Source organism: Pelobates fuscus, chromosome 5, assembly GCF_036172605.1.
Source record: "Pelobates fuscus isolate aPelFus1 chromosome 5, aPelFus1.pri, whole genome shotgun sequence".
NCBI lineage: Eukaryota > Metazoa > Chordata > Amphibia > Anura > Pelobatidae > Pelobates > Pelobates fuscus.
Genome location: NC_086321.1, coordinates 28,252,121 through 28,495,913, shown reverse-complemented (window position 1 = coordinate 28,495,913; position 243,793 = coordinate 28,252,121). Strand labels below are relative to the sequence as shown.

At 40.5% G+C, this 243,793-nt stretch overlaps 5 protein-coding genes across 7 annotated transcripts; 3 read left to right on the top strand and 2 right to left on the bottom strand.

Moving 5' to 3' along the window:
• Positions 1–4,027: 4,027 nt before the first annotated feature.
• FAM81B (family with sequence similarity 81 member B) lies at positions 4,028–39,959 on the top strand. The gene is made up of 9 exons (XM_063456751.1): positions 4,028–4,101; positions 8,422–8,553; positions 11,285–11,522; positions 18,217–18,335; positions 24,658–24,787; positions 30,557–30,663; positions 33,425–33,560; positions 36,922–37,117; positions 39,502–39,959. The coding sequence occupies exons 2-9, from the start codon at positions 8,510–8,512 to the stop codon at positions 39,633–39,635; spliced, it is 1,104 nt and encodes a 367-aa protein (XP_063312821.1). The 5' UTR covers positions 4,028–4,101; positions 8,422–8,509; the 3' UTR covers positions 39,636–39,959.
• Positions 39,960–45,418: 5,459 nt separating this feature from the next.
• SKIC3 (SKI3 subunit of superkiller complex) lies at positions 45,419–151,093 on the bottom strand. 3 transcript variants are annotated; one of them, XM_063453685.1, is made up of 41 exons: positions 151,031–151,093; positions 147,539–147,636; positions 138,473–138,616; positions 137,141–137,232; positions 133,855–133,930; positions 133,304–133,444; positions 131,175–131,273; positions 130,038–130,146; positions 127,102–127,242; positions 126,271–126,372; positions 125,874–126,013; positions 125,023–125,109; positions 124,464–124,567; positions 122,983–123,109; positions 119,776–119,955; positions 117,538–117,662; positions 114,423–114,676; positions 112,742–112,844; positions 110,789–110,965; positions 109,809–109,953; positions 107,746–107,824; positions 106,543–106,604; positions 106,397–106,453; positions 105,815–105,883; positions 104,857–104,931; positions 103,327–103,468; positions 102,098–102,191; positions 99,296–99,373; positions 96,833–96,957; positions 81,995–82,118; positions 81,224–81,445; positions 79,456–79,528; positions 79,094–79,147; positions 78,890–79,001; positions 75,022–75,150; positions 72,483–72,607; positions 71,671–71,829; positions 61,043–61,195; positions 60,687–60,814; positions 47,492–47,615; positions 45,419–47,115 (listed from the first exon to the last, which is right to left on the bottom strand). In XM_063453685.1, the coding sequence occupies exons 2-41, from the start codon at positions 147,626–147,628 to the stop codon at positions 47,038–47,040; spliced, it is 4,698 nt and encodes a 1,565-aa protein (XP_063309755.1). In that variant the 5' UTR covers positions 147,629–147,636; positions 151,031–151,093; the 3' UTR covers positions 45,419–47,037. The 3 variants fall into 3 exon arrangements, with proteins under 3 accessions (XP_063309755.1, XP_063309756.1, XP_063309757.1); XM_063453686.1 differs by having other exon boundaries at positions 151,037–151,087; XM_063453687.1 differs by having other exon boundaries at positions 151,027–151,086.
• On the top strand, positions 140,373–140,916 carry LOC134612335 (CCHC-type zinc finger nucleic acid binding protein-like). Its single transcript, XM_063456673.1, has one exon. The coding sequence runs from the start codon at positions 140,410–140,412 to the stop codon at positions 140,914–140,916; it is 507 nt and encodes a 168-aa protein (XP_063312743.1). The 5' UTR covers positions 140,373–140,409.
• Positions 151,094–157,162: 6,069 nt separating the features above from the next.
• ARSK (arylsulfatase family member K) lies at positions 157,163–215,252 on the top strand. Its single transcript, XM_063456750.1, has 8 exons — positions 157,163–157,446; positions 162,549–162,678; positions 164,258–164,417; positions 164,995–165,277; positions 174,080–174,251; positions 192,981–193,205; positions 194,230–194,457; positions 214,592–215,252. The coding sequence occupies exons 1-8, from the start codon at positions 157,309–157,311 to the stop codon at positions 214,858–214,860; spliced, it is 1,605 nt and encodes a 534-aa protein (XP_063312820.1). The 5' UTR covers positions 157,163–157,308; the 3' UTR covers positions 214,861–215,252.
• Positions 215,253–238,672: 23,420 nt separating this feature from the next.
• GPR150 (G protein-coupled receptor 150) lies at positions 238,673–240,014 on the bottom strand. The gene has a single exon (XM_063456749.1). It carries the CDS (start codon positions 239,967–239,969, stop codon positions 238,695–238,697), a length of 1,275 nt encoding a protein of 424 aa, XP_063312819.1. The 5' UTR covers positions 239,970–240,014; the 3' UTR covers positions 238,673–238,694.
• Positions 240,015–243,793: the final 3,779 nt, after the last annotated feature.

Below are 243,793 nucleotides of genomic sequence, written 5' to 3'. Positions count from 1 at the left end.
TGTCGCAAAGTTAATGACTCAAAAAAAAAAAGTTTTGTACTCCGTTTTTATTGTCTAGAATTTCTGGCAAGTCCCAACCACATCACAGTGCGTGTCCTTACTGAGTAATCGAGGTGGACAAGGCCTTTATAATGGCTTTTCCTTCCTTGGAAACTTAGTGTGTGCAAGGGATATGTTCATTTTTTATTCTTTACATTAAAAGGCTATAGTGGTTTTTTTTTGAGAAAGAAAGAAGACGAAAAGAAAATAAATTTTTCTTTCACTGTAGCCATTATGTTTTGGATTCCTATAATTCACTAATGGATAAACGCTTATGTTTTTAAAGAAATTTAAGTAAGAAAAGTCGCAGGCATCCCCTCTCGTCGAGTCCATTAATATATTAGCACCATATGATTTTAAAGCTATTATGACATTTCCATCAGTAGACTCAGCACTCTAATGGTGTTATCTATCAAGGAGTTTTTTTTTTTCCTGTAACTGTTAAATTATTGATGTAGGGGTTTTTGTAAGGATACATTTGTTAATTAATAAAAATACAGAATAAATTTAGTGGTGATTCACACAATTTCCTCTTTACTGTAATAAGTCTTCCCAGTTAATGAACAAATAACAAGTAATATAACACATAAGTGCAAATAACATTACGCAAATAAACAAATTAACAATCCATCAAAATAATAAATGATAGCACCAGTGGCGGAACTAATGTAGAGAGGGCCCTGGTGCAAGAAATGTTTTTGGGCCCCCACCTAGCACAAGGGTGGCCAAAGAGTAGATTCCCATCTGTCTTACTTCTCCCACAATGCAAGGCCGGCAAGGGATCTACCATTTTCCCATCCTTGCAGCGTTTCATTTGTGGGCAGTGTTTGTATGCTTGATTGTAAGCATGTTTTTGCAAGGAGTATGTTTGTGTGAACGTAGGGGTCTATTTGTGTGTAGTGTATTTGAATACAATTGTGCTTGTAACTACTATTGTCAACAACTGTTCAACTACTATTGTAAGCAGTGGCGTAGTTGTGTGTAGTGTGTTTGAATTCAGGGGTGAGCTTGTATCTAGTGTTTGTGTTTGAATGATGGGGTGTTTTTGTGTGTAGTTTTGGTGTTTGAATGCAGGGCTGTGTTTGTATATAATGTTGGCATAGTAATACAGATTGTATTGCAAGAGTGTGTTTGTATGTAGTGTTAATGTTTGAATGTGAATTCTGGGGTCTATGAACATATACACATATACAGCCACACACACAAACACTGACACAGATACTGCTGACATTAACGGGGCCCAGTCCACTGCTAAAGGGCTGCAGCACCCAGCCAGGACCATTATCACATCTGATGTGATCATCGCTGGGGAGGACATGCTACCACAATGATGTTGCAGGAGGTAAACGTGAGCGGCTCTGAGGTAAAACATTTAATTTTATTTTTATATTTCGGCAAAGAGGGGGGGACTGCTATAAATAGGGACAGGGACAATACAGAGTTAGGAATAAAGTGTTCCATTCAAATCTTTCTGTTCCATCTATTTGTTATAGAGGCAAAACAAATATCACAGGAAAGTAGATTTACTTAAAGGAACACTATAGTGTCAGGAATACAAACATGTACTATAGTGGTGAAAACACTCTTTAGGTGACCTGCCACTCTTGCCTCCCTTTAAAAATATATTTTGCTTACTTTTTTTCCAATGCCACGCTGGTCTCCCAATGGATGGCCCCTTCTTGTCCCTCCTCCCTGGCTGAGATCATCAAATTTAATTATCTCAACCATTCCAATCCTTTCCTATAGGAAAGCATTGGGAAGCTAGTGCAAATGCATTGCAAAACACCACACTGCACCAATCAGCATCTTCTCATAGATATGCATTGAATTAATGTATTTCTATGTGCAGTGTTCAGCAGCACCGACACAGGAAGCACCTCTAGTGGTCATCAGAGTGACTGTCACTAGAGGTGTTACTAGGCAGAAAAGGCAGTGTAGGCAATGAAAAGCATGCAGCGACAGACTATAGACACCAAAACCACTGTATTAAGCTGCAGCGTTCAGGTGACTATAGTGCACTTTTTAATTGTACACAAAATAATTGTTTCTTTATAAATACTATTGGAAGGCACTGCACATGTAACAGGCAGCATGTTCCATGGCGGTTATTCCCCATATCAGCTATTACCAAGGTTATTTACTAGAGAGAAAAAGTGGAAAACACCTTCAAATGAGCATGTAATTAATACAACCTGGAGAATATATCCAGAATAAGAATATTCAATATGGGAATATAATACAATCTGAAATGATAAAAATATATATCATAGCGTAATATTGTTTAGATTAAATGTGAAAGTGTAAAGTTTAGATATTAAACTCACAAACGAAAATGCAAATCAGGCCTCTCACCCCCCTGGGGTATATAAGTATATATCTTGATAGTAGATCAAATAACGAAGTGTGTCTTAAAGAAATGGATAAAAAGAGCCATACATGGTGAAGTATGTATAAAAAAGTACAAAAAATATTTATTGGGAGCACTTACAGACGTAAAATAGTGGTGGGCATATCTCCACTCTCAGTGGAACTGGATGGCAGTGTAGAAATAGGCAGCACAAATCCAATTCAAAGTGGTAGAGAGCAGGAACAATAAATCAGCATACATATAAAAAAATAAAATATAAATAAAATAAGCAAGCAATAAAGTCCAATATCCAACGCGTTTCGTCCAGGTAAGTAAGGGACTTCTTCAGGGATATATAAAGAATCATCTGTAGAGGAGCTTCTTATACCCATCGCAATCTTCTTTCATGCCGTTCACCGGCGCGTGCGTTCCAGATTGGAACGCAAGGGAGAACTTCCTGTTTCGTCCGTCATTCCAAATGCGCATGCGTGAAAAAACAAAGTTCTATGCGCTCGAGAATCGAGCGCGATGATGCGCATGCGTAGGGTCTGTATAGAGAGAAAAGTGTACACAACGGGCGAACATGTCGCCATATATATGAATACCAAGAACCACATAAAAAAAGATCTATTGAGGCAAAAGGCAACTAGAATGAGGACAGAGAAATATACATAAAGCCGATAAAAAATAATTATGGCTCTAAATCGTAACCAGAATAGCTAAATACATATTACAAAACGAAGACATTATTTCAAACATGAATTTAAATTTTCTAGTGGTGGTTTTCTAGTGGTGCGGCCCACATATTGGGCTCCGCACCCACATTGGAGTAAATAAATCACAAAGGTGGTTGAACATTGAATATGTTTCTTAATGGGATATGTTTTAGTTTACTAACCTGAGAATTAAAAGTGAATTTCAAATTTAAGGCCAGAGTAGCTCTAATGAAATCATAGCTGCTTATTTTAACCTTAAATGTCTAATTCACTTTGAATTCTCACCTTAGTGAATTACTCTGTAAAGTGACAATTTAAAGTGAACTAATACAATGCAAGATCAAAATAGCTGATTTGGAAAAATTCACTTTCATTTCAGCTATGTAGGCGTTTCATTTGAAATTCTCTTAGAATTAAGGTTGAATTCTCCCTTTATCGAAGAACCCTGGTTCATTTTCAGCTCGCTGCAATTTAGGGTTTAGTGAATAAGCCCCTGCGTCTTTATAAGCTCCCAAGGCTTGTGCATTATTAACCAGACTTTCCTGCTAATGAATGAAAAACCAAATGAGTTAAGGCTTTGGCATTCCTGTAGCCTAGTAACATGTGTACACAGAAGGAGGGAGCAATGCAAAGTGAGATGTGAAATCTGATCCCAGCCAGCAAGTGTGTGAATGTGAATGGTGTGAAAAAATGAAATGATCAAACACTAAGATCCAAGGAGAAAATAAAGTTATATTTGATGGATATGACAGATTTTTACTGAAAACAACTCACATCCACATAACAATCCTTTATCTTCCTTTGGATCTGAGTAAATTGGAGAACAGGCTGTTGGGTGATTACGCAAGGGCGTAATACTTAGCAATACTTTGTGCCTGTTTGGTTACTTTGTTTACTAGTTAAGGAATGTTTCCAGGATAGAGACTGATAGAATAATATAGCATTGGCTGCCCAGACCTGTGGCTGCTGCTATTACCTGTGACCAGAGACCATTTCTAGGTAAGAACTAAATGAAACGATTTTATTAATATTAGCTTTATTTAATAAAAGCTGCAGTTTTGCAACAAGTGCAAAGTTACTGCTGTTAAAACGGGTGGAGAGATATTAATGTCTTCGCTATTTACTAAAGATGTGAATTGTTGGGAATTCAAAGTGATTTTACATTTTTTGAGGGCAAAATAGACAAATAGTTTCTCACAGCCAATTGGATTTTCAGTCTGTTTTTGGTCTAATTTTTTTTAATTAACTTTGCTTTTCTGTAAATTGACATTTTTGTGAATGTCGGTTGTCTCTTAAGTGAGATTTGTTTAGAATTTAACCCCTTAAGGACATATGACATGTGTGACACGTCATGATTCCCTTTTATTCCAGAAGTTTGGTCCTTAAGGGGTTAAAGTGAATCCACAGTAAATTGGGAATTTAACTTAAAAGCTGGACTGGAAAAAAGTCTCCAAGCCAGATATGCTTCCAGTTTCAGCAAATGTGTATTCAATTTGAAACTCCCTTCTGTCTGTGTACTAAGGCTCAGTGAAAAGCATAGAAGCTATTTTTTTTTTATTTTCACCTGGTCATACATTCTAAACAGAGAGAATGAGCTAACAAATAATGCTGGACACAAACCGCCCGAATTAGCATGTACGTCTGTTTGGGCCTAACCCTTCGAGTGCCAGGGTTGTGTTCAACACATTGCTTTGTAGAATAATGAGCTCACCTCCGGTACGGAAATGGTTACAGGTCTAGGTAACAAAGCGAGTGATGCCCTGAAGCATATACATATCGTTCTCGGCTACTAAACATTTAATTATTTAATAGAGTCTGAGATTTTAGTTTTTTGGATGGTATATTGTATGTGGTTGCTGTATCATGATTAAGTTATGTTTGATTGGTTGCTACATAAATTATAATCTAGACCAGGCATTGGCAACCTTTGGCACTCCAGGTGTTTTGGCTTACACCTCCCTTGACACTTTGCCAGCATTATGGGTGTAAGAGCATTATGGGGGATGTAGTCCACAACATCTGGAGTGCCGAAGGTTGCCTATCGCTGATCTAGAAGGTGACTGGACATCACCTTGGGAACTGTACTTAGGGGGAAGCATACCTGCTACTCTCATAACTATGGGCGATTGGCACACACCTGGCAATTTATGTTAATGCGAATAGGTCTACATAATGCTGGGGATAAGGGACTTTCCTTGGCTGGTGGGATGGCAGAATATGGATCAAGGTCCATGAGTCCTTGGACACAAGCTGATAGCAGAGCATTAGTAATTAGTAATGTCCTAGGGATCCTCACACTAACCCCTACCCTTCAGAGACATGGGATATGGTGAGAGCAGAATACCAAAATCTGAAATATTTACAGTGGGCTATGCTTCCATTTTTTTGCTATTTTGGTCTTAAATTTGAAATGCACTTGAATTCCTTAAAATTCTCACTTTAGTTAATAGCCCTGTTAGTGTTCGTTAGTAACTAATGCAGCCATTCGTACTTCAAGGTAATGTTCAGTTTCTCTCCATCATAGGATATAGATCTATCATCTAACCCTATTAAATCTGCTTCGGGACCTGACAAATTCAGGGGTAATTCGCTTACAATACAGTTGATGTTAAATAGCCCAACTGCAATAATTATTGAGATTTAGCTTTTAGAAAAGGACAAATGCAAACGAATTATGCAAATTCAGGGACAATAGCTAGATTGCCAAACAAACTAAATCAAGTGAATAATCAAACCGGGGGTGGGGGCGTTTCTGCTAGTTCACTTACATTTTCAGCTGACCTGCTTTTCACAGACTAAGTGAATAATGTTAAATTGAAAACAGATCTGTGATTAGACAGCAACAGTAGATTTTAGCAATCCAATTTAGTGAATAAACCCCTTATTGTGTCAGCTGGCTGTGCACAAATAAAGCAGTTTGCATATTCTCTTACATTCTATTCTGCTTCACATAAATGCGATTGACGAAGCAACTGCTTGATGATTTATTCAAATTCATATTCAGAGGAAAAGCGACCTTAAATGTAGATTAATGTGACAAAGTTAGGGCGATATCGAAGATCCTGGCTGTTCCCTTATTTTTATACGCAATGCAGTGTCGGTTCAGTGTAATTCAATTTCATGTTCCGCCTAAGAAAATATATTCAATGTATACCATATTTTATCTATTAATCTGTCAATGTACACACTGCGTGCATTTACTTTAGGGAGAAGATAAATGTCTGCTTTAAAGTTGTTTTTATCGTGACTAGGCAGATTACTGCTGCTTGAGTGAATTAATTTATTTTAACCCTATGTTACAGCTATATAAAATAATCGATCAGGTTATAAATCGTCATGTTTCTTTTCTACCAGCAATTAAAATATGCTCTACCGGCCACCCACATAATATATTGATGGCAAGTTCACCTATATGGAATTTATACATTGTGTTGAATTTAACCAGTAAATCAACAGAAATATGTATACATATAAAAAAAAAATACAGACTGATACCATGTAACCATTAAAATGATTTTACCTTTTGCTAGTTCTTAGTCTTGTCCTGTAGCGTACATTTTATTATCCATACATTATGATCAATTTTAAAAGGATAATATTGATTAGACATCAAATAACTTTAGCTGAGTGAAGCCGTTTTAGGGTAGAGATCATGCCTCCGCAGTCTCACGGTTCAATTCTCTGCCATTTAGGAGTTAAATCACTTTTTGCAGCCCTTACCACACTCGAACCCTGGCTGTGACTCACACAGCCTGCATGAAAACGAAATGGTTTAATTTTCAATCACATGTTAACTTACTTTAGAAGTTTTTGTCTCCTTCTCTGTAAATGGAACTTTCATTATTTATATAGCGCCAGCAAAATTCCGTAGCGCAGTACAATGGGTGGACTAACACACAAGAGGCTCCTGCAATGTCTAGAAGGCTGTTAACAGAACAGGAGATAAGAAATTCTAAATTAAACAGACTGTGCAATAAAGGAAACCTAAACACAAGATCTCTCTTTGTGGTAAGTGTTTAAGAAAGCTGTGTCACATGCAGGGAGGTGTGGCTGAAGCTGTATAAACAAAGTGATTTAATTCCTAAATGGCAGAGAATAGAGCGGTTACATTGATTGCAGTGGCATGATCTATACACCAAAACTCTCTATGAAAGTTGTGTTGGTGCTTCTAGGGTTCTGTTTAATGGTATTCATTTTATTGACATTGAAAAGGATAACAAAGGTAAACTTGGCAACTACAATCTGCAAGCATATATAAATGCATCTGGAGCACTAACCACTAAGCTATCTCATTAGCATAATGGGCAAGTGGTGAATAATTAAGGAGGTAAAACAAAAATATATTAAGGAATAAGGTTTTAAATTTGCATTAAGTAAGAATGTGGATTAAACAATGTATCAGTGTAATTATATTCCCTCTAAAGCAGGGGTTCTCAACCCAGTCCTCAGGACCCCTTACCAGTCCAGGATTTGGGGATTACCTGGGTGTGTCTAAGGTGTTTAGAAAAAGGGGGAAAAAACACCTTAGTTTTTTTTTCTAAACACCTTAGATACACCCAGGTAATCCCCAAATCCTGGACTGGTAGGGGGTCCTTGAGGACAAGGTTGAGAACCCCTGCTCTAAAGTGACTCGGAGTCAGTTTTCCATGGTAGGTGCAATTTAATACAGTCTTCTAGCATTCCATGTGGGAGATGGTTCGAAGGAAAGAGGCAAGGGTTATATGCCTGCTCTGCACAGGTCTAGATAAATACTTGCTGCTAATAGACATGTGCAGTTTGTTTCAGTCTGAATTTAAATACGCAGAAATTTCGGCAATTCAGACATTCAAAAGTTTTCCAAAGTGCTTCGGATTTCTGAAAAGTGGCAAAACGGGATAGGGAGGGAAAATTAAGGGAATGATGACCGGAATCTAACCCTAACCCTTTATGGGTTAGGAGTTTATTGGGCCAAGTTTAGTTCAGAGGAACATCCATTTTCTCATATACCTGAGGAAGCAAGATGTGGCAAGGTGCTCAGGGGACTCAGGCAAGTTGCAAAATTATTCTTAAACAGCTTGCTAGTTTACTCTGGGAGTGTGGCATGGCACACTGGGCACCATAACCACTACATCAGGCTGTAGTGGTTATGATACTTGAAGTGTTCTTTTAACTGTTCCTGCTAATTCCGCTGGTTTCCATGGGGATTGTTCCACCTTTATAACTCTGGCTGATAATAGCGACCTGTATACATATTATCGATTGTTCCATTGATAGAAAGCATTTAAAAAAACATACAATGTAGCTTAGCCATATAACTGTGCGATTCTTTTCCATTTATAGAGATTTTCTAGTTCTCGTGTATGAGCACAGATCACGGATGTGCATATCTTTTATCCAGGAATACATTTAAGTGAAAATAACCAGTGAAATGTCAAGAGAAAACAGCATGCAGCTATTAACCTACCCCGAGAGGTATGTGCCCTTTGCGTATCTGCTGGGTCAATAATTCTACGCACTTTAAACATCTTCACAAACCCAGAGCTAGTTGTCAAAAGTCTGTCAGTGCTGAATTTATATCTCCAGAGTATGTAGGCACAGAATTGTGTGAGGTGTCCTCTACACCCAACTCTATAAAAGTAAAATATGTGGGTAGAAAATGAAGTGAAAGTGCTGTGGGTAGGATCTGTATGTAGTGTGTAGGGTGTGAATTATGCATTCATGGTATGACTGTAGAGTGTGCGGTACTAGTGTTGTATGTAAAGTGTGACAGATTGTAAGCTACGTACTTGATATGTAGGATGTGATTATAAAGTAAGATATGATTGTTGTTTGTAAGGTGTGACGGAGTATAAGGTAGGAGTGCTGTATGTGGGGTGTGACGGAGTGTAAGGTATGATTGTTGTATGTAGGGTGTGACGGAGTGTAAGGTATGATTGTTGTATGTAGGGTGTGACGGAGTGTAAGGTATGATTGTTGTATGTAGGGTGTGACGGAGTGTAAGGTATGATTGTTGTATGTAGGGTGTGACGGAGTGTAAGGTATGATTGTTGTATGTAGGGTGTGACGGAGTGTAAGGTATGATTGTTGTATGTAGGATGTGACGGAGTGTAAGGTATGATTGTTGTATGTAGGGTGTGACAGAGTGTAAGATATGAGTGCTGTATGTAGGGTGTGACTGTAGAGTATAAGTTAGACTGAAGGGTGAAGACGATTTTTTGTTTGGAGGTAAGCATTTATTTCTTCTAAGAGTTTTTCTGTGTGATTCCAGTAGTTTTTGTAAAATTTTTTACTTTGCATCAGAATATTATGGATCTTTTTTTGGCCCATTTTGGTGGCTGAAGAAAGAAATTTCTAAGTCAAGACATTGACAGGTAAGTATTATTGTTTTGTTTTTTATATTTTAGATATTTGGACCTCCTCTGGCTATTTAATGTTTCTGTGAGTACATGTGAGGGAGTAGGTAAGGACATTTATTGGGTGTTGACTAGGGACTTGGAGACACCTGGAGACCTAATGGGACTAATAGCATGGCTAGGAGACTGGCTGTTTCCTGGCCCCTTTCCTATTAAAAAGGTTAACCCATTTATGGGACATAACAAGTTTGGGGTCAGGAGACTGGGCATCTCCTGGTCCCATTTGGCCAATGAGACTGAGCATTTCCTGGTCCCAAATGACCAATTAAACTAGGCATTTCCTGGTCCCTATTGTCTAGTAAAGGGTTAACACTCTTACAGGGGTAAACCCCTTTGGGTACAGGAGACTAGGAATCCCAAGGCCCCATTTGAAAGATTTAGAGGACTAATTTGTTGAGATGATAAATGATCCTTCATCTTGCGGTCCTTGGGGTGAATAAAGGTGTCCGGACAACCCCTTAGGCCCCTACATAATGCTATTGGGTTTCTTGGGGACTCAACTTTTTAGAAATACTTTTTTTATTTTTTTTAATGTGTTAACATGTTAATGAGTCATTCAGTATGGCAGCAGAGAGAAGTGCGTTGCTCTGCTCCTCCCTGTGGCCCTGAAAGTGTTAACGTGAACTTTGTCCTAGTGGAGTATTGCGTATGTAGTTAAATCTTGCATGCTCCTTTTTCCCACTTTTTCCCAAAACAGTAAATGTTATGTTGTGGTTAGTATCGGGTGAAGTAGATGTTAATGGCTAGCAGGCATTAAAAGCAAGGGTGAAACCTGTGAGCCCTTTGTGGAAGCAATTATCTACCGGCTGTTACAATAACCACTTACAGCAAATATTTACCGACAATGGGCTCAATTAATATTTTTGAATACATTTTTTACATTTCAACCCCTTAAGGACAGATGACGGAAATATTCCGTCATGATTCCCTTTTATTCAAAAAGTTGTGTCCTTTAGGAATACAAACCTTTATTCCTAACGCCATACTGCCCTTGTCCCTAGTTATACATAGGTTCTCTCACCCTTTGCCAATAAATTTTATAAAATAGCGTTCTACTCATTTTTTTTCCACATTGCGACTCCCTCTGCACTGCTCAACTCTCCACCTGATATCATGGAGTAGGCATGGCCTCCTTCAGCCATGGTCCAATCCAACACTCCCCATAGAGGACCAGTGGGGATCTGATGCACATGTGCAGCGAGCACTGCGCGCATCCAATGCTTAATAGGAAAACATTGAATTGAATCCATTGCTTTCCTGTGTGCTTCTGCGTCACATGACCAAATTGTACTTGTCCAGTGCGTTGACAGAGCCTCATGAAGACAGGCACTAGAGGTGGGTTATATACTGCAAAGTAAACATTCCTATTTCTAAAAAATAAATGTAAAAAAAGCTGTGTTTTACATTTAAGGGTTAAAATTACAACCACTGCACCCAGTGAGATGAAATGGTCTGGGTGACTATAGTGGTCCTTTTAAATTCTTTGAAAAAATCATCCAAAAATATTGTGTGGTTTAAGGGAAATCTCTATACTTTCGTTTTCTCTTAACAGTATTAATGTAAATGTGATCATGTTAATAGAAGGAAAAAAAAGAGTGCTATCCCAATCCATGTAATAAATGGTATTAAAGCAAAACAAATTACTGAATTATTCTGCCATAATTACATAAATGCACTTCATTTTACGGGAAACTGATGGTACCTTATTGCCAAGTCTTTATCATAATTACATTCTCTAACTGCTTCCGTCAAATAAGGCATTTTCTGATAAATAACCCTTTCAATGACAGGGGACAATCCTTTCTGCCAGCAATCCCTGCAGCTCGAGTCGAGGTAATGGAAGACCGGATATTTAATCAGGAGAAGACCACTACGATTCTTTTAGACCAGGCCTTCAAGATAAAAGAGGATGTTTCCAAATTGCGTGGCATGCGTGGGCAGCAGTGGGATACCATGGCTCAGAGATTTCTTGAAAACCACATGCAGACCGTCACGGAGATTGTTAAGCAACTCAGCAGAGATATTGAGGTAACAGAACATGTGGAATATAAAGTGATTTTCTGAAGTCTACTGTACTCTTCCTTATTTCTGTTTCTCAATCTTTCCTTTCTCTCTGTCCCTCCCTCATCTTAGTATGGCTGCTGTTGGGATGGTGGTATATGAGCAAGCAATGTTTTATGCAAGATTGCCAATTGGTGTACTCCTGCCGCTATCTGACGATAAATAAAGATGATTAATAATAAAAATTCAAAAACATTTTAAAAAATGGATAGCAATTTTATCAACGTTGAGAAATCTGACTCGAGTTTCATAGCTATGTTAATGGGGCACAATTTAGATCTCCTTAAAGGAACACTATAGTCACCTAAATTACTTTAGCTAAATAAAGCAGTTTTAGTGTATAGATCATTCCCCTGCAATTTCACTGCTCAATTCACGGTCATTTAGGAGTTAAATCAATTTGTTTCTGTTTATGCAGCCCTAGCCACACCTCCCCTGGCTATGATTGACAGAGCCTGCATGAAAAAAAAAACTGGTTTCACTTTCAAACAGATGAAATTTACCTTAAATAATTGTATCTCAATCTCTAAATTGAACTTTAATCACATACAGGAGGCTCTTGCAGGGTCTAGCAAGCTAGTAACATAGCAGGGGATAAGAAAATCTTAATTAAACAGAACTTGCAATAAAGAAAGCCTAAATAGGGCTCTCTTTACAGGAAGTGTTTATGGAAGGCTGTGCAAGTCACATGCAGGGAGGTGTGACTAGGGTTCATAAACAAAGGGATTTAACTCCTAAATGGCAGAGTATTGAGCAGTGAGGCTGCAGGGGCATGTTCTATACACCTAAACTGCTTCATTAAGCTAAAGTTGTTCAGGTGACTATAGTGTCCCTATAACATTTCTGGTTTTGTAAATCTAAAAAAATTTAAATGGCAAAATTCTATACTGTAATTATAGACAAATACGGGACAAGTCGGATAATATGTCTGGTTGTATGTAACAAGTGAACAGAAGTGGGTGTATTGTAATACTGGTTGGGAAAAAAATTATTTTATAGATCTAATTGAAATACTCACCATTATGGTGGTGTGTCAAAACAAAAAGGCAACGTTTAGACACTCTAGATGTCTTCCTCAGTCCATAAAGATATGCACCTCCTACATCATCATATACAAGGGAATACAAATGGTGAAAACTAATAACCATACTGTGTTCCCATCACATGTGCACATCGACCTGTGACAAACGATTAAGGGAGTTAGCTCACTACACCTATAGAGTTGCAATCTGAAATTTAAAGGGACATAATCTATATTACCATATCTCAAAATCTGACAAAGTGATTCCTTGGTAAGTATTAACAATGTGCAAATGAATTAAACATTCTGAGAATATCCAAAAGTTATTAATCTTCCAAAAACTGCAAATATAATAGAACAGTGATAACAGTTTGCACAGATCTCCCCACATCATAGGCTACGCAGTGAAGGTAGGTTATTGTAGCACTGACCGTGTCTCTTTAATCAGAAAGGCCGTGTAATATGGTGCTGCAACATATCTCACTCCTACCCAGGGAAAATGAGGGGATCTAGGGAAGCCCCAGCTTAGCAGCAAAAAGGCTAAATATACTATATTGAACAGGAAACTTTCTAGAGCAGGCTTCACCCAAACTCCGGCCCTCCAGATGTTGCTGAACTACAACTCCCATGATTCTCAACCTATCTATTTCATTCATAGAATCATGGGAGTTGTAGTTCAGCAACATCAGGAGGGACGGAGTTTGAGGAAGCCTGTTCTAGGGCTAAAAATTGTGGGCATGTAGATCTGTCTCCTACACAGTGATACGTTTCTCTGACTTCTTCATTATCTTTTTAAATAGAGGGGATACACAGAGATCAGATTTAAAAGTACAGGATGAGAGAAGACACACCTTTCTGTACCCTGACAATGCCCCTCTTAATGCCAAGGCAAAGCACAGTCATTGCATGGGCCATGTAACTTCGCTGCCCAGAATGCAGTTAAACTTCCATGGCTTAAACCCACCAATCAGAGTGCTCTGAGCCTAGTTGCAGGGCGGGGCAAGGCTTTATAAGCCTTCCCCGCCCTGCAGAGCTCAGTCTGCGCGGAGCCCTCCATGGGTGAAGAAGGATTTATTTTTTTGCATTTTTGGCATTTTTTTTAGGGCCCACACCCGCCGCACAGGGGTGGGGGCCGGGGGAGGACAATAGGTCCCCCCCCATTGGTATTTAGGGCCCCCACCCGCCGCTCAGAGGTGAGGGCCTGGGGAAGGACCTTAGGTCCCCCCACCCCTTTTTAGGATTTAGGGCCCCCACCCGCCACTTAGGGGTGGGCGCCAGGGGGGAGGACATTAGGTCCCCCCCTTATTTTACTGTAGGGCACCCACCCACTGCTCAGGAGTGGGGGCCAGGGGGGAGGACATTAGGTCCCCCCCTTATTTTACTGTAGGGCCCCCACCCACTGCTCAGGGGTGGGGGCCAGGGGGGAGGACATAAGGTCCCCCCTTATTAGTATTTAGGGCCCCCACCCGCCGCTCAGGGGTGGGGGCCAGGGGGGAGGACCTTAGGTCCCCCCCCCCTTTTTAGTATTTAGGGCACCCGCCGCTCAGGGGTGGGGGCCGGGGTGAGGACATTAGGTACCTCCCCTTATTATAATTTAGGGCACCCACCGCTCAGGGGTGGGGGCCAGGGGGAGGACATTTTTTTTTTTTAACAGTGAGCAGCCACAGGCTGCTCACTGTTTAATAGACATGCCCCCTACTCGCGGTATAGCGAGTAGGGGCATAATTTACTAATACCAAGTAAGCTTTACTTAGTATTAGTAAATTTGGCTGAAAGACTAATTTAGGTCTTTCAGCCTTTTAGTAGATAGCTCCCTAATAACGTGGGAATTAGGGAGTTATCTACTTTTTCATTCCTGTCATTACATGACTGGCCAAGTAACTTACATTTTATATGAATGTATGTTACTTGATTGTTGTAAGTGTTGCAAATGCTTACAGCTGAATCCTGGCTATGTGTGAATACTTTTTATTTAAAATTGTATACAATGTAAAATTTTTCTTCTTTCACTGGGTAAGTATATTAGTACTTAGGCAAAACTGTGCTTCGGAGCTTCGGCAGTTCGACACTTCGCAACTTCGGAAGTACCCGAATGTCCGAATTGCCCGAAATTCGTCCGAATTCATATTTGGACCGAAACGAATTGCACATGTCTACTCCACTTCTTTCTTATATCTCCCCTCCCCCCTCCCCCCCCCCCCCAGTCTCACACCAGCCGCCACTTTTACTTGGCTGAGATCATCAATGCTCCGCCAATGCAAAACTACCCCATGGGGGCCATTTGGGGATTAGTACTCATGCTACTCCAAACAGCATCTCCTCATAGAAATACACTGACTTAATGCATCTCTATGGGGAGAGTTTGACAAACGTTAGTCCAGCAATCTTTGCAGGACTACAACCAGGAAGTCCCTCTAGTGGCTATCTGAGTGACAGCCATTACAAGTGGTGTTAGGCAGTTCTCTGAAAATCTAGTGTTTAAAACACAGTACAAAAGTTGTTGACATATATTAATATACATACTTTATTATATGCATAACACCTTTCTTTACTTTAGATTTTTCAGTTAATTTGGTGATCACATTGAAGACTAACCGTTGGGTTACTGTGATATTTATAATTTATATAATTTATTATTTATTTAAAGTGCCTAAACTTTGCAGATTAATGTCAAGGATTGACATTTTTATGGAAAAGTATCATAATCGTATGCAATCTGTATTAACGTACAAAACAATAATTGGTACAAACAATAAGAATATGAATTAATAAATCAATTGTCAAAGGATGATCGATAAAAGTGTTTTTCTGTAAATAAATGTGGATTGGTCATGTTGGACTTTGCATTATCCATTTCTCACTGAATTCCACTGTATTGTTGTCTAGTTTATATTTTTGTTTGCTTGTAATTTTCAGTTTTTTATTTATAATATTTTGATGTATGTTTGACTATTTTACACACGATTAGCATTATTTCGGAGAGGTTTGCCGAAGTTTGGGTTTGGCATATACTACCGATAGATTCATATTGCATATATCAATATTTTGTACATGTTGCATGCAGTAATTTGACGGTTTGCTTACTTAATACTGTGCTTAATAAGATCTGTACATTTTAAAATGTATTTGTTATAAAGTGTAGGAAATTGATGTTCAGTTTGGGAGTGGCTGTGGATTGAGACATTGCTGTCAATAACGTTTTATTATGCAGAGTTTTTATCACTTAATCACAAAGAGATTTCTGGGAATGTCCGGTCATGTTGTACAAATCATTCTGATGGAAGCTGCATACTAATGATGTCATGACTCCAGCAGCCTCCATCTGTCAATCCCACATATTACATGTGCTGCATAAGACCGGCCGCTCCCCAAATAGTCCCTATTTCAGCAGTACAGTCACGATTTTGGGGTCCTGTTTCACTGACCCAATAAAGTTCCCTTGTGTCCAGCATCTGAGGACATCGGGTAAGTGACCACACGTTTTACAGCGAGAGCGTATCATTAGACACACTCATACCGTGAACACGCACTAGGGCCTGCATGGAGCTTGAATGCTTCAGCAGTGCTCTCTGCAAGGTCCTGCATTTGGGGGCCAGGCCAGACAGGGCCCTTTAAAGGGTGCGGCTCATCCATTGTGGACATCGCCAGTGATTTGTATCACTGGAGATGTCCCCTTCAAAGCCCACCCACCTATACTGAGCTCATACCTACCATGTTGAGAGGTATGGAATAAATCACATAGACGTGTAGGAGTCAAAAAAAAATGCCCATCTTGGCCAAATGATGCCAACCCTCCCATGACCATTATCAATAATGTCTATTGAAGAAAGTAACCTTGTTGCACCACAACCTGTATGGAGGTTCAGAACACTAGATGTAGGAACTATGCTGTCTCCTGCTCAATGGGGGATGGGATCCCGAACTCCTCACAAAGACCTGAACAGCAAGCATGAGCCAGACTTTGGGAAGAAATTGCCATTGAATGGGGCATCAATAACAAAAAATAGATTGCAGTAATAGCAGGCTTGGGCATGAACAACTATTCCTCAAAATGTTGTTAATTATTTAACATGCTCTGATATGTATGTGTGCATTAATGATACATATCTTATTTTAAGTTTGGGCACAGAATTCAGAATTCGTTCTTTTTTTTTTTTTTTGAACAAAAGATGAACACAGTCATAAAATATAAGGGATGGCTGCTTTTGAGCATTTTCCAAAATACGCACCTATTTCCGCTACAGGTTCCTTTTAATAATGAAATAGATGGAATAAAATATTTATGAAACAATTCGTGCCTCAATCTTCAATGTGAGCCACGCTGGCATACTGCTTTAAGATTTTTTTTTAAAAATAATTTTGAACAAAAGTCCATTTCATTTTCTAACTCTGTCTGGTGAATTTGTCCAACTATTCCTGCCAGGGCTCCAAACCGACAACAGGTGCCATTACCTGATAATATGACTTAAAGTTTAATGAAAGGACTGGAATATTATTATTATATCCCCAGTTTAGCGAATAACTTCATTATTGTACGCAACTCTCCCAGAATGCAATGTAACTGAAACAAATAGGCACAGAAAACACTCACTTTTTTAGATTTCCAACCCACATTGGTGTAGGATGCTTTTTGCAATCACCGGTTTTTATAATGGAGCTCTGAATGCATTGGTTAGGTCTCTCTATAAATAGCCTTCCTATGGAATAGCCTGCCTACCACCATCAGACTGTCCCATGGTTTTCAATCGTTTAAAAAAATGCCTTAAAACCCATCTCTTTAGGAAAGCTTATGGCCTCCCAGAGTAACCTCTACCTCACATACCTGTCTCTTGCTCTCTCCTATAGGGCAGTGCTTTACTCTCTCCTCCAGCTCTGCTTCACTCCCACCTTACTTGACTCTTATTTCCTGTCCTAATGTGTTTTATACCCCACCTCCTGTAGACTGTAAGCTTGTTTGAGCAGGGTCCTCTCCCCATCCTATAATATTGTAAAGCGCTATGGAATTTGTTGGTGCTATATAAATACCAATAGTAATAATAGCCAGCCATTGACTGCACCCCCTTTCCACACTTCTAAATATGGCAACCACTTTGGAACAACACTGAAAATCTCTTCCATAGCATCACGTTGTTTTGTTATATTTTCATGTCGGTGAATGTAGAACACCGTATAGAGGAAGTCCAATGGTGGCCAATTAAATACGGACTTTTAATCTACAATATTTTGTATCAACAGCTAAGTAATGAAAAAATCTAGATTCATCTTTGATAAAATCATGCTATCATTGCTCTATACACCTCTCTGTGTTCTGTTACAAAATGCAGCTGAATGGACGCTCTACCAATGGATATGATATGCTTCTAGTTAGGTGGGATTATAATTTACATCTGTGATGAATGTTCGTGTCATTTTGTCCATTTTAATGCTGTCTTTTCCATAAACTGCATTTTCTGCTTGTTTAATATGTAGCTTTGCAAGTTAGCATATTTTTCCTTTCTTATCTCAGCAAAAGATTTGAAAACGTAATTGTATGTGATTGCTAAGCCATGGACACTACAAGGCAAACTGTGCAAAAATTGTTTTGTTTTTTTCTTGTCAGTGTTGGCCAAATGATTAAAATATTCTTTGCATTTTTTGTAGGCTCTGGAAAATCAAATACGAAGCAGAGATAATGTAAGCTCGGGCACAAGTTTTGCAGTGCAAAGTCTGAACAAAAAACATCTTTTCGACATTGGGGATCTACGCGGTCGAGTGGCAAGGTCAGCATAATTTGCATTGCATCTGGCACTTTGGTTTTGTGATCACATAATTACCAGTGTTTTTGTTATAGTCAACAAATTCAGTTACTCTGAAACTGCAAATTTCTGAGAGAAAATAAGTAAATACAATTCTAGACATTTTGCAACTAATATACAAAAACCTCTTCGGGTCTGTTCCATTTCACAGTCTGGTGAATGCAGAATGTTGGCATATTTCTAGAAACAAACACCATCTCTAGAAACAACCTATATTGTCTCCTTAAAACATATTGACACTTCTCCGAAATATGAAGGACTTGCATTTTACTAGTCATGATTGGGAGGTGAGTGTTACGGGATAGTGGGGTAAGGAGGGCCGGTGTGAAGATTATTTTGGCGCGCCCCCCTCCCCCACCCAAAAGCATATTCACCTGTGTATCTCTTAACCTGTCTTTTGTTTCTTATACCCTTTTTAAAATGTCTTGCCCCCTTTAGTGTATCTTATCCCTATTTTTCCCCTATTTTCCCCATCGTGCGTCTTACACCTACTTGTATATCTTACAACCCCTCTGTGTGTGTCTTACTTCCCCCAGCCCATTTGTGTGTCTCCTTCTCTCCCAGCCCCTTTGTGTCTTTTACTCTTACCAGCTCCTTTGTGTGTTTCTATTTCAACATAAGCCTGTCTATCTCCCCCCAGCCCCTCTGTGTCTTTTTCCTCTTCTTCCTCTTTTCCAGTCTCTTTTCCAGTCTCTTTCACCCCAGCCTCTTTGTATTTCAACCCTCAGACCCTTCTGTGTATCGCTTTCATCCCCAGCACCTCTGTGCATCTTTCTCAGCCCCAGGCCTATCTGTGTATATTTCTCCCCAGTCAGGCCCCCCTGTGTGCCACTCTCCCCACTATTTCCCTTAGTGTTCCTCTCTCCTCCTCTCCATGTCCATTAGTGTTCCTCTCCCTCTCCCCCCTTACCTGTCTTTTAGTGCCCCCCCAATCCTCTAATGTTCCTCCCACCTCCCTCATTGGTGTTTCTCTCCCTTCTCTTTAAGTGCCCTCCCCCCCCCCCCCACCCCAGTGTTACTTTTCCATTTCCTCCTCTGTACCTTCCTTTCAGTCTGTCTGGGTACAGGAAACCAAAGTTTCTGTACCACGGTTTGCACTGCTCCGAACGGCCATGCTACACTGAGTGACTGGCAGCAGGGAGGGCTGTGTGCCCACCTCCTGCCGGTCACTCTAATCTAGCACCCCCTGGGCCGGTGGGCCTAAGAGGCCGATTGTGTCGCCTTATGGACACACCGGCCCTGGTGGTAGGTGAGTATGACAGGATAGTGATAGCGTGAGGAGGTAAGTGTTACAGGGTGTGTGATGGGGTGGGTGTTACAGGGTTAGTGTGGCAGGGTGAGGGAAGGAGTCTGGCAGGGTGAGGGGTGAGTGTTACAGGGGGTGTGATGGGGTGAGTGTGACAGGATAGTGATAGGGTGAGGAGGTAAGTGTTACAGGGTGAGTGATGGGGTGAGTGTTACAGGGTTAGTGTGGCAGGGTGAGGGAAGGAGTCTGGCAGGATGAGGGGGTGAGTGTTACAGGGTGTGTGATGGGGTGAGTGTTACAGGGTTAGTGTGGCAGGGTGAGGGAAGGGGTCTGGCAGGGTGAGGGAAGGGGTCTGGCAGGGTGAGGGGGTGAGTGTGACAGGATAGTGATAGGGTAAGGATGTGAGTTTTACAGGGTGTGTGATGGGGTGAGTGTGACAGGATAGTGATAGGGTGAGGATGTGAGTTTTACAGGGTGTGTGATGGGGTGACTGTTACAGGGTTAGTGTGGCAGGGTGAGGGAAGGAGTCTGGCAGGGTGAGGGGGTGAGTGTTACAGGGTGTGTGATGGGGTGAGTATGACAGGATAGTGATAGGGTGAGGGTGTGTGTGATGGGGTGAGTGTTGCAGGGTTAGTGTGACAGAATGAGGGAGTGAGTGTGGCAGGGTGAGGGGGTGAGTGTTACAGGGTGTGTGATGGGGTGAGTGTGACAGGATAGTGATAGGGTGAGGATGTGAGTTTTACAGGGTGTGTGATGGGGTGGGTGTTACAGGGTTAGTGTGGCAGGGTGAGGGAAGGAGCCTGGTAGGGTGAGGGGTGAGTGTTACAGGGTGTGTGATGGGGTGAGTGTTACAGGGTGTGTGATGGGGTGAGTGTTACAGGGTGTGTGATGGGGTGAGTGTGACAGGGTGTGTGATGGGGTGAGTGTGACAGGGTGTGTGATGGGGTGAGTGTGACAGGATAGTGATAGGGTGAGGATGTGTGTGATGGGGTGAGTGTTGCAGGGTTAGTGTGACAGAATGAGGGAGTGAGTGTGGCAGGGTGAGGGGGTGAGTGTTACAGGGTGTGTGATGGGGTGAGTGTGACAGGATAGTGATAGGGTGAGGATGTGAGTTTTACAGGGTGTGTGATGGGGTGACTGTTACAGGGTTAGTGTGGCAGGGTGAGGGAAGGAGTCTGGCAGGGTGAGGGGGTGAGTGTTACAGGGTGTGTGATGGGGTGAGTGTGACAGGATAGTGATAGGGTGAGGATGTGTGTGATGGGGTGAGTGTTACAGGGTTAGTGTGGCAGGGTGAGGGAAGGATTCTGGCAGGGTGAGGGGGTGAGTGTTACAGGGTGTGTGATGGGGTGAGTGTGACAGGATAGCGGTAGGGTGAGGATGTGTGTGATGGGGTGAGTGTTGCAGGGTTAGTGTGACAGAATGAGGGAGTGAGAGTGGCAGGGTGAGGGGGTGAGTGTTACAGGGTGTGTGATGGGGTGAGTGTGACAGGATAGCGGTAGGGTGAGGATGTGTGTGATGGGGTGAGTGTTGCAGGGTTAGTGTGACAGAATGAGGGAGTGAGTGTGGCAGGGTGAGGGGGTGAGTGTTACAGGGTGTGTGATGGGGTGAGTGTGACAGGATAGTGATAGGGTGAGGATGTGAGTTTTACAGGGTGTGTGATGGGGTGACTGTTACAGGGTTAGTGTGGCAGGGTGAGGGAAGGAGTCTGGCAGGGTGAGGGGGTGAGTGTTACAGGGTGTGTGATGGGGTGAGTGTGACAGGATAGTGATAGGGTGAGGATGTGTGTGATGGGGTGAGTGTTACAGGGTTAGTGTGGCAGGGTGAGGGAAGGAGTCTGGCAGGGTGAGGGGGTGAGTGTTACAGGGTGTGTGATGGGGTGAGTGTGACAGGATAGCGATAGGGAGAGGATGTGTGTGATGGGGTGAGTGTTGCAGGGTTAGTGTGGCAGGGTGAGGGAGTGAGTGTGGCAGGGTGAGGGAGTGAGTGTGGCAGGGTGAGGGAGTGAGTGTGGCAGGGTGAGGGAGTGAGTGTGGCAGGGTGAGGGGGTGAGTGTGGCAGGGTGAGGGGGTGAGTGTGGCAGGGTGAGGGGGTGAGTGTGGCAGGGTGAGGGGGTGAGTGTGGCAGGGTGAGGGGGTGAGTGTTGCAGGGTGTGTGATGGGGTGACTGTTACAGGGTTAGTGTGGCAGGGTGAGGGAAGGAGTCTGGCAGGGTGAGGGGGTGAGTGTTACAGGGTGTGTGATGGGGTGAGTGTTACAGGGTTAGTGTGGCAGGGTGAGGGAAGGGGTCTGGCAGGGTGAGGGAAGGGGTCTGGCAGGGTGAGGGGGTAAGTGTGACAGGATAGTGATAGGGTAAGGATGTGAGTTTTACAGGGTGTGTGATGGGGTGAGTGTGACAGGATAGTGATAGGGTGAGGATGTGAGTTTTACAGGGTGTGTGATGGGGTGACTGTTACAGGGTTAGTGTGGCAGGGTGAGGGAAGGAGTCTGGCAGGGTGAGGGGGTGAGTGTTACAGGGTGTGTGATTGGGTGAGTGTGACAGGATAGTGATAGGGTGAGGATGTGAGTTTTACAGGGTGTGTGATGGGGTGGGTGTTACAGGGTTAGTGTGGCAGGGTGAGGGAAGGAGTCTGGCAGGGTGAGGGAAGGAGTCTGGCAGGGTGAGGGGGTGAGTGTTACAGGGTGTGTGATGGGGTGAGTGTGACAGGATAGTGATAGGGTGAGGATGTGAGTGTTACAGGGTGTGTGATGGGGTGAGGATGTGAGTGTTACAGGGTGTGTGATGGGGTGAGTGTTACAGGGTTAGTGTGGCAGGGTAAGGGAAGGAGTCTGGCAGGGTGAGGGGGTGAGTGTTACAGGGTGTGTGATGGGGTGAGTGTGACAGGATAGTGATAGGGTAAGGATGTGTGTGATGGGGTGAGTGTTACAGGGTGTGTGATGGGGTGAGTGTTACAGGGTGTGTGATGGGGTGAGTGTTACAGGGTGTGTGATGGGGTGAGTGTGACAGGATAGTGATAGGGTAAGGATGTGTGTGATGGGGTGAGTGTTGCAGGGTTAGTGTGGCAGGGTGAGGGAAGGAGTCTGGCAGGGTGAGGGGGTGAGTGTTACAGGGTGTGTGATGGGGTGAGTGTGACAGGATAGCGATAGGGTGAGGATGTGAGTTTTACAGGGTGTGTGATGGGGTGAGTGTTACAGGGTGTGTGATGGGGTGAGTGACAGGATAGTGATAGGGTAAGGATGTGTGTGATGGGGTGAGTGTGACAGGATAGTGATAGGGTAAGGATGTGTGTGATGGGGTGAGTGTTACAGGGTGTGTGATGGGGTGAGTGACAGGATAGTGATAGGGTAAGGATGTGTGTGATGGGGTGAGTGTTACAGGGTGTGTGATGGGGTGAGTGACAGGATAGTGATAGGGTAAGGATGTGTGTGATGGGGTGAGTGTTGCAGGGTTAGTGTGGCAGAATGAGGGAGTGAGTGTGGCAGGGTTATGTGGCAGAGAGAGAGTAAGTGTTACAGGGTGTGTGGGAGAGTGAGTGAAACATTTTAAATTTGAGTGGATTCATCTTTTGGGTCATTTTGAAAACTTTTGAAACTATTAGTTTATTTTCTATTGCAAATATCGAATTTGGTGATTCAGTATAATTTATCAACCATTTACCTATATCTATACATGCACAACTGCAAGGAATATTATAATTATGATATTATTATTATGTATTATATTTATATAGCGCCAACATATTTCCAGTTTCAAGGCAGTGACATCACTGCTGGAACCAGACGATATTGATGCAAACATTTAAAAATACAAATTCTCTAAAACTTGCAAATTTAGCTCATTTCCCATATATTCCGACCGCTAAATTTCAAACTCCATTTCAACTAGCCCACCTGTTGAGTGAGTTTGAGCGATCATAAATCAAGTTGAAATTGCGAATAAATTAGATCCCAAAGCCAGTTGATGAACTTTAGCTGAGTGTTTTGAATAATATTTCATTGACCCCCAAGTTTGATAAAGATAATTTATTTTGTAGCTTGACAGCAAGTGAGAAGACCAAATACTGATTTTCTTGCTTAGCAAATTGTTGAATGGTTTTCAAGCAGGTAAATGAATTGCTGGCAACAGAGAAAAGAGGCAATTGAATAAAAAGCATATTGAATAATCCGTCCAGCTGACATTTATTGGTGTGACAGAAGACTTCTGCTAAGGAGGCTTGGCTGCAGAACTGAACTGTTTTCTTTTTTTTTATTTAAAATAAATAAATTTGGATTAATTTAAGACTGTGATGTTGCCCATTTTATTTTGCATTGATATTAAATGGAGGTATGGTATGCAAATACATCGTGGCTTTTAGCACTATAATGTAACTTTAGCCAGTGTTTAAATAGGGATTTCCTGGCTAAGTGATTGAGCGTATGAGCAGGCAGGCTTTGACACTCCAGATGTAGTGGACTACTATCCCCTGATGCTTTGCAAGCATTATGGCTGTAAGCATTATGGGAGATATAGTCTTGTGCCGAAGCCCTGTTCTGTCTTATCCATTTTAGCTCCCTGTCAGTCATTGTTATAAACTCTGCCTTTTGCCTTTTTTTTTTTTTGTCATTTAACATAGAAAGAGGAGGAGAACCAAAAACATACTATCTTCTTCTTCTTTTTTTTTTCTGGTTCTGAACTGGTTTGTGAATTCAAATATTAAATCTTTAAAGGGGCACATAAGATGTTAGAAATAAAAAAAAAAAACATGTATTTCTAACGTTAGGATAATCTTTGGGCTATTCACACTTGTGGGCAAACTTAAATAAACAGTTTTTTTTTTTACTTGCCTTTAATCCATTGCTGTGGCTGAGATCACCAGTGACAATAGAATTGAGCAGTGAGACTGCAGGGACATGATCTATATACTAAAATGGCTTCATTAAGCTAAAATTGTTTTGAAGTGTAAAAATAGAATATAATAAGAGACTATGACTTTAATGTCACTATAATAGGATATGGCTCTTATTAAATAATGCTACAATGTAACTGTTATTTATTGCATCGCAGGTGTGATGCCAGCATCGCAAAACTGTCAGGAGATATGGTCGCAACTAAAAATGAGCTTCAAGCACAAGAGAGAGAAATCCGCAGCATGAATGCAGCGTTAGAATCGCATATAAAGGAGATCGATATCAAGGTTAGTGTGGTTGAATGAAACGAGGGAGGAAGGCAGGGGAAATGAAACGGAATGAGAAATTAAGCAAGAGCAGGAAATATACTGTTCCAAAAAATGCTAGTCTGGATGTATTTCTTCAAAATAAATGGCTTCTATGGAAGCAGAGTTGTAAGAGTGCACCCGTTCTTCAGATTAATGATGTGTGTACGATCACAGCCCTTGCAGCCATATGTTACATTGTGTGTGTGATATTTCTTTCACATAGTGAGGGGGCTGAGCTTACATTCCTTCTCTAAAACCTCATTCTTCGTTATCAGATTTTAATTTCATTTATAGTACATTTTTTATTTTTTACAATGTTATCTTTTACTATATACAATATAAATAAGCTGTTTTGCAAATTATGATATTTTTCCGTTTATCTGTCCATCCTATCTGTCCTCACTTCCAAGGTGTTCAGTTTGTTTTAAGTCGCTGTCTCTAAGATATCTTGATCTTATTCTGTGCTAGCAGTTTCTTGGCAGTATGCTACCGCAGAGTGTTACTTTGCCAAACAGTCTATAAGCTGAAATATTGAGCGGGGGAAGGGAAACACACGGACACACAAAAATGCATGCACACACACACAATCCTAGGCAGCTTTTGCTATTAACCCTATTTCCTCCTAAAATTGTGTAAACGTGTTTTTACTTTCTTTTTCTTTGTGAAATGAAATGTAATCCTTAAAGCCTCTCACCCTCATTTATACTCCAGTAATGGTAACCAGCCTGTAGATGAACACATTTCTCTGCTAGGAGGCAATGGCCCTTTATTTAATGTCTGCAAGTTTGCTGAAAATGTCAGCTACCCTCTCCTTCCAAATAAAATGAAATACAGGACATTTCAATGGGTCCTAACATTCCCATAGGCAGAGAGGGGGAGGACTGAATGGGCTTTTCCATTTTACTGCTAGCATTCTAGAGAGTGATAAAACATTTCTATAGAAGATTTACTACCTTTAATTTAGAATTATATGATTTAACTGTATTTTACGGTTTGTGGATATTATGCTCAAATGCAGACATTCCTTATACCATCCGTTGGCTGTACTGCTAGTATTACCTTCAAAATTCTTGTAAATGCTTATAAGCAGGCTTTTTTACCTTTTTCATTTATCTTTTTTTTCACACCTACTGCATGTGAGAAACCGTGTCTTTTTGAGAACAATTCAGATTTTGCCAAGACTGTCCCACATTTTGGAGACCTGTCCCACGTTCTCAGTTATGACCAGCAATTCGAATCTGCCTGGTAGATTTCAAAAAGCAGAAGGGGATAGGAAACTCTCTGTGCATCACCTTTCACAGATGGGTCTGACCCCCTGCGCGTTTTGCGCTTTTTTTCCCGAACACCTCCATCGTGCATGTTGAGCAGGCTAGATGGGCGGGTATGCAGTCCCTGTGTAAAATATTGCAAGATAACGCCCGCTGTATACCGTTTCATTCCTTGAAAATGTTTATTAAGTATGAACAATTTAGTGAAAAATAAACATTTTGTAAATTTGCATAATCCAAATGTATCTGCCCTTTGATCTTCTTCCATCATATCATTCGCGCTAAATTTGAATGGCCAATACAGCAAATAGCCACATCTGGACAATTGATTTAATATAGGATCATTCACAGGACTTATGTTTATAAACGATGAGTATTGGCAGACTGACAGTCACTATTTATTGGTCACTACTTGGTTCTAAAGGATACTAAACCATAATGTCAATATGGATTTTTTCAAAACTAAATTCCAATTTTGGAGAATTGATAAGAATTAACTAATTAATTCTAAAATTGATCAGTTAGAAAATAGTCAGAGAATTATTATTAATTATTATTATAGTTTTTTTTTTTTTTTTGCATGACTCCTTTGACCTAACATTTGCAATTTCCATGCCGGTTGTCCACAATTTCTTGTTTAGTGTATAAATCTACAAAGACCATTAGTGTAGACACTTTGGTGTGAACACCTGTCCATTTTAAGCACTTGTATGACTGCTGCCAATGATAAATGGATACACAGGCAACAAATGTGTGGAGATCCCTCTCAAGTTGTCACCGATTATATGTCAAACAATGAGATCTGTTCACTAGTGATGTTAACCAGACAAACGCTTGGAGGAAAAACAAGACATCCAGCCCCTCCTTTAAAACAAATGTTCCTAGGCTGCAGTGCATGTCCCCTCCATTCTGAAAGAAAGATAGATATTTAATGTGATTACGTTTTCTAGCTTGCTGCACCTTTATCGTGAATATTAGATGTGGTGCACAAATCCTTTTCACCTGAGATGAATGAATAAAATCCCTGTTAATCTACTCCCCCAAAAATTGATCTGTCACATGAATCCCGAACGAATCGATTTTGTTCGGGCATAGATGAACAGGAATATTATTCGATTGTTGCAGGTGAAAAGTATTTCTGCACACATCTAATTGGATCAATACAGAGTCTATAGATTTTAAATTTTTCAATGGTTTCTATTTTGGAAATGGTTTTTATTACGAAACAGTTTTAAAGATGTTATTGTAGGATACACGAAAGGCTTTTTCATTAAACTGTGACACGTGGAGACGGACAAGTGAATTCACATTTGTAGGTAAATAGAGCTGTATTGGGAATAAAAACTGTTCTCAGCTTTTTAAACAGCCTCGTTACCCACTACCTTCATGCCAGAAAGACTTCCTTATCAAGTTTGCACACAGTCTAAGCTCCTTTCCTACTTATGAAAGTTGATTTGTTGTTCAGATCATTCAGTTCTGTCAGTGTCTGGGCTATGTACATACAGGGCCGGTCTTAGGCCTTTAGACGCCCTGTGCGAAAAATCTTCACAGCATCCCCCCCCCTCCCTGTCATTCATGTATAGTGTGTGTGTGTGTATAGGAGTGAAGTGATTGTATAGGGGATTTATTATTATTTAAAAACATGCACACAGTCGCAGGCAGATAGTTGCAGAAACACACAGGTACAGGCAGTTACACACATACACAGTTACAGGCAGATAAACACGCTCACACACAATTACAGGAAGACAGACACACACATAGCCACACATTCAGTCTGACTTACACACACTTACATGCAGACAGCCACACAGGCAGACAACCACACACACAGACAGCGACACACAGGCAGACAGCCACACACACACACACACACACACACACAGGGAGACAGTCATACACACACACACACAAGTAGGCAGTCACACACACACACACACACACACACTGGCAGACAGTCATACACACACACACACTGGCAGACAGTCATACACACACACACACTGGCAGACAGTCATACGTAGACACACACAGGCAGACAGTAACACACACACAGGCAGACACAGACACACACACACACAGTCAGACAATCACACATAGTTACCTCTGTTCATTATGGAGGAGTGGAGGCAGTGTAGCTCCTGGAGACTGGTTGTTGGGGAAGCAGGGACTCCTTCAAGCAGTTAACCGGCACTTTCAGCTCTGCCCCTGCCACACGGTAAGCTCCACCTCGCCGCAATATATGTATATGTTTTTTTATCTCAGCCGGCCATGTGTAAGCTGGGTTGGCCGCATGGCGCCCCCTGCTCCCATCATGGCTCCCTGTGCGGCCGCACAGCTCGCACACCCCGGCCCTGTGTACATACCTTTTGATAAGGAAGTATTTTTCTGGAGTGAGGGGGTGTGGCTAAAGAGGCAGGCTTGTAGTGCAGCATTCTGCAAAACCTTTATTTATTTTACACAAAAACTATAAAGATAGGAGTAAGCAAAAAATATAGCACAAAATGAGGCTGAAACCTGTCAAATGCATTAAAGTTGTATAGGTGCCCTGCGTGTCCCTTTTATGTGGCAGTGGACACTCTATGTAGCCACCACAAAACTTATTCTGAATTCAGAATGAACCAAACCTGCCTCGCTATCGTGCGGTTTAGTTGATTTTAAATTTGGGTGAAGTTCCATTCGAAATTCAGAAATTCAAAACGGCACCAAGTCGGTCAGAATTCTGCTGGATTTCAATTCAGACCAAAACAAATCTCCAAGGCTACTGATAAATAAAAAAAAAAAAAAAAAAAAAGTGCTGCCCTAGATTATTCATATGATCATGTTACAAGAGGGAACACAAATATTCAAGGTCATTTCTTTGTCATTTTTACAACAGGTTTTCTAATTTTGGCAGGCAACACTTTTCATGCTCTGACCAAGATCAATAAGTAAAACATTTACATATAACCACAACTGGTGATAGTAGAGTGGTTAATATACAGTAGTAAGCTGATATCTAAATAAAAAAAAAAAAGAGAGAAAATGATCGGACTTCATTCTTGTTATAAATAATACTTAAATAGTTTGCCAGTGAACAGCAACAAAGGTATAAAAATATATTTTTTCCATTGTGTAGTTAATGGGTTCAGAATGTATCTATTTGTTAGAATACCTGCTGGCGAGTGTTCTTTATAACTCTTTACGATTGAATTGCTTATTATTAAACACCTGATGAGTGATTTCAAACTCGTGCCCCAACGGCCTTAATAAATAATGAACTTGTTTTCGCCTTTCTGCTTAAGGGCAACAGCTCTCAAATCTCTGTCTCATTAGAGCTTTTGACTTTTGGCTTAAAGACGTAAAGTGAATCGTTAGTGTAGGACTCACCTAAGAGGTTTTGCTTTGACGTGGCAAATGAGCTTACACTTAATGGGCAGTTATTTAAATGTGCATAGGGAGTTGGACACAGGTTTTTTTTTTATTTTTTTTTTTTTTTATTGCATGTATTGGGGCTGATGTATATTATAGTCATTGCTGACACCCAGGAGCAATGGGAGTTTTAGCACAGGAATTAATTTTGTATGTTTGTAACTTTTATCTTAAGCTTAAAATAACACTTAAAAATTATCCATTCCCCTTCTTATTTTTAACACGCCTCTGTCATGCTTTGTGTGGGAACCAGTGCTAGTTAATGCATTTTTTTTTTTTTTGCATGACAGTACCTCGCTAGCCTTTATGTTGCCGAGAGGCATTATAGCATTTTACTCACTATTCCTCCCGACCAAAAAAAAAAAAGGACAGCCTTCGGATCAGAACATTGTAACTGTGTAATTCTAAAATGAAGAATGGCAAATATTTTACCAATTTAAAATCTGTGAAAAATTCTTCATTGTGTCTACAATCACAATACAATGGCTGCTTTAGTCATTTATTTTATATTTACAGATTATGTTGTTTAGAATTTAGTTCTTTTTTTTTTAATTCTTTATTTTTGCAGTGTGTTGCATACAATAAACATTCTGTTGCGTAATAGTAATTCTGATATACAATTATTGTATGAGAATAACATTATGTGCGTCTGCACTGTTTTTTAATTTTTTTTTAACATGCTATAAACTTGGATCTAGGTTCTGCTATGTGTGACATATATGTAGACATAAGTGTGTGTCGCCTAGTCAGTCCTAGCGTCCTTGTCCCTTGTGCTGGAGGGCCATAGAAGAAGGGGTGCGTAGAATTTAGTTCTGACTGTTTTTACGGATGTCCTTGGATATCTTAGGGCAAGGGGTTTATTACGAAATAAAATGACGCAGCACTTTCCTTTCCATCACTGTGTAAGCCATGCCTGTTTGTGAAATCCCTGGCAAGTGTTATTGCGAATTTTGGTTTAAGTTCCAGTGAATGTTTTCTCTCTCCTGAGTGCTCAGAGGAAGTGGTGCGTACTTAATGAAAGAACTGATGGACTGGCTTAACACAGTGTTCCCTGCTGGATTTTTATTAGGTAATGCAGCTATTAGGAAGGATGGAGACTTCCATTTCACAGCAAAGCAGCTATACAAAGAACGCCCAAGGGGAACAACACCACGAGATCCAACTTTTAGATTTCAAGTACGTATTGTAATTACATTAATGTTGCCCTATGCATAAAAAAAATTGCCTAAGACTAATGACTTGGTTGGCATAGAACAAGAAATTGATTCAATAAAGAAAATCTATTCTAAACTGCAACATCTTGACCACTCAATAGAGGCTGCCTCACTGTTTTAGTAAATTGCTACAATATTCCATGCGTATGGATGCTACCTAGTATTTGGAAACATTAGGATTTATGGAATGTATAAAAGAGGTTTATTCAATAAATGCTAAAACCCAAAAAGCAGCATTTCAGCTTAAAGAAGTTCATTTGGAAAAAATCTCCAACTTGACTTTAGGCACAACTTGGCTATTTTTGCTCCAATTTTGGCGTTAAGATTTCAAAATGCTACAATTCAGAGATCAGTGAATTAATCCATCTGTGTAAATTGTGAAAGTTTGAAATAACGTAGAGCTTAAAGGGACACTATAGTCACCAGAACAACTACAGCTGATTGAATTTGTTCTGGTGAGTAGAATCATTACCTTCAGGCTTTTTGCTGTAAACACTGTCTTTTCAGAGAAAATGCCGTGTTTACATTACAGCCTAGTGATAACTTCACTGGCCACTCCTCAGATGGCTGTTAGAGATCCTTCCTGGGTCATGGCTGCCTAAAATGCATCCAAACATTCAGTGTCTCCTCCCTCTGCATGCAGACACTGAACTTTCCTCATAGAGATTCATTGATTCAAATTGTCTCAATGAGGAGATGCTGTTTGGCCAGGGCTGTGTTTGACTTGTGCTGGCTCTGCCCCTGATCTGCCTCCTTGTCAGTCTCAGCCAATGGGGAAGCACTGTGATTGGATCAGGCTACCACTTCTGATGATGTCAGCAGGCAGTTCTAATGAAACAGGGACATAGCCAGCAGCTCCAGTCTTGGATACAAGTAAGATTTCTATATTTAGGGAGGCATGAGGGGCTCAGGGTGGCTAGATGGTGGTTTTAACCCTTATAGGGGTTTGTGTTCCTGACCCTATAGTGCTCCTTTAACTCTTTTAAATGGCAAGTTCTACTGGCAGTATATACCAACCCCATCTTATCCCATTCATTCGCTCTCTCACAAGGTTCAAGTGTTAATGAGACATCTCAGTGTGGATTTAACCACTGGCCATCTTTAAAGTGCCCAGTGGTTTCCCAAGTGTGCCGCTGGGACCTTCTCTACACTGGGACTTCCTTGGCGCTGTCAGAGAGCCATGTGCTGGAGAGAGAATAGGCAGGTGAAGAGGAGTGTCACAGACTCTACTGGGCTACCAGGGACGGGACTGGGCCTCTACCTAAGAAAAGCGGTGGGAGAACAGCCTCCCCACACACTGCACACTCCTCTCTCGACTTTCATCACTGCTACCCACACACAGTCAGACACATCACTCACAGCTACCTACACACAGAAACACATACTAGTCACAACTACACATCACTCACAGCCACACACACATCACTCACAGCCACACACACATCACTCACAGCCACACACACATCACTCACAGCCACACACACACAGAAACACATATTAGTCACAGCTACAGACACACATATCACTCACAGACACACATACATCACTCATCACTCACAGATACACACACACACAAACACACAGACACACAGAAACACATATTAGTCACAGCTACAGATACACACATCACTCACAGCCACACACATCACAAACAGCTACACACAGAAACACATATAAGTCACAGCTACAGACACACGCATCACTCATGGCTACAAACACACAGACACACCCATCACTCACAGCTACACACACACACACACATCACTCATAGCTACACACAGACACACATCACTCACAGATGCGCAGACACACACATCACTCACATCTACCTACACACAGCAGCACACACCAGGCACAGCTACCATTAAATAGTCACACATATTACTCAGTTACTTCCACACATCCCTCACTGTACCCACGCTCAGCAACACACATCACTTTGAGCTACTATGCTTATAGCCACCTTAAGCCTAAACACACAGTCACCACACACGCATACACAAACAACACACTCTGTCACCTCATACACTGTCAGCAATACAACGCCACAACACACAGCTTGTGTTACTACACTACAATAGCTACAACACTTATAGCCACTTTATATCTACACAGTCTTTGTTGCGCCATGCACAGCCACAACACACACTCGGCCAGCCATACACTTCACAACACTCATTTCAAGTCACTCTACTCTGTCAAGTAGACAGCTACTAGAGGCATATTGAACCCTGCAATCGAAGCATTGCCATATCTACTAAACAGCATTGTTTTACATCGCAGGGTAAACCTAAGAGACCAACGCCTCTGCACCCCAACCACTTCATTGAGATGAAGAGGTCTGGGTGCTACGAGCCTGAGGTAGATACTTTCTCTGTCTGCTGTTACATTTGTCCGAAATGGTATTTATGGTTTAATTTCCTATTCCAGCTTTTCGTGATGACTGATAATATTTAACGTTTTGTTTGGGGGTGGGTGGGAGGAATAAAGGTGTGTCTAAATATTCCATGCCTACAGGCACCTGAGCTGGAAATACAGCCCTGAATATTGTTTAAGATGAAGAGCTATGATCCTTGCAAAGTAACTGATCAATGTATGCTAAAATATATCCAACGTTTATTTTTCACGGTAGCTCATCCAGTTGCACTTTTCCACGATAAAGGTGGATATTGTTAATACATACTGAATATTTTGATATTTATTTTCTAAATTGTGGTTCTCAGGCTTAGCAGTCTAATTCAAGAAATTCAAGAACAAATTCAAAATCAGCGGAGATGGACCGAGTCTCAGCTACAGAGATCTGACCAGGAGCGCGTTCAGAATGTAGACCATCTTCTCAGTTCCGTGATGGAAAAAGTGGTGAGTTCAACGCATAGCGGTCCTTTCTTCAGAAACGCTTTCACCCAAAGGGTTTTTAGTTTCTTTTTTTTGTTAAAATGTAAAAAAATTATTATTTTTCAAAATAACTAGCTAGACATTTTACCTTGAACAAGTCATAAAATATAAACTAATTTTTTTTTTAGTAAACACCAGCATTTTACAGCAACATACAGAAAACGTTAATGTTCTTCATGGTTTATGAGATAATGAGTAACCCAACTTGGTGCAAATGTGCGATTTGGGACCTAAATATGGGTGAGACGGCAGGGCTGGAGTTACATATATGGTGCCTGTATGGACAGATATCTCAGGCGTGCCGCCGGCACTGTAAGGTTTAATAAATCCTTTCTGGACTCAACTGATTGAGTCACCCGTGCTTTCCTATACGGATTTTACTGACGCTGGAGGTCTTCATGCAGACAGTCCTCGTATCGCATTGTAATTAAAACTCTAGGGTTAAGGGGACAGGGACATTACACCCAGACCACTCTCAATATACTGAAGTGATCTGGGTGACTATAGTGTCCCTTTAAATTACTGTGGACTAAACACTAGGTTTTGTTTTGGTTTAGAACTTGGAGAATTACCTCCATCCTTAAGGGGTAAAACCAGCTACAATGAATGTTAATGTCAAGTAAAAAGAAACACATAAATATATAAACGCATAGATAACCGTTAAGAAGGCAGAGGAGATGAGACTTAAACCCGTCAGAGATTGGCTACAGGAGCACGTTGGCAATTGAGTAGAAGCAGGGAAGGGCTGGCACAGGAGCAGGGCAGTGATGGCAGTGTGTAGCTGTAAAGAAAATGCCAACTGACTCCATAACAAACATAGAATACAATGAAACACTTTGCTTGTTCAGTCACCACATTGCTGTGATTCACGAAGTTGTAGAAATGCTTGCCCTTAAAGGGACACTGTAGCTCATATAACCATTTTCAAGTCTGAAGGTTGCTTCATCACTAGCCCAGGCAGCACAGCTGCGCACTCTTTTAGCATTAAAACTGGTTTAACAAAATACCCCGGTACGGCTACACAGGATGATGCCCGAAATCTCCGAGGTCTGCTGGAGGTGTGGCTTGGAGGCAGGTACTGACATACATATCTGGTGGTCGTGTGGTAAGATAGCCACTTACTGGCGGCAAGTCCACGCGAAGATCAAGGACATTTTGGACGTAGAACTCCCCTTCCAACCGCTGCAGATGCTCCTTCACCACACCCCCCTACCCCTTTCCCAATACAAAAAATCTCTGACCCGACACCTCCTGAATGCGGCCAAGCTCCTAATCCCGGCTAGATGGCGGTCCCCCCAGGTGCCCACTCTTATCCAATGGATGGACAAGGTGGAGGAGATTCATGGCATGGAACAACTTACAGCTTCCCTCCGGAACACCACAGAACGACACCTACAGACCTGGACCCCATGGCTCATGTTTTTCTCTGACAACCGCAATACCAGGACACAACCAACGCCCGTAGCCACCGCCATCGCTGAAGGAGAGACTGACTAGACCATTCGGGGGCCTCAGACGTCCTTGGGTACCCCCTGAGGAGCCACTGTGGAGGGGTGCGGAGAGGGAGGACACCCCAGAAGGGGACGTTCCGAGAGGTCCACATTGTCCTAATCCACTCCTCCCTTCTGTCCTCAAGCACCCACACTCCCCCGTCTATCTCCTTTTCTTCCCGAATCTTTGCTCACTCTGCTCTACCTGCTTTCACCTCTCCTTGCCTCCCGTACCGAACACGCCCGGTACTTGCCATGTATGGTTTAGACAACGAGGGTTACTACCAGGCCGACCGGGTACCCAGTACTAACGCCTCCTTCTCTCATCACATTACCGGTGAACCCTGAAAGGCCCAACCATGGGTTAGAGGGGAGATAGATGCCGCAAGGTGGACAAAAAGATAGGGATGCACCTTAATCCTCACCACACTACTCAACGGTAGCGACACGTACATTATTATATATAGAGGCCCATGACCGACACATGACGGGGACACGATACACACACAACAGCCCAAGGATGACTGTGACTAGGTGACCCTAGAATACCCATACTTACTTCGTGAAACGTGACACCTTGATAGGTGATCCCCGTCTGACAGTTGACTTCTGGTAACTAGCGACCTCCCTTGGGCGCCACCCAGGAGAGCTTCATGTAACCACACACAAGGTATAGGCTGAAAGCTCGCAAAATACCCGGGCACCCAGACGAACGCAGTCCATACACATGTTCACAACCCAGAATTACAGGTGCTCCACCATTGGGAATCATCCTCTCACTACAGCACTCACCAACCTTGCTATTACCCGCAAGGATTCCCCACACTAAGTTATCACTTAACACAAAGATTTAACTATAGCGCACCTATATAGGAGGAACCTGGGCAAAGCGTAAAATCTAACCCTCATCGCCCGCCGGCAAGGTGCAGGAGAGAGAGCCCCCTAGCTTCCCATTTCCCCTCACCTTAACCCTGTGTACTCCCCTAATACTGGCTTATCGCCGAAAACAAAGCCTACAATATAATTATCCGACTAGCCTACCCTAGAGCACGGATGGCATAACACTACTAGCGATCTCTCTTACGTGTTGCCCTTTACAATATTGTTGTGAAATACTCACTAGCACCACTCATCTCAATAACACTAAGAGGCTCGCAGTCACTCAGAGATACCGTACGGTACATTGTATCTTACCTCCCTCATATCGAACTTTGTTGCCTTCCTATCCCCACTCTGTACCCCGCTTAACTTTATGCCTTAATGACTCAAAAGGTGACTAATATGCCTCCTCAGAACCATAGTTTGTATTTCTGACTCAGGCTTATAGCCAAAACTTATCTTATTTAGCTCTTAAAACAAAATCTGAAAACAAAAAATAAGGCATCGTACTTTGGAAATGTAATCTATTCTTGTTGTTTGATGTATCAAACCCATACTGTTACTTAATCGTATGTTTCCCACCGACTTTTCTTCTGTATCCCATATTTACTGCCTCTAATAAAAGAAAGATTGACAAAAAAAAACTGGTTTAACAAAATAAATAAATGCCAATAATAATAATAATAACACTGAATAAATGTATGGTGGCGAGGGACCCTAGATACTAAAACCACTTCATTGAGCTGAAGCTGTCACGGTGCCTAGATTATCCCTTTAAATACAAAATTCAATAAATCATGTTCTGTTTAGTTTCAGAGCTGATGTGAGATCAGCAGAAGATCTTTTCTCTCTGTCAATCGGATTGGCATTCTGACAGATCTCGGTACAATATGAATTCCTCAGAATGTGCTGTCACCTGTTTTAGCTTTCTAAATTTAAAACCATGTATTTTACAGGATGCAACAGATACCAAGTTTCAGGAGGCTTTACATCACATTACCATAAAAATAAACGATAAGGATGAGTTACAGAGACTGGAGTCCAAGCTCGGCCGCCAGAAACAGGCCAACAACAAAATGGCGGCAAGAATGATAAAATCCCAAGCAGACATCTGGGATGAGTTAGAGAATATGAAAAGTGAATACAGAGCAGGTGAGGAACATTGCTTTGTGTTGTGCCAGACAGGTTAAATATCGAATTATTCTGAGCAGTTCATAGACCAGGTTTTATTAGCTGGGGCCTGTTTTTAAATGTTCCATACGTCTATCTGTCCACACACTGTATTGGTTAAAAGTATTCGTGCCTTAAAATAAAATTAAAAAAAAAAAAAAAAAAAAAAAGCAGAACTTCGGAAACTCTCAAAACTGTCAGCAAGGTCAATGGTGCATTTATCGGTGAGAAATAGTTCTGATATTTTATACACCAAGAGCAGCGACGCATTTTGGGCGAAGCAATTGATCATAAGCTAATCATTCGTCATAGGCGCATTAAACTCGAGAGGATTGAGTGCACCTGCTGGAAAGTACACTAAACAGTAATAAATAAAACAAGACTTATAATTGACCTGTAAATCTTGGATTCCTGAGAATAGGCTCCTTTTGCCTTAACAAGCTGCACACCAAGTTAAAACATTCAGTTAAGGAACAAATCACTCAATGTGTATTTCTAACTCTTTCGCTGCCTGGAAATCGAGATGCATTTCATAGTATCTATATACAGCCATGGGGAAAAGAAAGTACAGCCTCTTTGGATTCTATGGCTTTACATATCAGGACACATTAACCCCTTAAGGACACATGACATGTGTGACATGTCATGATTGCCTTTTATTCCAGAAGTTTGGTCCTTAAGGGGTTAACAATAATCTGTTCCTTAGCAAGTCTTAAAATTAGATGCATACAATCTCCGATGAATAACAACATATGATATATTACACCGTGTCATGATTTCTTTAAAAGAACACTAAAGGGCCATGAACACAAATAAATATATATTCCTGATCCTGTAGTGTTAAAACAATTTTTTGATAGCTTGTCCTCCCTTAGCCCCCTTCAAAGGTAGTAAAACTCACCTTATTTTCAGCAACTTGACAGTCTGCCGATGCTGGCCCAGCCTCTGATCTACCTCTTTGCTGAAACAATCAGAATGTATTTTAGCCAATTCAATGCTTTCTAATATCAGTAAGTCATCCTGTCACACTCACACCACTCACCATGCAACACACTCTCACACTCACCACCCTCACCATGCGACACACCATGTCACACTCCCTCACCCTGTCACACTCCCCTCCCTGCCACACTCCGTCACACTCACCACCCATCACCCTACCACACAACCTGTTACACTCTCCACTCATCACCCTGCCACACACACTGTCACACTCACCATCCTTTATCCTGCCACACAAACTGTTACACTCACCACCCATAACCCTGTCACACAAACACCCCTCACCCTGTCTCACTCACCATCCTTCATTCTGACCCACAGCTTGTTACACTCACCACCCATCACATTGTCACACTCCCCTCCCTCACCTGCACACTCACACCCCGCCACACACCGTCACACTCACACGCCTCACCCTGCCACACTTATCGCCTCACTATGTTACACTCCCCCATTCTTACCTATAATACCTACTCCTCATACCCTGTCAAACTCACACCCCTTACCATGCAACACACCCTGTCACACTTATCGCCCTCACTATGTCACACTCACACCCCTCACCTTTTCAAAGTCACCTGCTGAAAATAGTCTTCATAATAAAGTCGCCTCCCACACAGCCTCACCATAAACACAACACACAAAGACCTCAAGCAGTCCCCCTTACACACAACACAATCATTTCAGAAGCCTTGGTGGCTGCTGGGAAGGCCGGGAGATGTCCCACCATGCACCGGCTGCCTGCACTTGATAGAATAAAGAAGGGGCGCCCAACTGAATTCTTTCCCCCGGGTGAAAGTGAATATGTAGCTTAGCCACTGGTGCGGTGACTCCACTTCCTTTTCCACTTTTAGAACAGAAACGATTTTATACACAACCCAATAGTTTATAAATAGTTTTACCCAAGAAAATGAATGACACATTTATCTGAAGGCAGATTTGGTAACGCTTACATGAGAGGGTATAAATTGCTCTAAACACAGCTAAATGCCTTTTTAGATGTGTTCTGTGCCTAAAGTGGTTCTTATCATTTGCTAATAATGTGGTCATAATCTTCTTTAGTTAGGGGAGTATTTTGGCAAAATATGACATTTTTAAAGTATATCCCACAGACTCCCTCCATTTTCAAAATCCGTAAATCTGGTTTATTCAAATCGCCTGTCTTCATTTAGATTAACGTGGGGGTGGAAGGGAAATAAAAGGGTGCTGGTATTTTTTAGTGTTATTAGAAGAATAGAACAAATTTTTATCTATTCCTGCTTTCAGCGCATGTACACAGCGAGTCGCGTATAATGTGTTGGAGGTTTTAAGTTACGGTGATTAATTAAAATATAAACCACATCATTTCTTTTATTCTTCAACAGGATTTCAAGCAATTCAGGAATCTCTCAATTCCCTCCAACTAATACAAGATTCAAAGGTGAAATTGGAAACTAAAAAAGTCCAAAAAGACATCAAGCAAATCCGGCGCAAGATGATTGAGCTGAAGGACATCTGAGAATTTCTGCCAATTTCCGTTAACGGTTTGCGGTGTGTTACTTTACACAATGGAGCCCCTGGAAATGAAATCAAGATTTTCTACATTCAAAGCAGCACAATTTTGTATTTGTGGATAGAGGCAGCGTTGTGGCATCATTTCTTGAAGACTCCCAAGATGCTGCAGGCCCACCGCCATACTTCATTTATTTGTGATTGCAGAAGAGGCCAAGAGGGGTGATAAATCTCTCTCCTTGCTCGTTATCGAGACAATCTGTGTTACTCTGAGACTCTGTGGGTCCAGATATTACTTTCTTGAGCCTGCTATTCTGCATGGTAGAGGCAATGTCAATTGTCGAGCTGGAGAGTTGGACTCCTCGATCCAGAAGATCAACTGCAGACGTTACTATTTGTTTTGGTCATTTTGTGCTGGGGCATAATACTTTAACAATTATTATTTTTTAAAATAAGTTTATTAAATTAATCTTGTGATCTTGCATTCGTAACTAAAGCAGTTTTAAATGCAAAATTCTGAAATAAATGAATGTCAAGTATTTAGAGAACCCTCTCTAAAATGTATGTAATTACGAGCAAATCACGGACATAACTCACAAAGTACATGTGCGACGGTCAGAATTTTTTGGTTTTACAGAGTATGAAATTAAGGAAACAATTATAATGTAAATAAATCAAGATGAAGATCTTTAGAACATGGTCGCTTTAATTTATATTTTACACAATCCTAAAAGTTTTCAGACATTGTGGTACATTCACTAAAAAGCAGATTATGGTAAATTGAGAATTGAAATTTTTTTAAATTTAGTTTAAAACTGCCAAGCGGTGATTATACCTGACGAGGAGAATTTTACCAAATCTGCTTCTGTTACCTATATTACGCAACAATGTGCTGTTTAGTGAAAAGGCCCCTTGGTTCCCCTGGAAGGATATATTGAGATTTCTCTAGTTTTAACGTATGCCCTGGGCCCACAGACACTGCAGTGTTACATGACTAGTTTGGAGTTTCAGAGATGCATCTATAACAAATTTGCCTCATAAAAGCTGGGACTGTTTGATCTTTTTAAGTGTTGATGTTTGACCCGCTCTAGAAGGTTATTGAATAACACTGAGTGCGATAGGAGCCGCTACCTTGTTACACGCACCTTCGGAACTACCAGTGTCAGTGTTACGATGTGTCGGTGTGATTGTGTGCATGTATTTTTGTGTCAGGGTGTTTGTATGCTTATGTGTGTCAGTGTGTATGTTTTAGTGTGTTTGTGTATCTGTAAACTTGTATGTGGAAGTGTATAATTTTTTTATCGTATGTATCGAGGCTGATGTCCCGGAGTAGTGGGATGTGATGTCCACCAAAAGTTTTCATCCCTATATTCACCTTACCTTTTGTGTCACTTTACCCCACTCCCTCTAGCATGTAAGCTCATTGAGCAGGGCCCTCAACCGCTCTCTTCCTGTGTGTCCAACTTGTCTGATTACAACTACGTGTCTGTTAGTCCACCCAATGTACAGCACTACGGAATTTTGCTGGCACTTTATAAATAATAAAATAATCATAATCCCCACATCTCTGCAAACATAAACATTGCATACAAGCACACATCTGTCTTAAAACACCAAAATTGTATACATACACCCCTCCATTCACATACCAACACTACACACAAAAGCACACCGGCATTTAAAACCAACACTACATACAAACACACCCCTGCATTCAAAGGCAAACACTATCCACAAACACACCACTGCCTTCCAATGGTAACAGTACAAACAAATGCACCCCTACATGCACACACAAACTCTATATAAAAACATGCTAACATTCAAATGCACAAACACTGCACGACAAATGGTACATCTTCAGCTGGCAAAGCATTGTTCGAGTTGCACGACAGATGGTGATCTAACTTTTGGCCCCCTTGCGCTAGAGGGGGACCCAAAATAATTTCTTGCACCAGGGTCCTCTTTACATTAGTTCCGCCATTGGTTACACAATACACTTTGTGCAAGATCCAAAAGCAGTATAGGGCAGCAATGGTTAACTTTAGCACCCCATACGATTTTTGAACTAAATTTCCCATTTCCCTCTCAAGGCTTTAAACATACAGGTATAGGTCCACGGAAAGTCCATAACTGGTGTAAGTACTAGAGGAAATGTGAATTGTTAGACTTTGCAGCATTTTTGGGGAACGTGCTTAGAACATTATACATGGCAAAATCTGAATACTTTTTTCCACTTAAAGTACCATAACCACTACAAAGCACAGTGGTGATTATGGTGCAAGGAGTAAGCATTATCCGTAAGTAATCCTTCCAGGGTACGTATTCAAAGTGCGAATGGCTTGACAATTTACCTGGGGTACGCCTGACTTCTGTGGAGCCAGTAGCTCCTACTAGCCCACAGAGCTGATTGGCTGAGAGATTAGTTCAGTGCTCTCAGCTAATAAGCTAAGACCTAAGCATGCTACAGTTATGGTGCTTCTTCTGTTCCTTTAAAATAAATGGCAAAAAAACTCAAACAAAACATCATTGTATAGAAAGAGTTCAGGGACGTCTTAAGTCTGGTTAAACAGCCTCATACCTCTGCAAAGATTGATAAACATCTAAAACTATTACCCTCATCAAGCCGTAGGGAGTTGCAGAGAAGTCTAAATGTTTGTTTGTACAACAAAAGACAAAGTATTGCATTATTAAACACAGTTACCTTTCTCCAGTCTTTGTTCAGTAATGAACGCTGTGACTTTGCATATTCAGACTCTCACTGGCTATTTGATGACTTTATTTATTGCAGATTACTCTGAGCTTTCAATCACTGAACTGAGGCGGCGTTAACATACATTAAGCTTAGAAAACCTCTTGCATTTCGACAACCTGATAATCAACGCGTGAAAATGTTTCCAAGCTATCACTTGTGACACGACCACATTATAGTGAAAATGGGAAAATGTTCTGGCCGTTGGAGATTCCCCAATCACTCTTTAAAAAATTTAAATTATTGGAAATCATTTTACTTCCTCATTATGGCCATTTCCTCCAGAATCTCAATCTGAAGAATTCAATTTATTTGATTTCCAGCATTTTACTGCATCATGTTGTTGCTGTTTGTTTTAACTATGTGTGATAGTGTGTTTTTTGGTATTTGTAAATTTTAAACAGGAGCTGCAGGTTTACACTTTATATATTAAACACCATAAAATGTCTCTTAGTAGTGACACTCACCTTTGCTCTCCCTGTCAATCACACACTTAACCCATCACTACTTATTAACAGTCTATTAGTGTCATCCTGACATTCCAACCCAGTCACTGCTTTTGTCACTGACATGCACTCTACACATCTTAAAGCAGAATATTCATTTTTGGCGTCTGCACACCTTCAAGCAGAATGTCTCATTTGGGGCCTTGTATGTTTGTGTTCAGGGATAGAGGCGTGTGGTATACCTATCTCCTTAGTGTCACCAACATGTTCTTGAGCCAGGTCCTCAGATGAAACAGCCAGGAGCTGCCTCACTATAGGCACATACTGTGCATCGTGTGTGCAATTCCGATAATAGCAAGATGAAGCAGTGGAATCTTCTCTCAGACACATGCTCTCGAAAATGGTCTTGGCCATATGACAAAGTAGTCTCTCTCTATCTATATATATTCTGCCACAATACAATGAACGGGTAAGTTCCGCTGTAGAATTTGTCCTTCTGTTGTGTCTTACTTTGAATTATTTTAAATTTGAAAGTTTGTATTATGTCCACGAACACTGGCCCCTCAATGAGGACAGCAATGTTGGTGCATACATGCATATTTATGAGAAAAAGACAATTTCACATGATTTGGGGAATAACATCATATGTTACGGTGGTACATAGACAATATTTTCATGATTTCATATGGTGGTCACTCTCAACGAACTGCAATCTCATACGCTTCATATTCAATAGCAGCTTCTCCCAAATTGAGTTCTTAGTCTATTTACAATGGTGACAGATTGGGTTACAGCAGATACACAATCCTACATGTTATGAGATTTCTCCCTAAGAGACTAATAATCTCCCTGAGCCTTTATTTCATATTAAACACATTTCAAGGAATTCATGTTTAAAATGGAACAATTAGGTAAAAATGCGATTCTTTGTTGAACTAATTTGCATATGCCCACCCAGAATCCTTTGCAGTAGTAACATCACTGCAAATTTGTGATTTCTGTGGGAAAAGCAAGTCTTATGGCTTGACTGGTGTGCAGATCTGTGTTTAAAATGTATTGACTTTCCCCTGACTTCAGGTGTAAGAGGTTTTCAATCACAATTTTCCCCACCATAACTTTCTTGGTTTATATTTATATTATATATATATATATATATATTACATTTTATATATACATGAAGTATTTCCTGTTAATTTTTTTTTTCAAACTCTTGATCTACAAATACTGAAATATTTTGTATGTACGATCTTTAGAATACATCTTTGTTTTCACTTGTTACTACTTTCAAAAATCAGAGTGCGGTATCAATTTTTATTTTATGCACATACACATCACTAGGTGTTGGGATTCCTGGTGTCTATTTGCAGATCTAAATACACACACTTTTTTCTATATTTATTTATTTATATCTATCGATCTATATATATATATATATATATATATATATATATATATATAATATTAAATGCTATATATACACTATAAGATATACAGTAGCAACATAATATTTACATATATATATATATATATATCTACCTCCATATTAGTTTTAGCCATCCATGTGTATTATCAATATTTTAATGTTTTTTATGTGTTAATATATATATATATATATATATAGAGAGAGAGAGAGAGAGAGAGAGAGAGAGAGAGAGAGAGAGAGAGAGAGAGAGTGTTGTGGATTAGTTTGACACTACTAGCACTTTAATGGATGTGAGCACTTGTCACTTTTATAACTATTTGTCACTTTAAATGTATCACTTTATGCATTTCATGCATTTAACTCTATTTATACATTTGGCACTTTATGCCACATATAGCAACTTAGTTTATTGATACACATGGCACTTTATGCCACATATATCTTGGTTAGCAACTTATTCAGTTGCCTTACACGTTTCACACACTGATGACTAGGTAGTAAATAGACAATATTAATACTTTTGCACTTTTGTACTTTATCTATCAAGTCCAATATATACTGATTTCGAGCAGTTAGTTCGACACTATAACCGGGTGAATCTTTAGCATAGTATTGCTATGGTGACGGTCTTTCATTGTCCCGCGTTTCTATAGCAACGGCGGCAATATGACGTGATGACGTCACGCAAAGGGGCGGGCACAATATTGCACATGCGCACTTTGTCGGCTGGGACGCCGGTATTCACACGATCAACACCTGGGGTGAGTTATACATGTTTATTTCAATAATTGCATTCCTATATATGTAACATGCTTTCTAATGTTTTTTTAATCCTGATGAAAGTCCACATGCTGGACTGAAACGTCGATTCTTTTATGGAACCACAATAAAAAGTTATATTTTAAAGAAATACCCGTGAGTGCAGCCATTCAACTTGTATCTATGGAAATTTGGCCCTGGTAATGCACCCGTTTTTTTGCAATTGATTGATAGCCTGTGTGCAAGGTACAGTATATATATTTATATATAGATATATATATATATATATATATATAGATATAGATATAGATATTTTACAAACAAAGGATATCTTAACTTAATGTTGCTCACGTATTGCAAATTAAATCTAAAGAGTGAAGCACAAATAAGAGGCTTGCAAGCTGAAAAAGTTTACATATTCCGACTGTAGTTTATTGGCAGAAGTGTTGTTCCATATAGCGGATATATTTGACTTTGTACCCATATGTAATAGGTTTCTTTACAAAAAAAGATTTGATGAGTTGTCTACAGCAGAATCCTTGCAATTAACAAATGTGAAATCAGTGCTAATTAATGTATTTTTCTTTTCATTTAAATTTATCACATTAACTTCCATGAAAGTTAACATCATACAAGGTGATGTATTCTCTCAGTTTGTTGACAAACAAGTTATAAATTGTCCAACAGTTTTAAGACTGAAGCCGATAACATTCGCATGTCAAAGCCGCAGGACAGTAACCCCTTCCAGACAATGGAAATCTAAAGACATGTTTGTGGCTATACTGACATATCAAGGGCACTGAAAGCTTAAAGGAACACTATAGCGTTGTTAATATAAACCTTTATTCCTAATACTGTATTGCTGGAGTCGCCGTTTAGGTACCCGGCTCCCTTCAGAGTGGAGTTAAAAGGTAGTTTTACTCACCTTTTCTCCATTGCCACACTGGTCTCACTAGGAAAGCATTGGGAGGCTATTGTGCATGCGTGGTAATATAATGCACTGCAACAATCAGCATCTCCTCCTAGGAATGTATTGAATCAATGCATCTCTACGGGGAGCGCTCAGTGCAGAATGTGGAGATGCTGAACATAGATTCTGCACATTGTGCAGCACTGAAATAGGAAGCATCTCTTGTTTCCTCCTGAGTGACTGCACCTAGAGGTGTTACTAGGCAGCAATGCAAGTAAAACTGCATGGGCATGAGGTCATGATCTATACACCAAAACGGATTATTTAAGCTAAAGTTGTTTTGGTGCCTAGAGTGTCCCTTTAAGTACCAAGTAAAGTTTCAACAATGTGACTTCACACAGTAAGTGACCTCAGTGCTGTAGACAGCTGCTCACCGTAACTAACCAGTGTGTTTCATGCTAGCATAGAGATGTTTGTGATGGCAACAGATAGGATTCAAATGTGTATAAACTATCCGTCAAGGCAACACACAGCAAGCCACCGCCCTGGGCACTCTGCTTTTGTGTTTGATCGAATATATTAGCTGAAAACAGTTTATTTATTTTACTAAATGCGCGTTAGAGGTTCTCATGCTTTTGTTAAAGCACAGTGATGTTCAGCAGAAGTGGGATAGAAGAGAACGTGAGAAGTCAGAATGACTGACTGCGGGAACATAACGGGGCTTGTTGAGCTGCTGAATTCTGCTTATCTTTCTGAATTGTATTTATAAAACCAATGTCCTTTAAACCTGTCCGCCTGACCCACCAATACGCCAGAACATCTCTGCTGTGTATGGACGGGATAATTAGCTGTCAATGGGGTCTGACACCAGGTTTGTAGACCGTCAGCAAAATAATTGGAAACAATGGAGATTTTATGTAGTAAAGAAGCAAGGGTTACTGTGCAGACGTATTTTGCTTCTTGCATAGATTCGCTGTATACAATTACACATATATCACCAGTTGTTGGCAACAGCATCACAAATTAATGGATGGAACACAAGTGGGGAAACTGCCTGGTACGGAGATAAAAAAAAAAAAAAGTTGTTTCATAGTTCCAGTTGATCAGTGGAACAATAAATTATGACACTTCCGACAGTTTCTTGTGCAGATCAAGGATTTTCTTGTCTCCATTCATCTCGGAATTATTTAAAAGCACCTGTAGCGACAAAAATAAACAAACAAACAAACAAAAAAAACATTTTATAGATGAGAATATTAGATACAAAGCATATTGTACTCCTGTGCAGTATACACCAAATCATACTCATACTCTAGTAGTATACTCGGTATTTAATACTCCTGTGTTGTATACCCTTAGTGTTAACACGATAATGTGCACTTGTTGTCATCCGGATGGCTAATCAAAACTTGACCATAAAGAACTACTTTTCTAAATGGTTGACATATGATGATAATAATAATATAACAGCACGGAGTAACTCCCTTAGCATGACACCGTATGACAGAGGAAAGTGATGTTTTTACCGAAATGATACGTCAGGAACAATTACTAAACAAAGAACACAACTTACATCAATTAACTCATCGTCATTTTTGGCGTGTAAATGCCTCAACAGGTACCAGCGGGCAACTGATATGACGGTCTCACTACCGCCGCCACGATAAACCACTTTTTCCAGAAGTTGGCGTGTTTTCCTGGGGAAAATACAAATATGGTAAATAAATACTTTAAATATCCTGACCTCACATTTCATTTCTAAAGGTTAATAAAGATTGTGTTTCTTGTCTGAACCATACAAAGTGTGTCTTCACAACTGTCCATTATCATCATCAATGATTGAAGTTTAACTAAAGGCTATTAGCCAGGCTTTACACGTTACTTGCCCATGCAAGTCTGGATGGTCTATGTCACACTCACCAAGGCTTCATTTTTACTAGCCAATGGCTACTGGAAATATTAAGCTCTATTTATGGCTCCTTTTTATCTGTTGGACTACGAATTGACAGACACCCATTTTGCACTGATTTCTCCAATGAGGTAGACATACATAGCAAGATCAGTTTTCTTGCTATGTTTAGCATGAAAGTTGCAAAAACACAACCAAAAACTAAAACTAAATCACGGTTTAGCGAACAGAATATGCAATTTAGTTAGATTTAAGAAACACTCGGTCACCATAATTATTATTATTATGTTATTATTTATAAAGTGCCAATAAATTCCGCAGCGCTTTACAGTGGGTGGACGAACAGACGTGTAGTTGTAACCAGACAAGTTGGACACACAGTAACAGAGGGGTTGAGAGTCCTACTCAATGAGCTTACATGCTAGAGGGAGTGGGGTATACAGGGAGTGCAGAATTATTAGGCAAATGAGTATTTTGACCACATCATCCTCTTTATGCATGTTGTCTTACTCCAAGCTGTATAGGCTCGAAAGCCTACTACCAATTAAGCATATTAGGTGATGTGCATCTCTGTAATGAGAAGGGGTGTGGTCTAATGACATCAACACCCTATATCAGGTGTGCATAATTATTAGGCAACTTCCTTTCCTTTGGCAAAATGGGTCAAAAGAAGGACTTGACAGGCTCAGAAAAGTCAAAAATAGTGAGATATCTTGCAGAGGGATGCAGCACTCTTAAAATTGCAAAGCTTCTGAAGCGTGATCATCGAACAATCAAGCGTTTCATTCAAAATAGTCAACAGGGTCGCAAGAAGCGTGTGGAGAAACCAAGGCGCAAAATAACTGCCCATGAACTGAGAAAAGTCAAGCGTGCAGCTGCCAAGATGCCACTTGCCACCAGTTTGGCCATATTTCAGAGCTGCAACATCACTGGAGTGCCCAAAAGCACAAGGTATGCAATACTCAGAGACATGGCCAAGGTAGAAAGGCTGAAAGACGACCACCACTGAACAAGACACACAAGCTGAAACGTCAAGACTGGGCCAAGAAATATCTCAAGACTGATTTTTCTAAGGTTTTATGGACTGATGAAATGAGAGTGAGTCTTGATGGGCCAGATGGATGGGCCCGTGGCTGGATTGGTAAAGGGCAGAGAGCTCCAGTCCGACTCAGACGCCAGCAAGGTGGAGGTGGAGTACTGGTTTGGGCTGGTATCATCAAAGATGAGCTTGTGGGGCCTTTTTGGGTTGAGGATGGAGTCAAGCTCAACTCCCAGTCCTACTGCCAGTTTCTGGAAGACACCTTCTTCAAGCAGTGGTACAGGAAGAAGTCTGCATCCTTCAAGAAAAACATGATTTTCATGCAGGACAATGCTCCATCACACGCGTCCAAGTACTCCACAGCGTGGCTGGCAAGAAAGGGTATAAAAGAAGAAAATCTAATGACATGGCCTCCTTGTTCACCTGATCTGAACCCCATTGAGAACCTGTGGTCCATCATCAAATGTGAGATTTACAAGGAGGGAAAACAGTACACCTCTCTGAACAGTGTCTGGGAGGCTGTGGTTGCTGCTGCACGCAATGTTGATGGTGAACAGATCAAAACACTGACAGAATCCATGGATGGCAGGCTTTTGAGTGTCCTTGCAAAGAAAGGTGGCTATATTGGTCACTGATTTGTTTTTGTTTTGTTTTTGAATGTCAGAAATGTATATTTGTGAATGTTGAGATGTTATATTGGTTTCACTGGTAAAAATAAATAATTAAAATGGGTATATATTTGTGTTTTGTTAAGTTGCCTAATAATTATGCACAGTAATAGTCACCTGCACACACAGATATCCCCCTAAAATAGCTATAGCTAAAAACAAACTAAAAACTACTTCCAAAAATATTCAGCTTTGATATTAATGAGTTTTTTGGGTTCATTGAGAACATGGTTGTTGTTCAATAATAAAATTAATCCTCAAAAATACAACTTGCCTAATAATTCTGCACTCCCTGTAGTGACACAAAAGGTAAGGATAGTATTAGACTAATGACAGTTGCAAGAGAGGAATCAGTCGGGAGCTATTAACAGTTTAATTGATAGGCTTTTATGAAGAAGTAGGTTTTTAATGATTTTTTTGAAGGACATAACAACTGCTGATTGACTAGAGAGGTCACCTGACACTCTAAGCCAAACAGTAGTTCTCCATTAAAAAACAAAAAAAAAAAACTTTTTTATAATTGGGGAGCTACTGATTAGCATAGGGCATCAGCTGACCTCTCTAGTCAATTAGCAAGGCAGCTCCACTCAACCTGTAACTCAGATTCAGATACCTGAGATCAGTGCTACAGGCAACTGTTGGGGTTAAGCTGTTCAAGAACTGGACTCCAAGCACCATAACAACTTTATTTAGACTAAGTCAATACGGTGCCTAAACTGGTCCTTTAACTAAGACGTATTCCTTTCTGGGAATTCACTGGAGAATTTCGCATTTTAGGGCAATATAGTAAACTGGAAAAATGTTCAATTCCTTCAGCAAAGTGATTTTGGTCTTCATTTCACAGTTGCGTGAACATTTTTTAATAAATAAATACAATTAATAAATCAATCACACAAGTACAAAAGTTATTTATCTGGTTTATTCTTTCTTTTTTTAACCTAACAATGTAGGTCAAATCACTCCTTTAAATATCCCTCTGTTTTTATAAGAACTAACAATGCTTCAGATTACGTTAAGTCAGCTGTGTTCAATTGAACACTTATTAGTGGATTTTCTTATCACTAACCAAGATTTGAATTTCAGTTGTATTGTGATTGGTTTAAAAAAAAATCTAGAAGCCAATCGCATTACGGCTATGGTTTTTAAAGGGGTCTCTCTCTCTGTGGACCTTCAGATATAAGCAGAACTTATATAAAAAAAAAGGCCTGTGATACTAAATTCACACGGATTGCACAGAGAAACAACATTTGACATTTATACTAAGCAACTATTGAGTCATACGAGTCATTTTATCTCCACTATTTACCGGTATTTTAAAACCCACGCGCCGATCTATTTAAAGCTTTGACCCTTGCTAAGCTCTTTTAATGGTGCACACTCAGAAATTCTAATGTTTGACATAAAATGTTATCCATTCTCATTACCCAATTCCCTATAGTCTATTGCTAAGCTAAATCCCCAACCAACTGGCATACTTATGTTAATACGGTTAGACTGAATCAGTTTTATTCTTTTTGAGTTCTACTCATTTCATTGTTCGTGCATAGTCTTCTTGGATGCCTGTAGATCGTTTCTACTTTCTTGTACTATTCTGCAAATCTTGAATAAAATTCAAATTACGGTAAATAGAAAACATGAAACCCCAACATAGAAACGTTTAATTAAATGGCAAATAAGCAGCTTGCTCATCAAGTTAATATTGAAGGCTTAGCATATTATAAATTGCTCTAAGCAGCATAATCTTTCCTGGAGACACGGAGCAGTAACATACTACTAAACATGACGCAGAATCCCAAAACGGACGGAGTATATATAGATCAGAAATGAATTGTCTTTCTAGAAAAGCCTGCAGTGAGAGAAATACTCCGTGGATTATGAACTGGGGAAATGTCACTACCTTTCCAGGCTTTATTTAGATATTTTCTCTGGATTTCAAAAGACGTGTTGACGACAGTGTGAATCATATTTTACATTTGGAAAGGATGGAAATGGGGGGAAAAAAATGAAACTTTGTGTCTGACAGAAAGAGGGGGCGTACAGATTGGATACACTCAGCACGGAGGACTGACACAAATAGGAAACGGCAGAATTTTAGCAATAAATACAGCAATGAATGGCTGGTGTCCATTGACTCAGAGAGGCACACACGGGGGTATCTCTAAACACCAAATTCTAGTGCATTGAAAAACAAATTCAGCATTTATGCCGGGGCAGTTGATTTGGAAAAATACTCCAACACGCTAATAGGCAAAGTACTAGTGGTCATGGAGGTAGCTGTATGTATGTGCAGAGTTTCTGCTTGACACACAGCACATACTAAGATATCTGCAAGTGTTGCAACCCCAGCACACGTGGCTTAAGCAGCCTGGAACTCTGCAAAAATGATATGGCCTCAGCGCACAACGTGCCGGCAACAAACATAACGAGCTGTGATCTTCAGGCCCCCCATGTGCTTCCTCCCTGGTTCTGTGCATTGATATTAATTGAATTTTTTTTTATTTCCTCCCCTACCATGCACGCTGAGCCGGTAGAATGGTCCAATCAAACGCTTCTCTGTCTGATTGGAGCATTTGTCTGGAACACAAGCGGGCAGCGGTGACGTTGACGGAGATATGCAAACCAGAGCTGGAAACTACATTCAGTGCTGTATTTATACTTTCATTACAGGATTAAGGGGGGGGGGGGGGGAGCTAGTTAATAATACCCTGTAAGGCATTGTAAATGTCAAAATTCTATTTTATACAAATGGTAAGGTAACCCTTTAATAAACCCTGGAAGCTCAAGGTTTCCATGTCTATTTTACGGCAATGCTGTTCCATACTCTGGTAAATTTGTTGGCATTGATACTTGGCTTTGTCTGACTGGTACCCATGCTCATTAAGAGCTTTCTAGGCTGGTGCCAAGGATTATATTTTAAAGTGTGGAATATATTTATTTTATTCATTATAAATCTCCATTTAAGGCAATCAATGAGTTCCATTCCACTAATCACAATAAGCAAAAACATTCCACATCGGGAATGTGCCAAGCTCACACAAAAAGCATTGAGACACAGGAAAACAAATACAGTTGAGAGGTAAATATAACTTAATCTAAAACATGTTGCTCTCTTCATGCGTATGACGAGGCATAAAGCGACAATTCTTATGAATGTGGAAATCCTATTAAGTTTAGACAGGGAAAGTAGGAAGTCGCTTGTCAGACAGACGGAGAAGGGTCATTGGAGCAATGTATCGTGGCCATCCTGCATTGATTCAGTATCTGTTTGAGTCATGGGATAGAAGCCTATGGTTTGGGTGGGAGTTAGGTGCATTAACATTAAGCGAGGTAAATTTGCCGTTACTAACAGGATCAATGCATAGAAGGACGATATCATGTCTTCTCCAGTGTATTTCACCTCAGGAGAGGTGTCCTTCAACTTCTCATCCTCAGCTAGGACTTTGTGAAAGAAGTCCATTATCTAAAAGCAGAAGACTTGGTGTGGGCTAGACCTATTTCTCAACCCCCATGCAGAATGCTTGTCCTCACTGGGATTACTGGAATAGATCCTATTGACTGCCTTCAATACAGATTTATAATGACAATATATGTACAATAAAAATAAAATATATATATATATATATATATATAAATAATATATTCCTTCGCATATGTCAAGAAAAGCTCTTAGTAATAATAATAAATAATAATATATTCCTTAGCATATGTCAAGAAAGCTCTTAGTGAGCATGGGTACCTGTTAGAGCCAATTAGTAATGCCAAAAAGATTAAAAGGGTATGGACCAGCATTGCAATAAAATAGATTTGAAAACCATGATTTACCGAGCTAGAGACAGCTGGAAGACTGTGTCGGGCAGCTGCAGCTTTAGTCGAGACTGGGGATTTGAGGCCCTTCCAGGCACAGCACAATGTCTGCTCCACTTCATCTCTGATTTGGAAAAGGGATGTATGAGCTGGTAGCTGGATTTTCCCACATTTAAAGGGATAGTCCACTGCCCAAGGAGTCATGGCTGCTGGATTGACAGTCAACTATATGGGTCAGTTAGCAGGGCTGCCCATATTTAGGACACTGGCTGTGAATGGAATGAATAAAAGTCCTGCATTGGCTTTACAGAGTATGTTTAATGATGTGACGCACTATTCTTTTTCAACACTTTTTTTCTGATGAATGCAGAAATAGACAACCGTAAAACATACAAACAAACAAACAAACAAAAGTAAAAAAACAAAGGGACTCGTCCAAGAGGTGTAGCGTAGGACTCACCTAACTTTATTGCCTTCGCAGGGCAGGTGAGCTTGTGCTTTAGTGGCCAATGGAGTGGTTCTATGTATTTGGGCTGATGAATACTGTAACCATTGCTGCCTCTCTGGAATAGTGGGATTTGGAACTCAGGGCTCAACAATGGTTCCGGATCCGGACTACCTCAACAGATCAAGGGCATTCGGGAGGATAACCAGAAGTAAACTAATACAGTTCGGTTTTTAGAACCCTGTGCAAACCCAGGGTAGCTCTCACCCTCCCATGTATAAGCATTCGGAATAAGCAATAGTTTAGCTCCCTTAACATTGCATGCAACTTATAGCAGATACTACAATAGGTGACAGCTTGATTAATTATATGTTGTCTTTGTAATAACTGTCACCGTTATCCTTGCTGCATAGAAAAAGTAGCCTATTCAGCATTGTTCACTGTGCTATTTTGCTGTATTACAGTAAAAATTATAAAGTAAAAAAAATAAATCCAAACAGTAAAACAGTAAAGAGGCCAGTAGTTGATCAATGATTGTTCTAGGCACTTATGGAGTTAAGGTGTAGACATCCTGCTTTAGATTGCTCTTCCTCACTTTATAAATCTCACCACTTTGCTGAAAGTCACCTTAACTAAATAAGCCTGAGAACACGGCTCCAAATGGAAATGAAGAACAGCAGGAGCCCTTCCTAGCCATGTGTAACTTGTCCAAAATCCCACACCCGCCAGCTTAGTGTCTGCTTTATACCGCACATTGAAACAAGGAGAGAGAATAGGAACCAATAAAAGACAAAACAAAAATGACTTTCCTGCTAAATAATCTCTCCAATAAAACGCTCTTTACTTTACCATCTAGTGATTCTGGACACCATTAATGGTGGATAGAAACAGAATACATTAAAGTGTCACGGTCACTTTACACAATTCACGTAAATGGAAGTTAGCCATGGTTTGGGTGTTTTCCACAAAAAAAAAAAAAAAAAATTAAAATTAAAAAATAAATGAATACATTTTTTTTTTTTTTTTTTTTTTAATTGCTCCATACGGCAGGCAGTCCAGGCCATGCCAGAGACTAAAATGTAAATAAACTTTACCTCATGAGTTCCATGCACATGTAACACGCAACAAAAGGAATGGCAAGAAATCTTTTTAGTTTTTTTTTACAAAGCGGTCTCCATTTACATGGCATAAAGAGCCGGTTGGCACGGCAGGGTCAATGTTCACATTTACATCCAAATGACCTTAAGCACTTCCTGAGTTGAATATAAATGTAGAGCTCCCAGTTTGCAGGGTCTGACAGAACAGCTCTCGGAGGGGATGAAATTAGGATGCGAGGTGGTGAACTGATTATGTCCATGGCTGTAATGGTACAAATGTACACCAGACAGTCCTACAAGACAGACAGCCAGAGCTGCCCGTGTGCAAATAAAACCTTCCTATAATGATCTGTTCTTAAAGGGACACTATAGTCACCTGAACAACTACAGCTTAATGTATTTGTTCAGGTGAGATCTATAGCTCCCTGCAGGCAATCTAATGTAAACACTGTATTTTCAGAGAAAATACAGTGTTTACATTGATTGATAGCAATACCTCCAGTGGCTGTCACTCAGACGGCCACCAGAGGGACTTCCTATCATGCAGGGCCCTAAAAAGGCCCTGTACACGTCAGACGTTTAAAATACGTCTGACGTGTGCAGGAGAGAGAAGGCACTCTGTGCGCGCCTTCTCTCTCCAGCCTGTCAAGAGAGGAGAGGAGGCGGGCAAAGAGCGCGAGCTGAGCTGACTGACATGCGCGGTAGTGCGCTCAGGACTTCAGGGGACGGCATGAATGCCGCCCTATGTGTGGCGAAGCCGCGCATGCGCACAAGGGAGCAATGACGCTTCCAAATGGAAGCGTCTGATTGCTCCCTGCTCGTGCCCGCCTATTTCGTCATTTTGACGAAATAGGGGGCGCGGCTTCACGAGGCTCTCGGCGCTGGAACCAGGTGAGTAAAACTGCTTGGCTGGAGAGTCACTTTATCGGAACTGTACCAAATCAGGATTGTCTCTCTGGATCCAAAACAACTGGGCGGTATGTGATAAAAATATTGAAGTCTTCTGCAACAACAGCAGCACACAATATGCACACACCATAAAATAAACAACACGCACAGAAGGGACACGAGGTGGGAGGAGGTAAGATGGGTGGAGGGATATAGAGATGAGGATGGCAGGGAGATGGTTCACGAAAAAGATAGAGAGGGGTGGAATGGATGGAAGGGAGATATGAATAGGGGTAAAATGGGTTGAGGCCATAGGTGGATGGTGGGATGGAAGGAAAGGAAATAGTGAAGGGTGAAGTGGTGGAAGGGTCAATGGGATGTGATGTCGGTGGATATGACATCAGAAAGTCAAAAAAGTGAAAACAATGGAAACACTTTTTTTACATGGGTGTATCTAACATGTGTATTTAAAAATAAATACAAAAAAATTATATTCTTTAATTTTGTTGTGCGTAAGATTACATACAGGCTCGCAACGTCACAACAGCAGAAGCAAGCAATTTAGTAATCTTTGTCAAGGCAGAGAAAAAGCAGGCTAGACATGAATGTGTTAACTGTATTAACGTAACCAGGCTAGATATGTATGAGTAAAGGCAGAGTATAATATTCATACTAGCTCTACATGCGTAGACAGAATTTATATATCTTTGCATTAGTGAGTAAAAAGAATTAAGGTTAAAAGGTTTAACCCCTTAAGGACACATGACATGTGTGACATGTCATAATTCCCTTTTATTCCAGAAGTTTGGTCCTTAAGGGGTTAAAAACTTAGGTGCTCCAATCACAAATGCGAGTCACTTATTCATATACAATTAAATGGTACAATATTACAACAAATGTGGATGGTGAGAGCACTCAATACAACTTTACCCTTTAAGCACATGTAAAAAAACACCACTCTTGTAAATCTGAAAGCAAGAATAGAAAATATATAGGGTAATAACGTAGCAGCTAAATACATTTTTTTAACTGCAAATGGTTAAACTCACATGGTCATGAGCCACTTATGCAAGCCCAAAAACTCTCTCTATAGGTTTGGCACTAGAAGAAGGCTTGGAGTCGAAACGCGTCTGCTGACTACTGATATTACAAGCACTTTATTATTATTATTTTTTACTATCTGGGTTATTGAACACATGGTGAGTGATACCTATAGAGAGAGTTGTTCACTCCCACATTATATATGTTAGTACCCAAGTTGTATTGTATATATTTTTTATTTGTATAAGTAGTATGCTTGTTTTAATACAATAAAGTTTTTTTTTTTACTGAAGATCCATCATCATCGTCATTCCATACATTGGGAATATGAAGAACTTCCTAGCCATTTGTGGCACCCTTGAGCCACTAATATAGAGCCTGGGACAGCTCTGAGCAATGTGAGTGAGAGTCCAACTTTATTCCTCACTTTTAAAAGTCATTTTACGGTTCACAATATGTTTTGCTGTTTTTATTGTATTTCAGGTTACCTGTGATAACCTGTGTCTATCAGCTTAGAAGACAAATGTTTGTATAATTCGTTTATATTGCATCTATATCTCCACTTATCGTGTCACAGGTTATTCTTTCCTGGCTAGTACACACATGACTTTTTTGGTTCACATTTTTTCAGTGTTGGGGAATCACTGGTTTTATACTAGTTCTGACACATCACTAATTTTGAAGCGCCCGACACACTGAATTGCGTTGTTCATAAACAGAAACAAAGTGATTTAACTCCTAAATGACAGTGAATTGAGCAGTGAAACCTAAGAGGCATGATCTATACACTAAAACTGCTTCATTAAGCTAAAGTTGTTGAGGTGACTATTGTTTCTTTATGCTTTTACAATCAGGCTTGTGTGGGAGCTCGTGCAGAACACGTCTCTCCACCATGATGGTCATGCCTCGCCCCCCCTACTTGTGTATTTTGTGTATTTTAAGGCATTTAATAGAAGGGATGTTGGTGTGCGTGGTTAGTGTACACGCAGGGATGTATGTGTGTGCACATCGTATGCAAGCAATTGTTAACTTGAGTAGAAAATGTGTCAGAGCTGTAACAAGGCACCGTGATAAAGCGGGTACACGTTACACTAAAGAGTAATTACATGTGCCCCCAGTAAGACTTTTATTATTGTTTACAAAAACATGTTAAAGTTGTTATGCCACGATTCCCTCTATTTCTGAGGCCCTGAGAGACTGTACAAATTATACCCATTAACACTCGAGAGCTCTGACACAGCCAGGATAAGAGGCTCAGTATATCTCTTATTTCTCTCTAAAAAAAAATGGAAAAGAATGGATACACATTTTAAATTTATTTTTTCCACAGGTGTGTGCAAGCTTCAGAAACAAATAAAGCCAGACAGGAAGTAAATGTAAATCCCAATGCGGCTATGGAAAAAGGACCAATAGCCAAACAATGGCCATGGCCCTATTACGATGCCTTTTTGGTAATTTAATAATAAGCCTGATGGGTAGGCAATGATTAAAATATTTCATAATTTACCAATTTCCTCTCAGGGCTCAAACTGTCATGCCTTTCATTACTAGCCAATCCTAAATGTTACTTGCCACTGCAAGCCACCTCCTGCAACGTAAATTGCAAGTGGGAATGGACGGAGCAACAGCCTAGTTGCCCTGACCCGAGTGACTTAAGCTGGATCCAGGCTGATCACACAGCAGCAAAAACTAAGGAAGTCAAAAATCTAAATGGAAAATTAGCATTTCAGTTGGATAGCACAATAAATATATAAAATCATTTTCCCCTAAATAAATACAGGGTTAATAACCAATTTGAGGGTTTAGAACTAAAGCAGAGAGAATGGTTAATACCAAGTCTACCATACAGAGAAGACTTCACAAGAGCAAATACAGAGGGTTCACCACAAGGTGCAAACCATTCATAAACCTCAAGAAGAGAAAGGACAGATTAGACTTTGCCAAAAAAAAATCTAAAAAAGTCAGCTCAATTCTGGAACAGCTTTCTTTGGACAGATAAAACCATCTGTTAAACACGGTGGAGGTAGTGTGAAGGCATGGGCTTCCAATGGCACTGGGTCACTAGTGTTTATTGATGATGTGACAGAAGACAGAAGCAACCGGATGAATTCTGAAGTGTATAGGGATATATTGTCTCCTCAGATTCAGCCAACTTCAGCAAAGTTGACTGGATGTCGCTTCACTTTAAAGGTGGACAATGACCGAGAGTATTCCAAATTTACATTTTATTTATTGTTGTTTTGTCCTATTACATTTAAGCCCCTGAAATTAGAGCACGGTGTATGAAAATTGTTGCAATTTCTAAATGTTTCATACAATATTTTTGCTCAACCCCTTGAATTAAAACTGAAAGTATGCACTCCCATTGCATCTCGGTTGTTTCATTTCAAGTCCATTGTGGTGGCGTACAGAGCCGAATTTATGCAAACTGTGTCAGTGTCCAAATATTTCCAGATCTAACTGTAGATCCTTACCATGAAAGATGCAGAGCAGATTTTTTATTTTTTGCAATCTACAATCACCAAATTAAACATTATTTACAGGCATTTTTTTTTTTTATAATTGTACATCTATGTACTTAGTAGCAATGTGATTAGCACCTGATTTGATTAGCATTTGTTAACAAGAAAGTATATGTGTAGCCAGTGCCCTCTAGTGTTCATTTAGGTTTCTGACTGCAGAGCACAAGCTCTATTGTAGACACTGTGGTTTGAAGAATTGGGGAAGAGATGTAACCGCCTATTGATGGCTTCACTCACTCACTCTCAAAAAGATTAAAGAACAAATATGATAAGCCGACTTTGAAACTGTAATTATATTTAACAAGTCAATATTTTCAATCAAGGTGTACAAACAGAACAATGCTTGGTTATTGTATGTGTTAGCAGCACAGACCACATAACTTATCTCCAGGAATTTGATTTATTGCTACATTATAAACAAATAAAAAAAAAACATTAAAGGAAACAGCTCAGATTTTTTCTATTACTTGTTCGATTTCACGAAACAGACTTCACCTTTTACAAACACAATCAATATCACAGGACCTGGCATATTACCTTCCTGCCCTTCATTGATAATATACAATAACTGTAATTAAAAAAATTGCTTAAAGATTTTGGGAATTCCTCACCCTCCAGCTTCTTAACCCTCCCTATGCGAAACGCGTAGCCCTTACTGAGTAACCCCATTCTAGTATATCTGGTCAGCAAAGTGTTTGTGGTTCTGCTGTGATCGGCTGGAAACTTTCAGATAAATGTATTTTTGCTACAGAATTATATATATAAAAAAGTGTCAATTGGCAAAGATTAGTTAAAAATGCAGTCAGAATTTACTAACTGAAAATGTAAAAAAAAAAAAAAAAAACTCCTGCAGGTAATTTATTGCAGCTAAACTTTTACATGTGTGGAATGTGCATTACTTGCGAATACATTACGGCTGTAGTCTCATTAAATTTACCTGCAATACCTGCACCATAATTTCTATTTCGGAACACACTTTCAAATTAAGAGTGGTGGAAAAAGAGAAGTGAAGCGAAATAGCGTACATTTAAAAATGATTGTTATGGCTATAAAGAACCAACTGACAAAACAGAGAGCAAAGCAAAGCAATTACATAAAACAAACTAAAATAATAAAAATGTTTGCAACATTTTGATAAATCTCCTCCGATGCAATGTGTTCCCTGGCTGTGCCTGGACTTAACTGAACTATGTTATAACTTGATAAATATTTAATATAGATTTAGAATTAACGAATGCAGCATCACATGCAAAAAGGTCAACACAAGTTATCGTTTTTTATCTCAACATTTCATTCAAAGGTGCAATTGTATAAAAAAGTGATATTGTGATAGGACAAACTATAGTGCTACTCACCGTGATCCCTTTGTGCTGAACTGCATTATTCCTTGGAGTAAAATAGCGAGAGGGCATGAGGTCATTTTTAGAACTTCACTTGTAGCCTCCTGAAGAAGGGCTGGCCAGTGACTATCGGGAGACTTTGCCTGGACAGTAAAGTGGAAAACTAAATATTCACAGTGTATAGGCTAATTATTTTAAATTTGTTTTTATATGCAGGACTGTAACAAATATATCAAAAATTATTTTATATATTCTTTATAATAATATTATTTATAATAAAGACATGTTTTCTTCCTAACTCTGCAGCATTCTGCGTACAGCAGCAGATTAGAAGAATTATTAGTGCCCATTGGTCCATTTAAGTGACTTACCATGCAAGCTCTGAGTGCAAGAAGGGCTAAGCGCAGGAGACTGGACAGCTTCCCGTTCCAGCTGCCTTGTTGCGATGCCAGCTGTAAACTCTTCCGGTAGCACATCTCTGCATCAGTCATCATTCCCTGGGACTGGTAAACCTCGGCCAGCCACTGCAATTACAGGAATATACTGTGTTACTTCCATCTGTATCACTGTGTGAACACTAAAGCAGATTCACACATCGCCAACGGCGTTATTCGCAAGGAATTGTGGAGAACCGATCAGGGAATTAAAATATTTGGGGTAAAATAACTTAGCTGGAATTGGGTTGTTTTTATTTTTATTCTTTATTTTTCTGTGCATGATGAGTTACAGGCATATGTCAAGTGCCACAGCAGCACGCATAGATTAAACGCCGGTATTGACAATGTGGTGCTCAGAAACTGCACTTTTTTGAAAATACGTTGAAACAACAACGTTGTTTCATAACCAGTTTTGGCTGGTAATGAAAATGAAACACGTTAAGCTGCTGTTAATAAAACAATGTTGAAGTAGCAAGCACATTTTTGATTCAAGCTATGTTCACATGTAGTATTTATAATGTGCACTAAAAAGAAAACCACAGGCGTGTTATAGTTGCTTATAGTATCCTGCATGAGTTAACATGTAGTAGAGCAAGGGATAGTAGGCATAACATGAATGTAAGTACTACTGGAGCTGGTCACATATATAGCTTTAGGCACCCAACACAGCGACAGAGCTTGCTAAGCATAGATGTAATTGGGGAGAAACTGTAAGCACAATAGTCCCACATGAGTCTCTCACCCCCCACTGACCTCCCGCCTGTTAATTTGGCGAAGTCCAGCATGCACCAAGTCCTCATTCTCTTGCTAGGATTTAATGACCCAGCGCTGGGGCTGCATAAGCCAGACTGGGGAGCACTCACATGCCCTCTTGGTTAGGTATTCAGCAGGCTGGGTAGCGAAGTTGATTCCATCGGGCTTGTTATGGCGACAGTCTTGGCTTTCAAGCATTAGTGCCCTCTCATCAGGCCCCACCGTCCGCAAAGTGCTGGATGGGCTCCATAGGCGTAGGTCTGCTCCGCGTCAGGCATCTCCATTAGGGACTGTATGAAGATCTGATATGTTGCTGTAACCTGTCCCTGTAGTGGACTGCTTGTTGGAGAAACTGCTTTGTGTGCCCAAGCTTTTTTGTGTACCTGGAAGCCGTGGATGTTGCAGCGTAAGCCCCAATATCTGCCCGGACCAGTCCTCTGCCCTCTTATTTGTTGTAAGCCAGCGATGAACTGCGGGGTCCTGGCGAGCTGCACGCGGTGTTTACATGCTGTAGCCGGACTTGCTTTGTGGTGGGTGGTGTGGTCTCACAAGGCGTGTGCCGTTGGTACCAGGCTCGGCGCTGCCGCCATCTTGTAAGGTAGGCCCTGGGGGTTCCACGCCACTTATTCTCCACGTATCTCTAGCTCTCTGCAGTGGGGACCAGGATAACCCCCCCCCCCCCCTGGCCCACAGGGGGGGGAAACGGGACCGGCAGTCCCCCAGAAAGTCGGTGTGTGGCAGATGGGGAAGGAGGCAAGGCAGCGGCCGTCCACCCCGCTCTCCCCCCGAGTAGGCCGCAGCTCCCGAAGCTGCATGCTTCCCTCAGGGGACCCAAAACTCCGGGTCTCGGGGTCTGCCACCTCTTCCACCACCATGTGAGTGTCTTGTAGGTATGTCGAGTACTAGGACTGTAAATTTGGCTTTACAGGCCAGATTTCTCGGGAGCCTGTCCTGCATGCGACCGGTCAGCATGGCTGTCCGGCCCCGCCCCGACATTGGGTTGTTTTAATGTTTGTTGCAGTCACTTACTGACAAGTAATTGCTCAAATGGTTCTCATTAACATATGTACCTAGTGCTTTGCTCTCTCCTCCAGCTCTGCTTCACTCCTACTTGATATTTCCTATCCTAATGTTTCTATTACCCCACCTCCTATAGACTGTAAGCTCATTTGAGCAGGGTCCTCTTCAACCTATTATTCCTGTAAGTTTTCTTGTAATTGTCTTATTTATTGTTACATCCCCCCCCTCAAAATATTGTAAAGCGCTACGGAATCTGTTGGCGCTATATAAATGGCAATAATAATAAATAATAATAATAATAGTGGCAGTTCACATGTTAAAAAAAAATAATATATATATATATATATATATATATATATATTTTTTTTTTTAAATTAGGATGGCTAATTAGCAGCTGTCAGATGTTTTTTAAGCCCCCCCGGAGGTTAAAGTGGATTTGTTAATTTTTTAGGTTTTTGCATATTATACAAAGACCCCAGAAGGTGACATCTTTGGTTAGGGACCGGTGGCCACAAGGTGCAGTGGAAGATAGGTTTACTTACCTGAAGCAAATCTTTCTGCAGGCCTTGTTCGGCTACCGGAGCTTCATCTGCCAAGAGGCACATGAGTATCCTGTACGACCTTGTGAACCTCCATAGTTCATGTCCCTCGATAAACAAGATGATTTCTGAATTCCACAGATATCACTTGTGATGGACAACTTTACACTTTTGTTAACATCATGTTTGCCCATAAGACAAAGTAGTCCTTCGTTTGTCTTTGTCAATCTTCAGATTGTGTTAGAATGTCAATGACATTCCACCATGACAGATCCACCTTAATAGCAGTAACACTATTAACCACATGATTTCCATGCTAGATGGTAGAAATGTCCCCCTGTGATTATCCAATAAAAAATTACACCTGACTCACATAGGTGGGAAGGTAAAAATGCATGTTTACAACTGAAGAACTCACAACACTCCTCCCTTCACCCCCCAAAAAATGTAATGCATACAAATGGTTACTCCAAGCCTCATAAACACTACAGCGTGCTGGTGAGTCACTTCTGGCTTCTGCAGATTCCAATCCTCCCAGTCATTCATTGGCTGAAAGGGTCAACTGGGCGCTCTTAGCCAATTACCACTGCATAGAATCAACAGTTTGATGACATACAAATGGCACTGACTGCCAAGTGTGGATTTACAGCATCATGAAATAGCTCTGCACGTGTAGCATTTCACAGTAAACATAAAGACTCCATACACCATCACCACTTCAAATCACTAAAATGGTCATGGTGCTTGAAGTAGCCCTTTAAGTACAACTAAATCCTTTCTATGACCATGTTGTGTACATAACAGAAATGTAACAATAAAGGCAACTTGCTCAGACGAGTAAAAATGCTCATGCCTGAAATTAACCTTTTTATAGAGTCTTAAAAAATTGTGATCACTAACTTGTGTACCAGTATCAGTTCCGTACTAATTCAAAATAAAATTGAAAAGGTTGAAGTTGACACAAAGCATCTGAAAATCAAAAAATACATTCGAGACAAAACCGATTATTCAAATAAACAAGTGAGAACTTACCATTTTAAAAAAAAGTACACTTCAGAGAACTATTCCTCTAGACCAAACTACCAAAATTATACGCACAACAATTCCCACTCTTACAACAATACGCTACACCAACCTCCTTCCAAATATCAGAATTACACCACACGGAGATCCTATCCCCAATCCCCACCCGCAAAAAGGCCCCAAACAACTTTCCCTCACCAATTTCATGGTTTTTCAAAATTACCATATCAAAATAAAACCAACACATATCAATTACCCTCACATAAACAAAGAAAATTCCCTCAACAAAATTATAACTCTGCACCCCGATCACCAAGATACCATAATCCCTCTGATTTTAATTTTTCACCGAAACCACAAAGATCTAGGTACACCAATGATCACTCTGCACCCCGATCACCAAGATACCATAATTCCTCTGGTTTTAATTTTTCACCGAAACCACAAAGATCTAGGTACACCAATGATCAAAATGAGTACTTTAATTATTCCAAATCACCCACTATCCCAAATCACACTAATAGGTACCAGTTGCTATCAGTCGATTCAGACCTTGACAACGATGACCATTTTTTAGAAATACGTACTCACCAGCCTGCACTAGCCCAGACACCACACCCATCACGCTCCCAAAAAAGAATTCTAAGCCTAGAGGAAGACGAAGTGGAAGACGGGAGCAAAAGAGAAAGATTGGAAAGACAATAATACCTGTCACCAATTCCCATAATGGCATCTTTAATCTTTCTCAAAAAGTTTTATCAGCTGCACAATTGTCCGTTTTAAGTAAAGGCCTTAAATTTGCCCCTACCTCATCTTTTAATTCATTTCAAGCCTTCCTTGATGTAAATAAATTTGTGAGAAAGGCTACACTAAAAAGATTCTTTATAAGTAAAAATGACAAAGAATCTAATCTACCAACCCCACCCGTCTCACCTCCCCTTCCAAAGACAGACAAAAGTCCTTTTTTAAATACACATCTCAGAACAAAATCTAAGTTTTATCCTTCTCATTTTAAATCGGCTCCTTTGGTTTTATTCGAGAAACTTGTTCACAAAGATTTAGAAAAAATTAAATATAAAAAATATGACACTAATAATCTTACACATGCCGAAAGACAGGCAATTAAAGAACTCCAAAAAGACAGAGATATCGTCATTAAATCAGCCGACAAAGGCGGTGGAGTAGTTATCCAGTCCAGTAAGATGTATATCGATGAAGCCCATAGACAATTGAAAGACAAAAATGTATATGAACAACTTTTAACAGATCCTACCAAAAATATTAAAACTATTTTACTTAATTTTTTAAATAAAGGTTTAAATTCAGAAATTTTAAATAAACATGAATTTAACTTTTTAAATATAGAATTTCCGATCACCCCTGTTATTTATTTTCTTCCCAAAATTCACAAGAATGAACAACACCCCCCAGGTAGACCAATCGTTTCAGGGATTGGTTCACTTTTATGTAACCTTTCCCAATATATTGATATCCTTCTCCAGCCTTCGGTTAAACTCATGAAATCTTATTTAAAAGACTCTATGTCGCTTTTAAAATTTTTAAATGATTTTACTTGGAAAACCAGTTTTATATTAGTCACTTGTGATGTACAGTCTTTGTATACCATTATTCCTCATGACATTGGTTGTCGAGCTATAAAAGAAATTTTAACTAATGAAGCTAGGATTCCTGACACTCAAATAGATTTTATAATAGAAGGTATCAATATTATTTTAAAAAATAATTACTTTTGGTTTTTAGATTCATTTTACTTACAAAAGAGAGGTACTGCTATGGGGACTAGGTTTGCCCCCAGTTATGCCAATTTGTTTATGGCTGACTGGGAATCTATAGCCATTTGGGGCAACCACCAATGGCGGGCAAACCTAGTCTCTTACTTCAGATACATAGACGACCTCTTTTTTATTTGGGATGGACCAGAGCACCATCTTATTGATTTTATTAATCATTTAAACAATAACGATAGGGGTATTATTCTTACACATGAATTTAGCAATAAATCCATTAATTTTTTAGATCTCAATATTTTTATTAACAAGGGACAACTTCAAACAAAAACGTTCTTCAAAAAAGTATGTGTAAATACGGCTATAGACAGATCAAGCTGCCATTATAAGCCTTGGCTCGAGAGTGCCCCTAAAAGTCAGTTTTTACGCCTTCGTAGAAACTGTTCTGAACTCACTGATTTTAATGAGCAAGCAGATTTTTTAAAAAGTAAATTTATGGAAAAAAAATATTTAGAGTCAGATCTAAATACTACAATTAATACAGTTAAACAAAAAGAACGAAAAGAACTTCTGACGTACAAAAATAAAGAAAATATCGAACCAATAGCACTCCCAATTATTTTTAATTTTAATAACAAAAATAATGATGTCAAAAAAATAATAAGAAAACACTGGCATATACTGAAACACGATGAAATACTTAATCCCATCATACCCAATCATCCAAATATTGTTTTCAGAGGAGCACCTAATTTTAAATCTATTTTAACTACAAATTTTACTAAAAAATCTCCTCCCAGAAATCTATCCTTTTTTCCCCAGACGAAAGGTTTCTATAAATGTAAACAATGCATTGTGTGTAAAACTACAGATAATTTTATTCCATCCAAAGTCACAAATTTTATGTCGAATCGGACAAAAAAAGTGTATAGTATTTATGATTTTATTTGCTGCAACACAAAAAATGTGATTTACCTGCTTGAGTGCCCATGTGGCCTCCAATATGTGGGGATGACCACAAGGTGCCTGAAGATAAGACTGAGCGAACATTGCAGGAATATAAAAAATGGATACTTAAATCATACAGTATCCAAACATTTCATTATGCACAATAAAGACCCACGCCTACTAAAATGCATTGGTATAAAAAAATGTTCCACCTCCTGGCGTGGAGGTGATATAAAAAAGCTGCTTGGAAAAACAGAGATGGAATGGGTGTATAATCTTCAGACTCTTATACCCCATGGTCTTAATGCAGATTTTGATTTACACAACTTTTTATGATTTTGTATGTTTAACTATGCCTGTACCTTTAAATGTATATGTTCTTAATGTTTTCCATATAGACTTATAATTTTAAGCTGTTTCCAAACTTCCATTTTACTGCAAAATAACTTGCTCTTATTTTAAAAACTATTTGTTTTTATCCAATTAATTATTTAAGTCCCTATTTCCTTTAATATCTCTAATCATTCATCCAGTTTTTAACTGCAGTGTTTAACTCCCTTAAGCAATTATTATTGGCCAGTTTTTACTGACTCTGGGATTATAACTACATTTCCCATGAGTCAGTTCGGTTTAACTTCCGTTTTGGGAAGAAAAAAAAAAAAAAAAAAAAAAAAATTTTAACTACAACTCCCATAAGACATTGCGGCTAAAACTTCCGAAAATGCGGAAGTACCTTGTCACATGACTATCTTTAAAGGATTAAATCTATACTTTCCTGCCCTCGTTTTTCTTCAGAAATATCAGGAATAAGTTATACTATTATAAACTACATATGATTATTTTAAACACACGTTTTAAAGCTTTTTAATATGTTCTTATTTCTGATTGGTCAGACCAATTTTTGGCGCCAAATTTAAACCAGTTATGCTCCTATATAACATCTATTAGCCAGGTAATTTCTGTTAATCCATTTGAAAAAGTCTCTGACGAAACGCGTTATGGATATTTATATTTGTGTTTTTATAATATATTAAAGTATTTTTTGGACATTTGTTTGTGCCAAAATATCTTTTTTATAGAAACTTAATTATTTTACCCTGGCTTTTTAATCTTTATTGGTTTTATTACACCTTGATAAAAACCCTGGAAGTTTCCTGCATTTTAAAGAAATCCTAGGTGGGGATCAATCCACCAAAGCTGTCTACACAGAGCAGTCGGTCTGCTCTTGGTTTGTGAGTATACCCTTTTATTATTTTATTCACTTTGCCAAACAGTGAGCACTATCGGATGTTTCTTTTTATCTTTTTGAGAATTGGACACCAAGAACACAGAGAGGAACCCATTTAAATCCCATAAGCGGGGATTATACCGCTGTATGCGCTTTATTCCAGAGCTAGGACAGTAGCTCTGGTAAATGTGAGTTCTCAACTATTATTATTATTTCTATCCACATCAGTATTGTGCAAACTACACTATTGGTTGTCCATCTCTTCCCTTTTGTCTTTCATATGAGAGGAACTACTACATTGGTAGAGGACACCACCAGTAAAGACCTCCTGTAAGGACACACCAGTTGGACTTTTTCCTCCCTTTGGACTTTACACTGTGTCTGCTTTTATCGTAAGCGCAGCCTTTTTATTATTTTTTACTTATCAGCTGTTTAATGGCTGACAGTATTTTCAGTGATTAATGGTTCAATTATCTACAGGAACATGGAAGTCTTATTTGGAGAAAGTGTTCGATTGAGCTATTTTAAGCTAACATTGGCAAATCCTCCATCAGTTCTCCAAAATCCCCAATACAATAAATAAATCTTGCCCGTATATTCACAGGTTAACCCCTTAAGGACACGTGTGTGACATGTCATGATTCCCTTTTATTCCAGAAGCTTGGTCCTTAAGGGGTTAAACGCATGACTATTGAGGAAATCTGCAGCTGTCAGACACTCATACTACGCAACATCAAAAAGAACAGAAAACAATGGCAGTGCTGGATTTGAATGGCAGTAAAAATAATAATAATAAAAAAGACATTCTATGCATTATCTAATCTAATTATTTTGAAGGGAAAACATTAAACGCGGCTTGACATCTGAATACGAAGTGTCATTATTATGCTCTTGTATAGGAAGATGATTTTAATATATTTTACTGCAAACATCCTCTATGATGAGTCACATAGTATTTGTCTATATTAAAAAAAGAAGAAAAAAAGTTTGTGTTTTTCCACGCAGGTCTCCATACCCACGCTCACATAACTTATAAAGCGTTTATAGTAAGAGCCCCTAGTGACTCACCGACTGCACGGAATGTCAAGCAGAAACAAGAATCACCGTGAATAAAAGGATATTATTTATTCAAGGATAGACAGTTGCCAGGAGAATGGTTGAAAAAAAAAAATTTAATAAGGAAAAGTGTGCAAAGAAAGTTAAGAATAGTGATAGAAGGCTCTTAATGCAGATCTGGATTACCATGGAGAACGGGCACCCCTGCTGTGGCCCAACAGCTGGAGCTTTCAGAAGTTTGAGCTAAAGCTTACGGTTGGTTTATCTACTAAACTACATTGCATGGAATTCACACAATTTAGGACACAATAACTTAAAGGGGCACCACAACAACTTTAGCTTGATGAAGCAGTGTTGGTGTATAGCTCATGCCTTCTGAAGTCTCACTGCTTAATTCACTGCTATTTAGGAGTTAAATGACAATTTATATGGCTCCAGTCACAGCTCCCTGCGGGTGACTTACACAGCTCTCCTAAATGCTTCCTGTAAGGAGAGATCTAATGTTTAAACTTCCTTTATTGCACATTCGGCTTTATTTTAGACCGTCTTATCTTCGGCTCTGTTAATAGCCTGCTAGACCCTGCAGTAGCCTCCTGTGTGTGTGTGATTAAAGTTACATTTACAGAGAATGAGATGCAGTAGGTTAATATCTGAATGAAAATTAAAACATTTTTTTTTCCATACAGCCTGTGTCAGTCACAGCCAGGGGAGGCGTGGCTAGAGCTGCATAAACAGAAACAAAAGGGATTTAACTCTTAAATGGCAGAAAATTGAGCTGTTAGACTGCGGGGCATGATCTATACACCAAAACTGCTTTATTGAGCTAAAGTTGTTTTGGTGACTATGGTGTCCCTTTAAATGTAAACATTCTCCAAATCAGCTATTTTTCCAGTGTGACTATGTTGACCTCTGATTTGCTATTCTTTACAATTCCTGGTATACTGAATGAAGCCAATGAATGCCAATTAATACTTAAAGAGACAATCAAAGTAACAAACACTACAACCGTTGTATAGGTTATAGAGCTAGTAAGCTACTGGTAGTTCTATGTCAAACCTTTAGGAGCCGTTTGACTCACACCAAGGGTTACTAATTCAGCAATATACAAAGCAAGGGGCGACTTGCAGAGACCATGGGTTCGATCAAACCACTCAAAAAAAAGTTTGAAACAGAACCACTATATGCTAGTACCATAATCACTACAATAGCTGTAGTGGTTATGGTGGACAGACTGCTCCTTAATTAAACTTATACAAATTCTCAAAAGCATATTATTTATGTAACCATAAGCAAAAGGTCGTTCTCAAATGCTAGTAGGTGATAATGTGTCCCTACCCATATAACATTATAAACAGAAATATTACGCAAGGCAATAAATTGATATAGACGGAGGGGATAATGAGAACATTGCTTTCTTCCAAATAACAGGGCAAAGGGCTCTAAAAAGGCTTCATTTATTTTAATATAAGAAGAAGAATTTAATGTAGGGATCCATGACAGCATTATTATTTTTTAAATCCCCGCATCCATAGGAAAGAGTAAGAAAGGACGCTTTAATACAAAATATGGATAATTAAATTAATGACAGATAAACAAGCACATCCCATAACTTGGCTTTTAACGGGTTATTCTAACGGCCATGGCCACTTCTACTTTTAGAAGTGGTCAAGGAGAAAGGACTCTGTATGTGCAGTGTTTATGCATATAGAGATATTAGCACTTGTGTACCGGGGGCTAGTTACACCTATGAGAAGTCTTTGATTGGACCGCACGATGGGAGGCGTGATGTCAGGAGGGGGCGTGCCGAGATTTCAGTTTAATTAAACTTAATTTTAACTTTTTTTTTTCAAGGTTTGGAGGGGGAAACTAAAGAATAATGCCCAATAGGGTATTCATCATTTCTATAAAAAAAATGAATGAAATGAATTCGAATTCTTTGATTTCTTTGTTTGACGGTGAATTGAGGCAAAGCAGAGCATCCTATGACGCCTGTCCTTGACACGACGATACGGTCCCTTAATCTTGAGAAATCTATGAAAAGTGGATACTGTATTCAAATCATTACTGCCCTGCCATATATATTTTTATAAACAGATTGATTAAAGGATAAATATGATCACTGATTACCAAAATCAATGTATTGCTTTATAACAGCATATTTACATCTATACGATACAGTAAGGGATCTTTTATAACTGAACATCACATGTTTGAAGTTTACATGTAGCAAGCAAAGCGAACACTTACATGCCAGGCACCGTGTGACGCAAAGTTAGACATTACAGTTTTCTTCAGTTCTTCCTGCAGGGGCTCGGAGAACACAGGCTTGGACTGGAAGAGCTGTGTGAACTGAATCTGTCTCAGCAGCAAACGCAAAGCTGGCTGCTCAGGATTGCTCTTTAATGCCTGTGTTAAGATGCCAAAAATATTTTAATGCAAAATCAAATAATTAGTTGTTTTTTACTTCTAGGAGGAAGAGAGAGAGAGAAAGCGATATAGAAATAATAGAGATTAAAAGTGTAGGACCCACCCATATTGGGGTACTGTGACGTAGTGGTGGGCTTAACACGATATATGGTGTGACCAAATTCCCATATTTGTTTGCTGAGATCGATGACTTTAAGATCTAAAACTATTCCTTATGTGTGTGCACTGTTCCTTCATCTGTATTTTACAGATCAATAGACAGGCAGACAGATATAGAGAAATATATATACAGAGAAGATACAGCCAGAAAGATAGACAGAGAGAAAGATTGATAGACAAATCTAGGCAGATATATGGAAGCTGTATTATACAAATCTGTAGATAATATAGAACAAAATGACATAGCTCCCAAGTGTTTTAAGAGGGACAATTTCTATTCGAAAATACACTTTTCTATTTTATTGCCCAACTTTGAAGGGGTTCTAACCTGTTGATGTATGAATGCACAACAAAATACATTTTCAGCTACGGTACATGACATCAGTAAGACTTGCGTGCACCTCCAGCTGCACCCCTACAATGAGGGGGCCCCTGTTTTGTTCCCATTTGAAATGTTGGGATATAGGCTCTACCTTAGTGCACAGGGCCTCGGCTTCTGAAATCCTGCCTTGATCGTTTAACACGGTGACAGCTTGACGCAAAGACCAGTTATCCAAAGAATGCGCATAACTAGCCGGAAGGTTATTTAATCTTTCAGCTGAAAACGAGAAATAAAAAAAAGAACACCGATCATATTCTGAAAGACTGGTATCGTTCACTGTTCACATCAGTAACCCTTTAAGTAATGCGTTTCAGAGATGTTTTTTTGAAGTGGTTATAGTGCTTGGAGTCTGTATGTGCAGTGCTTTGCTATGAAACGCTGCACATCCAGAATTTAACCCCTCTGCTGCCAGACGTGAAACTCAACCTCTACCAATGTCATTTAGGTATAGTTAGCCAGCCGTAACAAGAATCCCAGCCGGCTAATGTTAATACTGCATTCAGAGCATGCTGACGGCAAACAGCTAATGGCAGCACCAAATGCATTCATTCAACATCGGATTGGGCAAAATTCATCACTACTGAGGACCTTCCCAGAGGCAGAGTGGTGGTAAGAGGAGACTGACCCGGCACTGGAATAAATTTGAGTTTTCCAGCACATTTTTTAGTTGTTGTGTTTTTTTTTTCCTTTTCCAAAAAGAAAGATAAAAAAAAATAATGTCTTTGAAGAAATAATAATAATAATATTACCAAAGTATTTAGTAATGAATTCCAAAGTGAATTTAAAATTGCCCACGTAGGCAAACTAAAAACATAGCAGTCTTTTCCCATTTTGGCTAGTGAGGTCTGATATTTTATTTTATAGAGAACTGAAATCTGAATGCAATTTTTGGGCTAAAATAGCGAATATGAAAACTATCTAACTCATCTTTATGTGCAGCTCTTGGTTTTTATGGGACTGAATAAACAAAGTGATTTAACTCCCAAATGGCAGAGACTACAGGGGTATAATCTATACACCAAAACTGCTTCATTAGGTGAAACATTTTTGCTGCCTAGAGTGTCCCTTTAATGAATAAAGTCCTAGTGAGGGTGAATTGTCAAATATTTAGTTTCCAATTTTAGTTTAAAATACTCAGTACTCAGACTAAAAACACAGCTGAATTGGAGAATTCTTCCAGTTACACTACTTTGGCAGAAAATTTGAATTTCACTTAACATTTCTGACAATTTACACTTTAATGATTGTGGCAAACTCACCCATTTAAGGGAGTTTGCCATGAGTTTTTGGAGGGGCCTGCTTGCCTGCCTCCTGCCTTATGACTATGGCCCTGGGGTGTATGGCACTTTAAGAAACTTACTTGGGGCTTATGGACTTCTATTGGACTGTGTATGGCCCTTTAAGAACTGTATTTGGGCTTATTGAGACTTTTTGGGACAATAGTCGTTAAAAACGGCGTCCCCAGACTTGTTTGGGACAATGCCCCTTTAAGACTGTGTCCCCAGACTGTTAAAATTCTGTGTGCCTGACTTTCCCCCACTTGGTTCAGTAAATGGAGCTTACTGAACCAAGTATTACAGGCAGACCACACAGAAGTGGAAGGCTGGGAGGCTGCTGTAGGTAAATTACCGACCGCTGGGTGGCCGCCGTTCGTACAGACGGACACGTGGCGGCGGCCATCTTTAATTCAGCTGAAGTTTTACCAGACATCAATGCATTCGACAATTCGAACGCCGTTCAACAATTCCTTCAACAATTCGAATGGTTGTCATTGTCTGTTTGAACTGACTTTAACATGGGAAATAGACCGGCCGCACAGCCTGAATCTCTGGAACTGTTTTGGGCATGAAAATGTGCTTGCGGTCGGTCACAAAGGACTTCTGACTAACTTTTTATCTACTGGAGGGATTTGTATGAGTGTTCATATTTGAAGTATGCGGAGTAAGAATATGTGATTTTTATGAATATTGGATATATAGTTTTAAAGTTACAGTACATGTATAAAAAGTATATTTTTCCTGCCTGTGATAATTACATTAACCCATTGTGTTCAGTAATTATATCACAGGCAGAGGGGAGGATTTTGTGGGAATGAATGGGAGTGTTTTACTATATTGTACGTGTTGGATTGGTTGTTCTTCAAAAACCCTGTGGGCGGTACTATGTGTGTGAAATGTGCATAAAAGCAGAGTGTTTCATTAAAACTTCAGTTCTACTTCACCCTCAATTTGGGGTACCGTCTCTTATTGGGGGAATCTGCTACAAGGGATTGCTATGCTAGTCATACTCTCTTGCTCTATCACTACTAAGCTCTTGTAAGAGCGTGTTCCTGTCTTGCTCTCTGAAGGAGTCTACGGTGGTTTTGGTGTCGGCTGGAGTGGTTGGAGCCCTCAAGAAGCACTAGGAGCATCATTCAACGAACGTACCCAGTCGGGGTGCCAGGTGATCCGTTACAATGATTAACGTTTTCAGTGCACAAAATCAATGTATTTTCAATTAGGAAGAAATATCCTGTATTTGTTATGATTTTTCAACGGTATTAATAATGAAGTATAACGAAAAGCTATGTGCACAAACAATTTGCCCGCTATTTTCGTACCACGCCGTAATATAGGAAGGACAAGACTTACTCTTTGATTTCACAGAGGCTACAAGCGCTGTATTAACATTGTGTCTTTTGGATTTCACGTTATTGAGATAGGATGCTGCACATTCAGCTTGGCAGGCGGCCATTAACCCAGCCCACACAGCGGGATTATCTGCAAAACAAAACCATAAAATATACTTAAAGTACAAAACGAAATAAAACCAATCCCTTTCAAAAGCACTCAGAAAATAAATTTTTTTACTATGGCTTCAATTTAATATCTTTTTTTTTTATAAGCTTGTCAAATAATTTCATATTTGACAAAATTATGCTACGTTCCTATACTTCCACCCTCTCTCCCTTGTCAAGCAAGAGTATTTTACCTCTCTCATCTCCACCTACTCTAAGGATCCCCCACTTTTTATACCTTTAACTTCCTTTACCGCCTCACTGCAACCTCGTCAGCATCTAACCTCACAACTAGTGATTTTGCATGCCACATTATTGTCAATATTAACCAAATAAGGAACACAATCTCCCCTCTTTCCTCCTCCCCTCTAATGCTCTGCTTCAATTCTGTTCCTTTCTCCACTCTTAACTCCTTTCCATTTGTCTCTGAGCAAGAGGTCTCTAAACTTTTTCTATCCTCTCGCTCCTAATCTCCCTCCCCTAATCCAATCTCTTTCTCCTAGTCTGGCCCCAACAATAACACATATTTTCAACTTCTTTCTACTGACTTCTTAATCTTCACTTTTACTTGAGTTTGCCCGTCTAACTCACTTTCTGAATACTAACTCTTTTCAATCTGGTTTCCACTCCCTATATTCTACTGAAACTGCCCTTATCAAAGTGACAGAGTTAATTTCTGCTAAACATAAAAAGATTATTACTCTCTAAATTCTACTCTACCTCTCTGCTGCCTTTCATAGGGTTGACCACTCTCTACTTCTTCAAATCCTCCACAACTTTTGACTCCGTGACATTGTACTTTCCCAGTTTTCATCCTCTCTGAACGCTCATTTAGTGTATCTTTCTCTGGTGACACCTTCTCCACGTGCACCGTCTCAGTTGATGTTGGCTAAGGATCTGTTTTGGTCCTCTTTAATTCTCCATTTACACGGCCTTTCTCAGTAACCTTGTTAACTCTTTTAGATTTCAGTACAATGTCTATGCCAACAATACTCAGATTTTCCCGTCTTCCCCATACCAATCTTTTGCTCTCCTGGAATGTGTCACAAACTGCTGCTCTTGTCTCACTAACTGGATGTCTTCGTGTTTTCTAAAACTTAATCTTTTTAAAACCAAACTCTTCCTCTTTCTTCCCTCTAATAGTCCTCATGCACTCATTTTCGAGTTAAATATTGCAATTTACTACTCATCGGCATTCCAAATACCATCTTCCATCAACTAATATTAACTCTTCCTGGGTGACCGTATTCACATTTCACTGCCCTTCTCAGTTCCCCTACCCCTATAGCCCAGCTCACTCTCTCTCTTGCTAGTATTTCGCTTTTACACACCACTCTTGCTTTGTTTATTTCACACAGCCATATTATCCATCAATCCCTCCAATCTTCTGACATGCTGTTATTTCTCTTTTGTGCCTTTGCTTCATCCTCAGACTGTAAGCTTGTTTGAACAGGGCCATCTTCACCTCTTGCCATTACTTGTTGTCAAATAACCCATTTTATAATTGTAAAGCGCTGCAATATATGTTGGCGCTATACAAAGATTAGTATGAATAATAATTAAAGTATCATATCATGTTCACAAAGTCATGAAATTCTTGGCAAACAGGCATCAAATATATCAGTGTGAGTATCCTGTCTTTATGGATATTTACTAAGCAGAAATATAGATAACAAAAACAGATTGAAACTGAAAGAGGTGACTAAAGACATTAATTGTTCCTGTTTGATTTGCCAATTTAAAAAAAAAAAAAAAACTAATTAAAGTGAAAAGTATAAACTGTGTCCGTCTGTACCAGTGAAGTGCAATTTGTTTACCCCATCCCTGCCCTCCCAACCTTTCCACACCTTACTACGCAAAGAGCAATTCATGTGGCCTGGTAGCGATGTAAAAACATCTGATTGCAGAGATTATTCCTCTTCTCTTATATGCCCACCACGTTATCAATGACTGGAGACCCTGGATGATGACTAATAATCTCAATGTTCTGAGACATTACAGCGAAGACTGGAAAGAAGGACAAACAATCATGGTCCAGATTTCACTAATTCCCCTGGATGCTGCCAGGATGGGCTTGGGAATGCACTGCTCACACACTTTAAAATTTGGGAACACAGATAACCATAAACCTAGTACAACTGCTAGTTATGTCGTAGACAGACGGATATAAAATGAGTGAAAATAACAAAAGTTGGACCATGAATTGTGAAACATATCGTGTCCTAAATTCAACAGCAGCATAGTAGCTTGAAATGGACCTGTCTGTTACGTATGTGGGGATGAAATAGCTTTCTCACTAATGTCTGTACTGGCCAAAATACCTGAACTGAAAACATAGCACACTTGAGACTTTTTCTAGCCCACTGGAAAATCTGACTTGACTTCAAATTTATGAATAACCTGCTTTGCTTCATTTAAAAATTGCTAATTCTTCTTTATCTCTGTTGGGCTACATGGGACTAACAACATTCTTTTCCCATGTTTAACCAACTAAGAAATAGAATCATTGCCATCAATGCACACACATTACACCCCCATGCCAAGTGAAGCACAAATAAACTGGCATTAAATATAGATATGTGGATCCAAGCTGGACCAAATAAAAAATAGTCAAGATCTTTCGTTATTTACTGTTTCCAATAATGGGAAACATAATTTGCTAACTGCTCTTGAGAAACAAGTTAGCAGTAAGTGGGAATAACTGTGAATTAAAATGTTATACCACAACTATACACAGGAGGGCACTGGCACACCATGTTCAATACCAGGAAAGACTACAGATTTATTATTGTTATTACTGCCATTCTTTATTGCGCCAACAGATTCCGTAGCGTTTTACAATATTATAAGAGGGGGGGATTTAATTACAAGAAAACTTACAGGAACGATAGGTTGAAGAGAACCCTGCTCAAACTAGCTTGCAGTCTATAGGATACATATTCAAGTAATCTCTGATATGTACATTGAAACCATACTGTACATGCAATGCTGTGACAGTAAACATCTGAGTTTATCATTTAATACTTCTGGAATACAAAAGAAAGTAAACACTAGTAGTTCAAAAGACTTAAGATAATTATGTGCTTTTTTTGCTCTATATATTATACATATACATATTTATGGTCCACTATTTAAAAAGAGCCAAACAGATTTTCAACAAAAAATTTACTTTTATGAAAAGGAGCTCATTAGAACCTTTTTAAATAGTGGACAATAAAGGTGTTCACAGAATATGCAGCTAGACGGAGTTGTAAGAAAATGTTGTCATTCAGGCCAGACATTTTTCTTCAATTTATAACGTGTGCTTTTTCGCGAAGCACTCTGACATTCAATTTCAGACTTCTTGGGTTACAATGTCTTGACTGTCCTGGTTGAAAACACACCTGATGTCAGATGTAAAGGCTGTAATCTGTAGAAGAGGACACTCTTCAACTAAACTGCTACGTTTAAAGTGCTCAGAAATAACATTACTTCGAGAGGCTGCAAGTTTTAGGTAGCAGTGCCTCCGGGAGAAAGACAATTTATTTTTAATACACCGTAGTCCAAAAAGAGAAATGTCAATTGCTGCTTATAGACAGAGTAGAGTAGAAATGAAAGATTTTTTTAACCTTCATTTAAAAAACAAACAAAAAAAAAAAAACATTCTTCAGCTGACAATTCTACTGCAGAGTACCTTGTGCTTTGTGTTCTATTCTAATCACACAACGAGGAAATAAAATTACCTGGGAAGTAAAGAGCAGATCTCTGCAGGGTTTTCACAGGATTTTGCTTATTGTCCTCAGCAGAAAGCGTCCCGGCTGCTATTCCGTTTATTGCTGCGTACAATAGCGAAGACTGCGGGGGAATAGGAGACATAAGCTACATTGTAATATAATTTTTTTGTAATACAAATGTAACGGGGAAAAAAAAATAAATAAACTATTTACCTTTGCCTTATTTAAGTTAAGGACGTGTGCTACTGCTCCAGCAACTGCTCCCCCCTATGGAAAAATGACACACACAACATAGTTACATAGCCAAAAAGAGACATCCATCTATCCATCCATCCATCCATCAAGTTCAGTATTTCTCCCATTTGAAGGCCAAAAAAAAACCCTATACATACAGCTATACATTGTATTGGTAAAAAGTGAGAAAATGCATAGATTTATGAAAACACCGTGACATTAGAGAAAGGACAACAGCGATTATTTCCAGTGAATTAAAGAAACTAGGTGTTTAAGCAAATTAGAGTGACTTCGCTCCTGAATAAACACAGGTTGCCACAGATCTACAGTAAAAATCTTACCTTGGCATTTCTGGGGGCATACTGAGGAACCAACCTCGATAATAAGGACCACAGCTCAGGATTTCCAGGATGACTAAACGAGAAAAAAAAAAAATACATACTTTTTAAAAAGAAAAAAAAGAAACCGGTGGTTTGTATATCTTATAGTCCGTTATAATTTGCCAACAAGGTCATCCAAAGTTCCGTTAAACATTAGGCAACTGTATAAACAAAAGGAATAACAAAAGGAATAATGATAATGACCCTCGTTATATTCTTCAATGATAAATAATTGAAGCAGTAGAAAATGTTTGTGTGTAGTCTAATCAGCTATTTATCCACTGGCATTGTCCCGTCCTCTGATTTTTATATCACAGAGCAATTATCATTATTAACAAATCACCAAGAAATTACGCAGTGATTACAGCTGCTTTTACAGCACCTATGACGTTCACAGCTATTGACAATACTGATATTTTGAATATTGTAAAACTTCTGCGTTACTATATTTGAATGTACTGTCGGCTCTTCCGTATTATGTCCCACTAAGTTTTCTTATCATGAAAATACAATAAGCAGATCTTCTGTTTTTATTCAAAACATGATGCTACCACCACCATGCTTAAATGTTAAGATGGTATTACTCAGGTGAGGAGTGCTACCTGGTTTCTTCCAGACATGATACTTTAAATTGAAATCAAACACTTCCATCTTAGTTCTATCAGACCAGAGAATCTTGTTTCTCTGAGACCTCATGTGCTTTTTTTGCAAATACCAAACTAGCTTTCATGTGTTTTGCAGTGGAGAGACCATTCTGCCATAAAGAGTGGAGAGGCTTCCATCTGGCCAGTCTGCCATAAAGCCCATAACGTGTGGAGTGTTGAAGTGATGGTTGTCCATCCAAAAGTTTGTATAATCGTCACACATGACCTCTGGAGCTCACCCATAGTGGCCATCGAGTTCTTGCTCACCTCTCTTACCAAGGTCCTTCTCTTCCGATTGCTCAGTTTGGCCAGGCCTAATCTCTAGGAAGAGTCCTGGCTGTTGCAAACGTCCTTAATTTAAAAACTATAAAGGCCATTGTACTCTTGGGATCCTTGAATTCAGCCAAAATTCTGTGCCTCAACATAATCCTATCTCTGAGCTTCTTTGACCTCACGGCTTGGTTTTTGCTTTGATATGCAGTTACAGCTGTGAGATCTCATTTAGATATTTTATTTGCCACAGGTGGGCTCCATCTCAAAGATAAATCAGAGAAATGGTAAGCATCTGAGCTAAATGTCAAGTGTCATAGAAAAGAGTGTGAATATTTATGTTAAAGTCATATGTTTTTCTCTTAATAAATTTACAACGTTTTCAGAAATCAGGTTTAATGAGGGCAGACTGATGTGAAATTTATTTTTTAAACATCTGCAGTATAAGGCTGCAGAATAACATGATCGGTGTATTATTCATTATAAAATACTAAGCTGTAATTGGCTGATTTCAATGCAATCTGGCGGATTCATATTGTTTTTAAGAATAATTTTTAACATGTCTACCAGTATAGAAGTAATGAAGTGTAACAAACTTAGCACCCTACATGCGGATTCATAGGCTTACCATCCTTCCCAAAGTGTGGAGAAACAGCACATTAGTAACACCACCGCGTTGCAGGAAATATTCCTAAATGACTTCTTATCCCATTGTCCTGCACAGTGACTTTGGAACATTTACTTTGGTTTTGCTCAGTACATGTAACATTCTATACCGGTTACTGTCCTGATAGCTACGGGAACATAGACCATACCTGTGTATTGACTTGCAGGCTTGCCGGTGTACCACAGTGCTTCTCCCTTGCAAGGCATAAATGGCAGATGTAATTAAACATCTTTCGTACACTTCATCTTTAATTTTGGCATGTTTCAACAGCTCATTGAGAGCAGCAGTTGCTAAAGTAACATCACGTTTTGCCAGACCCAACGCACACAAAGCTTGAAGACTTTCAATGACTGGTTCCTTCAAAACTGAGCTGTGAGAAAAAAATAGGAAACAAGAAAAAAAAAAAAAAAAAAAGATCAAAGATTGCAGGTTAGGTAATTTGTTATCGGAAACGCATAGATAAATAAACCACAACATAACTTACAAAATGGTCCCTCCTCTTCCCTATTAATAAGTTCTTAGCATTCATAGATTGATTGACAGGAGCAAGAGAACTCTGCTACAGGTGGTTCTCCTGCTCACCTGGGTTAGTCAGGCACTTTGACTCCATTTAGTCCAGGTTGCATGGAATAGCAAATGCAGACGCATAGTTTTCACATTATCAGTGTTGCTGAAAGGGGGGGGGGGGGCAAGTTATAGGATCAAGGGTGGTTCCCAGTTATCTGCAAAACGTGGGCATGGTCTATTAATGTTCCGTATTATAACTAATACAATTATCTGTAGTGGCTATATTACTTTGATGGCCTATGACACTAGAAAATAACTAGCATAACTGAGCTATACCTTTTCTAAAGCGCTGTAATATGTGTTTTTCCATTCAAATGACAGCATCAAACTGAAAGTGTTTTACAATACTTACCATTTAAACAGAAGAGTTTTGGAAGAATCAACTTCACCTTGCTTGTATTCAAGGATTGCCAGAGCTATGAGGATGTGAGCTTTCTCTTGCTCAGACTTGGCCACAGACAAGGCCTTCTTGTAAGCTGGATGCATTCAGGAAAGCAGGAGGGTTAGAACAGAGAATTTGATATGATTCCACTTTGTGGATCTAAATGACCTTTTACTGAATTAATCCCACAGCCTAATTAACAGATGCAAAGTACTGCTTCATTTTACATAAGAGAACATAATTAAGGAAAAAACGTGTCAGTTCAAGAGAGATTGCATCAAAGGTTTCCAGAGCAGCCAATTTAAGGATGCTATTTCTGAAATTTTAAATAAAATATAGAAGATATGTGCTAGCTGGCTAGCATAGTATAATACATAATTATACTACGTACAATAATTAAAGACTATACATTACTAAATTAGCGATGCTCGTGTACTGCATTGTGAAGCCAGATCTCAAAAATAAACAAAACAAACAAAATCCCAAACAACAAACCGTAACAAAGCTTTCAGAAAAGATAGTAATTTTTCATGGTTACATGTCTGAATATCGGATTGTGTATAGATTTCCTCCCTCACCCTGGACATTCCCCACATGCTCGTTTTTGATATTAAGTATGTTATTATTGGTCCATAACCCAATATCTATCAATACGTACCACTGTTTGTCTTATTTATAATGCATATAAATAATGATGTATGTTGATTGGAGGATAATTTTGGCTCCAATTTTAAACTAATCTTTCCCCTATGTAAACTCCTACTACTAGCCAGGTTGTATGTCCTTTGTACCATTTGAGAAAGCCTATATTGGTGAAACGCTTAATGGTTATTTTATATTGTGTATTTTAGATCAATTAAAGCTTTTTTTGGTTACTTTGCTGTGCCAATTCTCTTTTTACTGTATTTTTATGCACTTTTATTATTTTTACTTTCCTGGCGTTTTACGGTTGTTCCTATACTCAAAGAAATCCGAGGTGGGGATCATACCACCAACGCCTTATTAGTAGAGTAGTGTTTCTGCTCTATGCTTGTGAGTATTATTTTTATTTACATTTATTTATTTTTATTTACTTTTATCCAAATTGAGAGCACTATTGTTGCCTTTTTTTATTCCCCCTTGGAGCCCTGGACGACCAGACGGTGCTGATAGACGCACTTTCTCCACATATCCCACAAGCGGGGATTATACCGCTGTACGCCCTTCACACCAGAGCTGGCCATAGCTCTTTTAAATGTTTTCTACCTCCTACTATTTTTTTACACTTTGGATTTTAGACAGGCCCGGTATCCCGGTGGGCCGCGGCACCTGGGGGCTGCAGAGCTCTTACTCCCTATAGAGAGGGAGCCCTGCAGCCGTTTTCAATAATATCGCGGCCGCCGGCCGCATATCGGTGCCGCCGGGTGGCCAGTCCGGCGGCACACTCTGAGGTGATTACTCACCTTGCGGCCGGCGGCCCCATCTCCTCTGCTGACAGCTATGCTGCTGTCAGTCTCAGTGAGTGTGCCGGGCTGCCGCCTAAGCGATGCAGCAGCACACTCACTGATACTGACAGCATCATAGCTGTCAGCACAGGAGGACTGAGGGAGGGGGCGGAGCTAACTACCAAGCTCCCTCGCGGTTCCCATAATTCCCAGCATCTACACATCATAGAGTAGGGATTACTCTATGATATGGCTGTGCTGGGAATTATGGGAACCGCGAGGGAGCATGGGAGTTAGCTCCGCCCCCTCCCTCAGTCCTCCTGTGACAAGGGGCAGACAGCAGGGACACAAACAGAGGGGAAGTAAAAACTCAGGGAAAGGGGGGACAAAGAGAGGGGTAATGGAGAGACAGGGGAAGGGGGACAAAGAGGGGTAATGGAGAGACAGGGGAAGGGGGACAAAGAGAGGGATAATGGAGAGACAGGGGAAGGGGGACAAAGAGGGGTAATGGAGAGACGGGGAAGGGGGACAAAGAGGGGTAATGGAGAGACAGGGGAAGGGGGACAAAGAGGGGTAATGGAGAGACAGGGGAAGGGGGACAAAGAGGGGTAATGGAGAGACAGGGGAAGGGGGACAAAGAGAGGGATAATGGAGAGACAAGGGAAGGGGGACAAAGAGAGGGGTAATGGAGAGACAGGGGAAGGGGGACAAAGAGACAGATGGGGTAATAGAGAGACACCAGGGAAGGGGTAAAAAGAGACAGAGGGGTAATAGAGAGACATGGTAAGGGGGACAAAGATAGGGGTAATGGAGAGACAGGGTAAGGGGGACAAAGAGAGGGGTAATGGAGAGACATGGTAAGGGGGACAAAGATAGGGGTAATGGAGAGACAGGGGAAGGTGGACAAAGAGAGGGGTAATGGAGAGACAGGGTAAGGGGGACAAAGAGAGGGATAATGGAGAGACAGGGGAAGGGGGACAAAGAGAAGGGTAATGGAGAGACAGGGGAAGGGGGGGCAAAGAGAGGGATAATGGAGAGACACAGGATATGGGGGGGGACAAAGAGAGGGGTAATAGAGAGACACAGGAGATGGGGGGGACAAAGAGTAATAGAGAGACACAGGGGAAGGGAGGACACAGAGACAGAGGGGTAATAGAGAGACACAGGGGGTGGAGGGACAAAGAGACAGAGGGGTAATAGAGACAGGGGAAGGGGGCAAAGAGACAGAGGGGTAAGAGAGAGAGACACGGGTGGAGATGGGGAAGAGAGACACAGGGAGGAGAGGGGGAAGACAGACACATGGAGGAGAGGGGAGAAAGAGACACAGAAGGTTTGTTGAGGGAACAAAGACATACAGAAGGGAAGGGGAACAAAGTAACACAAGATTTGTGGGAGGAAACACTGGGCTGGGGGGAAAAGAGAGAGTGGCTGGGAGAAGAGAAAGAGGCACACAGAGTCTGGAGTTAGAAAGAGACACACAGATGAGATTTGGAAAGGGAGAAAGAGACAAAGGGGCTGGGGGAAAGAGACATACAGAGGCTGGAGAAGGGTAAAAAGAAACACAAAGGGACTGGAATGAAGTAAAAGAAACACAAGGGTCGCTGTAAGAGACAAAAAGGAGACAATTGGAGACGATACACTAAACAAGGTAAACGTAATAGACGTGATTGATGTGATCCTGACAGTAATACACACACATATATATATATATATATTTGTGTTAAGGGCTCATGATAGTACAGAAGATACAAACACTGATAAGTGTAGGATGGTATTAAAAGAGCAAGTCGGTTGTGGTGTGCCGGAACCGACGATGAGGTAGGCCTGTAAATAAAGAGGGCCCACAAAGAAGAAATGTAAAGAGAAAAGGAGTTAATAATGAGGAGTGGGTGGGAGGGTGATGCAGCGCTGACCTCGAACGATATGGAGCCAGGTAAGGGGTGTCCCTTAAGTAGGGAAGAGGTGTGTCATACGCCCCTCCCACAATTACAGGCCAAAAGGCCTTAATACTTGTGTTAAGGGCTCATGATAGTACAGAAGATACAAACACTGATAAGTGTAGGATGGTATTAAAAGAGCAAGTCGGTTGTGGTGTGCCGGAACCGACGATGAGGTAGGCCTGTAAATAAAGAGGGCAAAAGTAGAAAATCTAATTTATTACATACCAGCAATATACATACTTTAACCAGACATGTCTTGAAAGGCATTTCTTACTTCTTGTACCGGGTTAGGTATGTATCTAGAGTAAGCCGATGATTTCCAGCGTCCTAGTGACTTGATAACATGAACTGGAATGTTTGCACTGGATGCTGTGGAGGCCGCTTCTATGCGGAAGGAGTGGCCCGAATAGTTAGCTGATTTGAGGCCCAGCTGTGTAAGTAAAGACCTGACGTGTGTCATAAAGGTGGTGGTAGTGAGTACCGAACCTTGTAGACTGAAAGTGGTTGAGATGGTGGTTCGTTGTTATGCTGGGTATATGAGTCCAGTAGTTTGACGGGGCTCCACCTGTTGTGAGTAGGATAGTACTTAACCTCTACTGAAAGTGCATGTTGACTGGTTTTGGAGTGAGGCAGAGTCAAGATATAATAGTCCATGTGTTTTGTTAAGTGTGAATGAAGTAGGATGTGAGTGGACTGTGTTGTGCTGATGGCGGTAAATTCTCTTGGTCTCAAGAAACCATAAACAAGGCTACGTATATGGCGGTTTTAACGATGAGGTTTGTGTTGTTGGCAAAGGGTTTAAATCTAGTGAATTGTATAAGTCTTTAAAAATATGGAAATCTATGGGTAGCCTCTGGGCCGTACGTGGGGGTTCGGATCTCTGAATACCCCTAAGGATGTTCTTAATTGGTAGGAGGACACTTGATTTGTCTGGTTGTAAAGTTAGCATGTGATGTTGGATGCCTGTCAGATATGGTTTGATTGTGTTGTATGATAGTTTGAGTTTGAGGTGGCAAAAAGAAGCAAAGCCCAACCAGGATGTCACGATGAAAGGTTGTAAGATGTTGTGTTCAGAAAGGAATCTTTAAATCAAATGAAAGCTCTATCGTAAGTTTCCCGGGTATTAGTAGACAGTGCTAATTGGGACAATGTTCTGCTATGTTGCATAATAGCATCTAGTCCATTACTAGATGGTGGAATAGTGGGGTGTTCGTGGCTGTGAGTGCGGCTGACGGGAGTATTTGACGAAAAGCCTGGAAATGAAAGCGAGACAAATTGTCAGCAGCAGTGTTACATACACCTGGAACATGAATACAAAACAAGAGAAAATTATGACATGCAGCCAGCCAAGTGAGTTTCCTCAAGAATCTCATAATAGTCAGTGATTTGGATCGGCCTTGTTTATAATGTGACAAGTTACTTGGTTGTCTGAGTAGCAACGTACAGACGAACCTGCCCATAAATGCACCCATGCCACGGCAACCGTCACGATGGGATATATCTCAAACAGAGCTGAGGTAGTGGAAAAACCCTCCAGGTCCTGAAACTTCTGAAGGCCAGCTGCCCCAAAGCCATTCGTTCCTGAAAAATTGCTGCAAAACCTGTGGTAGACGCCGCGTCTGACCAAATGGTAGGTGAGGAGTCAGACAATTTTGGAAGGAACATGCTTTTACCATTCAAGGTGGTTAAAAATTTTCTCCACATAATTACGCCTGCCGTGGCTTGGGTATCCAGGGGTGACCTGTGTCCATCATGTCTAAAAGTGGGAAACATGGAAAGGAGTTGTGAGATGAAAGCCCGGCCTTGAGGTATGATGCGAATGGCAAAATTCAGTGACCCAAGCAGAGACTGTAATTCTTGCGGTTGCAAGTACCGAGTTGTATGTAGAGATTATGTTGATCAGAATGTTTTCTACCTTGGGCGTGGCAGGCTAGCTTGCATGGTGGCTGAGTCTAGTATGATACCCAGGAATGTGATGAAGGTATCTGGTCCTTCAGTCTTGGTGGAGGAGACTGGGACACCCACCTGTTCGAATAGACTGATGGTTTCTTTTAGGCTACTGGGAGGGGAAATATTCTCCTCGACCAGTAAGAAATCATCCAGATAATGTATAACTGTAGGGCGTCTGGCTATATTTAATAAAACCAGCATAGGGTTTCGGCGAATACGTCGAAAATGGCCGGACTACTTTGGAACCTAAATGTTAAACGTGAGCAAAACAGTAGTTCCCTGCCCACTTGATACCATGCAGGTGACACAGTGTAGGGTGGATAGGCAGTAACTTGAAAGCATTGTGATATCAGTCTTACTGAGCCATGCTCCGGCCCCTGCCTGCATGATAGCCGTAATGGCGTGATCTATGGTGGAATATTGCAGTGAAAATTCCTCAGAGGGTATGAGGGAGTTCAGATGAGTGTCAGAGGTTTGAGGTGTTGATAGATCAATGATAAGTCTCTGTTTGTGAGAAGATTTCCCCGTGACAATACCGATGGGGTTTGTCCGCTATGTGGTGAACGGAGGGGACTGGAAGGGCCCCCATAGGAAGTCCTCTGCCACTTCCTGGCTATGAGTGTCTCTACCGCTGTAGGGTTTGTTGTGCGGATTGTAAATTAGGACATTCCAGGATTCCGGAAGGCATGTGTGAATCCTTCTGATAGACCCGAGATAATGAATTCCACCAAATGTCTAGATGGATGATGTGGCAGTAATGTCGTAAGTACAGAAATGTTTATTGATGTTAAGTATAGTTTTGGGATACATTTTATTTGGACACAGATTTAGCATGTGCCCTGAAACAGATGGCTGGAGAAAGTGATTGCAACTCAACCAGTGCTGGAGGGGTCGCAGCGGCCGACCCAGCCATGGTAAGGGGTGTAGTGACCGATTCCCCAGGGGTGATACTGGCAGGCTAACTAGGCCTGAAAGGCGAAAAATTAATCTTGTTTTGTGACAGGTGAGGCCCTGCTAGTTGCCAAGTGGCTATGAGAGGCTCTGTCTATGAGTTGGCGCGAGGGGTTATTGAGGCCACCTGTCGTGTGGCAGGAATCGTAGGCCTCTCGGTGATAGTAAAAGAAAACAGGGGGAGGGAGTGACAGGTGAGGCCCTCTCTATAATATTGCGAGGCGGCTAACTCACGTGTGGCCCGATTGCGTTTGCCTCCGAAACGTTGAGGCGGGGTGTTGGCCTCGCGGACCACTAAACGATAGGCAGAAATGCCAAGAAGGGAGGTACCTATTTGGGCCTATACCCCTAACTTGCCAGTACTCTATGGCCTAGAAGAATGAAACGTATGTGAACTACAATGTGAGCAGGCTTACATACCTGGTAGTATGTATGAAGTTTTGAGATTCGACAGGTATGAAAACCTGGATAAACCTAAAAAGGGATAGAGTGAGAATGGATCCTGTGAGACCTGTGTAATCTGTATAGGCTGGGATTAGGGCTTCTAGCAGTATGTGTGGGAGGTGTAAAATCTATGAGTATGATAGTGACATGACTGCCCATGCTAGGTGACAAGCGTTACGCTGAGTCCGATACCTGGCAGCAGGGGGATTGGCCGTGTAATGTGTATATATGGAAGGTGATCAGATGATATGCATGTCACTAAACTGATCTGGGAATGCAAGGGACTTTTTAATGTGAAGTGACAATATGCAGAATCATAAATGTTGCTGTAAAGTGACGTATGAATGTATGAACCAGAATGTGTGATTCAAAAACCGAAAGTCTTGTGAGACGTATATGCCGTGTTCTTGAATACTCGTGTTACGTCGTCTGAGTGTCAAGAAAAGGCCTGAGTTTGTAAATGCCATGTGAAATGACAATCTATGCAGAAAATGTTGTAACGTGACGTATGAGTGGTTGAACCAATGCGTGTGATTCAACCCGAAACCCTCTGTGGAAGGTAGGACCGTGTTCTTATATACTCGTGGTATATCGTATGAGCATGATAAGAAATGGCCTGAATAGTTAGTGCCATGTAATCGTAATGTACATGGTTGTAATAACATCATATCTCCATTATACTCTTTGAAAATAGGACCGTGTCCTTGAACTCGTGGTATGTCGTACGAGCATGACAGAAAAAGGAGCCGTAATGTAGGCTAACCATAACAGTAATATACATGTAATATCTGCATTGTAAAATAAAATAACTATTATTATTAAAACCATATATATATATATATATATATATATAATAAGCAAACTGAAACAAAATAGACAACCTAAGATCGTGTAAAATAAGTATTTGAAAGTTTAACCGATTACTGTGCAGGAAACGTATGATTGGTTGGATCAGTACGTGTGATTCAACCCGAGTATGCATGAAAAGGAATTAAATCCTTGTGTCATGGTTAACAACAAAGAAATGAGGCCTGTAACGTAGGCTGATTTAATTGTAATGAAATGGATAATTATATATAAAAAAAAAAAAAACTCCAGTAAGCGTGGGAGTCCAATGTCTATACAGAAATGTTAGCTGGTTTCATACCCTTGATGTAATAAGTGATACCTTAAAAATAGCATTAAAATGGTCTGTCTATTTAACCAAGCAACTTTTTAACCAAATGTAAATACATGAAATTATGAAATGTAACTCACGAAAAAGATCTATGTGAATACATAGCAGAATAACCGAATCTTAGTATGAAGGGAAATAGAAGTTAGCATGAATAGCTTAACCGTATGCATTTTAATGCGAACAGCAATCGTGCATAGAATATACTATGAATAAGTGCCGACCAGAAAACACAAACCGAAATTACAATCGTTTAAATGAAGCAAGGTTGGTTTTTACATGAAATGCAATAATGTCTGAGAAGCCTGTAGTACACCGAATGACCGGTAGGGGTCAGTGTGTAGGCGAAAATGCAGTGGTTCGTTGGTTTGTACATGAAATGCGATAATGTCTAAGAAGCCTGTAGTACACCCAAAGACTGGTAGGGGGTTTAAACGAATGATATGCATGAACATGCAATGGTTTTAGAACAGACTTAGACAAAATGCAGCCGTAAAGTGAGGACCTGGCCCGTGCATGGTGCCGTGGGACTGATGCCCGGCATAACGGGTAGGTTGACTTACAGTTTGTGAGTCACTTGGACACCATCCACTGCGATGGATTGAAGAAAGATGGTGGTAGGCCGGAAAAGCCTGTGGCTGGATTCCTGACACAGCTCTGCTTAAAAAACCTCATGGAGTAATCAGGTAAAATGGCGTCTGGATGACCCGGAAGTGGAAATGATGCAGCGCTGACCTCGAACGATATGGAGCCAGGTAAGGGGTGTCCCTTAAGTAGGGAAGAGGTGTGTCATACGCCCCTCCCACAATTACAGGCCAAAAGGCCTTAATACATATGCATGTATATTGATGTGTGTATTAGCAACATATATAATTATGCCTATAATATATTAATATACATTTATATATGCATAATACACACATAAATGTCATTAATATATACATATTTGTAATGAGCACGTATTGGCCCAGTCTTGTTGCTAGTTGCATACTCATGCACAATAACATATTCAAAGTGAAGAGCGTACCCATAGGACTTCAAAATGAGCAAGATAACTTAATTTTTCTTTTCAGTTGTGCAACCGCATACATTCACCATTTCAATCCCAGTACTAAAATGTCCTTAATAGGCCAAATTAGTTGTACAGAAACATTGATTACATGAAAATGAATGTCTGCTTAAAATAAAGGCGCTCTTTTGTTTATTTTGAAGCCCTATATGCGTTCTTTCGCTGGAGTAATAGTTTTCAATTTTAAGTTATTTTTTCACCCTCTATATCAGCACACTATGCTGGCGCGACGCATTATTGGGCTGGTATAGAATTTTTTTCCAGGGCTGCTTTTAGTTCCCAGTCCGGCCCTGATTTTAGACTTATTGTACTATTGGCTGCCTTTGTCTCTTTTTCTTCCATACAAATGAATACCCTGAGACATTCGTACGCACCCATCCCCACTGAAGAGACTATTTTACGTTATCTCATTTTATGTTGGCGCAGCCCTACCCAATCTTTTTGTATTGCTTTATTCCCCACTATATAGTGGATTTGGGATGTGGGGGGGATTTTTATAATTTTATTTTCACAACATACCCAGAACACTGAGGGGGGAAAACAAAAACAGGCATTTATAGGTAATGTCAGTAGTTGATTTATAGTAAGATAAGAAGAGGATCTATTATTCCACATTAAGCAGACGTCATCTAAGGCACGGTGAAAACAGATCTAAAGCAGCTTAAGTGCAGAGGTGATCAATAGTAATGTAAGTACAAGTGATCTATTGCAAGATAAACACAGAGGTTAGAATAGTGACATACGCAGTGGTCTATTGCAGAGGTTAGAATAGTGACATAGGCAGTGGTCTATTACAGAGGATAGAATAGTGACATACGCAGTGGTCTATTACAGAGGTTAGAATAGTGACATACGCAGTGGTCTATTGCAGAGGTTAGAATAGGGACATAAATAGTGGTCTATTGCAGAGGTTAGAAGAGTGACATACGCAGTTGTCTATTGCAGAGGTTAGAATAGTGACATACGCAGTGGTCTATTGCAGAGGTTAGAATAGGGACATAAATAGTGGTCTATTGCAGAGGTTAGAAGAGTGACATACACAGTTGTCTATTGCAGAGGTTAGAATAGTGACATACGCAGTTGTCTATTACAGGAATAGTGACATACGCAGTGGTCTATTGCAGAGGTTAGAATAGTGACATACACAGTTGTCTATTGCAGAGGTTAGAATAGTGACATACGCAGTTGTCTATTACAGGAATAGTGACATACGCAGTGGTCTATTGCAGAGGTTAGAATAGTGACATACGCAGTGGTCTATTGCAGAGGTTAGAATAGTGACATACGCAGTTGTCTATTGCAGAGGTTAGAATAGTGACATACGCAGTTGTCTATTACAGAGGTTAGAATAGTGACATACGCAGTGGTCTATTGCAGAGGTTAGAATAGGGACATAAATAGTGGTCTATTGCAGAGGTTAGAAGAGTGACATACGCAGTTGTCTATTGCAGAGGTTAGAATAGTGACATACGCAGTTGTCTATTACAGGAATAGTGACATACGCAGTGGTCTATTGCAGAGGTTAGAATAGTGACATACACAGTTGTCTATTGCAGAGGTTAGAATAGTGACATACGCAGTTGTCTATTACAGGAATAGTGACATACGCAGTGGTCTATTGCAGAGGTTAGAATAGTGACATACGCAGTGGTCTATTACAGGAATAGTGACATACGCAGTGGTCTATTGCAGAGGTTAGAATAGTGACATACACAGTTGTCTATTACAGAAGTTAGAATAGTGACATACGCAGTGGTCTATTACAGAGGATAGAATAGTGACATACGCAGTGGTCTATTACAGAGGTTAGAATAGTGACATACACAGTGGTCTATTACAGAAGATAGAATAGTGACATACGCAGTGGTCTATTACAGAGGTTAGAATAGTGACATACGCAGTGGTCTATTGCAGAGGTTAGAATAGTGACATACGCAGTGGTCTATTACAGAGGATAGAATAGTGACATACGCAGTGGTCTTTTACAGAGGATAGAATAGTGACATACGCAGTGGTCTATTACAGGAATAAAGATAAAAAAGTGCAAAAGCCCTAATAACTCTTCCCTATTGGGGAATAACCCACGAATAATACATAGAAAAAAGAAGAAAAGTATGGAACCAAAGGTTCCTATGTGGAAGAGTTATAAATGTAAAGGGAGTCCCTACCTTTAATAATCCTAAGGGTATAGGTAAGTAAAAAAGACAGGAGGGAAAGATAGGGCAGAGGGACTAGCTGTGTAAAAACACATACAGATCCAAACAACCACTTAAACAGAGAGATTCAAAACCTAATATGGTGAGGTCAAACACCTCCAAACTGAAGGGTTGTTAAGGGGTAGGAAAAAAACCGAGGAGGAGGAGGCAAATACACCTCCTTAGAGGGGAGAATAAAAAATCCCCAAAACCAATTCCAAAAAAGTAACCCCCAATCTCTAAAAGAGAGGGTACTATTACTGTTACCTCGGCACTGTGATAAAACACAAGTGCCTACCTTTTACCCTACTACCTTCCTGGCTAAGTAGCTAAAAACGAATTAAATTAAATGAAACTAATCCATAAGTGCTACCCAAGTGAACACAAAAAAGAAAATTAAATAAATGAGAACTCGACGCGCGTTTCAGCGTGCTAACACGCCGTCGTCAGGAGTAATAAGCCACTGCATGGCTTTATGCTCGTTTATATAGGGATTGTGGCAATCAACTTGAAACAGTTTACCGTTGTGTATCAATCATGCGTGTGCATCCCGCCGTCCGTTGATTGGTCAGAGGATACCAGTCAAGGTTTTGATTGGAGTGCTCTGTAGACCATATGACCGGAGAATTTAATGGGTGCACACGTGGGAGCATATAGGGGAGTGGTCTGATCATGTCATGTGGTAACACGACTGTCGATCAGAATAAGACCTCCCATATACCCTCCCATATTAGATGAGTGCACACATGGGGGCAGACGGCACATATGGGGGAGTGGTTTGATCGCGTCATGTGATGACGCCGCTGTCAATCATTTAAGACCTCCCTGCGGCTGGATTAAACTGTCATAATCCTCTAGCAAAGATTTTTCTGCAAAGACGTATAGACAGTCAACAACACGACCCCCCTTAAACTTGATATGCCGAGACTGATTATCAGTCTTACTGCATCCTAGCTAACTAGGATATTATTGAGACGATTCTAGATTGTGCACTTTTGTGTGACACAAACAGTATTAGATTGCACCCTAACACGAACAAGAAATTATAAGGAGGAAAACTGGTGATAAAAATATTAATAGTAAGGACCCAACTTTATTAGTCTCCTTGCCTTACAGACTAATGGGTAACAACCCTATAAGGTTCTGAAAAGGTAGGTACAAAGGACTGTCAGATTTATTGGTTCCCTATACTCAATCCCACAGTGATAAAACATACATTTAAATAAACAGTGACTATATACAAGTGTTCAACTGCAGAACAGAAGGGGTGATTTACTTACTCACCTGTTCGTGCGGTATAAAGTATGTGGGGAAAACATTCAGACCTTTTAAAATACGGATCAGGGAACACGTTAACTCAGTTAGGAGACCCTTAGAAACACCTATATCCCGTCACCTACGAATACACCATTCAAATTCCTCTAAAAAACTGAGGTTCATGGGAATTGAGCACATCCCTCAGACTCAAAGGAAAGGTGATTGGGATACGAAATTGAGACAACGTGAGTCCTACTGGATCTACAGACTGAAGACTCTCTCTCCCGCTGGATTGAATGAGGGTTTTTCATTCACTGCTTTCTTGTGACTACTCTCTTTTTTAGATGTAATATATAATTAGGGACATCTCTTACAAGTCCTATGTACATAGTAGGTTGGACACTTGTATATAGTCACTGTTTATTTAAATGTATGTTTTATCACTGTGGACTCTGGTGTGGGATTGAGTATAGGGAACCAATACATCTGACAGTCCCTTGTACCTACCTTTTCAGAACCTTATAGGGTTGTTACCCATTAGTCTGTAAGGCAAGGAGACTAATAAAGTTGGGTCCTTACTATTAATATTTTTTATCACCAGTTTTCCTCCTTATAATTTCTTGTTCGTGTTAGGGTGCAATCTAATACTGTTTGTGTCACACAAAAGTGCACAATCTAGAATCGTCTCAATAATATCCTAGTTAGCTAGGATGCAGTAAGACTGATAATCAGTCTCGGCATATCAAGTTTAAGGGGGGTCGTGTTGTTGACTGTCTATACGTCTTTGCAGAAAAATCTTTGCTAGAGGATTATGACAGTTTAATCCAGCCGCAGGGAGGTCTTAAATGATTGACAGCGGCGTCATCACATGACGCGATCAAACCACTCCCCCACATGTGCCGTCTGCCCCCATGTGTGCACTCATCTAATATGGGAGGGTATATGGGAGGTCTTATTCTGATCGACAGTCGTGTTACCACATGACATGATCAGACCACTCCCCTATATGCTCCCACGTGTGCACCCATTAAATTCTCCGGTCATATGGTCTACAGAGCACTCCAATCAAAACCTTGACTGGTATCCTCTGACCAATCAACGGACGGCGGGATGCACACGCATGATTGATACACAACGGTAAACGGTTTCAAGTTGATTGCCACAATCCCTATATAAACGAGCATAAAGCCATGCAGTGGCTTATTACTCCTGACGACGGCGTGTTAGCACGCTGAAACACGCGTCGAGTTCTCATTTATTTAATTCTTTCTTTTTTGTGTTCACTTGGGTAGCACTTATGGATTAGTTTAATTTAATTTAATTCGTTTTTAGCTACTTAGCCAGGAAGGTAGTAGGGTAAAAGGTAGGCACTTGTGTTTTATCACAGTGCCGAGGTAACAGTAATAGTACCCTCTCTTTTAGAGATTGGGGGTTACTTTTTTGGAATTGGTTTTGGGGATTTTTTATTCTCCCCTCTAAGGAGGTGTATTTGCCTCCTCCTCCTCGGTTTTTTTCCTACCCCTTAACAACCCTTCAGTTTGGAGGTGTTTGACCTCACCATATTAGGTTTTGAATCTCTCTGTTTAAGTGGTTGTTTGGATCTGTATGTGTTTTTACACAGCTAGTCCCTCTGCCCTATCTTTCCCTCCTGTCTTTTTTACTTACCTATACCCTTAGGATTATTAAAGGTAGGGACTCCCTTTACATTTATAACTCTTCCACATAGGAACCTTTGGTTACATACTTTTCTTCTTTTTTCTATCTATTACAGGAATAGTGACATACGCAGTGGTCTATTGCAGAGGTTAGAATAGTGACATTCACAGTTGTCTATTGCAGAGGTTAGAATATTGACATTTGCAGTGGTCTATTACAGAGGATAGAATAGTGACATACGCAGTGGTCTATTACAGAGGATAGAATAGTTATATACGCAGTGGTCTATTACAGAGGATAGAATAGTTATATACGCAGTGGTCTATTACAGGAATAGTGACATACGCAGTGGTCTATTACAGAGGATAGAATAGTGACATACGCAGTGGTCTATTACAGAGGATAGAATAGTTATATACGCAGTGGTCTATTACAGAGGATAGAATAGTTATATACGCAGTGGTCTATTACAGAGGATAGAATAGTTATATACGCAGTGGTCTATTACAGGAATAGTGACATACGCAGTGGTCTATTGCAGAGGTTAGAATAGTGACATATGCAGTGGTCCATTACAGAGGATAGAATAGTGACATACCCAGTGGTCTATTACAGAAGATAGAATAGTGACATACGCAGATGTGATCTATGACAGGGTAAGCACAGCCAATCTCAGAGATGACTTATTGCAAGGGAGGTGATCTACGTTCTCCACATTTACTGAGCTTAAAAGGACAAAGCCTTTTACCTTTTGCACTCTCTTGTAGAAGTCCTTTCTTGAAATATGCCAGAGCAACGCCAGTGAGGTCATCAAACTCAGTCAGCGGGGTGGTAAGGTAGACTTTAATAGCCTCATCATAACGACCTATAGCACTGGAATATAATAAACAAGCATTCAAACACGGCTACATCAAGCTTTACGCCTTCATTAGATTTCTGATTAATAAACAATTTGCTAAACTCTCTAATGGATCAAAACGTGACATTATTTGTGTGGGGGTGGGGGTGAAACGTTTTTAGAATCATGTAAACTTTTAAGAAAAGGGGCAAGATGACAAAACATTCTGTATAAAGAGGAAATTCAATACAAAATAATGACTGTACCCGGAGAGTTTTATTCTTTCCTTTGACAGTATAATGATTGAAAGAAATAAAATGGCATTCATATTCCGCCATCATTATTGCTGAAAGCCTTTCAATGTAAATGCTCCGCTCAAAGAAAGTTAAAATGAAAAAGAAAGACGCTGGAAAAATCCAGCAGATAAAATCACCCAGAAAAAAGGTTTCTTAAACAGAAAATAAAAAACAGAAATGTTTATGGCAAGGTGTCAATCTGCACAATGATACAAACATGTTCAAACAAACTACTAAGACATTTTAGCATTGTTTTGGATGTAAGAATATTAAAATACTGTATTTATGAATTAGCTCACAAACTGACAAAGCTAAATGCAATTAACAACTTTATTTCCTGGAATAACCTGACTGCATTCAGAGAGATTATAATCTCCAGGAATAACCGGACTGCATTTATAGAGATTATAATCTCCGGGAATAACCAGACTGCATCCAGAGAGATTATAATCTCCGGGAATAACCGGACTGCATTTATAGAGATTATAATCTCCGGGAATAACCAGACTGCATCCAGAGAGATTATAATCTCCGGGAATAACCAGACTGCATTCAGAGAGATTATAATCTCCGGGAATAACCGGACTGCATTTATAGAGATTATAATCTCCGGGAATAACCAGACTGCATCCAGAGAGATTATAATCTCCGGGAATAACCAGACTGCATCCAGAGAGATTATAATCTCCGGGAATAACCAGACTGCATCCAGAGAGATTATAATCTCCGGGAATAACCAGACTGCATCCAGAGAGATTATAATCTCCGGGAATAACCAGACTGCATTCAGAGAGATTATAATCTCCGGGAATAACCGGACTGCATTTATAGAGATTATAATCTCCAGGAATAACCAGACTGCATCCAGAGAGATTATAATCTCCAGGAATAACCAGACTGCATTCATAGAGATTATAATCTCCCGGAATAACCGGAATGCCTCTCTGCTATTTCCAACTGGATTGCTGCTCATTTCCTGAAACCTAACCTGTCCAAAACATAACTTCTGGTCTTCCCTCCCTCAAGTGTTGCTACTTCCTTGTCTGTGTCCCTCCAAGTCAATGGCGCTACCATCCACTCTACCGCTCAGGCTCGCTGCCTAAGTGTTCTCTTTGACTCAGACCTCTCCTTCACCCCTCATGTCCAATCAATCGCCAAATCCTGCCGCTTCCATCTCAAAAACATTGCGTGCATCTGACCCTATTTAACGCCTGATACGGCAAAGGTGCTAGTCCATGCTGCTGTCCTCTCTCGCCCGGACTACTGCAATCTGCTTCTCAGTGAAGCACCTCCCATGCTTCCCCCTTTGTCAGTCCCTACATTGGCTTCCCGTAAGATATATTACTCAATTTAAAATCCTGACACTTGCTTACAAATCTCTACACAATGCTGCTCCAACCTACTTATACTCACTAATACACAAATATGTCCCATCTAGGACCCTATGCTCTGCCGGAGACCTAAGTCTAACCTGTGTTCGTACTCCTACCTCTGAGGCTCACCTTAAAGACTTCTCTAGGGCTGCACCGTTCCTATGGAACACCCTTAACCTCTCTGTTACACTTTCACTCAGTCTCCACTGCTTAAAAAAATCTTTAAAATGTACTTCTTTAGTAAAGCATGTCAATTAAACTGTGAACAGTTTTCTCTCCTTGCACCCTGATTCTTCTCCTGAAACGGTCATCCAAATAAAACACTAAGCCCTCAATGAATCCTATCCTAGCAACCTACGTTTCTACCTTACCCCTACCTTCTGTGTCTCTATACCCCACTCCTTCTAGCATGTAAGCTCATTAAGCAGGGCCCTCAATCCCTCTGTTCCTGTGCATCAAACTTGTCTGGTTACAAATACGTGTGTTAGTCCACCCATTGTACAGCGATACGGAACTTGTTCGCACTTTATAAATAATAATAATAGTAATAAATCAGAAGCAAATACAATCTACATCAGGGGTAGCTAAGAAGCTGCTGTTACAACTCAAATGAAACTTTGCAAACCAGTAAGGATCTATCTTTCATCCATCCATAATCTAAATATTATTTCTTTAAATGTAGAGAGATATGATGGTGCTCTTACCATAGTGTTCGGCCATAATTGCGAAGTGCAATGTTATATCTTTCTTTGTCTTCCATATCTCGGATAATCAGTGTTGCTCTTCATGATCAAAAATAAAGAAAAGGCAAATATATAAATGAATTAACTAAAAACAATCCATTGAGTCACATTATTAGAACTCTGCAGCACTATTTTATAGATTCCAATTTATATAACTTGTATTTTATGCGGTAAAGATCATTGGGGTGCACAGCTAAAACCCCTCCTACTCATGTTTTACATACTAGCTAAATTGTTTTAATATCATACAAAATGAGCAGCTAACCAAAATTAAGACAAAACAGCAAAAGATTCTGTGACTGTCTCACACCCGTATACATGCATAAGATTGAATGTAACTGTATGTATGTCCACTGTCACAGAATCAGTACAGCAGTAAGACACTTCAGGGGTGTCTCGTGGCTGCAAAAAGAAAGAAAGGAAGGCCAAAATCATCTCAATTGTGAGAACGGGGCCCCCTGGATATAAAACAGTATCCTAAATAGAGAGATGGTAGATGGCTACAATAAAAGTAATTGTAACAGAAACTGAAAAGAGTAATACAATTAACAAAGATGGCTAGTTAGTTATATACAATAACATCCACGCCTTATAAGGCTATTCCTTTACCTCTCACCACTATTCAGCCAGAGAATTAAAACAACATGCACACACCTGGCTTTATTATACGATTGGCCAAGGTGATAAACTGGGATAAATCCTAAGTAGTTCATAGTTAGATCCCTGTCTCTAGAAGGTCAGACCCCTTAATGCAAGAGACCATATTATATCTCAGACTTATAACGCCAGTACCCCATGCTATCTCCTTATCAGTATTGTATAGAAGGAACCAGTGTGACCAGAATGATGTCATCATATTCACAAGGATAGATTATTTATATATATATATATATAGAACAAGCTTCTCTCCCTTGGAATCTAGCTAGAAGGGTAATGGAAAAAGACAAAAGAGATGATTAGCGAGGCATCATACTACTAGAATGTTTGGGTATTTCCAAATATGCAGCGCAGGAGTGCCAGGAGAAGCGAAATAACGTGCCCATAATAATCAGATTCCAAGAGAGAGAGGCTTGTTCTATCCTTTTCTTTTATTATATTATAATTTTTTTATTATTATATGGATGGTCCTATGTGGACTCCGCATACCAGGAAATATATATCTCCTTGTGAATATGATAACATCATTCTGGCCACACTGGTTCCTTATATTTAATACCGATAAGGAGATAGCATGGGGTACTGGCATTAGAAGTCAGATATAATAAGGTCTGACCTTCTAGAGACCGGGATCTAACTATGCACTACTTAGGATTTATCCCAGTTTATCACCTTGGCCAATCGTATAATAAAGCCAGTTGTGTGCATGTTGTTTTAATTATCTGGCTGAATAGTGGTGAGAGGTAAAGGAATAGCCTTATAAGGCGTGGATTGTATATAACTAACTAGCCATCTTTGTTAATTGTATTACTCTTTTCAGTTTCTGTTACAATTACTTTTATTGTAGCCATCTGCCATCTCTCTATTTAGGATACTGTTTTATATCCAGGGGGCCCCGTTCTCACACTTGAGATGATTGTGGCCTTCCTTTCTTTCTTTTAACCAAAATAAAAAAATCAGATGACTGCAATGAATACTGTTCTACGTACAAAAGACAGCTCATAATAAGTATACGATCACAAACAAGGGAACTCTTTTATAAAATGTAAATATAAGAATATTAACAAAACATTTTTTTTTTATATATATTGCATTTTTAGCTGTCAAATCTCTCGGATTCAAAACATTTCCAATCTATACTGGAACATTAACATCTACATTTCTTTTAGTAACATGATTTGTAGATAATCAATTTTACATGATAAAGTTGGATTTTTATTTACAGTCATACCATATTAATAAGTTCATACAACTTTTCTTTGGCATGCATTACCTGGACTGCTCAAACAGACTCTATAGGCCAATAGACTAATATTCTGCTATCTGCTATACAATGCAATCATGTATACTTGAAGTCCCCCCTTAATCATGAAACCACTTCTTTCTTTAATTTCCTTTCTCCCCCCTGTTATCCTCCCCTTTATCCCTTTTTATTTACATAATAATGTTAATCTGAGCAGTACTGTGTACCGGTTTAGTCTGTTTCTGCTCTGGTTATCTTTAAAGGACCACTCTAGTGCCAGGAAAATATACTCGTTTTCCTGGCACTATAGTGCCCTGAGGATGCCCCCACCCTCAGGGTCCCCCTCCCGCCCGGCTCTGGAAAGGGGAAAAGGGGTAAAACGTACCTTTTTCCAGCACTGGGCGGGGAGATCTCTGCCTCCGATCCTCCTCCGTTCCGCCCCGTCGGCTGAATGCGCACGCGCGGCATGTGCTGCGCGCGCATTCAGCCGGTCGCATAGGAAAGCATTTACAATGCTTTCCTATGGACGCGTGTGTGCTCTCACTGTGATTTTCACAGTGAGAATCACGCAAGCGCCTCTAGCGGCTGTCAATGAGACAGCCACTAGAGGATTTGGGGGAAGGCTTAACCCATTAATAAACATAGCAGTTTCTCTGAAACTGCTATGTTTATAAAAAAAAAAATGGGTTAACCCTAGCTGGACCTGGCACCCAGACCACTTCATTAAGCTGAAGTGGTCTGGGTGCCTAGAGTAGTCCTTTAACAATAAATAATTTTACTGCAAATATTGAAAAGATGAAAAAAGTAAACAAAGTGGAAAAAATAGAGCACATGTTTTTAAAAAGTCAATAAAATTACTGCACCTGCGGTATGCTTCATTGGCCTGCGTTTTCAGGTTTAAATGTTCATTTAAATACCCCAACATTGAAAAAGCAGCGGCGTCACTGTCAATCCGTTCTGTGGGTGGAAAGATTGGAATCAATCACACAAATAAACACATCTAGTGTCCAGCTCACTCTCTCCTGCCACACACCACTTTTACCAGCTAATTTCAACACAGGTATTTTATCCATCAATCCCTACCCCCTATGACATGCTGTTATTGCTCTATTGTGTCTTTACCCTGTGCTCAGACTGTAAGCTTGTTTGAACAGGGCCTACTTCCCCTCGTCTGTGTTATATCCTGTACGTAAATTACTTGTCGTCAAATAGCCCCATTTTATAAATGCCTGCGCTCTCTCCTTAATCCCTGTGTATTTTTAAACAAATGGAGGTTTTAGTTACCTCCAATGGCCATGAGAGGATGAGCCCACCTGCCAACGTCAAGGCAGACCCCCCTAGGTGGGTCCTAGCTCTAACCATTCACCTTCCTTCCTTGAGCCTCTGGCAAAAATCTCTAATGAGACAGAAAGGGGTATTTTTATATACACCCCTATACATTATTAACCCGTAATAGGGAACACATGGGATGGGCGGCTGCATTGTAACAAGGCTGAGTAATACAAAAAATGGATACGAAAAAGTAGATAATTCTAGTAGGCAATGGAAAAAAGTAGATAATTCTAGTAGTCAGACAGGACCATGTGAGTAAAGAGTTAATTCACATAAAAATTATACAGACACAGTTGGGTAAATAAATTTACTAAGAACAGATGAGAAATCCATTTTAAACCTGTTCACTATCAAGTTCTTTTCTTTAAAAAAAAAAACATCCACTACAGCGTAAATGCCCAACACCACCTCTCCAAAACGACTCTAAAATTAAACATGTGCTACTAACCACTTCCCTCTAATAAGTAAAAGAGGTGAGGTATAAGCAAATAAATAATTAAAAAACGATTAAAATGATTTAACACTTAGATGTCAAAGTGATGCTTAAAGAGATCCCCCTTATATAAAACTAAAATATGTACATTTCAAAAGTAAACAAATATAGAAGTTACACTCCGTATGAAGGTAAAGTTATGTTATCTTATCTAGATGCACAATATTCTTGGAATAAAACGATAGATCTTTGCTCACAGAGATTAGGTACATTACTACGTTTGTAAGTGATAAACAGTTTGCTTTTAGAACAGGTATAATGCATTACCTGTATATTTGGTTAAAGCCAGATGAGCTGCAGTAATGGCGTTCATCTGAACAATGCCTACACGATATAAATCTGTATTCCTTTTGCTCTTATCTTGAAGTATAGTACAGACCCAGTGAGCATATCCCTTTGCACCCTCTGCCTGTGAATAGAAACATTGAAAACATTAAGTAGCTTGGCAGAACTTAGTCACACAAGCAAAGAGAGCAGTGGATTTATTAATCCTACAAGGTTATCACGAGCACTGCTTACACTAATATTAAGCAGGGTTTCATTCATAAATACAGTGGGACCTCTGTTTACAAACGCCTCGGTTAACATAATTTTCGGTTTACAAATGAAAATCCATTGAAAATGCCTCGGTTTACAAAAAAAAAATATCGCAATACAAAGCAAATTTCCCCGGGATGCATTGGGAGGTTTATAGCACTGCCCCCGTGCATGCTGGAGCGTGCATGCTGGCACTGCCTGACATGCGCATTAGGTCTGCCCGCCCGGTGGGCAGGATCATTCTTGCCCACCGGCCGACGCAATCACTGGGAGGAGCGGCGGTGGAGGAAGAAGCAGCGACCAGGGACATCGTCGCTGCCTCTGGTAAGTTACCCCTTCAGCAACCGGGGATGGGAGGGAGAGGGGACCTGCAGTGCCAGGAAAACGGATTGTTTTCCTGGCACAGGAGTTTCCCTTTAACCATGCAAGTGTAATTATTGCAGTTTTTATAAACCGCAATGCTTACCTTGCAGGGTTAAGTCCCGCTCTAGTGGCGGTCTATAAGACAGCCACTAGAGGGACTTCCGTGTTCTTAGAATACAAAAAGTGTTCTAAATGACGCTGGACGTCCTCACGCTATGTGAGGACCTCGAGCGTTGCCGAAATCCCCATAGGAAAGCGTTGAATAATGCTTTCCCATGGGGAGGTTTAATGCGAGTGCCGCGCATGCGCGTTAGGTCTCCCCCGCCGGCTGATGGCGTGGGAGGAGAATAGGCGGAGCCTGACCCAGCGCAGAGGGACATTGGCGCTGGACTCCGGTAAGTCACTTGAGATGGAGGGTGGGAGGGAGAGGGGCACTGCAGGGTCCTGAAGTGCCAGGAAAACTAATATGTTTTCCTGGCACTGGAGAGTCCCTTTAAAGGGACACTCCACTACTTAAATAAAAATCAATGTTTAGTAGATATACACCAATTTAAAAACATGTATGCATTTTAATTATGCATGTTTTCATTAGGGTAATATATAAAAAAAAAAAAAGGGGGGTTTTGAGTGTCTCTTTAACTAACATTAATTATTGCAATATATTTTCATCACTTTATTTCCTGATTCTTATTAAACATATTTTACTTAGTATAACCTATATTGTCCTTCTTTCATTCAACATCAATATAAACTGTAATTCTACAATGAGCTCTTGGAAGTTTGGAAGATAACTTTCCATATTTTTTTTCTCTCTTGCTTTCCTAAATTAATAACTTCATACTAGATCTTCAAAATAACGTTTTACGTTGGCAGTCTGAATCAGACAGTATAACTTACGTGCATGCAGATTTCTGTGGTGTGTCTAAAAAGATCCATGGTTTCATAGCTCCCAACAGTTTCGGCTACCAAAGCCTAATAAAAGGACAGTGACATGTAAATATAGAAAACAAAACAAACAAAAATAAACCAGAGGATGCTTTGAAAACCAGCAATGTATATGTTTTAGTGAGCTAAAGGACCTAACAGGCAAATTTATTGGAAATACATTCCACTAAAATAATGTTTTAGCTTTTATTTCAGTATTAAACCTTTGAAATGGGGAAAAAAAGTCTGCTAGAAAAAGTGGTTAATGTACGATTTATACATAAATACTGGTTCCAATGACCTGCATTGGACCGGCACAACACTTTCTAAAATGCAAGCATTAACGAGGAATATAGTATGATGAGAAATGTGTTGTCATCAGTTAAACAAGTCACAGAGTTATTCGCTAAACTGAAAATTCTTAGGAGTAAAAAGGACATTTCAAATTGTAGGCCAACGTGGGCAAACTAGAAAAATCTAGTGATTTATGATTTATGTTTGCAGTTTGGCTACTTTGAATTCCTGAATATTCTCATCACATAAGTGAATAGCTGTGTTAGTGTTTGTAGTATATCAGCAGAAGAGCTAGGGTAGTGGAACAGAGAGGATTGGATCGTGTCCAACAAGCGTACAATCAAAAGGTGCAAAACCTGAATATGATCAAATTCAAACATAGGCAGCTAATATCCAGTTCCTGCTACACTAAACGGGTTAATCACTAAAGTGAGAGGTCAAAGTGAATTCTAGGTGAATTTCAAACTTAAGGTAAAAAAAACTGAACTGGAATAATTCTCTAAGCCAGCTATTCTTTCAGTTTGATTACTCTGGCCTTAAATTTAAAGTTCACCTTGAATTCACTTTCAATTCTCATTTTTGTAAATAGCAATTCAAGTCTTTTAATCTGCGAGGCACGGAGTACAATGTGCTTCACCTGTCCAATCCAGCATCTCACGTAGTTTGGTTCAAGGGACTGAGCTACTTTGAAGGCTTCATGGCTCAGCTAAGAATAAAACAAAACACACGTTAGAGGCGACACATTATTATGAAAATTGTCTCACAAGGGTTTTACAAACATGACACTAATGGTCATCAATAGTACATTAAGTAAATTCCTAGTCTTTCGGTAAATTACACTTTGGCTCAGTCATAGATCTTTAAAGCTGCACGTTAATACTTTCATTATTTATTATTACCATGTATATAGCAAACATATTCCGCAGCATTTTACACTTATAGAAAGGGGATATTTAATAGGTAAAGAAAGCCCTGCTTAAATGAGCTTACAATCTATGAGGATTAGAGGTAGCCAGGTTTATATAGGTAGGTGTCTTGCCCAGATACACTTTCCGGTGAGGCGGCCTAACGAAGTGAGTCGAGTCACAAAATAAATTAAAGTTTTGTAAACCTAACATAGAACAATAGTATTTCTTAAATGATATTTCATGAAAGACAAGACAGATGCAATCATAAAAACTCATTATTTTCATTCTACTGTTAAGTCTTTTTCGCTTACCTCAATATTTTCATTTATCAGGTATAAAGCACCCAAGTTTGTCCAAGCAGTCACATTCTGATGATATAAAGAATAAAACAGCTCAATAAATAAAAACAAGACACACACCTTCATTAATATGTCCCAGACACAATCAGTATACTTACATTTTGCTCACACTGGATGGATTTGATGAATGCATGTTGTGCTAGAGCATAGTCACGGACACCTGGGAAGTCAAGGTTTAAATCACATTAAGATTCAAATATTCTAAGGGTTACCTATGTACTTGTAGATTTTATACATGAGAAGAAAACAGGCATATTTGTGTTTTTTTTGTTTATTGTGATACTTTGGAGTCTCTAAAGGAATATAACAGGGTTTTTTTCCAATAGGTTTATTGTTAAATGCACTTTTTGCACCTTTATGTACTGAATTTTAATGTGTGGTTGAATTTTTTAACTTTTTAATTGTAATAAATAATCGGAATTACACCATTCTCGGCTTTTAATTTGAATGGTAACTGTGGAGCTCAAGTCTTCGTAAATCAAATTGTGACCTGCTCTGACAGAAGCTATAGAAGGCTATGATCAAGTCTCACCTTGCTGGTTGGTTTTGGATCCTAAAGTTGACTAAAAGGGAGGCTATGTTTTCATGGAGCTGCATTGTTGAAAGGATTACCAACAGTTATATCACACACGCCTTTCCTATGAATCTGCTCTGCCTGTCCGGAAGACATGCTGGCTGCTCTTTGCCTCATTGTAACTTCTCCCAGCACATTGCTGTGTGTTTTGGCAGGGGACTGAGAGTGCCTTATAATGTTATCAGAGGCCAGGTGGATGACTGTTGGGTTTGTAAACTCTCTGCTGAGCTTGAAGGTGCCAGCTCAGCCAATAGGTACTTCCAGTGGGTCAGGAAGCCTCTGCGTGACCAGGATCCATCACAATGTGTGCCTGATGATTAGCAGAGGATTTATAGAACTGGAATTACAATCCAACTCTGAAAAATATTTAGCTCTCAATGGAGAACCTTTATACCGACTGAAAGGACACTCCAAGGCGTAATTTCTACTAACTATCAGCATCTATACAATATAGAACGTTGCACCGGAATTATGGGAAAATAATGCTATAGCAGGGGTTCTGGGGACATAAACCAGGAGACAAGCTCCTAGCGAAGACATGATTTTCTCATAACACACATTGTCTTTAAGGATCCTTTATACGACATTATTTTTTCACTGTTAGTATTACTTTAATCATGAGACAGACGTGAATATAGCAAGCTGTAGCGCCCTGAGAACAGGTTCATACTTTATAGAAATTTGAGAACATGCACTTCTACAAGAAAGCTTAAGAACAATTTCTCACCTTTGGAGCCAGATATCACACCAAGGGCATTCCAGTACTTGTGATTTCCACTATCTACCATCACTGCTTTTTTGATACACTGAATATTAAGAGAAGAAAGTTGCAAAAAAACAAAAGAAAATGCAAATTTTAGAATTAATTCTGTTGTAACAAATGCACTTGCCTTGCAAGCCTTTCTAGGTCATGCTGTTTAACCCTCTAAAGGACTAAATGACAGCCTAAATCCTAAACTGTTCTCTAAAGTGATACTCTAAGTACCAAAATAACTTTAGCTTAATGAAGCAGTATTAGTGTATTTATATCGCACTGGTCAATCTCTGACATTTATGAGTTAAAGCAGATTGATCACCATCTGGGGACTTAGCAAAATTTGCAAAGTCCCCTGAGGATGACATCACTGCGGGGGGCAGGCAAAGGTGAGTCTTATTTAACCTGAACTTGTCTCTTGCTGGTGCCGCCATCCTCTTCCTGCTGGTCCCCTTCTGCTCCTGGTGCTCCAGCTGCCAGGATCCGACGTCACTGCAGGACTCTTGCACATGTGCGAGAGTACAGCATTGAGGTCTATGGAGGATCCTGCAAGACAACTGGATCCTCCACAGATAGAGCTAATTTTGTTACAGCCATCACCGGTGACAGCTTGGGGAAATGATACATCTTGACGCTGGAAGCGCCACCCAATGTCAAGCAGTGTCAGATGTAGGAGAAATACTAAGACAAAGTAGTCCCTGCATTGTTGAAAGGATTACCAACAGTTATATCACACGCCTGTCCTATGAATCTGCTCTGCCTTTCCGGAAGACATGCTGGCAGCTCTTTGCCTCATTGTAACTTCTCCCAGCAGATTTCTGTGTGTTTTGGCAGGGCACTGAGGGTGCCTTATAATGTTATCAGAGGCCAGGTGGATGACTGTTGGGTTTGTAAACTCTCCGCTTGAAGGTGCCAGCTCAGCCATTAGGTACTTCCAGTGGGTCAGGAAGCCTTTGAGTGACCAGCATCCATCACAATGAGTGCCTGATGATTAGCAGAGGATTTACAATCCAGCTCTGAAAACTATTCAGCTCTCAATGGAGAACCTTAATACCCACTGAAAGGACACTCCAATGCGTAATTTCTACTAACTATCAGCATCTATATAATATAGAACGATGCACCGGAATTATGGGAAAACAATGCTATAGCAGGGGTTCTGGAGACACAAACAAGCTCCTAGTGAAGACATTATTTTCTCATAACACACATTGTCTTGATCTTTTATACGGCATGCTTTTTTCAGTGTTAGTTTTGGAGTTTCAGTGACATTCCAAACAGTCAATATGAGTAGTTCATTAAGATTATATTGAACTTAAATCATACACACATGAGGCTGGTGATTGCTCTAGCAGCAAATTAACAGAGCAGAAATTCTATATTAAACACACTGCGACAAATTAGGTTAAAATTAGATCTGTGCAGGAAGGCTGTCTCACAGGTATGGGAGGTGTGACTAGGGCTGCATAAACAAAGTGATTGACCTCCCAAATGGCCACTTCATTATGCTAAAGTTGTTTTGGTGCTAAGAATGCCCCTTTAAAGGTTGTGTCCAAAAATGGAATTCATCAAACAAATAATTAATGAATTAATTAATGCAGCGAGGAGTCTGTAAAAAGTTAACAGTGCTGGCTTGGGATCTTTAGGGACAAGACTGTGATGAGTACAAAGTGTTAACAAATGGTTCTTAAGGGGTTAAGCTTATTATCACAGATTCTTGTCAAGATTATTACTTCGGCAAATGACACGTTTTCCCCCCTTTTTAACATATCATTGTAACAACTGCACAAAATTAATTCAAAGCAGTTTCAGAACGTAAACAGATTAAAATCTACAGCAAATAGCATTCATCACAGTCGCCATAGGAAACAAAAAGGCACCTTAAAGCACCATAGCAACCAATAATGCCTCAAAAACCACTATAGCAATTACAAAGAGCCTATACAGAACCATAGTAGATTTCTTACTAGTCAGTAATATTTCTTAATACCCTCTACAATGAATTACTCCAGGTGATAAAAGTCACAGAACATTACCTGCAGTGATCTCTCCAGTAAGTCCCCAGGACCATCCGTTTTGCTGTCAGAGTCCGGTGACTGTTGTGCTTGATAATAATAATTAATGCCGAGATCACACCATAGGTTAGCACTAGGCTGAAGCTTGAGAGCCCGTCCATAACACCTGCAAAAAAGATTTATAAGCAGGAACATACGTCAGTCGTGCACATTACTACATCGACACATTCAAGCACTTTTGGTGTATTGATTCTACAGTCTCACAGCGCAATTAGCTGCCATTTAGGAGTAAAACAGACACTCAACTCCATCACTGCTTTTAAAAAATAAAAAAAAATGTAAAGAAAACATTTGTTTTTAAACTGGCAGCAATAAAATTAATCATGTTTCACCCATTGAGGGATCTGTGCAGACTGAGTTCTTATAGCGGGGACAACCCTTCTAAAGCCTTTCCCATTCTATGTCAGCGATTGGGTGTAAACATTTGCAATATGAGTCAGTAAAGGCTAGTAAGCCAACCAATCAACGCACTCTGACAGCCAAAGATAGAAAGAAGTCTCAATTCTTCCCTTTGAAGTACTGATTCCACTAGTGTTTGCTATGCAGAGAGAAAAAGGTAACACTCAGAGTCCTTCTAGCAAGAATCAGGATAACCCAGATGGTAAATAACAAGGATTTGCGTCAATGTGCAAATTAAGGCCAACAACTTTTTTGTCTTTTATTTTTTATGAGAATACATTAGTCAAGAGAATTTGTGGAATGGGAAAGCAACTACATCTTTGGAACCATAAATGCTTTATTTTTTTTCATTATTATTATTATGAGTTTTTAAGGGGCCTTTCCATTGCAATCATACCAATTTGCAGAGTTAGGTTTATAATCTTCAATAATAAACCTGTGAAATGCCTATCTGTTTTAAGCAGCAGCCTGTTGCTCACCCCCCTGTCACTATACTCTTGATTTTTATGTTTCAAAAGCAAAGTAATACAATGTTTTCATACCTCCCCCCTAGTTCCAAGATGTTTGATTTGTCAGTGAGTTGTAAACCCTGGTTTTGCCCAAACAACGCTCCTGGAACATGTACAGCGACTTTAGCTGGTGAAACTAAATGCAAACAGGTGCAAGAATCGCCAAGCAGCTTCCAAAGACACACAAGGTCAGGACGCTCCTGAATGCCCCTGGAAAAAAAAAATGGATTTAAAGTTTTATAAAGCGATCGTACAGAAATAACACTATGCATAATGCTTTTAATTGGCTGCTCTAATACTAAACATGCACATTCAGAAAGGCCATTTAGTAAAGATGCAATTACATGCTAAAAATAATTATTCTGCAAAATACCACTGCAAGTAACATTCTACCTAATTAACAGGAGACTTGAGTTTTTTTTTTTATATCAGTACTATGTTGCGTCCCCATGTTCTGAGATCAGCAGCTTTTAAGAGGGAGACATATCAGTTAGTTGTGATGATTTAATAGTGATCCTTGGCCTAGAATTTCCAAGATTATCTTCCATTTGTCCAGTTGTGCAGCTGTTGTTGGACAAGTCCTTGCTTGAGCTGTCTGCCTCTTGCCTACCTACAGATTTTGTTGCATTAAGCTTATTTCCAGTTGTTGTTGTTGTTGGATTAGTCCTGTCTCCTACTACCTTCATCTGATTAGGTCATATTTTGCCGGACTGGGCCTTACTCCAGCTGCCTCCCACTACTCTGTCTCCCAAGTATTTTTGGATTAAGTCCAGTTTTTGCTGGACATGTTCTGAGCCCACCTGCCTCTGTCTGCAGTGCCTAAACCAAATGCTGTGAGGAAGAAGCTGTAATTCCACAACTGCCTCTGGAGGGTCACAGTTAGACAGACAGGCCAGAGTAAACCAAAAATCCCATATCGCAGCACGTTTTTTTTAAATGATGGTGATCTTTTTAATCTTTCTATTGTTATATCACCCCTAATCTGTAGGTCTTCAGCAATAAAAACTTTAAAAGGTATTAGTTTTACAATTAATACATATTTCTCTCTCTCTCTCTTAAGCTACATATAAGGAACAGAAAAAATCCAATATTCAATAGCTGTATGTGTGGCTACCTAATTAGAGATATTATCTGATCAGTATAAGGGTAAAGGCCAGAGGCAGTGACAGGGGCACAATTTACACGGGAAGCATAAAAACAGCAAAATAATACAGAACTAGATATACATCAAACCCAATGTTACAGTAAATACCGAGTAGGGATACAACTAAAATGAACTATGCTGTAGAATGGCAGATGGACTCACTTATAGTTTAAAGCAGATTTTTCATCTACAGGTTTTATTAACAGCAAATTATTTATTAGAAACTATAAAATACAATGAAAATAAATACCGCAGCTACGAATTGAAGAAGAAGATAGCAGCAGTGATATTTAAATATATATTATTATATATTATTATTATTTATATAGCGCCAACAAATTCCATTGCGCTGTACAATGGGTGGACTAACAGACACGTATTTGTAACCAGATAAGTTGGACACACAGGAACAGAGGGATTGAGGGCCCTGCTCAATGAGCGTACATGCTAGAGGGAGTGGGGTATAGTTACACAAATGGTAAGATTTTTTTGAAGGAGTGGACAAAAGCCTGGCCCCTCTGCAGTGGCTCAGTTAATGCAGAAGAGGACCAACATTAGATGGCAATGATAAGCTGAAAGCACTGGAGGATGTTGTATTGGCCAACACAAAAATGAACGCCGCACTGGCCGAGTCGCAGCAGAGGTCTGAGCTGTAGAGAGCCCCAGATTCTGTCAAATCACTTGCCAATAGATTGAAACAGTTAGTAAGCATGGCAACGACACTTACAAACTCACAGCACCATAACCTCTACGATAAGCTGTAGTTGTTATGGTGCTTAGAGCATGCCTTTAAAATACAGAAGCCAGTAAAATCATGTTTTTTGATCTGATTTTCTACCAACCGGGTTAGAAATTGTAAAGCTTTTTCTATGGAACACACTGCCCTAGCGTCCAAAAAGTCTGCAAGAGCAGCCTTTGCAAGCATGAGATGACATTCTCCAAGACCTGAAAAGAGGAGGAGAACAGAAAGGAGTTGGGATACATAAATAACAGAAAACAAATATAAACAAAAAACAAACAAAAGGAAAATATAAAATATTGTAATTTGTCTATCATTTCCATATAGAAAAAGTAAATACATCTTAAAAACGATGAAAAAGGAATTTAAAACGGTGAATCTTTATAATGTCAGGAATCTTCCAAGATATGAAAACTTTTGGCTTAATAAAATACAGGAATTATTTTCCAAACCCAAGGTGTTACAAAACAAAAACTGTATAAAGCCTAGTTTCATATCAAAGACCATCTACCGGTAATCTGTAACCTGGCTCTGAAGATTTAATAATTGCTCATATAGGGCATACGTCCCCATAAATGCGAAAAAATAGCCAATAAAATAAAATAACCTTGAAATTAGCCCTTTCCACCTAATTTGGGCACAACTACAGAATGGACAGGTTACAAGCTGTGTGTGAGTAAGCTTTATAAAATTTGCATTCATTTTTTAAGATACCACTTTCAAAAATACATTATTGGTTCTATAATTTTTTTTTCTAATTATCAAATGTCCGGAATCCCTGTTTAAAGTACAGCCCACCTGTATAAGTACAGCCCAATTCTGTGTATCACTGTACTATATATAATTAAAACATACTAGACAATTACATTTTTAAAATGTCTAAACATTTAGTACATAAAGAGGCACAAAAAGGCTTGAGAATGAGAAAAGGCTGCTAATGTACTAATGTAACTAAATGTAAATGTAACTAAAGTAGTCCTGTTAGCAGTTTAGGTGCCCCCCTCCCCAAATATGAATGAAAAAAAGATATTTGACTTACCTTTCCTTCCAGGCAGTGCCAGTCTCTGTGCTGCTGTCCAGCCTGCAAGGCCCAGATCAGCAAGACTGATGATCTCAGCCATTTCAATGCTTTCCAATTGGAAAGAATTAGGAGGCTGGTGCGCACATGAGCGGCAAAACGCCCACTGCGCCAAGCCAATCTTTATCTCTATGAGACCACCTGATTGAAATAGCAGAGTTTCGTGAGCCTATTTCAGAGGAGGGGTTTTTAGTGGCCGTCAGAGTGACAGCCACTAGAGGAATTTAAACTCAGCAATGTTAACATTCTGATTCCTGAAATAGGGGAACACACAGGATCATGGCACCCAGACCGCTTCATTGAGAAGATGTGGTCTTGGAGTCTATAGTGTCCCTCTTAATTCCAGTTTTCATTGAAATATGAAACAGTGGCAGTTTGAACATTATGCAATGTTATTCCTGTGTGCACTCCCACAATTTTGTATTCCACAAGGGTCAGAGAGTGGCCATGTGCAGGGCATTGTGTGAGCGGGTGGGTGCACATGTAGCACAGCACAGAGGAGAATGCAAACTTCAGTTTAAGATTTTTACACTATACATTTGGAGGAAAAATGTTTGACATAAAGGATTTAATTGCGTAAGGCATTCCACTGCACAAACAGTGAAGTTTGTATAACGAATGAAATTATGTGGAAAAGTAAGACTTCACTTTCTGTAAAACAGTGTTTATATTTTAGAACCTGCATGGAGTTTGATTTTTCCATTACCTTTAAGTGCTGGCACATAATCTGCAGATTTGCTTAAAATCAGCTGGTATTCAGTAACTGCCTCTTTGTACATGCCCAGGATTTGCTTGATTGATGCTATTTTATAACTGCTATACACAGAGTCTGGGTTTAATTCGCTGGCTTTCATAAAAGACTTCAATGCTGTTGTGTAGCCACCTCTGCTCAGATAAGCTTCTCCTAGACACTCCCAGCAGTTTGAGTCCTTGGGATCAGCTCTCAGAGCAGCATGTAAGCTGTTTGAAAAGAAAGGTTTTGATTAAAAAATAAAATTAAAAAACTTCAATATCACAGTAATGCCCGAACTTAAAATGACCACTTCAGATCCCATAATAACTTCCTCTCAATGAAATACTTAAGTGTTGTGGAGGTCCTGGGTGCCATCTTAGTTGATGGTGTTAAATTGTTTTTATACCGTTTAACTCCCATGTTGTTGTCCTACATGCCTTTCTAAAGCATTCATCTCGAGGAGTGAAAGGCTGAGGACATCAACTGACTCTCTCAGCCAGGAATTGGCACTCAATGGAGCAATTTCCTCAGCAGTGCTGAGGTTCAGAGGAGAAGGAGGAAAAGGAGTCGAACAAATAACCAAGAAAGAGTTATACTGTTCAAAAAAAATATAAACATAATAAGATAAGACTGTGCCCAGGACATCCAAGTCCCATGATTACTTCACTGAAGAAAACACAGAGAATTGATAAAAGCTAAAATATCTTTACCTTTGGTTGGTCCCCACTTAGATCTCAAGTTTAGCTCACATGTGCCATTACGGAGATAATTTAAACCATTCCAATATAAGGATGTCCCCATCCATAATAGTAGTCCAGAAATGAAGCTGATCCCCACTACAAAATAGACACAGCAACCCCCAAATGCTTTTTCCAGTTTTCTTTGGACCTCATCAGTGAGGAGTAGCTGATATCACACAAGGCACAGGACACAAGTGGCCCACGTCCAGATTACTTATACTTAGGGAGATTCAAGCCTCAGGCTTTAGCCAAGACCAACAACCACCTAGAATGTTAGAGTGTCTCTCAATCAGAGGGGACAACCCATTATTTTAGTTCTAGACTGCCCTTGTGAGTGGGGGCAGTCTGACAAGGTTTCCTCGGTAATAGCACAGGTTAGATAAAACTTTGTACTTTATTTTTACACCCCATTTTGACTTGTTCCATTTAAATTTGTTTTATGGGAAAGATTGCATATAGGTATACAGAGATCTTGTGATCATTGTGCACCAATGAAGAGTCAACTTACCACAATCAAATTTCCGTCAAATTAATTTCTGTCACGGTGTACTATGTTTATATAGATCCGTGAGTATACAAGATCCAGTGCACTCACACATCCACTAAACAGCAACTGCAAAGCTCACAAATTTTATTTGTTTTTCAATTTTCATCAAAAACACCTAATCTAGGCAAAAAATAATGGGAGTTTAGTTACAGTATATGATCATACATTGCATACGCCTGCCACAACGTCGATGTACCCCATATTTGGCAGGTCCTACTCCAACAGCCGAATGTCTGCTTTTATGAGATTAATCTACTTCCTTAGGGAACACATTTCCATCTGGGGCTCTCTGCAGTACAAGGCTAAATAGGGCCCTGAAATGAGGCACCTGTGACAGGTAGCGGTGCAAAACCAAGGCCCTGAAATGAGGCACCTGACAGGTAGGGGTGCAAAACCAAGGAGTTGGCCTGACTATATATATCAAATAATAGTTATATTAATGTAATCAAAATTTCCAAATGCTAAATTCTCCCATATTGACAAGAACAGGTTGCTTTTATGCAGTAAAGGATAAAACGTTCAATATGGGCCTACATTACCTACTAGACTTTTGGTTATTTGGTTTCAAAGGAACTGCAATTAAATCTCAGCAAGAGACCGATAAACACAGCATTTAACAAAAATTGCATTATTTCAACAGGTCTAGATTTACGCCTGAAGTAGGCGTCAAACGAGTTTTGCAACATGTGGTGAACTGTAAGCATGAAAGGACTATGCAGCTACCGGAATCAATGATTTCCTGTTGTCAGACCTGATCAAAGCCCATTTGACTTGGGGGTATGAATGCCATATTTCTAAGGAAGCATGCCAGGAATATAGTTTACAGATATTGTTGATGATTTCCAACTGCTTGAGAAAACTCTCTAAACAGATTCTATTGATGCAATGAACTTTTCATTTATTTTATCCTAATTGTTGTTGAAAAAGTTACCGATAGCCCCTGTACACTATGCACAGCCTGCATACACAGACATGATACAATATCAGTACGTGAGTTTATGTAAATTATTACCTTGTCATTTGTTTTTGTTTGTATTAATTGCTGTGCAAGGTTTACATTTAGCTGCAACTTAAAGGAACATTGGAGTGCCAGGAACAAAAATATGTATTCCTGACACTCTAATGGTAAAATAACTATTTGGGTCTCCGCACTTCCCCCTGTCTTTACAGTAAAAAAAATATTTTACTCACCTTTGTTTCACCTCTGCTGCTGAGATCATCAAACTTGCTGATCTCAACCAATCCAATGCTTTCCCATTGCACCCCTAAGGTGAGCATTCAGTGTCTCCATGCAGAGGGTGGAGACAATGTGCAGCACTGACACAGGAGGCACCTTTAGTGGCCATACGAGTGACTGTCACTAGAGGTGTCTGAAAAAGGCAGTGTTTACATTAAAAAGCCTGCAGTGACATGCTACCTATAGACACCAGAACAACTACATTAAGCTGTAGTTGTTCCAGTGACTATATAGTGTCCTTATAAAAAGCAATTGCATTTTATGTTTGTTTATCTTTTTAATTTGTAGTATCATTAAATAATAATATTAGACACTGTCTTGAATCTACAATGAACAATGTTATTTGTTGCATTTAGTTAACAGTCAGCGTACCTTATTTTCTGGGGCTTTTATTATTGTAATTCCGTTCCCATGATATAAACATAAGGTTATGTGCTACAAAGAAACCCTTACAGTGAGTATTTACTGAGATAAACTTTGTTTAGTTTTATTTGCAGTTCACTAACCAGATAGAATTGCTTTACATGTATATAGAAAAGAGCTGTACATCTTATAGAAACTTACTCTGCCACTGCTTTTGGATGCTGACCAACTCTCAAATAGAAGAGGCCACGTCGAAGCCATGCCCATTTCGCCGTGCCCGCACTTGCTCGTTCCGTTACACTGGACAAAATGGCTAATGCAGAGTCCTAGAAAATTAAAAATAAAAACCAATCATCACGTTTTAAAATTCAGACTTGGAGCCTCGTTCCCATTAATGCAGGATAAAGAGGCACAGAAAATGAAAGGAAAAGGCAACAAAAAGACACAATGATATTTTTCAGACGGAGAGTCAGCTGTGTGTATAAACGCCATCAACTGAATCCACTGGCCATTTACGGTCAGATCATAGTTACAGCTGCCACTAGATAGATATTCTAGTGCTCATTTATATTTTAGGAAGGTTTTAGAAATCAAAGCCATATTTTAACTATCTTTTCATAGGAACTGAAAATAAACAAATCTTTCCGTTCTCAAATCCCTTGAATAAAAAATAAAAAAAATAGCCCTTTGAATAACATTCTAACAAGTAAAGTACAGCTAAGGTAACGTTAATCCAGTAAAAGCACATACATTGCTCACTTCTGGAAAGAACATTCTATTTTGTTTCTTCTTAGCCAACTAAAAACAGAAACTTGAAAAGCATTAGCCTGAATGTCGGGTATTTTTACTTGAACATTCCGGTTGTTTAATAAAATGTTGGGTATATTGATCGCTCTCAGCCAATAGGGGCTTAGCTCAGGAAAACCAATGGAGGTTCCTGCTGTGGAACTTTCAATTCTTCACCAAAGTAGTGGAGGTGGGGAGTTGTGCCCGGCAGACCCGAGGTAAAAAGTTAAACTGTTTGAAACCTGTTTCACTCCTTACAAAGAGGATAGGGTACTCCTGGCACCATAATTACTCATGTGAACTACAGTGGTTATAGTGTTCATTATATAAATAATAATATAAATGTTCCAAACTGTATTGTGGGTATTATGAATTTATTTTCTTCTCCAGCCTCAGCATGGAGACACTGAACTTTCCCCATGGAGATGCATTAATTCAATGCATTTCTATGAGGACATGCTGATTGGCCAGCGTTTGGCCCCGCCCCGCCTCCTTGACGATCTCAGCCAATCCAATGCTTTCCCTACGAAAAGCTGATGATGTCAGCCAAAGAGGCATATCGGGGGAGGGGCCAGCACCAGCAGACTGGAATAAAGGTAAGTTTTAACCCTTTCTAAACGTAAATGGTGTTTTTAATACTATAAGGTCAGGAGTACATGTTTGTGTTCTGACCCTACAGTGTTCCTTTAATTGAACAGATGATTTTGTTCTTCGGTTGGATGGATCCCTTGAACTCCTCCAACAGCAGAGAGAAACAAACAGAAGATAAAAAATGCATAAGACATACATAAAGTAATTTAATATAAACATATTGAACTTATAGTATGTAAAGAAAGCAAAGCTATGGTTTACATCTAAGTTGTTTACACTGCAATCATGTACTTTAAAAAAAAAAAAACATCAATTTCTATATCTCTCCTAGTCAATAAGAAAATGGCTAAAAACAAGGAAATTACTGTTTTCAATCAAAAGAACACGTTTTTTGTTTTTCTCAAGCATAGATTGTATTATTGCAGCTCAGCACTGCTGAGAGTGAATACCAAGTAGACATATTTGTATCCTTAAAAGGACAGTCTAAGCAACAAAATCACTTCATCTTGCCCCTGCAGTGTTGCAAACGGTGCCATTTCTGAGAAACAGAGCTCTGAACTGAAATAGATTCAATAATTCAATCTATTTTACAAGGTATGGCGACATTGCATGCTGGGTGTGCGTCCAATGCGCCGTTTGTCCTGAATGCTTTTCTAGGTTGAAGTTTTTGGATGGAATAAAGTCATTTAGCTTGATAACGTCACTAGAGGAGGATCGGGACACTAGAAGGAGACCGTCTCGGTTCTATAGTACAACTAAGTTTAAAGTGATTTTTAAATGTGTGGCTTTTCTTTTTCAATAAAAGGGGGGAGCATTAACCAAAATAAATATACTGACTTGTGTGAAACAAAATCAAACATCCCTGGTGTGAACTCAGGCGGTATCGCTTTCAGCAATACAGTTCATCTCACAACCATTACTTGAGAAATTATGGGAAATTAATCAAACTATTCTCTTATTATTATTGAATTACTTACTCTCATCATGATAAACTGAGCATTGCTGTCACTTTAAATAACAGCTGTTTCCCCACATAGCCTCGCATACAACGTTCTCACGTACCATGTCTCCAAGTTCCATACTAATATCAACGGCTGCGGCTCCCGCTTCACCGTCGCTCCCGTCAAGTTCAAATGCCTTCTTGTAACAGCCGCGAGCACGGTTTTTGTCACCAGCTACTTCTTTATAATAATGGCCCAAATAACAAAATACTTTGGGCATATATGGATCCAGTTTAGCAGCCTTGAAAATATTTAATAAAAAGAAAAAAAATAATTAAATTATAAAAGGTTAAATAGTTAATATATGGGATAATAGTGATCCAAGGAAACATTAAACCATCATTCTGAGCCAAAGTAATTTTTTCCCCGTTTAGCGGCAAAATTAGAAATCTTTTTTGTTTTTTTTAACTTTTTTTTTTAATTTTAACGGCAGAAACCATCAGCGAAATGATGAAGTTGATAGACTGGATTAGTTTTCTTATATTACTATAAAGAAATCGTATATATTTTTAAATTCTTGATGTTTACATTTTTCAATACAGACTCAGGTTGTTAAAACATTAAATATAGCAAATAATAATTTAAAACATGTAAATATATGAGGACTGTCACCTTTCGACCTAATTTAAGAAAGTGCTGTTATCTCTATGCTACATCTCTTACAGCCTAAATATGCAATTAGTTTCTGTGTGTTTAGGTCTGTAAGAAACCATGAGAAGTTACACACACACACACACACACACACACACAAACATCATGTCTAGAAAAATATACAAATATGTCTTGTGTATTTCATATTTTTGATGGTCTGACTTGGTGATGTATTGGCATTCTATATTCTATTTGTAAAGTTCAACAAAAAGAGAAATTGATTCATATTTAATCAAGAACTCAATATCATTTCCACCAATTAGGCAATATACAAAACATTAGGTATAGATCATTTTATTTATAACGGGATTTAAACCCTGCTACACTTTCTATTGATCACACTTTCTATGTGTACATATTCCGTTTTGGAAGACCGCACTGTTATATTTCTGGTTTTTGGCTACAAAAGAGAAAACTACAAATCCAATCGGCTTTTATTATTATTTAGATTAAATAGATCTTACCCTACACAGGTTTAATCATTTAGTGAAGATGCAGGAGGAAAAAGGCAAACAAGACATAACTGCTTTTTTACGGACTGTATCTGGAATTTAGAGCTTAAAGAGACACTCCAAAAACGCAATCAGCGTCCATATATTGTTGTACAAAGTATCCACCTCCCTTCTCTTATTTACTCATCGGCAACAAAATGTAAAAAATATTTATTCCCCCTCACTGGCATTATATCACAGGAAAGTGCAGCACCCCCTGGCTGTACAAGTACTTGTATGATGTGTACTCCCAGAGATGGAATGACAAGTGTCTATTGCCCAGGGTCCTCCTTTACTGCTAATCAGTTTACTTACTTCTTACTAGAGATACTCAGTCCCTGACAGATTGCAGCGCAGTCCTCCAATGATGAAATTGTGGAGAAGGAGCTATACTCTGCTTCACTCCATTCAGAGGTTGACGGCAGTGACATGATGATGGAGTTAGCTAAGCTCTTTCTAACAGTCACTGCTCAAATCACTGAACTAGTATGTCACGACACAAAGCATAACTCTCCATATCGTAATTTGGGGCTGGGTTGGGGGCTGCCAGGGACCAAGATTCTCTGCTTAGCTCTAAGCTGTGCATAAGCTGTATTACACTCAAGAGGGTGACACCAGAACCACTTCAATCACTTACAATGTTTATGGTGCCTACAGTGTTTCTTTATTTGTAGAGTGTGTAGGGAACTGCACTCACTCCCATCGGTCTGAGCCAGGGTGATTTAACTGTACTGGAACCAAACACCAGGTTCCCAAAATAGTAGTATAAAGGAAGAGAGGTCCAGGCACTCCTTGGTTCAAGACAGGAACTTTATTAGGCTTGACAAAGACCTCTATGGTCAAAACATTGCTGTGGTTCTAATAAAGTGCCTGTCTTGAACCAAGGAGTGCCTGGACCTCTTTTCCTTTATTCTACAGTGTTTCTTTAAACAGAACACACTACTTTTATAAAAGCAATTGACATTCTCTTTTATTTGTTTTATATGCTGCAATTACATCTATTTTATTTCCACTATCTACTCCAATGTAATTAAAATACAAAGGGAGCAGAAGTCAACCCTTATTATAAACCATTTCCTATACTTCTTATCTGGAAATGCATTTCTACAAATGTCAAGTACAAATGTCATTCCCTAGGTCTTTTTCCACGTGCTGTCACAATAGCTGAATACATTACATCTATAGAATATCCATGTGTCAAACAGTCAAAAATAAAAGCAATGCCAGGACCCAAGGTTTCCCAGAGCATAGCATTTCCTTTGCTGGTCTGCCTTCATTCCATAGTGCATCCTGCTGCCATCTTTTACACAAGTAAACGACAAACATGCACCTAACCATACACCTGTTCTAAAAGAAAATGTGATTCATCAGACCAGGCAACCTTCTTCCATAGCTCTATGGTCTAGTTCTAAGTCTCACATCCCAATTAAAGGCAGTTTCAGCAGTGGATAAAGGTCATCATAGGTACTCTAACTGGTCTGTGGCTATGAAGACCCATACACTGGAAACTGTGATGCACCTTGCTGTCATGACCAGTATTACAATTTATTTTTTGCAATTTAGCTACGGCAGCTCTTCTATGTGATCAGATAAAACGGGCTAGCCTTCACTCCCCACATGGCATCAATAAGACCTTGGGCGCCCATAACCCTGATGTCGGTTTACCAGTTACATAGAAACATGAATGTGACGGCAGATAAGAACCATTCGGCCCATCTAGTCTGCCCAATTTTCTAAATACTTTCATTAGTCCCTGGCCTTATCTTATAGTTAGGATAGCCTTATGCCTATCCCACGCATGCTTAAACTCCTTTACTGTGTTAACCTCTACCACTTCAGCTGGAAGGCTATTCCATGCATCCACTACCCTCTCAGTAATCCTTCCTTGCAATATTTTTGGTAAATACTAACCACTACATACCGTAAAAACCCCACAAGACCTGCCGTTTTGGATATGCTCTCACCCAGTCGTCTAGCCATCATTATTTGGCCCAAGTCACTCACTATCTCACACCTTGATAGGTGTCATTATGACGATATAATCAATGTTATTTCATTTTCACTTCACCTAACGGTGGTTTTAATGTTGTGTCTGATCATATATATCATTTATATACTATAATCACCTTTAAAAACTGAGTGATGGCCTTTGTTTTGTCCCTCTTGGTTTCTTCACTCATAAACCAATAGGTCAGTCCCAGGTAGTAGTAGTAACTTCCAACATCTGGTTTTCTTTCTATGGCATTCTGAAAACTGAAGCAAAAGCAGAGCTTGAATGGCGGTTTAATAAAGAATAAACACAATGTAACAGTGTATGTTATCAGACATCATGAGCTAGAAGAAATCTCCAGCACTCAAGGGGTTTACTAAATTCGAATTGGTACGGAATTGACGTGAACAGGGGACCAAGCCTGCGCTCTGACGTCATCACAAAGCACCGGACCAGTAGGATTGCAGCCCACTGGATCACTAGAGAGCCCACGAGCAGCCCATCAAAGCCCCACTGGACAACCAGGAAATCCACCAGCAAACATCAGGGTCCGACTGGACCCCCAGGAACTCCACCAGGGACTATCAGGGCCCCAGTGAAGCACCAGGGAGTCCACCAGCAGCCTATCAGGGCCCCACCGCACCATCTGGTAATCCACCAACGACCATCAGGGTCCACCAGCAGCCAAAAATAATAGGGGGTCTCAATCTGGAACCTTGGCTAGGGTAACTTTAATCTGGCTCTGTAAGTTAATGTAATGCCCCTTTAACTAAAACTCTCTCTATTATTTTTTTTTACCCTCAAATTTATACTTTAGTGTAATTTGCAGTGCGATTACAAAAGGTTCTGAATGCGAAATACAGACACAGTGGGGGCTGTTTACTCTCTTTTAGCTCGAACGCCTTAAGTAGCCTCTGGATAAACAGCGTACAGACTCGAACTCCCACATAAACGGACATTCCTGTCTCGGACCTCCAGGGAAGTCATTGTGTAAGGCAGGTTTTAAAATTACTGGATGAGAGTCTCATTTAGATTCTGAGTGTTCCTCAGTCTCCCATCCCTTTCTCCTTCTCGAGATTCCACAGCTTTAATTCTTTTGAGCAGCACTCTCATTTGTTTATGGGCTTCTAGTGAATCCGCTTTACAGTTCAAGAAACAGCTTTAACGACTCCTTTAGTGGAGGCAGAGGAAGGCACGCACGCACGCACGCACATATTGACTTCTATTTTATGTGTTTGCTCGGGAGGATACATGTTTTGCAGACAGATAAGCCTGCCACCCTGACAATTCCTTACTCTTCTACATCTCATAGCACCATGTCCCTCTTAGCCTCCCTTTGTATTTTTACAACTACCCAACACCCTCTTACCAATGCACCCACTCTCATCATTCTAATTCTTACCAAACACTTTTTCCATTTTAGCAAGCCCATCACCCTCTGAGACTGAAAAAATGCCCTCTCTCTTTCTAACCCACTCTCCCCATCTCCTAGCCAGCCACATCATCTCTTCTAGCCAGTTACCCACCATCGCTCTTCCCTTGCATTTTCACTATCACTAACTACACCAGCCCTTCAACCATTTCCTTTAATATTGCAGGTGCAGCTTTTACACCTACCATTTTTCTGCCCCAGTGTAGTTTTTCTGATTATAACAAATTTGCCCCTCAAGGAAATAGGTTTCCACAGACTGCGGGTGAGACAGTTTAAGCTCTTTTAAAATCTACAAGAGACAAAAAAGGCAAAATAACATAAAATACACAAAAAGGCACATTGCATACAAATATAGTAGCAGGACAGCTATTTGGACCACTGCATGTCAGATGTATGATCAAGTCATTACAAAATAGTGTGATGCACATTGATCTGTCGAATAAATGATTTAAGAAGCCACATGTGAGGTGATTACTGGATAAAAATGCACAAGTTCTGATGATCTGCTTAATGAAGCCATATTTGCCTTGCATGTAACTTACATTTTAAGGGATTGCACAGAGCTTAAGCAAATGTTATCAGATGGAAATGTATGGATTAGTTTACATGCTTTATTGTGTTTGTTACAGTACAATTGTTTATCTTACAGAGTATTTTGCTTGTTACCTAAACACATTAACAATTTATATAAATATGTGTATATCTAAATGTATGCGCTGTACGTGTGAAATAAGGAAAAAAAACCTGTAAAGCCAGCTCCTCCGAGCCTTTCTTTAGATATGCCCGACCTTTCAGAGTACAAAGCACGGGATCTTGCTCTCCGTTTAAAATCTAGACAAAAGACAGAGAAGACCTGTTCAGTTATGTAAAATCATTAGCATCCCTATTACCATAGTAACATACACTCATCAGAACATTTGTGGATTTCCATGAGTCACAGTTTTTATGAATTGGAGGAAGCCCCATGCCTTTTGGCCTGAAGCTATTGGCTTATATCTGCAAGTCAATTCTAGGCATTTTAACAAGGCTTAGAGGACTGGACCTTCCTCAATAGGGAGATCTTTCATTACATCTCAATAGAACTCTTACACTCGCTACGAACTTATAATAATGGGCTTTTTCTATTGCCTTCACAGCAGCTGCTAATGTTAACGTTTATATTCTATTAAATTGTATTTAAGATCTATCTATCCTCCAAAATAACTATTGAAAGATGTACAGCAGAGGTGATGCCTGCTTACCACCTCACTTATTTTGACCGAATACAAGGATGAAATGTAATCTTTGACATGTTCAATTAAAGATTGTTTAAAGGAATTCTCTAAGCATCAACACAGCTTTAGCAGCGATGTCACCAATGGTGGTCTATGCAATATATATATATATATAAAGACCCCAGAAGTTGACAGAGCCCCTTTAATACATATGCAAAGAGACATAGCAATCAAAACTATTATTGAAAAAGTCATGTATGTGCTGCTATGTGTGACTGACCCTTTAAAGTGAAACTTTAAAGGAATCAGAGGAATGCAGGAGTTTCTCTACAACTAGGCATTGCAGGTTGCCTACATCTGATTTACATAATATAAATATACCTGTTCAATGGTTTGCAGTGCATCATCTGCCCAGGATGGCTCAATGCTTTCTACCAAAGCTATTGTTTTCAACTGGAGGACTGTGTTTTTCTGTAGAATGTCTTTGGGTGGTAGGTTATCCTGCGTAAAAGCTTTAAGAGCTGAAATGATAAGAGTATTTCATTGTTAGTTTATTTAAATATTCAAGGTGGAAAGAAATAACTAGAAAATCAATTTTCTTTAGCTATTAATAACAAATATCTATGAATGGTTTTAAAGCATTTTAGCATTTCTTTTATCGCAATGACATTTGTTTTCCAGTGTTAAGTTTGAGCAACGAGGGAATCCACAGCAGTGCATTTTAAAATTGCTCATGTTCACCTGAAGCTTTTTAAGGTAAAGCACTATATCTTCTTACCTTGGTCACAAGATGCTACTGCCTTGGCGTATTTGTGGATTTTCAGCTGGGTCTGCGCAAGGTGACGCCATGCAGAGGGAACTGAGCTTATCTTCTGTAATCCTGATGAAACATCAAAAGAAATTGTAAATTAAAAAAAAAAAAATATATATATATATATATATATATACACACACTACTGGGGCTCTATTAATCAATTAATCCACAGAGAGCATTCAATTGGTTTCCATCATGACTGCTTGACTTTTAGTGAATAGTTTCTCTAATATATGTGTCCTATGTTTTACCTTATCACAGGATTGAGAAGTGAGCTTCACAGAGAGCTTTGCTCAAAGAAAACCATTCCTAATTGTGACCAGTGACCATGGGTAATCTATTGCTAATGTACCAAGGCTAGACAACTAGTATCAGGGCATCTACACAGGGTGGCTCCAGGCTGGGACTGATGCTTGCAAATATGCAAAATAAAAGATTAAATATATGCACACTATATGAAAATATATAATTAAGCTTTCAAAGCCAGGAAGTGTCTCAACCAATCTTGATGCTCCCATTATTTTCAGCTGGAGATGAGCATATCTGAGAGGTAATTCAGCAACAGGCTGCAGTTCCATTCATCCGACAAGATGTACCAGTTTGTGAGCAAAGCTACAACACACAGATGCAGCTCAGGTATTACAGCAGATGTGCACTTGTATGAAATGTTTGGACAGGCGGGGGGAGGGATAAGATTTCCCTACTGTATCTTCCAGGGACCTGACATATTAATTAACAAATTCAAATTTTGAGAAGGCAGTAAGAAATTACCTTAAGAATGGTTTAAGAATTTACCTTGCGAAAGGTTGTCCGAAGCCAATTCATACTTTTTATCATACAGTGCTTTGATCCCCATTCCGATGAGCCCCGGTCCATTTGAGGGTTCTATGTCCACAAGTTTGCTGTAACAATTGAAAGCCTCTTCACTGGTATCATCTGCAGCAGAACAAAGCACATAATTTTAACAATATCATACAGGACGTTCTCTTACATAATATTACAATTATTTATAAAGCACCGCCATAATCCACATGTACTGTAGGTAAATGAGCTATAGAACTAATTGCGGCAAAGTTTACAGAATAAACTTTGTCACATTAATATCCACCAATAACTAAAACCCAGTAAGTGACGTCACTGATTCATTTCCCAGAAGAATTAACCCCTTTGTATCTTTCATTCATTTTATTGCTTAGTATGCTAAGGAGATGTATAAACAGAGTGGCACAGTTTTGACATAATTAGTGTGTACATCTACGTAAAATGATTACCGCTAGAAAAAAAATGCCAGGGCGCGAGCTGCATACAAATTGAAAGGTGATGTCATTTTTTAGACACTCCAAACACTCACACTTTAGTGTGTAGGTTACAATACAGGTAGATCTACAAACAATCTGAGATGCAAGTCATAGAATGAGGAATTCTCCGGAAGGTTAAAATAATTTTATTCTAAAGCCATACTTAACAACTGTACAGCCATCAAATATTTAACATGTTGCATGCACCCCAATTGTTTGTTTGGCTGTGTGTAGAGTTGGACTGATTTGGAGATGCAGCACAGTGAAGCTGACATGCATATGGTTATAAAGAAAATTTAAGATTAAGATTAGCTGTAAAACCTAAGTCTGCATATGTTAAGTTTATATCAAAGGAGGATAAGCTGGTTATTGTTTTTCTTAATAATCTTTCATTTTTATTTCACAAATAATAATAATAATCAGTTTTGTTCTATACGACTGCACGCCTCAACCTGCAGTATTACCCCTTTTTCCACAATGTATGAACTGCCCTGCGTATTATTATTATTATTATTATTATTACTGGTTTTTATATAGCGCCAGCATATTCTGTAGCACTTTACAATATTATCAAAGGGGGCGATTTAACAATAAATGAGACAATTACAAAAACTTACAGGAACAGTAGGTTGAAGACGGCCCTGCTCAAACAAGCTTACAGTCTATAGGGATTACAGTCTTATGGGATAAACCCAGCAATGCCATAGAAAGTTAAATGGACACTATAGTCACCAGTGCAACTACATGTATTCTTGACCCTGTAGTGTTAACACCACCATCTAGCCCCCGTGGGCCCCTCATGCCTCCATAAATATAGTAATCTTACTGTATTCAAGCTAGAAGCTGTAAATCTGCATACTGTTAGACTCAGGAAAAACAAGCAGTCTGCTGACATGTGATAGCCTGATCCAATCACAGTGCTTCCCCATAGGATTAGCTGAGACTGACAAGGAGGCAGATCAGGGGCAGAGCCAGCATGATTCAAACACAGCCCTGGCCAATAAGCATCTCCTCATAGAGATTAATTGAATCAATGAATCTCTATGAGGAAAGTTCAGTGTCTGCATGCAGTGGGAGGAGATACTGAATCACAGGATGCTCGTGCACAGCAGATCTGAGTCATATTATGCCTCCATCAATATTATGAGTCATATTATGCCTTCACTCTGAGTGACTGCAACTAGAGGTGTTCCTAGCTTTGAATGTAAACACTGTGTTTTCTCAGAAAATACAGTGTTTACATGAGAAAGGCTGCAGGGAGCTATAGTTCTCACCTGAGCAACCTCATTAAGCTGAAGTTGTTCAGGTGACTATAGTGTCCCTTTAAGTGAGAATAAATACTGGCTTGATCAACTCTTGGATTGAGCACAGTCAACTCAAGAAATGGCAATAATTTTACCAAGGCAAATGCATACAAATATCTGCATAACTTTACAACGTTAACTGCTCTAGTATTTTGCATTATTTATTCCATATGTCAAGTTACAATGTGAGAATAATTAAATATCATAAAGTCTCATATTTAATGCCCATTACTAATCCAAGAGGCATGGCAACGTTATCCACAACTACTCGGATAAAGAAACACTATGGAACCCATGTAAATATCTACTCTACACATTTGACAAGATGAATACAAATGCAATTAGTTTTTTCTATATTTTCTTTTAAACATCCATTATAAAATTCAAATTCCAACTCTCATTGTAGTTTGTGAATTTAGAGACAGGGACAAATAAATACAAAAAAAGCCGTGTGTCTAATTATTGCTTTATGAAAATCCACTAAGAGTTTCCTAACTGCGCTCTTAAAGGACTGGCTGAAGTGTATTCTCCCTGCGCGAGCGACCGATACCTAGCTAGTTATCAGTACGAAGGCTGAGTGCTAGGCATGTGTAATTTACTGCTATTGTCCTAGCACCTCCCGCTGTTACTAATAGTACTGCTGAGTACTACCTCCGGTAATCAGGTACAGCGTGTTCTTCCTTTTATAAGCAAAATAAAAAAAAGAACTGCATTTACATGTATTTTGGGATATAAACAACTGCGTATTTTTAAAACAAGCTTTAGTACAATGATCAACTGCACAGAAACAATGGCATTTCAAGCCTGTTGAAATCCTCCATCTGTGGAATCTGTATGTTAATGGGCACTTCTGACATGCCAGGGGCTTGTTGCATCACAGGCACCGGTGATTTAAGTAGCCAGAAACTCTGTACCAGTTATCGTAGAGTTTTGGTGAGTATACTGCCCCTTTAAGAGATTAGGTTTTCTGAATGCAAGTCTATTGTAATATAATCAACAATTTCTACCATTAAAAAAAAAAAAGTTAAAATAAATAAATTGAAGAAAAAAAAAAAAAAGTAATAAACAAAATAATCACCAAATGGATGTATTTGGTAATAACCTAAAATGTAGCTTAGAAATGACTTACCACACTTAATGTAATGCAAAGCGAGGACTTCTAATGGATAACAGAAGGTTGGATAAACCTCGATCATCTTGTCACAAGCTTCCTTCAGCTTTATTTCTTCAAGAGAAAGCTAGCCGAGAAACACAAAATTGTAATTCTAGAACAGCCACCAACTATTGTCAGCACACTGAAACATTTAGACATTGATATTGATATTTACGTTAACTGAGACAGCCACTAGAGGCTGGATTAACCCATAGGTAAACATAGCAGTTTCTCTGAAACTGCTATGTTTGCAGCAGAAAGGGATAATCCTAGATGGACCTGGCACCCAGACCATTCATTAAGCTGAAGTGGTCTGGGTGCATATAGTGGTCCTTTAAAGAGAATGGGTCCAAGTACAGATCACTGAGGTACCCCACTAACAGTGAAGGAAGGCCAATAAAACGAATACCGGAAAAAAAAATGTATACATCAGATGTTTTCTTTTCTCTAACTCTTCTTTTTTTCAGCCCCCCAAAATTATTAATGTGACACATTTGTTAAAACCAATTTGTGAAAATAATAGGCAATCTCACTCACAGCACTCTGATTGTTTGGTTGGTTTACAAGCAGCCATTAAAGGAGCACTCAAACAACATAATCACGACAGCACCCTGTGGTGGTTATGGTGCCATGAGTAACCTGGTGACCCCCAATTTTAACTAGTCAAACTTTAAGATGCTCTCTGCCTCCACTACCTCTACCTCATCCAGAGAGCCAGATGTTCGGTCTGAGCTAAGCTCAGCTGACACTCTCAGCCAGGGAGTTAGCCCTGCATAGCTCGGGAGAGATAATGGAAGATCCTAAGCAGGGATTTCTGGTTCTCTGGCTGAAGTAGTGGAGGTGGGGTGCGGCACCTGGCAGACCAATGTAAGAAGTCGGGATACTCTTGGCACCATACAGCTGACTGTAGTGGCTATGGTGCTTGTAATGTTCCTTTAATTTGTTGATTATTATCTAAATCTATACTGGAATGTGCCTCTATATCTAAAATCAGGTATATTTATGATTTCATGATTTGTTATAACCAAAACAAATGCGAATACAATCACAGTCTACACTATTTGCAATGATACAATTATGACATTCTGTCTGACACCATTACAGCGGTCTTACCTTAGACAAACAGCGGATGAAGTGTTGATAAAGTGCTTTATGTTCCTCACTTGGAACCTCGTCCACACCGGAGATTGCATTTTCATATGCAGTTATTAGCTACAATGGAAACAAGTTATTTGCATTTACTCGTCAACTAGCAATCGTGCAAGGCCATTTAATATTGAAATACTGGCTGTACATTATTATTTAATATGACACAAAATGCAGAATCGCCATAGGATGCCAGATGTGATTTATCACAAGATAGCCAAACAACATTATTACAGGCAGGAGAGACCCTGGAGACTGGAGACTATGGAGGCTGATGGCCGCTCTCTTTTGTTGATACCCAATAGGGTCTATTCCAGTTAAATGGAAAGAACCGATAACTGAATTGCAACATTTAGGCAAAAATTATCTGAGCTGTAAACATCAGCTTTAGCCTAAAGTGTGCCATTCGGATTTCGATTTGCTACAATTAAGAGATATGATCTTAACTAGTGAAATGTCATGGTGTTATCACAATCTGATTATTAAAGACCCTATAGGCTAATTTGAAATGTTCGGTCTATTTAGCAACTGCAGATATATACAGCCCTACATTGTAAAATGAGTAGGACATTCCATTTTTATTTGTTATGGTGGAATTATTCTGTCATTGGTCTGCATTAAGCTGTGATAACCATGTAATGATCTGATACAGCTATCAAGGAACTGCATCATCATTTTAACATTGAAAGTTGCACTCACAAGAAATAACCCATCCTGACAACAGAAAATGACATCAGCTGCTAATTAGAACCTGATTGGCTGAGTAGTTATCAGCTTTTCACTGCGCATGGATGAGGGAACTGTTATTTTAAACTCCATCAGGATGATTCACTAAAGTGAGAATTCCAAGTGAATATAAAATTTAAGGTCAAAATAGCCAAATTGGGAAAAATCAGTCAGCTATTCTTCCATTTCGGCTATTTTGACGTTAGTTTAAATTCACTCTAAAATCTCACTTTAGTGACTAAACCTCACTAAGTGCTCATAAAGCAGCTAGAAACATTTACTTATCCTCTTTATTTATTTATAAAATAACCAGGATGGATACATTGAGATTTCTCTCGTTTTCAAGTATGTCCTGGGTCCACAAAACATTGCATTGTTACAATAGGGTACAATATTACAAAAAATACAACATACAAACTATATATATTTACATATACACACATACAATTTAACTTATAACAGGTAATAAATATATTCAACCATGACCGGTGCATTCTGTATTTAGGGTGAGGGGCTAGGAAAATTCTATGACATGTTGACAGTCTTCACAAGTCAGTCTGTCATGAATGGGTTAATTTCCCTCGCTTCTTGTCGAAGAACTAAATACAACAGGTGCACAAAATTGAAAAGGAACAAAACTTAGCGAATGTTAGGAACTTATGGTTCCCTGATGAGGGTAGCAGAGGCCATGAAGCAGAGCCCGCAGACGCCAGGTAACAGGCCAAACTGTGACGGATCGACTTCTTACTTCTGGCACCATAACCACTACAGTGATCTGCAGACGTTATGCTGCTTCAAGTCTTCTTTAAATACTTATCTCCAGCACTCTAGATCACCATTATCCGGTGTATGGGTGTACACTGCTTGGGGACACGCCAACACGCTGGCGTCATTGCCAGAAGCCTTTAAGTTAACACAAGACAGTCTTGTTGGAGGAACATCACAGTAAGTAGAGCACTTGCCCTTTAGTTACTCTGACAGTGAGCAAGAGAACAGCGTGTGCAATGACTATAACGGGAGGGAGAAAGAGCTTATTTATATGTGGTGTAAGTCCTCCACCCTTCATAGTCATAGCACATGCTGTTCTCTTGCTCAGTGTCAGAGTAGGACCTTTTTTATTTATTTTTGAAATGCTGGCTTTCAGATTTATTGATAATCCCAACTACCATTAGACCTTTTGGCTTTGTTTTCCTGTTTTTGGGATTGTATTTCTGGTTACGAGAGTTTTTACACCTTTGCTGCAGCTATTGTACTATTTAGTTCATTATTGTACCATCTCCTAGATCACACATAACTTTGCGTTTCTGGGAATGTCGAATGCCTGCACTGGTGCCGAAGTGTTCGTCACAGATTATGGAAATTCGATTTACCAGCTGTTGTGTCTCACTATCGTGGTTCTCTACACCATCCCCTAATAACTGAGTCATCTTCTTCCACAGCTCATGGAGTTCATTGGCCTTCACATCTTCATCTTGTTTCATCTTGATGAGTTCATACCATGTTCGTGCAACCTGTCACCAAAAAGACATTCACAAGTCACTTCCATATTACACAATAGCAAAGTAGCATACAGGGGGAAATGTATCCAAACATTATCATCAGAAAAGTGGGGCTCAGTTGTTAAAGATAAGTATTTGCCACAAGAACGAGCTTGCTGATTCCACTGCTTTCTGCGGTGATTAGCCCAGTTTCAGTATGTGAAACCACTTTTTAGATCAAAACACTTTGATAATTAGTATTATGTTCACTGTATTCAGTTAATTTCTAAGCAATTAATTGACAAGATAGCACACTGGTAAAGTAGGTGATACAATTCCCTCTGCAAAAATAAACCTATTTACAGCACTGTTAGCATCATACATTATTTCTGTAACATCACAGAGCCAACAGATAGTTAATGTTAATGCATATATGTTCATACCTGTAAGTAATCCTTGTTTTGGTGATAGAGATCCACAAGCTTCCTGCAAACTTCATACCACTTCTGTTTGTCAGTACTAGAATGGAATAGATCAAAAGGCAGTCAGTTTGAGAAACAGACATACAACAAAGCTAGCTATTCACAGATCACTTAACTATGGAGAGCAAGAAAATGTATAGATGCAGAATTATCTGTTTTTACTTAGCTCGACCACAACCAAGAAGCTCTGTAGTAGCAAACTACAGTCCACATTTCCTACTTTCTTTTTTTTTTTTTATTGGTATACCGACAAACCCTAGAACATTGGCAAGCCCATCATTCACTATAATAGTAACCAGTATGGCATCTCTTGGGAGGTGCCCAAGGTATATGATTTAGAGGTTGGATAGAACAATATATAAATGAAATAAAATGGAATTAAGGGGAACTAATTTTTATACAACGGAGTCTCATTAATATTTACATAACTTTTACAAATATTCAGCAGTGAATATGAAGGAATTCCAAGCAGTGAATATAAAGGTATTTCTTTGCTAGAAACGACTGGTATGCTACTGTATATACTGCGGAAGAACACAACGGTAACGTGGCAGGGGAGGCAAAAAGCAGCCTTTAAAACTCGGCTACTTGCCTGAATCCAGCGTCAATGTCCCTCGGCGCTTGGTCAGGCTCCGGCCAGGCTCCTCCCCCGCCGACGTCAGCCGGAAGGGGAGACCAAATAAGCATGCGCGGCTATGGCCGCATGCGCACATTAGACCTCCCCATAGGAAAGCATTATTCAATGCTTTCCAAGGGGGGAAATAATCTGACGCTGGAGGTCCGTGAGGACGTCCAGCGTCAGATAACCAACCAAAGGTTTGGATTCCAGAAGCCCTCTAAGGCAGACTGAACATTGCAGCACTAAGTGCATAATGGTCACAGCACCCAGACCACTTCAATTATCTGAAGTGGTCTGAGTGCCTACAGTGTCCCTTTAACAACATCTGTGGATCTACCTTTTGGCCACCCATAGTGAAGAACATATCAGGTTCAAAGTTTTACATGTGGAAACATCCCATTTGTGGGACATTTCATATATATAACTGCTTTTTTATACATACGGCCCACAATATAGAATGTACTTAGAGATTTCTAAATGCTATGCAAAGTAACAACTCTTTGTGCAAGAGCCCTGGTGTATCTACTAACCTTTTTAATCTGCATCTACTTTAACACAAACTAAAGAGAGTGAACAAGTGACGGGCCGAGCATGACATTACAAACATTGAAACACACCAGACTTCCTGCAGACCTTCAAGTTTTCCTTGCATTGAATATGTGTTGATTTTGTTTGTGTATATGTATAGTGTATACAATACTAAATATCCCAGGTATATATGGGTTCAAGTTTTGATTGCTTGAGAAACCTGTTATTAAAATTAATATTTAAAAAAATACATTTGGTTATTGTGTGCAGTAAGTTTGTGTAAGAGACAAAAGAATGATTAATTTCCGGTCGATTACTATCACGTACTCCGCTTGCATTACCATATAGCAACCTGGGGGTTTTCTAGCGATTATTGATGATAGATAGCCACCTGAGTCGAGCGGTAATCTACAATACCGATCAGGGTACTCCATACATTTGAATGGGAACCTTTATACCAATCAGGGTATTTGTCACATTACTATCATAATGTTCAGGACATGCTGACCATCACCACACTACAATTAGAGTTATATCCTCTTCCTTCCTCCTCTCTCGTTGCTTTACTATACCTGGTACCCATGAAGGCACCATTCCATCTCCATTTCAGTCCTATTTCCAGCTCTTTTATGCGGATGCTATCTACTTCACTTATGGGCTACGGTAAATTTATTGTGTAGCTTCTTGTATTGTATTTAGTTTGGCACGTACACACTGTTCACGTGGACATTTCAGGATTTGGTGTACAGTACGAGTGGGATTGTATATATAGTTTGACGACCGTTTCATTTTCATGGAAGAAATTATGACGATTAGGATTAGCTAGATTCTATATCAGCATTGAGAATACGTGTCCTGAGGGAGCCTGGCTCTAATCTGACGTCTTTAGTCGGATTACTGTATTCCCCTTTCTCTTTATAATACCGTTGCCAACTACTACCTGTCTCTTCTATGTAGCATATTATTGGTTATTGCTCTCAGTAAAGAGACTTACTTCTTGATACTTTGTGGCATCGGTATTGTTGCTGCCACTGAGGCACTCTTTATGCAGGATTGCTCTATACCGTTGCCAATCATTACTTGCTTCTTTCTTATGTAGCAATCACTGTTTATTGCTCATAGGTAGTTACTCACTTTTAGACACTTTGTGGCATTGGCAAGGAGTACGCATATACAACTCTTTAGGTGGATTGTACTGCCACTGAGGCGCTCTGTAGGCAGCAGCATCCTATCCCTAGTTTAGGTTCGATATATCTTTTTTACTTAAAGGACCACTCTAGGCACCCAGACCACTTCAGCTAAATGAAGTGGTCTGGGTGCCAGGTCCTTCTAGGGTTAACCCATTTTTTCATAAACATAGCAGTTTCAGAGAAACTGCTATGTTTGTGAATGGGTTAAGCCTTCCCCTATTTCCTCTAGTGGCTGTCTCACTGACAGCCGCTAGAGGCGCTTGCGTGATTCTCACTGTGAAAATCACAGTGAGAGCACGCAAGCGTCCATAGGAAAGCATTATGAATGCTTTCCTATGTGACAGGCTGAATGCGCGCGCAGCTCTTGCCGCGCGTGCGCATTCAGCCGACGGGGAGGAGAAGAGGAGGATCGGAGGAGGAGAGCTCTCCGCCCACCGCTGGAAAAAGGTAAGTTTTTACCCCTTTCCCCTTTCCAGAGCCGGGCGGGAGTGGGACCCTGAGGGTGGGGGCACCCTCAGGGCACTCTAGTGCCAGGAAAACGAGTATGTTTTGCTGGCACTAGAGTGGTCCTTTAAGTGTGTCTTATCTCACTTCCCCCTACCTTTATATATGGGTTAAGTTTTCTTTTTCTTGTTCTGTTTATTTAATAAAGGATACTATTTTAACAGTTTTTTCCTTAATATTGTGTATATTGTTATATACCTTATAGGGCAGATCTTTTTCTTCTTTTGTCTCTTATTCATACCATTAGGGTTACCCCCTGTTCTGTCCTCCTAGATTGGTTTGGCCATCTTTCTTTATTTATCCAGTAAGTATGTGTATTTTATTATTATAGTGTACATTAGTATTAAATGTTTTGCTATGTTTGCTTATGATGGGGACTGCTGAGATTAAATATTTACTAGCTTACCTTTTGTAAAGTTCCAGAAGCTTTTGATATACATTTGGCAAGTCTTGTGTAAAATCATTTTGATTCACCTTCTCGTATAAGTTTCCCAATCCCTGCATAATAAATGTTTAAAAGAAAAAAAAAAAAAAATAGATTTAAAAATCTGATGAACATGAGCTGTACAAGTTCTACATTAGCTAATCCACAGAAACCATCTAGCTGCCAATACGTATGAGAGCTGGACAGAGAATAAATGTACTTTGTCTGGTGAGGTAGAAGAAATGACAGCAAGATCAGGTTTGCAAATGTTGCATTTGATAAAACGATGCAAAATAAATAAATGAAAAATCCCAGAAAGGCATAAACCGTAGCCGCTCGTGAACATTTTGGGCCGGGCTGTAGGTATCCCAATGCTTCTCTGAGACTGCTCAAGTGGAAGGTTAGATATGCATGCTTCTCTTTGAGATATATAAACTTTTGAAGTGCACATTAGCTTAAAGCATAAAAAAGATAATCTAAAACACAAAGTTTCCTTTTGAAACTTGTGCATCTGACATACTCAGAATTGTATGACCAAGGTATAGAAATCTTCTTAACGCAAAACATTATACGGTGTAGTACTTCATTACATTAACCTGGATTAAAACTAAAAAAAAAAAAAACATACAGCAGTATTGGTGTGTGGAAATTCTAATGGTTACAGAGGGCTACAATATACCAATTCAATGGCATGATTTGGATAATTGGTCCTTAGCCACAGACCATAGAAGTATAGCACTGCAGTCAAACTTAGTTACATCTGGCACTAACAAACTGATGGGAGATATGGATGAGTCTCTTTCTCTATTATCTGTGCATGGAGCATTGGTTGTTCTGGTGTTTAGAGCACAGTAACGTCTGGTTTCTTTATTGGTGAATTTTTTTTACTTTTGCAAAAACCCAGCTAGGTTACGTGTCTGCTTGCATGGTGGGTTGGGTGGTGCCTGATGAGAGAGTGAGAAGGGAAGTCCACCTAAAGCTCTCCACCTTGCACCATCATCCCTCTTCTCCTGGCACATGAAGAAACCAGAAGCCACTTCAGTTTTTTATTATCATCCATGTGCAGCAGCACAGGGCTCTACAAAGATCTTCCACATACACAATCAGATGCCATCGGTCACGGGTAATGGCAGACGGGAAAAGGCAAGATACAGCAGGCAGAAGCTGAATGAATCTACGCCATTTGTCACATTTTGACAAAAAGCATTTCAAATAGAAGACATATGTTTTCACATGATGTCATTGGATTACATGAAATTCCAATGTAAATCTCAGAAGTGACAGTAACACTTTACCAGCTGATCTGACACTTACCTGCCATGCCAGCACCTGTTCCGGTTCGAGCTCCGTGGCCTTTCTATAAGCAGCCTGAGCTTGATCTCGCTGCTCCAACTCTGCTGCTGCCAACCCGATGAACACCCAGGCATTGTAGTTATTTTTTTCCAGCTTTAGCACGGCCTTTAGAAACCAAAACATACAATTATTAATGTTTAATGGTTAGTGCCGCTGCTAGGATTGAACTGTCCATTGTAGTTAATTTTACAGTTTTAGCATAGCCTTTAAATAATCAGTGATTTACATAATTCTATAACTAGGATGTGCCTGTAGATACCAGCCCTTTCTCCACTTTCAAAACATAACGCAGTGATAACAGTAAGTTACATTCTATCACAGGAAAGGGAACCTTGAGAATTTTACTGCTTTGCGTTCATTACTAAACCAACTCTAAACTATGATCCTGTACAGCAATCACTGATCACAAAGCACATTTTTTAAAACAGAAACTACACGCCACGGCAAACGTTGTAAATAAAGAGAAAACAGGTTTCATTATTCCTCTTCTCCATATGCTTTCTCTATGGTGAAAGCCAATGCTTTAATAATTATGGTGCTTAGCAAAACGCATTGTAAAGATAAAGAATCAATACGAACAGCCAAGAAACATCGCAATGCACCTCCTGCTAGGATTATCAACAGCCCATATCGCCCTTGCCAGCCTTCCTAAGTTTACAAATTGATTTTTCACTAAAACCATATTTGTTTTGCAAATGATTAGAACAAATAACGTCTTTTAGAGATCTGTTGGAAGCCAAAAGCAGGAGTCAGATGATTTAGCTTCTATTTATGTTTTTTACCAAATGTGTTTTTTACAATATAAAGGGAGCAGAAAGTAGGAGGAAGTGACTGTATACCACCCACCAATCCTCTACACACTCACATTCTGGCTCAAGAACCGGTTACATTATGAGTAAGATTTAAAATCACATGGGTTTGAGTGAACCACAAGCTTTGACTTGGCTAATCCACAAAAAAATACCAACCTCCAGATATTTTTAGAAAGTTTTCCCTTCCTGGAACAGCTTTTGTCTGGAGCAGTTATAAAGTACATCTCATGGTTGGAAGGAATGTCAAAGCATCGCACTAAGAAGGAAGAATCTAGCTGCCATTAGTGTCCAAGTATGTTCTACGACAGGGGTAGGCAACCTTCAGCACTCTAGATGTTGTAGACTACATCCCCCATGATGCTTTGCTAGCATTAGGTCTGTAAGAGCATTATGGGAAATGTAGTCCACTACGTCTGGAGGGCCAATCGTTGCTTACTCCTGCCCTAGGACTTTCCAGGGCTCAAACCTGTCACATATGTTTTGATTTGATTTTTGACACAGGTTTACTTAGTATTGTATGGGTTAAATTGTGTACGTTCACAATATTTATTTATTTTTTTGTTTTTTAATTACGTATAGAGGTTTAGTGTATTCCTTGGAAAGCACATGTATCTGTGTTTTTTGAGCCTCATTTTTAACACACTTTATTTTGACAAAAATCCCGATAGGCAGACACCCATGATAGCAACACATTTTGTACTGGCCTTTTTATATAAATCAAGTTGCAATTAAGCTTTGAAGAAAGCCCATGCAAAACAAATGTGCAAAATCTGGTACTTTAAAAAAAATAAATGCAGCCAATTAATCACGCCAATTCCACCTATTATGTTGAAAGGACCACAGACAATAAGAATAAATGAACACATGAAAAACATTCAAAATAAAGTTTGAAATCATCCAGTTTCTGCCCATTTAATGAGTTCCACAAGGGTGACTGAGTATACAGATAGTTAGAAATCCTTGGAGAGGGGAAACTATTTAAGGATACTTAAATTAACTTAAGAGGATATAGTGGATTTTTGGTGCCGTGTGCAAACCGCGTGTGGCGCAGGCAGAGATACCAATCAGAGGAAAACCAATTTGAAAATGAGCAGCAACGAGTGCTTCAAGTGTGGTCGCTCTGGTCACTGGGCTCGGGAGTGCCCAACTGGAGGGGGTAGTGGACGTGGTGGAAGAGGCAGAGGAAGAGGTGGCTTTAATTCATCCAGGGCAGGTTTCCAGTTCATTTCTTCATCTCTGCCGGATATCTGTTATCGATGTGGAGAATCTGGCCATCTTGCCAAGGACTGTGATCTTCAGGAGGACGCATGCTATAACTGTGGCCGTGGTGGGCAAATTGCAAAGGATTGCAAGGAGCCAAGGGAGGAGAGAGAGCAATGCTGCTACAACTGCATCCTTGCTCGGGACTGTGATCATGCTGATGAGCAGAAGTGTTATTCCTGTGGAGAGTTTGGTCACATTCAGAAAGATTGCACCAAAGTGAAATGCTACAGGTGTGGTGAAACTGGCCACGTAGCCATCAATTGCAGCAAGACCAGTGAAGTCAACTGTTACCGCTGTGGGGAGTCAGGGAATGCATGCTCCTTTTTCTGATTGATGGTTGTATTATTTTCTCTGAATCCTCTTCACTGGCCAAAGGTTGGCAGATAGAGCTAGTCCCAGGCCAGTGAGCTTTACTTGACGTGTAAAAGGAGGAAAGGGGTGGAAAAAAACGACTTTCTGCATTTAACTGCAAAAAGTTTCTGTTTAGTTTGGTAGAGGTGTTGTGTATAATGCTTTGTTAAAGATCCCCCTTTCCATGCCGCTGGTGAATTGGGATTTAATGAATGGGAAGAGTTGAGTCAGACAGTAATACTTTACAGGTATTTCGACAGTGCCTGTGCTAGTGGGAAAGGGCTACTGATGTGTCTGAAAAATCCCGCCATTCAAGTTTGATGGTCTCAATGTCCGACCTCAGCTGTTACCTCTGTATCAGGCCCCTGTCTTCAGCGTGGGTGGAAACACGTCACAGTCAGCTAGTGGCCGTGTCTAAAACAGGCAGATTAAACCATATGCAGCAATTCGGCCACTGAGTTAGCATTGGAGATACAGGTGAAAGCAAGGTTTATTTTTATTTTATTCTTTTGGTTTTTGTTTTCATGGGAATGAGAGAAACCCATGATGTGTATCAGTTAATTTAGCAAATGAGAAGTCTAAGCTATTCAGGAATGTCAGAGAAATGTTTTCAATAAAATCGAGATGTTATTTTTGTATACGATATCAATTTAGACAACCGTTTGAGTTTCATTTGCTTGTAATCAGTTTTTAAAGTCAGATGGTTAAAGAAACTGAAGTCCTAGAACATAGAAATGTAATTTTAAACTATCAATAAAGCTGGAGGAGAAAAAAAAAAAGGATATAGTGTTACAATCACCCTCTAACCACCCCTTTCCCCCCTAAATATAGTACAATCTCACTAGTATTCCAGTCTGCGGGTGTGGTTCTGCCCCGGATCTGCCTCCTTGGCTGACATCATCAGAAGTGACTCTCTGAGCCAATCACAATGCTTTTCCATAGGATTGGTTGAGACTGTCAAGGAGGAAGATCAGGGGCAGAGTCCACACAAGCCAAACACAGCCCTGGCCAATTAGCATCTCCTCATAGAGAGGCATTTAAATCAGGGCCGGCACGTCCATAAGGTGGTACAGCCGAGAGCTAGATTAGAGTGACTGGCAGGAAGAAAACACACAGCGCTTCCTCCTGCCAGTCACTCAGTGTAGTGTGGTTGAGTGGAGCAGAGCGGACCGCGGTACAGGAGCTTCTGATTCCTGTACCCAGCCGGACTGACAGGAAGTCCGACCAGGTACAGGAAACTGAAGCTCCTGTACCATGGTGCGCTCCGCTCGGCCACGCCACAAGAGAGGTGTTGAGGCATTCCAGGGAGGGAGGGGAGCGGACCACTAAGGGTGAAAAGAGAGGAGCAGTAAGGGATGAGGGAAAGGGAAAAGGAACACTAAGGGACTGGGGAGGAGACCCCTAAAATAGAGAGGAACACTAAGAGGGATGTGGGGGAGAAACACTAAGGGACAGAGAAGGGAAAGGAAAAGAAACTAAGGGTGGGGGGACCACTAAAAGAGAGGGAAGGGAGAGGAATACTAGGGAAGGGACTAACACGGAAGTGGAGAGGAACACTAAGAGACAGGGAGGGGACCACTAAGAGGGACATGGAAGGGAAGGGTGAGGAACGCTAAGGGACATGGAGATAAGAGTGGCACATGGGGGGCCTGAGTGGGGAGAAAGACACACAGATGGGCCTGGAAGTGAGAAAGATGTACAGAGGGGCTGGGGATGAAAGAGACACACAAAAGGGCCTGGGGTAGAAATACAAAGAGGTTGAGGGTTAACGAGACACAGAGGGGCTGGAGGGGGGTTGTAAGAGATACACAAGGGAGGTGTAAGACACACAATGGGAAAAAATAGGGGATAAGATACACTAAAGGAACATTTTAAAAAGGGGGATAAGAAACAAAATGTGGGTTAAGAGGCACTCAGGTGAAGATTTTTTTTATTTTTTATTTGGGAGGGTTAGGAGGGGGGAGGGGTGGCGCAAAAATCATATTCACCTGTGTACCCAAAAATCCTTGCACCAGCCCTGAATTTAGTCTATGCATTTCTATGAAGAAAGTTTAGTGTCTCCACACAGAGAATGGAGACAATAAATGTCAGTCACACTGTGCAGCACTGCACCAGGAAGCAGCTCTAGCAGCCATCTGAGGAGTGGCCAGTGGAATTATCACTAGGCTGTTATGTAAACACTGCATTTTCTCTGGAAAGACAGTGTATGCTGCAAAAAGCCTGAAGGGAATGACTATACTCATCAGAGCAAATACAATAAGTTGTTTTGGTGACTATAATGTCTCTTTAATAAAACAGAAATTAAATGGATCTTTGATATCGAAACCCTCTCTCCAAATGGCTTAAATGTAGACTTTGATTTAATATAACTATATTTAATATAGGTTTCTCACATTACTGTTTTATTCTATTTTATGAGTGATTAGTTTTTAAATGTATAAGTGTGTGCAGTTTCTTATACTACTTCTTCTCTTACTTCGTACTTTATGTATTACTGCCCACACTTATTATGGAGAATGGACATGTAACGGAATGAACTCTCTTAAGACACTTTTATTCCCTGTTGTTTGGCTATCCGTACACCCGTTTGTTTACCGAACCCCATCTGTGTGGTCCCCTTGTTCGCATCGTTTAACAACCATCCGGCCCTGGCGGTTAACCACAAATTGCTCGTCAAGGAAAGTGTTTCCCCTGTGTGGCCGCAATTTGTATAACCAAACGCACGTGTGCAAACAAATGGCGGCCATTTTGTTTTCCGAACGCGGACAGCGGGGAACTATTATCGGCTACAAGACCTCAGACCCAAGCTATTCGGTGATGTAACTTTCATGGGGTCCTGAAGTATTAAAATGCATTTTTGGGGAGGGGGGGGGGGCCTGGCCGCTGAACTGAGTGGAAGCAGGCAGCAAGAGCTCCTGAGACAAACTGTGTTTTAAGCTACAATTTCCCCACCTAGACGCTGAAATTGGGATTTCAACGATACCACACAAGTGGATGCCCCACTCAGACTCGCTCAGCGGTACCATGAGGCCTACATTCACGTGCGGCGCGAGGGAGACGGACGCTCCCTCGTTGCCTTCTTACTCGACTGACCACACGAGCCACCGCACTCATCCACGACCACAGGCCACCCAAGCCTTGATGGCAAGATGGCGGCGAACGACTATGCTTACAGGCTGTTGCCCACCCGGCCTCTGTCCGAGCGACTGGACATCATATTCCAGCGCTTCTGGGAAAGGCTAGAGCAGCGGGCCTCACAACTACCTCCCAAACGCAGTGGCGCAGCGGGGAGGAGCAGGCACGAGGAGCAGCACGGTCCCGTTCCGGGCAAAGCGACACACCAAGCACCTATTACCCGCACCAAGAGCACGTCCAGGCCAAAGGTCGTGAGGGAACCCCCTCCGAGGTATCGACCACCACACCAGAGGGCCACATGCCGCTGGCGGAGGACGACCATCAGGCCCCTCCGTGACACCCACAAAGGGAGAGACCCGGCCTCATAGAGAACCCGAGTCTGTGGCCCAAGGATGCTGACCTTGAACGAGGCCTGGAGCCAGGAAGGGACCTACAAACACCGACGACTTCTGTCCGCGCACCAAAGCTACCAGGGACCAGCTCCCAAGACGCCCCGCAGAGGAATTGGATGACACAGGAGCTTGAGCTCTGAGCTCCCCACTACACGCATAGCGGACTGAGCGGCAGAGACAGAGTGCCCCTTAACACCTTACCGATAAGTTTGAACTCCCTGCAGATCCCTAATATGAAGCTGCTGCTCTGATTGAAACGGGACATGCAGACCTGGTCTCACTGTAGCAGCCATCGTGCATTTTTCCTGTTTTTCCTGTTTAGCCTCTGTCAACATAGTATGTGAAAATTTGGTCCTCCCAATTTGGGGTACTCAGCCATGCCCTCCCCCAAGTTGGTTAGTCTAACAATAGAGGGGGGTGTCAGGAAACATAATAGCCTGCTCGGCTGCCTTGTAAGCTCTCATACAGTCACTGCCGAGATAGGGGGCCTAACCGCAGCATTATGAGCACTACTCATGTATACCACACCAAGATACCCGATTACGCCTACACCTGAGGTAGCTCACCTGGGGACGGGGGGTCTGGAGACAGCGGCTGAACATATAAACAACTAGTCTTAATACCAGCTCGGCTTTTTCACTCTCATGTATGTATAACCTGAGATAACTTAATTTAGACGTCTGTCAGCTCTACGACATGCTTCTCAAAATGTTATCCCTTTATTAATTATTGTGTCATGCTTTTAACTTGTCTTTACGAAATTAGTACAAGCTATAACTTTAGAACCGAGCACCCTCCTGTTAAAATGGCTGACTCACCTAGGTGTCACTCACGCTTTAAAGCTACTGGACATCGCATGTGTTTAGCTATTTCTACTATTACTATACTAAACTTTGGACATCGCATGTGTTTAGCTATTTCTACGATTACTATACTAAACTTTGGACATTGCATGTGTTTAGCTATTTCTACTATTACTATACTAAACTTTGGACATTGCATGTGTTTAGCTATTTCTACGATTACTATACTAAACTTTGGACATCGCATGTGTTTAGCTATTTCTACGATTACTATACTAAACTTTGGACATTGCATGTGTTTAGCTATTTCTACTATTACTATACTAAACTTTGGACATCGCATGTGTTTAGCTATTTCTACGATTACTATACTAAACTTTGGACATTGCATGTGTTTAGCTATTTCTACTATTACTATACTAAACTTTGGACATTGCATGTGTTTAGCTATTTCTACGATTACTATACTAAACTTTGGACATCGCATGTGTTTAGCTATTTCTACTCTTACTATACTAAACTTGTTGACAATATGTTGGAATGCTTAGTTAATATAAAATGAGGCTGCTACTCTTAAGAGATGCTACTTAGTGTTACCATGCTCCCAACCTGTATGAATACCGTATATCCCCTTTTCTTTATTCTGTACCCGTTTTAACGCTTGCCTCAATAAAAAAAAAAATAGAAAAAAAAATAAATAATAAAATGCATTTTTGGGGTGTTTTAAATTATTGTAGATTTTTTTTGTACCTGAGAGATAATTAAGTTATAGATTATGCAAGGATCGCTCAGGCACAGAGGACCTTGGGAGGAAAAGGACAGTATTTTTGTATGAGAAACCCCATGTAGGGGTCTGTGCAAAAGCAGTGTGTGGCCAAAAAAATGTCAGCTGACTCCCAGAACTATGCGTCGTCTAGTTGCTGGGGGGAAAAGGTCTTGGATTATTTTACTGCTTATTTCAGCTACGAGGACTGACCAGCGGAGATATGCTTTAAAGATGGCCGACCGGACTTATTACATTGGCTGATTGGAATTGTGGGTATTTAAATTGGGTTGAAATGGTCTTCTGTAACTTTTGGGACATGATACAGTGCCGGCAAAATTATTCAAAAGATGGTCACGAGTGAGGTGGAATGCACACGCCGGGTAAAATTGACACTGGAACGCAAATGGCGTAACATGAAATGACGCACAGAGCCCTTGTGAGCATCTAGATGGCGGCCGCAAGGTTGTAGGACGAGCTGCTACGACAGGATTGAAGGATATTAATTGGAGAGGTGGAGGTTAACGTCAGAAATGGCGCAAAAAACTAGCTTAAAATATTGCGACCTGACAAAGGAAAATACATGCTCCCGAGGAAGACACCGGAGAGTGCTGAAACACATTGCACTTGCTGTTTTATGTGAAATTAGGATTATGGCATTCCAGTTACTTTAATGTAAGGTTGTTATTATTGTTTGGAATAAATGTTACCTACTTTTATCCTAACTGGTTCTGCTTTTCAAGTCCTTTACTATTGAGGATTAAGCTGCTACCAACCCTAACCCAGTTATAAAGACAGGGCTCAGAGAAATGTGAGTGCGATAATTATAAGATAAATTGGATATTACCATTTTATGATATAATTGTATTGCTCTATGAGAGTGTTTTGTCTGTTTTATCCCTGCAGTGACATCTACTACAATTTTACAATTATACATACCATAAACAAATAAAAAAGCACTCGCTGGATTTTTCCAAAACAAAGCAAAAAACGATCAACGTTTGGACCAACCGGTCTTTACCAAGATCAATAAATCATATATATATATATATATATATATATAGGAAACATGGGGGGATGGTTGAGTGCGCTGGATCTTGTGTATTTATTATATATATATATATATATATATATACACACACACACACACACACACACTTTTTGGTAACTCAATGCACACAGTTGTGATGTGGTGAAGGTTGTGGACAAGTTATACACTCTATTTTCATATATTTGAATGCGCTGTTCACTATTTTCTTTTTATCTCTGTGTTATCAAAGAAAGCCCAGTCGGTGTTCCTTGTTTACCTTTTTGAATATACAGCCTGGAAAGAACTCTGATGAAAGAAGAAACATGGGGACATCAAGTGCAAAGAGTTTGTAGGAACTCGTGTATATATACTGTATAAAACAAATTTATATCTACTCAAATGTTTTTTTATTGAACGGTTAACAGAATTTATAATAAAAATAATATACTGTAAAAATGCATATATCTACATGAATTACCTTGCATTGTTTGAGTGTCTCTTTGTAGTCTTTATTTCTTATAGCATCTCTGGCATTTTTCAAGGCAGATTTAACTTCTTTACTCGACATAATTGATTCTAAAAATAAAGCAAAATAGGTGTCAATAAATGAACATACAAATATCCATAAAGTTAGATTGTATTATTTCCATACTTTATAACATGATTATTGTTAAAGGGGTACTACAATCCTTTTGATGATCGTTTAACCTATTAATAAATAATGCCTTATTGGGCATTATTCTTTAGGTCCCCTCCCCTAAATGCAAAATAATGCTTAAGCCTAAGCAAGGATGTACCTGTAACCAGTGTTGGGAGCAGCTCCAGGTGTGGCTTCCACTACCAGTCTAACGTCACAGCAGGCGTTGTGAGGGCCAATCAAGCTTTGAAAATAGCCCAAAATAGAAGGTAATGGAGAGGCAGGGAAGGCTTTACATTAACAGAGGAGACAAATGCTTCTACTTGCATGCTTTGCCTGCAAGGGAGAAGCTAATTAGGTCTGTTGCAGGCATGTAGTGCACGCCAACGACAGATGTAATCTTTGCATAGAACTCACATTTGGCAGTCCAGAATAGAGTTCTGGGCTGCCAGAGTCACATGTAACAAGTCCCTGGCACACAAGTGCAAATATCCCTGTATGTTTGGCGCTTCAAAAAGAAACACAGCATATACAGACTCCTACCACCATAATAACTTCTAAAAGCATCAGTAGTCATGGTGGTTGGAGTAACGCTTTAAACAGACTTTTGTCTGTTTTTGAAGAAAAATAAATAAACTTTTTTTTCCTATTTTGATAAACATTCTTAAAGTGAAAGTGCTGTGGAAATACAGTTGTAATTATTCAACCACTATTGAAAATCAGGTTTATTGTCAGAATTTACAGACTTTCAGCTAATTGCAATAAACAAATCAAACCACAGCAATTGAAATAGCTCAACACAACGAATGCTTCAAGTGGTTTCCCCAAATTCAACTTTATGACTTCTGTAAAATGTTAATATCATATTGTAATTACTCTGTACCATCTTTATGTTCTATCTGTTTAGAAGAAAGACATTTTACAATATTAAACAAGAGGGATAGATTCTGGTAAGTAAATCTTACCTTTCACTGCACCCCATGGCCTCCACACACCAAACGGTGATGTCACCATTAGGGACCCCAGAAGGTGACAAAGCCACTTTAGTTGCTTAGTAGATGTACCCCCAAAGAAAATGTGCGTGTACTTTTTTCCCTGTATGTTTTCTTGGTTGTATATGAAAAACCACCAACAACATATGGAGATTGAAAATGTTCTCACTAGAACTCTCACACTAGTTCTTACCTGTCTCCGAAGACTACCTAAAAAAAACTTAAAAGCAGGATATAAGTTTGCCAGTTCTACACCAATGGCTCAAATGACGCTATCGCTATGACTTCATTCAATGTAACACAGAGATTCGTCTCTTTATGTGGGAATAAAGCAAAAGAGAATCTACTGCAAGTACAGTGTGTCGTCAGCTAGCTATAGGGGCAGAAGGAAATAGGCATTTCACCAATACAATCATCGGGAAGACCAATACACTGCAATGATATGAGTTGCTAATAAAAACAGCCAAAAAAGTAATTAATAAACACATTGCACGCTGACAATAGTTCCATGAAGGACACACACTGCGGTTATCATGGTTACAGTAGCCATCATAGAAGCAACAATGTGGGTCAAGAAAGATGAGTATATACAAAAGATACAGATATCCAGTAAAAAGACAGAAAACGTAGAAAGGAATTTGTGAGGCACTGGGAGGAAGACTGCTCAGGACCCTCTAGTTGCAATCTGAGTAACAGTCACTAGAGGTGTTACAAGGCAGCAATGTAAAAGGCAGTATTTACATTGAAATGCCTGTCGGGACAGACTATAGACACCAAAACAACTACATTAAGCTGTAGTGGTTCTGGTGACTATAGTGTCCCTCTTGTTGAAAATGAAACTGTCAGCTAAAAAAAAGAAGATACAAAACTGGCTCCTAGATTCCAAACAAGTTTGCCAAACCCGATTTAGACCTTAAATTTGAAATGCACTCTCTTCTCAATTTACTGAATAACCATGATTGTTCTGTATTCAAACTAGTTTTGAAAAAGCAATTTAAAAAACGTACGTAAAATGGAACGTGTTTCCCAGCAATCACTAATGTTCAGGGGAAATAGTTTTTTTTTTCCCCAGTATTAACATCTGGAACCAAAGATGCAGTTGAAAAGGACAAGCTAAACGTATCTTTTCTTGTAAATTGTAAAGCATCAACTCCCTCCACATAACAGTGACCATCTCCCAGTCAAGTCAATGCTTCTTAAAGAAACAGTGGGACACAGTGGACATTTGTGGCAATTACTATGATCTGCCATAAATGCATCCCATAGAGAAGTATTGAATCCAGTGCTTCTGTATGAGAAGCCTTCACTTTCAACTTTAAGCATACCTCCCAATCATCCCTATTTAAGAAAGACAGTCCCTTTATCCCTCTTTTCTGTTCTAATGTGCCTTTTTAGAAGCTTCGCAGTGATGTGTCTTTAAATTACTATAAATGTGTTTAGAAAATAAGTCTGTGTAAATAACATACATTATTGTTGTTCGAAACAACATTTTAGTTTCATCAATTGTTATTAATAAGCCACCTAAAATTTCTCAAAACAGTCCCGCCATGACCACATACCAACTCATACCACTAACATGAACGTGTCCCTATTTGTCCATTTAAAATGTCAGCAGCTATGCTTTACAGGACTAATATAGCGTTAGGAATACAAATGTGATTCCTATCGCTATACTGCCTTAGTGCCATCTAGGTTACCGGTAAGGTAACTTTTTCCAGGGCAGACAGTTTTGCCCTGGTAAATTTCCAACTATCCCTGGTTTATGTCACTGCCTCTGTCTTCCGAGGGCACAAATTTCAACCACTTAGGTTGATTTGATTTGACAAATAAAAAAAATTGCAGTTATAGCACCCTGGCACCATAACCAATTTAATCAGCTGAGTTAATTATGGTGCTTAGAGCCCCCCTTAAAAAAAAACAATTTAATTCTGTCATTTTTAACAGTAATACAATGTTAATCTATTTCTGCCACTGTTGTACTGTCCATGTGTGTTATTTATCCCTTAGAATGATCGATATATAAATGATACTGTGATAAATATCTAAATGAAAGTGATACTGTATTACATAAAATGTATAAAGGTGGCATTTACAAAACTAAGAACTAATTATCCCAGCATGTCAATGCCTTCCCTTCTGGAATTAACCCCTGATTTATGAAAGTCAAGCAGGAATAGCCAAGGGGGGGGGTCACCAGGTATTGAAGAACTACAACTCCCATGATGCTTGGCCAGCTGTTAGGATGGATGAGCACCATGGGAGTTGCAGTTCTCCAGCAGTGGTGCTGTTCCCTGTGACACTGAGTGCGGTAATGATAAGGGGCTGACAGTAAGAGACTCACACTCACTGGCTGGCAGCTCTGTCCACCTCTTCCCTGCAGACAAACCTCCAGGGCTCCCCAGGCAGCTATTGTGTCACGTGACACGCTGACGCGGCACACGGTACGGGGAGCCAGCGGGATCAGTATTAGTGGAAACGCAATGCGTTATTGTAGGTACCATGTGTCATTATAGAACGTTACTGTAACACCGAGCCAGCAACATGGGGATACAGTATGGTACAGCAGGCAGACCCTCACTAGCATTAATATCAAATATCTCACGTATTGTAAGACCTCTGTCACATAACTCCATAGATCTATTACCGAAAGACTCAATGAAGGGTGTTACCCTGCAGTATTATACTTTACACTTACATATATAAATGTGTATTTTACTTTTTTAATGCAAATTATTGGTATTTTCAGGTGGAAAAATGGAAAAGGTACAGTAAGGCAACACACAAACAATCTCACTGACACAAACACACAAGCTCACTGATACACAGGTACACATACACAGACAATCTCACTGATATAAACACACAAGCTCACTGATACACAGGTACACATACACAGACAATCTCACTGACACAAACACACAAGCTCACTGATACACATACATAGACAATCTCACTGACACAAGCTCACTAGCTCACTGACACACAGACAATCTCACTGACACAAACACACAAGCTCACTGATACACATACATAGACAATCTCACTGACACAAGCTCACTAGCTCACTGACACACAGACAATCTCACTGACACAAACACACAAGCTCACTGATACACATACATAGACAATCTCACTGACACAAGCTCACTAGCTCACTGATACACAGGTACACATACACAGACAATCTCACTGACACAAACACACAAGCTCACTGATACACATACATAGACAATCTCACTGACACAAGCTCACTAGCTCACTGATACACAGACAATCTCACTGACACAAACACACAAGCTCACTGATACACATACATGGACAATCTCACTGACACAAGCTCACTAGCTCACTAATACACAGGTACACATGCAGACAATCGTACTGACACAAACACACAAGCTTACTGATACACGGGTACACATACAGACAATCTCACTGACACACACAAGTTCACCGACAATCTCGCTGTCAAACACACAAGCTTACTGATACACAGGAATAGGCTCATTGACAGACAATATCACTGACAAACACAAGATCACTGATACAGACAAGTTTACTGACACGCACACCCAAACTTAGTACAGACAAACTCTCTGACACACATACACACATGCTTACTAAAGACAAACACATTGGTATAAACAGAAGCCCACTGCAGATAAGCTCACTGACAAATACAAACTCTCTGATACACAGACCTTCACACACATACAAGATCACTCACTACACACAAATTCATTCCAAGGCACACACACACAATCTCTCTCAGTAATGGGCTGCTGGGTATTTGAAGCCTGCTAGTATCTAACACAGAAGGCAGTGGGGACTGTGAAGGCAGTGGGACCACTGGAAGGTTGTCTCACTCATAAAGTTACCAAATTCCTGGCCTCTTCTTGTTGGCAAGTTTAGCTGGTAAAAACTGGAGGGCAACTTTTGAGTGCAGGGGTGGAGGTACAGAAAAGGTGCGATATGCTGGAAACTGCTAAAGGAGAGTTGCAGTGCTATCTCACTCCTCCCCACTGCTAGTAAGCTGCTAACTTTGCCGGTGTGCTGACCGAACCATCGCCCAATTCCTCCCTTCTTAATTCCCTCGGACTGTGGACCTGGGGAAAATTAAATTAAAAAGCATTATGGTTGCCTGCCCAGCCCCAGGTGCCATGGCCCCCTGGGAATTATCACAGCAGTACTGTGGGCCAGTCGAGCCCTGGGCTGTATTCCCAGAGTTTATTTTGCACAAAACAGAGCGCGTGTCTAATGATGTGCTGGTATGTTGGGGGACACCAGAACTAACCAGTGATGTCAAGACAGGAACCCCTAATCATGGCTGTCCATGACAAATTTGCGACAGTTAAGAGTCATTTTCAAGGAAGTTTAATTACCTTGATTATGGTATCGATTCAATTTAGATGTGATCATGTTTATTGGCTTCCAATAAGCCTCTTAATGGTCGTGAACAATTAGTTTAAAGCCGTTAAAGGCTTATTAGGAGCAAAAATTATTGGTTTGAATATCAAATACCTATATTTTATTTAGGAAAAATCAGATTATGGTGATTCAATGCCATTTATCAGGGATAAGCGGCGTCATAGAATTTGACACTTGAACCTTCAGCTCCCTCCACAGATTTTCTATGTGATTAAGGTCTGGAGACTGGCTAGGCCACTCCAGTACCTCAATGTGCTTCTTCTTGAGCCACTCCTTTGTTGCCTTGGCTGTGTGTTTTGGGTCATTGCCATGCTGGAATACCTATCCACAACCTATTTTCAATGCTGAGGGAAGGAGGTTATCACCCAAGATTTGACGGTCCATTGTCCCTTTGATGCGGTGCAGTTATCCTGTCCCCTTAGCAGAAAAAAATCCCCAAAGCATAATGTTTCCACCTTCATGTTTGACGGTGGGGATGGTGTTCTTGGTGTCATAGGCAGCATTCCTTCTCCTCCAAACACGGCAAGTTGAGTTGATGTCAAAGAGCTCACTTTTGGTCTCATCTGACTACAACACTTTCACCCAGTTCTCCTCTGAATCATTCAGATTTTCATTGGCAAACTTCACACGGGCCTGTACATGTGCTTTCTCCATCAGGGGGGCCTTGCAGGCGTTGCAGGATTTCAGTCCTTCAGGGCCTAGTGTGTTACCAATTGATTTCTTGGTAACTATGGTCCCAGCTGCCTTGAGATCATTAACAAGATCCTCCCGTGTAGTTCTGGGCTGATTCCTCACCGTTCTCATGATCATTGAAACTCCAAGAGTTGAGATCTTGCATGGAGCACCAGACCGAGGGAGACTGACAGTTATTTTGTGGTTCTTCCATTTGTGAATAATCGCACCAAATGTTGTCACCTTCTCACCCAGCTGCTTGGCGATGGTCTTGTAGCCCATTACAGCCTTGTGTAGGTCTACAATCTTGTCCCTGACATTGTCTGATAAAGTGAGGGAACTCATCTGTAGGAATAGAATCTGCCACTCCTCTGATCTTGACGTTTTTTCTGCCAACCCATATCTTCCAGGAGATCCACTCTGGTGGTTAGTTGAGAGTGCAGAGTTTGCAGGTGCTGCAGCGATTCAGCTTGGGCTTGCATGCCTTGTTTCAGGTCAATCATGTCCTCTTCTGAGGCCTGGAGCCTGTTAGTTACGGTTTGCATCTCTGTTTTCACCATGTTTAATTTGGCTGAAAACATATCTTGAAAATGTGCTAGTAGGTCATGTTTCAGGCCAAGGGGGGAGGTGGTGATTCCCGGTGTCTGAAAGTGGAGGCCAGCATCAGGCTGATATCTTGATTGTTCCCCGTCATAGCCGGCCTCTGTGATTTGCACCCCATTGGTGCATCAGTAGGTGCTTCGTCTGTGCTTGGATGTTTTAAGGCTGTGTCAAAGCCAGTGGTGTTCCAGAACCCATTCTCCAGCAGCCACGGGGTCTCCATGTGGTATACCCGTGATCCTGCATTTTAGTACTCGCGGTATATACAAATAGCATCTGCCGAACCGCTGGGGCTTCCCTAGTGCAAGGATGGCAGTTGTGCAGCTATATGCCGCGTGTATCTTGCGGTAAGTTGTGCTTTCCCAAGCTGAGGTATCGGAGTGGTATAAGATGGCGTCTTGCTCCCCACGCTGCCGGCTCCGCCAACACACCTCTGTGTTAAACACCAAAATTGAATATAAACACACCCGTGCATTCAAAAACCAACACTACACATAAGTGCATGCTTGCATGCCAACACCACATACAAATACAACCCTACATTCACACAAATATACTCCATACAAAAAGATGCTTACATTCAAACACACAGACACTGCTCAGTATCAAACACAACCCTGCAATCATGAGGAAATTGTAGAGCCCCAGCTGTCAAACCATTGCTAGAGTTCCACAACATATAGGGATCTACCTTTTTGCCACACTTGCGATAGGAAGGCCCACAAAAATTCTCACACTATGGCCCTTACTACTTTAGTTCCGCCACTGTGTTAGGGCGGATGGTGTGATTGCATGCCAGGGAGTGGAAGGGTCCAGACGGCCCACGCAAATAATTGCCAAGGGTCCAATCACACACCTGGCCCTGTTCTTGACACACACTACATTCCCTATGCAAACGCTGGCTCCACTATGCACACACTAGATGCTGTATACACACATACTAGATCTGTACAAAAATACACACACTCTCTAAATCCTCTGCACACACACACACACACACACACACACACTACAGCCCCTTTGCACACACTAGATATAGCCCCTATGCACACACTATGCCTCCTATACACACAATCACAAACACTTACTCTCTACAGGTTTTAGACACACACAAACAGCTCACTCTACACACATGCAATCCCACAAGCAGACTCCAAACACATGCGCAGTACTCTTTCCTGGCCCTTTTGTCCACTGGTAATCCACTCATGAAAACACCAGAGACATGTTACAGGCAAACACAGCACAGGTTATAATTAAATTAGCAGAATACACACAGAGCCCTTTTCCCATGCGAGTACTCTACAGCTGGGCTTTGTGGATGAACTGCCTTGGTAGTGCGTTGCACTAACATGCTCACTGTGATGGGGCATCATTGGTGATGACACAACACGTCTGAGTTCTCTAGCTCTACCCCCTCCCACTGAGCACCGCTGAATAAAAAATACCCGAGCTGAATTAATTTTTTCCCATTCTGGCCATATGAGCATGTGTGTGTATATAAATGTGAGTGTGTACATGTTTGAATATGATTGTTTGTGTGCATATGAATGTGAGTCTGTATATGAATTTGATTATGTGTATATGAATGTGAGTCTGTATATGAATTTGATTATGTGGATATTAATGTGAGTCTGTATATGAATGTGAGTCTGTATATGAATTGAGTATGTGTATATGAATGTGAGTCTGTATATGAATTGATTATGTGTATATTAATGTGAGTCTGTATATGAATGTGAGTATGTGTATATGAATTGAGTGTGTATATGAATTGATTATGTGTATATGAATGTGAGTCTGTATATGAATGTGAGTCTGTATATGAATTGATTATGTGTATATTAATGTGAGTCTGTATATGAATGTGAGTATGTGTATATGAATTGAGTATGTGTATATGAATGGGAGTCTGTATATGAATTGATTATGTGTATATGAATGTGAGTCTGTATATGAATTCATTATGTGTATATAAATGTGAGTGTGTGTATATGAATGTGAGCATGTGTCTGTATGAATGTTTGTGTGTGTACTTTAAATGAGAATGTGAGTGTTTGTAATTTCCCTAATAAAAGCGTGCCATGGGTAAAGCAGAGAAATACACAAACAAAAACAGTTGGAGTGAGAAAAAACATTTTTGCCCCTGTTGACTATATAACCTAGGTACAGCACTGTTACTGTGGAAACACAGAAGTGTAGAATTTCGGCTAACAATGCTAATTTGAACAAATTCTCCAATTTCCTGTAGTTTAGTTATATTAGCCTGAATTTTGCAGTACGATTTTGGTTGACTACAATTTACTGTTTAATAAATAAACCCCTGTTTGTGTCTAAACGAGTGGTCCAGATCTTATCTGTGCCAGAAATACAGACCCAAGCAGCACACACTAATCATATTTTGTGTCCCATTGTCTTGCTAAAATTGCTAGATAACTGTAATTGTATATACGCTTAGTTATCACAGAACTGAAAGTTTATACTCTGTGCCTCATTTCCTATTGATAATGTTTAACTAAATTGAACTGGCGATTTTAGGAGAAATAACTACGTTTCGGTTTGCTGGATTAACAAAACGGATCGCTTTTTATAGATGAGTAATATTTGCTTTTAAAAAGTGTACATGTATGGCTTTAAGTGTGTGTATAATGAACCAGTACTTTAAATAAACTAGCACTTAAACTCTGGAAAAAGTAACTGAGTGTGTGCGATACAGCTCTGAACATCTGAATCATATTTTTGGACAGGAAGTGCCTTTCTAGCAACACTTCCTTCTAGACATATGCTGTGTAGGATGGATGAAGCATAAACAAGCTTCACAACTTTTATTTAAAAAAAAATAAAAAAAATTGTGAATCCCGTGCCAGGAAAACACAGCTTCCTCATCTGTGTCTACCGTCATACTTACATGGATACAGAATGCATCTGTGGGTCGAGAGACCTTCTCTTATATTATTCCTGTTATCTGCCCTGCCAAATGTTCTCCTGCGCCCCATCCAATCCCACCCATCAAACGGTACCAGGTATAATGTAGTGATGGTGATGAGCGATGCATTTGTAAGTATAATGCAGTTTGTTAGTTTTTTTTTACCAATATCTAGTTTGTTTTGTTACTACAACTTTTTCACAGTTTAACATATATTGGAAATATCACAGTTTGTGCAGATTTGGGATTTCAAGCACAAACAGAATATGAGTAATTAGGCATTAGTCTGTGTATAAAGGAACAGCTTAATCCGAGAGGAATGAAAGAGAGAGAGAGAGAGAGAGAGAGCGAGAGAGAGAATATAATTGCTGACATTGGTTTAACATTTCTAGAGCCGCAGGAAGTTGTTCAAATATTGAGCACACTCTGTTTTAACTCTTTGGGTGCCCAGTGTAACTGCTTCTTTCACATGCAAAGCATGTGGCATTCATTTTCTCAAGCCTTGAAATTCCCAGAGAGTTTTCTTTTTTTTTTTTTTTTTTTTGTGAAGTGGCCAAGAGGTGCATTATGGCAGAATAAAGAAAGAGAAAGTATTGAACGAATTCTGGAGACCATTAAGAACACCGCTCCCACATCTGGATAGCGTCCAGCATTTATTATGACAGGAGAGTTTGCCAACGCACTGCGTAGTGGGGAAAACAGGCAGCGAAATGCTGGGTTTATTCACTAAACAGTGAATTGTAGTGAATTGGAAACCAGAAGATGCAACAGTGTGAATGACCCGAAGTCCACATGACAAACCAGCTGATAATATACATTAAAAAAAAAAAAAAACATCTGTCGCAGATCTAAATTAACCCTAAAGATGTCTTCAGCGCAATTATGAAAAACAGAAGCCAGAGAAGCTTATCTATGGAAAAAATTACACATAATGCTAACAAAAGTTATACTTTATAACACATTATACAGGTTTAACTCTGTGTGTCAGCGTTAAGCACTGCTTACACTTTGATATTACGGCTTTAAAACCCTTTACAAATGCAGTTCTTTGGGTACTTTTGAAAGAGGCCAAGGGGTTACATAGTTACATAGTTACATAGCTGAAAAGAGACTTGCGTCCATCAAGGTTAACTGATGCTTATTTAATTTCAGGGTTGGATGATATTCAATATAGAAATGTTGGTATTAAGGAAAATTGTTGAATGAAATATTTTATACTAGGGTTACCTTTGAAACGTTCATCTTTTTTTTGGAAAAGTGTTAGAGACTTACATTTCAAGTGGAGTCAGAGGTGGGCATTGCACTGTAATACCAGACCCTATCCATTGAACGCGAGCTGAGCACTCGATGATGGCCTGGCACATCAATTTATGTGATATGAAGACGATAAGAAAATAGGACTTTTTCCTCTGGAAGCTCACCTTGCAAGCAAACTGAATTCCATCTAATTTCTCAGACAATAAAGTGATAAGGCAATCAAAATGCGGTGCAAGGATTTTTGCCACCCCCAAGTTGTGATATTACAATGACCTACGCGTATGATCCTCCTATGTCATGACATCACATATGCCCCATACCTTTTTACGATATTTAAATCAATCCAAAAAAATTTCACTATCCTTTTTTTATCTTCTCTCTGGGCTCAATGCTGGGCTGGCTGCTGCTGTCTTGCCGGTCTGCCTCAATTGCTTTTTTCTTGTTCCCTTCTGCACCAGTGACATCCCAAGCACGCACAGGGGGCAGGGAGCACACAGGCACAGGCAGCTAGCCTAGTGGGATGGATGTAGCAGTCTAAGTGTACAGTGGGAACCGGCAGTCTAAGATAAGGTCTGTGGGCTGCTCTGTGGCCACGGGCAGCCGGCACGGCTGCCATCATCCATTCATATTGAGAGCCTGCCTTTACAGCAGTCTGGCCAACAGACCAGTATTGAGGCTCTTTGCTGGGTCTGCCTGGGCAGCTCATTTGCCCAGACTCCAGTAAAGCTACCACGTGCTGTGCATAGCACGTGGCGGCTATGTGCACCGTTACATTCTTCCACTTTGTTATTTTTTTATGATATGTAATGTCAATATTTATTAAAATGTTGGGTGGATGTGCAGTGTTGTTGTGTGTCTTGTGTAAGGTGGTTGTAAGTGTTGTAGCTATGTGTGAAGTGTGTGGTAGCTTTCTGTGCGTGATATATAAGGCTTGCTGTGTGTATTGTGTGAGTGATCTGTGTGGCTGCGTGTGGGTAACTGTGAGTGGTATCTCTCCTTAATTTTAAAGGGCAATCCAGACGTGGACCCCTTGCTCACGATGCCGAGAGGGATATTGGCTATACCTCACTGATGATATCTTACAAGGTTGAAACGATCGTCTGGGGTTGCCGTATCTCTCATGCAAAGGGAACTTGCTGGCATTTCGGATCTGGACTGCCTGTATGGATGGGACTAGTCAGATATGCTTCAGATATGTTCTCTCTGTAATGGCGCAAGTTGAGCTAAAACCAGCTTGAGATCTGAGCGGGGACCCACCAAAGGGCAGGCTAATTGAGCTGTTGTCTGTTCTCACCTCTCTTGCTACTTTTATTTCTCTCCATAAGTCAAATTAGAGACTATTTATTTTTCTATATTTTTCCTATGCTTGACAAATGTGACAAAAGGGTAAAGCAAACAGAGAGTACAGCTTGCCTTAAGCCTCATCCTTTGTGGGGATTGCCAATGAAAGGAAAATGCTTTAGACAAAGTAGTCCCTAACTTGTCCTATGTTTTAAAGAGAAATAGATCAGAAATGAAGAAAGAGGAACAAATTCCGAGAGAGGAAGAGATGAGGAAACAATAGGAGAAAGGTAAGTTTCAGGTGATGGAGCCACTTTAAATGTGGGACTAAGGAAGGGGTTGTTTAGGTTTTGGGAGGGGTTAAGTTTAGGGCAGCTGGAGTTTGATGAGTTATTTGCTAAGTCCTTAGTCTCCACCTATACGATGGCGACTGGCTTGCTGCTCTTGTGTGAGCTGAAACATTGCCATTCCACTCCAATAAAGTCTGCGTGTTTGATATCCTGTGTGTGCCATCAGTTTTCTACATTTGGACTGAACGGGTTTGTGATGCCAGTTGAAAAACTTTTATATGCATTTTAAAAAAAATTGAGAAAACAAGAAAAAAAACGCAAATGACAGATTATCAATGTTATATTCATTTCATGGTGCCCTTCAAGCAGCCCTTTCGTTCAGAGGTTGTACATTTCCAGTAAGATTGCTGTGCCCGTGACTCTGCCATTGCTACAGCAGCTTTGCTTAGTTACTTGTTTCTAAGAGCATGTAATGGCCATTTCCATAATAACAAAAAGGAAGCTGTGACGGACATGTTTTTCCAGGAAGCATGAGAAGATATTGCTTTTGCGTACAATATGCTGAATGCAGCCGATTCTGATTCTCTTAATGGGACATTCCAGGCAACTCCACATAGTATATGAAAATTCCCAGCTCCATAACAATTACAGCTGGCTGTAGTGATTATGGTGCCATGAGTGTCACACTTCCCAATAACAGTAATCAAATGGTTTGACTTATTACTTGTGGTCTGCCGAGTGCCACTAACCACCTCCACATCTGCAGTGCAAGGCTGAGCTCATCAGGCACCAGTCTCAGCCAATGAGTTTCCAGCAATCTAGCATTAGTAGTGGAGGCGGGGAGCAGCGCCTGGCAGACCCCACGTAAAAAGGCAAACTATTGAGGAAAAAAGGTTCGGGAGGGAAAGCTGTTAACAATTTAATTGGAATGCTTTTCTAAAGAAGTGCGGAAATGATGGCTGGAACAATTCATTTAGGTGGCCACTAAGGGAGCTGGCCTTACACTGATCTCCACCCAGTGCAGTTATTTACGCCCAAAGATGCCGAGATGCGTGCACATATACATATACACAGCCACACACACACTGATACACATACACACACTGACACACATACAGAGACACAGACACACACTGACACACATACAGAGACACAGACACACACTGACACACATACAGAGACACAGACTCACAGATACAAACACGGACACACATACAGATACAAACACTGACACACATACAGTTACACAGACTCACAGATACAAACACTGACACACATGCAGATATACAGACACACACTGACACACATACAGAGACACAGACTCACAGATACAAACACGGACACACATACAGATACAAACACTGACACACATGCAGATATACAGACACACACTGACACACATACAGTTACACAGACTCACAGATACAAACACTGACACACATGCAGATATACAGACACACACTGACACACATACAGAGACACAGACTCACAGATACAAACACGGACACACATACAGATACAAACACTGACACACATGCAGATATACAGACACACACTGACACACATACAGTTACACAGACTCACAGATACAAACACTGACACACATGCAGATATACAGACACACACTGACACACATACAGAGACACAGACTCACAGATACAAACACGGACACACATACAGATACAAACACTGACACACATGCAGATATACAGACACACACTGACACACATACAGTTACACAGACTCACAGATACAAACACTGACACACATGCAGATATGCAGACACACATAAAGATACACAGAAGCACAGATACACACACTGGCCCATATGTAGATATACAGACACACACACTAACAAACATACAAATACACACACTAACACACTTACTGATACACAAACACACTAAGTCATAAACAGACATACAGATACACACACACTGACACACATGCAAATACAAATACCCACACAATGCGTGCTGGCCCCTGTGGAGAACATTTCCAACCTAAATATTTTCATCTTCAAATTGCAGTTTCTTTCTTTGTCAATTGATTGTTTAGGGAATAAAACCCTAAAATGTTTTCTTTTCCTCTTTATGTAATTCTTTTACCGTACATTGTAAGCTCATTGAGAGTCGTCTTCACCTCTTGTTTCAGCTAATATTCTGTATGTCATGTTCTTGAAAAAGAGCCCCATTCCAGAATTCTTAAGCGCAGCGAAATGCGTTACCACTATGTAAATGATAATAATAAGTTATTTATTTTAGTTAGAACTGTTATGCACTGCAATCTAGCGTGGATCTTGGCTAGAATTGAAATTGACTTTAACTGATTATGAATTTATTAGTTGATGGTTGGCTATTTATAGACCGGAGATCTTACTATATGTGGTTTTCTTTGTATTTCAGGATGGAAGGCTGACTACCGCTCTAGAAAATAATTTTGTACAATTGCCTAATTTACAGTTCATGAAAAGCAATGGAGCTGTGTTTCTGAATGCATACACTAACTCTCCCATATGCTGTCCTTCTCGTGCAGGTATAACATAACAATTATTGAGCTATAACGAACATGTTAAACCAATTTTATAAGTGGAAATTGTAAAGCTGTTAACAGGGACCAGTCAATTTGCTCAGTATAGAAAAATATATCGATGTAAAAGATAGAGGATAAAACAAAAATTCAGTCGACCGAATTATGTCTAAATAGAATGGTATTTAACCATTCCAATATGGTTTACATTCGGTCAACATTAGCTAACTTGAGTGTTTGATTGCGTTTGAGCATTCTGTTGCGAGTTTTAAACATTAAGCTTGTATGTATTAATTTGATTTAGTGGCTATCCCTAAACCATCATTCATCTTTTAATTTGGTGTCAAGGCCAGAACTCCAAGTCAACCAAACCTGCCCTTTCATAAATCAGTTCAGTTGTTGTGTGATTTGGTCATACGATCCATAGTTATGGAATTCAGATGACCCAAAATCTGGACGCATTGCAATTCGGCAAAACCGAATGTACAACTCTAACTACAACCTTTGGTGGGAACTCACAAGTTATCTTGATATAAAAGTTCTGTGTTTGCTAAACTGTGAGCACACAGGCATGGTCCTTTGTCCCTTTTGTATCAGTTTTTGTTAATTGTTTGTCTGTATTCCCTCTATTGTACAGTGCTGCAAAACATGCTGGTCTCATATTCAATAAACGGAAACACCCTGTACACAGGCAAAACTGGAAACAGTAGATCAATATTTGTCTTTAATCAGACTTGGAAGAATGTAAATTCATTAAAACAGTAAGAATCAGTGTGTGGATTTAAGAAACCCAAATTGATAGCATTAATAAAAATCAGTCCTATTTGCACGCTAATGAATTTGGCTAGGCGTGACTATGGGTAGGAGTAGGGTCACTGTTTAAAGTATTGGGGAAAATACTTATAATTTCCTATCTCACTTTCTCTCAAATCTGTTTTTTTCTTGTTTACAAAGGGAGTAAAATATAGATCTATATGGGGTAATACTAGGAAATCTATTTAGCAGTTAGATCCTCTCGAAAATAAAGGGTCTAGGCACTCTCGATGGGTGATAAGCAGGTTTTAGGTGGAGACCTGGATATAGGAGGCAACAGCTTCAAGATTTGGCCTTTGTCAGGTCTTGACAACTTGATTTCACAAGGCCACGTTACGTCAATACGTTGTTTCCGACATCATAGAGAGTGCCCAGACACTTTGTTTTTGTGTAGCACTGTTTAATGAGATATACCACCTCTGGTCTCATGACCATTTGTCTGTGTGCAGTCAATCTACCTGTTAGATCCTCATGAGACAAGAGCAATAGCACAGATCCATTATCCTGTTATCTATTATGTCTTTCTTGTGTTTCATAACATGCAAATTACTGCGCATGGGTAAAGAGTAAAGGACAGTAATCGTTGCAGTACAAAAAATGAGGGAGAGATTCTTAGTTTTGTGAATTTTACCATAAATAACATTTCTATAAAGGCTATTAAGAACATTTTTGGTTGAGTCACAGACCTCTGCCCATCACTAGGCAACTAGGGGAAAAATACAATGGATACCACCTTACCTACTCCTAAAAAAAAAACATTTGTTTGTCATAGCTATGTGGAGCGGACTGTTTGTTCATTTAACGGAATCCTGGAATAACTACAAGTGCCTTGATCCAGATTACCTGACTTGGATGGATCTTGTAAAAATGAATGGATATGTCACACAGAGGTTTGGAAAACAAGATTATGTGAGTGGATCTCACTCTCTCAGGTGAGTGATTACGATGTTTTGCTCAGCTATAAGACTGTAGAAGAAATTATTATTCATCTCCATTTCAAAAATTCAGCAGATGATGGATAAATTGCATTAAACTTTTTGTGATTAATAAAGCTTCTAATTATCCTGAATTCCAAAATACATGTGACAACTGTTGCCAGTAGTTATAGTCCCTGGATTTTTCTATAACCACAATGATTGGCTCTTCTTTTGACACCTTGCTAACGCAAAGGCCTTTACCTCCATTTAGACAGCAGAGGTCTTTGGTACTTTGCAAGATCTTTGTTCCTCCCTAGTGCTCCACTCACATTTGACCAGTGTTTTGTATTTACTGAAGTGGCCAAGGTGCATAAAGTCTATCAATTACTTGTGGGCCCATGAACCAATTTAATCAGGCTAAAATAAATGTAACATTAGCCAGAAGCTTAAAAGAGCAAAACAAAAAAGGTCACATATTTATTTTATTTTATTTTAATCTATGACATACATATGCCTTTGACTGAATTCCCCATAAAGATATGAGTGCTCTCTCATTGTGACAGTAACTTTCTTCTTAAACACACTCTTTCAGCAACCGTGTGGAAGCCTGGACGAGAGATGTCCCATTTCTCCTCCGACAAGAAGGACGACCCGTTGCAGATCTTACTGGAAACGCAACAAAAAAAAGAATAATGGAGGAAGATTGGAAGAATACAGATAAAGCAGCAGACTGGATAAGGAATGAAGCTCATAACCTGTCACAACCATTTATGCTCTATTTGGGATTGAATCTACCACATCCATACCCTTCAGAAAATATGGGTGAAAACTATGGATCCTCAACATTTCTAACGTCTCCGTATTGGCTCAAAAAGGTGAACCTGTCATGACAGATATAAGTTTGCACTTTTCTAACCCTCTTGCTTAACTAATTTTATACGATTAAATGTTTCTTCCCTTAATACTATTAAAAGCTCATATGCTAATGTATTTCTATTATCCCTTTCCATCAGTCATGTTTTCAGTAAGTGTTACACTTGCTGTAAGACACATCTCTCCTGCATATCCCTGTTTGGAAAGTGCAGACTTGCTTCCCTGGAGAGGGTTAAAGTCCCCAACAATTTGTTCTGGCTTTTTGTAAAAATAACTTATCTGTTCTCTCGCTCTCCATTCTTAGCTTGCCTGTTCAAAGCTGCTGCAATAAATTATTCTCACCACGCATCGGGAAGAAAAGCCCGACGCGCGTTTCGGCAGACTAGGTGCCTTTCTCAAGGGCCAAATAAAGTGCATCAACTTGAATCTCCCCCTCCTCCATTTAAGTACCTCCTGTGAACCTCCCATCAGCTGTTGCTGATGGGAGGTTCACAGCTGTCCCAATGTAATTGTTGATTTTATTATACCAATAGTGGACTCTTTAGTGTGTTACAGCCACTTTGGGGTGATCGGGTTTGGCCAATATGCTGGGGTGTTTGAGCTTGTAGTATGGAGCTATTATCAGGTTGATTTATCCAGCTCCTGTGGATCTGTATCTATTTCATATTCATTCCTACTTTACATTTTCCTCTCTTACTACATGATCTCCTCTATCCTTTCGATTTCTATTGTGTGCTAGTCATTTTGCACTCTCTGACCCCCTGCAAGGTTTAGTCTGTATTATAATTATCACTTTTAGCATTTACTTGGTTTAAGTTTAAACTGCTACATCTAATAGTGATTCGTTATTGTAATTATCACGTTTAGCATTAACTCTGCCTAAGTTTGAACTGCTACATTTAAAAGTGATTGATACACTGTGCGTTATGACGTGCAGACGTGCTGAGGCGTGCTGACGCGCTGACGGCGTGATGACGGAAGAGGAGGGGCGGCCCGCCATGTAATGGTGCGCCCGGCGGGAGTCGACCTCGAGAAGAACCAGGTCTCTTTTTCTCCCATACCGTATGCCATCAACTGAAAGGGCTCATTTAGAACTGCAGAAAATTTGGTAATATATCGGTGGCAGTTCGACCGCTCGTAGCCTTCAATCAGCAGAGGGACAGCCAGCTTTTTAACCATGCTGGATTCCAGGACTTCCGTGTCCCAGCTCTTAATGATCAGCCACGCTGAAAATTGATACGGGGCAGCCGGATCTTCAGCGACGCTTTACTGTGGTAATATATACCAGCCGCCGAGCTGTCTCAATCTGCTGTTTCAATTTAATTTAATCTGTAGCCGCAGAAATACAAATCAGCCGCTGAGCTGCTATAATATGAGGCTGCAGTTTATTCTACTTTTGAGTGGTACCTGCTGACATAAAATACTGATATACAACGCTGCAGTTGTAATAATTGGAGGGAAAGGGCAAGGAGAAAAAGAAAGGAACTTTTTTTTTGGTTTTCCTTTTGTGAATTAATACTCATTTATCAGATATTTAGTCCGGTTACTTATCCCACCTGGGGGATATATTTTGTAAAGTCAGCTTATATACTTTTTTATTAAAGCCAGCCTTTCTATTACTGGTGGGACCGTAATTTAGGTAATTCCATACTATGGCTGCTAAAAAGGCACAAGACTCAAAATCCTCTATGAGGAAAGAGAAAAAAGATACATCCCAGGACAAATCTCTGTCAACATATTTCTCGCCTCAACATAAAAGTCTTAAACAGAAGATGAATGATACTGATGCCAGCTTGGAAATCCTTGATTCAGAGCCCAATAAGGAGCCTTTAACAATTACTTTCCTATGCTCTACCCTAAAGGACAATCTGCAACAGATAAAAATGGAACTCGCCGCAACTGCCGCAGAAATAAAATCAGAAATAAAACAAGAAATAAATGTACTAGCGACAAAAATAGATAAATTTGAAGATCAAATTAAAGATTTGGAATTCACTGTAAAAAATTTAGCAGAAGAATGCCAAAAGGCGCACCATAAGATCGCAGATCTGGAACTTAAAATGAATGATCTCGAAGACCGCTCCAGACGTAAAAACTTGCGCTTTAGGAATATCGCAGAAAAGGGAAGAACGGAAGACTTAAGACAAACCTTGATGGAATATTTTTCAGCTCTGGGTGTGGAGTACAACTCACACAATCACTATATAGAAAGGTGCCATCGATTATTTAAACCTCAATCCATTCAGAACGAGGCTCCGCGAGACATCATTGTACGCTTTATTACTTATGATTTCAAAGAAAAAATTTGGAAAGCTGCAAGAGAGAATCAGTTAACCTCGGGGTGTTTCCAAAATGTAAAAGTGTTTCAGGACCTATCGTTTGATACGAGAACAAAAAGGAAATTGTTTAGCTCAGCTACTCAAATTCTCAGACGACATGAAATAAAATACAGGTGGCTCTATCCTCTTAAAATAAGTCTGTCATACGAAGGGAAAAGAGAGCTATTTGAGTCCAATACCAAATTAATAGACTGGCTGAAAAGGAACAATTTGACTTTGTAAATAGATGATCTAAGGGCTAAGGTTGGGGTTGGAAACCGGAATATATATGCATTTTTTTTTTTTTTTTTTTTTTTTTGTCTTCTCTCACGCTGCCCTTCGGGCAACGTGAATTGTCAAGGGCTTATGGGTGCAATGATAGTTAAGAATTATCAATAACCTCCCCCCTCAGGGTTAATGGGTAGAAAAAGAAAGGAAAGAAAAGGGAGAAATGGAAGGAAAAAAGGAAAAGAAATTTTTAGTTTACATTTCTCCCCTAGAAGAGCCTAATGAAATGGTCACTGAGGATAACAAGCCTTATTATAGGTTTTGAATACTGAGGGATCTATTGATAATTTGGTAAATTCACGTGTGTTAGTAAATGGTTGGTGCATCACAGTTGAATTTAATTTAAAAAGACACTACTTTAAAGGAATGCTTGACTTTTAAGACAGGAGCAAGGTTAAAAGGTAAAGAGAAAATGGAAATAGTAAAGGTGCACAAACAAAATATAAAAGACAGGGTGGAGGAATGAGATATTGAAGAAAGAAGGGGGAAGGTAACTGTAAATTAGGTGTATAAAAGGTCAAATTAATATTAAGATGGCTCTTTTTTTTTTTTTTTTTTTTTTTTTTTTTTTTTTTTTTCTCTACAACAGTTACGTGTGTAATGTCACAATTATATAAGTAGTTACTTATTATGTAGTTAATACTACTGCAGAAGGATTCCCACGGGTATATTCGGTTTCACAGGGATAAAATGACACAATACAATATAATAGAGGGACACATTGATAAAACGACATAACACAATATAGTATAGCGATATACTTTTTATGAAATAGGATATGTGTGAATATCTTCACGAGGTTAATAAACATTTTTGGCTAATCACGAATAGTATATATGCTATATAATAGCCTCAATAGTAGAATAATAGCTTTAACAATAGAATAATTTAAGAAATTGGTCACGATGTAGATTTCGGGGACACACAATGTACAAATTATGATATAAGCTTTGTTTGACAAGTGTGTTTTTTTTTTTTTTTTTTTTTTTTTTTTTTTTTTTCTCCTCATCTATATATTACTTATAGTTGACTTTGTTAGGACAGCTCTCTGGGCCTAGTGGCCGGCTTGCTCCTCTTGGTGTAGTGATACTACACTGTTTCCGTTGATCTCTATCACTATCAGAGATCTACGGTTAATTCTTTTTTTTTCTTTCCTTTTTTCTTTTTTTCCTCGTTTTCTCTAGCCATTGGCTGGATGAAGATGATGGATCTGTTCCGATCCAATTTTAACTTGTTCGTGTTTGGTGTAGTCTGGTGCTTTGTCGTGTTGTTTTTTTTTTATGTGTCTGTTTTTTCCTTTTATAGAGCATATGAATTTTTTGTTAAATCCAGGACAACAAAAGACAGTAAAATTCCTGTATATGGATACTGGGGGTTTAAATATAAGTATATTCGAATATCTTATTGACAAACAGAAATGTTAAAATTTCTATCGTTAAATGTCCAAGGTTTAAATACCAATAAAAAAAGGAGCAGATTATATGATACTCTTGGGGAACATAACATCCAAGTGGCATTCCTACAGGAAACACATTGGTTGCAGGGTCTTAAGCAAAGATGGGGTGGAGACAAATTTAATAATATAGTTCATGCTTCCTTAAGAGACAAGAAAAAAAGAGGAGTTGCAGTTGTTTTCAACAGTAATATAGATTTGCAAATTGAATATATCGAATTGGACCCAGAAGCTAGATATATAATTATCATTTGTGTAATGGATAAATTGCCCTATACTTTAGTAAATGTTTATCTACCGAATGTTGACCCTATGACAAAGTTTCTATCTATAATGGATAGAGTTGATAAAGTATCTAAGGGATATCTAATTATAGCTGGCGATTTTAATTGTGTGGCGAACCCTAAAATGGATAAGACATATACCCCGACTACTTCAATTGATAAAAGAATGGTCAAACAGTCTAAAAAATTTAATAACATCTGTAAACAATATAATTTACATGATATTTGGAGACTATTACATCCACTGGAAAAAGACTACTCCCACCAATCGTGTGCGCATGGTTCATACTCACGTATTGATCTATGTCTATTAGATGCAAATTCGATACCCTTATGTAATTCAATCGAAATTAAAGAGAGTCTATGGTCTGATCATAGTCTCATTCTAATAGATTTTGGCAAGAGATCTTCTAGGGTGCGTACTACTTGGAGACTGAATGATGCTCTTATCAATGATACGAAAAATAAGGAAGAATTAATCCAATTATTAAAATTCTTTTGGTTAGAAAACAGCTCCTCTGATACATCGCCGGCAAATAACTGGTGTACACACAAATCAGTTATGCGAGGCTATCTAATTAAATTAGCCCATATAACGAGGTCTATGAAGGGTAAGACCCTATCTGATCTGTATATCGAGTTCTATAACTTGTCTAAGCTAAATAAACAAAATCCATCTGCAGAAATGAAAACTAAAATAAATGATGTACAAAAACTAATTAATTTAAAAGTGGAAGAAAAAATTAAATTAAATATTTACAAACTAAGATTAAAAAACTATGGTACAGGTAATAGAGCTAATAAAAATTTGTCAAAAAGACTACAAAATTACCACGCGAAAAATCGAGTAGAACAACTGATAGATGGCCAAAAGGTCTATTCAACACCCGCTGCAATAGGGGAGAGATTCAATCAATTTTATGAAGATCTATATAACCTCAAAATGTCCCCTAATCTAATGGATATTCAAAACTATTTAGCGGACACGCAGATCCCAAAAGTTTCAGCGCATGATCTATTAATTTTAAACAAGATTATTTCGGCCGATGAAGTTAAATTCCAAATAAATAGACTCCCTATTAATAAAACACCAGGCCCTGACGGTTTTACGAATTTATATTATAAACAGATGCAGTCCTTATTAATTAATCCTTTAACAGACATGTTTAATCAAATAGCTCTAAACAAATTTTTTCCAACTGAATTACTACAGGCTAATATTATTCCGATATTGAAACCTGATAAAATTAGTAACAACCCTAGTAATTATAGACCTATAGCTTTGATTAATGTGGATATGAAGATCTATGCGGCCATAATTGCTGACAGAATAAAGACTATTATTGCGACATTGATCCATCCAGATCAGATAGGGTTTGTCCCGGGTAGGCAGGCATCAAACAATACTAGAAGAATAATTGACACTCTAGACTGGGCCAACAGATATCGGATTCCCTTCCTGGCCCTGTCATTAGATGCCGAAAAAGCATTTGACAGGGTCGGGTGGGGTTATCTTAGCGAACTTCTTATTGCATTTGGGTTCACTGGATGGATACACGACGCCATCATGGCTCTGTATTCCTCCCCCACTGCGAGAACGGTAGGACCAAATATCACAGCAGGGTGGTTTGCACTTAAAAACGGTACACGACAAGGATGTCCTCTTTCCCCCCTGCTGTATATCTTGTCTATTGAGCCCTTGGCAATCAATATTAGGAATAATCCTTTGATCCAAGGTGTCCATACGAATTCGATGGACGCTAAAATATCATTATACGCGGACGATGCGTTACTCACTCTTACATCCCCAGAGTCTTCTCTAAAATTTTTAATGATCGAAATTAATAAATATTCTACAATTTCGAACTTTAAGCTAAATATAACCAAATCCACAGTAATGTATGTGAATATGAACAACGACCTGGTAAACACTTTAGCCCACGCCTATAAATTTGTATGGACAGACTTGGAATTAAATTATCTAGGACTATATATAACTACCAAAGTGACAGCTATAATGGAGAGGAATATAATGTTCCTTATGAGAAATATGAATCTCAAACTAAAAAGATGGAAAAATTTAGAAACTTCTTGGCAAGGCAAAATAAATATTATTAATGCGTATATATTGCCTAAATGGCTATACTTATTTTCTATGATTCCACTCAAAGTCCCTGGGCCCTGGCTGGCTATGATTCAATCCAGTTTCAATAATTTTATCTGGAATAATAAAAAACCTAGAATTGCTCAAAAGATATTAACTAGAAAACTGTCTAACGGGGGTTTAAACTTTCCTAGTATTACCTACAGTTATCATGCTAATATCATTAGACATATCTACCTCCTTCAGGACCCTGAGCAGGTCTTAGAACCATGGTATAATATTGAATCTGAAATGGTCCAAACAGACAGACTGCAACATTCGATGTGGATAGTTACAAAGAACTCTCTAATGAATTTGTTTAAGAACTCAACGATACTATTCCAAATTCTAGAAGAGTGGTTACTAATTAAGAAAAAACTAGCCCTAGGAAATATGATACCCAAATCATGCACATTAGACATACTGCAAATTCTTATAGAAGATCTCTCTTTAAAGAACTGGGCTAACGCTGATAGAATAAAGTTTTCACAAATTATGCAAGGAGATAATATTTTGCCATTTCAGAGCATTAGTGATATTTTCCACATTCCACGCAGGGAAATTTTTACTTATCTACGGATAAAAAACTATATTCATAAAAATGTGCTCAAATCGTCTTCTATCTATGCGAAAAAGTTGGAAGTTATATTTAAGTCTCAACCCATTAAAAAAAGCATGGCTGTCGCCTTATCAATGCTGGAACTTCTTAAAGAGTCCCCATATAGTTTGATTAAGAAGTGGGAACAAGATTTAGAACTACAAATTTCTTTAGACGATTGGAATTCCTCTTTAACTCGGGTGAATAAATATATCCATTGTCTGAACCTGTCGGAATGCCACTTCAAAGTTCTCTATAGATGGTATTATACACCTGCTAGACTAGCTAAAATGTTTCACTCTTCTGATCCAACTTGTTGGAGATGTGGTAGCCATTTAGGTACGTACATACATATCTGGTGGACATGTCCAGCTGTTAAGTCTATTTGGTCTTGGGCGTTTAATATTTTTTCATTAATGACTACAAATAGAATTCCGGAGAATGCTGCTTCGGCTATTTTACATCTGAATATGTCTTTAGATTCACAAAGAGATTTCTGTTTTGCCATTCATTCTTTGATTGCGGTTAAAATCATTATCGCAAGACACTGGAAAGTATCTAAGTCGTTTGACAAACGACTATTGATAGACCAAATTAGATTCCAATTATCAATGGAATATGAGTTGATCAATAATGCGACTTTTACTTCTAAGAAAAAGAGATGGTATTGTGAATGGTTAGACAAATATAATATATTATTTGGATAGTTCTCCTATGGTTAAATTAGATATCTGCATAGACAGAGAAAGAAGGGATAAAATTAAAACAGAAGCCAATAACCTCAGTCCATGGAAAGGGAGTTGTTTGAAAAGATGCTCTAAGGAAATTTTTTTTTTTTTTCTTTTTTTTTTTTTTTTTTTTTTTTTTTTTTTGTTGTTGTTGTTTTTGGTTTTGTCGTGGTTAATCTATGTTAGTATGCTGTCATGCGGGTCTATAATTGAACATGCGATCACTGTGTTTGATCATGTACCATCTATCACTTATGTATTTGTTTGATACTTGTGTACACTTGTTGATCTGTATTAGTTTCAGCATACTTGTTGTCTATGTCAAATAATAATGAAAAACTTTTTCAATAAAGACATAATTAAAAAAAAAAAAAAAAAAAAAATAAAAGTGATTGATACATACTATCCCCCATCCTTTCGACTTCCATCTTGTGCTAGTAACTTTGCACTCTCTGATTGCCTGCAAGGTTTAGTCTGCATTGCAATTATCACTTTTAGCATTTAACTTGGTTTAAGTTTAGATTGCCACATCTAATAGTGGTTCGAATTGTAATTATCACTTTTGGCATCAACTCTGTCTAAGTTTAAATTGCTACATTCATTAGTGATTGATATATACCTTGCAGCTAACAGGCAAGACTTTTTTATGAGTTCCAAGGCTATTTGGTTTTTATTTCATTATTCTCAATAAAATTTATTTATTTTCGTAATAATTAATTCACTAACCTTGATTTCGCCAAGGTGAAGGGTCCCCTTGAATCTATAAAAAAAAAAAAAAAGAAGTAAAAAATATGTTTTAAAAAAATGTACATTTAATGTCCTTTATATGTCATGTTATATAGCTTTCCTACTAGTTTATTTAAAGTAACAGCACAGGTCCAATTCATCAGTTAACGGAGTGTTACTTGAAATGTCTATTTTGTTGTTTAGACTCATTACAGAAGGTTTAAATGGTCAAAAACTAAAATCCAACTTTCACTTTAATGTATTAGGTGGCGTACAAGAATGTAACTATTCCGAAATGGATACCCTTACAGAATATGCATCCGGTGGACTACTATTCTACATACACTAAGAATTGTACTGGGCACTTTACAGATAGGGAGATCCAAGACATAAGAGCATACTATTATGCTATGTGTGCAGAGACGGACGCACTAATGGGTAGGTGGTATAACAATATATTATCTAAACTCTTAACTCTCTCTAGCCTTGGCTTTCCACTTGATGTTGAGCTACATATTTTCAGGATTGTGGTAGAGCAACATATGATTATGTTTGGAAACAGAATGCCAAAGATCTAAACAGCAACAGTTGTAATCAAATGTATTCAACCCCCCATTGAAAATCAAGTTTATTGTCAGTTTTTACAGACTTTCATCTGTTTGCTACGAACAAATCAAACAAAAGCAATTGAAATAGCTCAACACAATGAATGCTTCAAGTGGTTTCCGCAAATTCAACTGAAAATGCAACATATGACTTCTCCAGTCTCAAAATGATTCAACCCCCCTGAATTGAATCCCTCACAACAGCATAAATATGCAAAACAGCTGTTGTCTCAAGCACACCTGATGCAACTAATCATGGGCTTCATTAGTTGCACCAGATGTGCTTGAGCTGGATCCCTTGAAATACCTGAACTGGCTAGGGGTTTGTTGAGTGTCACGTTTCACTGCATACATTGTGTTGATCTATTTCAATTGCTTTTGTTTGATTTGCTCATTGCAAACAGATGAAAGTCTGTACATTTTGACAATAAACCTGATTTTCTATGGGGGTTGAATCATTTTGATTGCAACTGTATTGCTGAAGTATACGTGTCATACCTAAAATAATTGTTCTTATTTAAAAAGCATACACTGGTCAGCTACAACCACCTGCCTAATATTGTATAGTTCCCCTTTGTACTACCAAATCTGATGCGTTAAAGCATGAACTCCACAAGACCTCTGAATATGTCCTGTGGTATGCGTGAACTCCACAAGACATTAGCATTAGATACTTTAAGTCCTGCAAGGTCAAAGGTGGGGCATCCATGGATTGGATTTATTGTTCCAGCACATCCCACAGATGGTAATTTGAATTGAGATCTGGGGAATTTAGAGGCCAAGGCAACACTTTGAGCTCTTTATCATGTTCCTCAAACTACTCCAGAACAATTTTTGCAGCGTGTCAGAGTGCATTATCCTTCTGAAAGAGGCCACTTCCACCAGAGAACACCATCGCAAGGAAGGTTTGTACGTCGTCTGAAACAAACTCTCACCCGGCCCTCCCCCTGATCAAAAAGAAAACATGATTCATCAGATGAGGCAACCATCTTCCATTGCTCCACGGTCCATTTTTCAGTGCTCACGTCCCCATTGAAGATGCTTTCGACGATGGACAGGGGTCATCATGTGCACTCTGATTGGTCTGCGGCTATGCAGCCCCTTTTGCAGCAAACTTCAAAGCACTGTGTGTTCTGACACCTTCCATCATGGCCAGCACTACATTTTTCAGCAATTTGAGCTATAGTAGCTCTTCTGTGGGATCGGACCAGATGGAGTAGCCTTCATTTCCCATGTGCATCATTGAACCTTGGGCACCCATGACCTTGATGACTGTTCACCAGTTGTCCTTCCTTGCACCAGTTTTGGTAGGTACTAATCACTACATACCGGGAACACACCTCACAAGACTTGCTGTTTTGAAGATGCTCGGATCCAGTCATCTAGCCATCGCTATTTGTCAAAGTCACTCAGATATTTTCACTTGCCCATGTTTCCTGCTACCAACACATAAAATTCAAGAATTCATTGCTGCCTAATATATCCCACCCCTTGACAGATGCCATTGTAACAATTTAATCAATGCTATTCTCTTCACCTGTCGGTGGTTTTAATGTAGTGGCTGATTAGTGATTTCACCTATATATTGCAGAAGTCAAATTGACAGGAGCTGTACAGAGGAAATGCTTTTTTTCTTTTTTTTTTAACAGTGTTAACATCTAGACCAGGGCTTCCCAAACTTTTATGGCCCGAGACCCACTTTTCAAAATGGTAATTTTTCGAGACCCACTTGCTTTTTTTAATGCATATTTTAAAAAGTGAACACCATGACAATCCGCTTTAGAGGCATACAATTGGCACACCATAGCAATCCGCTTTACATGTACACCATGGCAATTGCTTTTAGAGGCATAAATCTGGCACACCATAGCAAACAGCTTAAGAGGCTTACAATTGGCACACCATGGCAATCTGCTTTACAGGCATACAATTGGAACATTATGGCAGCTTTAGATGCATAAAATTGGTACATTATGGCAATCAGTTTTACATGTATAAACTTGGCACATCATGGCAACTTTAGGTGCATAAAATTGGCACACCAGTGCAATAAGTTTTAGAGGCTTACAAATGGCACACCGTAGCAACCAGGTTTAGAGGCATACAATTGGAACATCAGGGCAGCTTTAAATACATAAACTTGGCACACCATGGCAATCAGCTTTTGATGCATAAACTTGGCACACCATGGCAATCAGCTTTAGATGCATAAACTTGGCATAGAATGGCAATCACTTTTAGATGCATAAACTTGGCACATCATGGCAATCAGCTTCAGAGGCATACAATTGGCAAACAGTCAGATGCATTAAATTGGCACTCCATGGCAATCAGCTTTAAAAGCATGCAATTGGCACACCATGGCAATCAGCTTTAGATGCATAAAATTGGCATATCATGGCAGTTTTAGAGGCATAATTTGGCATATCATGGCAGTTTTAGATGCATAATGTTGATATATCATGGAGTTTTAGAGGCAGAAACTTTACATATCATGGTAATCAGTTTTAGAGACATACAACTGCTTACTCACAGACTCAGTCAGAATCAGACGTTGTGTCCTGCTCATCCAGGCCCCTCACATTGATTATCCCAGTGGTGGAACTAATGTAGAGAGAGCCCTGGTGCAAGTATGCTTTCTGGGGCCCCCTCTAGTGCAAGTGTGGCCAAAAGGTAGATCTCCATCTGTCGGAGAACTTCAACAATGCTATGCCTGCTGGGAATCTACCATTTGCCCATCGTTGCAGGGTTATATTTGTGAGCAGTGTTTGAGCGTTTAAATGTAAGCATGTTTGTGTATTAAAGGACCACTATAGTGCCAGGAAAACAAACTCGTTTTCCTGGCACTAAAGTGCCCCGAGGGTGCCCCCACCCTCAGGGTCCCATTCCCGCCAGGCTGAAGGGAGAGAAAGGGGGTTAAAAACTCACCTTTCTCCAGCGCCGGGCTCCCTCGGCGCTGGGGACTCTCCTCCTTTAGCCGTCATCGGCTGAATGCGCATGCGCGGCAAGAGCCGTGCGCGCATATAGCCAGTCCATAGGAAAGCATTCTCAATGCTTTCCTATGGACGCTGGCGTCTTCTCACTGTGAAAATCACAGTAAGAAGCGCTGAAGCGCCTCTAGCAGCTGTCAATGAGTCAGCCACTAGAGGCTGGATTAACCCATTTGTAAACATAGCAATTCATCTGAAACTGCTATGTTTACAGCAGGCAGGGTTAATCCTAGATGGACCTGGCACCCAGACCACTTCATTAAGCTGAAATGGTCCTTTAAGGATGTGTGTGCATGTATGGGAGTGTTTGTATGTACTGCTGCCATTGGAATGTAGTGGTGTACTTGTTTGTAATGTTTGCGTCTGAACGCAGGGGTGTTTGAATGTAGTGCTGGACTTTAAATGCAGGTGTGCTTTTTGTGTGTAGTGTCGGTGTTTGAATGAAGGGGTGTTTGTATATCATTTTAGTGTTTTAATACATGGGTGTGTTTGTATGTAATGTTTGCGTTTGATTGCAGTGCATGTGTAGTGGATGCAGTGTGTGTATATAAAATATACATATACACAATGTGTGTTTGGATGTAAGCATGTATTTTGCATGGAGTATGTGTGCAGTGTATACACATACAGAGACACAAAAATACACACATACAGAGACACACACATACACATACTGACACAGCGATAGCGATACACACACAATGACACTTATTTTCCTACACACAGATACACATACACTCAAGTAAACAGATACACACTGACATCCAAATACACACACACTGACACAAAAGGAGACTCAGATACACATACACGCAGAGACAGGTGAGGGTGACCGTGTGGTAGGGAGTGTTTCTGCAGGTAACAGTGTAGGGGGGCAGGGTGAAAAAGGGTTACAGTGGGCGGCGGGCAGGGGGAGAAAGTGTTACAGTGGGTGGGCAGGGGAGAGAAAGGGCTACAGTGTAGGGGGCAGGGGGAGAAAGGGCTACAGTGTAGGGGGCAGGGGGAGAGAAGGCTACAGTGGGGAGGCAGGAAGATAATGGGTTACAGTGGGGGAGCAGGGAGAGCAGGGGTTACAGTGGGGAGAGGGGGGCAGGGAGTGAAGGGGTTACAGTGTTGGGGGGCAGGGAGAGCAGGGGTTACAGTGGGGAGAGGGGGGCGAAGGGGTTACAGTGTGGGGAGGGGGGCAGGGAGTGAAGGGGTTACAGTGTGGGGAGGGGTCAGGGAGTGAAGGGGTTACAGTGTGGGGAGGGGTCAGGGAGTGAAGGGGTTACAGTGTGGGGAGGGGGGCAGGGAGTGAAGGGGTTACAGGGTGGGGAGGGGGGCAGGGAGTGAAGGGGTTACAGGGTGGGGAGGGGGGCAGGGAGTGAAGGGGTTACAGGGTGGGAGGGGGAGGGGGCAGGGAGTGAAGGGGTTACAGGGTGGGGAGGGGGCAAGGAGTGAAGGGGTTACAGGGTGGGGAGGGGGCAAGGAGTGAAGGGGTTACAGGGTGGGGAGGGGGCAGGGAGTGAAGGGGTTACAGGGTGGGAGGGGGAAGGGAAGGGGCAGGGAGTGAAGGGGTTACAGGGTGGGGAGGGGGCAGGGAGTGAAGGGGTTACAGGGTGGGGAGGGAAAGGGGCAGGGAGTGAAGGGGTTACAGGGTGGGAGGGGGAAGGGAAGGGGCAGGGAGTGAAGGGGTTACAGGGTGGGGAGGGGGCAGGGAGTGAAGGGGTTACAGGGTGGGGAGGGAAAGGGGCAGGGAGTGAAGGGGTTACAGGGTGGGGAGGGAGTGAAGGGGTTACAGGGTGGGGAGGGAAAGGGGCAGGGAGTGAAGGGGTTACAGGGTGGGGAGGGGAAGGGAAGGGGCAGGGAGTGAAGGGGTTACAGGGTGGGGAGGGGGCATGGAGTGAAGGGGTTACAGGGTGGGGAGGGGGCAGGGAGTGAAGAGGTTACAGGGTGGAGAGGGGGGCAGGGAGTGAAGGGGTTACAGGGTGGGGAGGGGGGCAGGGAGTGAAGGGGTTACAGGGTGGGGAGGTGGGCAGGGAGTGAAGGGGTTACAGGGTGGGGAGGGGGCAAGGAGTGAAGGGTTACAGGAGGGGGAGGGGAGTGAAGGGGTTACAGATGGGGAGGGGGCAGGGAGTGAAGGGGTTACAGGGTGGGGAGGGGGCAAGGAGTGAAGGGTTACAGGGTGGGGAGGGGGAGGGGAGTGAAGGGGTTACAGATGGGGAGGGGGCAGGGAGTGAAGGGGTTACAGGGTGGGGAGGGGAAGGGGCAGGGAGTGAAGGGGTTACAGGGTGGGGAGGGGGCAGGGAGTGAATGGGGTTACAGGGTGGGGAGGGGAAGGGAGAAAATAATTTACATTAGGGGGCAGGATCTGGGGGCTGTGTCCTACCTTCATTTAATTCCCTTCCCTGGTGGTCCAGTGTCTCCCTGGTGGTCCAGTGGGGTAACTCTCCTGTCTCGGCTCCGCCGGGTGCAGAGCTGCAGACAGTGTAATAAAAGTCTCGCGAGCTCCCTGAGTGTTGCCATGGTAACGCTCTGGGAGCTCGCGAGACTTCTATCACACGGTCTGCAGCTCTGCACCCGGCGGAGCTGCAGACCGACTGGAGGGAGCCCGGCGGCATACAGGGCAAACCGCCGGGCTCCCTCCTGGTGTCAGTCTGCCTGACTGCCCGGCGGCCCTGGATGTGTGGGTCAGCGCGACCCACTGGGAATCGCCCTGCGACCCACCAGTGGGTCGCGACCCACACTTTGGGAACCGCTGATCTAGACACTAAGATATAGTTAAAAAGTACAAGCTAAATGTATTTTTGCTTGTGAATTGTGAAGGAGCACTGAATTTATAGCATCTCCCCCCAAGGCACCATTTTAGGAGTGCAAGAGCTGCGGAGGGAGTAATCTTCAAATAAGTGTCTGCAATTAACATATGGAGTGCAGAGTAGTGAAATATACGTAACATCTGCCTGTACTGCAGTTCGGAAACTGGTGCTGTCATCATCTCATATTACACAGAGAATGCGCATGCACCCTTGACCTTACACCACATTACACCTAACACAAGTAATCAGCAACGTGTACAGCAACATGGGGTCAGAGTGATTACCAGTGTATGACAGCTTGTGTCATGACAACCATACATAATGAATACAATTTAGTATATATATCATGGAAATAATCTTTCAAAAGAAAATCAAAACTTTTGTTGAACTGAGTAGATGAAAGTTGCCTTCTAGTTAGTTATTAAGTTATGATGTTGCCATGGAACCGACAATTCACCTTAAATGGTTTATATCAGATCCCTGATATGAAACAAATGAATGTGCTATTTAAAGTGGCTTTAAACTTAAATTTCAACTTAAAATCCTTTTGCTGGCCTCTCTCCCCTGAATTTTTGCTGTTGGGCATTCTCTAAATAACAAAAGATTCCTACTCATTGTCACAGCTGTTGGACACAAAACCATCCAAGTCTGGAGCCAGCTGGGTACTCCCACCTTACAACTATTTTTTTATCAAAAATTCAATTTCTATTTAAAATTGATTGATTGACCACATCAACCAACTATGAACTCCTGGCCAAACAGAATTATCATGACTAGAAGATTGTATATCCTCACGTAAAAGGTGAGAAACACTCTGGAGCAGTGGTTCCTAACCCAGTCCTCAAGTACCCCCTAACAGACCAAGATTTAGGGGTTACCCAGTTGTATCTAAGGTGTTTTTAGAAAACAAAACACTTTAGATACAACAGGGTAATCCCTAAATCCTGGTCTGTTAGGGGGTACTTGAGGACTGGGTTGAGAACCACTGCTAGAGTATACAGCATGGTTCTCGGAGATGGTGGTGGTTGTGACCCCTTATGAAAAATTCCTCATTGACCAACATAAGTTCATCAACAGGGTTGATGCTCCAGGAGGGATAATCCAAATGTTAAATGGTTAGGTAATCTCGAAAAATGGTCAGAGCTATGGCAACTGACATTTAATGTGGAGAAGTGCAAGATAATGCATCTTGGACGTATTTGATACACTACTACAACATCTGAGGAAAGGGGTTTAAGGGTAATTATTTCAGATGACTTAAAGGGAGGCAGACAATGTAATAGAGCAGCAGGAAATGCTAGCAGAATGCTTGGTTGTATAGGGAGAGGTATTAGCAGTAGAAATACAGAACACTGGTGAGACCTCACTTGGAGTATTGTATGCAGTACTGGAGACCGTATCTCCAGAAGGATGTTGATACCTTAGAGAGAGTTCAGAGAAGGGCTACTAAACTGGTTCATGGATTGCAGGATAAAACTTACCAGGAAAGGTTAAAGGAACTTAACATGTATAGCTTGGAGGAAAGACGAGACGGGGGGATATGGTAGAAACATTTAAATACATAAAGGGTATCAACACAGTAAAGGAGGAGACTATATTTAAAAGAAGAAAAACTACCACAACAAAAGGGCATAGTCTTAAATTAGAGGGGCAAAGGTTTAAAAATAATATCCGGAAGTATTACTTTACTGAGAGGGTAGTGGATGCATGGAATAGCCTTCCAGCTGAAGTGGTAGAGGTTAACACAGTAAAGGAGTTTAAGCATGCGTGGGATGGGTATAATGCTATCCTAACTATAAGATAAGGCCAGGGACTAATGAAAGTATTTAGAACATTGGGCAGACTTCGATGGGCCGAATGGTTCTTATCTGCTGTCACATTCTATGTTTCTACAAGGCCAGACGAATCCTTGATTTGAGCGAAAGGGGTGTTTGGTGCCACGGCGAGTCAGCATTTATTTTAGTTTCCATTAGCTTTTACTTTGTCCAGTCTCCCTGATTCTCCATGCTTGGATCCATAGGTTGTTTACTGAGCTCTTGCTTACCTCATTTGGAGTTGTTGACATTCCCACCCATTTCTAACCTTGTTCAATCTGCAGCACAACCGTATTCCCTCTCTTGTAACATGATATGGTGATATACACACGATACTTGGTTAGAATGACCGGGCAATGCAAAAAGGGATAGTCAAAGTACAAGCCAAGGTCAAAGGGAAACAGAGAGACAGACTAAACGTAAGACAAGCTAAAGTTCGGTAACCAATTAATCAGACAGAGTATAACACGCTTTTGGCCTAAACAAAGACCACAACAGGGCACTGAGGCAAGCAGGAGGTTAGCTTATAAACACACAGAGTGTGTCTGATTGACTAACCTCAAGATAGTGTTAACCACAACACGTGAGAGGTGTTTCTTCCCTCCCTTGTGGTCTCTGAGGTCATCACTGTGTGCCGAGTCACATGACCGGGTCCGGCACACATACAAGGATGCTGCTCTGCAGCGTGCAGCGTCAGAAACACTGTCAGTCTGGAGCATGGCGGCAGGGACAGCCGCACGCCGCGGACAGGGACCAGATTGCCCCGCCTCGGTGACGTGGTAAGCAAGGCCGCCGCGAGCGGCATGGAGGCAAGGGACCTGACTGGTTGAAGGATTAGAGATTGGGAGGTGAGAGCTCCGCCTACAAGGCCGGTCAGTCAGAGAGCCGGGAATAAAACTTCCTGGTTTTGCCTGCCATTATGTCCCTACAGACAGGGAGGGACTTGCAGCCACTACTTATGCCCTTCTCTGTGATAATTGGCGCCGTGTGCACTCACTGCCAGTCATCACATAGACAGAGGCCGTTTTTGGTCTCGCAAATCTCTTAGATTGGCAGAACTCTGCAGAAGTCCAAGCTCAGTTTGAAAGCCTAATTTTTCTAATCATAAAGGTGCAGGTGTAGTACCCTGATACTATAACCATTTCAATAAGCTGAAATTATCATAGTGCTTATATATATGGTATTTAAAGATATATAAACAGTTCTGCATCAAACAATTGAATAAAAACCCTGAAAAGTTGGAAAGAATAAAATTAATATAGTACAATAAACCATCACATAACTATATACTCGAGTATAAGCCGACCCGAATATAAGCCGAGGCCCCTAATTTTACCCCAAAAAACTGGGAAAACTTATTGACTCGAGTATAAGACTAGGGTGGGAAATGCAGCAGCTACTGGTAAATTTCTAAATAAAATTAGATCCTAAAAAAATTATATTAATTGAATATTTATTTACAGTGTGTGTGTATGAGAATGCAGTGTGTGTGTATGAGAATGCAGTGTGTGTGTGTGAGAATGCAGTGTGTGTATGAGTGCAGTGTGTGTATGATTGCAGTGTGTATATGAGTGCAGTGTGTGTATATGAATGCAGTGTGTGTGTATGAGAATGCTGTGTGTATGAGTGCAGTGTGTGTATGAGTGCAGTGTGTGTATGAGTGCAGTGTGTGTATGAGTGCAGTGTGTGTATGAGTGCAGTGTGTGTGTATGAGTGCAGTGTGTGTGTATGAATGCAGTGTGTGTGCATGAATGCAGTGTGTGTGTGTATGAGTGCAGTGTGTGTGTATGAATGCAGTGTGTGTGTATGAATGCAGTGTGTGTGCATGAATGCAGTGTGTGTGCATGAATGCAGTGTGTGTGTGCATGAATGCAGTGTCTGTGCATGAATGCAGTGTGTGTGCATGAATGCAGTGTGTGTGCATGAATGCAGTGTGTGTGCATGAGTGCAGTGTGTGCGCGTATGAGTGCAGTGTGTGTGTATGAATGCAGTGTGTGTGTATGAATGCAGTGTGTGTGTGTATGAGTGCAGTGTGTGTGTGTATGAGTGCAGTGTGTGTGTGTATGAGTGCAGTGTGTGTGTGTATGAGTGCAGTGTGTGTGTGTATGAGTGCAGTGTGTGTGTGTGTGTGTGTATGAATGCAGTGTGTGTGTATGAATGCAGTGTGTGTGCATGAATGCAGTGTGTGTGTGTGTATGAGTGCAGTGTGTGTGTATGAATGCAGTGTGTGTATGTGTGTGTGTAATGCAGAGTGTGATGCAGAGCCTTGGTGGGGGGTGGGCATTTTTATTTTTTAATTATTATTTTAATATTTTTTTTGTTTCATTACATTTTTTTATTATTATTATTTTTTTATTTTATTATTATTTTTATTTTATTATTTTTATTTTTTTATTATTATTAATATATATAAATTTTTTCGTTCCCCCTCCCTGCTTGCTAGCTGGCCAGGGAGGGGGGCTCTCCTTCCCTGGTGGTCCAGTGGATGGGCACTGTGTAGGAGGGGGCTGTGGGGGCTGCAGAGAGATGTTACTTACCTTTCCTGCAGCTCCTGTCAGCTCTCTCCTCCTCCGCCGGTCCGTTCAGCACCTCGGTCAGCTCCCAGTGTAAATCTCGCAAGAGCCGCGGCTCTCGCGAGATTTACACTGTGAGCTGACAGAAGAGCTGAACGGACCGGCGGAGATGGTGAGAGCTGACAGGAGCTGCAGGAGAGGTAAGTAACATCTCTCTGCAGCCCCCACAGCCCCTGTCTGTATTATGGCAATGCAAATTGCCATAATACAGACTATTGACTCGAGTATAAGCCGAGTTGGGGGTTTTCAGCACAAAAAATGTGCTGAAAAACTCGGCTTATACTCGAGTATATACGGTATATTTATAACAAAGAAGGAAAACTAAATAATATTCAAATAAGTATATTGCTATATATTGGTTAGTATGTGTCTGTCTTGCCGTCAGTCTGAATACACTTGTTTGGAGGTATTGTTTTTTTGGGGTTGCTCTGCTGTTGACACAGTTGATTACGGAGATACCAACCTTGGTCAGGCCAGCTTATCAAACTGGCAGCTTATCACTGTCTTCCCCAGATAGTTCTTTAAAACTAATTTAAAGCATGATCTGTTAATAACAATAATAATTATAATAATAATAATAATAATTATTATTATTATTATTATTAGCATTTATATGGCTCCAACATATTTTGCAGCGTTTTACTATTATGACTCCTCTAACTACAAGTGTCAACTGTCAAAAATAACCTACTAAGCCCTTAGTGAATACTTTTTTGAGCAATCTACTCTGATACCCCTACCATTATCCTTTGTGTCCCTATACCCCACTCCCTCTAGCATGTAAACTCACTGAGCAGGGCCCTCAATCCCTCTGTTACTGTGTCACTATACCCCATTCCCTCTAGCATGTAAGCTCACTGAGCAGGGCCCTCAATCCCCCTGTTACTGTGTCACTATACCCCACTCCCTCTAGCATGTAAACTCACTGAGCAGGGCCCTCAATCCCTCTGTTACTGTGTCACTATACCCCACTCCCTCTTCCATGTAAACTCACTGAGCAGGGCCCTCAATCCCTCTGTTACTGTGTCACTATACCCCACTCCCTCTAACATGTAAGCTCACTGAGCAGGGCCCTCAATCCCTCTGTTCCTGTGTCACTATACCCCACTCCCTCTTCCATGTAAGCTCACTGAGCAGGGCCCTCAATCCCTCTGTTACTGTGTCACTATACCCCATTCCCTCTAGCATGTAAGCTCACTGAGCAGGGCCCTCAATCCCTCTGTTACTGTGTCACTATACCCCATTCCCTCTAGCATGTAAGCTCACTGAGCAGGGCCCTCAATCCCCCTGTTACTGTGTCACTATACCCCACTCCCTCTAGCATGTAAACTCACTGAGCAGGGCCCTCAATCTCTCTGTTACTGTGTCACTATACCCCACTCCCTCTAGCATGTAAGCTCACTGAGCAGGGCCCTCAATCCCTCTGTTCCTGTGTCACTATACCCCACTCCCTCTTCCATGTAAGCTCACTGAGCAGGGTCCTCAATCCCTCTGTTCCTGTGCGTCAAACTTGTCTGGTTACAAATCCGTGTCTGTTAGTACACCCATTGTACAGCGCTACGGAACTTGTTGGCGCTTTATAAATAAAAAAATAATACTAATAGAAGGGGGATATTTGACTTACAGAATATTAACAGAGAGGTGAAGAAGGCCCTGCTCAAATGAGTTTACAATCTATGAATAATGCTGAATCATAAATAGGGAACTTTTTCTTTGTTTGTTTAAATATTCTTCAAATATGTGTAGCATTTGAATTTTTTTGAGGGAGAGAGACTGTAGCTAGTGACGCAGATTGTATTTGTCCAGTGACGCAGATGTAAACTAACAGATGAAATGTGTTTCTTGCAATAACCTTTTGTTGGACAAATATGCATACATACTCATAAAAAAAATACAATAAAAATAAATAAATCACTGTTTAGTAGATATACACCCATATATATGCTTTTAATTATGCATTTTTTTCCATTGGGGTTTATCTAAAAGCAGCTTGCAAAAGCTGTAGATCTCTTGCCTGCAGCTTTTGCAAGCCCTCCCCTTCTAACCCTACCCAGACTCCCTGTGGCTGCCCAATCACAGACTTCCCAATGCAGCTCAATGAGAAGTCATTGCAAGGCAGGTGCTCTGGGCAATTGCTGCCTCTTGATTTTAGCTCCTCTGAACTGAACAAATCAGGAAGCAACCAGGACAGTTTGTCTGACTGACACTCAGGGGGGCATACCAAGATTAATTTATAAAAGTGCCAATTTCTATTGAAATCGGCACTTTTTGTAATGTGAAAATAAGAACTCTCTCTTCAGGCAAGCTAAAGTGTTTTCCGAGATCGGAGTATCCCTTCAACACATTTTTACAGGTAATTTTTTTAGTGAACGGTTAGATAAGTCAGAGAGAAAGGTATTTTAATATTTAATTTGTGTGCCATGGGCTGTATTGCCTGCTGAGATTTGCAGTAAAGGAACAATCACAAGCATAGAGCTAGCTTGTTACCCAACTAACACTTTTTTAAGTCTCTATTTTCCATTTTTTCTTTCTTTTATGCAAATTTTGTCAAATGATGATGTTCGTTTTTTTTTTTGCACTTTTATAATGGCTCCATGGGACTCCAAGGAGATCCACAAATAAATAAATTAAATGCATTAATTTTCCATCTTACAGAAACATTAGAGGTAATTAGGAAGGTAGGTAAGAAACTACTCCGAAATAAAATAACGAGCATCTCTCTCTATAGCGTTGTTGGCGACTCTGTAGGTTTTCGGCATACCTCTAATTTTGTTGTCCGTGGCAACATCATTCCTGGGCATTTAAAATTGCTCTGCATGGGAACATTAAGTAGTAGCTCCTCATTCCCTGTTATTACTTAGATACACATAAATAATTATATGCAGTATTATGTAGTTATATGAAGAAAATATGTCAAGTATACACACACACACATATATAACAAATAAACAATGCATCATTTCCTGTTGTAGCACAGAGTTAAAAAACATGTTTTATGTGTACGATAAGACAAAATGTCAAGTGTTTTCTTATGTAGTGAGTTTCTTGTGTTGTGAGTTCACCGTTAAGAAGTAAGATCCAATTTAGATCTTGTGGAGCATTCACCGATATATAGTCTAACAGTTAATGCACCAACTACATGGCCCATTCAGATCTCAGGGACACAGGTTCTCTTATCGGAAAGGGTTTACACCTCCATTACTGGTATACCGATTGTGACGGACCGCCTTGCACCTCGACTGGGTGCCTCCGTCAGTCGATGCTCCTAGTGCTCACTGAGGGCTTCAAGCACTCCACCAGACACCATCAGCACTGTAGTCCCCACGTCCAGCGTTACAGCTTGGCTGGGAACTCGCCGTTCTCCACCCACCCTAGACCCAAGATCAGGATCCAGCTTCCAGTGGGTGAACCTCTCCTACTCCAGAGAGCGTAGCATGAACAGCTCTTAAAAGAGCTACTGATTATAATCCCAGGGGAGTAAAGTGATATAGCAATCCCAAGGGTAGATACAGCCGTTTCCCCCACACATGAGATGAGACTCTATGTTGAGGGTAAGCAGGAATTCCATTTTATGGTGCCACACTGGTCTTTTATGCAAGTCCCCAAGCAAGGTGTACGCCCACATGGACCTTGTTGGGGACAGGGACACAAAGCTTACAAACCACTCAGAACAGTAATTAAATGTACGACACTCACATAACAAACATACAATCCCTCCCCTCTGCCTGTGAGATAATTGAGTCAGTAACCGTACTAATTCTAATCCAATTATCTCCAAGCACAGGAAAAACATACTTTTTTAAAATACCCCCAAAATACCCTAAAAATACACCCCTGATAGCCCTGATCTGGGTGACCAACATATCCAAAAATCACCCAGATCAGTTCAGGGGTTATTTTTGACCAACCGTGCACATGGTCCTATGCCCAAAACAGTTCCAAGGAATCAGGGCTAACGGTAGGTCTCTCTGTCTGGAGTACAAAAGGACATAACTCACATGAACAGAGCCTGTTTGTATTTTGGCCAGGTCCATTGCAGGGGCCATAGTCACAGGGTAGGAGCAAACAGGCCCCTCCAAAAACCAGTGGCAAGGTTACTTTCGCCACATATCTCCCTCCCTAAGGGGAGACTAACCCAGCTCTCCGGCTGTTAGTTGGTGTTACTTGGTGGGCAGAGACCCGGGCAGAGACCAGCGGTGCTCTGCCCCGCAGCCAGCGTTACAGCTGGGTAATTGAGAGGGACGCCAGTTCCAAGATTAAGGAGGCAGAGGTCAACTGTGCTCTGCCCTGGTGCCAATGCTTCTGTTGGGATGATGGGTACATAGCCCTGCCCTGTAACAAGAGGGCATGTAGGGCAGGGGCCAGCAGCACTCTGCCCTGATGCCAGCCTTTCTGCTGGAAGGGGGTTAGTGGGAATGGCAGTCCCATCCACTCACCCCAGGGCCCTGCTGGGAATTGGCTGGGAAGGGGAGAAAGTGCTTACCTCCTCCTCCTGGTACCTCTGCGGGTTTAGTTGGGGATCTGGACCGGCTGTCCAGCATCTGTGTAGATCCGGCACAGAGACCACGGTCCCATCTGTACTATTGGGGTCAGGGGTGTTGTCCCCCTGTAGTTAGGGAGAAATACCAGCTGTCGCCTCTCCCTGAAACATACACTGCTGCTGGGGAGAGAGACCAGTTGTCTCCTCTTTCTGGAGGATGCACTGCCGCTGGGGAGAGAGACTGGTTGTCTCCTCTCCCTGTAAGATGCACTGCCACTGGGGAGAGAGACTGGTTGCCTCCTCTCCCTGTAGGATGCACTGCCGCTGGGGACAGAGACCGGTTGACTCCTCTCCCTATAAGATGCACTGCCACTGGGGAGAGAGAACGATTGCCTCCTCTCCCTGTGAGATGCACTGCCGCTGGGGAGAGAGACCGGTTGTCTCCTTTCCCTGTAGGATGCACTACCGCTGGGGAGAGAGACTGGTTGTCTCCTCTCCCTGTGAGATGCAATGCCGCTGGGGAGAGAGACTGGTTTTCTCCTCTCCCGGTAGGATGCACTGCCTCCTCTCCCTGTAACTCTAGCTGCCGCTGGGGATCTGGGTTGGCTGCCTAGCATCCCTGTAGGGCCGGTAGAGAGACCTCGGTCCCATCTCCACCTGCCATTTGAGGTTCCTCCCAGTGCCAGTCTATGAGGTCCCCCAGGACTTGGGAATAAGGACCACCTGCCTCCTCTCCCGGTAGCTCCGGCTGCAGCTGGGGATCTGGGCTGGCTGCCCAGCATCCCTGTGGGGCCGGTGGAGAGACTTCGGTCCCATCTCCACCTGTCATTTGAGGTTCCTCCCAGTGCCAGTCTATGAGGTTCCCTACTTTGGGTACTGTAACGGAACCTTCCGTTAATGGATGCTTCCTAGCCTGCGCCGAGGACCACAAGCACCGCACTGGACAGCACAACCACCACAGACTCCACAACCACCGTAGCTTAACTGGAGCCTCGCCATCTTCCGTCCACCCTGGATCAGCTTCTGTCCTTCAGGACCGTGTGGGGGAGACCTCTCCTTCTTTTATGCAGGTTTTCCCTACATAGGACCACCCACAGGGTTTTACAGAACAACCAATAACACATGTACATTACAGAAAACACTCCCAGCAATTATACACAAAATCCTCCCCTCTGCCTGTGATATAATTATGGTACACAATAGGTTAACATAATTATCACAAGCAGGAAAAATACAGTTTGTATACAGGTGCTGTAACTTTAAAACCACCAATCCAATCTTCATAAACCCCGTATTATTAATCAGCATACTTGAAATGTGAACATACTCAAAAATCATGCAAATCCTTCCATTAGTTCAAAAATTAGTCGGAAGTCCTTTGTGACCGACCGCAGGCACATTTTCGTAGATTTGGGCTGTGCGGTCAATTTTACACTGAAAAAATGAATTTGAATCTTCGAACAGGACTTAGTCTCTGTGGCTGAAAACTCAATGCAGGAGAAGGTAAGGGTCAGCGGTGTTCGTTGAAATGTGTAGCCGATTTCAGTTCCATGGATTTGGCTACACATACCGCTGACCTCGTTCAAATGAACAAAGATGGCCGCCGCCACGTGTTCGTTTGTTGAATGGCGGCTACTTCGGCACTTCGGCTGCATCCAAAGTACCAATTTAAAGCTGCAATACTGCTCCAATACAATTTAAAGGGGCAGCAAGAGTATTTTAAAATCCAATCTGCTAAGACAGTCTTTAACAGGCAATATCTTCCAGGGGCCATAGTCTTAAAGAGGCATTGTTCTCCAAAGTCACAATGTGCCCACCGACGGTTCTTAAAGAGCCATACACAGCATAAAAAAATACAATATGCCCAAATGCTGATTTAAGAGGGTACAATCTCCCCGGGGCCATAGTCGCAGGGGAGGAGGCAGGCAAGCAGGCCTCTCCAGGACAAAGTGACGAAGTGCACTTCATCACTTACCTCCGGCTGCCTCTGGGGAGAGAGGCTAACCTCCTTTTGTTGGAGACTTATTTTCCTCGCTTTAGCCAGCAGGAACTCTTGGTCCCTCTTCGCTTGTCTTTCAACGGTTACCTGCGTTGCCCTCACTATGATCAACACATTACTGGTGTCTCCAGGATGCTTCTCCTCGTACTAGGATGCCATCCCGCCGCTGCCACCAAATGTGATGGACCGCCTGGAACTCCGATCGAGTGCCTTCGCCAATCAATGCTCCTAGTGCTCACCGAGGAATTCCAGCACTCCACCAGACACCATAAACACTGCAGAACCCACTTCTAGCGATGCAGCTGCGCCGGGACCGGGATCCAGCTTTCAGTGGGCAGACCTCTCCTACTCCCAGAGAGTGTAGCAGGAACAGCTCTTATAAGAGCTAGTAATTATAATTCCTGGGGAGTATAGTGATATAGCAATCCCCAGGAGAGATACAGCTGTTTCCCCCACACATGAGATGAGACTCTATGTTGAAGGTAAGCAGGAACAGAATTTTAATGGAGGCCTTTTATGCAAGTTTTCCAACAAGGGTGAGACCCAGGTGGACCTTGTTGGGTACAGGGACACGAAGTGAATAAACCAATAAAAACAGAGTCATACAGTGAGACACTCCCATACACAAACAATAGAATCCCTCCTCTGTGCTTGGGAGATAATTGAATCAGGAACTGTACTAATCTAACCTAATTATCCCCAAGCACGGAAAAATATACAATTTTATGAAACCCCAAAAAGTACCTTAAAACACATGAAACCAGATCACCCAGATCGGTTCAGGGTTCAGGAATTTCCTGGAAGTCAAGTTCGGTAGTCTTTTACAGGTTTCCCTGTAGGGCCCATAGTCTGAGGGCATGAGGCTGGCAAGCAGGCCCCTCCAAGTACAAGTGGCGAGGTTACTTTCGCCACACCGATAATTACCATTCAATAGGTTCATAGTAACACTTGTGTAACATCTTGTAACTGTGTAACATCTTTTTGGGTACCACTGGAGAGAAAATATTATTTAGAGAAAATGTTAGTTATTATCATTATCTTGTATTAATGTTAGCTGATGAATGCTTTCCCCAGGTGTAACTTCCCTGTGAGGAAGGATAACAGTACTTGTTGTAAATGTCAGCTCTTCCAAACATATACAACTTTGTACCTGTTGTGTGGATCTCACAACTCAATGCTTCTGATAGACTGTAACAATTGAGCACTTGCTAATAAATGTAGTTTAAAAATATCTCACAGCCCTTTTTCTGTAATGTGTAATTATATAGGATATAGTGGGCCCTCATACTTTTCTTTTCTGTTGAGATGCAGGATGACCATGTACTCAGCAGGGGTATGACATTTCAGAGTCAGGTTATGAAAAGAGAATTCAAAGTAAACTTAAATTAAAAATTGAAGTGGTCTGGGTACCAACTCCCATCAAGTATTATACTGCCTGTCACATAAGCAGAGCAGGAGTAACCATAAGGCAACCAAAGACAGATGCCCATGGCCCAGAGGTGCGACACGGGCCCCATTTACCATCCCAATGGGAAGAATGAAGAGTGGGGGCCAAAACTAGTGCCTTGAGGGATCTTAATCCTTCTCTGTACGTAAGTGATGTCTCTACACAATGTACCTCCCACACTTGATGACAGAAAATCATCATCTGAACTCAAATTATGTTTCACTTTCTTTGCTGTCAAAGACTTAGCTCTTCCAGCCCCCAACAAGTTCATTTCCAATCTCTCTGTATCCTCCAATTAATCCCCACTGTCCTACAGTTGAATTTGTAGATTATTTTCCTCTACCACCTTTGCATCACTGTTATGGTTACCTCAATATATCTCTTCCTTTCCCTTGTTTCCAAATAATTTGTAACGTCTGCTCTTTCTATCAGAGATTTGACTAGTTTGACTCTTTACGTTACAGGTGAGATCATAGCCGCGCTCAGCGACACTGGACTTCTGAACACAACATATGTGTTGTTCACGTCCGATCATGGCGAACTTGCGATGGAACACCGTCAGTTTTATAAAATGAGCATGTACGAAGGAAGCGCTCACATTCCCCTTATAATCATGGGACCCGGGATAAAGTCCCATCGACAAATATCAACTATAGTTTCTCTTGTAGATATCTACCCCACTATGCTTGGTAAGTAGAAATAATAGAGGAGGAAACAAAATAACAAAACACACACACAGATACACACACACAAAAATACCCTTCTCCTTGGCAATTTGTGTCTGGTTCAGAATAAACACACACAGGGTTATTTGCTAAAGTGAATTCAATGTGAGTATTTCTTATATGTTGGTATAATCCCAGGGGTTAAACATGGACCCTTGAACTATGAATTCGATTGGCCCCTATAAAATATCCTTATGTGAAGAATGAAGGGGACCCTTAACCGGTATCCCACCTAGAGCCCTGTAAGATCTTAATCCTTCTTTGATCCACAGCGCTTACTAAATAGTATAAAACAAGTTTTAGCAATAATACGCCTAATTAAATATGGTGTGTCTGACGGTATCACTATGTTCCACAGCAATAATACACATAGTAATAAATGGTGTGTTTGAGTGTATCACTATGTTCCACAGCAATCATACACATAGTAATATATGGTGTGTTTGAGTGTATCACTATGTTCTACAGCAATAATACACATAGTAATATATGGTGTGTCTGACTGTATCACTATGTTCCACAGCAATAATACACATAGTAATATATGGTGTGTTTGAGTGTATCACTATGTTCTACAGCAATAATACACATAGTAATATATGGTGTGTCTGACTGTATCACTATGTTCTACAGCAATAATACACATAGTAATATATGGTGTGTCTGACTGTATCACTATGTTCCACAGCAATAATACACATAGTAATATATGGTGTGTCTGACTGTATCACTATGTTCCACAGCAATAATACACATATTAATATATGGTGTGTCTGACTGTATCACTATGTTCCACAGCAATAATACACATAGTAATATATGGTGTGTCTGACTGTATCACTATGTTCCACAGCAATAATACACATAGTAATATATGGTGTATATCACAGTTTTCCACAGCAATCAAAAAGTAAAGAGTTTTTGTTTTTTTTTTGTTTCCTATTCATGTTAAAAAAATAATAATTAACAACATCACTTTTTTCTATAGAAATTGCTGGAGTTCATATTCATGAAAAAAGGAGTGGCTATTCTCTAATGCCACTATTGTCTGCCCAGTCAGCGAAAGATATCTTTTCCAATAATTATTTGCACCCTAACTGGGCACTGAGTGAATTTCACGGCTGCAATGCCAACGCTTCAATCTACATGCTTCAGGCTGGCCGATGGAAGTACATCACCTTCTCAGATGGTGCTTCATTCCCTCCCCAGCTGTTCGGTAGGTTTATAGTCCCTCAGTTTAGAGATTTTAAGGTTGACACTCTTAGAAGACCTTGGCACCCTTCCACTAGCTAAAAATCATGGGGAATGTGCAAACACGGGATGGTAACTGTTATTTAATGAGTAATACATAGAAAGACATCTAGAGGGAATTCCTCCAGGAGCATTGCTAGGTTCCAAAAACACCTGAGGCTTGAACCCAAAGAGTAACACAATGACTTCTACAGAAACAGAGAGGTGAGGACGTGTTTTGGTGTATTCCTGCCTTTCTATGTTATATCACCTGCTCTCTAACTATAAACAACGGGGTGCCTTTTCTTTCCAGGATCTCAATGAAAGCATAGTCAAAAACAAGTTTGTGTTACACAGCCAGGTATTAAACGCGATCATCCATGCTACTAAATAGAGGGGTGTGCAGTGAAGTTCTGTTTCCCAGCACCCCCTCATAGCAGCTTCCTGATATAAAATGAATAATAATATAAATACAAACAAATGCCCACTCCTGGAACTTTGTGATCTGGGGCTAAATAGCCTCAGACCCCAAAGCTTCTCCCTTCCAGAAATGCCTATACTTTTAACGACAGTTTATGTATAGTAGTTTTGTTTTTTTGTTCTGTAATAGTGGATTATTTTGACAGGGACCTAATTTATGTCCTTGACATTAGCTTAGCGACCCATTCTTCAACCATAAAATTAGTTCATTCACATATTGTTCCATAATGAAATTCATCATTGGTGAAATCATGGAGGGGGGTTTGTCAACACAACTATAGGTGTTGTTTTGGGGAAATGTGCTCAATAAGGAGCAATCGTCATGAAAACCAGGTGGAATGTCTCTCAACATTTAGTATTTTGGGTGTCTGCCTTTTGTGGACAATTATTTTATATCTTCATTTAACCCCTTAAGGACCAAACTTCTGGAATAAAATGGAATCATGACGTGTCACACACGTCATGTGTCCTTAAGGGGTTAAAGGAGCACTGTAACATTAAGAATATAAATCTGTATCCCTCTCCCAAGTTTTTAAATAGCCCCCCACCCGGGGAAAAAAGAAGATTTACTTACCTTAATCCAGTGCCGAGGCTCCCTCAGCACTGTTGACCACTTCTTTTCGGCCAATGTCACTGAAGAGATCAGGACTCCTCCATTAGGGTTCGATCCAATGCTTGTCATATAGGAACATTGAGGACCTAATGCACATATTCAAACTGTCCCTTCGGAATCAAATCTTTCCCATGGGGCTTCCACGTCACGTGATCGAATTTTACTCGGTCTGTGCCATGGAAGCGCTTCTAGGGTTGTCTGTTTGACAGCCACTAGAGGAGGAGTTAACCCTGAAATTTAAAAAATTTAAAAATTTCAGTTTCTGGAAAACTACACTGTTTTACATTACAGGGTTAAGGGAACATGGGCATTGTCCGCAGACCACATAATTGAGATGAACTGGTCTGGGTGACTCTTGTTTTCCTGTAATAGTATCTGTCTACGTATTTGTGCTAGACTAAATATGTTTTCTATATCTTTAAACAATTATGCCAACCTAGCAACCATAATTTGACTTTAATGTGAAATATATATATATATATATATATATATATATATTATGAACCAGACATTATTGTCATGGAGCATAACTTGGTCTGATTGCTCATAAATCTCAGTTTATTATATGTGCTATTTTATGATAAAAAGTCATGAGTTTTTAAAAAGACAGGGAAGCAAGAATTGTACTTAATAGGGATGTGCATGGGGAAATTTTTGGTTTGGTTTGGCATTCCGAAATTCGGGACTTCAGAAATTCGGAACTTCGGTTTGGTTCGGCACTTCGGAACTCTGACACTTCGGCAACTTCGGAACTTCGGCATTTCGGAATTTCGGGACTTCAGCACTTCGGGACTTCTCTTGCAGCCACTTAGTAGATAACTCCCTAATTCCCACGGTATTAGGGAGTTATCTACCAAAAGGCTGAAAGACCTAAATTGGTCTTTCAGCCAAATTTACTAATACTAAGTAAAAATTACTTAATTAAAAAAAAAGTATTAGTAAATTTTGCCCCTACTCGCTATACCGCATGTTTATTAAACAGTGAGCAGCCTGAGAGCAGGGCCCCCTCCCAAGCCCCCACCCTGCCGCACGAGTGGTGGCTTTTAAACTAAAGGGGGGAACTATTGCCCCCCCCCCCCGGCCTCCACCCCTGAGCGGTGGGTGGGGGCCCTAAATCAGAAAAATGGGAAAGGGATCTATTGTCCTCCCCCCCGGCCCCTACCCCTGAGCGGTGGGTGGGGGCCCTAAATCAGAAAAATGGGGAGGGGATCTATTGACCTCCCCCTGGCCCCCACCCCTGAGCAGTGGGTGGGGGCCCTAAATTAGAATAAGGTGGGGGGACCTATTGTCCTCCCCCATGGCCCCCACCACTGGGCAGTGGGTGGGGGCCCTAAATTAGAATAAGGTAGGGGAACTATTGTCATTCCCCCCGGCCCCCACCCCTGAGCGGCGGTTGGGGGCCCTAAATACCAATAAGGGGGGGACACCTGTTGTCCTCCCCCATGGCCCCCACCCCTGGAGTCCCCACTCAGGGTTGGGGGCCGGGGGGGAGGACAATAGGTCCCCCCCCCAGTGGCGTACACACACTCCATGGGGCCCCGGTGCAAAACTGATCCGTGGGCCCCCCCCTACCGTGAACCTCTCCCCACGTACTGTGGCCCCCCGACACATAAATACAGACACAAACACATACACACACCTCCGACAGACACATACATACATACACACATGCAGACACATACATACAGAGACACAGACATACACACATACACAGACACAGACATACATACACACATACACAGACACAGACATACATACACACATACAGAGACACAGACATACACACATACAGAGACACACACATACACAGACACAGACATACACACATACAGAGACACAGACATACACACATACAGAGACATAGACATACATACACACATACACACACAGACACAGGCATACATACACACATACACAGACACAGACATACATACACACATACAGAGACACAGACATACACACATACAGAGACACAGACATACATACACACATACACAGATATACATACACACATACAGAGACACAGACATACATACACACATACAGAGACACAGACATACACACATACAGAGACACAGACATACATACACACATACACAGACATACATACACACATACAGAGACACAGACATACACACATACAGAGACACAGACATACATGCACACATACACAGACATACATACACACATACAGAGACACAGACATACATACACACATACACAGGCACAGACATACATACATACATATATACAGAGACACAAATAAACAAAATGTTTCCTACCATGTGTGGGTCCAGTGGTGGCTCAGCCTGATGGGAGTCAGAGTTCCCACTCTGACTCCCTCCTCCTTTCTGTTTCCTCCTGCGCGGGCTCTCAGTATGCTGGGAGGAGTGACGTGCGGTCACTACCTCCCAGCCGTGATGATGTCCTCACAGGGGGCCCGGTTGAGCACTTAAAGCGCTCAGCGCAGACCGGGCCCCCTTAAAATCCATGTCCATCGGGTGTCCCTGACAGCATGGGCCACCCGATGGACCCCTTGACATGCGGCCCCGGCGGTTTGCCGCACGGGCCGGGACAGCAAAGTGTGGCAGCTGCTACCCGGTCGCAGGGGGCCCCCTGGAGTGCCGGGCCTGGTCGCAGCTGCGACCCCTGCGACCGCGGTACGTACGCCACTGCCCCCCCCCCATTATTTTACTTCAGGGCCCCCATCCACCGTTCATGAGTGGGGGCCGGTGTGCGGACAATAGATCCCCCCCATTATTTTACTTTAGGGCCCCCAACTGCCGCTCAGGGGTGGGGGCCAGGGGGAGGACAATAGATCCCCCCCTTATTCTTCTTTAGGGCCCCCACCTGCAGTTGAGGAGTGGGGGCCGGGGGGGAGGACAAATGGTCCCCCCCTTATTCTTTTTTAGGGCCCCCACCCGTTATTTTACTTTAGGGCCCCCACACCTTCCGCAATAGGTCCCCCCCATTATTTTACTTTAGGGCCCCCATCCACCTTTCATGGGTGGGGGCCGGGGGGAGGACAATAGGTCCCCCCCATTATTTTACTTTAGGGTCCGCACCCACCGCTCAGGGGTGGGGGCCCGGGGGGAGGACAATAGATCCCCCCCTTATTCTTCTTTAGGGCCCCCACCTGCCGTTGAGGGGTGGCGTCCGGGGGGGAAGGACAATTGGACCCCCTCCCTTATTCTTCTTTAGGGCCCCCACCCGTTATTTTACTTTAGGGGTGTGGGCCGGGGGGGAAACATTTTTTTATTTGTTTGTTTTTTACAGCCACAGGCTACTCAATGTTTACTAGACATGCACCTACTCGCGGTATAGCGAGTAGGGGCATAATTTAGTAATACTAAATTATAAAGTAATCTTTACCTAGTATTAGTAAATTTGGCTGAAAGACTAATTTAGGTCTTTCAGCCTTTCAGTAGATAACTCCCTAATACCGTGGGAATTAGGGCATTATCTACTTATTCATTCCTGTCATTCCATTGACATACATTTTATATCAATGTATGTGTTACTTCATTGTTGAAAGTGTTGCAAATGCTTACAGCTGAATCCATGTCTGTATACTTTTTATTTAAACTTGTATACAGTGTAACATTCTTCATTCTTCCACTGGGTAGGTATATTAGTACTTCGGCAACACTGTGCTTCGGAACCTGGACACTTCCGAACTTCGGCAACTTCGGAACTTCGCCACTTTGGAAATTCAACAATTTCGGAGTGTCCAAATTGCCTGAAATTCGGCCGAATTGACATTCGGAACTAAACGAATTGCACATGTCTAGTACTTAATTCTTTCTTTAATTCAATACAGCAGCAAATAAAAAACAATAGGAAAAAAAGGATGCCAACATGTGACCTCCCAAACTGCACACCTCATAAATAGCCGTCCCTATATCAACCTAAACCACACCACCAAATTCATCTTTTTTTGATGAGCTCACATTTCATGAAAAACGATTAAACAAATTTTGTAACAACAATCAACAACCATACCCTGGGCAAACTGATATCTCCAAACAGCAAGACTAATGATAGCTTGTGTGGGAACGGGGAATAGATCAGGAAGAGCAAAAGCCAATAAATAGCTCAGTCCCAAGGAACATCACAATGAAAGACACAAAGGACAGGGTGTGACAATGGTTAGACATCAAGTAGTAACCAACGGTTCTAAAGCCACACAGTATGCAAACCACAAGTCATCATAAGTTAAGCATGCACATCTAAGAATATAAGTTAATATATAAGAATCATAATTAAGGCATGTAACCTGTAGCAATGAAAAATTTACTTGATCCCAAGCCACACACCAACCAGTCCAGATACGCCAGACTGAGTGCTGAAGTGGTAGAGGTTAACACAGTAAAGGAGTTTAAGCAAGCGTGGGATAGGCATAAGGCTATCCTAACTATAAGATAAGGCCAGGGACTAATTAAAGTATTTAGAAAATTGGGCAGACTAGATGGGCCGAATGGTTCTTATCTGCCGTCACATTCTATGTTTCTATGTTTCTATATCCCCTACAGGTAAATGGGTAGAAAGGAATGTTAGATGGTGTAACAAATCCCCTATACTCCGACTGAGTATATCCCAGTGAAGCAGTGATTATAACTCCGAGCTACCCAAACATCAGCCTAGACTTGATGAATGGTACAAGATGAACTGATTTATTATGGCCCAGTGGCCCCCTTATATACAAAAAAACCCAGGATGGGGTCTCCAGCAGTAACATAGTAAATCACTCCCACAACACGCCCAGGAGTCTCTGTGTCTGGGAGATAGCTTAGTGTACTTTGCTTAAACTAATTATCTCCCAGGCATTAGAGTTAAAAAGTAAAAAAAATATATATATTAAAAAGGAGAGGTCACCAGCGGCGAGGGAGCCCGGTGCTGGATTAAGGTAAGTAGCTGAAGGGATTTTAACCCCTTCAGCGCCAAGGGAGGGGGACCGTGAGGGTGGGGGCACCCTTAGGGCACTATAGTGTCAGGAAAACAGGTTTGATCCTCCCCCTGCCGACGTCAGATACGAATGCGCATGTGCGGCAAGAGCCGCGCGCGCATTCAAACTGCCCATAGGAAAGCATTTCTCAATGCTTTCCTATGGACGTCCAGCTTCTTCTCACTGTGATTTTCACAGTGAGAATCGAGGAAACGTCTCTAGTGGCTGTCAATGAGACAGCCACTAGAGACTGGATTAACCCTCAGTGAAACATAGCAGTTTCTCTGAAACTGCTATGTTTTCAGCTGCAGGGTTAAAACTATAGGGACCTGACACCCAGACCACTTCATTGAGCTAAGGTGGTCCTTTAATTCTAACAATCGGTTTTACATAAAGAAAACAGAGAAATACACAAATAATTATTTAAATAAACCTACTGGTGGGAATCATGTTAACATTAATTCATCAACATTTCAGCTGATTTTGATCAAAATCTAAATATTCCACATTGTAGATTGCAGTGTTACACCTGGCACTTGAATAGTTAAATCCTTACAGCAAATGGTTTATGTATCCCACATTTTCTTGTCCTAATAAATTGATTTTCTATTCTGAACACATAACCTGAGACAATGAATAAAGATTGTCATTATTGGCCTCTGTAATCATCTTTTCAGTTCCCACTACTTACGTTCCAATATGTGCAATTATGCCGTAATCTATTTTTCGAAGGTTGTGTTTACTTGTTAGACCTTTTTAGCTTGATGAACATTTGATCAGCATTAATCCTCAATATTTACAGTAGCACATTGTATACATTGTTTAGATTAAGTCACAAGCTTTGCACAGTCCACTCAATTAAGCTTTATCTAGCATTGATTTAACTTGAATTTCAGAAATTAAAATCACTGCGGTTGCTGAGCAGCACAATTGATCTTGTTTATCAAAAATCGTAGCTAATGCTCCGAACAAAAATGACTAGAGGCATACAAGGAGCGAGATAAGATACAGTAAAATTATTTAAAGGGACTCTCCAGTGCCAGGAAAAAATATCAGTTTTCCTGGCACTGCAGGATCCTGCAGTGCCCCTCTCTCTCCCACCCCCCATACCATGTTGCTGAAGGGGTTGAAACCCCTTCAGTGACTTACCTGAATCCAGCGCTGAAGTCCCTCGGCGCTGGGTCAGGGCATGCTACTCCCCCGCCCATGCTACTCCCCCGCCAACCGAACTGAAGGGGGAGACCTAATGCGCATGCGTTGCAATGGCTGTGGGCGCGCATTAGACTTCCACATAGGAAAGCTTTATTCAATGCTTTTCTATGGGGATTTCGGCGACGCTGGAGGTCCTTGTGCATAGCGTGAAGACGTCCAGCGTCGTTTAAAACGAAAGTCCCTCTAGTGGCTGTCTGTTTATAAAAACTGCAATAATTACACTTGCAGGGTTAAGGGTGGTGGGAGTTGGCACCCAGACCACTCCAATGGGGAGAAGTGGTCTGGGTGCCTGGAGTGTCCCTTCAAAGCATGTTCAGATAAAACTTGTGTACAGATATCATTTCATATGTAGCATTTTTTTTTTTATTTCCAAAACACACTGGGGTTTATAAGCTATACCTCCTAAGTAATAAGCAATTATTACTTCTATTTTTTAGTAAAATTGTTTACATATCTTGATATTCTGGTATCTAAATTGATTGCATCTTTTTATTTAACTGTAAATTTTTTTGAATGGATACATTTTTTTTTAAGATTCTCCAAGCCAGCTTTAGTCCAAATTGGCTTGTTTGGACATCATTTAGCTGCTTAAAGGGACACTCCAGACACCATAACTTCATCTAAATAAAGTTGTTATAGTACCGGGAGGCCCCTGGAAGAACTCTTACCACTTGGCGGTTAAACCGTACTTTGTAGATAAATAACATTTGGACTTGTACTTTTGTCTTGTTCTTATTTTATTAATATTACTTGGATAGAATGCTATCTTTGTATAATTTAGTTTCAAGTATTCTATACCTAATTTTAACACAAATCATCAAGGTCATCCCCAGTGATTAACACTTTGAGTACCAAGGGATCTACAGAGCGGAGAAGGTATATTTCTTTGTACTCAGGATCGTGATTGAAGGTTTCGAGTCATTCTTGGATAATTGGAATCTAGGAAAAACACTTGTGTTTCATTTACGTCTTGTTGTCTCTATATCTATTGGTCTCTAATGAGGTTCTTGTGAGTGAAAAAAAATGTAGTTTCCGATACAGATGTGCACTAAAGAGAATTGGAGAGTGGGATATTTAGGCTTTCTTGGAAAAAGATGAATGCAAGGATTAATTTCTCATGTCCAATCTTTTTATTTACTGATCCTTGAAGCAGTGCGGTATGCTCTTCTATAAAATGTCTTGTAATCTGTTTTATGATCCTCTTAATCAGAATGGGCATTGATGGATATGCATAATAGGATACAAAACATGTGCATTTTGTTTCATGTGTAACAGGGATCACATTGCAAGCTTTTAGTTAAAGGTACCATTTCGAAAACTCTTAGTATCTAATTAAAAGGCTTCAAAATCATTAGCATGTGCAATGTCAAAACACCAGGTTAGAGAAGGACTGTCAAAAAAGTAAGATATAGAGGTAACAATGGAATGGATAGTAAGATATGGCAGTAAAAAGGAAATGAGGTGCGGGTTATAAAAGTGGTAAGATTATATGAAAAAGATAAAGATCGTGATCGAGCTTAGACTTGGTAAGCTGAATAGATCCAAAACAGGACATGTTAAAGTATGTATGAGTAACTCATAACAACTAAATAAAAAGTTAGTAATTACTTATGCTGTTTCAAATAAAACCATTGTGTTAATATTTAAAAAAAAAAGGATGAAAATAAAAAATCAAAGTAGTATCACCATCCAGTCCACTGGTTAGAATGAATATATGCAATCTATATAGATGATGTTGAAAAAAAGAAAAGACTGTATACAGTAAAAATAAAAACAGAAATCAGTCAAAAATCTAGAAAATGATACAGAAAAAAAATATATAGAAAAAATGTCTTAAAAGGTTGGATCTCACCCCTCTGTATGATAAATCAGTCCTGATCTAGTAAGTGAGTTCACAGAAGATGGCCACTGGAGATAGCAGCTGGTGAGTAGATGATCGCTGTAATCCGGCAGCAGTACTGGGCTCAGGCAAAGGTGCAGGTACAGGGGACCGTAGGGCCTTTGGAACTATGTTGGGACTATGTTGTTCCTAGGGCCTTTGCCAGAGCCCAGTACTGCTTCCGGATTACAGCTATCATCTACTCACCAGCTGCTATCTCCAGAAAATTTGAACATTGATGAGTTCCATGAACAATGTCCGTATTTTGAAGTCCGAATGGCCCCATACTGAATGGGCCAAACCATCTTGCTGCATTCGTACTTTATTGAATAACCCCATATATGACCTCAACAAAATCCTCATTACAGCATTCAAAAGAAAGTTTATAAAGGGAGGGTTTAAATGCACTTTGAGTTATTGTATTAGTGAGGGTTTCTCACAGGTCATTGGATTGTAAAGAAATTCATACTTCGCATTGAATTCTATAGTCTTTATATAGTATCCACATTTTTAACGCTGATTGTTTAAATAATATTAACATCAACATTTTTACAGTGATATCTACGACAGGATAAATTCAAGTAAGGTTAGGGTTTCCAGTTGTCTGTTGCTATAAATATGTATGTTTTCTTTTATCAATTAATTGAATTAGATTTAGGTAAGCATCGTCAATGCTGATCAGTTTAAATGTGAATAAATAATGAAATTATCTGTCATAAAATATGGATTTATTTTAAGAACCTGTACAGCTTACATATCGCCCATGCAGGTCATTATTTTTATTGTATCGTAGAGCAAAGCTAATGTCAGGCTGACCAGAATCTTTACACAATAACGTTTTAAAGGCTAATTATTTTTTTAAAAAGCCAGCGGTCTTATCAGCAGAGTGTCAGGATCGGGACAGGGATCCAACACGCAGAGTACAAAGAGTGGAAAGGTACGTATACCGGGCCTTAGAATGGCCGGACTAACGTACCGAGAGTAAAGAATAGTCAGAGGCAAGCCGAGGTCGAGGAAACGAGAAGACAGATAAGCGAGAGACAAGCCGGGTCAAGGGATAACAGAGAAACAGGGAAGTACAACGAGCCGAGTCAAAACCAATAGAGCAAACTAGAAAACCAGAGCACTGAGTGACTAGACAAGCTAGAACCACGACAGGGCAATGAGCTGAAGTAAGGAGTAAGCTTAAATACCCTGGTTCTGGATGGAAATCACGCCTCTGAAAAGTACCGATTGGATATCGGACACTTGAGTGACAGATTGCTCGTGCTAGCGTCATGACGTCACGTATTGAGCGTCCTGCTAGAAAAGGACGTGGATTCCTCGCGGCCGGTGTTTAAGTGACTGGATGAACCGCGAGGAACGGAGGAGACAGCTCGCCTGGACGGATACACCACCAAGTCTCTACCTCCCTTAGAGGTAGAGGCCTCAGGTACCCTGACAGTACCCCCCCTCTCAGATACGCCCACCGGGCGGAATGAAGCGGGACGAGATGGGAAGCGAAGGTGAAATGCTCTGCGAAGGCGAGAAGCATGGACGTCCTCCTGAGGTACCCAACTCCTCTCCTCAGGACCATATCCCCTCCAGTTGACCAGATATTGCAATTTTCCTCTTGAAATTCTGGAGTCAATGATGGAGCTGACCTCGTACTCCTCCCGACCCTCCACCTGAACAGGACGAGGCGAGGAGACCTTAGAGGAGAATTTGTTGCAAATGAGGGGTTTCAACAAGGAGACATGAAAAGAGTTAGGAATGCGTAAGGCAGGTGGCAGAGCAAGGCGATACGCAACCGGATTGATACGAGTGAGAACCCTGTAAGGACCTATGTAACGAGGAGCAAATTTCATGGACGGAACTTTTAGGCGAATATTCTTAGTACTCAACCATACCCTATCCCCAGGAACAAAAACAGGAGCCGCTCTTCTATGTTTGTCAGCGTGTTTCTTGAACAGCGAGGAACTATGTAATAGAATTTGTCGAGTTTGATCCCATAATTTCTTCAGGTTGGCGACATGATCATCAACCGACGGTATCCCCTGAGAAGAGGAAACCGAAGGAAAAATCGAAGGATGAAAGCCATAGTTCATGAAGAAAGGGCTAGAGCGAGTTGAATCGCAAACAAGGTTATTGTGTGCGAACTCCGCCCAAGGAATCAGACCGACCCAATCGTCCTGGTGTTCGGAAACAAAGCAACGCAGATACTGTTCGATCTTTTGATTAGTACGTTCAGCAGCTCCGTTAGACTGAGGGTGATAGGCAGAGGAAAAGTTCAATTTGATGCCCATTTGAGAACAAAAGGATCTCCAGAAACGTGAGACAAATTGAGAACCTCTATCAGAAACAATCTCTGAAGGGATCCCATGTAGGCGAAAAACTTCTCTCGCAAAAATCTCCGCCAATTCAGGGGAAGTCGGAAGTTTAGGTAATGGCACGAAATGGGCCATCTTAGTAAATCTATCCACCACCGTGAGAATAACAGTCTGTCTTTTGGAAGCAGGCAAATCAACGATAAAGTCAATGGACAAACAGGACCAAGGTTTCTCAGGAATGTCCAAGGGGTGTAACAGGCCACATGGGGATGCATGAGATAGTTTAGTCTTGGCACAAGTCTCACAAGCTGCGACGAACTCCTCAATATCCTTACGAAGTGAAGGCCACCAGAAATCTTTGGATATCAGAGAGTACGTCTTGCGAATACCAGGATGACCAGCTATTTTACTTTCATGAAAACATTGTAAGAGCTCCAGTTGAAGTTCAGGAGGAACAAAGTTTCTTCCCTCAGGAGTGTTTCCGGGGGCTAGATGTTGTGACTTCAAGATCTGGTCAAGTAGCGGGGAATGAATTTTGAGACTGGTATTAGCAATAATATTGCATTTAGGTACAATGGAAGACAAAAGTGGTTCAACTGAAGCAGAGGGTTCATATTGGCGAGATAGCGCATCGGCTTTAGAGTTCTTTGACCCAGGTCTGTAAGTCAGAACGTAATTGAAATGGGTAAGAAACAACGACCAACGAGCCTGCCTGGAGGACAGACGCTTGGCCTCTCCGATATAAGACAAGTTTTTGTGGTCTGTCAGGATGGTAACAGGATGTAATGTACCCTCCAATAAATGTCTCCATTCTTTCAAAGCCTTGATAACCGCTAGTAATTCTCTGTCACCAATGTCATACCTGCTTTCAGTACCGGTCAATTTTTTAGAGAAAAATCCACATGGATGTAATGGTTTATCAACACCCAACCTTTGAGATAGAACAGCACCTAAACCAGTCTCTGATGCGTCTACCTCGAGCAAAAATGGCAGAGAAGTGTCAGGGTGAACTAAAATTGGAGCGGAAGCGAAAAGCTCCTTGAGAGTCTTGAACGCAAGGAGAGCTTCAGTAGTCCAATTCTTAGTGTCAGCCCCCTGTTTGGTCATGTTAGTGATAGGTGCAATAATGGAAGAATAGCCCTTAATAAAGCGCCTATAATAATTGGAAAAACCAATAAATCTCTGTATGGCTTTAAGACCTGTGGGTAAAGGCCACTCTAGAATGGATTGGAGCTTATCCGGATCCATCTTAAATCCCTCCCCAGAGATCACATAGCCGAGAAAGGTTACCTGGGTTTGATCAAAGCTACATTTCTCCAACTTGCAGTACAAGCCATGCTGGAGAAGCTTGTGCAAAACCCTCCTGACTTGTTTGTGATGAATCTCAATGTCACTAGAATGAATGAGTATATCATCTAGGTATACAATGACGCACTCTTGCTGAAATTCCCTAAGAACCTCATTAATCAGATCTTGGAATACTGCTGGTGCATTGCATAACCCAAAAGGCATGACGGTATATTCATAGTGGCCATATCGAGTATTGAATGCCGTCATCCACTCATGTCCCTGCTGGATTCTCACCAAGTTATATGCCCCTCTGAGGTCTAACTTGGTGAAAATTGTAGAGCCCTTCAAACGATCGAAGAGTTCGGTGATCAAGGGAATCGGGTAGGCATTTTTAATGGTTATCTTATTCAGGCCTCGATAATCAATACAAGGTCTCAAAGAACCATCTTTCTTTTTAACAAAAAAAAATCCAGCCCCGGCAGGGGAGGAGGACCTCCTGATGAATCCCTTGTCTAAATTCTCGTGAATATATTCCTCTAGGACTGAGTTCTCCTTTATAGATAATGGGTATACATGACCTCTGGGAGGCATGGTACCAGGGAGTAGGTTAATTTTGCAATCGAAGGACCTGTGTGGGGGTAAGGTATCGGCTTTCTTTTTGTCAAATACTGCCTTTAAATCTAGATACTGAGGCGGAATTTGTGTCTCTGTAGGATTGTCAGAGGTATTCGATGTATTAGTTAATCCAAGAGGTAAGACCTTCCGCAAGCATTTTTCTTGACAATTCTCTCCCCATGAAACTATCTCCCCTGATTCCCAATTAATAATAGGGTTGTGTCTCCTCAGCCAGGAGTACCCCAGAACTATGGGAATAGACGGAGAAGAAATGAGCATCAAGGATATATCCTCTTTATGCAGGATGCCAACAGTCAAGTTAATCGGTATGGTCTCATGAAAAATAACAGGCTCAAGTAACGGTCTACCATCGATGGCCTCAACAGCCAGAGGTGTCTCTTTTAACTGGGATGGAATAGCATGTTTGGCAGCAAAACCCTGATCTATAAAGCTCTCAGCAGCTCCAGAATCAATTAGTGCCATAGTCTTAACTACTCCCTTCTCCCACTTTAAAGAAACGGGTAACACAAGTCTGAGCTCCTTGTAGTTGTGAATAGAGGACAAAGTAGAAACACCCAAGGCCTGTCCTCTAGAGGAACTTAGGTGCGAGCGTTTCCCGAACGATTGGGACAATTTAGGCGTAAATGACCCCTGACTCCACAATACATACATAAACCCTCCCTTCTCCTGTACTGTCTCTCCCTTTCAGTGAGATGAGTACTGCCTATCTGCATAGGTTCAGGAATACGTAAGTCTTCGAACTCAGAGATTTGAAAGGTAGGCGCTAGTTTAAAGGAGGGTCTACGGGTCCTATCTCGAGTGTTCTGCCTCTCTCTTAAGCGTTCATCAATACGAGATATAAAAGAAATTAAATCCTCCAAATTTTCAGGGAGTTCTCTAGTAGCGACCTCGTCAAGAATTACATCTGATAACCCATTCAGAAACACATCTATATAAGCCTGTTCGTTCCACTTAACTTCTGCCGCCAAGGATCTGAACTCTAGTGCATAATCCACAAGTGTTCGATTGTCCTGTTTAAGGCGCAACATTAATCTAGCTGCATTGACCTTTCTGCCAGGAGGGTCAAAAGTTCTTCTAAACGCAGCTACAAAGGCATTATAATTATAGACGAGTGGATTATCATTCTCCCATAAAGGATTGGCCCATCTCAAAGCTTTTTCAATGAGCAGAGTAATAATAAATCCAACCTTTGCTCTATCTGTAGGATAAGAGCGGGGTTGTAGTTCGAAATGGATGCTAATCTGGTTTAGAAAGCCACGACACTTCTCCGGTGACCCGCCATAACGTACTGGTGGGGTAATACGGGAAGAAGCACCTACAGTGGCTACCTCTAGACCTGAGACTGCAGGAGAGATAGAAGGAGTACGTGTCTCCTCAGGTGGATTACTAGCACGAGACAAAAGTGCCTGTAGTGCCAAAGCCATCTGATCCATCCTATGTTCCATGGCGTCAAACCTGGGATCCGAAGAACCAAGCTGACTGTTTGTACCTGCAGGATCCATTGGCCCTGTCGTAATGTCAGGATCGGGACAGGGATCCAACACGCAGAGTACAAAGAGTGGAAAGGTACGTATACCGGGCCTTAGAATGGCCGGACTAACGTACCGAGAGTAAAGAATAGTCAGAGGCAAGCCGAGGTCGAGGAAACGAGAAGACAGATAAGCGAGAGACAAGCCGGGTCAAGGGATAACAGAGAAACAGGGAAGTACAACGAGCCGAGTCAAAACCAATAGAGCAAACTAGAAAACCAGAGCACTGAGTGACTAGACAAGCTAGAACCACGACAGGGCAATGAGCTGAAGTAAGGAGTAAGCTTAAATACCCTGGTTCTGGATGGAAATCACGCCTCTGAAAAGTACCGATTGGATATCGGACACTTGAGTGACAGATTGCTCGTGCTAGCGTCATGACGTCACGTATTGAGCGTCCTGCTAGAAAAGGACGTGGATTCCTCGCGGCCGGTGTTTAAGTGACTGGATGAACCGCGAGGAACGGAGGAGACAGCTCGCCTGGACGGATACACCACCAAGTCTCTACCTCCCTTAGAGGTAGAGGCCTCAGGTACCCTGACACAGAGACCACAAACAGGGTAAAAACCAGTTTACAGAGGTAGAAAAGTGGATCGCAAAAAACAAACTCTTCCTAAACACTGACAAAACTGTCACAATGATCTTTGGAACAGTACCTAAATTACACAAATTACACAATTCCTACCTATCTATCAAAACAAATTCAAATGGCACACTGACCGCAGTCCACTCTTTCAAATACTTGGGTATGATGTTAGACCCCAATCTATCTTTTGGCCTCCACATAGAAAAACTTGCATCTAAACTTTATCCAAAGCTAGGTGCCCTGTACAGAAACAAATCCTTCCTAAGCCCTTCAGTAAAGGAAAAGATTGTACAGCAAATGCTGATGCCAATCATTGATTATGGGGATGTAGTATATGCACCTGCACTGCGAACCCACCTTAATAAACTCAATACATTGTATACCTATCCTGAAAAAAACATCTCTTGACCCATCCTCCCCCTCTAACTATCGTCCCATATCCCTGCTCCCTTTTTCCTCAAAGCTTTTGGAAAGACTTTTTATTATCCGTGTGTCCCGCTTCCTCAATTCCAACTATCTCCTTGACCCTCTTCAGTCTGGCTTTCACCCTCTCCACTCTACTGAGATCTTCCTCTCTCGCTCTCCCTTCAAGTCAGTGATATTCACACAAGTCCATCCTTGCAAGCACACTGTCTTGGCGTTATACTTGATTCTGGCCTCACCTTTGAGCCTCACGTCCAGCATGTTGCCAAATCCTGTAGATTCCAACGTAAAAATATAGCCCACATCCGCCCCTTTCCTACACAAGATGCTACCAAGGAGCTTGTCCATGCTCTAGTAATTTCCTGCATGGATTATTGTAACCTTCTCCTGATTGGTCTCCCCAAAAGCCGTATTGCCTCGCTACAGTCTGTAATGAATGCCGTCACCAGACTGATTTTCCTCTCTAGTCGGTCCTCTCACACATCACCCCTCTGTGAGTCCTTACATTGGCTTCCTGTATCCTATAGGAGTCAATTCAAAGTGCTAACCAATACATTTAAAGCAGTGAACAATTCTAGCTCCTCTTATATCTCTTCACAGATCCATAGGTAGGCCCTTCCTCGTTCCCCGTGAACACCTCCTGACCGCTGCTCGCACCCGTACGGCCAACTTGCGCTTGCAGGACTTCTTGCGGGCGGCTCCCTTCCTATGGAATAGCTTGCCTACCCTCATCAGACTCTCCCCTAGTCTTCAATCCTTTAACAAGTGCCTTAAAACCCATCTCTTTAGGAAAGCTTATGGCCTCCCAGAGTAACCTCTACCTTACACATCTGTCTCTTGCTCTCTCCTATAGGGCAGCACTTTACTCTCTCCTCCAGCTTTGCTTCACTCCCACCTTACTTGACTGATATTTCCTGTCCTAATGTGTCTTATACCCCACCTCCTATAGACTGTAAGCTCGTTTGAGCAGGGTCCTCTTCAACCTATTGTTCCTGTAAGTTTTCTTGTAATTGTCCTATTTATAGTTACATCCCCCCTCTCATAATATTGTAAAGCGCTACGGAATCTGTTGGAGCAATATAAATGGCAATAATAAAAATAATAATAACTCCTTCTGCCGATTTGTGCTACAATATAGTTACAAGACCCCCCATTGTGACATGCTAGAAGAACTAAACTGGCTGTGGCTGGAATCCAGATGCACCCTTCATCTTTCCAGCATTGTGTTTAAGAGCTTTTGTGGGAAACTCCCACCCTACTTGAGCAGAATGCTCTCCTCGGCTGTTCCCACCTCCTATAACCTTCGATCCAGTACCAGCACTTTATTTAGTCTACCACAATACAAAAAGAAAGCGGCCCGATCCTCCTTTTCCTACAGAGCGCCGCAATTATGGAACAACCTCCCACACACTTTCAAATCTTCCCCAAGCCTAAAATCCTTTAAGAGATCCCTCTCTATAAACCTCAAAACAGAATGCACATGTCATGGTTGATAATATATTTCCTACCTGTTCTATGTTAAATTTTGTATTTATTGTGTATTAATATTGTTTTTGTATTTTATTGTACACTAACTGTAACAATGCAATGATTTGTGGACCCAGGACATACTTGAAAACGAGAGAAATCTCAATGTGTCTTTCCTGGTAAAATATTTTATAAATAAATACAAATAAATAATAAATAATTCAAAAATAAAGACAATATGAAGATCTGAAAAATAGCAAAAGGAGTAAAGTCTTTTCAGAGTGTCTACTCCCGGTTGGTTTGTACTTGGATTTCAAATCAAACAATACGAGATCTAACTCCCCCAAAACCATGGTCTTTTAAATCTAATCTTCATATCCTTTTGGAATGACGATGGCACAGGCCAGTTGTTGATATGAGAGACAAAAATAAAGTTATATTAAGCAGAGACTAGCATTTGGTAGTTTTCTGATGATTGCAAGAAAGACGTTATGAGTTTTTTTGAACACACTTTCATTAGCTGATATGTAAAAACAAATGTCCACATCAGCTATAGTCACTATTTGGTTTTAAACCCCAATTTTTCACATCATTATCCCAGATTTGCTCCAGTTTTGATAAATCTGTGCCAGGAGAATGTCTTATTCTAGACTTGTTGTGCTCAACTGCTCCGTCCTATTTAATGGTTGCCTTTTCTTTCACATTGTGTGTCTTGACTTTACGTGTAATTTATGTAATGTAATAAATACAATGGATAATGATAGAAGAGAAACCTTAATGAAAAGAAGAAAACTACATACATAATTTGCTTTTCTGTTTGCCTGTTACTAAAAATATGTAGATAGTGCTTGGTGTGAATGAAAACACATTAGCAGGAAGAAAAAGTACAACGCGTGATAAAACATTTCCCATTATAAAAGTTTGTTCTTGATTCACTGAAAATGATTTACAACAGATACATAGATTTTACTTCTTATTCATTTATTTATTTTCCTCTGTGTGTTATTTAGAGGGACACTAAGCACTGGTATCATTACAGAACATCGCAGTGGTTATGGTGTTGGTAGATTACAGAAAATCCTCAGCAATTAATTCTGTCAATTTCCGATGCTGACATGTAGACTCCACAGTGAGCAATATAGTGAGTAAGAGACCAGGCTACAGACACCACTGACCCGCACCGCCCACGCCTCACCCTTCTGTCAGTCCCTACATTGGCTTCCTGTAAGATATAAAGCTCACTTTAAAATTCTGGTTCTTGCTTTCAAATCTCTACATAATGCTGCTCCCACCTATCTATCCTCCCTAATACAGAAGTATGTCCCGTCTAGGCCATTTCGATCTGCTGAAGACTTACGTCTATCTTCTGCCCGTACTCCCACCTCTGATGCTCGCCTTCAAGATTTCTCGAGGGCTGCACCGTTCCTGTGGAACTCACTTCCCTCCTCCGTTAGATGCTCACCCAGTCAGCACTCCTTCAAAAATCATTAAAAACCCACTACTTCATAAAAGCGCATCAATAGAACTGTTAATAGCTCCCGACTGATTCGTCTCTTGCAACTGTCACTAGTCTAATACTATCCTTACCTTTTGTGTCATTTTACCCAACTCCCTCTAGCATGTAAGCTCATTGAGCAGGGCCCTCAACCCCTCTGTTCCTGTGTGTCCAACTTGTCTGGCTACAACTACACGTCTTTTCTTCCCACACTGTAAAGCGCTGCACAATTTGTTGGCGCTATATAAATAATAACATAATAATAATAAAGACACATGGGGGGGCTCTCGGTTTGTGTCATACCTCTAGAAAACAAATAGGGGTATGAATCCAGTATCCTGTTAGCACCATAACTAATATTTAATTAATACATGTTTTAAAGCAATATTCCGGGCTGTAGGTAACCTTTTCATTTATTACATTATTATCATTATTATCACTTGTATGGCACCAATAATTCCACTGCGCTTTACAATAACATTTTAGGGATATAAAACATGTATTGGTTTACAAGGCAATTTTGGACTTAATAAGGTATGTAGGGTGTCACAGGCTGATATTGGAACCTACAACAAAATACTGTTACATACTCAATGTACTAAGAGTCATTCACACTTTATACCTCTCATTTGTTAAACATAGCCTGCTTACCCGGTTAGAAAGAAAGAAAAGGGTAGATTCATGTCTGACTATCTGCTGCATGATAAGTATTTTAGAAATCCATTATAAAGTTAATGTGAGTGAACCTCTTTATGTGCTATTTTTGGAAATGTTATGTTTCATTGTACTTGAGCTATTTAACCCCCACATTAAGAGCTTTTATTGTTTTCTGAATGGTAAAGTCTCTGTGTATTACGGAGAAATCAATGAGGTTATGTATTTGCGAGGTTAGTTCACATACGAAGTAAGTGTCAACAGACAAAAACTCTGTATGCGTAGTCTCCTGTTTCTATCCTTGTTTGCCCCCTCTGTTCTTCTCTGATGATCTGATTTGCTCCGTCCTGGAACTAAATGGTGTCACATACCTCGGTCACATGCTTTGAAAAAGATTATTATAAGATCACGAAAGAAAAACATTTCTGTAAATCAGATAATGAGATTAGACTTTGTTTTCTTTGGAAGCTTTATATCCTTTGTTAAAATTACCCAACCCTCTTCAAAATACACTGTTGTTTAATATAGTGTGTGACATAATTTTATAATTGTATCAAATTCAATAGCAATTCAGTAACAATAAATATATATATTGATTACAGATTTATCCACGGACCCAGAAGAGTTGAAAAATGTTGCAGGACAGTTTCTTGAAATCACGCTCTCAATGGATAAGATGCTTCGGTCTATTACTGATTATGTAAAAGTGTCTGACTCCGTCCACGTATACAACAAGCAACAGTTCGCCAACTGGAAAGCAAGTCTGGGTCAGAACTATACCAATGTCATTTCCAATCTGCGATGGCATCAAGACTGGAGCAAGAAACCAAAATACTATGCCACAGCAATCGACAAGTGGCTTAAAAATTAAATTCCAAATAATGAAATAACTCATTGATTTTTCTCATGTAAGCATCTAGAATAAGACTTGTACACAAATACGTTTCAGCTGTTACAAGCAAATCAAATGCCTTTTAATCTGTGGCCGAACAAAATGACCCATTCGGGATTTTTCTGAATAGGACTCCACAGGTAAATCCCGGGCGAATCGATTCATTTGGACAGATTAAAAGACATTTGATTTGCTCATAGCAGTTGAAATGTATTTGAGCATAAGACTAATTCAAGAATAGTGTGTTGATACATTTGGACTATTGCTTACAGATCCTTAATAATTCTAATAAAACATCTCAATGATACGTGATTAGCTTGTAACTAACCATGCTTACATTTATTGAAATAAAAAAAATCTGAAGCTAATTACTCTACATTGCTGCTTTTTTTGATGTACCGATATACGAGCAGTGCCACTGTTGATATTGTCGAGTCTTTCTTCTCCAAGACCAAATGGCCACCAAGAAGCAAAGAAGATCGTACGGTGTCCCTATATCCTCCTATATATTAATGGTTACTCTAAAACTGCATTAACACATTCCTACTTTTATTATTATTGTTATAATGTGTATACAGTCAGTGGAATGAATCCATGAAACCTGCATAATTACTGTTTTAGTAATTGTTTAATTCTTAAATGATCCATTTTATTCTCCTGTTAAACTGATTATAACTAGAACATTAAAAGTTGGCTAGTGGGGAGGTTCAGTGGCTGTTCCTCCAGCGTACAGTGTATCTACTACCTGATCAAACTTGATTTGCATGGGTTTAATTCCAGACACGATGAACTTAGTCTGTCGATAAAATAAGTAATATTGAATAATTCTGAATTTTATTTTACTGGTTTGATAATTTAATATTATCAATTAAGATTAATTAAAGATTAATTTAAGATGTGAGAGCATATATAGGGGACAAAAATAAAAGCAATAAAATGTCAAACAATAAAATGTACTCAACTAAATTGTCATCTGTGCTTCCCTTGAAATCTTCAAAGAGGTCTTCTTCCATGGAATAAATCACAAGAAATACATACACTTGGGTTGAATACATAAACGTAGTAACAATAAATGCTGCATTTATTTACCTATCTTTAAAAAAAAAAAAACACTTTGCATATATTAGCTTTCAGAAGAAAATATATCAAAGTCCCTCCCTGTGCGTTTCGCCCTCACGCCATTAGGGCTTCCTCATGGTAATATGGAAACGTAAATATATATATGATAAGAATGAGACGGTTAATGGTATCCATCCTTCAGTAAGGTAAAGGACTAGAGGAGAGGAGAGCCATGGTTAAATGCTAGATTGGGTACAAGAAAACTAACTACAGAAGGTCCTGTCAACGAAATGTCAGACCATTGAACACGAGGCTCAGTGCCCTCTAAAAGGGGTTCTGGCCCTATATTAGACGTATTATTCTTTGGTCTGACAGCGGGATGTAACATATATATTTTTACATTACTTACAGATTTTTAAATGTGAGTGCTAGTCCATCATCAGGTGACCTATTTAGCTCACTTGTGCTGATACAGACCGTCCTTATACCCTTTGCATATCAAAATGATTCTGTCCAGAAGAGCGAGCCAATAACTAAACTGTTGAAAGGACCCCTCTGCACAAAAAATACAGCAACACAACCTTGTGTTCACCTTTGGATGTGATGATGCATCAATTTGCTTTTAAAGATTACGATTTAGAAAAAGACATTTGAAGCAAATTCAGTCCAGGCAAAGCCAGGGCACACAATGCAAATGAGGAGTAGACATAGATACATTTTGTAATGTCTCCTCTAGTCTGTAAGTTTTCTCTATGGTGACTGCCAGGTGCAAATGGCAGAGCTTATAACAGTGATTAAGATGGAGGTGCAAGAGGTGTGGATTTCTATGTTTAATTTTATTTTTTCACCATCTCATAAATACATCTTTTTTTAATATAGGCATTAGTAAACACAATAATTAAAGCATTAGGAAGTAACAGTTCCATTTCATCCTACAAGGTTTCTGTAATGTCATTGTAGATTTATAGCATAATCAGGTAAGACTTATTGGGCGGATTGGAAACAAAATGGCCGTCAGGTTCCTCCACATGCTTGACAGTTCATGATAAATAGACAATACTTTGGCATTTTATTGGTCTCATTAATACAGGTGATCTTCATCTATGGGCAGTGAATAAAAAGTTCAGATTGCCTTCTATTCATATCTAGATTTAAAGAAAGACACCAAGCAAGATTAGCCACTACCAGCAGTTCCATGGCGCTCCCCTAGTGTAAGTAGTCAAACTGAAGCAAAAAGTGAGAGCTCCTGCTGGTTGTCAGCCAATGAGCTATGTCCTGCACTGCCAGGCTTAGGCCTGACAGAGAACTTTGAGGCTCCCTGAGATTCGTGGAATAGTGCCTGGCAGAACCCAGGTAAGTATTTAAACTATTCTAAAATGGTTTAACTACTTTAATGAGGGGCATAAAGGCACTCCCGGCACCATAACCACTACAATGTGATGTAGTGGTTATGGTGCTCATAATGTGCCTTTAAAAAAAACAAAACATTTGTTTACAACCAATACAGCATAAAAGTCACACAAATATCCTCACCTAAACACTTCTGCCAAGTTACTCTTTTCTAACTGCAATATATTTGCAAATATGTTTTTCACCTGGGTATTAGACCACCACTTAGCAAACGTGATACGTGCTTTAAACTAGCTTTCTAAATGTAATTTTAAGTGGGCATAAAATCATACACAGAGCCATCCATTGTTTGTTTACGTTAATTAGGTATTTATCTCCCATAAGATTTGTTACCTTAATTACATGATTTAGATCATCGTTTTGTTTTGGAACTGAAGAGACTCATTTGCATTCAAGCCATCTGTCTTATTTATACTTATTGATCCTGCGAATTAAAAATTAACCCCATGAGTTTTAAGCGTGTTTTAATAATCCCCAATTCTTCCGGCACAATCTAAATTCTAATCTAAGTGCAAATTAAATTAGGGTCTCAAAGGAGGTGATGGGTGGATACAATGCATGAAAATCTCAGCCTCTCTCCGCAGTGAACCCCAGCTTCCTATGATGCTTCACAAGTCTCTTTTAAACCCCTCTATACATTGGCATTATGGGCATATGGAATTTTGACGATTGCACTGTGTGCCACTCATTTTATTTACTTTGTTTTACATTCGTTTATTTTATTGGATGTTTATTACTGTGTGTTTTTATGTCATACATTCTATCTGTACCTGGATACATTTCCCATACAGTCAGAGCTCTGTGCTATAGAATTCCAAATCACAGCAACCCTAATGCTCCATAGATTTGAGAATTTTCACATTGATTTGGTGATTCTTTTTGCACTAGTATGGTTTGTATCATGTTTGTGTTGCATATGCCCATGACACTGTCTATCAAGATTATTCACTAAAATGACAATTGTCAGGAATTTCAAGTGAAGTCAAAGTGAATTTTAAATTTAAGTCCAAACTAGCTGAATTTAAAAATTCTACGAGTCCGCTAAATTGGCCCTTAATTCTAAATTCACTTTGATTTCCTGACTTTTCTCACTTTAGTAGATAGCCGTGTAAATATTCTTGACATATGACCCTTTGTTTTGTGCCTCCTCCATCCACGGGAATGGGGTCAAAGTTCTCAAGCTGCTTCAATAAGCGTTACATGCAGGAATTACTGCAAGCTGAGATGTCTTCTGTTTGTGTCTGTATGCATCTGGAATAATTAAAAAAAAAAAAAGTCAAATTAAGTATGTAAAGAATAAAAAAACAAAACTGTTCTTTAAACTGCTTAGAGGGTAGCCACCTCCCACACTACATGGAGAAAGTCCAATTAGGAGCATCTCATTCAGGTCTGTGAGAATTGATTAGCAGAGGATTATGGGAAAAGTAGTGTGTCCCAAAAGAACAGTTCCAATCAATTGGTAGGATGATTGAAACTGTTCAATAAATGGATATTATCATTACACACAACTTGGCTCATTGTCTAGTGGCTAAGGCTATTTTTTTTTACTATTGGCCATAGATGGATTGCACCTACCACACATACAATATGTCCAAAACGGACACAGGCAGCCAAAAACTAAGTGGTTTTGCAAAATGCTGAGACCGTTCACTTTGGAAAAGTTCTTAAAATCTTGAATAACTTAATTTGCTGCATCCTTTCCTCAAAAGAGATTCAAACAATTCATTGAACGTCAGAAATCCAATGCCCCAGTTATTAGCACAGCAGACATCGAAACAGCTTATAATATGCTTTATCAGAGCAAGGTGACACAAACCTGGCATTTGCAGACCCTCTCCAGTGTTGTAATTTGAAGATTACGCTCTTAAAGAAGAATTGCATTTGTCAAACTACACGACATTTTTTAAGAATAAAGAATTAATTTGTTGTGAAATCTCCAACTTGTGTTTTTTTTCTTCATGACTATAATGTATCGTATTGTAAAGTTGAGTCTACTATACCGAATGATTCAGAATCTTCTCTCTAGTTTTTCTTGAGTTTACCTTTGGTCCTATTTTTACTATCTAATTTGTTAAGCGCAATTATAGTGTTATCAACTATAAGCAATAACCGCCAATTTCACCAGCAGATTCCAGCAAGCAATGAGGCACTGAGGACAGCTTTGAAGTAATTAAATTACCATTACGTTGCCTTTCTTTATTTTTGTGGCTATATACATATATGTATATATATATTTTTCTCCAAATGTTACTTTGTTTAACTGTTACTTTTTTAATGCAATTTTCTGTAAACGCAGTTTGTTGTAACGGAGCTTGGTACTCAGGTGCTCCAGAGGTATCTTGCAAAGAGGGAGCTGATCCCACCGTTGCCAACCAATATAAGAGAGCTTGGTACTCAACCTTGGTAACTCTGTCAACCTCCCTCCTTTTACTCAGATATACTCAGAGCATTTATAGCAGCTCGCCCAAACATCAGCCGAGACTTCATGAAGAGTCAAACAGAATGTACTTTTTCAACCAACATACACATATTTATACAAAACCAATGAGTACAGTACCGGCAGGGGGTGATTAATTCAACACAATACAGTACCCTCCACAATGCCACTCTTGATAGGAGTTAATAAGGTCTGTTCAGAGTTATACCCACAAAACAGACATCACTGGATAGCTCTCGCCCTGAGATATTATCTGTCCGAAAGAATCTGCCCATGCAACAACGTGTTAAAGTTTTCCCAAGTGGCTGCTATTCTCCGATCTTGTTCAGAGGTCCAAGGAATTCCTGGAGCTCTGGGGAGGGGGTTGCCAGATGCCTCCTGACCTCCCTGACGTCCTCCCCAGAGATCTCTGTGATTGGTACAGTTTCAATCCGGTGAACAGTTCCATATTTATACAGGGTATATCCCAATCAAGTGTTTCATGCGAGAATGGTTCCACATGAACCCCACAGATCAACCAGCTCCAGCTGAGGTGGGGGAATGGGGTAGAATAAGCACCCGGTGTTCCCCCATACACCCTCCCCACAGTGACAGTAGTGGTATTAGTATATTTATAGAGTTCTGGGACAAGGCCCATAGTCTGTGGGGAGGAGTGATGTAAAATAAAGAACATCTAAATTAGGACAAATCCCATCCACGGACATGTCCTATATAACTATAAATGATGTGCCTTATTCAGAGTTATCATTGAGAGAAATTTGTAGAGATTTGTAATACAAAAAATAAAATAACAAAAATTCTAAATAAGCTGTAAAACGTTTCTTTATTCCATTGCCGGAACAAACTCTTTACTGCAGCCAAATCCTCCTCTAGTGAGGTCATCAATCCTGATGAATTTTGGCCAATCAGAATCAGATGATTCTTGTTGATTAGCATTGAGTAAACACAATAAGTTCCAAACAATCACTGTGATAAGGTAAACCAATATTTCTTGTACTGAAGCATTGGACGCACACAACGTCTGGCACACAGCCTGTTTCCAAGCAGACACCAGACGTCATGTAGATTCAATCATTCAACCTGCAGTATTTTAGTCTGGAGCCCCAGGTGGGTGTCTGTCTTATTAGTAGATGTGGAAACTGCAATATGTAAACAGAACATTTTATCAGAAATGCCACCATTTACAACAACTCGGCTGCAGAGGCAGCATTTAGGATCCAAAATCACTTCATTAAAATTAAATGATTTTGGTGCTTAGGCTGTCCCTTTAACTTTTTTACATAACATTTGTGTCAACTGTGGACTTATTTCTTCCCCCTTTCTTTCTTGAGTATTTGGAAGTATTTTTGGCTGACATTTAGAGTTTGGGATAGAAAGAATATTTTGAATTACTATACATTTGGAAAAGAACAGCGATTTTCCAAACAAACCTCGAGTAAACAGAGTATAGTGACCTTTGGTTTCAAATCTAGGAAGAAAAGAGAACCACGCTGAGCCCGAGAGAGACAATTATAGGAAGAAAAAAATAGTCTTTTGATTCAGAGAGTGTAGCTTAGGCACAATTTTGTATTTATGTTCTATTTTATTATTTGTTTCTTGGAGATGAAAGGTTAATGCAGCTATTTCTGTGATGTGTACAAAATCGCAAGACATTTACCGTTTCACTACCTGCTACTCTCTTAGCAATGTATTTTTGTTAAAGCACCCAAGCAGCATAGCAGGATCGTGACAGAGCAAAGAGTGATTGAGAGCCTTCTTTGTTATTCCGGGAAAAGAGTTGAAGATGTTCCAAAGGCAAAGTAAAATTCTTTTCACTTTGTAGAAAGTATTCAGCCAAATAAGAGCTCCTTATTTGAAAACCCAAGGCTTCCCATTTTTTATGGCTGTCCTGTTACCCTAGGCCTGCTCCAGGTCATCAGCATAAGAGAATGTCATACTTTTAGGTTGCCATAATGACACAAATCACGTATTTTGTAATACAAGCACCAATCTCACGTCATCGTGAACTTTGATGAGTATCTCTATCTTCACACTAACACAGGGCCACCTTAGTATTAGTATTTCGAAAATTGGGCAGACTAGCTGGGCCAAAGAGTTTTTATCTACCATCACATTCTATGCTTCTATGTTTCTATTCCATTGGTGAGCTACACGCCATGGTTCCTAATTGTTTATTCAGGTGCTCCTTTGGTTTAAGACCTCGTTGTCTCAATAGCTGATGCCTGGCTTATGCATCATTTGAGGACGATGATAATTTAAGTATGGATAAAGTTCAATGGTATTTACCAATACAAATTATAAGTTACGGTGCACACATAATAATACACTAATAATCTTATCAGGCTACTTAAAATCGCCTATCTAAGAAAACTAATATGGGGATTCAGTTCCACCATATGGCCATCTTGTGTTAAGCCCACCACTACTTCACAGTACCCCAATATCGGTGGATTCTACACTAACTCCAAATGTGGGAGACAAATTAAATAGTGCTAAATAAGCTAAAGTGTATTAAGTTAATGTATTGTAAGAGTATTGTTAGCATACAAAATTAAGGTGATGAAGGGAATTAGAAACAGTGTCAAAACAAAACAATTACAGTGTTAGTGCTTGGATGAATATACTCACAATGCAAATCAATATGCTTATGTTTAGTCATGACACTTTGTAATTGCTTTTATTACATTAATTGTGTATACTTATTGTATTGTATTATTGTATTACTTTAGACCAGTTTTTTTAAGCATTAAAGATATTTGGTATTCACCTAATTTATGTGTCTGACCATTTATTATATTTTTTTATGCTTTTTAAATTTCTTTTTAGTTTGTTTTATTTCTTTTTATACATTTTACTGTTCCTGGCACATCTATACAACCATTGCCTACCTGATACCTGTATTCTGGGAAGAACTACCCTTTGTAGGAGCTACTCTACATTATATCCTGGGTGATTGTACAACCCAAGCGTTAATACCTAAGCAAGTGTATATTGCTCCATCAAATGTGAGTAGATTACTTCTATCGTTATACTTACTATTGTACAGCTTTACAGAGAGCACTATTTCTTACCTTTTATATCTTTGTATATATCCACCTACATGCCGAGTGATTGACTCCTAGAACCACATATCTGTCAATGGGGATTGTACCGCTGCACGCTGTTATACTAAGAGCTGGTTGTATAGCTCTACTAAATGTGAGTCCTACATCATAGACCTCTTTGTTGTTTGTTTTGCACTTGGTATTAGATACTCTGCGCCATTACTGATTATCTTTCTTCTTTATTACCTATAGCTGCCACCATCAGAAGCCTGGACAATTTACAAGTAAAGAATACTCCAAGCATCTGATGTTCTATGGGACTTTTTATTTTGGGGCCACCTGTACATATATTTTATTTTGTATTATCTTGCTCTATATTAATCAGTAAAGGGTTGAGGGTATCCCCTACTACCAGTGTTTGCTGCCTGCTTCCAATTCTACGTATAGTTGCCTTTTAGCACTTATCCTATTTTCTATTATTTGTGCAACACCATTTTATACCCCCATTGAATAGAGTGATAGGCTGAGAATGGTTCCATACAGCTTAGATTGCATATCATTTAAGAGCTCATATTTGACTCAACAATGTGAAGGAACATTCAAAGAGATCTGTACTTGGCTCAGTGACACAGACTCTGTTTTCCACTAATTTCATTGCCACCAATGACAACCAGTGCGCTTTGAATATCATGATCACTGCCTCATCTCACCCTGGGGCCACCACCAGATACATCATGCATACTCATCGTAGCCTGGCGCCGGTTACCCTCAGATACCACAGTTGCAAGCACACCTCCCACCATTTTGACTTTCAGAAGAATAGTTTATAGGAAACAGCAAACAACCACCTTGCCAGCCATCCCATCCTAGTGGCCCGGGAGGCAATTGCCACCCTGTACCACCGTGACAATTTATCCATGCTTGTATCTGGTTTGCATATACGCACATAACTTTTCACATCTCTGGATGTGTTCACATTAAATCTAACAACCTTCCTAGTTCAGGCATTCTACATTTTGTGTATATTGTGGTTCATTCACATAGTTACCCTGATACCATGAAACAAACTTCTTTGTTATATTGTAATCCTGTCTTCCTGTAAAGAGGCCTCCCCCTTACCTTGCTGGTCCTCCAATCACATAGCACCCCGATTGGTTGGACCGAGGTTTTCCAAATCCCTGTTGCTTATTTATTATTTATTTATTATTATTTATTAAAAATTCTTAAGAAACGCAGTCTTATTACCCATAGGGTCTCGATGCGCATACCAGCAATCAAAAACAAGCAAAACAATATCCAGCACACAACAGCATTATAATCACATGCATTTGAACCAGGTTAAAAATTTCATGTCATCCCGTATGCCTGAGCAAATAAAACTGTTTTTAAGCTCCGGCGGAACTTCAATAGATCATTCTCAAGTCTTAATGTCAGAGGCAGGGAGTTCCAAAATTGCGCTCCCTGAACATCACTCGTCCTCCCTCCGCACTTTTTCTTTTTAAAATTTGGAATCTTCAATAAGGCTAAATCAGCCGATCTCAAGGATCGACTGGGAGCATAGCGTGTGAATTTATCCTTCAGATAGTCTGGTCCCATACCGTGGATTGCCTTATATACCAAACAACCATTTTTAAACAGAACCCGTTCACGAACGGGCAGCCAGTGCAGGGCTTTTAAAGATGGAGTGATATGGTCATTGCGGGCCACACATGGTAAGTAGCCTTGCAGCTGCGTTCTGTATCAACTGTAGCTTGTGTATGATGTTCTGAGGCAGTCCAAGGTACAGGACATTGCAGTAGTCCAATCGGCTACCGATGATGGCGTTGACCACCGAGATTTGATCGGAGGGGGCAATAAATCTAAAAATAGACCTCAGAAGCTTCAGGTGGTAGTGGCAAGAGCTTACCACCTGATTGATCTGGGGCTTCAGTGTCAACCTAGAGTCGAAAATGACTCCCAGATCTCTGACCTTGGTGGCAGGACTCGGAGATGGAGAAAACGAGTCCGGCCATGAGGGAAAGATACTATTCACCTCCTGGTTACTGAAGATGATGCATTCAGTTTTGGAGCCATTGAGTTTTAAATAATTGGCTCCCATCCACGACTGGATATCCTGTACGCAGGAAGAAAGATTGATTTGATCCTCCTTTTTCTTGGCCAGGCGAAAGTACAACTGGGTATCGTCGGCATAGATATGATAGGGAAGCATGTGGCGGCGGATGATATGGGTCAGTGGCCTCATATAGATGTTAAACAGGATTGGAGATAAAGCCGAACCCTGGGGGACTCCACACGTCAGGGCGATGATAGAGGAGTAAAATGTTCCCAATTTTACCCTTTGAACCCTGTCATGGAGAAACGAGGTCACCCAAGCCAGCGCCCTATCATCCACACCAGCCACAGTAAGTAGCCTCTCTGTCAATCTATCATGATCGATGGTATCGAAGGCCGCCGATAAATCCAGGAGTACCAGGGCAATTTCCTCCCCTCTGTCCAAGGCCCACAGGAGATCGTCGTGGACTTTAACCAGGGCAGTCTCTGTCCCTCTACCAGGTTGAAATCCCGATTGGAAGTCATCCAGAATGTAATTAGATTCCAGGTGAGGCTGAATCTGCCATACCGCCGCTCTCTCGATGATCTTGGCCAAAAAAGGCAAGGTGGAAATAGGTCGATTGTTGCTCAACTTGGAGCGTGGCACAGTTGGAGTCTTCAGCAGAGGGATAACCACAGCCTGCTTCAGAATGCCAGGAACAACTCCGGTGGCAAATGACATACTAACAATGTCTGCAATATAGGGGGCCAAAACATCAGCGGCATCCTTCACCAGCTGAGCAGTGCAGGGATCCAGCGATGAGGACGATGCCCTGAGAGACTTGAGGATGATCAAAATCTCGGGTGTACTAACGGGTTTAAAATTCGAGAACATCGAGCCATCATAGGGTGTAAAAGTTTCTGTATCAGGTTCCACCACTATGTTGCTCCTAATTAGATCAAGTTTTTGTTTAAAAAAGTGAGAGAGGGATTCGCAAAACTTTTGAGATATTTCTTCTTGGGGAAGCGAACAGTTAGGATTTGCTAGGAGGTTTGTTGTGCGAAAAAGCTCTGCCGCTGAGTTTTTCGCTTTTGTAATCTCACAGATAAGGAGGAGAAAGAATTGGCTTTGAGTAACTAAGAACACTAAATTCATTATTTGTATTGGCTTGACTAGCTGCCCACTGAGCCCTGTATAGTACTGTTTCTTGGAGTAGCTGTACTTACTGCCAGTGTGCCTGTTTAGTCTTTTTCCTACATCTGAGTGCACATATGATATGATAATAGGAACAAGCTGTCAAGACTTAAATGTCCCTACACAAAGTATTAGTCAGTTAGTTATCAAGGTGAAACAATGGGAAATTATAGCCGTGTATTAGCACTCTGGTGCTTACATGACTGAAATGAAAGGAACTCTTCAATTACCATAACCACTACTGCTTATCGTCAGGGCTGTCTTTGATATTGATTGGACCCTGGGAAAACATTTGTCTGGGTCCCCTGGACCCTGGACCACCACCTCCCGGGCATGCAATCACAACCTCAACTCCAACTAACATAGAAACATAGAAACATAGAATGTGACGGCAGATAAGAACCATTCGGCCCATCTAGTCTGCCCAGTTTTCTAAATACTTTCATTAGTCCTTGGCCTTATCTTATAGTTAGGATAGCCTTATGCCTATCCCACGCATGCTTAAACTCCTTTACTGTGTTAACCTCTACCACTTCACCTGGAAGGCTATTCCATGCATCCACTACCCTCTCAGTAAAGTAAAAACTAAGCAGCATAACTAATGTTTAGAGTGCCCTGCTGCAAGAATATTTTTCAGGCCTTCCTTGTATCGCAAGAGGGAAGAAAAGAGAAATCCCCATCTTTCATACAAGTCATGCGATGCTATGACAGCTGGGGATCTACCATCCTTGCAGGGTTGTATTTGTGAGCAGTGTTTGTGCATTTGAAGATAAGCATGTTTTTGTATAGAGTGTATGTGTGCATGTAGGGGTGTATTTGTATGCACTGTTACCATTGGCATGCAGTGGTGTACTTGTGTGTAGTGTTTGTGTTTGAATGCAAGGGTGTGTGTTTGTCTGTAGTGTTGGCTTTTACATGCAGGTCTGCTTTTGTCTGTAGAGTTGATGTCTGTATATAATTTTAGAGTTTTAATACAGGGGTGTTTGTATGTAATGTTTGCATTTGCATGCATGGGTGTGTTTAGAATTAGTGTTGTCTTTTAAATGCATATGTACATTTGTGTGTAGTATTGGTGTTTCAGCCAGGGATTTGTTTATATGTAATGTTTTTGTTTGCATGGGTGTGTTTCCATGTTCTGTTTGATTTCTGGGATGTATGTACATACAAACATACACATTAACACGCAGATACACACATAAAGACCTTGACATATACTGGCATATACACATACACAGATACACACCCTTTGGCACACAGATACATGCTCTTTGATACACACACCGACATACACACACTGGCTCAGCCACACAGAGACACACACACACAGAGACACACACACACTCAGATACACACATACACAGAGGTACACATGCAGGGGTGTATTTGTGTACAGTGCTAGAGATGGAATGTAGAAGTATATTTGTGTGCAGTGTTGGCATTAAAATGCTGGGATGTATGCCTTACCACACACTCAGATGGACACTTACACACACGACACATACATACACACACAGATAAACATACACACTGAGCCACAAGTACACATACACAGGTATACACACACACTGACACACAGATACACACACACTGACACAAACGCAGCCAGATACACACACACACACAGCCAGATACACACACTGACACAAACACAGCCAGATACATACATACACACAGCCAGATACACACACTGACATAAACACAGCCAGATACACACACACACACACACAGCCAGATACACACACTGACATAAACACAGCCAGATACACACATTGACACAAACACAGCCAGAAACATACATACACACAGCCAGATACACACACTGACATAAACACAGCCAGATACACACACACACACACAGCCAGATACACACACTGACATAAACACAGCCAGATACACACACACACACAGACAGATACACACACTGACATAAACACAGCCAGATACACACACTGACAAACACAGCCAGATACATACACACACACACACAACTAGACACACACACATATATGTGTCAATTTACATATTTTAATCTCTGCCCTCTAGCAGCTTCTGGATAGCAACTCCCAACAACCTTGGCCAATATAATGTCTAAACTCTGTTCTTACATAGTTAAAATAAATATTTATCAATGTTTTATTTATTTATATTTAATAGGGCACTGTCAGGTTCTTCTGGGATTTGTAACATGTAGTTATCCCCAGTGTGTTTCATGGGTGTTTGTAATGTCTGATAAATAAAAGTGAAATCAGAAATTAGCAAAGCAAACAGAAAAAAAAATATTAAGCCACCCTCCTGTCTCCTCACCTTTCTGTGTACAGAAGGATGGTTTTCCTGGTGTCCAGTGGGAGCTTGCTGGCCCAGGCTGATAGGAGTCTGCATTCAGCTGTCCCAGTCCCTCTCCCCCACAATGCTTGCGTCCTCTGTGTGGTGTGTGCCCCCTCCCCAGCGGCACTGAGGAGGAAGTGATCTGAACTAACTGGGAGGAAGCAATCTGCCCTCACTTCCTCCCAGCATGCCCGGGAAAGAAAGAGACTCACAGGGCAGTGTGTGCGGGGGCTAGCTGTGTGTATGTATTCAGCCAACCCCATATTACAGGGCCCCGGTCCAGAGCAGTATTAAAGGGACGGGCCCCAGATTCCCTCAGGTGCTGCAGGGGGCCCATGGGGCAGCTGCCTTAGGCCCTTCAGGAGTAACTGGGCCCAGGTCAGCCGCCCCGTTTGCCCCTCCTTAAAAACGGCCCTGCTTATCGTGCCAGGAGTGCCCTGGTGTCCCCCATTGTAAATACAGGCAGTTCAATTGCAATGATTTGTGGACCCAGGACATACTTGAAAACGAGAGAAATCTCAATGTATCTTTCCTGGTGAAATATTTTATAAATAAATAAATTGTTGTTGAATATTGAATTTTTTGTCTGAGGTTCGTCGGGCACTGCTATCAGCTTCCCCCACTAATGCCAGAGAGCTGGATGTTTCTAGGAAGGGACTTCCATTAGCTCTTCTGAACTAAGTTCTGCAACGGAGGGCTGAGAGTGATCCGCTGATCTAGTCATCCCTTTTGGTTATTAGAGGTTCGTACAACTATTAATGCTGCTTTGCATTGTGTAATGTAGTGTTACCTCTGGATGTCTGCAGAGCGTGCCACCATGCTGGGTCCTCTGGTCTCTTGAATATTTCTGGTAACAATTCTAATACAGGATGCTGATACAACAAGCTTTTATTCCCTAAATTCTACAACATTTCAGACAAAAATGTGTATTCCTGCCAAATGCGACTACAGACAGGCTACTGTATATTACCTTCAGATGCTCAGGTCATTGCCCTGTTGTGGTTTCCTAGCATTTCCAAAGATGCGTTCTTTGTTCTGTGTATTTTTTGGATTAGACCCAGTTTTCTTTAGTTTTTCCTGTTCTCTGATACCGTTGACCAGCCTTGGCTTCCCATGTATTCTGTACGCCATTTACCTTGGCTAGATCCTGATTTTTTGTTGCCGTTTTATCTCTTTCTAGGTGTTGTTTTAAGTCTCGTCATCCTAAGAACCAGTGATGCCAATCTATCGTGGTCCTCCTGTTCTAGAATGGAAGTATTTAGATATATGTTTGGTAAAACCGGGAGAATTGATGAGATGGCCATTAAACAGAGCTTTGTGTGACCCAGTATTGCCATAAATGTATGCAAATAACTTTTTGCAAAAATATTTCCTAAAATTGCATGCATAGTGAATTACCCTGCAACACAAACCTACATTTAACTTTTACGTCAAATAACACTGGTTTTACACATGAATGATCGGCATTTATAAACATATCATAAAATCAAGAGGAAAAAAGTCAGATGAGAATGATAACGAAATACTAAACAGCTTCATAATCTCTTTAAGATGGAGATGGTTGTCACCGCATATATTTCATGGATAATGAGTTATGGAAATAGCAAAGAGCAGTAAAGATTAAGAAAGCTATTGAAGATAATTGGAACGTTTGACATTTGCATAATACTTTAAGGTATTACAATATTAATCAAGAGTTTGTATTCTGCGAATGGAACGATAAATCTGGGCCAATTCTCCAGGACTGCCATCGGGGGTCGATGGTAATAGCATAGTACCAGACTGTTTTCTTTTATATTATGGCCTGATCTCTTATTCTGCTAATGATTATCTGGGTCCAGTATCACAGCGGACAATGTCGGACATCAGAACATTATCATTTACATAGAGTCAGGTAGGGCTTAACTGTATGGACATGAACAGACCTGTCCCCTGTATTTTTGCATTTTAGCAAATATATAATGGCAACATAATTTTCAAACTGTTTTTGTCGTCATTTAAGGCGCTACACAAACCCCCCTTTCTACTGCAGTTCTATCAATCAGAGAAGAGAGACACTGGGTTAGGTTACCTATCTGCTTAGGAGAACTGTATCAGTATCATCAAAGTGCGGAAATTCCCCCCCCCCCCCCCCCCCCAGCAACATCATGGCTTATAGTTGAAACCAATTTATCTCTAAGAACCAGTATCTTGGTGCCAAGTTTAAGGGCCTGTTTTGGAAGACTGATGCTAGGTGTAATTTACAGAGACTAACAAAGTAGCAGTGGCCGCATGGGCCACTAAAAGTGAAGCTAAATTATATTAAACTTCACACTGCAAATGTATTGATTTAATTCTGTGAATTCATGGACTTGCTCACACATATTCACTACAGATTATCTACTCATATGGATCTGCACAGCAATGTGCATGCAGCAAATTAAAGGGATTCTCCAGACCTGAAGAGTGTGTCCCCTTTTTTCATGTTACAAAAAGTGCAGATTTCAATAGAAATTGGCACTTTTATAAATGAACCTTATTACACTGCCTCCGGCTGTCAATCAGACAACCAGTCCTGTTACTTCCTGGTTTGGTTATCTCAGTGGAGCTAAAGTCGAGAGGCAGCAATTGCCCAGAGCAAATGCCTTGCAAAGATTTCTCGTTGAGCTGCATTAGGAAGCCTGGGGTTGGACATCTACAGTAAGTCTGGGCAGGGTTAGAAGGGGAGGACTTGCAAAGGATGAAGACAGAGATCTACAGCTTTTGCAAACTGTTAGAAGTGCCCTCAATGAAAAAAATGCATAATTAAATATATACATGTTTTCATTTGGGATATATCTACCCCACTTTGTTCTTCAACCTTTAATCTATTTCTCATTTCCTCTCTAATATTTATCCTCCTTCATTTATTTTCCCGTATGATTCCATGTGAATCTCTCTTTATTCCTACAGTCTCTCATAATCCCCACTATCATTTCTCCAATTTCAACACATCCTCAAAGTCTGACCTTACTGGTTTTGCTGAAATCAGTAGCATCAGACAGACAGACATGAGTGGGACACCCTCACTCTATGTTTTCTTCCATTTAGATGTTCGTGTATAACGAAGGTTTTCAAACTGTGAATTCTCAGTGCCCGGCTATCATATCTGTAGCACTGAGCACTAAGACCCTGCATTATGTCCCAATTACTTCTGATGCATAAACATCAAGGGATTCTTCATTACACACGGCACAAAGGTTTGACATTTTCAAACTGAACTCACATTCACAAATGTAACATCGGTGCACAATGGTTAATGGCAGAGCGAACAGCCAAGGCAACATGACCATTACTATTTGTGTAATCACAGAGATTAAACTGCAGCACACTCTATGCTTCCTGGGGAAAAACATGCAAAATATTACAATTTCTTCCACGTTATTTTATTGAGAAGGTAAAAGGAGAATTGCTTCTTTATAATAAAGATACTGCGTGACTCTTGTTTTTTCTTATTATATATCTTGACGTGGAATCTGCTGCGGCTAGAATCGATTGACTAATTCTTCATCACACTTGGAAATGCCTGACTTCTGAGTTGGAACTTGGAGAAGGATCGAATAACCAGCTGCATCAGAGGCAGTGGAGAGGTCACGATGGATGAGAGTAATAGAGAGTTTAGAATCTCTACTCGGGGAAATAAATGTTATAGGTGGGAAGGTGAGTGTTTTTTTGATCGGTTAACTGAGAGAATAGAATGCAAGCAAGGTTACCTTTAAACATTTGGCATAGAAAGTCCTGATACGGTTCAGGACATGGTATAAACATTGCCCGTTCGGCATCCATCTGATTAATGCATTACTACTTGGGATTGTAGGTGACCTGGGTTATGTTGTATGTTGCTGGATTCACTTTAAAAAAAAATGAAGCATCACTGGGTTACACCATCCAGTAGTCTCACATCAATAATGAAGGATTAAGGGATTTAGGGGTGGACCTGCCTTCCAGATGCTGTGAACTGTGATCTCTACCTTTTGTATTTGTCTGTGTATATTGTATGATCTCCACTAATTGTACAGTGCTGCGGAATCTGTTGGAGCTTTATTATTAACAGTAAAAAATAAACTGTAATGCTAGTAATTCCATCCTATTGTTATGCGTATTGCATATTGCCTTACTCGTTATTTCTATAACCACTCCTTCGTTCAACCTATAATCCCGTTTGTAGGTTCTCCTTCTTCCTCCTAACCTTTTATTTCACTTATAGGTTTTCCTCTTACCATTGTACTTGCGTGTAATCCCATGTGTAGGTTTTGCTTTCTCACTCTATCTTTATTGTTCATTTTCCCTCTTTATCCTGTTACTCTTATTGTTTCCTTGTCTAAACATGTCAAAGATTCAAATTAAAGAACCATAAGTCTCCTCTCTGAACTGCTCAGAAACATGACAGGTGGGCCCAGACAGGTCATTGAGTAAAACTGGGCAAATACCAGGTGGGGTGCGATGACCAAGGGCCAAGGCCAAAAGGATCCCATGACCTATGCAGAGGGAGCGGTGTGTTTGTATAGGCCGGTAGGAAGATCAAAGAGCTCATTACTTGCCTGGATAATGTATTGCATTATTTAGATCATGAGTGAATCCTTTTATAAATTCTTTATATTGGCACTTGCCACTACTTTTATTTTACATAAAGGATGATATCTAAATTAGTGATTCCTGACCCTGTTCTCAAGGAACACCAGCAGTCCAGGTTTTGTTAGGCCTTGGAGCCTGGAGTGGGAACCATTTCTCTAGTTCACATGTTAAATGTGTGATAATGTCAATATTAAAGACATAGTTTTGACATTGTGTTCCCTGGAATTTGCCCCCCTTCCCCCTGATGGTTTATTTGACACACTATTAAACTGAGTGAGGTCTGTCTACAAGACAATCACAATGAATACAATGGTGCGTGTGTTGATTGACATTCAAGATTAACTTTTAAAAATGTTAACATTAAAAAGCAACCTTAAAGGGACACTATAATCACCAAAACAACTCTAGCATAATGATACAGTTTTGGTGTATAGATCATGACCCTGCAGTCTCACTGCTTAATTCACTGCCATTTATGAGTTAAATAATTTAGTATATGCAGCCTTAGCCACACCTCCTTGCATGTGACTTACACAGCCTTCTTAAACACTTCCTGTAAAGAGTCATCTAATGTTTACACTTGTTTATTGCAAATTCTGTTTAATTTAGAATTTCTCTCCATTACAGAGGCATGATCTATACACCCATTAAGGTAAAGTTGTTTTGGTGACTGTAGTTTCCCTTTAACGGAACACCATAACATTAGGAAGACAAATGGGTATTCCTAACGCTATAGAGCACTGGAATTCCTACCTGTAGAGAGTAAAAATTGTAGTTTACTTACCTTTTCTTCCTCGTAATACCGATCTCCGTCCTGCTTACCTGTCTAAAATCATCAAGATTGATGATCTCATCCAATACAATGCTTTCCTTTATAAACCATAATTTAATGGTACTGTTGTATGATGAGTGAGTTCAATGAAGCTGGATACTTTAACAATTTAGCAGTTAATCACCCCATACAGCTCTTTAATCATGTGAGATCTTGGTGTAATATTCAGGGGAAATTTGCAATGATCTAAAAATGGTTGGAATTCCGTGTTTGACTGAAGACGCTAATGATGAAACATTAATCTATTCTGTGTATTTAGTTCTCAACTATTTCCCTTTTTGGAAAAAATACTTGGATTGCCAGTACAATGTCACACCTTAAATATTTTTTTGAGACAGCACATGACATGTAAGAACTGAAATTTCGTTCCAAAATACTTAACTTATTTTTATTATGTCAACCATTCTGTTTTGCCCTTAGCACAAAATATGGTACAGTATTACAAAAAGCAGTACAACGAAAGCCACATGAATAAAAAAAAAATAAACAAATAACAGAACAACAAATATCCAAAAACACATTATACAAAAATACACTATTAGTTTCGATTATCTGTAGCAGATCACATTAAATACTTTTTAGCATGCACTTTTGTATTCAAATTAGGCAATAAATATTGATGATCCAACTCAGTAAGTATCTGAGATAGTACGTACGTTCATTAGAATCTGAGAAAAAAAACAGAAAACTAACAGGGTTGGATTGTGTTGAGAATTGCAGGCAATGTAAAAGAATTAAAAGTAAATTACACAATTTAGGCCAGAATAGATAAATTGGAAAAAGTGAACTCGGTTATTTGTTGGCTAGTCTGGCCTTAAAGGAACACTCCAGACACACATATCACTTAGGCTTGTGTCTAGAGTTTATCATATTTGTGACAAGTTAAAAGGAACAATATAGTCACCAAAACAACTTTATCTTAATGAAGCAGTTTTGGTGTATACATCATGCCTCTAAAGTTTTCTCTACTTAATTATCTGCCATTTAGCCATTTAGGAGTTAAATCACTTTTGTTTCTGTTTATGCAGCCCTAGCGACACCTCCCCTTGCTGTAGCCACAGCCAGCATGAAAATAAAATAGCTTCATTTTCAATTAGATGTAATTTATTTTACTTTTTTTTTTTTTTTTAACTCCTACTCTGTAAATTGAACTTTAATTACATACAGGAGAATCCAGCAGAAACTAGCAAACTATTAACAGAGCAGGAGGAAATTCGAAATTAAAAATAATTTGGAAGTGTAAACATTAGATGACTCTTTACAGGAAGTGTTTAGGAAGGCTGTGTATGTCACATGAAAGGAGGTGTGGCTAGGGCTGCATAAACAAAGTGATTTAACTTCTAAATGGCAGTGAGACTGCAGGGGCATGATCTATACCCCAAAACTGCTTCGCTGGGCTAAAGTTGTTTTGTGACTATAGTGTCCCTTTAATAAAAGTGTCGATTTTAATAGAAATGTGGACTCTTTTAATTAGGGGCCAATCAGACAGCCAGAGGTTTTTTTTTCCTTTTTTCTTCTGCTAACCTAACAAAAATATTAGAGCTCATCTGCTTTCCATCCTTCTCAATGATAAGTAATATACGTTATTGAGAAGCATAGGAAAGCCACGATTGTGTGCTTGCGCATGCGCTTGTGATTCTACACACAGAGGCTGGTACAGACGGAAAAATCTGTGCTTGGAAAAGAAGAGAGCGCTTGCAAAGGCTGCAGCTTTTGCAAGGTGATTTTCATATACATACAAAGAAAACATGCTGAAAATTCACGCATGTTTTTTTTGGGTTGTATATTTATTAAATTGTTGAATATATATATATATATATATATATATATATATATTATTTTTTTTTCAATTGAGTGATCCTCTCGATGTGCAATTTACTTTGTATTCCCATCAATTCTTACTTCAGTGAATAGCCCTGTCAATATATACAATAATAAATAGCGCTGGTGCTAAAAGCAAACACGTAGACATTGACGGCAAACACAGACATATTTGTAAATAGCTGCCAATAACAAAACAAATATGCAAAACCTTTCTTTTTGGTCTATTCACAATGTGCTGCGGTTAGAAGGGGTAAGTCCTGAATTTGTCCTTTGCAGCTGTATTTTTTGTTACTATGTATAATAATTTAGAAAAATATTATGATGCACTTGGAGCCTGAACAAAACTGTACACAGTTAGCATCCTACAGTAAACAGTATTTATACATTGCATTGTACAAAAAAAGTGCAAGGACAGGGGAGTTCTATAACTACTGACATCTACTGACTCCAGATATTGCAGAGGGAGCTGAAATTATGGTACTTTAAAATTAACCCTCTCCAAACATGGTCATATCACTTATAGTGTGCACCACTGGCACACAGCTAGGCACACATCTGGCACACAGCTAGGCACATAACTGGCAAACACATGGCACACAGCTAGGCACACACAACTGGCACACAGCTAGGGACACACCTGGCACGCTCCTGGCACACAACTGGCAAACACCTGGCACACAGTTAGGAACACACCTGGCACACAGCTAGGCACACACACCTGGCACACAGCTAGGCGCACAACTGGCATGTTCCTCTCACACAGCTGGCACACAGTTGGCATGTACCTGGCACACAGTTGGCACACAGTTGGCATGTACCTAGCACACAACTGGCACACAGTTGGCATGCACCTGGCACACAGCTGGCACACAGTTGGCCTGTAGCTGGCACACAGTTGGCATGTACCTGGCACACAGATTGGCACACAACTGGGGATCTGATCATTCGGCAAATTACAACAAAACTATAAAATTGACTGAGACAGCTGGAAAGTATTGTACTTTTATATCGAGAGAGAGAGAGAGAGAGAGAGAGAGAGAGAGAGAGAGAGAGAGAGAGAGAGAGAGAGAGAGAGAGAGAGAGGAGGGAGGAACGGAGGAACCTGCTCAATAAATAGACTACATTCCAGCAACTTAGATATAGACAGACAGGTACAGACCCTCAGATAGACAGACTCTCAGACAGAAAGACTCTCTGATAGACAGGCTCTCTGATAGACAGGCTCCCAGACAGACAGACAGACTCTCTAATAGACAGACTTTCAGACAGAAAGACTCTCTGATAGACAGGCTCTCAGACAGACAGGCTCTCAGACAGACAGACTCTCAGACAGACATACTCTCTGATAGACAGACTCTCGGATAGACAGACTCTTAGATAGACAGACAGACATACTATACATATAGAGAGAGATACTCTCACACAGACAGACTATACACAGACAGACAGACAGACAGACTATACAGAAAGATAGATAGAGAGAGAGAGAGAGAGAGAGAGAGAGAGAGAGAGAGAGAGAGAGAGAGAGAGAGAGAGAGAGAAAGAAAGAACTGGGGATCTGACCATTCTGAAAATTACAACAAAACTATAAAACTGACTGAGACAGCTGGAAAGTATTGTACTTTTATATCGGTGCACTGAGAGAGAGAGAGAGAGAGAGAGAGAGAAAGAGAGAGAGAGAGAGGGGGGGGAGGAACCTGCTCAATAAATAGACTACATTCCAGCAACTTAGATATAGACAGACAGGTACAGACCCTCAGATAGACAGACTCTCAGACAGAAAGACTCTCTGATAGACAGGCTCTCTGATAGACAGGCTCCCAGACAGACAGACAGACTCTCTAATAGACAGACTTTCAGACAGAAAGACTCTCTGATAGACAGGCTCTCAGACAGACAGGCTCTCAGACAGACAGACTCTCAGACAGACATACTCTCTGATAGACAGACTCTCGGATAGACAGACTCTTAGATAGACAGACAGACATACTATACATATAGAGAGAGATACTCTCACACAGACAGACTATACACAGACAGACAGACAGACAGACTATACAGAAAGATAGATAGATAGAGAGAGAGAGAGAGAGAGAGAGAGAGAGAGAGAGAGAGAGAGAGAGAGAGAGAGAGAGAGAGAAAGAAAGAACTGGGGATCTGACCATTCTGAAAATTACAACAAAACTATAAAACTGACTGAGACAGCTGGAAAGTATTGTACTTTTATATCGGTGCACTGAGAGAGAGAGAGAGAGAGAGAGAGAAAGAGAGAGAGAGAGAGGGGGGGGGAGGAACCTGCTCAATAAATAGACTACATTCCAGCAACTTAGATATAGACAGACAGGTACAGACTCTCAGATAGACAGACTCTCGGACAGACAGACAGACTCTCTGATAGACAGTCTCTCAGACAGACAGACTCTCTGATAGACAGACTCTCAGACAGAAAGACTCTCTGATAGACAGTCTCTCAGACAGACAGACTCTCAGACAGACAGGCTGTCTAATAGACAGACTCTCTGATAGACAGGCTCTTTGATAGACATACTCTCAGACAGACAGACTCTCTGATAGACAGGCTCTCAGACAGACAGACTCTCAGACAGACATGCTCTCTGATAGACAGACTCTCGGATAGACAGACTCTTAGATAGATAGACAGACATACTATACATATAGAGAGAGATACTCTCACACAGACAGACTATACACAGACAGACAGACAGACTATACAGAAAGAGAGAGAGAGAGAAAGAAAGAGAGACTCTCAGACAGACTATGCATAGAGAGAGAGAGAGTTTCACACAGACAGACTATACACAGACAGACAAACAGACAGACTATACAGAAAGAGAGAGAGAAAGAGAAAGAAAGAAAGAGACTCTCAGACAGGCTATACATAGAGAGAGAGAGTCTCTCAGACAGACAGGCTATACATAGAGAGAGAGAGATACATACTCAGACAGACATCCAACATATAGATGTTTGTACTCTGTCCTTATATAATTCACCCTGTATTACATATATTCTGATGGATGAACTAGAATTGCTTCCCCTTCTCCTTCACATACAGCTGACCAATATGGACGAGGGCTCCTTCCCTGTGGACCCTGATGTTTGTAGGAATGAGCGCTGTAGTAGGGTGGTTGCCTCCACCTCCATTGTAGTTGTGGTACTGGAGGGCTCCCTCCGAGGGGTGGGGGCACCTGATGGAAAGAAGTCCCTGGGGAATGTCATCTCCCTGTATTCCTCCAAGCAGCAGGCAAAGCACACCTTCTTCTCCAGCCTGCTGAGGAGCACGTTGTTGGTTCTGAAGAAGAGATAAACATAGGGATTGACCGCACTATTGGTCACCACGAAAATGCCCAGCACAGCCATGACCTGCTCGTCCAGCCCAGTGATGGTCCCAAACGCCACTTTCATCTCCACAATAAAATAAGGCAGTTCACAAACTATGAAGAGTATGATGATGACCAGAGTCATTTTAAGTGTCTTCACCTTAGCCCTAGGGATGCAGCTATTAATGGCCACCAGTCTCAGAGGTCTCTTGGTGGCTTGGGCACGGTTGTTCAGAAGCACACCATCTCCTTTCAGATCTTTTGGATGTTGGCTTTCATTGCCCTTTCTCCAGATGACCCAGAGGATACGGCTGTAAGTTACCATTAAGATGCAAAAAGGTAAGAAGAAAACATTAACTGAGTTGTAGATGATGTAGGCTTGGAAGTGCCACCTGGGTAACTGTCCAAAAACATTTTGACATCGGTGCCCTTGCTCAACTGTAGTCAACTTGAAGACAAAAGCCTGGGGAATGGCCAGTAGAACAGACAACAGCCACCCTATGGCTGCAAAGTAACGAGTCGGCAGAGGGGTACTTAGAGGGTTCATAATGACATCATGCCTCTCCAGGGCAACTATTGCAATGATATTAGAGGAGGCGATGAGTCCAGAGACCTGGACAACTTTGAAGATCCTGCAGGCCACATCACCCAGGAGCCACTCATCCTCCAGAAGCTCCCAGATTATCTGAGAGAGCAGGGTCACCACAGACACATAGAGATCTGCCAGGGCAAGGTGGGTGATGAGGAAGTTGATCTTTCTCTTCTTGTCTTTCCCACAGCAGATCTTGTAGAGCACCACTGTGTTCCCCACCAATGCTACAACGAAGATGATGGTCATGATGATGATCCTTAACTGTCTATTGTATTTGGGAGCTCCCAGAGCTTGAGCCTGGTCAGAAGAAGAACTGTTTAGGTGAGTTAGTCCAACTGACGTGTTGCTGTTGAATTGGGTGTCATTGGCAAGGTTTACCAGTAAGTTCCCATAGAACAGATCTTCCATCTCATGTAACGTTCTACTGAATGTTCTACAGAAGTGAGACTTTGTATCTGGAGCTTGATTAGCAATCCTAATCTAGAGGCATCCAGAGAGAGAAAGAGATGTCTCCTAATCCCTGTGCACAGGCTCTGAAGTTGCTCTGAAAATAAATTGCAGTTTCCTTAAGTGTGAGCTTTTTAGCAGATCATCTTGCCTGTCATTTGACTGCCTCAAAGGGGTGGTCTGGAGTATGGACCTGCTCTGCCCCTAGCTACAAAGCAATCTTCATTATGAATGTCTTGGAAACTGATCAGGAGGTGTAATTTATGTCAATGAAATGTTGTGTTTTTTTCCTCCATCTGTTGTTGATACATTGAGATATTTAATTTCATGCATTCACTGGATTTTAACTCATTTGATACCATACCAAGATGCCAGCTATGCATCAATTGCTCATTTAGTATAGAATGAAAAAGTCCTGACAGAGAGCTAAGTGAATAACTGTACTACTAAATAATGCCAAACCCATGGTATAATAAAATAATCTATTTATCATATAGCATTATAGGATCAATGGATAGGTGTTAAGAAAGAATATTCTAAACTAGATACAATGTAACTCAGTCTTTGTGACATTCTGTGACGTTTGGAACACCTACAGTTCATGGATTTAAAGGGTTGGCCAGCACAGTCGGACACAAACACTACAAACATATAGAAAGAATTAAACTGATTTAACATAGAACATGTTAGACATCCTAGCTGCACACACAATCATAGGGAAATGCTACCTGTAAAATGTATGTCACGTTGATTTTGTCTGTTCATATTACATATTATTATGATATAGTCTAACCTACATACAATTAGTTTGTAAAAATAATTATTTGGAATATGTAGTGCAATACCTAAGGGATGATTTAAACACCATAACTACTTCAAATGAATGTGGTAGTCAGATTGTTAACTCACCTTATAAATTGCTGTTGTTTTTTTACAGTCTAATTAAATGTTTGGAGCTCTAACTCCGCCTACCTGACTAATCAGTTTATTTCAAGGCTCTTCACTTCCTCATTGAACCATGCACAATTTTATATGGTTAACATACACTGTGTGTGTCACCCTAAGCAAATATTTAGGCTTTTACGCTATGCATAGCTGTGCTGTGCCAGTGAACTGATATTAGTGAAGGGAGAAGTGGAGTTACAGATCCAAACATTTATCAAAATAGTCATGTCATGCAGATGCAAATAAAATGTTGACCTTTACAAAGTAAGAGTGCAGAAACATTGTATTTGCTACTAAACCATAACAGTAAGCTGAAGTGGTTATGGTATGTCTGCAAGATACAACAAGATTATTGTTGAAAAAAAATCATCAGACACATTTCCCAGGTGTTTTATACATGTCCTGTAGTATTGGTGAAACTAAATTTTGAACATATAAAAAATATGTGCACACAACCCTGTACTTGTTATCTAGAAGATACAGACGGTACAGCCACAGGCTGCTCACTGTTCAATAGACATGCCCCTACTCGCGGTATAGCGAGTAGGGGCACAATTTACTAATACTAAGTAATTTTTAATAAGTATTAGTAAATTTGGCTGAAAGACCAATTTAGGTCTTTCAGCCTTTTGGTAGATAACTCCCTAATACCGTGGGAATTAGGGAGTTATCTACCAAGCAGCTGCAACAAAAGTCGCGAAATGCTGGAGTTCCGAAGTTGCTGAAGTTCCGAAGTTGCCGAAGTGCCGAAGTTGCCGAAGTGCCGAAGTTGCCGAAGTGTCTAAGTTCCGAAGTTTCCGAAGTTCCGAAGTGTTCAAGTGCCGAAGTGCCGAAGTCCCGAATTAATGAAGTCCTGAATTTCGAAATGCCGAACCGAGCCGAATATTTTCCCCATGCACATGCTTAATGTACACTAGGTTATTTCAATTGCCCTGTGCAAGGGTATATATATCAGGGCAGTGTGGGAGACATAACCCTTTGTATATAGTGGGGGCATATATTAATTTACCCAAGCACACAGATTGCACTCCCAGGATTTGCTACAGCAACCAGGACTTACCCGAGCACTGAGTTTGCACTCACAGGACTTGCCCTAGCACTGAGATTGCACTCACAAGATTTGTCCCAGTACCCACCCCAGCACCCAGGACTTAGCCCAACACTGAGATTGCATTTACAGGACTTGCCCCAGGACTTCAAACAGCCTCTTGCATGTACCATGCATGTGCATGTACCATGCAAGAGGGGAAAAGATGCCGGACGAGATTTCCAGTGGCAACAAAGAAGTTACATTGGCCGCTCTCACACTCTTAGTGACACATCTGCAACCCGCCACGGCTAAATTCTTAAAGGCCGCATCACACAGCTGCCCCAAGGCACTCAGACACAATATTACAATCTGGAGTCTTTACTGGTATCTTTTTTTTTTATAACAAAAACCTTGGTTGTCTGAGTATAGTGGGAACTGCATGTGATGTACTAGGGGTGTCTGGGTGCAATGGGCACTGCATATTGGGCTGTCTGAGTGAAATGGTTACAGTTTGTGTGTGATATATTTGGCTGTCTGAGTGTAAAGGGGACTGCATGTTGTGACGAGACCAATCTCGCCACATTGCATTGGAGGAGCCTGGTTGCCCGCCTGTTGCCTCTGGACTATGGCCCCATATTAAAAAGCTTGATTTTCCCCTGCAAAGACACGAAAGCAGGGTGATACCCCAGATAGCTATGCCATGGAGCCCATTCGTATAATGAAAGACTATGGGAAAAACGTTGTCTCCATGGTAATTGAACTGTATGTGTGTGATCTGAGCGCCATTCAGTAGTAATGTGCGCTCAGATCTGAGCTATCTGGGGATATGTTGAATGTACCTGTTTTATGCAATGGCTGCACAGTTATATATTTTTATGTATTTTATTGTCTTTTGCTGCCATGTGTTCAATGGAGTTTTGCCTCTGTCCTTGGAGATAATTGGATTACTTCCCAATTATCTCCAGGATAGAAGACTCTGTGGAACTGGTTTTGGGCAGAAAAGCCATGCTCCATTTGGTCACAAAGGACTACAATCTATATTTTTAACCACTGGACCAATTTGTATGATTTTGATGTATGTTTGTATTTGGAGTATGGTGATTCTGAAAATGTATGTGAATGTGATGCATACTTTTAAAGTTATGAATAATGTGGAAAAACTGTATTTCTCTGCTTGTGATAATTACATTACCCATTGTGTAAGGTAATTGTATCACAGGCAGAGGGGAGGATTTTGTGTGGGAGTGTCTGAGTGTATTGTACATGTTTATTGGTTGTTTTCCAAAACCATGTGGGTGGTACTAATGTGTATATAAGAATAATAAACCCACAGCTCTGTCTGTTCTGCTTGACCTCAAAACGAAGTGTCGTCTCGTTATTGGGGGAATTGGATTGTATGCTGATTGCCAGGAGTGTAAGCTGATTGTATGCTTTTCCTGTTCAGCTGTTTACAGAATTCATATGCTTGATAGTATTCGTATGCTTCTCCGGTTCGGTGGTTGTGGTGTCTGCTGCAGTGCTTAGAGTCCTCAGGAAGCGCTAGGAGCATCCTTCAACGGAGATACCCAGTCGGGGTGCCAGGTGATCCGTTACATTGTTGTCAGCGGTGGGATCGTTCCTACAGCCAGAAGGACAGCTACAGGAGACACCATTTCTTTGGATTTTACAATTTGAGGGCAACGCATGTCCCAGTACAGCGACCCTGACAGCACCAGGATGGAACCAGCAGTGGAGTACGATGAGGGGGTCATGGATGACCGAGATGCAGTTCGCAAAGGCATCTGGTACCAGGCACTGGGTATTGTGGAGT

Coding starts and splice junctions, on each gene's coding strand:
- FAM81B (XM_063456751.1), top strand. CDS start 8,510: ATGTCAAGAGAAAACAGCATGCAGCTATTAACCTACCCCGAGAG. Junction 18,336..24,657: donor CTACGCGGTCGAGTGGCAAG/GTCAGCATAATT, acceptor ATTGCATCGCAG/GTGTGATGCCAGCATCGCAA. Junction 24,788..30,556: donor TAAAGGAGATCGATATCAAG/GTTAGTGTGGTT, acceptor GATTTTTATTAG/GTAATGCAGCTATTAGGAAG.
- LOC134612335 (XM_063456673.1), top strand. CDS start 140,410: ATGAGCAGCAACGAGTGCTTCAAGTGTGGTCGCTCTGGTCACTGGGCT.
- SKIC3 (XM_063453685.1), bottom strand. CDS start 147,628: ATGTCGAGTAAAGAAGTTAAATCTGCCTTGAAAAATGCCAGAGATGCT. Junction 99,374..102,097: donor GCCAATGAAGCATACCGCAG/GTGCAGTAATTT, acceptor TTGATCATGAAG/AGCAACACTGATTATCCGAG. Junction 79,002..79,093: donor TTAACTTAAATAAGGCAAAG/GTAAATAGTTTA, acceptor ATTCCCCCGCAG/TCTTCGCTATTGTACGCAGC.
- ARSK (XM_063456750.1), top strand. CDS start 157,309: ATGCATCTGTGGGTCGAGAGACCTTCTCTTATATTATTCCTGTTATCT. Junction 162,679..164,257: donor ATGCTGTCCTTCTCGTGCAG/GTATAACATAAC, acceptor TGTTTGTCATAG/CTATGTGGAGCGGACTGTTT. Junction 194,458..214,591: donor ATTCCCTCCCCAGCTGTTCG/GTAGGTTTATAG, acceptor TATTGATTACAG/ATTTATCCACGGACCCAGAA.
- GPR150 (XM_063456749.1), bottom strand. CDS start 239,969: ATGGAAGATCTGTTCTATGGGAACTTACTGGTAAACCTTGCCAATGAC.